The following is a 234,092-nucleotide window of genomic DNA, read 5'->3' on the forward strand; positions in this document are numbered from 1 at the left end:
ACACACATGACATATATTGCTACTACAAGCCTGTGCCGGAGAAGGCAATGGCACTCCAGTCCAGTACTCTCGCCTGGAAAACTCCATGGACGGAGGAGCCCGGTAGGCTGCAGTCCATGGGGTCGCCAAGAGTCAGACACGACTGAGCGACTTCACTTTCACTTTTCACTTTCATGCGTTGGAGAAGGAAATGGCAACCCACTCCAGTGTCCTTGCCTGGAGAATCCCAGGGATAGGGGAGCCTGGTGGCCTGCCGTCTATGGGGTTGCACAGAGTCAGACACGACTGAAGTGACTTAGCAAACAGGCCGGTGCCTGTACACAAACTCACACCCTAGCTGCTGAGCTGTGAGCGCACATGCACACAGGGTAGGTAGGTTCTGGTGGGTCTGAAGAGAGCTCTGGCCCTTCCACCGTCTGCTACCTGACCTCTGCTCTCTGATTTCCTCCCCTTTTCTGCCTGGGTCAGCTACTGCCCGGCTTGGGATGGCTGCATATAGACAGGCTTGAGCTGCCTGAGCGCTGTCCTCGGTGCTGGAGGCCAGGTGGTACATGCATGTTTTGAGAATAAGCAAGAGTGTTGGAAAAAGTAACCTTGAAATCCAGCGTGGGTGTTCACTGGAGCCTACCAAAATAACTACATTTATTCTCCCAGAAGAATGTGCAGCTGGGCTTCCTTTCAGTCCAAGACACTGAAACAGAAGGTGTTCAGCCGAAACCAAGTCCCACTAAAACTGAGTTCTCTTACTGAGTTTATGGTTAATCTCACTATCCAAATCTTTATCCCCTTTCTTGTCCTGTCCGAGCTCAATCTTGCACTGACTTGAATAGTCATCAACCAGAGTCAGATGATTATGATGTCAATAACATCATTAGTGTACTAAAAATGCTGTTATTAGATATCATCACTAGTGTACAAACACAAGTTTTTTCTCCAAGACAAGATGAGCTAACAGACCCTGAATCATGGACAGAGAATCAAAAACTAGAGTCATCCTGACTCTGAAAACTTGGATTAAGAAGTGGATGATGATTAACCATCCTCTTTGTTCTTCCCCTTAAAAAAAACAATAACAACAACAACAAAAATCAACCCTAACTCAAAGACCAAGCTGGAGTAGATCTGAGACTTATTTTCCACTCTTTTGCTTGGGACTCTGCTGTACTTTCCTTTAGCACAGCCTGGCATCAGTAGGTTGGTTTTGTTGAGCATTAGGTGACAGGCCCCAAGTTTGGTTAAGTTACAATTTTCACAACCACAAAGGGACCACCATCCCGTGTAGGCATCTTGACCATGGCACATTGGCTGCTGGCCAGTGGTGGCTCTCAGATCCTATGTAGCAGCTACTTGAGTGCTTCTGTCTCATGGACAGTCCCCCAGGCTTACTGCTGACCAGGCATTGTTGACCCATGGAACTCTCAATTTTGCGATGAAAAATGCAAGGCATTGACTTGTTGAGATGTCTCTGGCAAGTAGCAGAGCTCATGTGTGATAGCAACAGGGTATTCTTCTCTGTTGTATTTGGTTTCATCTTTGGCAGGACATTGATTTGGATTTTCCCTTTTGGATTAGGAAACTGTGACCCTGAGAGACCACTGTGCATTGATTTGTTTGTTTGCTTGATATTTGACAACACCGGCTGTGAACAGCTAATAATGGATAATCGGGTCTCTTTTCCTCTTGTAGCCCTCTAGGGTGTATTTTGCAGAACTGAGAAATTTTTAGTTGTGCACTAAGGAAAAAAGTGGAAAAGGAAAAAAAATGTGAAAAGGAAAAAAAACGTATTTTATTGTAACACTGCTTGACTTCAGTACTCTTTAAAATCAGGAGAAAAATGATCCCTAATGGCTCTCTAAATTATAATGCCATCTACCAGCTAGAACTGTAAAAAAGAAGGACACATGAGGAAATTCCTTCTGGGTGGGTTTTTATGCTATTGGATTGAAGTGAGGCTTTGGAAAATGGTTTTTCTTTGAGGCTTTGGAGTTGGTTTGATTTTTATCTTATATACATGTGTGAGGGTATATTTGTGTTAAAGGAGGTGCACTATTTTAGTTGGCAGACATGGGCAACAAAAGTTCAGTTCCTAAACATAGCCCTTTATGTTGCATCCTAGGAAATGGGACCACCTTTATTTATGGTTAAACTTACATTGGTTAACACCGCATGGTCATGATATTCTTTAGGCTCTGGAGAAAATATGAATAAAATGAGGTTCATTTGACAGTCTAAAACTGATTTTGCCGGCTTGATAAAACATCATTTTTCAGAACTTTTACTTTAAGGGAACAAGTCCTTCTGAAAGGAACTTGCTTTTCTCTCCCTGCGCCTTTGTGATGGGCTCTCAGGAACTCATCTTTGTCTTGTCAAGACTCTCTCCACTTCTTTTTCAACTGAAGAAAAAAAGGAAAAAGAGGTCTTTTAAAACTTACTCCAACTGTTATTTATAAACTAATGAGTTTTATATTGCAATATGCATTTCATAACTAAGTTTTAAAACGCAGCTATGAAATCTCTGGTTGTGTTTATGTATATGTCCATGTATGTGTTATAAATATATCTTTGTATTTGGATGGTCTTACCAAAATTAATTTCTAAATAAGCTCTGTTTAATTAGCTTTAAGGAAATATAAAAATAAAAGTAACCCAGATGAATTTTCAGTTCACATGAACTGGGAAATATTCCATTTTAAATTGGTATTTGGTATTAAAATTAGTTTAAATTTATTGGTTTAATTAATACAGACATATCTTTAGAGGCACCAACATTAAGTATAATAGTTTTACTATACCTAGGTTTACTAGATATCAAATAAGATCTTACTATATCTGTTGCAAAATTTGTCAAGAAACAGATAATAACTTGGTATGATGAAAATTTAAAAATATTATTCATTTATTTATTTTTTGGCCAAGCCACATGGCATGTGGGATCTTAGTTTCCTGACGAGGGGTTGAATCCATGGCGCCTGCATCCCTGCACTGGATTCATGGAGTCTTAACACTGGACCACCAGGGAAGTCCATGATGAAATTTTTATAAGTAAATTAAATATAAAGGAGAGAAAAGCTTTTAGGTAAACTCTTTAGGAATTATCATGTTTTAGGATTGTCTACTTAAAAATATTCTCTCCAGATTTGGGTAACGTGAAACTTTAAAGTTTTGCTAAATTAAGTGTTGAAAGTTTTTAAAATATCTAGGTCATTTCTAAATAAAATAAGATACTGGAACATTAATTGTTGAACATAGGCTTCCTTTTACAGACACATTAAAAGTATCAGAAAAACATCTGCTTTATTGGCTATGCCAAAGCCTTTGACTGTGTGGATCAAAACAAACTGTGGAAAATTCTTCAAGAGATGGGAATACCAGACCACGTTACCTGCCTCCTGAGAAATCTGCATGCAGGTCAAGAAGTACCAGTTAGAACTGGACATGGAACAACAGACTGGTTCCAAATTGGGAAAGGAGTACATCAAGGCTATATGTTGTCACCCTGCTTATTTAGCTTATATGCAGAAAACATCACGCAAAACGCCGGGCTGGTTGAAGCACGCTGGAATTAAGATTGCCGGGAGAAATAACAATAACCTCAGATATGCAGATGATACCACCCTTATGTCAAAAAGCGAAGATGAACTAAAGAGCCTGCTGAGCCTCTTGATGAAAGTGAAAGAGGAGAGTGAAAAAGCTGTCTTAAAACTCAACATTCAGAAAACCAAGATCATGGCATCTGGTCCCATCACTTCATGGCAAATAGATGGGGAAATGATGGAAACAGTGAGAGACTTTATTTGGGGCGGGGGGCGCTTCAAAATCACTACAGATGGTGACTGTAGCCATAAAATTAAAAAACGCTTGCTCCTTGGAAGAAAAGCTATGCCCAACCTAGACAGCATATTAAAAAGCAGAGACATTACTTTGCCAACAAAGGTCCATCTAGTCAAAGCTGTGGTGTTTCCAGTGGTCATGTATGGATGTGAGAGTTGGACTATGAAGAAAGCTGAGCGCCGAAGAATTGATGCTTTTGAACTGTGGTGTTGGAGAGGACTCTTGAGAGTCCCTTGGACTGCAAGGAGATCCAACCAGTCCATCCTAAAGGAAATCAGCCCTGAATATTCATTGCAAGGACTGATGCTGAAGCTGAAACTCCAATACTTTGGTCATGTGATGTGAAGAACTGACTCATTGGAAAAGACCCTGATGCTACAAAAGACTGAAGGTGGGAGAAGGGGACGACAGCTGGAGATGGTTGGAAGGCATCACCGACTCGATGGATATGAGTTTGAGCAAGCTCTGGGAGTTAGTGAAGGACAGGGAAGCCTGGCATGCTGCTGTCTATGGAGTCGCAAAGAGTTGGACATGGCTGAGCGACTGAACTGAACTGAAAGGTATTTAGAACTATTAATAAATAAGTTCATTATCACACCAAGACATTTTTCGTAAATAATACACACATGTTTTTAGAAATTACAAATTTAATGTAAGTTTAACCGTAAATAAAGGTGGTCCCATTTCCTAGGATGCAACATAAAGGGCTATGTTTAGGAACTGAACTTTTGTTGCCCATGTCTGCCAACTAAAATAGTGCACCTCCTTTAACACAAATATACCCTCACACATGTATATAAGATAAAAATCAAACCAACTCCAACTTATAAATATTAGTTGGCCAACCTACAGAATGCTAATGAGAGACAGGTCACAATTGCTTGCTTACTTCTTTGTTTTCACTGGAAATTAAGGTTTTTAAGCGTTGAGAATTCTCATTAACATATGTAATTAAAACTAAAAATTAATAAGAAAAATATCTTTGTATGCAAGGTGAAAGAAAGTATGAGGAATGGAAACACATTTTGTTAAGGGAAAATAATTATGTTTGAAAGCTATTTATTTCTAAACAGGAAAGAAAATACAAGTTGTAGAAGGTTTGTGAGAGAAAAAAACATCTTTAGAAAAGAATTCTATGTGTGGTCAGGACTAACTAAGATTAGCATGAATTTAATTAAGTAAATCAACTTTAATATTAAAGAGAAGATAGTAAAAATCCTGAATTTAATTTCTCAGTTAAGAGAGCAAAGGAATTTTGGGGGTTTTTATTTCTGTTTTTCATTTTATTTTTTACTTATTTATTTTTGGCTGTCCTGGGTCTTCATTGCTTTGCTCGGGTTTTTCTCTAGTTGCAGTCAACGCGATTACTCTCTGGTTGTGATGCAAAGGCTGCTCTCTGAGGTGGCTTCTCTTGCTGCGGAGCACTCGCTCTAAAGCGCACAGGCTTTAGTCGCCGTGGCATGTGGGCTCAGCAGTTGTGCTCACCAGGCTCTAGAGTATGGTCTCAATAATTGTGGCACATGGGCTTAGCTGCCCCTGGGCACGTGGATTCTTCCTGGGCCAGGGACTGAACCCATGACTCCTGCAACGGCTAGGGGATTCTTTATCACTGAGCCACCATGGAAGTCCCCATAGATTTTTGTTTTGTTTTGTGTTTTAATATTGAGCTTCTTTTGATAACAGATTGTAAGCTTCTTTACAAGCTTCCAAGAAATTTGTTGTAAATTTTTATATTTGCTTTTGATGACTATCATTGTCAGTTTGGCTTCCCTGGTGGCTCAGAGGATAAAGCTTCTGCCTGCAGTGCAGGAGACCCAGGTTCAATCCCTGGGTTGGGAAGATCCCCTGGAGAAGGAAATGGCAACCCACTCCAGTATTCTTGCCTGGAGAATCCCATGGACAGAGGAGCCTGGCGGGCTACAGTCCAGGGGGTCCCAAAGAGTCGGACACGACTGAGCGACTTCACACACATTGTCAGTTTGGTCAAGTAGATAAGTACTATTTCACAGTGACCTATGTCCCTATTTGATCAAGTATTTTGAAACTTTTTGTTATTCTTGACAAACTTCCGAGAGATCAAATTCTAATTGAAAATGATCTGACCTCTAGCTAACCTTGAGTTTTCCAAAGGGCCCCTGATGCATCTCAATTCAGTTCAGTAGCTCAGTCATGTCCAACTCTTTGCAACCCCATGGACTGCAGCACGCCAGGCTTCCCTGTTGTTCACCAACTCCCGGAGCTTACTCAAACTCATGTCCGTCAGGTCGGTGATACCATTCAACCATCTCATCCTCTGTCGTCCCCTTCTCCTCCTGCCTTCAATCTTTCCCAGGATCAGGGTCTTTTCAAATGAGTCAGCTCTTCACATCAGGTGGCCAAAGTATTAGAGTTTCAACTCCAGCATCAGTCCTTCCAATGAATATTCAGGACTGATTTCCCTTAGGATTGACTGGTTTGATCTCCTTGCTGTCCAACGGACTTTCAAGAGTCTTCTCCAACACCACAGTTCAAAAGCATCAATTCTTCAGTACTCAGCTTTCTTTTGGTCCAGCTCTCACATCCATACGTGACTACTGGAAAAACCATAGCTTTGACTAGATGGACCTTTGTAAGCAAAGTGATGTCTCTGCTTTTTAAAATACTGTCTAGGTTTGTCATAGCTTTTCTTCCAAGGAGCAAGTGTCTTTTCATTTCATGGCTGCAGTCACCATCTGCAATGATTTTGGAGCCCCAAAAAATAAAGTCTCCCACTGTTTCCCCATCTATTTGCCATGAAGTGATGAGACCAGATGCCATGATTTTAGTTTTTTGAATATTGAGTTTTAAGCCAGCTTTTTCACTTTCCTCTTTCACTTTCATCAAGAAGCTCTTCAGTTCCTCTTCGCTTTCTGCCATAAAGCTAGTGTCATCTGCATATCTGAGATTATTTATATTTCTCCTTGCAATCTTAATTCAAGCTTGTGCTTCATCCAGTCCAGCATTTCACATGTACTCTGCATATAAGTTAAATAAGCAAGATGACAATATACAGCCTTGACATACTCCTTTCCCAATTTGCAGCCAGTCCATTGTTCCGTGTCCAGGTCTAACTGTTGCTTCTTGACCTGCATACAGATTTCTCAGGAGGCAAGTAAGATGGTCTGGTATTCCCATCTCTTGAAGAATTTTTCACAATTTGTTGTGATCCACACAGTCAAAGGCTTTAGCAGAGTCAATGAAGCAGAAGTAGATATTTTTCTGGAACTCTCTTGCTTTTTCTATGATCCAACAGATGTTGGCAATGTGATCTCTGGTTCCTCAGAGAAGCAACTCAGAAAGAGATGTTAAACTAAGTAGGATTATTTGGTATGTTAAATTACATGGGAAGCATTGTCAAATAGTGATAAACCTTCTCAGGTTATACTGTTTGGGTAAATATTATTAATATATATATATATTTAAATTATATGGAATTCTTAAAAAAATCTGATATGTCCTGATAAAATGTTGTCAGTCATAATTCTAATTATTATCTTCCAGTGGTGTCTGTCATAGCACTATCCAAGTTTCTTTGCCAGTTGCATTGTAGTAAGTAAGATCTTTAATGCCTTTTGAAGTTTTTGTCATTTATAGACAGTTATTGTTGTACTCTGATGCTTTTGCAAAAATGCTTCATCTTCAAGAAGATTCATAGAAAATACAGTTTTCTGATAACTTTCAGATTATGCCACTGAACTGGGTAAGAAATTAAAGAATCCCAATGGCTGTATAAAACTGCTAACAAAAAGGATTTGTCACATAGCACTGAGTGAGCTGCTGAATATAATATTTTTATGGTCTTTATCTGAAATATTACTGACTTTTAATCTATGTTTTTTAGATACAAGGAAAGCTTTCCCCTTAAGATAATGATGACTTCCAGCAGCTTGATAAATTACACCTTTATAAGCGGAACCGAAACATTTATCTTTTCTCTCTCCCTGATCCCTCTAGAAATCATAAACTCTTAGCTTTCCAGCAGCCTTATTAGGTGAATAAGGAAGATCACCTCCTGACAGGTGCAGGAATTGCAAGGTATTTGGCGGGAGAGGGGGACTTGAGAAGAATTCACCCAGATCTATAGATATCATAAGCAGAATCTGTGACATGCCCTTGGCATGACTTTCCTGGCCTTGAGAATCCTTTTAAAAAGTTCAATTTAAGATTCCTTATGAAAAGTTCCAGGACAGCCAATTTAAAAGAGTCTATATGATCAGTTGTTGTTGTCTTAGTTGCTAAGTCATGCCCAGCTCTTTTGCAACCTTACGGACTGTAGCTGGCCAGGCTCCTCTGTCCATGGGATTTCACAGGCAAGAATACTGGAATGGGTTGTCATTTCCTTCTCCAGGGAATATTCCCAACTCATGAACGTTGAACCCATGTCTCCTGCATTGGAAAGCAGAGTCTTTACAACTGTGCTACTAGGTAAGCATATGGTCAATTACACTTATATAAATAATCAGGCCAAGTTTATTAAAACCAGATGCATTTTGCAAACAAATTACTTTTAATTTGGCTATATTTGGTAGACAGGAGAGTGATTTTAGAGAGAAAAAGTTTTCAGTGAATATCAGATTCTGGTTCTGTTAGTTGATGTCTGTGAAAGTGAAAAGTGAAAGTGTTAGTTGTTCAGTAGTGTCTGACTCTTTGCAGCCCCACAGACTATAAGCCTGCCAGGCTCCTCTGTCCATGGAATTATCCAGGCAAGAATACTGGAGTGGGTTGCCATTTCCTTCTCCAGGGGATCTTCCCCTGGGTCAAACCTGGGTCTCCCACATTGTAGGCAGACTCTTTACCGACTGAGTCACCAGTTGAGGTCTGTATTTACTGCCTAAGACTCATTTCCCAGATAATTCTTTGTTCTTATGTTACATTATTGTAAGTTTTATTGAATTATTAAAAGGACACTCTAAATTTGTTTCTGAAGCTTATCACAGCAGTCTGTCTTTGGGTGAAGAGCAGATGCCCCATGACCTGCAACCAGGAAATTATGCCTACTGGAAAAGGCATCAGTCAAAGGACTGTCTCCAACCTAGATGAAAAGATCCTTATTAGGGACTCCTAACTAGCTCATGAACAGCAAAACTGAAGGGAATTGATTCTTGAATTAATATTTCCCATTTAAGAAGAGTTTCTTCACTGGACTGATCTATGGAAAGGACTACTAACTGCAAATGACACCCACATCCAGACAAGAAGAAGAAGATGAACACAGTGGTAGACTGCTGACCCAAGAATCTAGACCAGATCTGTAAGACCCATCCTACTAATTCAATTGAACTGTTTACCAAATGTTTGTCTACTGTCAAAATTGAAAGTTATTGTTTTACTTCTAACCATACTGTTGTCCCCAATGTTCAGGATAGAAGGAAAATTCTCTAGTGAAATTATCAGAGTATAACTACTCATGACATATATCACTGCTTGCTGTAAGTCTACCGCTAAAAATACGTGTACAATGATGGTGTGATAACTTAGTATAATGGATAAAATGCATATCCTATGTTTCCCCATAATCAGACCTCTGAACTTGTTCACTGTGTCTGATTAGTTTTCCTCCAATGTAGACAACTAGGAAGATCCCTCTCTCTAAGTAGACAGATAGATATAGCACATATAGATATCTATGTAGACATGTATGTAAACAAGAAGGTCTAGCATTGAGGGACATGATGGATTCAGGGAGGCAGTACTCATCCTGGCATCTATTAGGGACAACTAATACGGACAACTGTTTTGATCTGTTGAAAGATTTGCAAACAAAAGGGTAAATGACAAAAAAGTTGTTCACATATTGAGGTCTGGGAAAGTCATTCTGGCTTACACACCACTTGAATTAAATTGGAACAGTCTATTCTGTGGCTTATTGAACATACACTGTACATCTGCTTTAACCGTTAAGGAAAAAATACATTTAGAAGTGAAAATAGAGTAACTGGTTCAAGCATTCAAACAGAGCTGGGTGGCCATTCGTGGACACGGTTTCAGATTGGTTCCTATATTACTGAGAATTTGAATTTTCTGAACTAACCATATCAGACTCAAGGACACCATCAGCTGTTCTCAAAACAATATCTGCTAGCAGCTACCAACTCAACCTTATGAAATCTTCCTCTTAATTTAGGAATGTGAGTGACAGATGAAACAACTCAAGCCATAGCCTCCCAGCAGAAGGCATTAGATTCTTTAGCCAGATTAATACTAGACAAAAATTGCTTTAGATTCAGTTCAGTTCAGTTGCTCAGTCATGTCTGACTCTTTGCGACCCCATGAATCGCAGCACACCAGGCCCCCCTGTCCATCACCAACTCCCAGAGTTCACTCAAACTCATGTCCATCGAGTTGGTGATGCCATCCAGCCATCTCATCCTCTGTCGACCCCTTCTCCTCCTGCCCCCAATCCCTCCCAGCATCAGAGTCTTTTCCAATGAGTCAACTGTTCGCATGAGGTGGCCAAAGTACTGGAGTTTCAGCTTTAGTATCAGTCCTTCCAATGAACACTCAGGACTGATCTCCTTTAGGATGGACTGGTTGGATCTCCTTGCAGTCCAAGGGACTCTCAAGAGTCTTCTCCAACACCACAGTTCAAAAGCACCAATTCTTCAGTGCTCAGATTTCTTCACAGTCCAACTCTCACATCCATACATGACCACAGGAAAAACCCTAGCCTTGACTAGATGGACCTTAGTCAGCAAAGTAATGTCTCTGCTTTTTCATATGCTATCTAGCTTGGTCATAACTTTCCTTCCAAGGAGTAAGCGTCTTTTAATTTCATGGCTGCCATCACCATCTGTAGTGATTTTGGAGCCCCCAAAATAAAGTCTTACACTGTTTCCACTGTTTCCCCATCTATTTCCCATGAAGTGATGGGACCCGATGCCATGATCTTCGTTTTCTGAATGTTGAGCTTTAAGCCGACTTTTTCAGTCTCCTCTTTCACTTTCATCAAGAGGCTTTTTAGTTCCTCTTCACTTTCTGCCATAAGGGTGGTGTCATCTGCATATCTGAGGTTATTGCTATTTCTCCCGGCAATCTTGATTCCAGCTTGTGCTTCTTCCAGCCCAGCGTTTCTCATGATGTACTCTGCATATAAGTTAAATAAGCAGAGTGACAACATACAGCCTTGATGTACTCCTTTTCCTATTTGGAACCAGTCGTTGTTCCATGTCCAGTTCTAACTGTTTCTTCCTGACCTGCATATAGGTTTCTCAAGAGGCAGGTCACGTGGTCTAGTATTCCCATCTCTTTCAGAATTTTCCACAGTTTTATTGTGATCCACACAGTCAAAGGCTTTGGCATAGTCAATAAAGCAGAAATAGATGCTTTTCTGGAACTCTCTTGCTTTTTCCATGATCTAGCGGATGTTGGCAATTTGATCTCTGGTTCCTCTGCCTTTTCGAAAACCAGCTTGAACATCTGGAAGTTCCCAGTTCACATATTGCTGAAGCCTGGCTGGAGAATGTTGAGCATTACTTCACTAGCATTTGAGATGAGTACAATTGTGCACTGGTTTGAGGATTCTTTGGCATTGCCTTTCTTAGGGATTGGAATGAAAACTGAACTTTTCCAGTCCTGTGGCCACTGCTGAGTTTTCCAAATTTGCTGGCATATTGAGTGCAGCAGTTTCACAGCATCATCTTTCAGGATTTGAAACAGCTCAACTGGAATTCCATCACCTCCACTGGCTTTGTTTGTAGTGATGCTTTCTAGGCCCACTTGACTTCATATTCTATGATGTCTGACTCTAGGTGAGTGATCACACCATCGTGATTATTTGGGTTGTGAAGATCTTTTTTGCACAGTTCTTCTGTGTATTCTCACCACCTCTTCTTACTATCTTCTGCTTCTGTTAGGTCCATATCAGTTCTGTCCTTTATTGAGCCCATCTTTGCATGAAATGTCCCCTTGGTATCTCTAATTTTCATGAAACGATCTCTAGTCTTTCCCATTCTGTTGTTTTCCTCTATTTCTTTGCATTGATTGCTGAGGAAGGCTTTCTTATCTTTCCTTGCTATTCTTTGGAACTCTGCATTCAGATGCTTTTATCTCTCCTTTTCTCCTTTGCTTTTTGCTTCTCTTCTTTTCACAGCTCTTTGTAAGGCCTCCCCAGATAGCCATTTTGCTTTTTTGCATTTCTTTTCCATGGGGATGGTCTTGATCCCTGTCTCCTGTACAATGTCACGAACCTCCATCCATAGTTCATCAGGCACTCTGTCTATCAGATCTAGTCCCTTAAATCTATTTCTCACTTCCACTGTATAATCATAAGGGATTTGATTTAGGTCATACCTGAATGGTCTCGTGGTTTTCCCTACTTTCTTCAATTTCAGTCTGAATTTGGCAATAGGGAGTTCATGATCTGAGCCATAGTCAGCTCCCGGTCTTGTTTTCGCTAACTGTATAGAGCTTCTCCATCTTTGGCTGCAAAGAATATAATCAATCTGATTTTGGTGTTGACCATCTGGTGATGTCCATGCGTAGAGTCTTCTCTTGTGTTGTTGGAAGAGGGTGTTTGCTACGACCAGTGCGTTTAGATTTTAGCAGAAAAAGGAAACATAAGTATATAGTAGCTAATAGAATCTGTTATGTATATGTTAATACCACATCAGAAGTTAAGACCTACTTAGATAAAATTAGGAAGTTCATTACCTGGTGACAAGTTTCCCCAGTAGCACCAGGTTCAGGCTGGTTTTCAGGCTTATTCTTCTGAATTCCTCAGTGAATGAGGTCTATTTACCAAGGTGCATTTAAGTTTGGGTTGTCACTCCTCTTCCTGCTTCTAACTGGGTACCTGGTTATAAAATGTACTGTAAGCTATTGTACCAAAGGTGCAAGACCTGGATCTCAGAAATATTTCCTACTTGGTATGCAGTGTTTCCATTTCCAGTTGAGTCAGGACTATGCCCCCATTTCAGCAGGAAATAGCCAGAATGGTCATCACTCTCTTCCCTCAAAGATTTGGCAGAAAGTTAAAACGGGTGTGGGGATTGAAGCTGTGTCTCCCTAAAATAAAATTTCCTTACCGAGTTTATGATTAATCTCTCTATCCAAAACTTTGTCCCCTTTCTTGTCCCCTCTGACACTAACCCTGTGCTAACTAAACAGTAATCAACCAGAGTCAGATGACTAAAATTGCTGTTGTTGATATCATTAATGTACTAAAAGCTGTTAGAAAGATCACCATTAATATACAAACTCACGTTGTTTCTCCAGGGCAAGATGAGCTAACAGACTGCAAGCCATGGATCACTTGGCCAGAGTACCATGAACCAGGAACATCCTAACTCTTGAAACTGAATCACACACCTGGTTTCAGGACTTAATGAAGCTCAGGTTCTTGATGTCTCATCGCATAAAGAATTCAGTGAGTCACAAAAGTGATAGGTAAGAAATGGATTTATTTAGAGAGAAGAACACTCCACAGAAAGAAGGTGGTCCATCTCTGGCAAGAAGGCCTTGAAATATGGCCTGGTTAATTTTTATGGGCTGGGTAATTTAATAGGCAGGATTATTCCAGTTATTTTGGGGAAGGGGTGGAGGTTTCCAGGAACTGGGCCATCGGCTTCTTTTGGGTCTTTGATGGTCAATCTTGGAACTGTCCTGGCACCTATGGGTGTGTCACTTAGCTTGCTGATTTGTTACAACCAGTGTGTACTGAGGATTAAGTTCTGGTGGAACTGACTACCATCTTGGACCCGTTTGATTCTAATAGTTTATGTTGCCCTCCTGCATGTGCGCTAATTTGCTTCAGTCATGTCTGACTCTTTGAGAGCCTATGGATGGTAGCCTATGGATGGAAGACTCCACACAGGCTCCTCTGTCCATGGGATTCTTCAGGCAAGAATACTGGAGTGGGTTGCCATGCCCTTCTCAGGGGATCTTCCCAACCTGGGGATTGAACCCATGTCTCTTAGTCTCCTGCATTGACAGGTGGGTTCTTTACCACTAGCACCACCTGGAAGCCCCATGTTGTCCTCAGGAAATGCCATTCTTTCAAAGGCTGTGCCCTGGCCCCTTCTCTATTTCAAAACTGTGATGAAGAAATGTCACAGAAATGTCACAAGACGATCAATTTCAGCCTGTTTGTTCATATCCCTTAAGAAAAAAACCCTAACTCAAAGACGAACTGAAAGTAGCTCTGGGGTTTATCTTCCACTCCCTCGCTTTGGACACTGCGATAAACACTGTATTTTCCCTCACCAAAACCTGGTGTCAGTAGATTAGGTTTGCGGTGCCTCAGGCTGGGTGAGTTCAGTTTGGCAACACAACTAGTCGCCTAGCTGTGGAGCCGTCCCTGTCTTCGGGTGCTTGTGTGGCCATTCTTTGTAGCTGTGAGGGGCGTCTTAAGGCCTCATGTGCCACATATGATTGTGTGTGAAGACCAGGATTACCTGTGTTTCGGTGAATCACCTGTGATTCCACGTGGCTTCCTGTGACCTCATGTGACCCCGTGTGGCAGCCTGTGACCACATGGAGCCTCCTGTGACCTTGGGTAGCCTCAGATTCAATCTTCCCAGAAGGAGAGATGTGCGATCTGGGGTTCTCAGCGAATATGGGTGCTATCCATCCTAACAGCCACTTTTCCAGATCCTACTTAGACCCTTATCGCCCTCTCTCTTCTTTCCTTAGAGGGCTTGACACCCAGAGGCTCCCAGTGTCTGCAAACTGAGGTCCTAGGGGGCGTTAGCGTCAGCGGGAAGCGGCGCAGCAGCACGTGCGCCTACTGGAACAGGTGACCACAACCTCTCTGCCACCCAGAGTCTGCCCAGCCTTAAAAGCCAGGATCGCGCGCGCAGGGGTAAGAGTCGCGCACTGGCGAGGTGCGCGGCGTCACCACCCCGCGCGCGTCGCCCGGGCGCCGCTCTCCTGCCCGTTTCCCCAGAACGCCGAGTCCTGACGTTGGGCTGGGGTGGAGAGGGCCGGTCGGCTCTGCAGCCTGGCCCCTCCCCCGCCCGGGGACTCGGCGGTTCCGACGCGGGGGTGAGCGCACGGGGCGCCCGGACCCGGCCCGCGGCGGAACTGGCTGCGAGCGCCAGTGCAGAGCGCGCTCCCGGCCCTCCCCCTCCCGCCGAGACGCCGCAGCCGCGCGGGAAGGCGGGGCGCTGCGGAGCCGAGGGGCGGGGGCTAAAAATACCCGGCGGCGGCGGCGCGGCGACTGCTGGGGCTGCGGGGCTGCGGGCCGGGGAGGCCGTGCGGGGCCAGGCTGGGTCCCGCTGACCGATATGCTGACCTTCTTCCTCTTGTCGGGGGGCTCCCTCTGGCTGTTCTCGGGTGAGTCCCTCCATCCCCGTCCTCGTCCGTGACCCCCATCACCAGCATACTGTGGGATCTTGGTCCTGGGTTGGCTGAGCCCCCAGCCCCGGCTCCTGAGCCATCCTTTCAGGACTCCGCTGGGTCGCCCAGGTCTCCCCCTTCCAAATTCTGGCGGGCTCCGGGCCGCGTTTGGGAAGCAGCTGTGTCAGTAAAAATGAGGGACCTTGCTCACTGCGACCCCACAACTTCCCTCTAGTTCTCGTGGCCTCCCCCAACCCCCACCCCCAATATGGCGAGGACCATCCACTGAGCAGACGAGGCCTGAGCCCAGTCGTCCCCCAAGACCAAGTCCAGGGACAGACAGTTTATCCTTGTTCATCTCCAGAGTCCAGAAATGGAGGGTGTTGGGCCCTGAGGTCCCACAGCAGGTCAAGGACACGACCCAGACTGACCTGGGGGCATCCCAATCCTGGTTGAGAGGGTCTCCTCACAACCCCTCTCTGCCCACCTTTGACCCTCTGTAAAGCAGGGTTCACCTGGCTCCTCAGCTATGCCCAGAGCTTGTGTCCCCACTGTGCCAGCCCACAACCTCTCCCCCTCACAGGAGTCAGCTTCTTAACTCTGCATCCTCTCAAGAAACTTTGAGGACCCCCCCTAAGTCCCTGGCCAACACTCTTCCTCCCCTACACAGAACCTGGGCTCTCACCCAGGACCCATTCATCCACCAGTTTTCCTGCCTGCATCAGCCAGTCCTCTATGAGCTTTGATTTCCTCTAGGTTATGATACCACTAAAGGGTCTCCACCTACCCGCTTGTACAAATTCAGCCTAATAATGTATGTGCTGTGCTTGAACCTTTAACTGGCTTTAAGCTGACCTAGCCCAGAGCAAATGCTTTATGAAATAGTTAGTTTTATTGTTATTTCACATTCAAACAGCAGTATCAGAGGAAGTAGTAAGGTTCTTTCTGAGCAGAAGGGGAGGAAGTCGACCCTTTTGAAATCCTTAACTGAAACTTTGCCTGTTATTTAATATTCACGGCAAATCCTAGGAGGTTGGTGGTGCTGGTTTTTTTTTTTTTTAACTGAGGTTCAGAGGTTAATGACTTGCCAGTGTCACATGGATAATATCTGAAAGATTAGGGCTTGATCTGAAGTTTTAATTGATCCATCGTTGCTAAGTGCTTCGTGGCATCAGGCTTGAACTGGAGGGTTGGTGGGCATCCCCTGCCACCATTGCCCTGTGTCAGGCCACAGGGGCAGCTCCCCTGAGCTGGGGAGAGAGTGAGGCCTCCATAATCCCCTCAGCTCCCTAAGCTCCTTCTGTCTGCCGGGTCTGAGGACAAGCCGGGCAGGGCCCTCTGGGTCTGATGTGCGCATCCAGCAGACAGGGTTGGAGCTAGGGCTAGGGTTAGGATCAGAGGGCCGGAGGTATCAAAATAACGATGATGATAGTAATAGCCCCTGCTTACTGTGTGGATGATGCTCTCGGAGCCCTTTCCCTGTGCAAGAACCCCATCGCCCTACCCTTAGGAGACCCCATCACCACCACCACCAACAACCCCCCGGCCATAAATCCAAGGGTAGCTCTCTGGAGCCTTGGTCTTCTGTGGCTACAGGGAGGTGCCTGAGAACTGCAGGAGTCATCAGCAGCCTCTGAGGGAAAAAAATCCTTTCGGTGCAAGATGCTCATCTGAAAGTGGGATTCAGCCAACACTAACTCAAACTGGCCTTCAGTCCTGCTTTGGTGCAGAGTGTTTCGCAAAGCGATCAGGTGCCACCTAGGGTGGGGAAACCGCCTCACTGAAGGGCTTTTGAGGGGCCTTGGAATGTCAAGCAGGGAGGCTCTTGGTACAGGGGGGCAGCTGCTTCCCTAGAGGCCAGATTTCTCAGTGAGTACAGGAAATTTCTCAAAAGATGCCACAGTTGGTGTAAGTGTGAAACACTGAGGCTGGTGTGTGGCACTCACTCCAGCCACACGTCATGGCATGTCCCAGATCATGTCTACCTTCCTTGGGACTCTGCCTGGACCCAGCCTTTCTCTGAGGGCAGGGAGGACACCTGGGCTAACACTGAGAACACATTCTGATCCCATGGCAGCTTCCAGAATCCTCTGGCTCAGCTGGGGCTAGGAGAGGCCCCCTCTGAAGTGATAGTATGTAGAGTGATGTGCCGTTTACCACCCAGTCTGGCCCTACAGAGACAAGGGAAGGATAGAGGAGAACCACCTGGAGGAGGAACTGCCTATCTGGGGGAAGCAACCATGTGCTCTGAGCCTTGGGAGAGCAACGGCTATACCGAGGCCAACCCAGATCCCACCTGTGTGTCGAGTAATAAACAAGGAAACAAAATAGACCCGGTGCGGTGAGTCAGATGCCGTGCCTGGCCCAGGAAAACATGGTCTCAGTGCTGTGAGCACTCAGAGGACTTTGAGAACAATGGATTGGCACTTCTGCCTGCCAAATGGCACCCTTGTACAGAATAGAAAGGGGCTCCCCTCTGGGTGGATGAACTTCTAGGCTGATGCAACCCTGTGTCCTTCTACAGGATCCAGTCTGCGCAACCATATACCCGACCACCGGTGACGTCTGAGTGGGCTTCTACAGCATACAGGGGTGTTTGTCAGAGGCAGGTAGGCCAAACCCCAGGTAGAGAAAGTCAGGTCAGCAAAGATGTGCAGGAAGAACTGTGGTGGGAGATGGGTCTTTTAGGGTCTTTTGCCCGAGTATTGTGGGTTGTCAGAGGGGCTGGAGTCTGGATGGGAGGGGATTCTAGAGAAGAGGGTTTTATTTCTGGGGCAGAAAAGCCCTTGATTTACCTGCAGTGGCCAGGCTGAGCCAGCAGGAGGAGAGTGGAGGCTGGGAGAGCAGTGGGAAGCTGTTGCGATACTATGGATGAGAATAAGTCTGGCCAAAGATGGCCCAGTTGAGGCTAGGTTCCCGGAAGAGGAATGGTGGCAGAGACTGGTGTGGCAGCAGTCTGGCTATGGGTGTCCAGGGCAGGTGCAGTCTTGCCCAGCCTAGCTCAGCTCAGCCCAATCAGATTCTCCCTCCATCTCTGCTCCCATTAGGGTAAAGGACTGGTGTGAGGTCCGGGGCCGTCCCAGGGGGCCCAGGACAGCAGCCAGGAATCAGACAGACAGTGGACTCCGGGCAGAACATCGAGGGCATACCTCACAAAAGAAGGCCCGGATCTGCGTGTGACGCACCTCTCTGTGGGAGAATTCTGACCTTAGTGCCCTCTCTCGCTCCCCAGCCCATGGTGGGGTAGGGGGGTCCTCCCGATGAGAGCACGCTGACACCAGGGGGCAGCAGAACCTAGCCACTCTGCTCCCTAACTGGTTTTCTGTCCCTTGAGATTACAAGGGCTCTTGGGTTGACCTTCAGAAGGCCGAATCTGGCTCAGCTACAGCCCCAGATGGGATCCAGGGTTGTCCCCCCGACACGGCATGCAGGATAAGTGAGCATGAGGCTCTGACATTTTTGCAAAAAGAGGCTGAAGTTGCAGGCATTTGTGTAACAGAAGCTGCAATATGTAGTTAGCCAGTGCCTGGCATATAGTAGGCCCTCAAAACATTCACTGATGAAGTACTGGTGGGGAGAAGCAGTGTTTTCATGGCAGAAGTTGTGTTGGAAACGTGCTGACTTGACTGCTGTTTTCTTGAGCGTATATTATGTGTCCAGCACCATGTTCTACAGTCCACAAGCTTTCGTTTAATTTCGCCCATGACACTGTGGTGCTGTTAGCCCCCTTTAGCAGATGCGGCAGCAAGACACAAGGAGGTTCAGTGGGGAAGCCACCCCTGAGAGCTGTGAGTCAGACCACATTCTCAGACTGTAGGCCACAGAGGGACCTGGAGGATTGGAAAGAACCCAGGCCCCTCCAGCAGGCTGGTCGGTGGCCACAGACAAGGGAGCAATCCTTGGACGGGGAGTGTTTAAGGAGAAGACAGGTGTAAAGAGCAAAGAGCAGGGGCGGGCCCATAGGGAAAGGCTAACTAAATGTTAGCTAAAGCTATAACGCCTTGAGCTAAGCCTTCCTCAAAGGAGATGCAGGACTCTGACATGCCAAAAGGGAGTAGGGAAAGAACAGACATTCCAAGCAGAAGGATCCATGAGAGAAAAGACTGAGAAGACAGTTGAATGAGAGCTTGGCACAATCTCTACTCAGCCAGTGAGGTCTCCGGGGCTGGGCTCTTCAGGCCTAGGAGGCCAGGCAGGAGAGGCTTTATTCTGTGTGGTAGCCGTATCAAGGGCATATGGCCAAAACTGAGCATGTGGATGGCCAAGGTGAACTGTCCCTGCACCCTTCAAGCCACATGCATCTCCTGGGGGCACAGCTTCCACTAAACTACAGTCTTTGGCCTCCTACGTGATCTCCTGAGGGCAGAGCCAGGGTGTCTCCTGCCTGTGCCCCAAGCCAGGGCCAGTACACAGTGTGTGTCAGTGTTGATTGCATAAGTGAATGATAAGAAAAATTCCTGAGAATAATTTCTCTTAATAATGATGTGCTTTATAATCTTTTGTCTCAACATGAGTCCACTGACTGACAGCAGACCTTGAATGTGCTCCTGCTCGGCGCCAGGCGCTCTGCCTAGCTGCGGGATGTCGTCAATATGGGGGAAGTCCTAGGGGAAAGCAGGTGCGAGCCCCTTGCAGCCAGAGCTGTAGCAGCCCTCACTGGAGCACTCAGAACAGAAAGAGGTGCTCCAGAAGTGAGTTCACGAATGAGTGAATGGCTGCACTTACAGCTGCAGGGTGATGGGTTTTGTGGACGGTAGTCTTCTCTGAGGACGAGATCCTATCATTTCCATAGAGCTCCAAGGTTCCAGTCTCCCAGTAGGCTGGGAACTCACTCTGGCCAAGCAGAGCTGAAAGGAAGCCCTAGCCCCGGTCCTCAGCTCACTGGAGGATCTCGTCTGATGGTCCCATGCCCTGTGTTGGCCTGGTCAGAGTCCCCACCAACCACTCATTGAGCCCTAGGAGGGGAGCATTGTGACTGAGGTGCTGTTTTGGGCCTTTGGGATTGGCCTTCAGGTTAGGCCCAGAGGTGGTGCCACATAATTGCTCAGTTGCTCTGGGATCCTGTGGTTGGTGTGGTCATTCTCTGACCTAGCTACTTGGTGTGGTTTCCTGATTCATGTGAGGCTTGGGGGTCCATGACAGGTAGAAGTAGGAAGATGGGAAATGGGCTGGGACAAATGTGAGCCAAGCCAAGCTGTCTGTTCAGAAGTTCAATCTGTAATCTCAGAGCCTGAAAGATTTCAAATCCCAAGAAGTCCCATCTGTACCCATTCACCAGCTCTTCCTTGAGATACTCTCCTCTCCTGACAGCTACTCTAGGGAGTAGGTGTGCTTGGGGGTGGCCATGGAGAGTTGGAGGTGGCTGGCTTCTGATTTGTCATCTGCTCATTCAGGCCTGCATTCCAAGGTAACTGCCACCTGGGGCTTTCGAGCAGGAAGCCAGGACAGGATGGTGCCAGTGAGGTAATAGTCGGCATCTGTTGCCAGATCCTGGGGTAAGCACACCTGGGCTGGTATCTCTCAGGGCCAGGAATAGCTCTAGTGACTGTGGCTGTTGGAGGAATGGAGAGAGACGACAGGCTGGCCCGGGTTGAATGGGCAGCTCTGGGTCAGTGCCCACCAGTCGACACCAGGAACCCTGACCCATTCTGTGTACCACCACAGTTTGGCCCACCAGCACAGGAGGTGGCTACCGGGATTAGCCCTTGGTAGCCCTGTTTTCCCCACTAGTGCATTTTCGTTGTTTGATTTGATTTTTGTTTTCTCTAGATTGTTCTCGTGGCCAAGAATCCCCAGTGGGGTTCCTCCTGACCACTAACCCTTCCCCCAGCTTTGGCTATAAACCATTCTAGGGACTGACTGTGGGCTCTGCCACATGGACAGGAGGGCTATGGGGTTGGGGGGGCGGACAGTAAGGTCAGCCCGAGATTGGACAGCATGGCCAGCTGGAGCCACACAGCAGGGACAGTCAGAGATGGGGATGGAAAGGTAGTCAGAGCTGGGGCAGAGAACGCAGCAAGATGGAGTGTGGGCCAGCCAGGGAGACTGGAGAGTAAGGTTGACCTGAGGGTGGATGGTGAGGGCCTAGAGGTCAGTAAGAGGAAAGCAGGTGTCCACATAGAGAAGGGGGCCTCCAAGAGGACCTATCCAGGCCTGCCGTGACCCCTTGGCTGTGGAAGGGGTGGTGCTCTGGCCATTCTTCTGCGTGAAGCCAGCTTTACCCCAGATGCTGGAGAACGTACCTTCCAGCAGGTGTGCTGGGGGTGCTTCTCTGGGGGACACCACCGACTCACCTGTACTCAGCCCCTGCTCAGTCTGCTGGCTGCCTCCTCCCCAGCCTGGCTCTGCCTGGAGTGGTGCAGAGAAAGGGAAGGCGCCTTTCCCTTGGCCCAGTGGGCTGTTGGGAGGTTTGGGGATATGTGTCCCTGATCCCCTTGCCACAGGTCAGGCAGCAGGGAAGGCTGTGACCTGTGAAGCCCCCTTTTCCATCTGGATTGAAGTTTCGTTTCTCTTCCTTCCCTACTTCCTGCTTCTCCCCAGTGGGGCAGCCCCATGAACTCTCAGGATTTCTTGGGCATGGTGTATGCTCCCAGCTGACAGCAGGAGGAGGATGACCGAGGTGGGTGGATGGCCATCAGAGATTAAGAGGCAGACGAGGCCTGTTTGCCTTGGGTTGAGGATACCTGTGGAACACCCACAAGCCCTCCTATCGGTTCCGAATCAGCTCTGAGGTGGTTTTGTCCTAGATTCCCTCTCAGGCTAAATGGTCATATGTGTGTTTGAGATCTTGTTGTGTCATTGTCACCTGTCGATGGGTGTCTGTGCAGCATCCGTACTGCGTAGCTTACAGGGTTTGTGCTGGCCACGTAGGCCCACCTCCGCTGTGGGTCCTGTCTCTAGGTGGATGCCCAGGGTGTGCGCTGTTTTGTACCTGGTTTCTTCACTCAGTGTCATCCTCTGCAGAGGAAATCTGCAGCCACATGTTGCACACAGTGTGGAGGATGAAGGCAGTACTGAGAGTTTTTCAAGTTACACGACTGTCCTCTATTCTGAGATGATGTTCTTCCATCTGTCTTGTAATAAAATATGGTGGGAATCTCGTTGGGGTTTTGTTATCGATATATTCTTTTAAAAATATGTAGATAGATACAGATATTTGTGCCATGGTTAATGGACAGCGCCTGGTTGTCAGACAGGCAGCTCTGAAAGTCTGAACAGGGTTGAAGTCTGACCTTGTAGTGGAGCTCTGTGGGAGATGGAGTCCCAGCTCTGGAGCGTGATTGTGCACGTTGGGTTCCGGGTTACGACCCCACCCACACAGCCCAGGGGTGCTTGTGGCAGCAGGCAGGGGTACCTGAGACCCCCATTCTTAAAGGTCTTCTCTGTGCCCTGCAAGGGCTCTTGTTTACTGTCACATATTTCTTCCCATTTCTTTCTCCGCATTTCGCATCAACTCCATGAGAATCACTGAAGTTCCCTCGTACCGAAAGTTTGCTTCCTGAGGCCCAGTCATGACTATTTCTGAGAAGGACATACAGCCAGAGCCTCAGAATGGGCCGATCCCATCTCTTGGCCCTGCCTTCCCTGACCTGACGCAGTGATTTTCTAAGCAGCCACAGGGGCCTTCAGCTCCCTCTGGAGAGCTGGGGGGTTCAGTGAGAATCCAGGTGATGACTCCTCAGTGGGTCAGTGTGAACAACGTCTGTCAGCCTCCCTGGGCCAGCCGGGACCTGGTTTAGCTTTGGTCTGAAAGAGATTTTTGTTTTCTGGTGAGAACAGCCCCAGTTTGGCCAAGTGCCAGAGGCAGCGGTAGGAATACAAACCCTTTCATGTGACGGACCCAAGTAGAGAGGTGCAGGCCTGCCAGCAGCAGGCCCTCCCCTGCTGCAGCTCCTCTGGAGGCAGTGATTTGCATAGTCCCCATTCATCCTGGCCTTGAAAAGGAGGCCTGAGTTCTCAGTCCTCCCTGACCAGCAGTGGGCTGGGCTGCCTTAACTCTGTGGACGCCACCAGCTCTCCCCAGCCAACAACATGTCTTGGTGACTGGAGGGCAGTGGAAGTCAGTCGCCTCTCCGTGGCCCTGAGTCACTCCAGAGGGGACGATTCAGCGGGTGGCAGGGTCCCGCTGACCAGCACAGACTTTGTGCTGAACTGAGCGAGATTCAGATTTGTTTCTTCTTGTACAGTTCTCAAGAGGAACTTGGTCAAAAAATGAGGAAGCCAGAAAATTAAGCTGTTTATCAGAATCCCAGAAAACTTGAACCAAAAGCAGAACTCCCTTTTCGCTGCTCGTTGTCATTCCTGTGAAATAAACCGTGACCCGGGAAACGGTGGGGATAGGCTCGTTGTTGGCTCCTGGCTGTGGTCGTGGTCCCTCTGGCTGGGATCTGGAGGCACGGCTTGCCTGGGACACTCTGGCATCCTCAAACCCTGTGGTGCTAGGTCGGGTGAGCTGGCGGACACCATCGGCCTGTGGCTAATGTGTAAGGCACAGGGTGATGTATAGCGCAGACCATCGGCTTTTGCTCTGGGCAGCCATGTGCCGTCTTGTCAGCCTCGGTGCCTCCTCCCCAGAAGTCCCCACACGTTACAGGCCTCATTCTGGGACTCTGTTGCCTTCTCGGAACTCTCCTTCCCACCTTGCTCCTAATCTCTTGCTCCCTGTCCCTGACTGAGGATGTTTCAGGTTCTGCCTCGTGACTCTCACCCCGAGCAGGATGTCTCCAAGCTGCTCCTGAGTGAACAGGTGGGCAAGCGAGCCCACTGCTCTCTTGCTCCCCTCACCTCAGTGACCCCACCCACCTCTTAACGACCCTCAACCCGCCTCCGAGGAACTTCCCGGAGCTGGAGGGAGGCACATCCTGTCCCACCTGTAACCCTGGCCACCGGCGGTTGAGCTCTGTCAGCAGGACAGCACGGCCCTGCCAGGAGCAGCCCGCGTTCTCTTTCTGAGCTTGGACCTGTAGGGTTGCCTTGTGCGCTCCCTTGGGGATCACTGCTCCCAAGGCCAGGCAGGGCCCTGGTAGCCCTAACCTGGATGGGCGGGGCGGGGAAAGGATCATGTTGCAGCCACAGGCCTTGGCTTCCTGCACCGTGGGGCCCGGCCAGGGTGTAGCCTCTGCCTGTGTAGCACTCAAGGCCCTCGCCACTTTCCCTGTCTGCCGCAGGCCGCGGGAACTGGTGTGCAAGGAAGGACGGTGAGGCCCGAGGCTGTAGTCAGCGTCCGCTGGAAATACTGCTGAAGGGAACATTGCCATTGTCTTAACATCTGCTGCCCCTCCTCATTCTGAGAATTTTTGTCCGGCCTGATTTGTGGTGAGGACAACTTTTATCTCAGAGCTCGTAAAAGACACTGTGTTTCTCTTTGCTCCTCTGCGCTCAAGGCTATTTGTATTTTTAAGTGTCTGATTAACTATTGTTTGAGCCTGGCTTCCCCGTATGGCTGTCAGGAATGCGAGCCCATGTTCCCTGACCAGGGCTTAGGGTGAGTGAGATTCCTGAGAGGTGCTGGGCTGAGGATGGGGGGAGCAGAGGGTGATGCAGGCCGCCCCCAAGTGAACTGCTGAAGGGAAGCCTGTCCGAGGCGGGTTCAGGCTATTGACACAGGGGCCCTGTGCGGCGGTCGGGCACAGCCAACCTTTAGTTAGGCCTTTCTACATCAGGAGTCTGAGTTGAACCTTCAGAACTACACTCAGGCTCCTCAGGGAGGTTCGGCAGGTGAGCCACTCTGTAACCCAGCAACCCTGAATCCTGGGCCTGTGTCTCGTGGGGGATCGTGCAGTGGGCCTCACCTAGCAATTCCCAGCTTGGGGAGGCCCTCGGCCCTGTGTCTGCCCCAGTCGTCTGTGGTCCTGTGAGTCTAATTAAAACCCAGGAGGAAGGCGGCCCCTCTCTCAGCACAGAGCTTGAATGCCTGTGTGGACGGGGAGGGTGCCGGGCTGGGGGAGAGTTGTTGTGTCTTCGTCTCAACAGACCAGGCCACCGAGGTGGGATGGTGAGGTTTGTGCTTCTCTTGACCTGGCTCCTGGGCCATGTGCTTTCTGGGGCAGCACTGCTGGGCCAGGACTCCCTGCCTTTGGCACCCCGTGTGGTTTTCTGTCAGCCAGGACCGGGGTTATGTCCACTGAACTTTCTGCCCCAGAAGCTACCCTGAGAAGCATCGAAGGAGGCTTTCACCTTAAAGATATCTCTGAAAATGTGCATAGATAAGTAAGGGTCCCCCCCAGGAAAGAAGAGAAAAGGGCTTTGGGGGCTAGGGGTGGTTCCTCAGGCATTTGTACATTTTAGAGCTCCCTGCAGGTGGGGGTTGCCAGAGGTTGGGGCCTGGGAGCCAGGTTCCAGGTAAGGGCTGCTGAGTCAGGAAGCTCTCCACGCAGCCCTTCCCCCAATAGTGGGGCCAGCAGGGGAAGCCGAATCAGCTCCAGGGAAGGTGTTGCAAGGCCTGCAGGCACTAGAGTTTCCAGGCAGGCTGAGCCCATAGCTCTCAAGAGGGAGCTCAGAGTGCTGTGCTGCGAGCTGAGGAGGTGGACGGTGTTGGGAAGGCCCTGTTCTGAAAAATTCAGAAGCACCGAGTGTGAGTAGGGCTTGAGGGTGGTGCGGTGGGTCCTCTGGGCCAGACCTGCCTTTTACTGTCCGGCAGTGGCCCTGTTACATCTTGGCTTGGGAAGGAAGAGTGAAAAAGGCTGTAGCTGATCCCCACCCCCCACTCCTTCCCCTGTGAAGAAAACTTGCAGGATTGAGGCCCTGCACGTCCTGGGACTTCACTGTCCCAGGCTGCCTGCCAAAGGCGTTGAGGGAGTTTCGGGGCTCAGCTTTGGTTTCAGCAGGCCAAGGTGTGGATTCTGGCTCCAGGGTGGCCACCCACCCCTCCTCTGCCCCCCACCCCACACCAGCAAACTGGGAAAGCATCTCAGGGCAGGCCTTGAGAAGGGGCTGGTGTGTTGCTGTGCTGGGGTCTCGCGGGGAAGCTCGGCCATTATCTTTTACCTGCCAATACTGGTATTTGGTCTGGAGTGTCCCACTGCCCAGAACGTCTCTAAGCAAATGTTTTTTCTGGGACTGTGCCTAATCTCTTTCCTCTCCCCCAAGTAGACTGGGTGTGACCTGGTGGGGGTGGAGGCAGCCCCTGGAAGGAGCTGGAGGAGATTCCTGGGCAATGGTGCAGGCTTCCCTCTGCCAGGAGATCTGGCATCCCCTCCCCGACTCCCACTGTTTCCCACCGCCCCCACCGCTCCTGCTGCCTGCAGGCCCCCAGCCCACGGCTGAGGGCCTGGCCACAGATAGATGTGTAAGAAGACTTGTCCTTAAGCAACCCTTCTGACAAACCGCTCTCTAGAACTGAAGACAGGGTGGAGGTGGGGAGAAGCCGAGGGGTATAATCTGAGGCTCTTGGCAACCTGGCAGAATGGGGGTTAAGGCTGGGGTGCTTGCCTCTGAGCTGATCTGAGCCAATGCTGCCCTGCATGCAGATTGGGGGTGGAGGGCAGCGGGGGCCTTGAGGGGCCATCAGCTCCCCATAGAGCTGTTCTGCACCCCGTCCCCTGCCAGACCCACTGCCACAGCTGCCGGGGAGCCTCTGCCACCACTCCTAGAGCTCCCACCACCAGCTGGCTCCTCAGAGCAGGCATTTGTTGCCATCAGCCCTCCCCAGGAGGGCAGACTTGGGGCAGGGCCTTCACCACCTTTGTGTTTTGATCAAGATGTGGTAAGTGCTCCCCAAGCCCCACATACCCTTTATAAAGGGAGACTGGTACTGGCGGGACCAGCTCACTGCCTGCCCAGTGCCAGGAGCCTGCTGGAAAGGTAGGGTGTGAATGCATGTCATTCTCCAGGTTGTCTTTGAGCCCTTTTGGTTGGCAGAAACAGAGTAATTGCTTGAGCTAGCTTCTGTCTATTGAATATTTCCTTTCGATGCACCGGGCACTATAGTCTCTGTCCACGAGATTTTTTGAAAGAGGCACAGGGGTAAAGTGACTTGTCTGAGGTCATACAGCTAACAGTATGAGTCAGGACTTGGACCCAGTCAGTCTAGCACCAGAACTCTCCTATGGGCCTTTTCCCTGGCTTGTTTGCAGGAGCCCTGGACCCTAGGAATTTATAATTTTATTTCAGAGCCCTTCACTGGGAGTTAAGGAAGTCCTTTAATGATCTACTGGCTTGCCTTGTGCGTCCCCATTTCTGAAGCCCTCAGAGGTTTGCACAAACCCATTGCACGGACCGCCCCCCCCTCCCGCCCCCCAACCTGCCTCCAGGCAGGTATAGAGGGAAGCCAATGTGTTTCTAAGGGGAAGGAAGAATCTGAGGATCATGGAGGGTCTCAGTACCAGGGTGCTGACTTCCAAGTTTTGTCCTCAGGTAGGAGGGAGCCAGGTAACGTTTTTGAGCATTGGCACAATTTGGTCATATTTGTGTATCAGGAACATAACTCTGGTGTCGGTGTAAATACTGCACAGAGCAGGGTGGCTTGTGGGGAGACTGGTGTGGGAGTCTGGGCTGTACTTGGTGATGGCTGGACCAGACCAGGCTGAGGGGAGGGGGAGGGTAGCGGGGAGGATAGCAGGGTGGGAAGGAGTGGTCAGATTTGGGAGATGTTTAGGAAGCAGTCCTGACAGAGCCATCTTCCCAGATCGTGAAAGTCTAGAGTACTGGGGTGGGGTTAGGAAGCTGGACCAGCAGAGGGCTCTTGGAGTGGAGCCATGGGTTTGGGGGTCATCTGCACTGGAAATGGGCCCTGGGGCTCTGCCTCTGCCGCCTTGAACTCAGAATGCTTCCGACCAGGGTCCCCTTCCTCCTGCTCTCTCTCTTTCCTGGGTTTTAACAGCTGTGCCTCTCACTCCCCACCGTCCATGGGGGTGAGGAGGGGCCTGGTGCCACCACTTGGTATTCTGAACTGGAGAAGGAGGCATAGGGTATGCGGAAGGAGAGGAGGCTAGTTGATGCTGAGGGCTGGGAACCCTTGCCAGGTGAATATTTACAAACACAGCTGCTCTCTTGGCAACACCAGCACCACCGCTGATTCCCTTAGCTGCTGTCTGCCTCCCCCACGCCCCCTACCCATGCCCAATGCTGCTGCAACCACGAGAGCCTCCTGGGGACAGGGAATGAGGCACCAATGGCTCAGACCCCAGGGACCACCAAGCGCTACACCAGCTTGACAGAGAAGGAGCAGAGGTCATAAGAGGCCAAGGCCATGTTAAGTAATGAGATGAGACCAGACTCCCAGGCCCTGCCTCAAGCCAAAAGCCTGGTGACACAGGCTGGCTCTGAGGTCTGTGTCCTTAGAGGACCTGAATTTGCAGCTCTCCCCTCTGGTGGGTCCCGATCTGAAGCATTCTCAGGGCATGTGAAAGCACCCCTGACTATCTGAGATTGGTGAGCCTGCGGGAATGACACCCTCTGGTCGCTGCCCAGCCAGGAAGTGGCACAGGCCCAGCCTTAGTACTATAGGACCTGCAGTCACTTGAATTGCCTCCGTAGGGTGGACACCTGAGTAGGAGCCTGGGGAGGAGTGGGTGGCCAAGCCCTTTTCCCACCACCCTCCAGCGTCCCAGGCAAGTGGGCTTCCTGGAAGGGAACCCAACCATGGGAAAATGGCAAGTTCGTAATGTGAGGCCAAGAGGGAGCCCCCCTATAGTGTGGGCATGGTGACATGCAAGTGGCTGGCCTGGCTGGCTTGCTCCCTGCTTACAGGCTCTGGTGGTCATGTGCTGCCCCCTACCCACCCCCCGACCTGGGCTTGGACTCTTCTGACCAGGTCTGAAGCTGGTTTTCTGTGGATTTGCATGCAGAGTCGCTTCAGTTGTGTCTGACTGTTTGTGCCTCTATGGACTTCAGCCTATCAGGCTCCTCTGTCCATGGGATTCTCCAGGCAAGAATACTGGAGTGGGTTGCCACGCCCTCCTCCGGGGGATCTTCCCGACCCAGGGGTTGAAGCCACATCTTACATCTGCCTGCATTGGCAGGTGGATTCTTTACTGCCAGTGCCTCCTGGGAAGCCCTTTCTGTGGGTTCAGCACTGTCACAGAGGAGAGCACGAGTTGTGGGTGTGGGCGGCACAGTGTAGGCCGGTGTTGGGGTGGCAGTGCATTGCAAGGCGGTGGTTTACAGGCTGTGGTCATCTGGGGCTCAGGTCCTGGCTCCCCTGCTCGCTTACTGCACCTGTCAATGGCACGTAACTTCTTCGGTGGAGTCTCTGTGTCTCCACCTCATAAGGAGTCATGAGGACTGAGTGGTGCAGTGTGGAGGTGTGGACTCCTGGGTATACCAACATTTCAGGGAGTTTACGCAGGTTCTGTTTTTCCCTCTCCTGGGGTCTGTGGTGCTTTGGTGATGACTGAAAGCTCGGCACATCCAGGAAACCAGCCTCAGACTTGTGGCCCTGGACCTCGTACAAGAGTTCAAGGGCTCCAGACTTCTTTCTTGGGTATAATATTTAGTTTGCTAAGTGCTCTGTGGTCTCCCTCAGCTCCAGCCTTTGCATATTTGCTTCCCTCTGCTTGGGACACCTTTCCTCTTTATCCTTCAGTCTCGGCATCAGTGCTACTTCCTACAGGAAGTCTGCCCTGACTCTCTGGACCTGAGTTGGGCATCTTTTCTGGTGCCCTATGTCTCATCACAGCCCAAACTGCCCTCACAGCACTGTCCATTTCCTTTTGGATCTCCCTGATGAGACTGTGGGCAGGCCCACATCTGGCTTGGCCCTGTGCCTAGCACTGAACTAGATCAGAGTGGGGCCGTATGAGGGTCTGCTAGGTGAGTGGGTGGGTAGATGGGTAAGTGAATTGACGGCTTAGTCATTCTTTTCTGTGCTCTGTGACAGCCCCAGCATTGCAACCGATGCCCACGTTGGGCTGCAGCCTGGGGCCTGCAAGGAACTGCCAAGGGCCAGAGACTGGTGGTAGTAAGGCATGTGTGTGTGTTAGTTGCTTAGTCATGTCCGACTCTTTGCAGCCCCATAGACCATAGCCCACCAGGCCCCTCTGTCCATGGGATTCTCCAGGCAAGGACACTGGAGGTAGTAAGGCATACTTCCAGGGTTTTCTCTGAAACTTTTGGGACTGCATAGTTGAGCCCCAGGGCTGGACAGGGACTTCTTGAGCCTTGCCTTCCCAGCCAATGGAGTCAGTTGAGTCTGCTGCTATCATTCAGCTCTCAGAGCTCACCCAAGGAGCTAGCGGGCATATCTAGATTTTCCACTATGTAGTGAGTCATTTTTTATCTGATGGGCCTGGCTGTAACTTAGTCTCTTATTTGCAGCTTAAGGAAGTAAATATCCTAAGAAAGCCAGCTGGCCTCCTGCCCAGGGTCCTCCTCAGAGCAATTTTCCTTAGTGGATTTACCTTGGTCCATAGCCTGTCCTCTGCGTTGCTGACGCAGAACCTTATTTCTCCAGTTTGCCAACAGTTATTTGTTCCTGTGGGGTGGCCCCCAAAACTGATCCAACTCAAGCAGGCTGCTGGTAAAACTGGATTTCTGGCTCAGGGACTCAGGACGCTCTGGCTAGGTAGGGGCTCGCTTCTCTCACCCAGACCCTGTGTGTGGTTGATGAGTATAACCTGGGCTCACACTGCCTGCCATGTCATCCATAGAGCATAAACCCCTGTGGGTCCACATACCTGGTTTCGGACACCTGTGCCCAGTGTATTTCAGCCTGGGCTGAACAGCCTCCTTGTTCTGACAAGCATACCGCTGGCCATCTCTTTAGTCCCATCATGCCTCTAGCTACACCACACCCAGAATGAGGAGCTTTACATGCATGAGTGATACTGTCCCCATTTTAAAGATGGGGAAGGAGAGGTCCAGAGAAGTGAGGTGTGCTCAACCTAGCATAGCTCACAAGTGAAGGAGAAGGGACTTGGACTCTGGAGCTTTGCCCACTTCCTCTGCAGTGACTTTGCACAGCATTGACCTCATCTTTGGTGTGGTGATGTTTAGCACAGATGCCATTTGTTGGAACTTCAGCAGCTCTCTCCTCTCCTAGGGGTCAAGCATTCGCGATTTGGCTCATATCCTGTGGCTGCAGAGTAGCTGCTGTTGGCCTTTCTCATTCTTTCCCAAGAAGGGAAACAACAGTCGTGCATCCAGAGATGGGGTGAAGGGCCAGTGCATGGCAGCCAGGCACCCATACAGCCCTCACTGAGCTGGCAGACCATAGATGGCATACAGCACTCCTAGCTCTGGGCCCTCCAGGTAGGCAGGGACACAAGAAGGCCCCTGTGGGGGCAGAGCGTCCAACACCTGGCCCACCCTTGCTGCCTTCCTCAGGCCTGGGCGAAGTGCAGACCCCTGAGCCCAGCTAGCCATGTGCGTGTCTTGCCAGCGTTACTTCACCTAGCAGTTAACAGGAGGGACTGGTAGCACTCGGGGGCTTCCCTTTTTGAACCAAATTAAGCCCCCAGTGATTGTCACAGAAAAGCCCCCACTGGCCACCTTAGGGCATCCTCCATGTGCCCCTAGTAGGCCCACAGTGTCCGCTTGGACTGCATGCTTTATCCCATCATGGCACCCTGACCGCCATGTGCAGTGTCACGAGGGATGCTTGTGGTCCCTAGGAGGGATCCAGCACGTTGCTGAACCCTTTCTCGCTGAGCCTTCATTCCTTTTCCTTCCCACCAGCTTAACTCTCCCTCCCTCTGTGTTGCCTCCTTTCTCCTCTGAACATTAGCAGATGGGATCCCAGAGAGTACAGCACAGGGCCGTTGTTAATGGCGGGCCACCTCTTCCTCCAGCCATTGGCTTCTTGGTCCGTGGTGGTGCAGAGCCGCAGTGCGTAGTGGTCAGCAGTCCGGGGCTGGAGAGCTGGGTCCGCACCTCAGCCTGGCTGCTCTTGGGAGCACTGCCGTTCCGAAGAAAGTTGGCCCCAGTATCACCTCTGCCCCTGGCAGGCCTTTGGTTATAACTTCTCTTCAAGGAGAGCCCCCTCGTGGGCCTGAGGGGACTCTGCTGTGTGTCGTGCACTGAACCCTCACCTTCTGCTTCGCTCCCCTCACATCTGTCGGGGCTGCTCTGTGGGCCCTGCCCCCTCGCCTTCTCTGTGTCCCTCAGGGTGAGAGCCGGGTGTTGGCAGCTTTGAGGTGGCGTGAAAGGTGTCTGCATCCTTTCACCCCCACTCCTCCTGGGCACGGTGCCAGGCACATCTGCTGCCCCTCCATCCAGTCCACACCGCGGGAGCAAGGATAAGCAAGATGCTGTGACCACACGGGAGAGGCAGTACACCCAGGCGCTGGGGCTCCGGAGGCATTAACTCCAGAGCTGTCAGAGCACGCTCTACCCCTGGGAGATGCGGAAGCACATGTCAGGCATGGCCCAGGGCCTGAGCATATGTTTCTCAGGAGAGCTGGGCCGGATGTCCGACTGTCTGGTATGGCTGCTAAGGGCTCTCTGGCCTGTCACCAGGAAGGGCCCTTCCTGGCATCCAGCTCCTAGTATATGCTGTGCTGCTCCAGGAGACTGCACATCTCACCTCGCTTGGGGCCTGGCCAGGATCAGTGTGTGGCTTCTGACTCAAGTGGGAGGAGAGGCCCCAGACCGCCCCTCCCTTGCCTCCTGCCAGGCCGCCTCCCTCACCTGCCTCTCGTTCCCCGCAGAGTTCTTCCTCTCACTTCTGGAGAAGATGCAGGCTCAGGAGATCCTGAGGATGCTGCGGCTGCCCGAGCTGGGCGACTTGAGCCAGTTTTTCCGCAGCCTCTCGGCCACCACCCTCGTGAGTATGGGTGCGCTAGCCGCCATCCTCGCCTACTGGTTCACTCACCGACCGAAGGCCTTACAGCCACCGTGCAATCTCCTGATGCAGTCAGAGGAGGTGGAGGTGAGCAGCGTGTGAGCAGCTGGGCTGTGGGAAGAAGTGGGCAGGGGACAGGCGTCTTGAAGGTAGAACCCAAGCTTGTGGCTTATTTGACCTCAGATGGCCCAGAGAATCTTAGTTTTTTCCCTGGGCAGCCAGCCAGGAAGCTCTGAAGCGGCCCTGGACAGGCTCTCCTACCAGATGCGCCTTCTACCTCTCCCAGGAGCCGACACCCAGCTGGAGACTGACCTGGGCCCTTGCCCTGGGCCTCTGGTTGGCCGGAGACTGACCTTGGCCCTTGCCCTGGGCCTCTGGTTTGCCTGCTTCTTGGGGAGGGGGCCTTGGCTTATGGTTGCCTCAGTAGGAGGCCTAAGCATGTTCTCAAGGGGGTGCTGGGTAAATTTCCTCCCAGATTCTCCCTGTACCCGACCCTGGTCTGGAGCTGGGACCCAGAGGGGCCTGACCACACGGCCCTGCCCTTCCAGAGCACACAACTCACAGGCAGAGCCACTGAGGGAAGAAGGGACGGTGGCCCGACCTGGACAAGGGGTTCCAGGCTCAGTCTAGAAGGACCTGTAAGATTTGTTTCTTAAGTTTATGGAATTTATTTTGCCTTTTAAAAAATCTTTGAAAGTAAAAGTGTTAGTGACTCAGTTGTATTTGACTCATTGTGACTGTCTATGGGATTCTCCAGGCAAGAATACTGGAGTGGGTTGCTAGGCCCTCCTCCAGAGGATCTTCTTTTAGTTATTTTGAATAGTTAGTGTATTCACACAGTTCAAAAGCAACCAAAGAACATAGAATGATAAGCTTCCACCTTCTTCCCCTTGCCTCCCAGTTCTGTTCACCTGAGAATTGTGTTAGCTGTTGTCCACAAGCAAACATATAGACATCTGCCTATGTTTTAAAATGATAAAACACCACATACACCATGCAACACTTTGCTTTTGCTCTTGACGGTATATCTTGTAGGTACTGATCATAAGCATGACAGAGTTTTGCCTGATGGGAGAGGGCACAGGCCGAGATAGGAGTGGGACCTGTAGAGCATTTTTCCAGAAAATGCTTTGGAAATGTGTGCAGAGGTGCAGGTGTGTGACTGCGACCTGGTGGTTTTGGGAAGTGGCGATTCACATGGTGTGGCTGGGAGGTGGGGAAGGGCTGTGGGTATATAACTTAGTTGCCTGTGGTGACCAGCAGTTCTGGATTCGCAGCCCAGCTGTGCCTCTTACTAGCCTTGTGGTCCTTGGCAGTTTTTTTTTTTTATAAACTCTCTGAGCCTGTTTCCTCATGTGTCAAGTGGGCAATAAAAAGAGAACCTGCCTCCTAAAGTTATGGTAAGGATTTGGTGAGATGATGCAGAGGAAGCACGAAGATGAATTAACCCACCTGGAGAGGCCAGCAAGGACAAAGCCCCATGAACGGGAGAGGGACTCTTGGAGTGGACAGCCTGGATCTATTTGCGGTTTTCAGTAGTAGGAGAGACGGCCATTTTTGCTGTGGCTTTGCAGGGGCCATGTGTGGGGAGGCACCTGGGGCTTCTGGGCTTAGAGGTGACAGTGATCTGGATGCGGTCAGGTTGAGGGCCAGAGAATGAGTCCCTCGTGGGTCTGGCAGGGAGGACAGGTCATGGGCACAGCCAAGGCCTCTCTTCCTGGGAGGGTGGTGCCCTCCCTTGCCTCATCGTCCAGGAGTGCAGAAATCCAGAGTGACTACAGTGAAGGAGGTGAGGAGAGAGTGGTAGGAGGTGAGATGAGAGAGGTAAGAGGGATCCAGATCATAGAGGGCCTGGTTAGCACTTACTCTTGTGTGCTACCTGGTAGGGAACGATTCAGATCATGTCTCTTACCCTGGCTTAAAATCCTTCCCAGCTCCCCATTGCCCTCCACCTAAAGCTGAAGCGCCTTGCCTTGATCTGCTGGCTCTCTGAACCCCTCCATTTACCACTTGGAGCGGCATGAGTTGCCTCCAGCCCCCAGGAGCCCTCCTGCCCCAAGTGTGTGCACTTGTTGCCTCTGGCGAGACTGCCAGTCCTTGTTCCTCATTCTGCCCAGTAAACCCCTTGGTATCCTTTAAAACCCAGCTCAGCAGCCACACTCACACACCTGCCCACGCGAGCCCCTTCTGTCCCTGGCACACAGTCCCTTGCTTCATCGTTTCTGTCCCCCCGAGTGCTCACCAGGTCTGATTGTGTCGGGCCCCAGATTCCCACACAGGTCCTCCATGGGCCTGGTGCTCAGGAGGCACTGGCCAAACAGAACTGTCCACTGCAAAACAGCTGAGTGCTGCCTATGGTTTAGAGTCCGGCTGTTTGCTTTGTAGCTCTCACACTGTTCCTCAGACTTGGTGTTCCAAGAGGTAGCGGACTGTGGGCCAGCCCAGCACAGCCCAAACAGTGCTCAGAGAAGAGTTGGAGCAGTGATTCTGGAGAGTACTGGGCTTGGGAGCCTGAGGAGAGGGGTGGCACGAGGAAGGGGAAGAGGCAGGAGAAGCCCAGCTCCTTTCCCAGCCCCCAGCACACGTGGCGTTTGCTGCCTTCCCACGCGATTCACCGAAGGTCTGGGCTGTTCCCTTCACAGCCTTCTAGGCCTCTTTTCCCGGGAAAGTACCTTCAGTGGGTTCTCAGGCTAATCACACTGTTACGTGAGTGATGGATGGCAGCCATGCTTCTTCACCCACATGCATGGCAGCAGCACCTGGGCAGGTTGGTCCTGAGGCCTGACTCCAGCCAGCATCCACCACTCTGTTGTGTGAGTGGACCGTGGGTGTGTGTGCACGGTAACTAACGATCATGGGCAGTTAGCGTACGCTGACCTGGTGTGTGGGTGCTGTGTGTGCCTGTGTAGGAGACCACTATACTGGACCCATGGGCATGAGCTGCCTGTTACTGTGTGTACAAGCCGTGTGTCCATGAATGTGTGTAGAGGTTGTGTGTGTACAGCCCGGGTGTGTGTAGGCCACGTGGGTGAGTGTGCACAAAGCGTGTCCCGGTTCCAGCCATGTGGCCCAGGCGTGCACCCACACTGCGCATGACCCTGTCCTCTCCTGACACCCCGCCTGCCTCTCCATTCTGTGCTTGGTTCATAGGGCAGTGGAGGGGCCCGGCGATCCGTAATAGGGGACAGCCAGCAGCTGTTCACCCACTACTATGACGACGCCAGGACCATGTACGAGGTGTTCCGCCGTGGGCTTAGGATCTCAGGTGAGAGGGGCTGTGGGAGTATGGAAGGGTCGTGGCAGGGGTTGAGCAGGTGCGAGGGTGGGAGTGAGTAAGTGTGGTTCCAGGGGTGTGGTGAGTGAGGCATTCTCAGGGTCAGGGGAGAGAAGCCATTCTTAGCCCTCCTGCCACCCAGTCACACAGATAACTGCTAATGCAGTCAAGGGCTGACCTCAGCTTTTGTCCAGCCCTGGAACTGCTGACCTTAAGCTGTCTCTTAGCACATACTCCCTGTCTCCCATTGGCAGCCCCTGGTGAGCCTTGAACTACCAGGCTACTGGCAAGCATGGTTCTGAACCCGACTTCCAGGAGGTCTGGGTGAAGGGAGTTGTCACAGAGAGGCAAAGCGCCACCTCTGCCCAGTGGCCCCCGGGTCTGCGTGTCCTCCTGGGGCTACATCACACAGGTCACGGTGGGAACTAACTGGCACTGTGTCAGTTCCCATTCCTGGGCCTCTCTGATCTCCCTGGGGAGATGCCATGCTTGTGTACTTCAGGCCTTCTTGCACTTCAGCAGGTTTAGACAGGCAGGTGGGGCCCATGGACCGCCTCCCAGGGTGGGAGGTTCATCCAGATGTCTACTGAGTGGGTGCAGGTGGCACTGCCACCCTGCCCTCCTCCCTGGCACGAGGTCTGTTTATCTCTCTGCAGGGAATGGACCCTGTCTTGGCTTCAGGAATCCCAAGCAGCCTTATCAGTGGCTGTCCTACCAGGAGGTGAGTAATAGAAGACAGCCCCCACCCTGTCTACCTACACAGACCTGGCGCTTGGAACGAGGTGGGAGGGTGGGTTGGGGGCACCCTGGAGGGTTTCAGTTACTTTTTCTTTGTCTGGCCTGTCTGTCAAACTCCTGGCAGCAACCTTTCAAGACTTCCAACACACCTGAGTAGGGAGTTGGGGAGCTCCCTCAGACCATAGACATCCCACCTGCACTTCTCCCTTCCCTGGTGAAGAACCCTTGCTTTCCCATCACTGCTCTGTGTCTCTGTGCAGGTGGCCGACAGGGCTGAATTTCTAGGGTCTGGACTTCTCCAGCACAATTGTAAACCATGTACAGATCAGTTTATTGGCGTTTTTGCACAAAATCGACCAGAGGTGAGCATCAGCCTTAACTGGTTTTAGAGGCATCAGTGGAATACAGGATTGGGTGCCATAGGATAGCCCAGCTCCCACTGCCTGAAGGGACTGGGGCAAGAGAAAAAATGGAGATCCTTCATCCATGCCATCTCTCACTCCTTTGGCATTGCCCCTAATCGGGGTGGACATTTCAGCCAAGCTCCATCCGCACCCAACCCAGCTGCACAAACAGCTGACTCCCTGAGCCATGGGAGAGAAAGGACCTGGGGAAGAAGCCTGTACAAACCCCGGAGGTGGGCTTGGGGTAATTTGGAGTCCGTGATCCCCTGGAGCAAGCGTGGACTAGAAGGCTGTGGGTGAGCAGGCACAGCTCATTAGCTGCATGGGACCCTTGCCTTGTGTACAGGGCCAGAGCAGAGCACTCTTGTCACAGGGCCCCAAGCAAGGATCCTGGTTGCCTGGGCTGAGGGCAGTGCAGCCCTGCTATCTGCTCTGTGCTCCCCCGACCCCACCCCACTTCTCTCCACAGTGGATCATCGCGGAGCTTGCCTGTTACACATACTCTATGGTGGTGGTCCCTCTATATGACACCCTGGGCCCTGGGGCAGTCCGCTACATCATCAACACAGGTGAGCCCAGCTGCCCCCTCCTGCCCCTGGTGGCAGTCCCACTTCCCCTTCCCAGCCTTCAGCTTATGCTGCCTGTCTGACGCTAGTAAGCACTTCGCTGCCGTTCTCAGAGAACACTGGGGGCTTCCGTTTTGGCCCTTGAATTGGCTTCCTGAGTCCCCAACTGGACTTTACGTGAAGGCTCCTTCCACACAGAAGGGCTGCCAAGAAGGAGCTTCCGCACCAGCCCCCAACATAGGCTGCCAACCCTCTGAGTTCCCTTCAGCTTAAGGCAGGTATTTGGGGTGTGATCAGTATCTTAGACCAGGGATGATAGTAGCTGAACCTGGAGAAGAAGGAATGTTTGGAATCTACCCCAGGGAATCTCTTGAGGGTAGATTTCAAGCATTCCTTCCAAGAGATTTCCTGCCCTCGGCTTCATCCAGGCTCTGGGCAGTTTTCCTCTGGAAACATGTCCCATGTGACCTGTCATACGTGTTCATTTACACACAAGCTTGTCTTGTGGCAAACACAGCCCATGGTGGTTCTACTTAGCACATGCTGCCTGCAGTCACAGCCTGTGCCCGCACAGCCTGACTCTCCCTGACAACCCCTACAGCTGACATCAGCACCGTGATCGTGGATAAACCTCAGAAAGCTGTGGTTCTCCTGGAGCACGTGGAGAGGAAGGAGACGCCGGGGCTCAAGCTGATCATCCTCATGGAGCCATTCGAGGAGGCCCTGAAAGACAGAGGGCAAGAGTGCGGGGTGGTCATTAAGTCCATGCAGGATGTGGAGGTGAGGGTCTGCTTCTGGGCTGTTTCCTGGGCCACAGCTAGTTGGCCCCTGAGCCAGAGCTGCTGGTTATCTGCCCATCTTATGACCCTGGGATGGATGTCTGAGGCCATCAGGATGTTTCATGTGTCAGGGTTCAAACAGGGGAGGCTTCCCGGGGGCTGGTGCTAGGTAGTAGACTTGGTCCCCTCAGGCATCCTCTTTGGTATGGGCTCAGCTGGTTGGCGCAGTTAATGACACACGTGCCAGTAGGTGATGGTAGTGCCAGCTTGCCCCAGGGCTTCTCCCACAGCCTCTGGAGTCTCCTCATTTCCTGCTAACGGCTAGCCTGTCTGAGCTGGAGGACTGTAGTAAACTGGAGTCCTGAAGAGGTTCCCGTAGATGTCTCCCAGGCCACCAGCAGCCAACAGAGCTGGTTTCCTTTGCATGGCCTCCCCAGAGACATCAGGCTGGTGGCAGCCAGTGGCCTGCCGGAGTGACACAGGGCATCCTCCAGGGCCTTGGGCCTTACTCAATAGAAGCTGACCCCCACTGTGTCCTGGACCCGTGGGCCTTCCAGTTCTCCACCTGTTTCCCTGTGTGCTATTGAATGCCTGTGCCCTGCCATGGTTTTAGCGGTCACACCTAAGCTGACAGCCCCAATCTGCCCCTCCAGCCCTGACCACATAGCAGGAGGCCCAGGCCACCTAGCCACTCCATCTTGATGTACCATGCACCCCTCAGGCCATCTCCCCGTTGTGCATGTATACAGTGGGCTGCAGAGCCCTGTGTGTGATGTGGGGTGGCCAGAGCCTGGGTGTGTATCTTTGTATTCCCTGAATTGGGAATCTTGGACTCTGGGCTTGGTGCAGGGTCAAGGCATACTGTGTTTATTTATTTATCTTTTTTTGATTAGAACTTTTGAGCATTTAAAATCAATGTTTTCCTCTTTCAGGACTGTGGCCAGCAGAATCACTGTGATCCTGTGGTAAGCTCATTTTCCAGCAGGTCTTGATTGAGCAAAATGGTGCCCAGGGCACATCCTTACAGACCTTCCTCACCATGCACAAGGCTTGGTAGAGAGGCCAGAGTAGCACCCCCGTGTTAATAAGCAACTGAGGAAATGTCCCCTTCCTTGGGTGCTGAGGACTTCTGTGAGTGAGGGTCCAGAGAGGGACCTGGAACAGGAGTTGGATGTTCAGGAAGGAGGAAAAAGGGCAGCCAATCCCTTGGGTCTCCAGTAACTTTCTTTGGGCGACCTGATGTTTTCCCTTTCAATGTAGTGAACTCTCCAGAGAATGGGATGGACAGGAGCAGCAACAGAACCGGAAGTGGATGCCTTGTGGCATCTGCTGTCTTTGTTCATCTTTGCTCTCTGAACTTTTCTGAGTGTCATCCCCACGTGATCCTGCCTGAGCTGGAATCACCAGTGAGGGTCACTACCCTCTGGGGGTGCCGTGTGGGGACTTTCAGCTTCCTAACCAGGCCTCTTCCCTCCAGCCCCCTCTGCAGCTCAGCCCTTCCCACTCACTTCACCACCCTGTGAGCCTTCTCATGCACAGGCAGCAGCAGGTCACATCCCTCTTCCCAGGGCCCTTACCTTCCCTGTAGCCCCTGATATGTTCCTACCTCCACACACTGTGCCCCTCCCGCTAGCCTTAGAGAACTCCTTTCTGACCCAGCAGCATGCCCTGTCTCTTGCACCTGTCTGTGCCCAGGCTGGTTTCCTCTCCCGGAATGCCCACTCTCACTTCATCTGGAGAGATGCGGCTTATCCTTCAGTCTCAACTCATGTCACCTCTTCTGGGATGCCATCTTCTACATGCAGGTGGTCATGGTGGGCTCCTCCTAGTGACCCCAGGACTACATGCACAGGGCAAGGGCCAGAGGCAGAGCAAGCTTAGTGACAGAGTGGGCAGCTCAGCTCTGGGCTCCATGTTCTGTTCCCAAGCCTAAACCCAGACATTTGGGAGAAAAGTGGGAAGAAAGGAGGAAATGGGTCACATTGCCTAGGAAGTTGAGATCTTTGATGAAGGCCTGTATGTGGCCACTGCAGCGCAATCCCATTAGAATTCAACTCAGACACAAGTGGGGGAGGTGGCAGGAGCAAATGTGAGGTGGGTGAGACAGGTATGTGGCCATGCCTGGCTGGGTTTCCTTGGCTTTTCCACCTCTTTCCTGGGGACTTGCCTGTTCACCTTTCTGATGAGAGCATGCAGGGCCACACACGTGTGCCAGCACATGCCTGCACCTCACCCCATGCATACACACATGAGGTGGGGCAGGGTGTGCACAGAGGGGCTGGCCGGGAAGGGGTCCAGGCAGTCACACCAGCAGGGTCTCTAACATACTCCTCTTCTCACCTCTGTAGCCCCCGAAACCCAGTGACCTCTCCATTGTGTGTTTCACGAGTGGCACGACAGGTAAGTGAGGCTTCTAGCTCATCAGCCAGGGCCACCTGCTTCTTCCTGGCACCCTGGACAGGGTGACCGAGGGCTCTCTGGCACCCTCTGTGGGGCGGACTGAGCCTTGTCCTGTGCCTGGCTCCAGACGCTGGCTCCTCCCTGCTGCTCCCAGCAGCCAACACGAGGCAGCGTGGGGTGGCTGGACGGTGTGGACTAGGGAGAACTAGGGTGGGGGCTACAAACTTCCCAGAGGGGGGACCAGAGGCAGTCTAGGCAGTGGGGTCACGCGTGACTCGGAGGCAGGGCTCTCACCCCTCTGCTTCCTGTCCCTGCTTGGCCTTTGTGTCAGGGACTGGGGAAGGAGTGTGGAGTTTGGTGTTGGAGAGTCTGGTTTTGAACCCCATCTCCACCACTTGCTGGAGGGGCACAGGATGGTCACTTAACCTCTCTGACACCACTGTCCCCAGTTTCTCACCTGAGTGGTCAAAGGTGCCAAATAGGAAATGGGGAAGATGTGTTAGAAGGCAGTGCAGAGGATCTGTGGCTGGTGTGCTGTGGGCAAAGGTGTCAGGAAGAGGAAATGATGCACTCCATGCCTGGTGCTGGCAGAGGAGTATGTGCATCAGCGTTGGCAGGAACAGCCGAGGAAGTCTTCCTGAAGGAGGCAGGACGCACTTGTTAGAGGAGGCGGGACACACTTGAGGACCAGTTCCACAGGCATGGCATTTTGCAGTCTTCAGTGGCCTGTCCACCCTATCACTGTGCCCCTGAGACTTCAGCACAGCCTGTGAGACAGGCAGTGTGGGGACTGTCCAAGGGAGCACCAGCAGACAGTGGATGCAAAAGGCTTGTGCCCTCTTCTCCCCCCAGCCCCGCCTGGTGCTCCTCTCTGCCTCATCTGGTAACTCGGGAATGGGTGGCAAGTTTCCAGCCTCTTCCCCAGACCTAGGACTGGCCTACTTTGTTGTTATTTCTTGATGGGCAGTGAACTAGGGCTCCCCATGCCTTCTCCAGATGCAGCCTCTAAGGCATTTGGCAGATCCTTGACCATTCCCACAGGCAGGACTATCTGTGGGTGGAGCATGACAAGTATGACTTTATTAAATCAAAATGTGTTTTGCCATTAATTCACGTGGGTTTGGGGTTTCCTTGATGGCTCAGTGGTAAAGTATCTGCCTGCAATGCAGGAGACCCGGGTTCTATCCCAGGTCGGGAAGATCCTCTGGAGGAGGGCATGGCAACACAGTCTAGTATTCTTGCCTGGAGAATCCCCTGGACGGAGGAGCCTGGCAGGCTACACAGTCCATAGGGCTGCAAAGAGTCAGATGTGACTGAGATGACATAGCATGCACGCACACAAGTGGGTATGAGAATTTCCATCTTACTGCTAAACCCTGTCAGAAGAAAGATAACACAGCCTCTGCTCCCCAGGAACTGATATCCAGAGCCAACCCAGAATTTAAAAATATGCCCTTCAGGTTTATGTTGCTTTTTGTTAGAGAGTTTCACAGTGTGAAATTTTGATAACCTGTACCTCCACCCTGGGTTTGGGACCAGGTCACTACTCTGGCCTTTAACTTTGGATTCTTGGTGTTCAAGAGTGTCCTTGAGCTTTGAAGCACAGGATCACTTAGTCACAACTATGTGGCTAAGTCACTTAGTCACAAAAATGAGTCACTTAGTCACAACTGCTGCCCCCTTGTATCTGGAAAAGAACTTCATGATGCAGAAACAGTGCTGTTGTCTAGCTGTGGAGGACAGGCCTGGTGTCCAGGGCTTTTTCAGACTATGGAATCGCAGCTGGAAGCTGAGCCACCTGCCCAAGCTCTACATGGAGGAAACGGAGTGCATGGAGCCTAGAAAACAGGCCATGATTTGGTGCCCAGAGCTCCCACTCCAGAGTTGTGCTGGATGCCAGAGGGGAGCTGGTGGGGGAGCAGGCCCCTTAGCTGGTGTCACCCCACCTGGCCACACACTCGGACTTCTGTGGCATCAGCCTGAGCCTGAGCTGTGTCCCTGATGGCTGTCCTCTTGTCCGGTGCACCACGGCTGAGGAGACAGCTTCCCTTCCACGATAAGCATCCTGGCCTTGGCTTCGTCAAGAGCCACGTTGTTCTTTCAGTGAGGAAAGATGGAAAATACTCTCTGAACCTGACATTTGAAGTCATGATTCTGGTGGAATCACTCTGGGAAGATTTTTCTCTTGGTGTGTGATGGAAACATCTATGGACATTACCAGAACAAGCCAGTGCTTTGGAGCCACTTGTCGGGCCAAGAAGGCCCTGGAGGAGGTGAAAGCTTGAGATTTGTCTGCACTCAAGGATGGCTAATGGGTGGGCATGTGGTTGTACCAGAGACCAGCCCCGGTTGGATACAGGGTAATTTGAAGCAGGGACAGCGTGGTGAGAGAGATATATAGATTTAAAGAGAGATAAAGAAAGAGTTTGCAGTTAAGAGAATAGAGGAGAGAAAGAGGCTGTATTCCTTGGTTTACATAGAAAGCCAATAAAGCCCCGAGACAAGGGACTTGAACCGTCTATGTAGGGCCATAGGCGCCCGCTTGAATAGTGGAGGGTGCCCCGCCTTGGACTCCCTCTCGGGTGGGTCTTAGAAGCCCAGGCAAATAAGTAGACACAGCTAGCCTCTATGCTCCAGACAGGAATCAGCCAGAAAATAGAGTAAGAAAGAAAAGAAGACACGGGGGAACCAGTCTTTCCAGGAACTGGCCCAAGAAACTGGTCCATCCTTTATTTTCCAGGAAAAGCTTTTATACTTTAGTTGTACATAGATATCAATGGATAATGCAAAGTCATGCAGGGTCAGCAGCCCTGACCCTTATCAAGACCAGGCTTTCTGCATACTTAGCTGTATACACAGGTCTTAGGTGATTTACATCATCTTCTGGCCAGGAGGCCTATTAGCATTTTATGGCCCTTTTCTGATAAGGGTCCATCAACCAGAAAACTTATTTGCCTTAAAAGTGTTGTTCTTACTAAAGTCTGGTGCCACTCTCAGAAACACTAATTAAGGTTACATTCTTATATAGCAAGGACACAACAATTTATAACAAAGAGGAGTACAGTGATTTATAACAAAGAGAAGGTTCACTAACTCAAAAGTCTAGTGTTGCTAACATCGAAATTACTATATTCCTTTTTCTATATCCCAATTAACATTGATTAATATCCTCCAGGTGCCTAAAAGATAAAGAATATGGAGGCCTGGCAGCAGTCATTGACTCAACAGTGAAACCCATCACCAGTATAATTTTTAGCTCTTGAGAAAAGGCTCTATATCTTTAAGATGTTTTAAGCTTCGTGCCTCTCGTGGTTGGGGGGCTCTAAACAATCACAAGTTTTAAAAGTCTCTAACTGTCAGGCAAGTTAGAGAGCCATCAGAGGGATTTGAGCTGAGACACTCCTTTCATATGCAGGAGACCAGTTGGAGCTCTAAGTTAACTTTTTCCAGAGAAAGGTGGTCGGGGATAGCCCCCTGTAATGTCAGAAGAGTATAGTATGGCAGACAGTCAACAGACAGATTTTGGTTTCGGGGTAGATGCTCAGGCAGAGGCCCCCTTGAGACCTGACTCACCTTGCCCCGTCAGCTCTCTCCGCATGACCTTGTCATGGGTGGGATCTCCCATGCTGGCTCCCGGCATTATTGGTTGTTCATTTCAGAGTAAGTGTTAGCTGGATGAGATTGAACTGCCTTTCCCAAATGAAAGATACTTTTGTATACTCCGTGGGTATAACGCAGCCTAATCTGGGGTCTTGGGCCCCATGAATGATAGTGCAGATGAATCCTTACGGGTTCATGTATGCTGTCTTCCCAGAGAAGAAAATACAGTGGTCTTTTAAAACATGTCCTTGTTAGTCTGTGGGTCCTTAGCAGTCCTTTTCTGATGTATGTGGATTCATTCATTCAGCTCAGTTACCACTTTGCATCAGACCTGGTGTTAGAGGCCAAGGACACAGGGATGGAGAAGACACCGCCCTGCCCTCGTGGGCTCACGGCTCACGTCCTGAGGCAGTTCTCTGCCTTGAGGGCCTGTGTCCCAGGGTGCGTGGAGTGCTAGGCCACCCAGAGGTCAGCACAGCAGGGTGGAAAGGACTCCAGGTCTAAGAGGAGTCTTGAAGGACTGCTGGCTGGAGGAGAAGAGAGGGGTGGGGAGGGAACAGCACGTGCAGAGAGGACCAGCAGCAAGAAGGAAAATGTTTCCGCGAGGGAGAGTCGGCTCAGGAAGAGAGGGGTCTGGTTGCAGGGGCGGGAACGCTGACAGGAGAGGAGTGATGGGGGTCAGAGTTCCAAATCAAAGCTGTGCAGGAGCAGCCCAAGAGGCCAGAGGAGGATAGAAGCTGCCAGCATGGTCGGGTGGCTCCGCTGTGCCCACGGGATGCTGCCGCAGAGCGCCTGCTGGTGCCCGTGTGGTGGGGGTAGTGCTGGGCGCAGAAGCTGATGGTGACGGTCTGAGGAGTGGGTGAGACAGGAGGATGTCAGTTCAGCAAGTCTGGACAATTCTTTCAAGAGCCGTGGCTGTGTCACCCAGAGGCATGCTCCATAATGTTCCTAGCAACACAAACTTGAGAAGTTGAAATCTGGAAACAACTTAAAATGCCTGTCAGCAATAGGATGGTATATTTACACATGGGAAGTCATAACTCAAGTGAAAGAAAAAAAGACACAAAATATTGTATGATTTCTTTTATATTAAATGACAAAGCACAGTAAAGGATTCTCTGGTTTCCAAGTCAAGGATTGTGGTTGCCTCCTGGGATTCTGCTGCTGTGGAAAGCTGGTGATGTTCTGTTTCTTGATCTGGGTACTAGTTGGCTGGATAACTTGTACCCAGATAACTAGTACCTGGATAATTTTTTTCACTTTGAAAAAAATCTACTGAACTGTGTATGTATTTGGGCACTTTACCGTGTGTATGTTATATTGGAACTGAGAATTTTTTTTTTTTTTAAAAAGATCAGCTGTGAAGGGATGACAGCGAACAGAGTGGCAGCTGGTGGAAGCCATGGGGTTCAGGGAAGGTGGGGTTTTTGTTGTTTTCCTGGAAATAGCTGAAAGTGTTTTGAGCAGTTGGGAGAGTGCCGCCGGAGACAGAGAAAGGAAGGTGAAGCTCAGTGGAGCAAAGCCCCCAAAGCTCTTCTTTGGGTCGGGGGAGAGAGCAGGCTTCTAAGTACTGTAGAGAGATACCTACCTTGGGGGGAACGAAAGGAGGAAGAAAGGCTTCTGGGAGGCCAGGAGGCTGGGAGACCTCCTCCGTGGAGAAGTCAGGGTCCTGCCTGAGGGTGCTATGTGTCGTGAATGGACCAGAGTCTTAGGGGGTGCCATGTGAGTTTCTGTGAGGAACACACCTCTCTGGGGCTGGAGACCGTGAGCCTCTGGGGTCACATTGTGGGAGGAGTGGAAAAGGTGGGCAGCTGGATTGACTCGGTGGGGTTACCTGAGTGGGGTCCTCCAGGGGACGCCTGGGCACTGAAGGACTTGGCGGGAGAGTGGCTGGGGTGAGGGACCCTGGAGTCCAGCTTGGGAGGGAGGGGAGACTGGGGAGCATTACGTGTCTGGAGTCATAGGAAAGGGTCTCAGCATGCCAGGTTAGTTCTTAGTGGTGGCAGCGGGGCTGGGAGGCTGAGGAGGAGGTGGAGGCCGCGGAACTGGAGTATCCCCTCTGTTCCAGCTGAGGATGCCCAGGGAAGCCTGTCATTTAGCCTAGTGCATTAAGTGTCCATCGGCCCTACAGCTGTGCCTGCTCAGGGGTGGGCTCTCTGGGCAAAGGCTCACCTTGACTTTTGCTTTTTGCACCATCCCATTCACGATTTGTGTGACCACAGGGCTAAGATTACATCATGGCACTTGTGCTGTGCAGCTTTAGGGGAGTTTCTTAAGCTCTGTTAGGCCTCAGTTTCCTTGGGTAGGAAATGAATACATCTGATACCTATAGCATAGACTTGTTCCAAGAAATAATTGAGCTACTATGTATGAAATGCCTAGCACAGTGCCCACATTAGTGTTCAGTGATTGCCTGCTGTTACAGTTATTATTTGTATTCCTGCTAGTCCTCGAGTCTGATGTTTAAAAAAAATCGGTGAATGTGGGGTTGATGAAAGTAAGACTCAATTCTTAAAAAGATTTGGGAACCTTTAGCAGGGAGATGAACACTCTTATCTGTGTTATACAACTTCTAAAGCACTTTCTGTCAGTGGTATCTTTTGTAACCCACTTTTGTGTGAAAGCAGAAAAAAAGGGCCGGAGGAGCCCCCAGCCAGAGGACCCAACACTGCTCCCAGTCCCTCTCCCATCCATTCCTAGAGGAGAGACCTTGAGCTCAGCTTCATCCCACAGCTGCTGCATCTCAGGACCAGCATCCATCCAGGGCAGATCTTCACCCAGTGAAATGCCCTTCTGCGCGCCAGCCATGGGTGGCCCACCCAGGAGCGCTGGCTCAAGCCAAAATGCTGTTGGCAGAATCTGAAACTCAGAGAGTTTTCTTCCTTCAGCAGCTGGAGAGAAAATGAAGTGCAAGGATGGCGAGTTTATAAGTACAAGGTGGGAAATGGGCCACAGGTCTTGTTCTGCCAAGACGTGAGGGCCTGGATAGCCCCCCGTGTCACTGATGTTGCACCAGGAAAGGAGATAACCAGAGGACATGCTTTTGCAACTTTGCACATAGGTCTAGCTGGGAATGCTTACCCGCCCGTTCCTCCATGTGAGCAAGTTGGAAACATTTCCGTATCACATTTAAAACAAATGCTACCAGGGATGTGTCCTTGTCCTGAATCAGAGAAGCAAGCAGAGCCTTTCCGAAGGCTCACCTCTCACCTCCCAACTCAGACCTTGGAGTCTTCTCCCAGGATTTGTTGTCAGTGTTTGCCTCTCCTTTATCCTCTGGGGCCACATCTAGAGAGGACTTGAGGAAATAATTTGAGCATTTCTTAAGGAATAGTTTAAAATTCTGCAACTCACTAGAAGTTTGTAAAATTTCATTTATATCTACAAGAAAACATTTGTTTCTTTAAGCTGTAAGCTTTTCTTATCATGTTGAAGAGGAAAGGGGCATGTCCAACTAAGCAGAATTGAGTAACTGCTACCATTGTGTGTATTCTGGCCTGTACTGAATGGAGCCTTTAGACAAATTTCTCTTGAAATTCTCAAACTCTCCACTGAGATTATTATTAGATGTGAGCAAATTATCCAGTCTAGCAGGTCTAAAGCTGTGTAGCATAGTATCATATTTTGTGACAGTTCCGATTTCATACTTGGTATTTTGGGGGTGTTCCTTAGAAAAAATCCAGAATTTGTGACTCCACAGGTGAAAATTTCTAGATAATACTCTCAGAATTGTTTGTGGGCCCAGAGACTCTTCTGTGATTTGTACATAAGAGACAATTCAGGGAAATTTCTTAATAGGGGCTTGGGTTTGAGGAAAGATGCTGGGATGAAAGAAAGAGAATCAGTAAACAAAAGGAGGGTATTTTAATGGCCACCTATTAGAAAATAATGTTTTCTCAATTCTGTAACTTTCTGTGTCCCCAAAATCACCTCTGTGACTTGCAATATGGATGTAGGTGCCCGATCACATGTTAAAACACACCACATCTTGGTCAGACAGAGGTGATGCCATTATTGACAAATAGGTCACCAATAGGGTGAGCCTCACAGATTCTAATTGTGAGAGCAACTTTATTTTTCTCTCCATCTATTCTTTTACAATTGCTTGGTGGCGATAGCTCTTTGTCTGCCCCTGGGATAAAACTTAGGCATCCATGCCTTTTCTGGTCCCTCTCAGGTGAGTCCCATGGGCATTGTAAGTCACAAACTCAGTCTTAATTCAGAGTTACAAGCGTAGGTCCAAAATATGAATGTGTCCACTTCATTTGAGATTTCCCAACCCAGGCCAGGGCTGGCTTCAGGCTGGGTGGGAAAGGTATGAAATCATGCCTTCCTACCTGGTGGTCCTCCCCTTCCTCCACTGGCTGATAAAGGTTTCTGCCCTCTCCCACCAGATGAAAGTAGGGAGGGAGAATGGCTTTGGGCAGACGTTTACAATTCAGTCTGTTGTTTCATGGATACTTTTAGGAGGTTTGTTGAAACAGGCAGTGCCCTTCCTTTGGTTGTTTGCTCCCCGCTTCACACCACTTCTGTTGCTGGTATATACTTCACTGCCCCTCTGATTGGAGGGCGGGTACTGGCCTTCAGGTGATTCCTTTTTAAGACACCATTCCCATCACCACCTGATGTTCCTTCTGTAGACTCCGTGTTCAGTTTCTGGGATTTATTATCTGATTTTCAGCCACAGCCATCTTCACCTTTCTTATTGGGAACCCCAAGCTGTAGGGAACATGATTGTGCTTTTCAAATAGTCTCATTAGGGCCTGAGTTAGCGTGGGTTTCAGACTGCAGTTGGGAGAGAGGACCCGTCATTCCTTCCCTTTTGATGAGCTGTAGGACTCAACAGCTCTCCGAAGAAATCCTCACAAATTCTCCCTCGTTCATTCATATTCTCCCTCTCTTATTGAAGTGAAATTCACATAGCATAAAATTAACCTTTTTAAAGTGAACAGTTCAGTGGCATTTACTGCAATACTCACTTAACCTCAACTCAGCCCTTTTATTACCTCTTTTCTGGGTGAGGGTTGAAAACTTAACATTTTGGTTTATTTGGTATTTTGGGGATAAATTCTGCACATGGTCTGACCCGTCACTTTTGGAGTTTAACAGATCGTGTATCTCCTGCCTCAGTGGAAACTTGTAATTTAATATCTTTTGTACCTGGCTAGGTCCTCAGAACTTAGATAAGCCCCATTTTACAGGTTAGGAAACAGAAAGGGAAAGCAACCTGCCAGTGTTGTGCTGGCAGTGAGGGGCAAGGCCAGGATTCGAGCCTGGTCAGGTCTGTCCTGGAGCACCAGCAATGCGTGTCCGCCCTCACAGGGCGTGGTAACCAATGGCCTCCCTCCACAGCCTGCTGTGTCTTCTGTCCCTTCTTGGCCTCTGAGCCATCCAGGCAGCCCCCGGCTTCTGCAGGTGCAGCAGTGGAAGGTCGTGTCAAGACAGAGCACGAACACCCGTGTCCCGTCTCTGCCAATGAGAAATGGGAGGGCTCTCCCAGCAGTCCGGGCCTCCAGCCTGGCCTGGACTGGGGCCTTTCCGGGTGTCAGTTACAGCGGGGAAGCCCTCTGCCAGCACAGTTGGCAGCTGGAGGCTGGAACAGCACAGGCCCAGAGAGCAGTGTGGGTTCCTGGGGATATGCCTGAGGAGACTGGGGGCCAAGAGCCTGTGCTCCCTGAGGAAGGCAGAAGGGAAGGCACAGGCCAGCCCATCAGGCCTCGAGGCACCCCTCCTGTGCGCCGTGTCACTTGCCTTCTGTGGTATCAAGCTGCTGGGAGCCTCAAGGTGGGTGAGCTTTGAGTGCAGAATCGTGGTCCTTCACAGCATTCATCTGTGTGGGACTCTGATGGTGGCTGTGGACGAAGGCCAGAGGTTTGCGTGGACAGCACTGGGTGTCTGGGACTGACGACTCAGGCGCTTTTCTCAAGGAGTGGCTGATGAGCTTCCAACTAATTTTCCTTCTTGCTCTCTCCTTTCAGGGAACCCAAAAGGGGCGATGCTCACCCATGGGAACGTGGTGGCTGATTTCTCAGGCTTTCTGAAAGTGACAGAGGTGAATAAAGTAGACTCTAATGCAGGTTTACTCTCAAGGTCACCCTCAAGCCTCAGAGGCTTTTTTTGTGCTTTCTTTTTTTTTCCCCTGATATAATCTAGGCTGCCTTTCCCAGGCAGGAGTTTCTGTTTTCATTAGAGCAATCCCACTTTCACAGATACTTCGAACCACAAACACTGAAATGATCCATACCTGGTAAATATTCAGTTGATTTCTAATAGTGCTGAGATCCCAGAAAGAAAAAACATGGAAAACTGTTTTCCATTTTTAACTTCAAAAATTGAGATACCTGTGGTTTAATGTATGAGGTGAAGTCGCTCAGTCATGTCTGACTCTTTGCGACCTCATGGACTCTAGCCTACCAGCCTCCTTCATCCATGGGATTTTCTAGGCAAGAGTACTGGAGTGGGTAATGTATACCTTTATCTAAAAAGTATGTTTTTCCAAGTAAGTCAGGGTTTAATTCAATCATTTTGTGTTTAAGGACTACTAGAGTCTGAGAAACAACGGCAACTGCTAATTTATAAGGCTGTACTAAAAAAGGTAAATCTAAAATTAAAAAAGCTTGATATCTTGGCCTGACAAAAGCATGGTAGCATTTTTAACCAGCTAAGAAGGAAGGACCTTTTACCACAAGTGGTGAGTATCTGAACATCCTACAGTTTCCTTAAGGAGGAAGGGACATAACGTTTTCATATAAATTAAGCTTTTCCTCCACTGTAGAGAAAACCGCTATCCATATTTAAGCCAGATGGCATTATGGAGCATATGCCCAAATAGTGGGAAAGTTCCTACATCTTGGTAGGAAACTGAGAGATTGTTGGTAGCTGAGCCCAGGCCAGGAGCCATGAGCAAGTTTCCCAGGGCTTGTCCAGACTTGTCCGAAAGCCAGCGCAGGAGACTGAGGACCTGTGAAAAGGGGCAGAGAGCAGGGAAGTCAGCCCAGGAGAGCTCGTCCCTGAGCACAGCCCCCTGACCAGGGCAGCTCCTGTCCCTGAGGTCAGACCTGGCCCAGAGATGGGGGATCCTGCTCTGGCATCCCCTGTGAAGCCCTGTTCTCAGGCTGTGGCTTCTGAGGCCTGGCTCCACCCGCCACACCTCTGTCCCCAGCCCTCGTAGGCACAGACCTAGGGTTCTCTGGGCCCCTTTCTCCAAGAAGGACTGGAAAGTGCCGACAGGCTGAGACCCTCTGAATCCCTACCCGGGTGGCCCAGGGATGCAGGTGAAGCGGGGCGGAGGCAGCCCCTGCAGCTGTGGGGAGGGGGAGGTGCCCTTGGTGGCAGGAAGACTGTGTGTGAGGTGCAGGCCCTCCCGGGGGAGACTCCCCTGCGCAGCTGACTCTGCTGGCTTACGTGTGCTTCACCTGGCTCCTTGCTTCTGCAGATAACCTAGACCCACTGGCGCTTCGACCTAACGCTCGGCTTCCTATGCTGCCCTCTCTCCCACTTTTCCTTCTGCGCCTTCTGTCTTCCTCTCACCCTCCCCGTTCTCACTTTCTCTCTCTGTCTCTCTCCTCTGTCTCTTCTCCCCCTCCCCCACCCAGCCCTCCCCCTCTTCCTTTGTGCCCCTCCAGGTCATTTTCTCTTTATTGTTTTATGACTCTCTTGTTGTCTTCCTGTCAGTGTTTCTTTCCTTTCTGTCTCCCATGCCCGGCACCTGCAGAAAGTGATCTTTCCGAGACAGGACGATGTGCTCATCTCCTTCCTGCCTCTGGCTCACATGTTTGAGAGAGTCATCCAGGTAAGACGCCCGCCTGACTGACCGGGCCTTGCCTGGGCTCCTTCTGTTTTCTTACAGAGTCAGTGGTCTCCCACTTGTGCGGATGTACACATTTCCTATTTGCCTTTAGCACACATGTTTGAGCGAATGGTACAGGTAAGGCCCTGGCTTCAGGGAGGCACAGTCTGTGCCCTGAACCCGCAACCCTAGCAGGGTGTCGCTTTGTCAGTGGCAGCGTGAAATAGAACTAAACTGGCCTGTCTTTGGAAGGTGCCACAAGGGATCAGAGGACCGTGGTCCCTCGACCTGTCTCTCTTGGGACCTGCCTGCCCCACCTGTGGACACCCCTTGGCTGAGAGAGGTCCCAGCTGATGGCATCTGCTCAGAGAGCATTGCTGCTCTGCAGGAGTGCTTTACTGGTCAACCTCTGTGCAGTGTGGCTCCGTTTGTGGCCAACACACCTATAATTTGTATCTTCCATCACTCACAAACTCTAAAACAGAAAACAAGACAGTAAAGTTGGGGAATCAAACTCTCACAGCCCCTCAGGCTATAGATGGCACTGCCATTGTGATTGAGCACTAGGACAGACCTGGGGACAGAGAAACATCTGTGTGTGTCACCTAAGGATCCAGCCTTGGCATGCATTATCTCCTAGTCAGTCAGTCACTTCAGTTGCTCAGTCATGGGCGACTTTTGCAACCCCATGGACTGCAGCACGCCAGGCTTCCCTGTCCATCACGAACTCTCGGAGCTTGCTCAAACTTACGTCTGTTGAGTCAGTGATGCCATCCAGCCATCGCATCCTCTTGTTGTCCCCTTCTCCTCCTGCCCTCAATCTTTCCCACAATCAGGGTCTTTTCTAATGAGTCAGCTGTTCACATCAGGTGGCCAAAGTATTGGAGCTTCAGCTTTAGCATCAGTCATTCCAATGAATATTCAGGAGGACTTATTTCCTTGAGTTTGACTGGTTTGATCTCCTTGCAGTCCAAGGGACTCTCAAGAGTCTTCTCCAACACGACAGTACAAAGGCATCAATTCTTCGGTGCTCAGCTTTCTTTAAAGTCCAGTTCTCACGTCCATACATGACCACTGGAAACACCATGGCTTTGACTAGATGGACCTTTGTTGGCAAAGTAATGTCTCTGCTTTTGAATATGCTATCTAGGTTGGTCATAACTTTCCTTCCAAGGAGTAAGTGTCTTTCAATTTTAAGGCTGCAGTCCCCATCTGCAGTGATTTTGGAGCCCCCCCAAATAAAGTTTCTCACTGTTTCCATTGTTTCCCCATCTATTTGCCATGAAGTGATGGGACCAGATGCCATGATCTTAGTTTTCTGAATGTTGAGTTTTAAGCCAGCTTTGTCACTCTCCTTTCACTTTCCTCAAGAAGCTCTTCAGTTCCTCTTCACTTTCTGCCAAGAGAGTGGTGTCATCTGCGTATCTGAGATTATTGATATTTCTCCCAGCAATCTTGATTCCACCTTGTGCTTCATCCAGCCTGGCATTTCACATGATGTACTCTGCATATAAGTTAAATAAGCAGGGTGACAATATACAGCCTTGATGTACTCCTTTCCCAATTTGGAACCAGTCTGTTGTTCCATGTCCAGTTCTAACTGTTGCTTCTTGACCTGCATACAGATATCAGGAGGCAGGTCAGGTGGTTTGGTATTCCCATCTCTCTCAGAATTTTCCACAGTTTATTGTGATCCACCCAGTCAAAGGCTTTGGCATAGTCAATAAAGCAGACATAGATGTTTTTCTGGAACTCTCTTGCTTTTTCAGTGATCCAGCGGATGTTGGCAATTTGGCCTCTGGTTCCTCTGCCTTTTCTAAAACCAGCTTGAACATCTGGAAGTTCATGGTTCATGTACTGTTGAAGCCTGGCTTGGAGAAGTTTGAGCATTACTTTGCTAGCCTGTGAGATGAGTACAATTGAGTGGTAGTTTGAACATTCTTTGGCATTGCCCTTCTTTGGAATTGGAATGAAAACTGACCTTTTCCAGTCCTGTGGCCACTGCTGAGTTTTCCAAATTTGCTGGCATATTGAATCCAGCACTTTAACAGCAACATCTGTTAGGATTTGAAATAGCTTAACTGGAATTCCATCACCTCCACTAGCTTTGTTCATAGTGATGCTTCCTAAGGCCCACTTGACTTCACATTCCAGGATGTCTGGCTCTAGGTGAGTCATCACACAATTGTGGTTATCTGGGTCATGAAGCTCTTTTTTGTACAGTTCTTCTGTGTATTCTTGCCACCTCTTCTTAGTATCTTCTGCTTCTGTTAGGTCCATACCATTTTGTCTTTTATTGTGCCCATCTGTGTGTGAAATGTTCCCTTGGTATCTATAATTTTCTTAAAGAGATCTCTAGTCTTTCCCATTCTATTGTTTTCCTCTATTTCCTTGCATTGATCACCGAGGAAGGCTTTCTTACTCTCCTTGCTATTCTTTGGAAATCTGCATTCAAATGGGTATAACTTTCCTTTTCTCCTTTGCTTTTAGCTTCTCTTCTTTTCTCAGCTAGTTGTAAGGCCTCTGCCTACAACCATTTTGCCTTTTTGTGTTTCTTTTTCCTGGGGATGGTCTTGGTCACTGCCTCCTGTACAGTGTTCTGAACCGCCATCTATAGTTCTTCAGGCACTTTGTCTATCAGATCTAATCCCTTGAATCTATATGTCACTTCTACTGTATAATTGTGAGGGATTTGATTTAGGTCTTACCTGAACGGTCTAGTGGTTTTCCCTACTTTCTTCAATTTAAGTCTGAATTTGGCAATAAGGGGTTCATGATCTGAGCCACAGTCAGCACCCGGTCTTGTTTTTGCTGACTGTATAGAGCTTCTCCATCTTTGGCTGCAAGGAATATAACCTGCCTGATTTCGATATTGACCATCTGGTGATGTCTATGTGTAGAGTTGTCTCTTGTGTTGTTGGAAGAGGGTGTTTGCTGTGACCAGTGTGTTCTTTTGGCAAAACTCTGTTAGCCTCTGCCCTACTTCTGGGTGCAGCAGAAGCATTATCTCCTAAGCCTCTCCCATTTGGCCTTGGGGGAGATCTGGTCTACTAGGGAGGGCTTTCCAGCTTTTCAGACCGGGATTCCAGTGCCAGCAATTATCACTTGTGGCTCTGGGCAAATCCCTTTACCTCTGAGGCCTTTGCATTCCTCATCTGTAAAACTGATAAGAATTCTGTCTCCCTTACATAATTGCTATGAATATGAAAGGAAGGAGCCCTTGGCATATTCCTAGTGCCATTAGCAACCAGTCAGGCTCCACCTTGGCCTCCCTTAGCCAACAACATCAGCAGCATCCCCAGTACTCGTGGGTACTGCATACCCTTCCAGAGTTGCCGAGGTGTCCCTGGGGAAGTGTGCAGGCACTCTTAAGACCTGGAGCAGACACACTGATGAGGCAGTACAGCTCAGGGACTGAGTCCCCACGGAGCCGCTGTCCAGGCTTTGGGAGTGAGCACGAAGGGGCGGCCACCAGTGAGTCTGGCTGCTCTGGCATCCCCCAAAGGCTCAGGATTCCACCCTGTCTCCTGCTTCGCTTCATGTCTGAGTGGGACTTTCTGGGGAGGTGGGGAGCTGTGGAGGGCGGTATTTCACCTCAGATGGCTTTCTTCAGTGTCCTGTGGCAGTAGCCAGAGCTGGCTTCGGGGGTCACAGGTGCCTCCGTATGGACAGCTTTGGACAGCTCTGGACTGCTCCCAGGAGTGACCGCCCTGAGGGACTCCTTCCTCCCTGTCCTCTTCCTCCAGTCCGTCGTCTACTGCCATGGAGGGCGCGTTGGCTTCTTCCAGGGAGACATCCGCCTCCTCTCAGATGACATGAAGGCCCTGTGCCCCACCATCTTCCCAGTGGTCCCCCGACTGCTGAACCGCATGTACGACAAGGTGAGCCTCGTGGGGTGTCTTTGCTTGTTCGGACAGAGGCTGGAGCCCCAGGCAGGCTTTCTACACCTCTAACCCCAGGTCCTGAAAGTCGCCTCCTCTCGTATTTCCTGACTCCTACCCGTTCTTCTGTTTTCTTCCTGCTCTCCAAAACCCTGGCTGGGAGATTTTGAGGGGGAGGAAGCTTCTTTCTAAGCTGTGTGCCTGGGCCTTGGTAATATTAACCTTGAACTGGATGTCACACATTCAGTGAAGCCCCTGCTTCTCTGGTAGCTCAGTTGGCAAAGCCTGCCTGCAATGCGGGAGACGTGTGTTCCATCCCTGGGTTGTGAAGATCCGCCGAAGAAGGGAATGGCAACCCACTCCAGTATTCTTGCCTGGAGAATTCCATGGATAGAGGAGCCTGGTGGGCTACAGTCCACAGAGTCACGAAGAGTCGGACATGACTGACTGATTAATACTTTCACGTGCAGGGCCAAAAATAGTGTGGCTTCTCTGCTGACCGGTCTGAGCTTTCTTCCTGGGAGTATGTCTCGAGGTGGGGTATGTAGTCCTTACAGCTGTTCCCAACTCCTGTTCCTCAGATCTTCAGCCAGGCAGATACCCCATTAAAGCGCTGGCTCCTGGAATTTGCAGCAAAGCGTAAGCAGGCCGAGGTCCGGAGTGGGATCATCAGGAATGACAGTATCTGGGATGAACTCTTCTTTAATAAGGTTCAGGTGAGAAAATGAACAAGTGATGATGGAGTGGCACCCAAGTGTCCAGGGGGTGACCTTATAGAAGAACTGGAGAAGTTCTAGCCCAGTGGCATGGCATGTAATCTTATAAAACAGTAACTTATTTGCCAATGAAATCAAAGCTTCAGCTGCCATTGAAATTTTAAAGGACTCTTTTTCGTTTTTTGGAGTTGCGTTATATTTGCCTGAGGCAACCAGCAAGAATTCTTGGAAAGTGAGTTCCTCGACCTCTGTAGGCAGTATGACAACTTTGCCCATGGGTAGTCGGGTTCACCAGGGAACTCCTGGGACCTGAGGATTCTCTCGCCCCCTCCCTGTAACCTTGGCCATGGTGTCTTTCCAAGCAGCACAAGGCTCTAGCATGATGACCAAGAATCTTCCTTTCCCTCCCTGTTTCCCATCCCTGCAACTTCTCCCAAACCAAGCCGTATATGAGCTACTCAGTCTTGTATCCCCACTAAAGTTGTAAAGCTCTGCATCACGCAAAGAATTGGTAGTTCATTAGAGGAGTGAGCATTACTCATTTTTCCTTACTACTCTATTTTTAGCTATGAAAATGAATATTTAAAATCTCTTGGCTCAACTTACAGAAACAAAGTGCTTAAAGAATTCATTGTCCTCCGCTGTGCATAGGTGAATAGCTCATGGCATTGATTTAGAAATTTAAAAAAAAAAGGCCATGCCATTAAGGTTCAAGTGGGAAGAAATTGTCCTAAGTAGTTGTTTTGGATGCTGGCAAACAATGAGAGAGTGAGGGAACAGCTGTGTATTTTAAGAAAGGGAGAACCAAAATTACAGAATGCCACACAGATTAATGGCTCATGTCTCAAAATACATAAAAGAGATAGCCAGCCATACTGTGGCTTGGGTTGCAAAGCCATTTGGATTGATTCATTTAGAAGGAGAAGGGCCTTCCTCACCTCAGCTCTTGGGTTGTACAACCTCAGGCTGCCTCTCTGATCCCAATCTCAGTGTCCAGGTTAGGGTGCAACTGTGATGTGTTTTCGTTAAGTGAGATCCAGGTGAGCTGTGTGTCATCTGTAGCAGCACAGACTCTGGCACGTTTTTCTCTCTGCCCACAGGCCAGTCTTGGTGGGTGCGTGAGGATGATTGTTACTGGAGCAGCCCCCGCATCACCAACCGTCCTGGGATTCCTCCGGGCAGCTCTGGGCTGCCAGGTATTGATTGCCTTTATGTGGCCTTCCCTGGGGGCAGTGGGGTGTACATTAGGACAGGGCAGGGAACCCATTGTTCCCTCTTCTGTATAGAGAAATATCCTAGGGGCAAGATTTTTGTGGGGTAAAAGCTCCCTGCTTTGAAGATGTAAAAAGCCTATGGGTCACTGAAAGCCAAGATAGCCTTGTGACATTGTAGAAAGGCTAGGCGTGTATCCACTCTGGGAGAAAACTACATGGATCATCAATGTGCTGGAGAATCTGTCCCACACCTGTACTGGCATCTCTGCATTCTCCAGTCTGCAGACTGTCCCCCAGCCCAGAGAAGGAGCGTTGGGGAGGGGGATAAAAGTTCATTTGTGTGCTTTTATTTGATTGGGTAGATTTTGTCATTGCTAAAAAAACTCATTCCTTTATTTATCCATTCAATTAATGTTTATTAAGTTGCTACTTATGCAAACTGCTGCTGCTGCTAAGTTGCTTCAGTTGTGTCTGACTCTGTGCGATCCCATAGACGGCAGCCCACCAGGCTCCCCCGTCCCTGGGATTCTCCAGGCAAGAACACTGGAGTGGGTTGCCATTTCTTTCTCCAATGCATGAAAGTGAAAAGTGAAAGTGAAGTCTCTCAGTCATGTCCGACTCTTAGCAGCCCCATGGACTGCAGCCTACCAGGCTCCTCTGTCCATGGGATTTTCCAGGCAAGAGTGCTGGAGTGGGGTGCCATTGCCTTCTCCGGGCTTATGCAGACTATATAGTAACATAGTTGTGACTGGTGCGTTTTCAGTAAAGTAGGCACATCTATTTCATAAATGTGCACACTTAAAATTTTATGCTTTAGAAGCCGTGGGCTTCTTGAGACTTCCCTGGCAGTCCTGTGTTTAGGACTCAGTGCTTTCACTGCTGGGATCCTGGTTTCGATCCCTGGTCAGGGAACTAAGATCCTGCAAGCCTCCCCACCCCACACACACAAAAAAAAAGGAAGGAAAAAAGAAGCCATGGGCTTCTTACACTGTGTACTTCTACAGCAACATGAGCTGACCTCGCCGAAAGGCAGCTCTCCTACATGGTCTAGTCATGCCAGCACATGGGGCTCTGAAGGGGAATATCTTACAGAGACAGAAGAAAACCTCCAATGGATTTTAAAATGTTTGTCTTTACTATGTATTATTCAAACTGAAAATAAAGTGAGTGGTTGAAAATAGAAGTCTTTATCCCAAACCACATAACCTTATCTACTAAGTGTCTCTGGTAAAAATAGCATTTCTTCCAAGCAGAGTAGCGATGCCTGTTATCTGTGTCCAGTTTCTCCTGGAGTTGCCCAATTTCAGGGCACCGTCCTCCGCCAAGAGCAGCCAGATGCTCAGTGGGAGGTTAGCTGACTGAAAAGGGCAGCCAGTTACCTGTAGGAGGGTGCACAGCTACAGTGCAGTTTCTGTGTTTTGCTTGAAGGTTTATGAAGGTTACGGCCAAACTGAGTGCACGGCAGGATGTACCTTCACCACACCTGGGGACTGGACCTCAGGTAGGATGGGCTGGAGATGTGGGAACAAGTTAGAACAGCAAGCTCGAAAACTTCCTCTTGGAGAATAAATTTACAAGGGCACTTAAGAAATAGAAGAAAAACATTGATGGTGGTTTTGTCTGTGTTGTGGCATTATGGATCTGTTTTTTTGTTACATATTTTTGTACTTCCTTTTTTGTTTGTATTTTCCTATTTCTTCCATAGATAATTAGAAGTCACATTTTAAGAGAAAAGTAACAGATCACAAAATACAGCTCCAGATAGGAAAATACCTATAATATCAATATATTGGATTTTATAGTTTCTAAATATGACAGTCTAGCCTATAGTCATTTTAGAATGAAGGAAGCAGGCTGCAGATTGGATATAACCTAAGAGGGAGGGGCAGGTTTATAGCAGCCAATGTGCTATTTCTTGAAGGGCCATTTCAGAGGCTCTTTGGAACTATGGTCTCCTGTGACTACAACATCTAGAAGACAGTGGCAACCTCAAAGAGGAGCAACTACTGCCCACACCCTCATTCAGAAGAGACTTGCTTTTCAGGACAAGGAGGAGGCTGTAGGTATTGGCCTATATATGTATTGGCCATCACCAAATTTAGACCAGATGCTGGAAGAATATGAAAAATAGTCGTCAAAAGACTCCTTCCAGATACCACCTTCCTCTGTGAGCCTGGGGCTACCCTTCATGCTTAAGTTTGCTCAACTGTAACTAGAAAACTTGGAATGATGTGCATAGGAAAGAAACATGCTTAGTAATGCAACTGTTTTCTGAGCACCTTGAGGCAGTCTGAAGAAACATGATAGGTGGATTCTAAATTGAAATCACATTTGGCCAAGTGAGGTACAGAGGCATTTTTTTTCCTTCTGAGTTTTATCTCCTTAAACTCCTGCTGAGTAAAGTATATCTTATATGCAAAGTTTTTGGTCTCCCTACCACTGGCAGATTTACTACAAGGACTGTATTCTGAGATTCTGGCTCATTTACTTTTTTCTTGTTATGCCATATTATATATAGTATGCCATATTATATGATTGCTTACATATGTACCCTTACTTTTGGACACTTTCTTCCCTCTTGTGATATCCTCTGCATTATCACATGTGAAAATTTGGAGGTTTTACCTTTTTTAGGCATCCTTACCATAAAAACATATAAAAGTTTATTGAGTATGAGATGATAGCTGTCTTTGTACAATACTATGAAAGATTTGACAACGTCTCATTTAAAAGAGAAAGTGGCAGAGCCTCCTTTTGTTTTCGTAGCTCACTGTATTTCAGGACCTTGGCCAGCACCTGCATAAAAATCCTCTGCTTTGCCAAAAACAACCAGTTATTAGAACATAGCTTAGATGTAGTTTTGTGATTGGAATACAGAAGACCAAAAAAATGTAAAGTCTTATTTGGGATGGTGGAGGAAAGAGAATTGTAGATGATTATTATGTACATTAATCAACAGTTTTGTGACTGGGGGAAAAGCAATAATGACTGTTTTATGATGCTCGAACCAAAAGAACAAAGCTAGTAGAGGTGATGGAATTCCAGTGGAGCTATTCCAAATCTTAAAGATGATGCTGTGAAAGTGCTGCACGCAATATGCCAGCAAATTTGGAAAACTCAGCAGATGGTGACTGCCACCATGAAATTAAAAGATTGTTGCTCCTTGGAAGAAAAGTTATGACCAACCTAGACAGCGTATTAAAAAGCAGAGACATTACTTTGCCAACAAAGGTCCATCTAGTCAAAGCTGTGGTTTTTCAAGTAGTCATGTATGGATGTGAGAGTTGAACTATAAAGAAAGCTGAGCATCAAAGAATTGATCCTTTTGAACTGTGGTATTGGAGAAGACTCTTGAGAGTCCCTTGGACTGCAAGGAGATCCAACCAGTCAATCTTCAAGAATATCAGTCCTGAATATTCATTGGAAGGACTGATGCTGAAGCTGAAACTCCAATACTTTGGCTACCTGATGGGAAGAACTGATGCATTAGAAAAGACCCTGTTGCTGGGAAAGATTGAAGGTGGGAAAAGGGGATGACAGAGGACGAGATGGTTGGATGGCATCACCGACTCACTCGATAGACATGAGTTTGAGTAAGCTCCGGGAGTTGGTGATGGACAAAGAAGCCTGGTGTGCTGCAGTCCAGGGGTCTCAAAGAGTTGGATATGATTAAGTGACTGAAATGAACTGAACTGAAACAAAACCAAAAGATACGATCTAATAATGGGGAAATGTCTTAATATAAAAAATCCTGACTATGTGGTTGGTGTGGGTGTGAGCCTCCGATCTGGGCCCTGTGAGTCTGTCCAACTGGACGGATGTAGAACAAAGGCCCCGCAGGGGTTGGTTGGCCTCACGTTGCTCCAAAACTTTATCATCAGTGCTTGCTTGTGACAAACGCCTGTCTAAAGGTGTGTTGCTTTCCATCCACAATTCCCCACTTTGACCACCTGAGGGCTTTTACATGGCACGGAGCATCTTCAGTGCTGAAGTTGAAATGAACACTGACAAATGCCTCTTTGTTCTGGTGTTTTAGGACACGTAGGGGCACCTCTGCCCTGCAATCATATCAAGCTCGTCGATGTGGAGGAACTGAACTACTGGACCAGCAAAGGAGAAGGAGAGGTAACCTTGAGTGTTTAGCCATTCATGTCTGTGGATGCTTTATTATGTAGGGAGTAAAAGGGAAAAAAATGGAATTATTTTCCTTTCACTCTATGTGTAGAGTCATTTCATATTCCTGATTAATTTAAGCCCAACTAAACTGAGCATTTCCTCTCCTGTTTATGAAGTAACCAACCCCCAAGGATGGGACTGGGCTGATCTAAAATAAGATTTGGGATTGCTAAACATTTTCTTAATCCATTTTTTTTTTCTTAACTGGCATGGCCTGCTGCTGTGTATCTGTCTAAACAGAAACGTGACCATTTGGAGACAGGCCAGATGGGGTAGATAGAGCTTGCCTGCACTTGCTGATCCCATGGGAGTGGATGGGAGTGCTGAGTGCCTGGTCATGTGGCAGGGTGTCAGGCATCTCTGGCAGAATTAGCCAGCCTTCTGTCTCCAGGGAGACACCATCCAGCACATACCAAAGGCCACTGGGTTCCTGAGGAAGAGGGGATGGCAGAGGCGGGCCTAGGGTAGCCAGAGCAGAGAAGTCACCGCTTGAGAGAACGCCGGTGGCCATTCGTGTCCTCTCTTTCCACCACTGTGGTTTCCACAGTGGATTTCCTGAGGGATAGTGTACATTTTTCTACACATGCCTCGTGACAGCCTCCTATCAGGGTTCCCTCTGCTGCGTCCTGAGAAAAACCAGGTCTTTTTCCCTACAGATATGTGTGAGAGGACCAAATGTGTTCAAAGGTTACTTGAAAGACCCAGAGAGGACGAAGGAAGCCCTGGATGATGACGGCTGGCTTCACACTGGAGACATCGGGAAGTGGCTGCCGGTGCGTACGCGGGAACCATGGACCTCCATACATTCTGGTGGTAGGAGTGTGTGTCATCTGGTTCACGCCCGAGGCAGGAGTCTTTATGTCCACCCCGACAATCAGTCATTCCAGAAAACCTCAGGGAGCTGGGAGGTTCTTCCTTACCTTGCCCCCAAAGCTTCCTTCATCCTCCTGATGAAGGTGACAGGGATCTTTGGGGAGCGTAGAACTGATGTTTGAGACCCTCTGCCTACCCTTACGTGGCTTCCTAGAAGTCTGACAGTGCTCTGGAATCTGATGGATAAAGTACTATACATGGAACAAGGGGTTCATAGCTCTAGGAGATCTGAGAAAGGCAGGGCCTGAGACACTGGCCTCCAGCTGAGAGGTGACACTGAGCGATGTGAAAAGCTTGGAGCTGGGCAGGAGTATTCTAGGGTTCTTTTGTCTCTGCTAGCAGCTACTCCGGTGACCTTGACAAAGCTTTATCCCTCCCCGTGGCTTCGTATTCACTTACTTGTAGAATAAAAAAGTAAGTTACGTGGCATTCTTTAGCTGTGGCCCCCAACTTTTAGTTAAAACCAGTTATGGTGATTCATTCCATCAATTGTAAAATGAGGGTAATAACATTGCTTACCTCTGTGGTCATGTTGTAAGGAAGAAATGAGATTACAGTGTACCTGTAAAGCCCTTAACACACTACCTGGCACATAGGATATGCTTAGGTGAAAGCTGTGACCACAAAAAGGCTCCATCCCTGAAACTGAGAGCCCCCACCTGCTGCAGCCCACCCTAGGAAACCATTCCTGTGTCTCTGGGAAATTGCTAAGGCCTTGGGTGGATGTTCTGAGATGTCGAGTTTATCAGGCAGGTTAGTGATGTTGAGCCCTCCAGGGGCTGGTGAGCTGATTTGCCCCTGCTTGGAACTGTGCACTTCACTGGGAGATACCCTCACTCCCGCAGCAGACGTGCATGTGCCCCCACCGTGCACCCAGGACCAGGGACTCTGCTCAGGGAAGAGAGACGCATCTTTAGACGCTTCCCAACCCAGTGTGATGGGCATGAGATGACGGCCATGCTCACCTGGGGGAGAGGCAGAGAGGAACAGGCACCCACTGGCTCTGAGTCTCAGGATGTAAGTCCTGTTTCAAGAGAGGGGAGAGCAAAAAGAACAGTCAGGGCAGGAGTAGTAGCTGCACTAAGCTGAGGAAAACTAGGGCATGAGGCAAGCACTTATAGCCGAGGGCCCACAGTGGAGGGGAGAGGCTGGAGAAGCAAGCAGGGCCCTGGACGCTGGCAGAGGGTAGATTGTCCCGTCAGCTAACGAAGCCCAGGCTTCAGCCCTTGCTTGTATAGGCCCCTTTCAAGGCTCTGTACTTCATTTAATATTAGGGGGGAATCCTCAAAATTGGGGAAAAAGTCCCACAAAACTGCATCTGCCACTGATGCCCTGTAACTCAGATGAAACCACCCACCTTGCAGGATGTTGTGAGAAGCAAGTAAATTGATGCATGCTTGAACTCACAGCCCAATGCAGTAGGCAGGCAGTCTGTTGGAGTCAATTTTTTAAATTATTATTATGTTGGAATAGTATTAGATAGGTCAGGGAAAAAGTTCTAAGTTTGTGATCCAGAAAGACCTGATGTGGGTCCCGCTTCTCTCACCTCCTACCTGCATGGCTTTGGAGGAGCTGACGGACCACTCTAATCCTCACCTTCACCATTCATGAAGTGGAGGTGATGACGCCCAACTCACGGGGCACCACAAGGACCAAAGAAGCCAGTGTAGTGAACGTGCTTGATGTCCAGGCTGGATTTTGAGCCAAACAAGGGCTGCGTGTTTTTCTCTTCTGGTGAAATTACTGTGGTTCTGATAATTGAACAGATAGAGCAGGGCCAGAGTGTGTGCACACGTTAGATAAGGAAGTGGGTTTGATGAGAGGAAGAGTCAACTGTAAGGAGGATTTATGCGTGAGGACGGGTGAGCCTGACTGCTGAAAGTCCCAGGAGAGCGCAGTGGCAAGGCCATCTCTAGGTTTGGGGCTTGAGGAATGGGGCAGGCTTGAGGAGGAGGGTCATCCTTTACGGCACACCACATTGTACAGGGCAAACAGCCTGGGTTTTTGGGGTTTTTTTAGTCTTTTGAGGATAGTCAGGTTCTGAGGCTGGAACTCAGTGAAGAGCTCTGGCAGGAAGCTCAGACAGATGCAGGAGTGGCCACTGTGGAGATAAATGGTAGTCACCTCAAGGGACATTGTCAGTGGAAGTGAGGGCATGGCAGCATTCAAGGGTTGAGCCAAAGGAGAGACCAACCTATTCACCTTGGAAATTCAGAGAGATGTAAGGGAGTCAGGGAAGTGGGTGGGGCTCCTGGAAGCCAGGGGCTCAGCACTCACTGCCCAGGGGTGGCCTGCCTGCTGCAGAAGTCTTGGAGAGAGAGGGCCCCTCCTGCCGTCTGGGGGCCTCCACCAGCACTGTGCTGTGTGCTGATGGATGGAGCGTCCACCCTTTGGGAGTGGTGGCCTAAGCGTGGTTCCCAGGGGCAAATCTGAAGATGCAGATGAGAAGAGGGACAGCTGGAGCGAGGGCCTTGGTGAGAGGAGCCCCAGTGGGAAGGTGGGGAGCCTTCTGAGGAGGAGACACCTGTTGCTGGGCACCTGGCTGACCGGGGTGGGAGGGGGAATGGGGCACATGCTGAGCGGAGAGGACAGTGGGCACTCAGGGCCCAGCAGAGCTTGAGAGCTGCCGCTTGTGTGCACACTGTCCCTCTGTGGCCACACGGTGACTTCGTGAGGGCAGAGACGTCAGGTGCACGAGCAGATCCAGTGGGGCATGCAGGGTGGGGCAGGCCGGGGGTTGGCATGAATAAGTGAGGGGCTCAAGCTTGGGAATGCCATCTCTTTATGAAGCTGCTTGTCCAACTCCACAGACTGGTACTCTTAAAATTATTGATCGGAAGAAGCATATATTTAAACTTGCTCAGGGAGAATATGTTGCACCTGAGATGATTGAGAACATCTACATCCGGAGCGAGCCTGTTGCCCAAGTCTATGTCCACGGGGACAGCTTAAAGGTGAGTCCCCAGGCTCCTGCCTTCCCACACGTGCTGGGCCTGAATTTGGGGAATGATTTCCTAAGTATCTGGTATTTGATTTTAAATGATGACCATTCATTTCCAATCAGACATTGGTATTATCTGGCATATAAGATCAGGAGAGAAAATGCCTTTCTAAGGGAGAGATCTTAATTGCTTATAGTTTGATAAATTTGCAATTAGGTAGATAAGTTGCTTGAAGTAGTCGTAATGTACGTTCCCACAACTTTTAACTTATGCTTCATCTACTTCCAAGAGGAATTTTGAGGTAATATGGTGAAGCAAGATTCAGGGTTTCTGCTGTTTTGGTTTTAAAATATGTAAGTGAACTTTACAGATAAATAGGTGCAATATTGCAAGTAATTGTACTGATTATAATGTACAATGCATTAAGCTTAATACTTAATGTATTAAGCTAGTATACTAATACAGTTTAGGATTAAATTATTTGGAGGGAATTTCTATTTATTCTACTTCTCAGCATCATTTAGATCTGAAGTCAGAAAGATCACTGTGAATATATTCTGTGCTGTCATTGCATGCTCAGTTACTTAGTCGTGGCTGACTCTTTACAACCCCGTAGACCGTAACCCTCCAAGGCTCCTCTGTCCATGGGATTTCCCAGGCGAAAATACTGGAGTGGGTTGCCGTTTCCTACTCTAGGGGATCTTCCCAACCCAGGGATCGAACCTGAGTCTCTTGCATCTCCTGCACTGGCAGGCAGATTCTTTGACACTGTATCACCTGGGAAGCCCATGTGCTGTCATTAGATTTATGTAGTTAAAGACTATTATTTTTTTAAGGAAATACTTTAAAAATTAAAATTGTGTTCTTGATGAATGAGGACCATATTAATGAATCAGTTTCAAAATGGTCTGGAAATCCTTGGAAATGTATGTGTTTTCGATTGTAGAGCTGGTTGATTAGTATCCTAAAGATGGTCTCATTTAAATTTGTCATGAGAATTAAAGGTACATACAGGACTAACCTTACTGATTTTTAATCTCCTTTAAGCTTATTTTTTATTAATCAATCTTTTACAAAGTTAGGGAAATATATCAGAAACATTCAAGAATATTTCTGCCAAGAATGTGTGATATCTTAGTGGAAATGTTTCATAAGCATATACATATTTTTAGAAAAGAATGGAGTCTGAGAATACCAAGATAAGTTTTAATGGTGGACCACAAATAACCACTTTAAAAACGTCATAACTATGTTTTCCTCTGGTGGGATCACAGGCCTTTTTGGTGGGCATTGTCGTGCCCGACCCAGAAGTCATGCCCTCTTGGGCCCAGAAGAGAGGAATTGAAGGGACGTATGCAGACCTCTGCACAAATAAGGTCTGTACCTGGGGGCTCTTTCCTCAAAGCCTGCTGGACCTTCTATGATACTGCATAATGAGAGAACACAAAAACAGTAGCCTGAGTGAAATTTGAGCCAGTAGGGAAATTTCCAACTTCATTTTATAAGTGGTGGGAGTCCTAAACCAGAGCTCTGTCTTTTGTTATTGTTGTAGAAGAACCTTAACTCCTCTTAGAATACTTGATACTTGATAAACGTTTGAATTTTCCAGCCAGGAGACATCACAGAAAGCATGTCCAGCCCTGTTTTGCAGCTTGCAGGAGAGTCCAGGGAGTGAGGGGGCTTGCCCAGAGCCACACAGCTGATTAACAGCAGTGTCAGATGTGAGCGTAGGCCTTCTGACAGCCCTATTCTTTCCTGATGGGAGGTAGAGTTTGTGTCTACTGGGCTTAGAGAGACGGTCATCGAATTGCAAAAGGAGCACAGTTCTCCCTGCTGAGAGCATTAGCTGCTCACCCCTTCCAGAAACCTCCTGGCACGTGCGTGGCTCTATGGAAGAGGCTCTCTCTGCCCTGACTCAGCATCAGCTCTTCAGGCACATGGTCTGTTTCTTAGCAGTGTGAACTCTAGAGCTCCCACCGGGCCCTGGGCTCTTCTGGGGGTGACAGGCACCAGGGACTCAGCAGGCTGACCAGAGGGCAGATTTTTTAAAAAGCTGAGCAGTCCCTTAGCCTGCTCTTGGGCGCTCCTTAGGCCTTGCCAGCACTTACTTACCAGATGAGAGGTGGTGATTGGTTTGCTGCCAGGGAGTGTCAGCCACAGCTGGGGGTTCAAACGGTGGGGGCACCTGTTGGTATGGTTACTAGTTGTACTTTGCTCAAAACTCACTGATTCTTTTATCTCCATTTTGAAATGTGATTTTGCCTTGTAATTTTACCTATATGGTTTGATTCAGGAGCTGAAGAAAGCCATTTTGGAAGATATGTTGAGGTTAGGAAAAGAAAGTGGACTCCACTCTTTTGAACAGGTAACTGTTACCTTTTCCATACTTGTTACGGCCCTTTATGTAGGGATGAAAATTAAAACAGCTGACGGTGACCCTAACCTAGATTCCCTATCCTCCACACTGTGGCCTGCAGACAGGCTGTGTACCAGCAGACCTCCGAAAGCCTGTTCCAAGCTGACTTTGCAACAGCCTGCAGTCTCACTAAAAGACGTTGTATGCTAAGTGAGACTTCGCTCATTGTCCTCATGGTAACAAATGTCCATAAAGATGAAATATTTTCCTAGCTGTCACTGATAGAGCATGTCTACATGATGTGTCTCTGAGCTGTGTGCAATACTCAAGAGCAGCAGAGCCCTGTCTCATTTTTATTTTTACGGGGACTGTCTTGGCTGCAGCCAGGGATCTTCCTTGCTGGGACATGGCAAAGATTGCACTTCTGGGGCCAGGGATCTGTCAGCCCAGTGTGCTCTTTACAAAGAGAAGGAAACAAAGAGTGTGCTGGAGGTGGACACAGCAAACCTCTGAAGACTTTTTCACTTTGCAAGGTTGGGCCTCTTTTCTGTAACTGAATTCCATGAGCATACTTGGTCCTTCTTACACATACCATTTATAATCCTCTGTAGTCAAAAATTCAAAAACACAATTCTTTAAACAGAAAAATATTAATATGGATTTTGAAAAATTCCCCAGTATGCATTTAATATAATTGTTTTTCATAAAATGTTTCTCCAACAGAGTCTGTAAGGTTTATGAGAATTTTTTAATTTTATATGTTCATTTTGATGTTAACCTAAAACCATTTTTAAACCAGTTTTAAATATATTGCTAAAATTCTTACAGCAATTATTTGGCAATTAGAAAACAGTTCCACAGATTAAGACTTTAATTTCTTAAGTAAACACAGTTTCAGAGTTTGAGAGAAATGTTTTTCTTTTGAAATAGATCTTTACATTAATCTAGGTTGAGAAACACTGCTTTGCCTGCATCTGTCAGCATGTTTTTGGGCAGATAAGACCTGGATAAATAGATCCTTATTTTAAAAAATTATAAAATCTAAGGCATTCAGGGAAGCCATATATATCTTTCTGAATGCAAAGTCAGTTCTGGCATGATAATTATTTAAATTTTTAAATTTGCTAGAACTGACTTCATTGCTTCTCCATTAAGGGAAGCTGTGTGACTACAGACATGAGCCTGTATGTAGAGCAGGGGCCACAGAATGGTTGGAGACCTGGTGTGTCTAGGCCTCTCTGTTACCTGAATGGCTGGCGGTAAGGGCGCTGGGGATGCGCTGGGATCCTACAGATATCCTTGTGATTCCCAAGGCTTGCACGCCCCCTGCTGGATGTGGGCTGTGTGACCTGCCTCAGGGTACATGGAGAATTGTAACCGATTCTCTTTCCTGGAAGAGACTACCACTCTTAAGATTATGTTTAAATTACCTTTTGGTTAAATTTCCATTGTTAACCATTGCTCAGATTAGAGCGTATTCTTGACTTTGCATATGCCTGAAGCAGAGTTTCTGCTCTATTAATCTGTCCTTGCCATGGTAACCTCACATACAGAGAAGTCATGTGGCATCCCAAAGGCCTGAGTTTCATTGCCAGGGCTGTTTGTTACCTCTTCATTTTCTCTGTCCTCATGCTCCTCTTTGTTGGTCTGTGGCATCCTCCCCACCGCAGTGTGGGGAGTCAGTGTTTACCCTCAGCTGACCACAGGCAAGCAAAAACCAGGCTTCATGCCTGAGAAGGGTAGGCTCCTAGTTGTATTCTAAAGCTTGACATAAATTATTCCAGTTAAGCCATAATCTATTGTCAGCTAGTCCTTTTCCCTTTCCTCATAAAAGAATGATCAATTAAGGCTTTTGCTAATTTTTTAACAGCACCCTCCCCCGCTGCCCCCACCCCAAATACATACCCAAGTCGGAGGCTGAAATCATTCAACAGAAACATTAGGAGTTGAGACTTACTAGGGAGGATTGATCTGAATTAAGCTTTGAATTAGATGAAAATTCAATGTAATTTAATTTTCAGAAACAATTCCTAGAACTAGGCCAACTATCATTAATTTATGGAGATCTTTGGGAGATATTTCTTAATGAGTAGATAGGAAGCATTTAAAATAACTGTATCAATAATTAAAACATATAGGTTCTTGGAAAGTATTTGAGCATACTTAACCATGATTTAACCATTTTCTTGACATTTATATGGCTTATTAGTTTTTATAGGCATATGAATATAAAGTGAACTTTGAAACTTAATAGATTTTTTAAATCCTGACTGCAGAGCCCTTGCTAAATATCTTTTACTGTATTTCTGTCATTGAAATGAATACTTACCTAATCAGTTTGCCTTTAAATCGGAAATTGAGCATTTCCCTAATTAATTATTTAAAAATTTCTCCTGTCCTAAATTATTTATTTTGTATTTATTATCTACACGCAATATTGTGTGTTAAAGTGTTTCACTGAGTAATTCCATTGAATGGTTTTTCAGGATTACGAAAATTTCTATGCTTTAGTGAGTTGGCATAAATTGACACTTGTGAAACATTATATTCCAATATGAAATTTAAATGTTACAGTGTCTTTAAATTTTAAAAAAATATGAAATCACTGATAACCATATAGTTTCAGAAAGGGAGCTAACATCAAGTATCTTCTTCCTTCTTTCCACAACAAAAACTTTGTTAATTGCAAACTGGAAAACACGTTTTATATTGTGTTAGGCATAATGGGAGAATAAAGGTTTCTCCGTTTTTTCCCCACCACAATTCAACAATTTGGTTTTATTAGAAAATATGTAGTAAGTTTTGAGAAAATTTTTTTTTTTTCTGGGAAAAAGAGAAGAAAAAAAAACCTAGGTTGGCAACCCACAGTTAAGGTCAGTGTTAGCTAAAGAACTATTTTGACTCATTTTTTCCCAATTACTGATTAGATTAGTTACTGGAGCAATTTGTACAGGCATCTTCATCTTCATGGCAGGATTTAAATGTCACAGTGGAGCAGGGACTGGCAGCAGTGCCACTTTGACCTGCTTGTTAAGTGGCTGAAAGGCGCGCTGAGTGCCATGTTGCCTGGCTTCCTGCGAGACTGTATTTGTTTCCTCTCCTCAGGAAGAGACTGTGTTGCAGAGAGCCACACTAAACTGCAGATGGCCCAGTCAGCACTTTAGGCTTGCTGCAGATAGCTGGGTTGACAGATACTCGGAATCCGCCAGCTGATGCAGTTCTTTCTTCCTAAGATCATAATGTTTCTTTTACGTTCTACTTACCATCTTATAGCACTGGTAGCTCTCCCTGTGAGAGTCTTCTTCCCCGTACTGTTCTGTCTGAAGCTTCTGCTTATCACTGCTGGATTTTCAGAGGTGCTCACCCAGGTCCCTGTAGTGAATGTAGACTCTTGTCTCAGTCACACACGTCCTCCACATGCTGTTAGGAAGGCGCGTAAGCTGAAACCCAGGCTGCAGGGACACTGTAGACATTTATATTTTGGCATTGGCATCTCCTTTTAAAATTATATTATTATTTTCATTTACAGAAGAAGGTGGGCACATTGTTTACACTTGTCAGAAGTCTGCCCGCGGTACCGTTTCTATCAGAAGGAGCTAAGGATATTAGCTCTGTCACTTTCTCAGTTTTTCATTTCATGACAGTAAACATGAGTTGCTAAGTTAAATCACTGTATCCTGGATTAAGTTTTATTTGGATTTTGTTCATATTTTCTTCATGCTAACTCGTCTTGTTACCAAATGGTGATTTCCAAACTTAAGTAGCAGAACTTAGCTAACATGTACCAGACATAAGAGCAGAGCTGCTCTAGTAGACCCAGGGCTTGAGGCAGAGCCTGTCTTCTACCCCCACTTTCAACCCAACCGCCTCACTTGCCCCTCCCCCACCCCACCTTCATGCACCTCTGCTTTTCCCCCACCCCATCCCCCCCTGCCTGTCAGCACCCCACCTTCATGCCCACACCCGCCTCCACACACCCATCAGCAGTGGCCACTGCAGAACCCCTGGTTCTCAGTGTACTGTGGTCCAAAAACATCTCCCTCGGGACCTGTTTCCAGTGACTTTTGGATCCCCTAGGATGGTTTATGTTTGATAAAAGCAAATTAGGAAAAAAATATATTCCAGAGGGTACAAAAACTGGCAGCCCTATTCCTTACCAACTTCAGCAACCAACTTACTTGCTTCTTTGAATATCAAGATCACTGAGGGAATTTTCAAACAAAACACTATGAGAACCTTTACAAATTTTGAAACATTAGATAATGCCTCTTTTTGGGGCAGGTACCTCAGATTTCCACCTGTTTATATTGGATATCCAGGTAGAAATCCTTCAGATTTGTGAAGTAAAGTTGAAGCGGCTACATGTAATGCCAGCTTTAATTTTAGTGTAGCCCTGTCCTCCCCTTCTCACCACACATGGTTCCCTTAAAATGCTATTCTTTCTATAGCAAAAGTGAATCCTTCGTTTGAACACATTTCTGAGAGGCAAAGAAGAGTCTCATTTGTTAATGTTGTGCTCATTTAAAAATCATCACATTTTAAAATTACAAGCATGCATTTAAAAAATGCCAGAATTTGTTAGAATTTTTCTTGAAAGCTTTTCAAGAAGTAGAAAGTGTAGCTGTTTTAGGGGTCTTCTTTGAATATTGAGTCTTCGATCTGAAAAATCAGTGAATGAAATGGAGTATTTTCTGGGCAAAGAATTCTTTGTCATATCACAGTATCCACCTGCCACAACACTAGACAATTGGCATCAGAGATTTTGAAAACAATCCTTGACATGTTGAATTTTTTGTGACTATTTGCATGCATTGATTTTTTCCCCAACTTTTTTTGATTGTTAAATATGCATAACATAAAGTTTACCATCTTAACCATTTTTAAATGTGTAGTTCAGTGGCATTAGTACATTCATAACGTAGAACCGTTATCACCATCCATCTCTGTAACTCTTTTCATCTTGTAGAATGAAACTCTGTACCCACTGAACAGTAACGCTTAATTCCTTCCTTACTCCCAGTCTCTGGAAACCACCATTTTACTTTCTGTCTCTGTGACTCTGACTACTCTAGGTATCTTACCTTTTCGTGACTGGCTTATTTCACTTAGCATAATGCCCTCAATGTTCATCCCATGTTGTAGCATGTGTCAGAATTTCCTTCCTTTATGAAATAAAATTTCACCGTATATCTCTGTCACCCTTTGCTTATCCATTCATCTGTCAGTGGACATTTGGGTTGCTTTTCCATTTTAGCTGTTGTGAATAATGCTGCTGTGAACACGAATGTACAAATACCTTTTCGAGATCCTGCTTTCAATTCTTTTGGATACACACACGCACTCCCCGAAGTGGAACTGCTGGGTCGTGTGGTAATTCCGTTTTTAATTTTCGGAGGAACTGCCATACTGTTTTCCATAGTGGCTGCACTATTTTGTATTCCTACCAACAGTGCACAAGGATTCCATTTCTCTATATCCTCACCAACGCTTGTTATTTTCTTTTTTGGATAATAGCCATCCTAATGGGTGTGAGAGTATTTTGTTTTGTTTTGTTTTTAAATAAGTCATTTCCTGATTGTATCCATGGAGTTTAAGTAACAGTTCTCCCATGGCAGTAGCGTGTGCCACAGGGACCTTGCACTCTTCTTCTCCTGGCTTCTGTAACCCACACCCCCATTACTGGAGCCGTAGAGCAGCCTCTCCCATCCCCTTGCTATCTTCATCTGGCCAAAGCCTACTTATCCTTCAGAGTTTAACTCAAGCATCCCTTTCCAGTGAATCCTGACCCAGGTGGGGTTAGGTGCTATGTCAGAAATGCATTCAGCTCTAAAAGAAAACCCTCAGTATGTTACATACATAGGGTGTGTTTTTGTGGTTTTCTCACATAAGAAGTCCAAAGATAAGATGTCCAAGGCAGGTACAGGTCTTTAAAGCCCTAGGCACTCCGTCTCTCTTCCCACTCTCCATTCTGGGTATGTTGGCATATCACCTTATGGTCACAAGGTGGCTGCTACAGCTTTGGACATTGTCCATATTCAAGGAAGGAAAAAGGGGGAGTGGGTAGAAATAGGTATATCTGAAACTTTGATGAAGAAGGCAAAAACTTTCCCTTCTCAGTAGCCAAAAATGGATCTGATGATTACCCGCTTAGTCTCAAGGGAGGCTTGGAAATAGGGAATAGGATTGTCATAGTGTACATATAGACCATTTTGGCCCCAAACAAAATCTGGTTTTATTAGCATGGAAGATGGGGAATGATACTAGCAAAGCAATGGACCACTGCTTGTCGCTATAGTAGTAATATTCGCATGGCAGCATCTCTCATTAGATTGTAAGCCCATGTGGGCAGAGACTGTGTCTTGTTCGTTGTATCCCTGGTGCCTTATGCCATACCTGACACATAGCAGTTGCTCAATAAATGATCAGTTCAGTGAAACAGCAAGTGAAAGTATAAGTGTATTTAGCACACTTAATTTTTTAAGTCTTTATATAGTGATTCCTTTGCTCTTTAATAATATGGATCTGTTATCTCAACAAAATAACTGAAGATAGACCCAGTTGTCAGTCAGGATACAATTTTTTGGAGAGACTGTCATTCCAGGATTTAGCTCAAGCCCAGATGATAAAAGTTCTCGTTGAATTGACAGTGACCCTTTCAGCTGGAATCCCACATGAGAGGAGCCTGCCCAGGCCTTCCCAGAATAGTTGATCTATCTCTCTGGCCCCCAGCATTGCAAACAGACTTTGTATGAGGAGGCTTGGGATCTGCCTCATGGAAATAAGCACCATGAACACTAAACCTGGTCTCTCCATTCCTCCTTCCAATAATGCTATAAAATTTTCTGGCAGAACTTTCTTCTTTTTTTTTTTTTTAACATTTACTCATCATGTCCCACCTAGATTTTATATTCCTCCTGTGAATGGCATCTTTTCCATGCAGCCCTCCAAGCTGGAAGCCTGGGAGTCCTCAAAACTGCCTCTTCCTTATTTCATCTCATTTCTCTCTGAATCTCTTTTAGAACTGCTTACCTGACTCTGTCTCTGCCACCACTCTAAGCGTAGGCCCTTATCTGCTCTCCTACGGACTGGTCAGATCCTTCTGATTGGTTTCCCTGCGTCTCGTCTTAACATTCTTAAAAACCATGTTCACGTTTCTCTTGGAAAGAACTTTATAAAATGTGTATTCAGCTGTGTTACTGCCCTGTATAAAAATCTTCAGTGTCTTCCTACTATCTTCCTCTAAAACTGCCCTGTCCACCAATTCAGCTTCATCTGTCACCTCCTTGGCCTCCTATTTCACGAAACTACAAAAGAAACCACTTGGATTTCCTTTTTCATACTGTGCCATTTCTCACTCCTGTAGCTGTCTGTGTTCATGGGGTTGCCTCTGCCTGGAATGCCCTTCACCCACCTCTCCTTAGCTGGTTAACTCCTGCTTGTTCTTTAACACTCCCCTAATTTGGGAAGGCTTCCCTGAGTTAGGCCCCCTTCCTCCTGTGTATTCTGTTCTCTCTAATAATTGCTCAATGTGTCTGCTCTGCTGAATGCCAGTGTGCACTCCCCAAGGGCAGGGGCACTCGTGATTCCTCTTTGTGCCCTCGGTGCCTGGCACAGAGTAAGGAACTCATTCATTTCTGTTGACTGGCTAAATGGAGGAGTAAGAAGGGGATGAGGTGGCTTTCAGATATATCAAATAAGCTGACATGGTGTTACAGTAACTCTGACTTTTTAAATAGGCCTGTTTTTATATCAGTGTTTCTATTCACACATGCCTGTCTACTTCTACCATGTATGCTGTGAATGCTGTTATACTCCTGATAAAGATGTATTCTGCATTTGGTTTTTAGGTTAAAGCCATTCACATCCATTCTGATATGTTCTCAGTTCAAAATGGCTTGCTGACACCAACCCTAAAGGCTAAGAGACCTGAGCTGAGAGAGTACTTCAAAAAACAAATAGAAGAGCTTTACTCAACCTCCATGTGAAGTTCAAGGAAAGTTCTTCCCGGTATAATGGACGATGTAGCAATATTATAGTTGTTCTTGAAAGTAACAAGTCAGAATGATGCAGCCGAAAATGAGAAGCACGTGACCTTATGCCTGAGCCTTTTCCTGTCTCTAGAGGTCTTTAACAATATTTTCTCTCTCATCACTGAGTACACTTTATTTTTATTACAATGATATTGTAGCAAGCTGCTAAAAATATCACAAGTGGCATTGTAAAAAAATCGACTTTTCTTAAGAACTGTGTACCACTAAAAGTAATATATTCTCAATGTTCACAGAACTTCTATTAAATATAAAGGAAAAACATAACTGATACATTGTACTTAATTATTTTTGAAATAGTAAACAGGCATGGCAAATATTGAGGGAAGGTGGACTGCCTTATTCAAAAACTGATGGACAAAATCACAATTAAATCAGACTTAAATGAAAACTAATACAGAATCTAGCTGAAACAGACGAGATACATAACTTCTACATAACTTCATAGCTACATAACTTCTACATAACTTCCTAGCTACATAACTTCAGATTCTTTAAACATAATAATCCTTATTGGTGTGAAAACGTTTTCTGTCCAATTTTTACTTTTGTTTATGATGAATGCAAATTCAAACATTCTTAAAACAAATGTTATATTTACATAACATTTTACAAAGACTTTTCAATCCATTTCCTTATTTATTAAGCTTATTAAAATATTAGGAACTACCCAGAAGTTAAGTAATATACAACTATTTCAAGGATAGTATGTGTATATTCATGGATGTCTTACCACATGTATTAGGAAAGATGTCTGTTGACTCTACATTGGATGGAGCTTTAGGGAAGACTTGGGATAAAAACCCAGAATTATTTCTCATGGTGGGCAGCAATTAATATACCAAATTTCCTTGCTGGGTTCGTCCAGTCTTCCATTTTCAACATGTCTATGCCAGGTCTGGGAGACATAGGTGGCAATAATTCTGAACAGTTTCTCTTTCTTCCAATAAGACTGTCAAGGCAGGATGTAGGGAGGAGGGGAATGTCATCTCCAAATAAAATAATTTTTCAACAATGTAAGTTTGAAGAACCTCTTCAAAATACCCCTAGAAAACTACTTAAGTCCATCATAGATAACTGTCTCCTTGGGGAATAATTTCATGCATAGAATCTCTAAACGTTTCTAAGTACCCATGAAAACCTCCTCTCTTGTATTATGTGCTTAAATACTTCTTGTACCTGGGTGCCAACAATGTCATATAATTAAAGCCCAGCATGAACAGCAATTAAGTCCCAAGCTACAGACTGCATCTGAAGAAGAAACTGTCCTTAGGAAAGTGTTTTTAAAGTGTTTTAATCTGTAGAGCCAGGATCTGAAAATAGACGGGGGCAGTGGTCCCAGTCCAGAAGCTCCTTTCACTGGGAGCAAATCCATACTGTCAATAAAGCTGTGGGTTAGAAACTACATAATCACACAAGCTTACTAGATGAATCTGTACCAGAAATGATACATTTCAGTCTTTGCAATAGTGGACCAACCCCAGTTTTGTTTGATGTATTTATCCAGTCTTCTACATATTCCTTTACTGGAGTCTCTGCAGTCCCACTGCTCGCACTTAAGATTTGACTTATGGTAAATAACCCAGTTCTATGCACATTAACTTTAAAGGCATTTCTAAACAAACAAATACTAAAAATGTCCAAGGCCACATCTACATAACATTAATTTTTTATATTTAATATATATTTGACTAATTAAAAAAACATCGCTACCTGAATTGGATATTCATACTATCTTAAAGGCGAGTAGCTTCACATCTTGAAGAAAATGAAGCTGTTTCCCTTTGTCCTTCCACTCAACTAAATTTCATGTTTATCTTTGTTTACAAAGGATTTTAGACAGTGTAATTTTAAGCAAATAATTTCGATTTTATTTTGATTCCACTTTTACCTAATAATAGAGATAATTGATTATGGGTAACTTAAGATTTCTTTTCCTCACTTTAGAGGTCTTAAGTTTCTATTTAGCCTTCCTAATCCTCATGAAAATCGTCACACTTCGGCATATAAACAGGTTCTTGAAGCTGTGCTGAGGAAAGTAAACAGCGAGCCTTAGATATATTGCATGTACATTTATTTTTTCCTCTGTTTACTGAATTTTTTAATAAAATAGAAATGAAACAGTTGTGTTAACGAAAGAAAATCCTTCTTGCCTCAGATTTCCCAACTTAATTTTGAGGGAAAAAGTTGGTATTTCTTTTTAACCAATATAGAAAAAGGCTATGTACTTAAGATATTTACATTCATAGTGGACATCAGATCCAATTTAAATCCAAAGGTATAACAGCAATCAATTACTTAAGCATAAACATGTTCTTAAATGTTTGGCCTTTTTTCTGTTTCTCATTCAGATTTGTTGGTAATTCTCACATTTTACAAACTGATGTTGTTTATAAAGATATAAAGTAGAATATATACCATTTTCTTTCCTTTTGCCATAAAAGTCATCTTTGTATTCTATTGTGATTTTCCTCCAGGTGAGAGAGGAAACTGACCAGGTGTGGTGTGCAGGCCTAGCCTCACATATTAGGAACTCAAGAACTCAGGAATCTAAGGAATAAATACCCAGTCTCCCTCACATGAGCAGGTCAACTTTCCATTCTAAATTTAGGTAAAACTGCAAGCATGAAAAAAATAGAATTTTTCATTGCAATTTTTATAGTCAGGTAATGTTTTAGCAACTTGAAGTCAGCACTTAATTTGATTGTATTACCCATCAAAGAGTCTCTAATCTTTTCTGTTTCTAGCAGTAAAGGAATTATTCTTTATTTTCCAAATGTATTAATATAAAGCACAAATGTGATGTAGTTACTTAGAATAAAAAATACTATGAAATGAATGTAAAGAATGGAAAACTGTATTTTTGCATGAAAACAAACCTCTTACAAACTTAATATCTCAGGAAAAATGAAAAATTATATATAAAATTGATAAACTGTATGTTGAATTAAGTTGGTATATTTTCTTGCCTGTTTCCATTTTAAGAACGCATATACGTGAAAAGAAAAAAATGATCCCGGTAGTCAGAATTTTCTCTCAAGGATGCTGCGCAGTCCTTTCTGTGAATCGACAGTTAACCACAGTAGGAATGGAATTAGCGTTCAAGTGAGGACAAAGGCCTAATGAGAACACAAAAATGCTTATAACCCAGAGGCAATAGATACATATTACCTGGAGGCAAGCATTTCTAAACTTGGTCCAAACAAAAGGTTTTCATGGGGTGACAGTGGCTTTTAAACATTCATTTGACTGATTATTTTTATTTTTCTTGTTAAGTCATTGCAGCAGTTGCATGAAGGGGAAATGGATATTTTTTGAAGAATCGCTTATTCTACTTTCAATTTTTAAAAATTGAGGAAATTTAAAAGTTACCTTTTAAATATGCCTAAAAGAATATTAACTGTAATTATATTTTTAGTTGCTTTGTTATAATAGCATGCATATCAAATATACGATGCATTTATGAAAACTTTTGTAAAAAATAAAGATTTTTTTTGTTTCTCAAAGTTTCTTATAATTATTATTTTATAAATTTATTTAGCATAATCCTCTGATGTTAGTATATTTGGTGATCACTGGTCATAGTGCTTATGGTAAACATAGAATCAAGCTATATCACTAGGCAACATACTCTACATCCTTTGTAAGGATCCCCAAACTCCAAAGACTTATGGTCCCCCCAGAGAAGCTCTCCTGTGCTTTGCACATTTGCTATTATCAAATGTGTCCTGGATTTAAGTGTATCCAGGATTTAATTCATTTTTATATTTTAAAAGAACACATGATTGTATTCAAATTTACCATCACGATGGCCCTTAAACAGTATTTCCATGTCTTTTACTCATACACAGTGAGTACACTCTTAAAATGGTATATTCTGCAGTGTCTAAATTATGCAGATTTTGCCTTCTCCATATATTTGCTACCATCTACTCTCTATTTTCAAAGCTTTTAGTGTAGCTGGGCCCCCTCTCATCTCTTGTCTGGCATATTACAGTGCTTTTAAAGTTAGTCTTCCTGTTTCCACGTCAGCTTCCTCACATTTGAGTCAGGGCAGTGTTTCTAAATTGAAAATCTGGTCATGCCACTCTCCTGCTTAGTATTCCTTCAATGACTTCCCATAGTTTCTAGGATAAAGTTCAGACTCCCTGGTTCAGCACATAAGGCCCAGGGTCTCTTCTCCAGTCCTTCCTCCAAAGAGTCTTGGTTCCAGTTATGCCAACTACTTTTTGCAGTGGCCTAAAAGCATCATGATTTTAGTCTCCTTTTGATAGAATACCCTTTCCTTTAATCTCCCTAATTCTATCATTCATCTCTTATATCTCAGTCCAACTACCCTTTTCTCTAAGAAGCTTCCCATATGGTTGCATGGTTGACTGACCCTCTGCCACATGCCCACTAAGACTAAGTTGCTTGTGGTTGTAGCCCCAGCACAGAAAGTCTGTTGCATCATGGAGACTCAAGAAATGTCTGTTGAATAAAAATCCCCTTGGCCCTTTTACATATGTTGCATAGTATTAAGACTGCAATACTTGAAGATACTTTTCATTTATCAGTTATTTTTTCCCAGTCCTGTGGACTAAGCAAAAATAAGCTGATTTTCAGTTGAACCCTAAATCCTGTGGATGATACCACCAATGGAACTGCTCAGAGCTCAGGTTGCAGGGGTTTGGGGAGGCGGGGGTCACTTGATAAGAAAATGGTATTCTGAAAGATTTCCTCTGGGCTCCAGGGAATCCTATATCCATGAACTGGCTGTTTTCCCAAAAGCTTTCTTCAGAAATCTCTTTAAAATTTGGAATCTGTTTGCCCATAGAAGTTAGCATTTCCATGACTTCCAAATCTAGTGAAAACAATCGTATGACTGAACTGAAACACTGAAAGCAGAATTCTAAGTATAGATATGGAAGCAATATAACAGGGAAATGGAAGATGTTCAATTTAACACTTAGGACTGAATGCTTGAAATAGCATTTGTGTGATTTAGGATAGAGTGGAGGGAGATAGATGATTGTGTTGAGATATCTCCGCCCTACTTCACCCTTTTGTAGGGGACACATTTCTTTCTCCTTGTGTAGGCTGGGCAAGCGGAGCTTTAAATTGACCAAGTCTGACTGTAGTCTCTTCTCCCCTTACTACTTAAGGCTTCAAGCTCTTTTCCTTGCTCTCCTCCCCTATCCCTTTCCCAGCCATGTACTGGGAGGAATGGGAGCATGACAAGCACACTAGCCACATGTTAGGAGACTCATGCCACCTATGCCAACCTCCTGTCCTAATGAGCCTCCTAAGATAGGCATCCTAATTGTTCACCTTTGAATTGAGGGGACAACCAGATCATCTCTAAGGACACTTTTGGCTCAAGAAATGACGCCGAAGGTTATTTCAAGTTTTGAAGCCCTGGGCATTAACTCCTATAAATTTTACCTTGATGGCACCTCAGCAAATGTAATTAAGTATAGAGAGGGTTCTAGAGAATAGGGCCACCAAAAGGCAGATCAGCTTTTGCTTCAAGCTGTTTTCCTTTTTCACTATTTCTTCCATTTCTATGTCTTAGGCATTCCAGGATCCATACCTCCTAAAATTCATTTAAGGACTCCACAACTTTTTTAAAAAACATTCTCCAATGGGAGATATGGGAGCCTGGAAACCCGGCTTGTAAACTACAGACTGCCTGTCAGCATGTATGGATGTGACTAGAGAAAGGATGTTGAAATATGATAATTGCTTCATACAACAACAAAACTGAGGTCCTTGACTATTTACAACCATTTCTAATTCACTTCTGTACCCTACGACCTACCATAATGCCTGACACAGAGTAAAGTGCTGAGTAAGTACTAATTCAGTGACTCAAAGCACTATATGTAATAAAGTAAGAATGACTGCCCTCTATTATTTACAAAGTTAAGTTTTAATGATTATTAATTAATAAGTGACTTTCTATGATCAGATTTTGAATTAAAAAATCCAGTGATTTTATTAGGAAAATATTGTGGCTATATGTGTGCTTCAGTTCAGTTCAGTTGTTCAGTTGTGTCCAACTCTTTGCGACCCCATGAACCACAGCACGCCAGGCCTCCCTGTCCATCAGCAACTCCCAGAGTTTACTCAAACTCACGTCCATAGTGTTGGTGATGCCATCCAGCCATCTCTTCTTCTGTCGTCCCCTTTTCCTCCTGCCCCCAATTCCTCCCAGCATCAGGGTCTTCTCCAATGAGTCAACTCTTCACATGAGGTGGCCAAAGTATTGGAGTTTCAGCTTTAGTATCAGTCCTTCCAATGAACATAAACAATATTGGAGCGTCATAGAAGAAGTCTGAGTTTTTCTAATTTTATCTGTACAGATAGTGTGTTTTAATGTTGTGAAATGTCATTTTTTAAAAATAAGAAGATGGTTATTGTATACACAGTATGTTATCAGATGCAGCCAGATGGTCTATCCTCAGTGTATGGAGTGAGTGGTCATTCCCATGTTACTCCCTTTGGGCAGAGAAAGAGACCTGAGCCTCAGGGCACTAGGAAGGGAGCCCTTGTGGAACTCTCTACCTTAACCACAAAGCTACTCAGAGATGTCCAGGAGGTAGCTTCTAGGCAGGGGCTCAGAGATTCTGCTTGTCCCTGAGAAGAAACCTCCTGGAACCTAAGCACTTCTGATGCTTGGTTAGACTCTCAAGTTACCAAGGCTCCACAGCAAATTGGCGGCTCTAGGGACTGAGGTGCTCAGAAAACATTCCCTGTCACTGTAATGTGCTTTCATTCCTCCCTCACCTTCCTGCACTGAGTGAGGCTTCTCCTTGGAGAGACTCTGTGTGCTTAGAGACCTCAAACTCCATTACCATGGCCTTCCTGGTAATGTTGCTAAGGAGACTGGCCCAAGTATCAGTACCAGGTGTTGGGCCCAGCTAACTACGTCTTCCCAGAAGCCACCACGTTACTGCGTCTTCCCAGAAGCCACCGCGCGACTCCGCGGAGATAAAAAGGCGGGAGTGAGGCAGGCCGCTCCAGGCCAGGGTGGGGGTTGGCGCTGTAGGCCTTTTGGTTTTTCTCACTTTTTCCGTTCCTCTCTGGCTGCCTCGCAGGCCTGGACTCTGGTTCCATAGGACTGTAGCTCGGTTCCGCAGAAAGACGACGAGACAGGCCGTCCAGGGCTAAGAGGCCTCTGGGGCCTGGCAGTGGGGTGGCAATGTGGTCACTAGGGGTCTATACCCGCAAAAAGCAGGCCGGCGGTAGGCTCAACCTAACCCCAACGCCAGGTGTAGGTGCCCGGGCCAAGGCGGAGGCCCCGTCACGGCCCGGCCGAAAGCTCTTAGCCGACTGTAAGCTCCGTGGGGCTGGCTCATGGCGCAGGATGCGGGGTGGGCAAGAGCCAAGGGCGGGGGCGGTTGGGCCTCAGCCCCAAGGCTCCCCAAGGCCTGCAGGCAGGCCTCTGGGGCTTTTATCCTGAAACGTGTCACCCTATCTGTAGGCCTGAAAAGAAATGGCAAAACGCGTGGTTTGCAGAAAATCGCGGAAAAATCTGAGCGGAGTGGTCAGGGAGGTGTCAGCTCTCGGCCACCGAGGTGTGTATACACAGGTAACAGCCCCATGCCTCTGGCCACCTCAAAATTTCAGTCCTGATTTGATCCTAATAACCTCTCATTCTAAGAGTCAATGAAGGAGAAGAGTCAGTGAAGGAAATGTGTTCTGATTCGGCTCTTCTCAGAACACAGAACCGGGAATCTGACTTAGGAAAGAGAGAGATTTTGTTTTAAAGAGGGAAATTTGGCCAAGTTGCCTAAAGGCAAGTGAGATATAATCTCCAGGAAAGCCTTCCTGGGGTATTGGGTGTTGATACAATTCACTTCTTGTGGCTAATGATGACCCCCCCATAGAGCCTTTCAGATTCTAAACAGTGTGAACAGTGATCAGGAGTGTGGAGAGCCAAGTCCAGACACTACAAACTAATTGTGTTGTTTGTTTGTTAGCACTAAATTAAGAGTTACAGGAGAGAAAAGCCTGCCTGAAAATAGCACTAGTGAAGAGACCCAGGATGAGAAGATTGCTCTATTGAGTGTACGTATATTTCTCCTCTGGTCCTTAGATAAACTTAGTGTAGAGACTAGTGATACCTAATGTACCTCTGAAAGAAAGTATAATATGATCTTTGTTCAATAGAGACTACATAACTTTCCAGTGTTTTTATACATACTGATGCTGTGGCTTTAGATAGGGCCTTTTTCTGATTCTGGTAGACTTATAGCCATGCATTTTTATTTTTCTTTCCTTTGTCAAAGATTTAAGAAATATTCATTACTGGCTAATTTTCTGTGTGACAGATATAAAGTGCTTCTTGGACGGAGGAGCCTGGTAGGCTGCAGTCCATGGGGTCGCTAAGAGTCAGACATGACTGAGCGACTTCACTTTCACTTTTCACTTTCCTGCATTGGAGAAGGAAATGGCAACCCACTCCAGTGTTCTTGCCTGGAGAATCCCAGGGACGGGGGAGCCTGGTGGGCTTCCGTCTATGGGGTCGCACAGAGTCAGACATGACTGAAGCGACTTAGCAGCAGTAGCAGCAGTAATTCTGCTATGTTTGGTAGCACACATTTTAAAGCCATTTTCATGTTTTTTCATTTGACTTACATTAACAATTAGAAACAGAGGATTCATTATCATTAGAATATTATACAACTGCCTGATCTAATGTACTTAATATGGATTCTGTAAATATTTTACAGATGTATAGCAGTAGTTTGGGCTTCCCTGGTGGTTCATATGGTAAAGAATCTGCCTGTAATGCAGGAGACCTGGGTTTGATCCCTGGGTGGGGAAGATCCCCTGGAGAAGGAAATGTCTACCCACTCTAGTGTTCTTGCCTGGAGCAGTAGTTTGGAGAAACTCAGATTTTAAAAATTGCTTGTGACTCACATGACGTTGGAGAAGGCAATGGCAACCCACTCCAGTACTCTGAAGCACAATTGAAGCAACTTAGCAGCAGTAGCAGCAGCATATGATATTAGCATTAAATTTGATAGTCACAATCCAGCATTTTAGCTTGCATATTTCTCTGGCATGTTTTTTTTGGGGAGGGCAACTTTGACAAAATGCATTTCCCCAGATTTTAACGGTGTTAAGTATGGGGTTGCACAGAGTCGGACCTGACTGAAGCGACTTAGCAGCAACAGCAGCATTGGTGCAGAGCACAGAGACAGCCAAGCTCACTTGTGCTGTGATAAAAGTCATCATGGAGCAGGCAATGGCAACCCACTCCAGTATTCTTGCCTGGAGAATCCCAGGATCGGCAGAGCCTGGTGGGCTGCCGTCTATGGGGTCGCACAGAGTCGGACACAACTGAAGCAACTTAGCAGCAGGCATACTGTAATTTCTATAACTATTTTTTGTGGTTGAGAGGTTGAGATTGTTTCCAAGGTTTTGCTGTTTTAGATATCAGTAGATATCCTACCACAGAAATTGTTTTTATATACCTCAAATTGTTATCCTAAGATAAATATGTTGTAATGGGTCAAGGGTTGGATTATGTTTAAACTTTTTATTTTATTTATTTCATTCTGTCCAGTTGGCACCATCTTATCTGAAACTTAAAAATATATATAGATGTAGATATATAGATATATTTGATAAATGAAAAATAGCATGTTGTTTACTTTCCATTTCTTTGAATGCTAGTAAAGTTGATACTTTTTCTCATTTTATTGGTCATTTGTGTAACTTTTTGAAATACTTATTTGTTATATATTGAAGATAGTTGTACTTTACACACACATGTAACAAATATTTCCACATTTGTTTGTTTGCCTTTTATTTTACTTTTGGTATTTTAGACTTATTTATCAATCATTTTATTTATTTTGCTTTTGTATTTAGAGGGGAAAAAATTTCTTCTTGCCTACGGGATCAGAAAAATATTCATCTTTATCTTGTTGCTGGTTTATCAGGGACTTCCCTTCCCTGGTAGCTCAGCTGGTAAAGAATCTGCCTGCAATGCAGGGAACCCCAGTTGGATTTCTGGGTCAGGAAGATCACTGGAGAAGGGCTAGGCTACCCACTTCAGTATTCTTGAGCTTCCCTGGTGTTTCAGACAGTAAAGAATCCTCTTGCAATGTGGGAGACCTGGGTTCTATCCCTGGGTTGGGAAGATCCCCTGAAGGGAAAGTCTACCCACTCCAGTATTCTGGTCTGGAGGATTCCATGGACTGAATAAGTCCATGGGGTCACAAAGAGTTGGACATGACTGAGTGACTTTGATTTTCATAACTGAGTGACTTTCATTTTCACTTTGCTGGTTTATCCCACAATAGTTACTGACTAGTATATTTTTGACACCCTGGATATGTCCACAGTATTATATTTTAAGATTTAATATTATATATCAGATTACATTTATATCAATAAGCTGAAAACTGTTTTAAATATGAAAGTGATACACAAAGTTAACATTAGTTTTGCATTTTTTAAATAACCAAATCAATGTTTTTATAATATAAAAATATTCCATCTCATAATTTGTGCTATATGTTTAATTCTTATTTCACATAGGAGTCAGTGACAGATGACCTCCATGCTGACAGTAGTTCATCAAATAGTAAACAAGTAACAGGTAAGACTGGCAATGTGAACTCCTTCAACTTACTTTCTTACAAACATAAACATCCATTTGTATCTGTCTTATCTTCCCGTCTCAGTAGAAAAGATGTCTTTCTCCTGGTCCTTCTGCCTGTGCTCTGGACTTCATCCTCAAAGCCTTCAAACACAATTGTGATAAGTGTTACAAAAGTGAGGTAGACTTGACTGTAACTGAATTTAGTTGAAGAGATTAGGGAAGGCTTTCATGAGGGAGTGGTAATTTACTTGAGATCTGAAGAAAAGTCGAGCTTAACTTAACAGAAAGATGAATGAAGAGAAATCCAGGCAGAGGGAACAGAGGAGGAAATGTGATAATAAGATAAGGTTGGACAGACAAGACCTTCCATAGCCCTGTAGGCCATGCCAAAGATATTTATCTTCGGAGCAGCAGGAAGCTGCTGAAGTCTTTTAAATAGGGAATAATATGATCATATTCGTTACTGTATTCGAAGAAGCAGGAGTGGATGTAAATAGGCGTCCTTTGGGAGGCTGCTGCAATAGTAAAGGGGAGGAATGATGGCACTTTATACCAACAGATGACACTGGAAATGGAAAGAAGTGGATATATGCATGGTTATTGTAGGAAATGAAATTGACAGAATTTACAGATGCAGTTTGAAGATGGAGGTGTCAAAGGTGACACGTGTTTCTGGTCTGCATAACTGAGTGTAAGGTGGTGCTGCCATTCACTGAAAAAAATCTTGTTTGAGGGAAGAATCATAAATTCTCTCTTTAATGTATTAAGTAATGGGTGCCTTTAAGATGACTAGTAATTCAAATAGGGAGTTGAATATGGAGGGCTGCTGATAAAAATTTGGTGTAATTGAACTTATTTTTGAAAACAAAAAAGAATGTCATTACTACACCAGAAAGCCTGAGGAATTCTTAAAGACAGATGAGATCAGACTGATACATATATGAAGAGCAGAGAAAAACCACTGAAGAGGTAAGAGTAGCTCTGGAGATACACTTAACTCAAAACACTTGGTCAATAAATGTGAAACACTATAATAGATGGGACCCTGAAGGAGTTGTCAAAATGATGGATTAAGCACTATATTTAGGCAGTGTATGACCTGGCCTCCTACTCATCCCCTTCTTATATTGGAAACAGTGACAACTTAGTGCTTGCTGCCAGGTCAGAACCCTAGGAACTACTGCCTAGCAAAGTGAATTAAGACTTCATTTTGGCTCCTTAGGATCAATGTTGGAGCTGGAGAGAGAACCAGAAGAGTCTGAAGTAACTCCAGATTGCCATACGGATAGCAAAGGGGCAGAAAAATTAAAAAATATAGATTATGCTATACTTGTTAATCCCAGGGAAAAGATACATAATGGCTCTCTGAAGTGGGAATTCTGATATCGGAGACTTCCAGTGTGGATACTAACCAAATAGGGCAGTGCCCCCATGTAACCTAGGGCTTCCCAGGTGGCTCAGTGGTAAAGAACCTGCCAGCCAACTCAGGAGATGTGGGTTCATTCCCTCAGTCGAGAAGATCCCCTGGAGGAGGAAATGGCAACCTACTCCAGTATTCTTGTCTAGAAAATCCAATGAACAGAGGAGCCAGCTGGGCTACAATCTATAGGGTCACAAAGAGTCAGACACAGCTTAGCAACTGAGCTTGCAGGCACTCCCATGTAGCCTACAATGCCCAGAAAATACAGGAGAACATCCCCACTCAGAACATAAGTCCCCAGAATGTCACATCACTCTTCTAAAATCTCCAGAGGTAGGTTGTTTTTTTGGAATTTATATTCTCTGCCATATAAACAGAAATTCTCAAATAGACATATGAACAGACAATCAAAAACAGTCAAATCTTTGAAGAATACCAATGCCATGGAAGAGAGATCACAAATGCACCAAACAAAAGAATCAAAACCTGAAGGGATGATAGTAAACTTTAAATAACTCTTTAGAGACAAGAGGTAATTGAATCCATAATGTAATAGGCTGCTATAAAAAATTATAGTCCCAGGAAACTAAAAATATAAAATTTTAAAACAATAAATCAACCTAATATTGGAATGTATTCAGCTGAAAATCAAATTAGCTAGGTAGAAAATACAGGAATTTTCTTAAAATATAGTGTAAAAGAACATGGAAAGTGCTTCAGTTCAGTTCAGTCGCTCAGTCGTGTCCGATTCTTTGCGACCCCATGAATCGCAGCATGCCAGGCCTCCCTGTCCATCACCATCTCCCGGAGTTCACTCAAACTCACGTCCATCAAGTCGGTGATGCCATCCAGCCATCTCATCCTCTGTTGTCCCCTTCTCCTCCTGCCCCCAATCCCTCCCAGCACCAGAGTCTTTTCCAATGAGTCAGCTCTTCACATGAGGTGGCCAAAGTACTGGACTTTCAGCTTTAGCATCATTTCTTCCAATGAACACCCAGGACTAATCTCCTTTAGGATGGACTGGTTGGATCTCCTTGCAGTCCAAGGGACTCTCAAGAGTCTTCTCCAACATCACAGTTCAAAAGCATCAATTCTTTGGTGCTCAGCTTTCTTCACAGTCCAGCTCTCGCATCCATACATGACCACAGGAAAAACCATAGCCTTGACCAGACAGACCTTTGTTAGCAAAGTGATGTCTCTGCTTTTCAATATGCTATCTAGGTTGGTCATAACTTTCCTTCCAAGGAGTAAGTGTCTTTTAATTTCATGGCTGCAATCACCATCTGCAGTGATTTTGGAGCCCCAAAAGATAAAGTCTGACACTGTTTCCACAGTTTCCCCATCTATTTTACATGAAGTGATGGGACCAGATACCATGATCTTAGTTTTCGGAATGCTGAGCTTTAAGCCAACTTTTTCACTCTCCTCTTTCACTTTCATCAAGAGGCTCTTTTGTTCCTCTTCACTTTCTGCCATGAGGGTGGTGTCATCTGCATATCTGAGGTGATTGATATTTCTCCTGGCAGTCTTGATTCCAGCTTTTGCTTCTTCCAGCCCAGCGTTTCTCATGATCTACTCTGCATAGAAGTTAAATAAGCAGGGTGACAATATACAGCCTTGATGTACTCCTTTTCCTATTTGGAACCACTCTGTTGTTCCATATCCAGTTCTAACTGTTGCTTCCTGACCTGCATATAGGGTTCTCAAGAGGCAGGTCAGGTAGTCTGGTATTCCCATCTCTTTCCGAATTTTCCACAGTTTATTGTGATCCACACAGTCAAAGGCTTTGGCATAATCAATAAAGCAGAAATAGATGTTTTTCTGGAACTCTCTTGCTTTTTTGATGATCCAGAGGATGTTGGCAATTTGATCTCTAGTTCCTCTGCCTTTTCTAAAACCAGCTTGAACATCTGGAAGTTTCCGGTTCACATATTGCTGAAGCCTGGCTTGGAGAATTTTGAGCATTACTTTACTAGCATGTGAGATGAGTGCAATTGTGCGGTAGTTGGAGCATTCTTTGGCATTGCCTTTCTTTGGGATTGGAATGAAAACTGACCTTTTCCAGTCCTGTGGCCACTGCTGAGTTTTCCAAATTTTCTGGCATATTGAGTGCAGCACTTCACAGCATCATCTTTCAGGATTTGAAACAGCTCAACTGGAATTCCATCACCTCCACCAGCTTTGTTTGTAGTGATGCTTTCTAAGGCCCACTTGACTTCACGTTCCAGGATGTCTGGCTCTAGGTGAGTGATCACACCATCGTGATTATCTTGGTTTTGAAGATCTTTTTTGTACAGTTCTTCTGTGTATTCTTGCCACCTCTTCTTAATATCTTCTGCTTCTGTTAGGTCCATATCATTTCTGTCCTTTATTGAGTCTATCTTTGCATGAAATATTCCCTTGGTATCTCTAATTTTCATGAAGAGATCTCTAGGCTTTCCCATTCTGTTGTTTTCCTCTATTTCTTTGCATTGATCGCTGAGGAAGGCTTTCTCATCTCTTCTTGCTATTCTTTGGAACTCTGCATTCAGATGCTTATATCTTTCCTTTTCTCCTTTGCTTTTCACTTCTCTTCTTTTCACAGCTATTTGTAAGGCCTCCCCAGTCAGCCATTTTGCTTTTTTGCATTTCTTTTCCATGGGGATGGTTTTAATCCCTGTCTCCTGCACAGTGTCATGAACCTCAGTCCACAGTTCATCAGGCACTCTATTTATCAGATCTAGACAAATGCTTTTCCCTCCTTCTTCCTTCTTTGCCTAGTTAACTTCCGCTACTTCTTCAAATACAGATTCAGGTGCCATCTCTTTTGGAAGCCTCTCCTGACTGCTCTTCTCTCTTTCTAGATGAGTTGTTCTCCCCTGGTAGTTCCATGGCACTGTCATAGGACTCAGAACAACAGTATAATATTTGTTCCTCTAGGCCCTAAAGCTGTTAAGAATAAGCACTGCCTTTTATCTTCCTATTCCATGCTTGAGACATAATATAATTTTAAATGTTTGTTGAATGAGTTTTCTACTCTATTTAGAGGAAATAAACAATTGTATCATAATCAATATTTTAAGAAATTGTAGTTTAAATATATGATAAATGTCCTTGGTTACTAGCTTTATCAAGTTGATGTGTGAAAGGTATGAGAAAATAGAAGATAGACTGTCTCTAATTAACAAACTAGCTGTATCTGAGTTTGTTTGATATTTGATTGATATTTGAGACATAGAATACTTTATACTACAATAAAATATAAATGGTTAGGTTTTGAGCAACCCACAGAATTCTATTTGACATATAATTGTTTTAATTCTGTCCTGGGATCTAGAAGTTTTGCAACATGATTAAAATTAACTCAGGATTTCATATTTAATATGAAGGATTGAACAGATTTATTTATTCCTTCTGAAAACACTAAAATATCAATAAAGGCATAAAAAAGGCATGAGGCCATAATGTAGAGAAAAAGAGAAGAAACCTTAGCTGACAAGAGATAATCAACAAAAGTTTGGAATTTGCAATATAAATGAATTAAGTTTAATAGTCCTAATGATAAAAAAAAAGGCTGAAACTAGGACAAACCACAAAGTGAAATGATGCATGCTGAAGGTTCAGGAATTAGAGACATCACATATTCCACATATTTGTGAAGGAATAAGTAGAGATAATGTTGAAAATAGGACTTTTGGAAATCTTTAAAAGTAGCAGTTAGATACTATGATCCCTCCCCAAGGACGATGTAGCCAGGCAGCTACTCTTATTCCCACCATGGCTGTCCAGAGACATTGAAGCAAAGGGATCCTCAGTACTGCTGAGAGCAGGGGTGCTATACTGAAAACTAGCAGTGAGAGGTGGGAGGAGGAGGGAAGGGAATTAAGTAAAGTCTGTTTACTTATCTCAGACTCATTACACTCAGGAAAATACACCCTAATTAAAAGCCTGGAGAGTTCCTCTCTTGGAAACTTCTCTGACCAGGAGAAGACCTATATTCTGGCAGTAATGACCTGGTTCCTGTCCAAGTACACTTCAGTAAAGCCCATACTGCTTCCTAAACCTCACTTATGAATCCAGTTTCCAGCAGCTCTTTAGTGCCTCATTCTTAAACATTCAAGAATTACCAGACATTTAAGGAATTATACAAATTTAATATGTATAAAATAAAAGTTAGATACCAAATAAAAAGAAACTTGAAGAACGCAGACAATGCAAGAAAAAAACCTTTTAAGTCATATTTTCATTATTATTCTCAGTGTGATGAAGAAACATGTCCATGAAATGAGTGTAGGCTACAAAAAAAAGGAGCATTCAGGGAACAAAAAGAAAACTTAAAAATATGAAATCAGGAATAAAACATTCTATGAAGGATTGGGTGATCAATTTAAGGAAAAACTCCAAAATTTGTACAGATGTTAAAGAGAAGATAAAAGAAATAGTGGTGACACAACTCTGTGAGTAAACTAAAACCCACAAAATTGTATCCTTTAAAAGACTGGGATTTATGGAATATGAATTGTATTTCAATAAAGCTGCTTTATAATTTTTATAAATTTTTATAAAAATTTTTATAATTTTAAAAAGAAAAATTATAACCTGAGCCCAGGCATTCTAATATCTGAAAAACAGTAGTTCCAGATATTATAAAGTAAACTGGATGGAATTATTAACCACATGAAACTAGAAATTTTTTAGAATTAAAAATGATGATGAGTGTACATATTTTTCATTTTAATTTTTAATATAAATTTATATATTTTAATTGGAGGCTAATACTTTACAATATTGTATTGGTTTTGCCATACATTGACATGAATCCGCCATGGGTGTACATGTGTTCCCCATCCTGAACCCACCTCCCTCCCCATCGCATCCCTCTGGGTCATCCCAGTGCACCAGCCCCGAGCATCCTGTATCATGCATCGAACCTGGACTGGTGATTCGTTTCACATATGATAATATACATGTTTCAATGCCATTCTCCCAAATCATCCCACCCTCGCCCTCTCCCACAGAGTCCCAAAGACTGTTCTATACACCTGTGTCTCGTTTGCGGTCTCGCATACAGGGTTATCATTACCATCTTTCTAAATTCCACATACATGCGTTATTATACTGTATTGGTGTTTTTCTTTCTGGCTTACTTCACTCTACATAATAGGCTACAGTTTTATCCACCTCATTAGAACTGATTCAAATGTATTCTTTTTAATGGCTGAGTAATACTCCATTGTGTATATGTACCACACCTTTCTTATCCATTCATCTGCTGATGGATATCTAGGTTGCTTCCATGTCCTGGCTATTATAAACATTGCTGCGATGAACATTGTGTCTGTTTCAATTCTGGTTTCCTTGGTGTGTATGCCTAGCAGTGAGATTGCTGGGACGTATGCCAGTTAAGGAATCTCCACACTGTTCTCCATAGTGGCTGTACTAGTTTACATTCCCACCAACAGTGTAAGAGGCTTCCCTTTTCTCCACACCCTCTCCAGCATTTATTGCTTGTAGACTTTTGGCTAGCAGCCATTCTGACTGACGTGAAATGATACCTCATTGTGATTTTGATTTGCATTTCTCTGATAATGAGTGATGCTGAGCATCTTTTCATGTGTTTGTTCAGTTTAGTTCAGTCACTCAGTCATGTCCGACTCTTTGCGACCCCATGAATCACAGCACGCCAGGCCTCCCTGTCCATCACCATCTCCCGGAGTTCACTCAGACTCACGTCCATCGAGTCTGTGATGCCATCCAGCCATCCCATCCTCTGTCGTCCCCTTCTCCTCCTGCCCCCAATCCCTCCCAGCATCAGAGTCTTTTCCAATGAGTCAACTCTTCGCATGAGGTGGCCAAAGTACTGGAGTTTCAGCTTCAGCATCATTCCCTCCAAAGAAATCCCAGGGTTGATCTCCTTCAGAATGGACTGGTTGGATCTCCTTGCAGTCCAAGGGACTCTCAAAAGTCTTCTCCAACACCACACTTCAAAAGCATCAATTCTTCGGCGCTCAGCCTTCTTCACAGTCCAACTCTCACACCCATACATGACCACAGGAGAAACCATAGCCTTGACTAGACGGACCTTAGTCAGCAAAGTAATGTCCCTGCTTTTGAATATGCTATCTAGGTTGGTCATAACTTTTCTTCCAAGGAGTAAGCGTCTTTTAATTTCATGGCTGCAGTCACCATCTGCAGTGATTTTGGAGCCCAAAAAAATAAAGTCTGACACTGTTTCCACTGTTTCCCCATCTATTTCCCATGAAGTGATGGGACCGGATGCCATGATCTTCGTTTTCTGCATGTTCATGTGTTTGTTAGACATCTGTATGTCGTCTTTGGAGAAATGTCTGTTTAGTTCTTTGGCCCACTTTTCGATTGGGTCTTTTATTTTTCTGGAATTGAGCTGCAGGAGTTGCTTGTATATTTTTGAGATTAATTCTTTGTCAGTTGCTTCATTTGCTATTATTTTGTCCCATTCTGAAGGCTGTCTTTTCACCTTGCTTATAGTTTCCTTTGTTGTGCAGAAGCTTTTAATTTTAATTAGGTCCCATTTGTTTGTTTTTGCTTTTATTTCCAATATTCTGGGAGGTGGGTCACAGCGGATCCTGCTGTGTTTTATGTTGGAGAGTGTTTTGCCTATGTTCTCCTCTAGGAATTTTATAGTTTCTGGTCTTACGTTTAGATCTGGTCTTAACGTTTAATCCATTTTGAGTTTATATTTGTGTATGGTGTTAGAAAATGTTCTAGTTTCATTCTCTTACAAGTGGTTGACCAGTTTTCCCAGGACCACTTGTTAAAGAGATTGTCTTTTCTCCATTGTATATTCTTGCCTCCTTTGTCAAAGATAAGGTGTCCATAGGTGCGTGGATTTATCTCTGGGCTTTCTATTTTGTTCCATTGATCTATATTTCTGTCTTTGTGCCAGTACCATACTGTCTTATGACTGTGGCTTTGTAGTAGAGCCTGAAGTCAGTCCATTCTTCTTTCTCAAGATTGCTTTGGCTATTGGAGGTTTTTTGTATTTCCATATAAATTGTGAAATTATTTGTTCTAGCTCTCTGAAAAATACCATATCTTGATAGGGATTGCATGGAATCTATAGATTGCTTTGGGGAGTATATGCATTTTCACTATACTGATTCTTCTGATCCATGAACATGGTATATTTCTCCATCTATTAGTGTCCTCTTTGATTTCTTTCACCAGTGTTTTATAGTTTTCTATATATAGGTCTTTTGTTTCTTTGGGTAGATATATTCCTAAGTATTTTATTCCTTTTTTTGCAATGGTGAATGGAATTGTTTCCTTAATTTCCCTTTCTATTTTCTCATTATTAGTGTATAGGAATGCAAGGGATTTCTCTGTGTTGATTTTATATCCTGCAACTTTACTATATTCATTGATTAGCTCTAGTAATTTTCTGGTGGAGTCTTTTGGGTTTTCTATGTAGAGGATCATGTCATCTGCAAACAGTGAGAGTTTTACTTCTTCTTTTCCAATTTGGATTCCTTTTATTTCTTTTTCTGCTCTGATTGCTGTGGCCAAAACTTCCAAAACTATGTTGAATAGTAGTGGTGAGAGTGGGCACCCTTGTCTTGTTCCTGACTTTAGGGGAAATGCTTTCAATTTTTCACCATTGAGGATAATGTTTGCTGTGGATTTGTCATATATAGCTTTTATTATGTTGAGGTATGTTCCTTCTAGTCCTGCTTTCTGGAGAGTTTTTATCATAAATGAATGTTGAATTTTGTCAAAGGCTTTCTCTGCATCTATTCAGAGAATCATATGGTTTTTATTTTTCAATTAGTTAATATGGTGTATCACCTTGATTGATTTGCAGATATTGAAGAATCCTTGCATCCCTGGGATAAAGCCCACTTGGTCATGATGTATGAGCTTTTTAATGTGTTGTTGGATTCTGTTTGCTAGAATTTTGTTAAGGATTTTTGCATCTATGTTCATCAGTGACATTGGTCTGTAGTTTTCTTTTTTTGTGGCATCTTTGTCAGGTTTTGGTATTAGGGTGATGGTGGCCTGATAGAATGAGTTTGGAAGTTTATCTTCCTCTGCAATTTTCTGGAAGAGTTTGAGTAGGAATTTAGCTCTTCCTAAATTTTTGGTAGAATTCAGCTGTGAAGCTGTCTGGTCCTGGGCTTTTGTTTGCTGAAAGATTTCTGATTACAGTTTCAATTTCCGTGCTTGTGATGGGTCTGCTAAGATTTTCTGTTTCTTCCTGGTTCAGTTTTGGAAAGTTGTACTTTTCTAGGAATTTGTCCATTTCTTCCAAGTTGTCCATTTTATTGGCCTATAGTTGCTGATAGTAGTCTCTTTGGTCCTTTGTATTTCTGTGTTGTCTGTTGTGATCTCTCCATTTTCATTTCTAATTTTATTGATTTGATTTTTCTCTCTTTGCTTCTTGATGAGTCTGGCTAATGGTTTGTCAATTTTATTTATCTTCTCAAAGAAGCAGCTTTTGGCTTTGTTGATTTTTGCTATGATCTCTTTTGTGTGTTTTGCATTTATTTCTGCCCTAATTTTTCAGATTTCTTTCCTTCTAACCCTTGGGTTTTTCATTTCTTCATTTTCTAGTTGCTTTAGGTGTTAAGTTAGGTTATTTATTTGACTTTTTTCTTGTTTCTTGAGGTATGCCTGTATTGCTATGAATCATCCCCTTAGCACTGCTTTTACAGTGACCCACAGGTTTTGGGTTGTTGTGTTTTCATTTTCATTCATTTCTATGCATATTTTGATTTCTTTTTTGATTTCCTCTGTGATTTGTTGGTTATTCAGCAGTGTGTTGTTCAGCCTACATGTGTTGGAATTTTTAATAGTTTTTCTCTGGTAATTGAGATCTAATCTTACTGCATTGTGGTCAGAAAAGATGCTTGGAATGATTTCAATTTTTTAAAATTTACCAAGGCTAGATTTATGGCCCAGGATATGATCTATGCTGGAGAAGGTTCCTTGTGTGCTTGAGAAAAAAGTGAAATTTATTGTTTTGGGGTAAAATGTCCTGTAGATATCAATTAGGTCTAACTGATCTATTGTATCATTTACAGTTTGTTTCCCTGTTAATTTTCTGTTTAGTTGATCTATCCATAGGTGTGAGTGTGGTATTAAAGTCTCCCACTATTATTGTGTTATTGTTAATTTCCCCTTTCATACTTGTTAGCGTTTGTCTTACATATTGCAGGGCTCCTATGTTGGGTGCATATATATTTATAATTGTTATATCTTCTCCTTGGATTGATCCTTTGATCATTATGTAGTGTCCTTTGTCTCTTTTCACAGCCTTTGTTTGAAAGTCTATTTCATCTGATATGAGTATTGCTACTCCTGCTTTCTTTCGGTCTCTATTTGCATGGAATATCTTTTTCCAGCCCTTCACTTTCAGTCTGTATGTGTCCCTTGTTTTGATGTGGGTCTCTTGTAGGCAACATATATAGGGTCTTGTTTTTGTATCCATTCAGCCAATCTTTGTCTTTTGGTTGTGGCATTCAGCCCATTTACATTTAAGGTAATTATTGATAAGTATGATCCCATTGACATTTATTGTTTTGGGTTCAAGTTTATACACCCTTTCTGTGTTTCCTGTATAGAGAAGATCCTTTAGCATTTGCTGGAGAGCTGGTCTGGTGGTGCTGAATTCTCTCAGCTTTTGCTTGTCTGTAACACTTTTGATTTCTCCTTCATATTTGAATGAGATCCTTGCTGGGTACAGTAATCTGGGCTGTAGTTATTTTCTTTTATCACTTTAAGTATGTCCTGCCATTCCCTTCTGGACTGGAGAGTTTCTGTTGAAAGATCAGCTGTTATCCTTATGGGAATCCCCTTGTGTGTTATTTGTTGTTTTTCCCTTGCTGCTTTTAATATTTGTTCTTTGTGTTTGATCTTTGTTCTTTTGATTAATATGTGCCTTGGGGTGTTTTGCCTTGGGTTTATCCTGTTTGGGACTCTCTGGGTTTCTTGGACTTGGGTGATCATTTCCTTCCCCATTTTAGGGAAGTTTTCAACTATATTATCTCCTCAAGTATTTTTTCATGGTCTTTCGTCTTCTTCTTCTGGGACTCCTATGATTCGAATGTTGGGACATTTATCATTGTTCCAGAGATTGTTAACATTGTCTCAGAGAGTCTCTGAGATTGTCCTCATTTCTTTTAATTCGTTTTTGTTTTTTCCTCTCTGTTTCATTTATTTCTACCATTCTATCTTCTACCTCACTTATCCTATCTTCTGCCTCCGTTATTCTACTGTTGATTCCCTCCAGAGTGTTTTTGGTCTCATTTATTGCATTATTCATTATATATTGACTCTTTTTTATTTCTTCTAGGCCCTTGTTAAACCTTTCTTGCATCTTCTTGATCCTTGTCTCCAGGCTATTTATCTGTAACTCCATTTTGTTTTCAAGATTTTGGATCATTTTCACTAGCATTATTCAGAATTCTTTATCAGGTAGATTCCCTATCTCTTCCTCTTTTGTTTGGTTTGGTGGGAATTTATCCTGTTGCTTTACCTGCTGGGTATTTCTCTGCCTTTTCATCTTGTTTATATTGCTGTGTTTGGAGTGGCCTTTCTGTATTCTGGCAGTTTGTGGAGTTCTCTTTATTGTGGCGTTTCCTCGCTGTGGGAGAGGTTGGATGGGTGGTTTGTCAAGGTTTCCTGGTTAGGGAAGCTTGTGTCAGTGTTCTGGTGGGTGGAGCTGGGTTTCTTCTCTCTGGAGTGCAATGAAGTGTCCAGTAATGAGTTATGAGATGTCAATGAGTTTGGTGTGACTTTGGGCAGCCTGTATATTGAAGCTCAGGGCTGTGTTCCTGTGTTGTGGGAGAATTTGTATGGTATGTCTTGCTCTGGAACTTGTTGGCCCTTGGGTGGTGCTTGGTTTCAGTGTAGGTATGGAGGCGTTTGATGAGCTCCTATTGATGAATGTTCCCTGGAGTCAGGAGTTCTCTGGTGTTCTCAGGATTTGGACTTAAGCCTCCTGCTTCTGGTTTTCAGTCTTATTCTTACAGTAGCCTCAAGACTTCTCCATCTATGCAGCACTGATGATAAAACATCTAGGTTAAAGGTGAAAAGTTTCTGCACAGTGAGGGACACCCAGAGAGGTTCACAGAGTTACATGGAGAAGAGAAGAGGGAGGAGGGAGATAGAGGTGACCAAGAGGAGAAGAGGGGGAATCAAAAGAGGGGAGAGCAAGCTAGCCAGTAATCACTTCCTTATGTGCTCTCCACAGTCTGGACAGCTCAGAGATGTTCACGGAGTTATACCAAGAAGAGAAGAGGGAGGAGGGAGACAGAGGTGGCCAGGAGGATAAAGGGGTGAATGAAAAGGAGAGAGACAGATCCAGCCAGTAATCAGTTCCCTATGTGTTCTCCACAGTCTGGAACACACAAAGAGATTAACAAAGTCGGGCAGAGAAGAGAAGGGGGAGGGAGGAGATAGAGATGACTTGGTTGAGAAAAAGGAGAGTCCAAAGGAGGAGAGAGCAGTCAAGCCAGTGATCTCGCTCCCAAGTAAAAATGGTACTGAAAATTGGGTTCTTAAAGGTACAAAATTGATAACAAATACCAAAAAGCAAAGCTTAAAAATCTAGAGGAGAGGTTGGATTCTCAAAAATACAATATTAAAGGAAAAAACAAAGCCATAAAAATTATAGTGTATATATATATATATATATATATATATATATATATATATATATATGAATTGAGAAGGCATGGCACCCCACTCCAGTACTCTTGCCTGGAAAATCCATGGATGGAGGAACCTGGTAGGCTGCAGTCCATGGGGTCGCTAAGAGTCATACACGACTGAGCGACTTTACTTTCACTTTTTACTTTCATGCATTGGAGAAGGAAATGGCAACCCACTCCAGTATTCTTGCCTGGAGAATCCCAGGGATGGCGGAGCCTGGTGGGCTGCCATCTATGGGGTTGCACAAAGTTGGACACGAGTGAAGTGACTTAGCAGCAGCAGCAGCAGCATATATATGAAGTTTGCTTTAAAAAATAGGGTCTTTTTTTTTTTTTGCAAAGTAATAGTAGTGTATAAAAATGAAAATTAAAGGTGTAGTAGAGGACTTAAATTTTTTTTAATTAAAAAATGATAATAGTAAATATATATCTAGGACTTTCTCTGGTGTTGTTGTGGACAGTGTGGGATCAGTTCATTTTCAGATAGTTCCTTGATCCAGCTTATACTTCTCAAGATCTATAGGCTCCTTCCTATGTAGTCAGTGCTAACTACAGGGTTTTAATCTATTGTACCTGTCATATCCAAGACAGTTCCCTGTTTGTTTTAGCTTCTTCTGTTTGCTGGTTTCTTCAGTGTCTAATTTCTGCCCTGACACAAGGGGGCTGTGGTGGACACTTTTTTAGGCTCACTTTTTCAGTTGTGCTGTGGGGAGGGAAGAACACTGCACACAAATAATACTGGCATGTGCTCACAGTGACTCGGCCACACTGAGTTTGCCCCCGCTCACGGCGTGTGTGCTTTCCCTGTCTACACTGCTTAGGCTGTATGTTGCCCTGCCGGGAACTGTCTGAGGCCGGCCCTGGGTTGTATGCACTTCCCAGGTCTAAGCCGCTCAGGTTCAGGTACTCGGGAACTCCACAAAGGCGCAGACTCGGTTGGGCCTACATTTTGTGCCCTTCCCAGGTCCGAGCAGCTCAGGTGACCAGGAACTTGGCGAGCATGGTTGCTTCGACTTATCACCTCCCCCGTCCCTGTCACTTGGTTTTCTGGGTGTACAACCGGCACCCCTTCTCAGGTGTGCCTTGTGTCTCTTCTGAGGAGCTGATCTCTGGCTGTGGCTCTCCTGGCGAATGTCGACCGTGCAGAATCCCAAGAAGTCTTGGTTAGCAACGAAGCCTGCTTGCAGTTTGGTGGATGATGCCTCTCTGGGGCCGTGATTACCCACTTCCAGCTCTGGCTGCCCTCGCCTGCCTGTCTCCAGCGGGGGATGGGCCGGTCCACGGCCGGCTAGCTCCGCTCAGTCCTTTGTTCTGTGAGCCGGCCTGGCGGTGTCTTAGGTTAGGGCTTTTTGCTGGATAGCTATCCCACAGTCTGGTTTGCTATCTCAAGTTAGTTCCCTCAGATTGCCCTTGGGGCATTCAGGCCTGGTTCTTACTCTAAGCAATGCAGCCCGCACCTCCCTGTCCAGCCCCCGCTTGCTCGAGGCGGATGTGGGCATCTGTGCTGCTTCTCTGCTGGGAGTTACCGTTGGGCATGTAATCTGTGGATTTTAATTATTAATTTTTTTCCCTCCCAGTTATGTTGCCCTCTGAGGTTCCAAGGCTCACCACAGACTCGCCAGTGAGAGTGTTTCCTGGTGTTTGGAAACTTCTCTTTTTTAAGACTCCCTTTCCAGGACGGATCTCCGTCCCTACCTCTTTTGTCTCCTTTTTATCTTTTATATTTTTTCCTACCTCCTTTCTAAGACAATGGGCTGCTTTTCTGGGTGCCTGATGTCCTCTGGCAGCATTCAGAAGTAACTTTGTGGAATTTACTCAGAGTTCAAATGTTCTTTTGATGAATTTGTGGGGGAAAAAGTGGTCTCCCCATCCTATTCCTCCACTATCTTCATGAGTGTACATACTGAAAGAGCCCACCAACTGCCCATCACAATGAATGAAAAAGACCCATACCAAGACACAATGTCATTTAATTTTAAAATCTTCAGGATAAAGAGAGAAATCCTTCAGTTTTTCAGATTAAAAAAAATTACCTATTGCAAATAAGCAATCAAGAATGTGAATAACATTGAACATATCAGAAGCAACTCTAGAGGCTAAAACATGGTGGAAAAGTGCACTTTTTCTGAAGAGAACTGATTTGCAGAGACAGGATAAATCCTCACCAAAAATTTGTTTTAAATTTCAAGATTAATGATGCCACTCACATACCAAGAGGGTGTGAAAAAGTTTATTACTGATATAATGAGGCCACCTAGAGAGGAGACTCTCTTCCTGAACAGGACTGAAAATGGCTTGAGAGAGCAGGGAAAGGAGACTGGGTTGGGATGTTTAGGTGGTTAGAGTGGGGCTGGGATGAGGCTTTAACTTGCCATTGTTGCCAGAATATGGAGCACCAGGGCTCATCAACTAGTACAGATATGGAACAGAAGGGGAACTTGGAACAGTGAGGTTTAAATCTGTCAAACACCAAAGACTGCATCAGTCTTTTTAATATACTGCCTAGAATTCTGTACTCAGCTAAACAACCACTCAGATAGGAAGATAGTATAAAGAAATTTTCAAACAGGTCTTGTATGCACCTTTTGTCAGGAAGTGAAGAAGATATTCCAATAAAACAAGAAAGGAAATCAATAAGGAAGAAGTCATGAAATATGTAAAGGAATTTCTTCAGATCATGGTAAAGGGAAATCCCAGGAAGACACCTGTGCAGCACTTCTAGCAGACCATCAATCCCAATTTGAGCAAGTGTGTTGAGATCTCCAGTAGCAGTACTTTAAAAAAAGAAAAAAAGGAAGGAAAGAAAAAGGAGGAGAAAGAGGAAGGGAAGAAGAAAGGAAGGGAAAAAAAGAACTGATAGATAACCTGGCATTTAAAAGGAAATTTATACTTTTGCAAAAAGTTGATTTGAAATAGGTACTTAGAAAACTGATTGAAAATTAGGTAATCAATAACTCAAAGGAAAAATAAGAACTTATAGCAAAAATGTAACATAAATAATAGAGCTCATAGTACATGGTTCAGCTGTAAACATATTTTAGCAATTATAATAACAGAATCATTGAATACATTTAATTTATAAATATAAACATATAAAAACAATAGAGTTAATGGGGTTGAAAACAGTTGTCTCCTTATGATGGGAGTTATGAGACAAGAGGTTGCAATTATTTTTAATTCCTTTAAGAGGTGGTAGTTTTTGATAAAAGCTTGTAGAACTGACTTTTTAAAATGTATAGTATAATTTGATATAAATGTAATTTTAAAATGCATTTACATTTCTTACTTGTGACACCAGGAGCAGCCTTCTATTATTATAGTCAGGAACATTTGTTTATTCTTTTCTCTGCCAAGTTACCCAGGGGGTGAGTACAGAGCTTTCCTAGTTTCTGAGCCCAGTTTGAGTTCTGGAGTTTGGTGGAAGGGTTTTCTCTCCTGAGAGTGGTATTCATAGAATTTTGAGAGGTAGAAGGCACGAGAGATGCAGCAACCGAGAATGAGAAGGATGAAGACGGTGAGAAAAGTAGCAAGGACAGGGAAGGACACTCTGGGACAGCTCAAGTATGGGAAGAGAAACATACTCAGAGGAATAGCCTGACTCTGACATCTGAAGCGGGGAAGAAGGATGGTAGCTTGAGTCAGTCAATTTAAGTGGTGCACTGGTGGCTGGAGGAGGTGGGCACATTGGGAACAGTTGTCAACATTAAAGAGAGGGTTGGAGCAAAAGAAAAAGATGTGGTGAGATCAAAGTGGGAAGGATAAAGAGTTAGTAGTCTCGGGCAGGTAATGAATGAGCAGAGATAGATATAAGTCAACTCCAGGGCAGAAGATAATGGGTTTTAAGAGTGATGCTCTCCTTTCACCCGTTATGCTGCACTCCACCAGTTTCTGTTAGTGTTGACCTCTGTTTTATCATGTTAGGAATGTTTCATAAATGCTGACTGTCTATAGTAGAGTATATTTTCTCTTTTCTTACTCGACCTTCTGGTTCTTCAAGTAAATACTAAGTTCTATCCCTGTCATTTATTGGAAAGATTTTCATTCTAGTCTACTCTCACAGGGATGACTTTAAGACTTCTGAATTAGAGAGATTTTCTGTTCATATATTTCCCCCAATTTCCTATTGAGATGTTTGTTTTCTTATTATTGAATTTTCAGTGTTCTTTATATTTTGGATTCCAGTCCATTTACAAATGTTTTCTCTTACTCTGTGGCTTGTCTCTTTGAAATAGAAGGTTTAAACTTTGATGAAACCCAGTTTATCACTACTTTTGTTTTATGAATCATTCTTTAATTTTACATTAAAGAAATTGTTACCTAACTCAGTGTCATGAAGATTTTATCCTCTATTTTTTGTAGAAGTTTTGTAGTTTTAAGATTTGCATTTAGAATCATGATGCATTTATTGTTAATTTTTTGTATGATGGAAGATATGAGTGCAAGTTATTTTATTTGGTTTTGCTTTTGCATGTGGATATACAGTTGTTCCAACATAATTTGTTTGAAAGAATATCCCTTCTCCATTGAATTGCCTTTGCATCTTGGTCAAAAATAAATTACTCTTATCCATGTAAGTCTATTTCTGGACTCTATTCAGTTCCTTTGATCTATGTTCCCTTGAATCTATGTTTATGCTCATTGTTTTTTAAGTGGAATAACTAGAATCATCTTTTCTTCTTCTCAGCTAGTCAGCTTACAGTTAATGGGTTACTTATATGTAAAACTTGGACTTGAAAAATTAGATGTACATTTTATTTATTTATATTTATTATTAAGGTATACTTGATAAAATTTGTATTTTTGAGTCAAGAATGATAACTGAACCAAAGTAGGGAAGGAATAAATTTATAAAACTTTGAAAAACAATGGAAGGGGTTTATATTGCATTTTCTTCATATCAAAAATAGACTTCTTTTCTAAGACTGAAATTCACATACAATTTAAGATTGTATACAATCGCATGCCGTTTCAGTTTTATGTGTAATTTTACATTAATAGTATACAAATGCATGTATATTTCTACAAGTTTAAGTTCTTAGGATTTTGAATCTGTTTACTGTTGAAACATTTTACCCTTTTTGCTTGTTTATTCTATAGGACCAAGTTTGCAGCACGATATTTCTGGCTCTCTTCTAAGTTATTCATTTACAGACTCTTCTACAGAATACAAGAGTTCTGAAGAGAATTTAAGTAGCTTCCCATCACCTGAGCTCTTCAGAGGATCAGATTATTTAGGTGAGAAAATTTCAACCTTAAGTTGCTCCTCCATCGAAACTACTCCTTTGTCTACAAATGCTGCAATGAATAATGTTGCTTTTGAGAAGGTATGCTTATCTTCCTCACCAAAACCTCTCTGCCCAGTATCCATTGTGTTCCACACTCAGTCACATAGGACTATAGATAAAACCCCCCAGATCAGGAAAAGATGAAGAGATTAGCATTTACATGTAATACATATCCAGTTATTAATATTGAGCAGCTTTATACATAACATATGTATATTTGTTCCCTTGAACTATGGGTTATCTTTTATTTCCTATGCTTCTCTTACTTTTCAGTAAATCAGAGGTTGACTGGACCATCTCCCTGCTTGAATTTTTTCTACAAATTATCAGTTATTTATGTTTGCCATATATATAATTAATAGCCTTTGGTTAATGATGCAGATTGAACATATGCCTTCCTCCACAATTTTGTGCAATGGCAGAAAATGACTTTTTTAAAAAAGACATAAACACATAAGAGTAAAGAGAATGAGAAAGAATAAAGCATAAAGTTTGGAAAGCTAGAGGGCAAATGGTCTGATAAAGTGGACTTGAAAAAGCTGAATCCTGAATCAACAATGGGAATACCCCTGAAACAAGCTAGTTTGTACAATACTATAGTATCCCAGAAAAGCTTTCAATGTGGCTTGTAAAATACTTGTAAAAAGCTGTATCCAAAATACAAAAATTATGGTGACTTCTCTTTCTCCTTTCCTAGAAATTTATTCTTTGGGGTGTTTTGAAACAGAGGGACCCTGAACTAAGCACTGTTAATAGCAGGGATACCATGGTATTTTGAAATGTTGTCATTTACCTTGTCATAGCCTCATGGTGGGTGAAGTTTACTTTCTCACTCTTTGGCTCTGGGGTTGGCCATATGACTTTGGGCAACATGGATATCAGTAAGTGAAACAGAAGCAAACTTTTGATATGTGCATACATAATTGGTTTTGTCCCCCTATCCTTTTGCTATCATGAGGAAAATACAAATCTTCTTCCACTTATGATGGAAAAAACTCTTAAGCTGAACCATTGTGAGTCAGGGACCATATGCACATCCTAATTAGCTTCTACCTCTATTATTGAACTCCAGAATAAGAGATACGGAGCAGGATAGCCCTGGGCAGACTGCAGACTTCAGAGAGCTGCCCCAGTTGATTAGCCAACCTATAGCCTGAAGCAGAGCTGCTTGAGCCAAATAGTAGACAGGTGTAAGAAAGAAATGCTTTCATTTTATGCCACTGAGATTTTGGTGTTATTTATTATATAGAAAAAGCCAACTGCTTCAGATACTGTAGTGAATGCAGAAGTGAAGTGAAGTGAAGTGAAGTGAAGTCGCTCAGTTGTATCCGACTCTGCGACCCCATGGACTGTAGCCTACCAGGCTTCCCCATCCATGGTATTCTTCAGGCAAGAATACTGGAGTGGGTTGCCATTTCCTTCTCCAGGAGATCTTCCCAACGCAGGGATTGAACCCGGGTCTCCCGCAGATGCTTTACTGTCTGAGCTACCAGGGAAGTCAGTGAATGAAGAAAGGGGTAGTTAAATGCAAATGTATATTCCAAATTGTGGGACTGCTCACCAAATGCTTAGTCTCATCCTAACCCAATAGTCCATTTCTCTATTCAGCTTCTAGGATGCTAGCATCCAGAATTGAAACTTCCAGGCAGGAAAATGGAAGATTTTTTCCTGAGAAATCTGAGCAACCCTAAAGAAAATATCAAAAGATACTGATTTCAGTAGTGCTTCAGTGAAACTGACAGGAACCCTACAGTGAAGTTGCCTATGTGGCCAGCCCCAGCTAAGCCATAGAGATCCCACTTAGCCATTTAGGACCCCCTCTCAAATATGAGCAGAAGACAAGGACTACAAGACTTCTGATGAATTCTCTAACATAAAGCAGAGGTCAAAACAGCAAAATATGGTAGTAAGTCAGTAAGGTGTTGGAGTAGTAAACCGTAGACTTTCCTTACCCCATGGACATACCAGTTCAACAACGATACATGGACTAATTTGTGTCCGTGTATTTCCCTTTGTGAGATTTCCCTTTGTGTGAAATCTCAAAACTAGTTGAGTTACTCCTGCACCCCCAGGCAAGCTTGAAACCAGTCACATCAAAGCAAGTAGAAAAATTCAAGACAGCCTTTCATCAAATTCACATCCGCCATACAGCACCATACAATTGGCAGGAAACCTTCAGCTCCCAGATTTTCCCTAGGGAGGAAGGGAAAGGACTGAACCATGTGCCAAAAGCTCTCAATTATTTGGGGATAACCAAAGAATGGACTACTGACTTGTCTGCCTCAGAGTGCTGGTGGGACCTGACGTACTCTCGAAGTCTGATGAGTGCTGAAACAAAGATACCAGTTTATCCTAGCATGAGAACATTCACTAGATCCCGGCTTCTCTTTGGGCAGGGGAAGATTTGGACTGTGTTCAACATTCCAACATTTCTGGGGCTGCCCAAGGGACTAGCTTTTGTCTCATCTGTCTTAGAGCAGTGATAGGACTTGTTATATTCTAGATGCCTCGTGGCCACTGAAAACAAAGACTGTGGTTTGAACTAGCAAGAAGGTTTGAGAAGATCCTGGTTGGAAAGATTGATGAAGGTCTTCTCCTGTATGAGGCCTATCTGTTTACAGACTGGGAAAGCTGGCTGTTTTATCTAATGTGCAGACACCAACACAAATGATTAAAGAGAAAGAAGAGACAGAGAAACATGGTCCAAAATATGAGAATAAGATAAAGCTCCAGAAAGTGACTCTAATTAAATGGAAATATATGAACTACCTTTCAGAGAATTTTAAATGATTGTCATAAAGATGTTCAACAAATGTTCATAAAGAACTCAGGAGAACAATGTATGGAAAAAGTGAGAATTTCAAGAAAGAGATTTTTTAGAAAGAACCAGAAAGAAATTTTAGAGCTCGGAAAAACAATGCACTAAGGAAAAAAAAAAACAGTAAAAGATCAATCGGAAGAATCAGCAAATTCAAAAATAAGTCATTTGAAATTATCCAGTCACAGGAGCTAAAAGGAAAAATAATATAAAAGAATGAAGAAGTTTGAGACTTACAGAACACAAGAAAACAGATCAGTATATGCATTGTGAGAGTCATAAGGGGAAAAGGGAAGTGGGGAGGGAGGGACGGAGAGGGAAAGGGCCAGAAGGTTTCTTCACAGAAATGGTTGCTGAAAACTTCCTAAATCTGGGGAACCCCAACAAACCTCAAATAAGATGAACCAAAGAAATTTATATGGGGGCACATATTCAAAGAAAAAGCACTTTGAAAGCAGCAATTTAAAAAGCAACTTGATATATACAGTGAGACCTCATTAGACTGTTTATGGACTTCTCAGCAGAAACCTTGCAGGCTAGAAGAGAGTGGAAGTAAATAGACAAAGTGCTGAAAGAAAGAAGCTTCCAACCAATAATACCCAAACCTGCAAAACTGTCCTTAAGAAATGAAGAGAAGATAAGTCCAAACAAACAAAAGCTGAAGGAGGTAATCATCACTAGCCCTGCCTTACAAGAAGTGCTAAAGGGAGTTCTTCAAGTTGGAACAAAGGACTCTAAACAGCTATATGAAAGCATATGAGAGTATAAAACTCATTGGTAAGTATATAGACAAATGCAGTGATACTATAACAGTGACATATAAATCAATCTTTATTCTAGTATAAAAATTAAAAGGCAAACATATTAAATATAATTACAAAAATATGTTAATGGATATACCATATGAAAGGTGGTAAATTATAACATCAGTACTGCAAAACATGTTTAAGGGGTGAAGTAAAAGCATAGAGTTTTTGTTAAATTGTTATCAGTTTAAAGTAGACTATTAAAACTATGTTTTATGTAAGCCCCATGGTAACCACACACAAAAAGTACCTATAGAAGACACATAAAAGAAAAATAGAAAGGAGTCAAAGCATATCAATATAAAAGAATCAATGAAAGACAGAGGAGCATAGCAAGAGAGTGAAGAGGGGCAAAATAACTATAAAACAGAAAACAGTTAACAAAATTGTAATAGTAAATCCTCCTCTATCAAAAATATAAATGAATTAAACCCAATCAAAAGACAAAGAGTGGCTGAATGGGTTGAAGAAATAATCCACCTGTATGCTCTCTACAAAAGACTCACTTAAGATTTAAGGGCACACATAGACTGAAAGTAAATGGGTGGGGAAAGGCACTCCATGTAAATTGTGACCAAAAGAGAGCACAAGGGGCTATACTTATATCAGATAAAAAATAGACTAAGTCAGAAGCTTTTATTAGAGACAAGCAAGAATGTTGCATAATTATGAAAGGATCAATTCATCAAAAACACTCAACAGTTATGAATAAATATCCACTCAACATCAAAGCACGTAACATATAAGGTAAACACTGGCAGAACCGAGGGAAGGAATAGGCATACAGTCATAGTAGGAGACTTCAATACTCCTACTTTTAATAATGGATAGAACATCTGGACAGAAAATTAACACTTAACTGATTTCCAAGTATATTGCAAAGCTATAGTAAACATAACATTATAGTACTGGAATAAAGGCAGAGATATAGACCAGTAGGACAGAGTAGAGGGCCCAGAACTAAATCCATAAAGACATTTGATCTTTAACAAGAGTGCCAAGAATACACAATGTGGGAGAAATAGTCTCTTCAACAAATGATGCTGACAAAACTGGATAGCCATATACAAAAGAATGAAATTGGACCCTTACCTTATACAAAAAAGTCAGCTCAAAATATAGTAAGAACTTATATGTGAGACCAGAAACTATAAAACTCCTAGGAGAAACATAGGGGAAAAGCTTCATGACAATTGGTCTTGGCAGGTATTTCTTGGATGTGACACCAAAACACAGGCAACAGAAACAAAATTAGACAAGTAGGCCTAGATAAAACTGTAAAGCTTCTGTACAGCACAAGAAACAACAAAGTGAATAACCTATAAACAACCTATAAAAAGGGAGAATATTTAGAAACCGCATATCTGATAAGGGATTAATATCCAAAATATATCAGAAACTCCCACAATTCAATAGGAAAAAATCCAAATTCCTTGATTTTTAAAAATGACAAAGAACTTGAATAAACATATTCCCCCCAGAGAAGACAGTCACGTGGCCAACAGGTATGTGAAAAGATCACTCACTAACCGTCAGGGAAATGCAAATCAAGATCACAGTGAGATACCACCTCACGACTATTAGGATGGTTGTTATTATTTTTTTAAAAGGTAAGTGTTGGCAATGATGTAGAGAAATTGAATTTCCTTTTTTACACTGTTGATAGGAATGTAAAATAGTGAAGCTGCAATGAAAGAGTATGGCAGTTACTCAAAAAATTTAAAATATAAGTAACATATGTGATCCAGCAATCCCACTTCTGGGTATTTATTCAAAATAATTACTGACAGGATCGAGAAGAGATATTTGAACTCCCATGTACATTGCAGACTTTTCACAGTAGCCCAGTGACTATTGATGGATAAATAGATAAAGAAAATACGGTATATGCATACAATGGAATATTATTCAGCCTTTAAAAAGTATATCCTGCTATATGCAACACTATAGAAGAACTTCAAGGACATTATGGCAAGTGAAATAAGCCAGTCACAGGAAGAAAAATACTGTATGATTTCACTGGTATGAGATATCTAAAGTAGTTAGATTTATAGCAGTTGAGAGTAGAATATTGGTTGCCAGGGCCCAGGGAGAAGGAGATGTGGGGAGTTGCTAATCAACAGGTAGAGTTTTAGTTATGCAAGATGAATAATAGGTTCTAGAGATGTGTTGCACAACATTGTGCCTATAGTTAACAGTACTCTATTGTACTCTCAAATTTGAGGGTAGGTCTCATGTTAAGTGTTCCCACCACAGTAAAATTAAAAATAAGAGAAGAAACCAAACAGAAATAGGAATACAATAAAGATACTGCAGGGAAAAGTTTTCCTTGAGATAAAAATATGTATATTACATCCATTGAATAGGAACAGGATGCTGTTTAAAAAAAAAGGGAGTGAGAATATTCAGAGAATAAATTAAATGCAATAGCAGAATGGAAAACTCAATAGAAGGAATAGAAAATAAATTGAGATTTCCCAGGGCGGGGCGGGGGGGGAGTCAGAAGGGAAAAAAAGGAGAAAAAAGATTAGTTAGAGAAGTAGTATATGAAATCTTATATCAAATAATAGGAGTCTCAGAAAAAGATAATGAAATAAACAGGAGGAAGAAAATTGCAAAAATATAACTCAAGAGCAGTTTCTAGATCTAAGAAGTATGATTTCTGGGTTGAAAGAGCCGTACAGTGTCTAGCACGTAGATGAAAAACACCAAGACAGAACAATATGAAATTTTAGAACATCAGAGAATGGAATAAATAGAATGGATTTATACAGTTTGGTAGGGTTTAGGATTAAATAGATGAAGAATACAGAGAAATCTAAACAAACAACACTTGATTGGCTCCAGGGAAAACGAGAGGTGGTCATTGTATATATACCAAAAGAGTTAAAGACAGCATTTTTATGACAATTTATCATCATAATGTTTGCATTGAATACTGGCCTAACTAAATATGCCACATAATAATATGAGGATAATGGGAAAAGTGGGGAAAAGGAAATAAGAGTATTTGGGCATTGCAATAGCCCAAAGATTATTTAATATTCTGATGTCCTCAAGGCTTTTTTTTATGCTTCACCTAAACTTTCTTCAATTACCATAGCTTTGTATGGGATAGGAACCTAAGTTGGGGAGAAAAAGGTAACCTGCCACTTGTGTGCTGTTCAAAATTTTGTGCCATTTCTCCCTGCTTCTTTTAGAATGGGAGCGTCCCATGTTGGAAGAAAACATGCCATGTAAGAATTCTACTCTTTTGGACATAAGTAAAGCAGTAGCAATAGAGAATGTACCTGAGTTTTCAAATCTCTCTGCAATTTTAGGTAAGTTTCACATTCTTTTTCCTCATGTCACAAAGGGAAAAACCCTTGTCAGTATTGAAAAAGCAAAGTATTTTTTCTCTTGAATGATTTTTTAGCTAAATTAATCAATTAGGATTACTTTTGGCTACACATAATATCTGACTAATAGTAAGTAACTTAAGCATATATGGGTTTACTTTTTAAAAACATTTATTTTGAATTTTATTAATATACTTGCAGAAAAGTTGCAAAAATAATGAAAAGGGTTCCCATATACCTCCCATCCAGCTTTCTGAAATGTTATCTTCTATAACCATAATCAGTTCAGTTCAGTTGCTCAGTCATGTCCGACTCTTTGTGACGCCATGGACTGCAGCTTGCCAGGCTTCCCTGTCTATCACCAACTCCTGGAGCTTGCTCAAACTCAGGTCCATTGAGTTGGTGATGCCATCCAACCATCTCATCCTGTGTCGTCCCCTTCTCTCCTGCTTTCAATCTTTCCTAGCATCAGGGTCTTTGCATCAGGTGGCCAAAGTATTGGAGTTTTATCTTCAGCATCAGTCCTTCCAGTGAATATTCAGGACTTATTTCCTTTAGAATGAACTGGTTGGATCTCCTTGCAGTCCAAGGGACTCTCAAGAGTCTTCTCCAACACCACAGTTCAAAAGCATCAATTCTTCAGCATAATACAATGGTCATAATTAGGAAGTTAACATTGGTGTTAAACTGTTAGCTACAGACCTTATTCACATTTCATCAGTTTTTCCACTAATGTCTTTTCTTTGATTCAGGATCCTATCTCAGATCCTACATTACATTAGATTGTTCAGTTCAGTTCAGTTGTTCAGTCATGTCTGACTCTTTCCTCCTCATGAACCGCAGCACTCCAGGCCTCCCTGTCTATTACCAACTGCCGGAGTCTACCCAAACCCATGTCCATTGGGTCGGTGATGCCATCCAACCATCTCATCCTCTGTTGTCCCTTTCTCCTTCTGACCTCAATCTTTCCCAGCATTGGGGTCTTTTCCAATGAGTAAGCTCTTCACATCAGGTGGCCAAAGTATTGAAGTTTCAGCTTCAACATCAGTCCTTCCAATGAACACCCAGGATTGATCTCCTTTAGGATGGACTTGTTGGATCTCCTTGCAGTCCAAGGGACTCTCAAGAGTCTTCTCCAACACCACAGTTCAAAAGCATCAACTCTTCAGCACTCAGCTTTCTTTATAGTTCATCTCTCACATCCATACGTGACTACTGGAAAAACCATAGCCTTGACTAGACAGACCTTTGTTGACAAAGTAATATCTCTGCTTTTTAATATGTTGTCTACGTTGGTCATACTTCCAAGGAGTAAGTGTCTTTTAATTTCATGGCTGCAATCACCATCGCAGTCATTTTGGAGCCCAGAAAAATAAAGTCAGCTACTGTTTCCACTGTTTCCCCATCTATTTGCAATGAAGTGATGGGACCGGATGCCATGATCGTAGTTTTCTGAATGTTGAGTTTTAAGCCAACTTTTTCACTCTCCTCCTTCACTTTCATCAGGAGGCTCTTTAGCTCTTCACTTTCTGCCATAAAGGTGGTATCATCTGCATATCTAAGGTTATTGATATTTCTCCTGGCAATCTTGATTCCAGCTTGTGCTTCTTCCAGCCCAGCGTTTCTGATGATATACTCTACATATAAGTTAAATTAGATTATTTCTCCCTTAATCTACTGTGACAGATCTTCAGTCTTTGTCTTTTGTAAGCTTGATACTTTTGAAGATTACTGATCAGTTATTTTGTAGAATGTCCCTCCATTTGAATTTGTGTAGTATTTTCTCATGGTTAGAAAGAGATTATGCAATTTTTGATAAGAATACCACAGAAATGATGTTGTATTAAGGAATTCTTAATGTCAGTGCATTTATGTTATTGGTCATATTAATGTGATATCTGGTTTTCTCCACTGTAAAGTTACTAGTTTCCCTCTGTAATTAATATATACCTTAAAAAAAAAGATAGTTTATGACTCCATAAGTCCTGTTTCTCCTCAAACTTTTATCCACTTGACTGCAACAGTTCTTACTGTGGTGTTCATGTAATGGTGATTTTCAATCAATACTTTGCTGTTACCTGTTACATTTATTCATTGAAATTTCTTTTTGTAAAATAACTATTTTCTGCCATTTATTTATTCAGTTATTTATATCAATATGAACTCATGGATATTTATTTTATGAGTTAAAATCCAATTCTTTCTTGCTTTGTCTCTCTCTCTTCCTCCCTCCCTCCTGTCCTTCCTTTATCCTATTATACACACAGAGAAGTTTCACATTTGTTAACCCAGATCCCTGTGAGAAATACATTTACTAGTAGATTACTACAGCATTTATGTACGGTTCTATTTGTCTTTAGCATTACAGTGTCCTATCAACAGACTCTTTTCCAAAATTAGGTAGGTTAGTTCTTTTCCTCCACTTTCACTGAAATTATTATTCAGTTGTTATGTAGTAATTAATACATTCCTTTGGTAGTGTTGAATTCAGTTTTTGATTCCCCCTTCCTGTTTGGTTTTGTTTATTTATTCAGGGGGAGAGGGCTGTTGAAGGTATGTGAAACATTACTATGGTTCTAAGAATTATACAAAAAAATATTATCAGAAGAGTATTGCTTTATCTTCTTCTACTGCTACCGTGATACTTTTGTCCTCTTCTTTCTACCCATTTCCACCCACCCCTTTTTGGTAAGGAGTCTCTTTAATTTATGCTTTATCTTTTTTGTGTTTCTTTTACACAAATGAACAAAGCCCTGTGTATTTTCTTTCTTTTTTAAATTGAGGTATATTTGATTTACAATATTGTGTTAGTTTCAGGTATACAATAAGGTGTTATGTATATATGTGTTTTTCAGATTATTTTCCATTATATATTATTACAAGATATTGAATATAATTCTCTATGCTATAGAGTAAATCCTTGTTACTTACCTATTTTAGGTATGATAGTTTATTTCTGTTAATCCCATACTCTGAATTTGTCCCTGTCCCTCTTCCCTTTCCCCTTTTATAGCCATAAGTTTGTTTTCTATGTCTGTGAGTCTGTTTCTGTTTTGTAAATAGATTCATTTGTATTATTTTTTAGATACCACATATAAGAGATGCCATATATTTGTCTTTCTCTGTCTGACTTACTTCACTAAATATAATATTCTCTAGATCCATCCATGTTGCTGCACATGGCAATATTACATTCTTTTTATGGCTGAGTAATATTCCATTATATATATGTGTGTGTGTGTATGTATGTATATACACACACATACATATTACATCTTAAGCTAGTCGTCTGTTGATAGGCACTTGGGTTGTTTCCATGTCTTGACTATCATAAATAGTGCTCCTGTGAATGTTAGGATGCATGTATCTTTTTTTTTTTTTTACTTTTCTCTGATTGTATTGCAAATACCTTTCAGCTTGGTAACATTCAGAGCTTGTGAAGGTATAACAAACTGGCACTCATACCTTGCATTTGGTTTACATTTTTGGAGGATAATTTTGCCAAATTACAGGTCTTTGATTCATTAATTTCACTTCATGGGATTAACCATTCAGATTGCCTTTGTAAGTATACATAAAGTTCTGTGTAGCACAGTTACATGGTAGCTAAAAAGAGGAAACAGACTAAATGTCCATTGGCTGAATCAGTTCAGTCGCTCAGTGGTGTCCAGCTATTTGCAACCCCATGAATCTCAGCACTCCAGGCCTCCCTGTCCATCACCAACTCCTGGAGTCCACCCAAACCCATGTCCATTGAGTCGGTGATGGCATCCAGCCATCTCGCCCTCTGTCGTCCCGTTCTCCTGCCCTCAATCTTTCCCAGCATCAGGGTCTTTTCAAATGAGTCAGCACTTCCATCAGGTGGCCAAGGTATTAGAGTTTCAGCTTCAATATCAGTCCTTCCAATAAACACCCAGGACTGATCTCCTTTAGGATGGACTGGTTGGATCTCCTTGCAGTCCATGGGACTCTCAAGAGTCTTCTCCAACACCATGGTTCAAAAGTATCAATTCTTCGGTGCTCAGTTGTCTTTATAGTCCAACTTTCACATCCATACATGACTACTGGAAAAACCACAGCCTTGACTAGATGGACCTTTGTTGACAAAGTAATGTCTCTGCTTTTCAATAGCATGTATCTTTTTAAATTAGAATTTTCATCTTTTCTGGGTATATACCCAGGAATGGGATTGCAGGATCATACGTAGCTCAATTTTAAGTTTTTTGAGGAATCTACATACTGTTTTCTATAGTGGCTACATTTTAATTGTGGGAATTTACATTCCCACCAACAGTGTAGAAGGGTTCCTTTTCTCCATACTCTCTCCAACATTTTTTTGGATATACTTTTTCATGATAGCCATTTTAACAGGTGTGAGGTAATACTTCATTGTGGTTTTGATTTTCATTTCGCCAATAATTAGTGATATTGAGTGTTTTTCATGTGTTATGCCTAGGAGTGGAATTGTTGGGTCATATGGTGGTTTTATGCCTAGTTTTTTAAGCAGTCTCCATACCATCTTCCATAGTGGCTATATCAATTTACATTCCAACCAACAGTGCAAGAGCATTCCCTTTTCTCCACTGTCTCTCCAGCATTTATTGTTTGTAGACTTTTTGATGATGGCCATTCTGACTGGTGTGAGGTGATACCTCATTGTAGTTTTGATTTGCATTTCTCTAATAATGAGTGATATTGAGCATCTTTTCATGTGTTTATTCGCCATCTGTATGTCTTCTTTGGAGAAATGTCTGTTTTGTTTTTTTTCCCACTTTTTGACTGGGTTGTTTGTTTTTCTGGCATTGACTTGTATGAGCTGCTTGTATAGTTTAGAAATTAATCCTTGTCAGTTGTTTCATTTGCTATTATTTTCTCCCATTCTGAGGGTTGTCTTTTCACCTTGCTTGTAGTTTCCTTTGCTGTGCAAAAGCTTTTAAATTTAATCAGGTCCCACTTGTTTACTTTTGTTTTTGTTTCCATTACTCTAGGAGGTGGGTCATAGAGGATCTTGCTTTGATTTATGTCATCGAGTGTTCTGCCTATGTTTTCCTCTAGGAGTTTTATAGTTTCTGGTCTTACATTTAGGTCTTTAATCCATTTCCAGTTTATCTTTGTGTATGGTGTTAGAAACTGTTCTAATTTCATTCTTTTACATGTAGCTGTCCACTTTTCCCAGCACCGTTTGTTGAAGAGGTCTTTGCCACATTGTCTTTGCCCCATTGTATATTTTTGCCTCCTTTGTCAATGAAAAAAAGATACCCATAGGTGCATGGGTTTATTTCTGGGCTTTCTATCTTGTTCCATTGGCCTGTATATTTCTGTTTTTGTGCCAGTACCATACTGTCTTGATGAATGTAGCTTTGTAGTATCATCTGAAGTCAGGAAGGTTGATTCCTCCAGTGCCATTCTTCTTTCTCAAGATTCCTTTTGCTATTCGGGGTCTTTTGTGTTTCCATATGTTTGTGAAATTTTTTGTTCTAGTTCTGTGGGAAATGCCATTGGTAATTTGATAGGGATCTCATTGAGTCTGTATTTTGCATTTGGTAGTATAATCATTTTCACAATATTGAAACATGGAACATGGAATCTCTCTACACCTGTTCATGTCATCTTTGATTTCTTTCATCAGTGTCTTATAATTTTCTGTGTATAGTTCTTTTGTCTCCTTAGGCAAGTTTATTCCTAGATATTTTATTCTTTTTGTTGCAGTGGTGAATGGGATTGATTCCTTAATTTCTCTTTCTGATTTTTCATTGTTAGTATATAGAAATGCAAGTGATTTCTGTGAACTGATTTTGTATCCTGTGACTTTGCTGAATTCACTGATTAGCTCTAGTAATTTTCTGATAGGATCTTTGGGGTTTTCTATGTACACTATCATGTCATCTGCAAACAGTGAGAGCTTTACTTCTTCTTTTCTGATCTGGATTCCTTTTATTTCTTTTTCTTCTCTGATTGCTATAGCTAGGACTTTCAGAACTATGTTGATTAACAGTGGTGAAAGTGGACACGCTTGTCTTATTCCTGATGTTAGGGGGAATGCTTTCAGTTTTTCACCATTGAGAATAATGTTTGCTGTAGCCTTCTCATATATTGCCTTTCCTATGTTGAGGTAGGTTCCTTCTGTGCCCATTTTTTGAAGAGTTTTAATCATAAATGGGTGCTGAATTTTGTCAAAGGCTTTTTCTGCATCTATTGATAATGTCGTGCGGTTTTTATCTTTCAATTTGTTAATACAGTGTATCACATTGATTGATTTGTATATATTGAAGAATCCTTGCATCCCTGGAATAAACCCAACTTGATCATGGTGTATGAGCTTTTTGATATGTTGCTGAATTCTGTTGGCTAAAATTTTGTTGAGCATTTTTACATCTATGTTCATCAGTGACATTGGCCTGTAGTTTTTTTTGTCTGTGTTGTCTTTGTCTGGTTTTGGTATTAGGGTGATGGTGGCCTCATACAATGAGTTTGGAAATGTTCCTTTTTCTGCAATTTTTGAATGAGTTTTAGAAGAATAGGCATTAGCTTTTCTCTGAACGTTTGACAGAAATCTTCTGTGAAGCCATCTAGTCCTGGGCTTTTGTTTGGGGGGAGATTTTTTTTTTATCACAGCTTCAATTTCAGTGCTTGTAATTGGGTTTTTCATACTTTCTATTTCTTCCTGGTTCAGTCTTAGAAGGTTGAACTATTCTAAGAATCTGTCCATTTCTTTCAGGTTATCCATTTTATTGCCAAATAGTTGTTCATAGTAGTCTCTTAAAATCCTTTGTATTTCTGCATTGTCTGTTGTAACCTCTCCTTTTTCATTTCTAATTTTGTTGATTTGATTCTTCTCAATTTTTTCTTGATGAGTCTGGCTAAAGGTTTGTCAATTTTGCTTATCTTCTCAAAGAACCAGCTTTTAGTTTTATTAATCTTTATTATTATTTTTCATTTCTTTCTGCTTGGATCTTTATGATTTCTTTTCCTTCTACTAGTTTTGGAGGTTTTTTTGTTCTTCTTTTTCCAGTTGTTTTAGGTGTAAAGTTAGGTTGTCTATTTGTCTATTTGTTGTCTGATGTTTTTCTTGTTTCTCAAGGTAGGATTGTATTGCTGTAAACTTCCCCTTTAGGACTGCTTTTGCTGCATCCCATAGGTTTTGAGTTGTCATGTTTTCATTGTCATTTGTTTCTAGAAATTTTTTGATTTCCCTTTTGATTTCTTCAGTAACCTGCTGGTTATTTAGAAACATATTGTTTAATCTCCATGTGTTTGTGTTTCTTAAGGGTTTTTTTTTTTCTTGTAATTGATATCTAGTCTCATAGCATTGTGGTCAGAGAAGATGCTTGATACAGTTTCAATTTTCTTAAATTTACTGAGGTTTGATTTGTGACCCAAGATGTGGTCTATCCTGGAGAATATTCCATGTGCACTTTAGAAGAAGGTTTATTCTTCTACTTTTGGATGAAATGTCCTGAAGATATCAATGAGACCCATATCATCTAATGTATTATTTAAGACTTGTGTTTCCTTATTAATTTTCTGTTTTGATGATCTCTTCACTGGTGTGAGTGACGTATTAAAGCCTCCTACTATTATTGTGTTACTGTCAATTGCCTCCTTTATGTCTGTTAGTGTTTCTTTTATGTATTGAGGTACTCCTATATTGGGTGCATAGATATTTACAATTGTTATGTCTTCCTCTTGGATTGATCCCTTGATCATTATGTAGTGTCCTTCCTTATCTCTTGTAATCTTCTTTATTTTAAGGTCTATTTTGTCTGATATAAGGATTGCTACTCCAGTTTTCTTTTGATTCCTATTTTCATGGAATACATTTTTCCATCCTCTCACTTTCAGTCTATATGTGTCTTTAGGTCTGAAGTGGGTTTCTTGTAGACAGCATATATATAGGTCTTATTTTTGTATCCATTCAGCCAGTCTATGCCTTTTGCTGCTGCTGCTAAGTCGTGTCAGTTGTGTCCGACTCTATGCGACCCCATAGATGGAAGCCCACCAGATTCCCCCGTCCCTGGGATTCTCCAGGCAAGAACACTGGAGTGGGGTGCCGTTTCATTCTCCAATGCAGGAAAGTGAAAAGTGAAAGTGAAGTCGTTCAGTCATGTCCGACTCTTCGCGACCCCATAGACTGCAGCCTACCAGGCTCCTCCGTCCATGGAATTTTCCAGGCAAGAGTACTGGAGTGGGGTGCCATTGCCTTTTCCGCTATGCCTTTTAGTTGGAACATTTAATCCATTTACATTTAAAGTAATTATTGATATATATGTTCCTATTGCCCTTTTCTTAATTGTCTGGAGTTTGATTTTGTAGATCTTTTTCTTCTCTTATATTTCTTGACTATCAGTTCAGTTCAGTTCAGTCGCTCAGTTGTGTCCAACTCTTTGCGACCCCATGAACTGCAGCACGCCAGGCCTCCCTGTCCATCACCATCTCCCGGAGTTCACTCAGACTCACGTCCATTGAGTCCATGATGCCATCCAGCCATCTCATCCTGGGTCGTCCCCTTCTCCTCCTTGACTATATAAGTCCCTTTAACGTTTGTTGTAAAGCTGGCTTGGTGGTTCTGAATTCTCTAAACATTTGCTTGTCTGAAAAGCTTTTGATTTCTCCATCAATATTGAATGAGATCCTTGCCGGGTACAGTAATCTTGGTTATAGATTTTTCCCTTTCAGTACTTTAAATATATCCTGCCATTCCCTTCTGCCCTGCAGAGTTTCTGCTGAAAGATCAGCTGTGAAATGTATGAGTTTCCCTTGTATGTTACTTGTTGCTTTTCCCTTGCTACTTTTAATATTCTTTCTTTGTGCTTAATCTTTGTTAGTTTGATTAGTATGTGTCTTGGTGTGTTTCTCCTTGGGTTTATCCTGTATGGGACTCTTTGTGCCTCTTGGACTTGATTGACTATTTCCTTTTCCATGTTGGGGTAATTTTCAACTATAATCTCTTCAAAGATTTTCTCATACCCTTTCTTCTTCTCTTCTTCTCTGGGACCCCTATAATTTGAATGTTGGTGTGTTTGATATTGTCCCAGAGGTCTCTGAGAATATCCTCTATTCTTTTCATTCTTTTTACTTTATTCTGCTCTTAGAAGTTATTTCCATCATTTTATCTTCCAGCTCACTGATTCATTCTTCTGCTTCAGATATTCTGCTACTGGTTCCTTCTAGAGTATTTTTAATTTCATTAATGGTGTTGTTTGTCTCTGTATGTTTATTCTTTAATTCTTCTAGGTCTGTCTTAATTGATTCTTGCATTTTCTCCATTTTGTTTTCAAGGTTTTTGACCATCTTTACTATCATTATTCTGATTTTTTTTTCAGGTAGTTTGCCTATTTCCTCTTCATTTATTTGGACTTCTGTGTTTCTAGGTTGTTCCTTCATTTGTGTAGTATTTCTCTGTCTTCTCATTTCTTAAAAAACTTATTGTGTTTGAGGTCTCCTTTTCCCAGGCTTCAAGGTTGAATTCTTTCTTCCTTTTGGTTTCTGCCCTCCTAACGTTGGTCCAGTGGTTTGTGTAAGCGTTGTATAGGGTGAGATTTGTGCTGAGTGTTTGTTTGTTTGTTTGTTTTCCCTCTGATTGGCAAGGCTGAGTGAGGTGGTAATCCTGTATGATAATGATTGGGTTTGTATTTTTGTTTTGTTTGTTGTTTAGATGAGTTGTCCTGGACAGGGTGCTACTGGTGTTTGGGTGATGCTGGGTCTTGTATTCAAGTGGTTTCTTTTATGTGAGTTCTCACTGTTTGATACTCCCTGGGGTTTGTTCTCTGTTAATCTAGGGTGTTGGAGTGAGTGCTCCCACTCCAAAGGCTCAGGGCTTGATCTCTGAAGTCCCCTGTGCTTGAGTTTCCTCAGTAGTCAAGAAGGAGTGGTGACAACATCTACTCTGAAGGCATGCTGTGCCACTTCTGCAGACCCTTTTACTGGCATCAAGATCTGTGTCCTCCAGCTGAAGTCATCCCTTAAAGTCAGCCTCCTTGATGAATAGCCCTCTCTCTTAGATGATCCTCTGGTGATTTGAAGATTTTGAAATCCGGTGGGACCTGTGTGGTCCTCCTGGGTCCCAAAGCCTTTCTTCACACTGTTTTGATGCCACCCTACATGCATGCAAGATAGTGGCCACCACAGCTCCATCCAGATCACACCCCAGGCACTCCAATGTGTCTCTGTGTAGCTAGACCAAGTCTTTGCCCAGAACCTGGTTCAGGCTGTGGTGCAGAGTGAGTGGGGCTGGGGTACTTCCCCTTTTGGATTGGGAAGAGCCATGAAGTTCTCTTTGTCCTGATTTTTGGCAAGCCAGCATATGTGTACTGCTTATTCCAGCCCTACTGTCATCTCAGTGGATTTCTGAGCAGGAAAGGAAGTTTGTCTCATGCACACAGGACCCCAGAACTGTGATGCCCAGGTTGGGCTTAACTTAATGCTCCCCAGGGGAAGGGTCTACCCACACAGATGTTTTATTTCATTACAGATTCCTCCCAGGGGCACAGGTCCTGACCTGATGCCTTCTTTTTTTTTTTTTCCATCCCAGCTGATTATGTGGAGATCCTTCTTGCAACTTTGTTTGTATAAACATTTTCCTGCCAGTTTCCAGTTAGTTTTCCATGAGAATTATTCCACATGTGGATATATTGTTTTATATGTTTGCTGTGGGAGGTGAACTCCATCTTCTCGTATTCTGCCATCTTGATTCCCCTCCCCTGAATTATATTCCTAATAGATCTTTTTTCCCCCTTAGGTACCTCTTCAGAAGACTATCAGAAATGCCACAGAAAAGTGTAAGAACTAACATTTTTTAAAGTTGTTGTGTTTTTAATGCTTTTTGTTCTCATAGTTATATAGCAAGTATGATTAGTAGCCCAGAAATTCAGGTGTTTGTTTATTCAGTATTTGTTGAGGACTCACTATATGCCAGGACTGTTCTGATTACCAGAGTATATTTTCTATCTATCCATCTGTCTGTCTGTCTGACTATATAATTGTTGTAACAAAATTGATTAGAAACAAAATTTCTGCCTTAATTGAGTCCACATTCTAGTTGGAGGATATTAACAAGAAATTGATAAGCAAGTAAATTTATACCATGCTACTGGGGCTTCCCTTGTGGCTCAGCTGGTAAAGAATCCGCCTGCAATGTGGGAGACCTGGGTTCGATCCCTGGGTTGGGAAGATCCCCTGGAGAAGTAGAAAGTCTACCCACTCCAGTATACTGCCCTGCAGAATTCCATGGGGACTGTATAGTCCATAGGGTCCCAAAGAGTCAGACACGACTGAGTGACTTGCACTTTCACTTGGGCTTCCCTGGTGGCTCAGAGGGTAAAGTGTCTTCCTGCAGTGCAGGAAACCTGGGTTCGATTCCTGGGTCAGGAAGATCCCCTGGAGAAGGAAACAGCAACCCACTCCAGTATTCTTGCCTGGAAAGTCCCATGGATGGAGAAGCCTGGTAGGCTACAATCCATGGGGTCGCAAAGAGTCGGACATGACTGAGTGACTTCACTTCACTTTATATGGTAATAAATGCTATGGAGAAAAATAAAGCATGATTGGGGACTACAGCGTATTAGGGTAGATTGGCCCTTTTAAGTATTGTGGTCAGAGACTCACCATTGAAAAGGTAGTATTTGAGCAGAGACATAAGAAGTAGATAGACCAAGCTGTGTAATTCATTGGAGAAAAGAACATTCCAGGTAGAGGGACTAGCTGGAGCCATACCCAAGGCAGGAAGGCTTGGGCTCCTGGTGTGAAGTGAGGCAGAGTATTGAGTTAGGAGATAAGTGAGAGAATCAAGATGCCAGATCATATAAAGCACTTTAGGCAAGTACAAGTGAATTTTAAGGCTGTTGAATGGTTTAGAAGGATGATGTAATATGGCTTATGTTTTGAAAGAATCAGCCTAGCTGCTGTGTTGAGAACAGACTATGATAAGGCAAAGGATTAGGGAAATTATAGTTAGGAGAATACTGCCCTAACTAGGCAAGAAATATTGGACTACAGACCAGAGTGGCAAGAGAAGAGATAGTAAGAGGTCAGAGTTTGGATATATTTTCAAAGCAGGGCTAACAGAATCCACTGAAGTGAATGGGGAAGTATGAAACTATTCCTGAGGATGGTCATGCCTCATGATTTACCTGAGACAGTCCCAGCATGTACCTGCTATTGTGACATAATCTTTAATAGAGCTGACTTTTACTCTCAGAAAGGTCCCAGTTTGGACAAATCATCGCTGTAAATATAGATGTATAGGCCAGAGGTGGGGGAGAAGTGAAGTTGGGTCTTGAGAGTGTCTGGGACCCATGAGTTGTCTCTGAATTTTTACTCATTTGTGCTGCAGGTTTCAAGCCTAGTTCTATACCTGGGCTGGACTCTACTGATAAAGTCATTGATGAACTTACAGCCGTTTTTTGGGCCTGAAGTTCTCCATTGCTGATTCTTCCTCACCTTAGCTTTCATTACTACCCTAAACCCCTTAAGTCTCACTGAAGTTCTCCACCGAGACTTTGACTTCATTTTCTTTCTGCAACCTTCATGGTAAACTCTCCTAGACACAATAGTCCTATGCCAGGTATTTTGGTTCTAAATTTGACCACCTTCTCTGCATTGCCTTTGGTTTGTGAAAACTTTTGAACTAGCAAGATGTTAAATGTACTTGCATGTAGTCTTAGAGTTTGGAAAGTGACCTCAATAGATGAGAACAAAATAAAATGACAACTACTCTATCCCCCATTCTGTGTAGAATGATGTATGTCAAACTTGTAATAGATGAGATCAAAACCTAATTCTTTCATCATTAACTCATCACCAACCTCCAAGTTATTTTAAAAAAGAATAAGAATGCACTGAGAGGATGAAATGATTGAGAATGTTTATGTTGATGTTTGGCAGAAACCAACAAAATTGTGTAAAACAGTTATCCTTCAATTAAAAAAAATGAATAAATTTTTAAAAGATGTTTATTTCTTTGATAAGAGTTGATGGTGTCATATGCAAGGAGAGAAAGAAACTTCTCCCTCACTACAACACAAGAGAAGAAGCCCCCAGAGAACCATTTGGAAAGTTCAATATGTATTCTCTGGAATTTGGTTTCTGACTCACATCTGGAAAGGTTCAAAGCAAGGTCAGTTAGATGCTGTGGAGTGGCTGATAAAGAGGACGCTAGATATATTTTCAGAGTTTTGCACAGCAAAGATTTGTGCATATTGCCCAAATGTCAGACATAGATCCCGCAGAAGGGATCATCTTGAAAGGGATCATGTCCAGTATGACTTCTTGGAAGAGACAAAATAAACTTGACTGAAAGAGGTTGGAGGGACTTCCATGGTGGTCCAATGGTAAGACTTCAGGCTCCTAATGCAGGGGCTCTGGGCTCAAGCCCTGGTCAGAGACCTAGATCCACATGCCGCAACTAAAGATCCTGCATGCCACAGTTAAGACCTGGTGCAGCCAAATAAATAAAAACTTTTAAAAACACAATGAAAAATGTATTTTAAAAAAACAAGGCTGGAAATTGTATCATCAAATGCAAAATCTGAGACCATCATAAAAGCAGCAAGTGAGAGCGTCCTCAGTTCAGTTCAGTTCAGTCGCTCAGTCGTGTCCGACTTTTTGTGACCCCATGAATCGCAGCACGCCAGGCCTCCCTGTCCATCACCAACTCCCGGAGTTCACTCAGACTCGCGTCCATCGAGTCAGTGATGCCATCCAGCCATCTCATCCTCTGTCGTCCCCTTCTCCTCCTGCCCCCAATCCCTCCCAGCATCAGAGTCTTTTCCAATGAGTCAACTCTTTGCATGAGGTGGCCAAAGTACTGGACTTTCAGCTTTAGCATCATTCCTTCCAAAGAACACCCAGGGCTGATCTCCTTCAGAATGGGCTGGTTGGATCTCCTTGCAGTCCAAGGGACCCACAAGAGTCTTCTCCAACACCAGACTTCAAAAGCATCAATTCTTTGGCGCTCAGCCTTCTTCCCAGTCCAACTCTAACATCCATACATGACCACAGGAAAAACCATAGCCTTGATTAGACGGACCTTTGTTGGCAAAGTAATGTTTCTGCTTTTCAATAGGCTATCTGGTTTGGTCATAACTTTTCTTCCAAGGAGTAAGCGTCTTTTAATTTCATGGCTGCAGTCACCATCTGCAGTGATTTCAGAGCCCCCAAAAATGAAGTCTGACACTGTTTCCCCTGTTTCCTCATCTATTTGCGATGAAGTGATGGGACCAGATGCCATGATCTTCGTTTTCTGAATGTTGAGCTTTAAGCCAACTTTTTCGCTCTCCTCTTTCACTTTCATCGAGAGGCTCTTTAGTTCCTCTTCACTTTCTGCCATAAGGGTGGTGTCATCTGCATATCTGAGGTTATTGATATTTCTCCTGGCAATCTTGATTCCAGCTTGTGCTTCTTCCAGCCCAGCGTTTCTCATGATCTACTCTGCATATAAGTTAAATAAGCAGGGTGACAATATACAGCCTTGACGTGCTCCTTTTCCTATTTGGAGCCAGTGTGTTGTTCCATGTCCAGTTCTAACCGTTACTTCCTGACCTGCATATAGGTTTCTCAAGAGGCAGGTCAGGTGGTCTGGTATTTCCATCTCTTTCAGAATTTTCCACAGTTTATTGTGATCCACACAGTCAAAGGCTTTGGCATAGTCAATAAAGCAGAAATAGATGTTTTTCTGGAACTCTCTTGCTTTTTCCATCCAGCAGATGTTGGCAATTTGATTTCTGGTTCCTCTGCCTTTTCTAAAACCAGCTTGAACATCTGGAAGTTCCTGGTTCACGTATTGTTGAAGCCTGGCTTGGAGAATTTTGAGCATTACTTTACTAGCGTGTGAGATGAGTGCAATTGTGTGGTAGTTTGAGCATTCTTTTGCATTGCCTTTCTTTGGGATTGCAATGAAAACTGACCTTTTCCAGTCCTGTGGCCACTGCTGAGTTTTCCAAATTTGCTGGCATATTGAGTGCAGCACTTTCACAGCATCCTCTTTCAGGATTTGAAATAGCTCCACTGGAATTCCATCACCTCCACTAGCTTTGTTCATAGTGATGCTTTCTAAGGCCCACTTGACTTCACATTCCAGGATGTCTGGCTCTAGGTGAGTGATCACACCATTGTGATTATCTGGGTTGTGAAAATCTTTTTTGTACAGTTCTTCTGTATATTCTTGCCACCTCTTCTTAATATCTTCTTCTTCTGTTAGGTCCATACCATTTATGTCCGTTATGGAGCCCATCTTTGCATGAAATGTAGGGAAATTTTACCTTGAACCCTTCAAAATATAATATTTAAGGTTTGAAAGAGTCAGCATTTGGTTATCTGTCATGCTCAAAGGGCACCAAGGACATGTTACAATAATATCAATTAAGATCAGGATAGACCTTTCCTATTTTTTCCTACAATTCCTTCCTGCTGCTCCAATGCCAGAGAATCCTAAAGAGTAGTTAACAAATGGGGGAGGAAAAAGAACAAAAAATAGAAGGGGAAAAAAAAACTATAGTTGCTTTCCTCACTTCAGGAGTCTAACTCAGAGCTAGGTTGGGAAAAGGAAGAGGTTTAAATTAAATAATAAGAGTTTGGTGTTGTGATATTATGTATTTTAGTTGCTCAGTCATGTCTGACTCTTTGCAGCCCCATGAACCATAGCCTGCCAGGCCCCTGTCCATGGGATTCTCCAGGCGAGAATACTGGAGTGGATTGCCATTTCCTTCTCCAGGGGATCTTCCCAACCCAGGGACTGGACCTCAGTCTCCTGCATTGCTGGCAGATCCTTTACCATCTGAGCCACCAGGGAAGCACTGTAACTGGTAATCTTGCTTTAGTACTTAAGTCCCAGGTAACGATGTGCTCATTTGTCTTTGCTTTGCAGCCAAGTTCTGTGATTTACAGTTATCACAAACCTGGCACGGGAGTTTCTGCTTGTTACCCCAGTGCAGTTTTGGAAATCCAAAACAGTTTCCCTGAGCAATCTTCCTGAGAAGCCTGTAGAAGGTGACATTGTCCGCTTTTAGCCACTAGATGGTGATAGTGCAGAATCCAGGTTTTCTTGTGACATATTCTGAAGACATCCAGCAGGTTAAAGAGGCTAAAGTAATGAGGAATGTTTTATGCTGTTAATATGAGTAGACAGGCTGAACGGTAGGTAGGCAGTGAGAGCAAGCTCTCTGTGTGGGCATGGGTAACACACCCTCTCTTCAGCAGGCATCACCATAATAGTGCAGTGCTTCTCAAGCTACTTGTGCTAAAAGGCTGGGTTTTTATTTTCAGACTGTGTTTCAGTGCCTCTAGTTTTGAAGAAGACTTAATAGTGGGGTTTTTATTACCTAAAAGTGTGTGTTTATTACCGGAGAGTACCACAAATACAGTAGAATACACATGAAATTTCTTTTGGGGGCAAAAAAGTACTATTTTTGACAGGATGAATTTATTGTATTTGTATTGTATTGTATTTGTTTCTTTTTTTTCCTATTTTTACAATTGAAGTATAGTTGACTTACAGTGTTGTGTTAATTTCTGCTGTGCAACACATTTATTCGGTTTTACATACATATTGTTTTTTAAGTAGTATTTTCCTTTATGCTTTATCATAGGATATTGAATACATTAGTAGTTCTCTATTCTATACAGTATGTTCTCTATGCAGTTGTTTATTCATTCAATATGTAAAAAGCTCACATCTGCTAAGCTCACCCTCCCACTCTATTCCTCCTATAACCCCTTCCTGCTTGGCAATCACCAGTCTGTTCTCTGTGTCTCTGATTCTGCTAGTTCATAGATCGGCTCGTTTGTGTCATAGTTTAGATTCCGTATATAAGTTATATGATAATCTCTGGTTGCATCCATGTTGCTGCAAATGGCATTACTTTATCCTTTTTTATGGTTGAGTAGTATTTTATATATGTATATTCCATTGTATACACACACCACATCTTCTCTATCTGTTCAGCTGTTGATGGACGTTTAGGTTGTTTCCGTGTCTTGGTTATTGTGAATACTGCTGCTATGAACACAGGGTATGTGCGTCTTTGAATTATAGTTTTCAGTTCAATTCAGTTCAGTCACTCAGTCGTGTCCAACTCTTTGCGACCCCATGAATTGCATTATAGTTTTAAATTTGTCTTTTTGACAGGATGAATTTAAAGGGGAAATATGAAGGAGTAAAATTCTTTTTGCTTACTGAGTTCAACTTTTCACTAAAGCAGTAATAGGAATTTTAAAATAATCTTTTCACATTTAGTTTTCAAGTCCACTGGGGACTCAGAAATCCCACTTTGGTGATCAAAGGCTGAGCTTTAGTCTTTTTGTATTCTTATAATAAATAATCCTCTTTCACACATTTGATTGGGGGCAGTCTCATTTATGAAAGTATGAAATAGAAAAAGAATATTAATTTTTTAAAGTATTATCTCTCATGTTACTTGAGATCCTTACCAGCAGAATCCTAGAAGACAAGACTGCTATTCTTTTTGCATAAATGAGACAATCATGACTCAAAACAGGTTAAGTAACTTTCCCAAGGACTCTTAAGTGTGAGTAGCAGACCTGAGCTTTAAATCGAGATCTGTCTGATTCTAAATGCTGGAGAGAGGGTGGAGAAAAGGGAACCCTCTTACACTGTTGGTGGGAATGCAAACGAGTACAGCCACTATGGAGAACAGTGTGGAGATTCCTTAATAAACTGGAAATAGAACTGCCATACGACCCAAGCAATCCCACTGCTGGGCATATACACCAAGGAAACCAGAACTGAAAGACATACGTGCACCCCAATGTTTATCACAGCACTGTTTACAATAGCCAGGACATGGAAGCAACCAAATGTCCATCAGCAGATGAATGGATAAGAAAGCTGTGGTACATATACAGAATGGAATATTACTCAGCCATTAAAAAAGAATGCCTTTGAATGAATTCTAATGAGGTGGATGAAACTGGAGCCTATTATACAGAGTGAAGTAAGTCAGAAAGAAAAACACCAATACAGTACATTAATGCATATATATGGAATTTAGAAAGATGATAACAATGACCCTGTATGCGAGACAGCAAAAGAGACACAGAGATAAAGAACAGACTTTTGGACTCTGTGGGAGAAGGTGAGGGTGGGATGATTTGAAAGAATAGCTTTGAAACATGTATATTACCATATGTGAAGCAGATCGCCAGTCCAGGTTCGATGCATGAGACAGGGCGCTCAGGGCCAGTGCACTGGGACAACCCTGAGGGATGGGATGGGGATGGAAGTGGGAGGGGAATTCAGGATGGGGGACATGTGTACACTCGTGGCTGATTTGTGTTGATGTATGGCAAAAGCCACTATAATATTGTAAAGTAATTAGCCTCCAATTAAAATAAATTAATTAATGAGAAAATAAAAAAATAAATACTATGCTTTGTACCTGTTGTCTCACACTGATGGATACACATATTGCCTTTTCAAAAAACTATTAGTTCATATAGATGTATTAACATTTTTCTAACTAGTTGTATTTTTTCTACAGGATAATTGATTGCATAGGAATGTCCTTACTTTAAGTATTATTTGAAGATTCTCAAAAGTTACTCAAACAGTAAAAGAATTCCATTAATTTGTTCTTGTTCTAGCATGACGATGTTAGCAGACCAAAGTATTTCTCCAGAACCAAAGGCAGAATCAGGTAATTAATAATGAAATTTGAATCAGGTTCACATTCAGAATCATGTAATTAATAATGTAACTAATCATTTTTATAATCATCTATTTCTTTATTTTTGTCACAGTATGATACATGTTAAGAAAACTGGTAGCCCAGGAAATTGAGTGCTTTTTAGTGTGTGGTTGTATTTAAGAAATGAAGATGTGTGAGGTTAGGTCTTAACTATCCCCACAGTACCTCTCATTAATTCATTTAATAAACATCTACTGGGTATATATTCTATACTAGGCATTACTGATATATACCAACAGGGAATGATATATTTTTCCTGTCCTTGTAAATTTCAATCATAGGAGAAGAAGGTAATCAGTTAACAGATACATTGAAGTTATGCGTGATGATTGAAAAATAAAAGAAACAACAAAATGCCTTGCATTTTTTGGCCCTCTATTATGCAGTTTATTATTAGAATGAATTTAGCAAGACATTTACAACCTTATTAACATCTGCTTCATTTCAGATTTCTATTTTCTTTATTTCCTGCAGTAAGTTTTATAGCATTTGTTTAGGGATAAATTTAAAGAATTGCTTGCTTTGTTCCTGATGCTTATAAAAGTCTGTATAAGCTGGAAAAAAATGAATTTTTGGTGTTATCTTTACTTTAAGCAGGTATCTTAATGAGCATTTAGAAAATGCTAGGTATTAAGAAGTATGGGCATAAAAATGATTAAGGTGGTTTCCATCCTAAGGGAAATGGATCTGGTGATAAAAACTAAACTTGTAAAAGCACACATCCTTGAAAAGAGTAACACCTACTACCCTGGAGGATGAGCATTAGAAGAAAGATTTGTTTTATAGATCAAAGATTAAGGAGCTTGTGAACAAGAGAAGAAAGGTATGAAAGGGAAAGTTGGTAAGGGTACCAAAAACAATCATGATTTTATCTAGATCTTGGCAAATAAAAAGTTTCGATTTGCAGTGGAAAATATCTATAAAGCCTGGCAGTAAGGCTGAATAGTCATTCTGTAATTATGTATGCTTTTGTATTCTTATTATTATGTGGTTGATTGACTTAAATTTTAAAATTAAATAAATCACATTTTGCTCTAGTGGTATTCTTCACATATTCCTTAATTCAACATATCCGTTTGTTCCAGTTGTTTGTCAGGCTCTAAACTAAGTGTTAGGAAACCAAGAAATGGCTATATTTCTGACCTCAAGGATCCAATAGTCTAGTAATAGAAACAAACAAGAAATTACTTCTCAGACTTCTGCTCAACCTTCTTTGCAAACTTACCTATTGCTATTGGTTATTAAATGTGGGAGTTCTTAAAGGCTGATTCCTTGATTTTAATCTCCTTTCAGTCTACCCATTGATATGTATAAGTGTCCTATAAAAGGCAGGACTTCCAGATTTTCCATTCTGGACTCTCTTCTCTGGATGCAGCTGCCTCTGGACATCTCCCCTTGGATGATGTAGAGATACCTTATCTCATCATTCATTAATTTCCCTCATTCAGCAAATATTTATTAAGCACTCATGGTGTAACACAAACTATTTTAGTTGCTGGGGAACATGACAAATTCCTTGCCCTAACATAGTATATGTTATAGTAGAGAAACAAAGATAATAAACAGATAAACAAGTACATATAACAATGTCAGAAATAAGAGTAATGTAGGACAAAAAGGAAGGTACAAACACAGAGTGTGGCTAGGGATGCTGTTTTGGACAAGTTAATCAGGGTAGGCCTTTCTGAGGACGGGACATTTGCACAGAGCTTGAATGAAGTGAGAGAGTGGGCTATGTGAAAAATCTGAGGGCAGAGCATGCCAGGCGAAGGGAATAATAAGAGAAAAGGCCATGAGATGGGAATGTGTTTAGCATGTTTGAAGTAAAGAGGTTAGTGTGAAAAGAGGAGCAAAATAAGGAAGTAAAAACGAATAGTTGAGGACATCCCTGGTGACTCAGTGGATAAGCATCTACCTGCCAATACAGGGAACATGGGTTCAGTCCCTGGCCTGAGAAGATTCCACATGCCACAGAGCAGCTAAGCCCATGTGCTACAACTACTGAGCCCAGGCTCTGGAACCTGCAGGCCACAATTAGTGGGCCGGTGTGTACTGAAGCCAGTACACCTAGAGCCTGTGCTCCTCAACAAGAGAAGCCACTGCAATGACAAGCCCACTCATGACAAGAAGAGTAGACCCTGCTTGCTGCAACCAAGGAAAGCCCATGTGCAGCAACAAAGACACAGAGCAGCCAAAAATAAAAATAATTAATTAAAAAATATTTTTAAAAAATTTCTGATGGAGTGTTAATCTTAAAAAAAAGAGTGGATGAATTGTGGTCACAGAGCAAGTAGTATAATGTAGTCTTATATGCCATCACAAGGAGGAGGAATTTTTTTCTGAATGTTCTGATAAGTACATTTAGAGTAGAGGAAGGACATGATAAGGTACATATTTTAGAATTATTTTCTGGCTGCTGTGTGGAGAATAGACTAAGGGGGCAAGAGTAGAGGCAAGAAAACATTGTCAGATAAACTATTGGAATGGTCAAATAATAGTATTTGAGACTTAAGTGGTAGCAGTGGTCTGATTTGAAATATATTTTAAAGGCAGATGGGCCAGGATTTTCTGATTAGACTCCTTAATGGGTAAGAGAGAACAGTCAAGAATGACTCTTAAATTATTAGTTTGAGCAACTAGATGACTATTGGTATCATTTCTTGCAATAGGGACATTGTAGGGCTGAGCAAGTTAGGAGAGTGACTAAGAGACTTTGATTTGCACATATTAACTTTTTTCTGTCAGCTCATGTACATAATGTTCCATGAAAGAATAAATAAACAAATATGCATATACTCAATATATTCAATATATATGAAGCTCAAGATCAGGCAAGATTATTCTGGAAGACAGAAGTCAGAATAATGATAATCTTTAGAAAGGGAGATCAGTACAGTTTAGTCGCGCAGTCATGTCTGACTCTTTGCAACTGCAGCATGGACTGCAGCATGCCAGGCCTCCCTGTCCATCATCAACACCCAGAGTTTACTCAAATTCATGTCCATTGAGTCAGTGATGCCATCCAATCATCTCCTCCTCTGTCATCCCCTTATGAGTCAGCTCTTCATATCAGGTGACCAAAGTATTGGAGTTTCAGCTTCAACATCAGTCCTTCCAATGAACACTCAGGGACTGATTTCTTTTAGGATAGACTAGTTGGATCTCCCTGCAGTTCAAAGGACTCTCAAGAGTCCTCTCCAACACCATATGCAAAAGCATCAATTCTTTGTCGCTCAGCTTTCTTTATAGTCCAACTCTCACATCCATACATGACTACTGGAGAAACCATAGCCTTGACTAAATGGACCTTTGTTGACAAAGTAGTATCTCTGTTTTTTAATATGCTGCCTAGGTTGGTCATAATGTTCCTTCCAAAGAATAAGCGTCTTTTAATTTCATGGCTGCAATCACCATCTGCAGTGATTTTGGAGCCAAAAGAAATAAAGTCTGACACTGTTTCCCCATCTATTTCCCATGAAGTGATGGGACTGGATGTCATGATCTTTGTTTTCTGAATGTTGAGATTTAAGCCAATCTTTCATTTCTCCTCTTTCACTTTCATCAAGAGATTCTTCAGTTCTTCTTCACTTTCTGCCATAAGGGTGGTGTCATCTGCATATCTGAGGTTATTGATATTTCTTCCGGCAATCTTCATTCCAGCTTGTGCTTCATCCAGACCAGAATTTCTCATGATATACTCTTCATATAAGTTAAATAAGCAGGGTGACAATATACAGCCTTGACGTACTCCTTTTCCTATTTGGAACCAGTCTGTTGTTCCATGTCCAGTTCTAACTGTTGCTTCCTGACCTGTATACAGATTTCTCAAGAGGCAGGTCAGGTAGTCTGGTATTCCCATCTTTTTCAGAATTTTCCACAGTTTATTGGGATCCACACAGTCAGAGGCTTTGGCATAGTCAATAAAGCAGAAATAGATGTTTTTCTGGAACTCTCTTGCTTTGTCGATGATCCAGCGGATGTTGGCAATTTTATCTCTGGTTCCTCTGCCTTTTCTAAAACCAGCTTGAACATCAGGGGGTTCCCAGTTCACATATTGTTGAAGCCTGGCTTGGAGAATTTTGAGCATTACTTTACTAGCATGTGAGATGAGTGCAATTGTGCGGTAGTTTGAGCATTCTTTTGCATTGCCTTTCTTTGGGATTGCAATGAAAACTGACCTTTTCCAGTCCTGTGGCCACTGCTGAGTTTTCCAAATTTGCTGGCATATTGAGTGCAGCACTTTCACAGCATCCTCTTTCAGGATTTGAAATAGCTCCACTGGAATTCCATCACCTCCACTAGCTTTGTTCATAGTGATGCTTTCTAAGGCCCACTTAACTTCACATTCCAGGATGTCTGGCTCTAGGTGAGTGATCCCACCATCGTGATTATCTGGGTTGTGAAAATCTTTTTTTGTACAGTTCTTCTGTGTATTCTTGCCACCTCTTCTTAATATCTTCTGCTTCTATTAGGTCCCTACCATTTCTGTCCTTTATTGAGCCCATCTTTGCATGAAATGTTCCCTTGGTATCTCTAATTTTCTTGAAGAGATCTCTAGTCTTTCCCATCCTATTGTTTTCCTCTATTTCTTTGCACTGATCACTGAGGAAGGCTTTCTTATCTCTCCGTGCTATTCTTTGAAACTCTGCATTCAAATGGGTATAACTTTCCTTTTCTCCTTTGCTTTTCAGTTCTCTTCCTTTCACAGCTATTTGTAAGGCCTCCTCAGACAGCCATTTTGCTTTTTTGCATTTCTTTTTCTTGGGGAGATACTAACTGGGAAAGAAAATGTAGGAAACTTCTGCAGTGTTGGAAATATTTTATGTCTTGACCTAGGGGATAACTATGTGGACGAATCCATGTAAATACAAGAGTTGTTCCCACTACTGTATATATGGATTACGCTGGAAAATATTAAAACTTCAAGAGGCTTATTAACCTTCAGTTGGGGATGTCATAAAAGCAATTTGTGACACAAGAGCCCAGAGTTCAAGGCAGAGGCTGCGGCTGTAGATAAACATTTAGAGTCCAATATAGAGGTTTCGGGAGAAGGCAATGGCAACCCACCCCAGTACTCTTGCCTGGAAAATCCCATGGATGGAGGAGCCTGGTAGGCTGCAGTCCATGGGGTCGGGAAGAGTTGGAGACGACTGATGACTTCACTTTCACTTTTCACTTTCATGCATTGGAGAAGGAAATGGCAACCCACTTCAGTGTTCTTGCCTGGAGAATCCCAGGGACGGGGGAGCCTAGTGGGCTGCCGTCTGTGGGGTCACACAGATTTGGACACGACTGAAGCGACTTAGCAGCAGCAGCAGCATAGAGGTTCGAAGCCATAAGAGTAGTTGAGTCATGTATGAAGAGAAAATTTTTTAAAAGACATGTAAGAAAGAGTGTGAATGGAACACTTCAACAGTTAGAAGCAGCTATAACAGAAGTTTCCAAGAGGTTAAACAGAAATAGTCGATGAGTTGTCACAACCAAGACTTAGCCTAGTCTTCCTTGTCCAGTGTCCTCCAACTCAGCAAATGTAGCTTAGTAAACTGAAACATGGGACCATTCTCAAAACCTTCTGCTTTGTCATTCCTGTCTCTAATCTGTTTCCAAGTCCTGGTACTAATTTTATCTTTTACAGAACTATCAAACCTATAGCTTCTCTTTACATTGGAAGATGAAGGTGAGAGGAATAATTAGCCTCAAATGTTGCCAGATTTAGCAAACAAAATTACACAATGTCCAAAACTTCAGAAAAGCAGCAAATAATTTTTAATAGAATTGTATCATAAACATTGCATAAATTGCACTGTTACATGGAAAATACTTATAGTAAAAAAAAAAAATTGTCATTCATCTGAAATTTAGTTGGGAATCCTGTATTTAATTTAGCAAAATATTAGCCTCTGCAGTGAGGCTATAATATGTAATACAAGGATAAGAAAAACAATATTTTGTATGCCAGTTTGAAGAGGTTAAGTTTTAACTTGAGGGTAATAAAAAAACCTCTGAAGGGTTTTAAGCAAGTTTTAGATTTTTATTAATATTTTGGGTATACAATGTGGACAGTGGACTTTAGAGGGAGGTGATTATTGGAAGCTATGTAACTGGTGAGTTTGGGGGTACAGATAAAGTTAACATTATTCTCAATGATGAAAAACTGAGAGCATTCCCCCTAATATCAGGAATAAGACAAGCGTGTCCACTTTCACCACTGTTAATCAACATACTTCTGGAAGTCCTAGCTATAGCAATCAGAGAAGAAAAAGAAATAAAAGGAATCCAGATCAGAAAAGAAGAAGTAAAGCTCTCACTGTTTGCAGATGACATGATAGATAGTGTACATAGAAAACCCCAAAGATCCTATCAGAAAATTACTAGAGCTAATCAGTGAATTCAGCAAAGTCACAGGATACAAAATCAGTTCACAGAAATCACTTGCATTTCTATATACTAATAATGAAAAATCAGAAAGAGAAATTAAGGAATCAATCCCATTCACCACTGCAACAAAAAGAATAAAATATCTAGGAATAAACTTGCCTAAGGAGACAAAAGAACTGTACACAGAAAATTATATGACACTGATGAAAGAAATCAAAGGAGACATGAACAGATGTAGAGAGATTCCATGTTCCTGGGTAGGAAGAATCAATATCGTGAAAATGATTATACTACCAAATGCAAAATACAGACTCAATGAGATCCCTATCAAATTACCAATGGCATTTCCCACAGAACTAGAACAAAAGATTTCACAAACATATGGAAACATTAAAGACCCTGAATAGCCAAAGGAGTCTTGAGAAAGAAGAATGGTGCTGGAGGAATCAACCTTCCTGACTTCAGATGATACTACAAAGCTACATTCATCAAGACAGTATGGTACTGGCACAAAAACAGAAATATAGACCAATGGAACAAGATAGAAAGCCCAGAAATAAACCCATGCACCTATGGGTATCTTTTTTTCATTGACAAAGGAGGCAAAAATATACAATGGGGCAAAGACAATGTGGCAAAGACCTCTTCAACAAATGGTGCTGGGAAAACTGGACAGCTACATGTAAAAGAATGAAATTAGAACACTTCCTAACACCATACAAAAAGATAAACTGGAAATGGATTCAGTTCAGTTCAGTTCAGTCGCTCAGTCATGTCCGACTCTTTGCGACCCCATGAATTGCAGCATGCCAGGCCTCCATGTCCATCACCAACTCCCAGAGTTCACTCAGACTCACGTCCATTGAGTCAGTGATGCCATCCAGCCATCTCATCCTTGGTCGTCCCCTTCTTCTCCTGCCCCTAATCCCTCCCAGCATCAGAGTCTTTTCCAATGAGTCAACTCTTTACATGAGGTGGCCAAAGTACTGGAGTTTCAGCTTTAGCATCATTCCTTCCAAAGAAATCCCAGGGTTGATCTCCTTCAGAATGGACTGGTTGGATCTCCTTGCAGTCCAAGAGACTCTCAAGAGTCTTCTCCAACACCACAGTTCAGAAGCATCAATTCTTCGGCGCTCAGCCTTCTTCACAGTCCAACTCTCACATCCATACATGACCACAGGAAAAACCATAGCCTTGACTAGACGGACCTTATTCGGCAAAGTAATGTCTCTGCTTTTGAATATACTGTCTAGGTTGGTCATAATTTTTCTTCCAAGGAGTAAGCATCTTTTAATTTCATGGCTGCAGTCACCATCTGCAGTGATTTTGGAGCCCAAAAAAATAAAGAGTGACACTGTTTCTACTGTTTCTCCATCTATTTCCCATGAAGTGCTGGGACCAGATGCCATGATCTTCGTTTTCTGAATGTTGAGCTTTAAGCCAACTTTTTTGCTCTCCTCTTTCACTTTCATCAAGAGGCTTTTTAGTTCCTCTTCACTTTCTGCCATAAGGGTGGTGTCATCTGCATATCTGAGGTTATTGATATTTCTCCCGGCAATCTTGATTCCAGCTTATGTTTCTTCCAGCCCAGCGTTTCTCATGATGTACTCTGCATATAAGTTAAATAAGCAGGGTGACAATATACAGCCTTGATGTACTCCTTTTCCTATCTGGAACCAGTCTGTTGTTGATCAGTTCTAACTGTTGCTTCCTGTTCTGCATACAGATTTCTCAAGAGGCAGTTTAGGTGACCTGGTATTCCCATCTCTTTCAGAATTTTCCACAGTTTATTGTGATCCACACAGTCAAAGGCTTTGGCATAGTCAATAAAGCAGAAATAGATGTTTTTCTGGAACTCTCTTGCTTTTTCCATGATCCAGGGGATGTTGGCAGTTTGATCTCTGGTTCCTCTGCCTTTTCTAAAACCAGCTTGAACATCAGGGGGTTCCCAGTTCACATATTGCTGAAGCCTGGCTTGGAGAATTTTGAGCATTTCTTTACTAGCATGTAAGATGAGTGCAATTGTGCGGTAGTTTGAGCATTCTTTTGCATTGCCTTTCTTTGGGATTGCAATGAAAACTGACCTTTTCCAGTCCTGTGGGCACTGCTGAGTTTTCCAAATTTGCTGGCATATTGAGTGCAGCACTTTCACAGCATCATCGTTCAGGATTTGAAACAGCTCCACTGGAATTCCATCACCTCCACTAGCTTTGTTCTTAGTGATGCTTTCTAAGGCCCACTTGACTTCACATTCCAAGATGTCTGGCTCTAGATGAGTGATCACACCATCATGATTATCTGGGCCATGAAGATTTTTTTGTACAGTTCTTCCGTGTATTCTTGCCACCTCTTCTTAATATCTTCTGCTTCTGTGAGGTCCAGACCATTTCTGTCCTTTATCGAGCCCATCTTTGCATGAAATGTTCCCTTGGTATCTCTAATTTTCTTGAAGAGATCTCTAGTCTTTCCCATCCTATTGTTTTCCTCTATTTCTTTGCATTGATCACTGAAGAAGACTTTCTTATCTCTCCTTGCTATTCTTTAGAACTCTGCATTCAGATGCTTATATCTTTCCTTTTATCCTTCGCTTTTCGCCTCTCTTCTTTTCACAGCTATTTGTAAGGCCTCCCCAGACGGCCATTTTGCTTTTTTGCATTTCTTTTTCATGGGAATGGTCTTGATCCCTGTCTCCTGTACAATGTCACGAACCTCATTCCATAGTTCATCAGGCACTCTGTCTATCTATCAGATCTAGGCCCTTAAATCTATTTCTCACTTCCACTGTATAATCATAAGGGATTTTATTTAGGTCATACCTGAATGGTCTAGCGGTTTTCCCTACTTTCTTCATTTTGAGTCTGAGTTTGGTAATAAGGAGTTCATGATCTGAGCCACAGTCAGCTCCTGGTCTTGTTTTTGTTGACTGTATAGAGCTTCTCCATCTTTGGCTGCAAAGAATATAATCAATCTGATTTTGGTGTTGACCATCTGGTGATGTCCATGTGTAGAATCTTCTCTTGTGGTGTTGGAAGAGGGTGTTTGCTATGACTAGTGCATTTTCTTGGCAAAACTCTATTAGTCTTTGCCCTGCTTCATTCTGCATTCCAAGGCCAAATTTGCCTGTTACTCCAGGTGTTTCTTAACTTCCTACTTTTGCATTCCAATCCCCTATAATGAAAAGGACATCTTTTTTGGGTGTTCGTTCTAAAAGGTCTTGTAGGTCTTCATAAAACCGTTCAACTTCAGTTTCTTCAGCGTTACTCGTTGGGGCATAGACTTGGATAACTGTGATATAGAATGGTTTGCCTTAGAGACGAACAGAGATCATTCTGTCATTTTTGAGATTGCATCCAAGTACTGCATTTCGGACTCTTTTGTTGATCATGATGGCTGCTCCATTTCTTCTGAGGGAGTCCTGCCCGCAGTAGTAGATATAATGGTCATCTGAGTTAAATTCACCCATTCCAGTCCATTTTAGTTCGCTGATTCCTAGAATGTCAACATTCACCCTTGCCATCTCTTGTTTGACCACTTCCAATTTGCCTTGATTCATGGACACTTAAGCGCAGGCAGCGGCGGCGTGCCGGCACACTAAGCGCGGCAGAGAGCTATCCCACGTCCGAAGTCAGGGACAGTGTCCCAGAGTGCCAGGCTGTGATGGCGCAGGAACGGCCGGGAGGAGCCACCCTGCGTCCAAGGTCAGTGGCAGCCGGGAGGAGACATCCAGCGTCCGAGGCCAGCATCGGCCGGGAGAAGCCACCTTGCGCCCAAGGCCAGGGGCGGTGACCCTGAGGAGCCACCCCGAGCCCAAGGCCAGGGGCCGCAGCTGGGAGGAGCCACCCACGCCCGGAGCCAGGGCCAAGAAGCGGTGGCTGAGCAGGCACAGCAGGGCCTAGAGGAGCTATCCCATGTTGAAGGTCAGGAATGGGGGCAGTAAGGAGATACCCCTCGTCCAAGGTAAGGAGCAGTGGCTGCGCTTTGCTGGAGCAGCTGTGAAGAGATACCCCACTCCCAAGGTAAGAGAAACCCAAGTAAGATGGTAGGTGTTGCAAGAGGGCATCAGAGGGCAGACATACTGAAACCATACTCACAGAAAACTAGTCAATCTAATCACACTAGGACCACAGCCTTGTCTAACTCAATGAAACCAAGCCATGCCTGTGGGGCAACCCAAGATGGATGGGTCATGGTGGAGAGATCTGACAGAATGTGGTCCACTGGAGAAGGGAATGGCAAGCCACTTCAGTATTCTTGCCTTGAGAACCCCATGAACAGTATGAAAAGGCAAAATGATAGGATACCGAAAGAAGAACTCCCCAGGTCATTAGGTGCCCAATATGCTACTGGAGATCAGTGGAGAAATAACTCCAGAAAGAATGAAGGGATGGAACCAAAGCAAAAAACAATACTCAGTTGTGGAAATGGATTAAAGACCTAAATGTAAGACCAGAAACTATAAAACTCCTAGAGGAAAACATAGGCAGAACACTAGATGACATAAATCAAAGCAAGATCCTCTATGATCCACCTCCTAGAGTAATGGAAACAAAAACAAAAGTAAACAAGTAGGACCTGATTAAATTTAAAAGCTTTTGCACAGCAAAGGAAACTACAAGCAAGATGAAAAGACAACCCGCAGAATGGGAAAAAATAATAGCAAATGAAACAACGGACAAAGGATTAATTTCTAAACTATACAAGCAGCTCATACAAGTCAATGCCAGGAAAACAAACAACCCAGTCAAAAAGTGGGAAAAAGACCGAAACAGACATTACTCCAAAGAAGACATACAGATGGTGAATAAACACATAAAAAGATGCTCAATATCACTCATTATTAGAGAAATGCAAATCAAAACTACAATGAGGTATCACCTCACACCAGTCAGAATGGCCATCATCAAAAAGTCTACAAATAATAAAATGCTGGAGAGAGAGTGGAGAAAAGCGAACGCTCTTGCACTGCTGGTGGGAATGTAAATTGATACAGCCACTATGGAAGACAGTATGGAGATTGCTTAAAAACTAGGAATAAAACCACCATATGACCCAGCAATCCCACTCCTAGGCATATACCCTGAGGAAACCAAACTTGAAAAAGACACATGTAATCCCATTGTTCATTGCAGTACTATTTACAATAGCCAGAACATGGAAGCAACCTCGATGTCCATCGACAGATGAACGGATAAAGAAGTTGTGGTACATATACACAATAGAATTTTACTCAGCCATAGAAAGGAACACATTTGAGTCAGTTCTAATGAGGTGGAGGAACCTAGAGCCAATTACACAGAGTGAAGTAAGTCAGAAAGAAAAAGATAAATATCATATTCTAACCCATACATACGGAATCTAGAAAAATGGTACTGAAGAATTTATTTACAGGGCAGCAGTGGACAGACAGACATAGAGAATAGACTTATGGACAAGGGGAGAGGGTGAGATGTATGGACAGAGTCACATGGAAACTTACATTCCCATATGTAAAATTGATAGCCAACGGGAATTTACTGTATGCCTCAGGAAACTCAAACAGGGGGCTCTGTATCAACCTAGAGGGATGGGTGGGTAGGGAGGTGGGAGGGAAGTTCAAAAAGGAGGGGATGTATGTATACCTATGGCTGATTCATGCTGAGGTTTGACAAAAAAAACGACAAAATTCTGTAAAGCAATTATCCTTCAGTTCAGTTCAGTTCAGTCGCTCAGTCGTGTCCGACTCTTTGCAACCCCATGAACAGCAGCACGCCAGGCCTCTCTGTCCATCACCAACTCCTGGAGTCCATCCAAACCCATGTCCATCGAGTTGATGATGCCATCCAACCATCTCATCCTCTGTCATCCCCTTCTCCTCCTACGCTCAATCTTTCCCAGCATCAGGGTCTTTTCCAATGAGTCAGCTCTTCACACCAAGTGGCCAAAGTATTAGAGTTTCAGCCTCAACATCAGTCCTTCCAATGAACACCCAGGATTGATCTCCTTTAGGATGGACTTGTTGGATCTCCTCGCAGTCCAAGGGACTCTCAAGAGTCTTCTCCAACACCACAGTTCAAAAGCATCAATTTTTCAGCGCTCAACTTTCTTTATAGTCCAACTCTCACATCCATACATGACCACTGGAAAAACCATAGTTTTGACTAGACGGACCTTTGTTTGCAAAGTAATGTCTCTCTTTTCAATATGTTGTCTAGTTTGGTCATAACTTTCCTTCCAAGGAGTGTCTTTTAATTTCATGGCTGCAGTCACCATCTGCAGTGATTTTGGAGCCCAGAAAAATAAAGTCAGCCACTGTTTCCACTGTTTCCCCATCTATCTGCCATGAAGTGATGGGACCAGATGCCATGATCTTCGTTTTCTGACTGTTGAGCTTTAAGCCAATTTTTTCACTCTCCTCTTTCACTTTCATCAAGAGGCTCTTTAGTTCCTCTTCACTTTCTGCCATAAAGGTGGTGTCATCTGCATATCTGCATCTCCATATCCTTCAATTAAAAAATAATTTTTTTAAAAATAAAGATGTGTTTTAAATGCTAGTAAAAAAGTTATAGTAGAAAGAGAGTGGAAATGGAAGGATAAATAAGAATTCAAGTTACATTCAACTTTTTCTACTAATTGAAAGCTAAATCTTTTATATACAGTTTATTTATTCCTGTGAAACCTGGAGGTTTTGAAATAAAGATATTTTTAAGAATTCTTTCTCCTGTCACGTTGTTCAAGTTAGGTTGTTCTAAAACTATTACAAAATCAGTCATTAAAATCAATTTTGTTTTTAAATTTGAGTTCTCTTTTCTGTACTTTAGATGTAACAACAGGTGAAATAATTAACACTAACATATATTGTTGTTTTAGATAATGCATCTTGTGGAGTTTTACTTGCTGAGAAAAATTACCCTTCGACCCCTGGGGAAAAAAGAGAAAAAGTAAGTATTGAAGCAGAATAACCTTATAAACCATAAATTTCGTTAATATAGAAAATACTTTTTTCTTTTAGACAATACTTTATACGAATTATTTTTCAGCTATTTAAACCAATAATTGAAAACATTTTTGGAGTTTATCAGATTACATTATTGTTGCATGCATATATACTCTATATAAATTTAATGAAAGAAGATTTAAATGTACAATTTTTCCAATTGCTTTTTGGATAATTAGATATCTGTTAGTAATTTAAAGTGACAATAATGCATTTGCTTTGTAGTCAAAACAGTATTCTGTGTTAAGGAATTATAAATCAGTACATTAGGCCTGGAATCTAGTAGTCTTTGGGGAGGAATTCAGACTTGACTTTGTATATAGCAGTAGCTACTATTTGAGTGGCTACTCAATGTAAGCATTATTCTAAGCAGTTTTTGTTAATTATATATTTTTATAGCATTCCTGTTAGGTAAGTTTTTCATTTGTTTTATTTTTTAGCTATTTGATAGCTGAGAAAAATGAGGTTTAAGTGTTAACCAATATGCTTGAGGAATTTATGGCGAGTCTTCCTTGATCTGAAGCCTATACTTTTTTCACTCTACCATACTATCATTGTATAACTGGAGAGCAGATTAAAAGAGGGCAAGAGTGTCAGCAAGAAGATTCATAAATACAAAGTTACAAAGATTCTTGGTGGGAAAGTGTGGTAGCTTTAACTAGGATGTTTTGTAGGAGATATGAAAAAATATGCATGGATTCAAGATACTTTGCCTGTAGAGTTCATGGATTGGATATAGAGGCAGAAAGAGTGAGTGGTGTCAAGAAAGACTTCTAGGTTTGTGTCTTAAGCAGCTTTGATGGATAAAGGTGCTATATAATGTGACAGGAAAAGCAGGAGGTCTGAAGGCACATGAAGATGAAAATGTTGGAAGCACCACTGGCTGCAAGTTTTCAGGTCAGAAAAATAAGAAAGGAGTGTACAATATTATAGATATTTTAGAATGTATAGTATTGGACAAAATCACCTGGGAAAGAGTATCTACAGAGTAAGGAAGAGAAAGGGATCCAGGATCAATTCTTGGAAAATTCTACAGTCAGGTGGAAAAGAAAGAGTGGACAGAGAGGAGGGGAGAATAAACAGCATGTGGTATCATAGAAGAGAAGGGAGGAGGACTTTTGCTCCTAAAAAGGAGAGTGGCCAGTTTTGCCAAGCGCTGCTTGCTGGTCATGTTATAAAGAATTTTGGAAAATTGAAGGACTTCCAGTTTCTGATCTAACATGAAAGGAATTTAGAAATCATTGCTCTGTCCTAACAAGTAGAAACCTGAACAAACTGAAAAATCAGCAATGCTTTATAGATCTGTCAAAGAAGTAAGGTCACTTGATAAACTGCTACACCAGATCATGGAAAGACAGACACGTGGATACAGAGAATGTTGACTTACCAGAGCAGAAACACATGAACAGAAACCTCCCTGAGAACCAGTGCTGGGGTGGGAAAACCAAAAATGTCACTGATGAATTTCTGAAGGCTCATTGTGGACAACTCAAGAGGAACCCATTCATCAGAGGAACCTCCACACTTCTGTGAGTTTCACCTGCAGAAACTGTGCCAGATCCTCATAAAGAATATCAGTGAAGAATACCCTCATGGTTCCAGTAGTGAAAAGGGAAAAGAAACCATGTTGAAATACCTCAATCATTTTAAAATATTCTGTTCTTCTTAACAAAGCCTGCTCTCAACAGAAGGTGTTTAAGATCCTAACTTGCTGGGGTTTTAGCAGAGCCTAACTTACCTGGGGAAGGGAAATACCTGATTCCAGCCAGCTCTGCCCTTCCAAGTGGAGAAAGGAAATTACCCAATTCTAGCTCCCTCTTGGAGGGATTGGGGGCAGGAGGAGAAGGGGACGACAGAGGATGAGATGGCTGGATGGCATCACTGACTCGATGGACGTGAGTCTGAGTGAACTCCGGGAGTTGGTGATGGACAGGGAGGCCTGGCGTGCTGCGATTCATGAGGTCGCAAAGAGTCGGACATGACCGAGTGACTGAACTGAACTGAACTGAGCTCCCTCTAGCCTTCTACATCGGGGAATGGAAGTGTCCAACTACTACAGGATGGTCCTTTTTAGCCATCCTGTCTCAATTTGCGGGGAGGGGAACTAAGAAGGACTGGTGATGTTCACAGTCCGGGGGCATAGGCTCAATAAAATACTGATTTAATCATAGAATTGTAGAAGGCTTCCCCTCTCCCCCCACAATTTATCAGTGCATTATTAAAGACTATTCACCACAGTTGTTATTACTCAGTACAACATGTCCACCTTTTAGCAAAAATTACAAGCCATACTAAAGGCCAGAAATTACTGTTTAAAGAGACTGAATAAGCATTGGGACCAGAGTCAGATATTACAGTAGTGTTAGAATTATCAGACCAGAAATATAAAATAACTGTAATTAATATGCTAAGGCAGTTACAGGAAAAAGTAGACAACATGCAATATAAGCAGAGAGATGGAAATTCTAAGAAATAATCACAAAAGGAATGCTTGAGATCAAAAATACTATAGCAGAAATGAATACCTATTTTAAGAAAAAGTTTTATCTTTAAGTTTAAACTTTGAAGTTGAGAGAATTATAAATAGAAATACATATCCCATTTAAATTATGACACACATCCATATAACAAAAATAGGACATCTGAGAAGTGATACAAATGTTTTTATAGCACTGTGAAATGTGTCTTAGGATTCTGAATTTGTTTCAGCCTGAAAAAGATCCTGAGCCTAGAGATACAAATTTTCAAACAACCTTAAGCTCTCGTCATCTAAAAATCAAGATTCCATCATCTCACCAGAGGTCTGTTGTGGAAAGCAGTGCAGGTAAATCAGTTGCTAAAGTTCTGCTGCCGCAGCCTCTCAAACCTGCATCGGTAAGCACTGTTCTTTTATTAGCTGATTCTTGAAAAGATTGTAAAATGGAAATGTGCTTATTAGAAAGATTTAGATGTACATAATTTCTCAGCAAAGCTAGGAAAAATTGCAGAGAATCTATATACTTACAGCTATATATAGGCAGGTATGTTTTAAATGGACTGACAGTTGACAATTGGTTTGCTTGAGACCACCAGGAAAGATTATTCAGCAGAATTAAGAGTTCAAGTGCCATATTGGAGGGGGTAATACTGGAGAAAGGAAAGCAGGGAGAAAGGAAGATTGGGGTGAAATAGCCTTAGTCTTCAATGCAGAGCTGACAAAAGCTCTCCCAGTGGGGAGGTCTGGAGCATAGATTGTCCATTACAGGAATCTTATACTGGGCTGCTATGTTCAAATGTTGGCTGAGGCTTGCCCAAGAAGGTAATGGCCTCAACCTAAAAGCTGAAGCAGATTCTAAAGATGTTGCAGCTGGGAGCTATCATCAGGTAACTATGCTCCTTCAGTGGAGCAGCGTGTATCATATGTAATATTTGCATGACAATTCCTAGGGTAGAATAATCCCTGTTGTTCAGATGAACATATTATAAGATTATACAGCTAATAAATTAGAGAGCTAACAGATTTAGTGTACTAGGTAAATGTACCTATAAATTTTTTGATAAAAGTTTCCTAATAAATATTCCAAATTATGTCTTGAACAACTAGTTTAAGAGATTTCTAAGCCAGAAGAGTGAAAGGAAGAAAAGGTGAAAGAAAAAAAGAAACCTAACTCAACTTCCCTATGATGTTCAAATTTTATGAGTTTGGGTTCCAGGCTTCTCAGCATATACTGACACCGTTTCAAAGAGGTTTATCATCTGTACCACTTGGAGTTTTTTTTGAAGTTGTTTAACCTAGCTCAAGTCAAACAGTTCTTTAGTTACCTGTCTAGTGGTTTAAAATTGAATTAGTAGATTAAAATGTTATTACTGTGACACATTATGATCTAGTATAAAATTATAAAATTTTGTGTTTACCTTATTAATTTCTTTCTTTCTGCTGTTCAATTCTTTGTTTCACAAAATATTGATAGAACACACATTCCAGTACTTCTGAAAAGAAAAGCAGAGGCCTGTTAACAAGTACTCCATCTTCGCAAACACCTGGTTTAGTGGTAAGTGTTATTATTATCATTTAGCACTTGTAGTATCTATTTTCTGGCTCTCTATTCTTGCTCTTTTTCTATTTCTCCTAGACTAGGAGAATATTGCACATAGTCAGTAATGTCTGTATTTTCTGTTGCATAAACATATTTTCACTGGAAGTACTCTATATACTGTTAAACATGAAAGAAATATTTTTCTTCTTTTAAAATTTTTTTTACTGTGGCAAAAATACATAACATAAAATTTGCCCTTGTAATCATTTTTAAATGTACAGTTCCAGTACATTCACATTGTTGTAACCATCATCCATACTCAGAAATTTTTCATCTTGCAAAGCTGAAATTTCATACCCATTGAATAGTAAATTGCCCATTCCTTCCTCCTCCAGTCCCTTGTAACCACCATTGTACTTTTTGTCTCTATGAATTTGACTGTTCTAGGCATTTCATATAAATGAACCATATGGTATTTGTCTTTTTTGTGGCTGACTTATTTCACTCAGCATAATGTCTTCACGGTTCATCCATGTTGAAGAATATGTCAGAACTTACATCCTTATTTAAGGCTGAATGATATTCCATTGTATGAAGGTACCACATTTTGTTTGTCCATTCTTCTGTTGTTGGACATTTGGTTGCTTCCATCTTTTGGCTATTGTAAATAATGTTGCTATGGACATGGGTATACAAATATCTCTTTGTAACCTTGTTTTGAATTCATTTGGTATATTATTTGAAGTGGAATTGCTGGTCCTTTGGTAACTCTCACTGTAGCTTTTTGAGGAACCACCATACTTTTTTCCATGTCAGCTGCACGATTTTACATTCCCACCAATTTACAAGGGTTCCAATTTCTCTACCTCCTTGTCAACACTTATCATTTTCTGTGTTTTTCTTTTTTTAAAAAAACAGGTATAAGATGGTATCTCCTTGTGGTTTCAATTTGTATTTCTCTAATGGCTAAGGATGCTGAGCATCTTTTCACATGCTTATCGGTCATTTAATATCTTCTTTTGAGAAATGTCGGTTCAAGTCCTTTGTTCATTTTTAAAATCAGGTTGTTAATTTTTTTGTTGTTGAGTTGTTAGAGTTCTTAATATATTCTAGATATGAAGCCCTTATCAGATATATGGTTTACAAATATTTTCTCCCATTCTGTGGGTTACCTTTTCATTCTGTTGATAGTACCCTTTGATGCACAAATTTTTAAAATTTTTTAAATTTAATTTTTAAATTAATTTATTTAATTTAATTGGAGGCTAATTACTTTACAATATTGTGGTGGGCTTTGCCATACATTGACATGTAGTCCAGTTTATCTTTTGTTCTTGTTTTTGTTGTCTGTGCTTTTGTGACATATCAAAGAAGTCATTGTTAAATACAATATCATGAAATTTTCTCCCTGTATTTTCTTCCAAGAATTTATAATTTGCCTCTTATCCAACCAGAGTTCTTCTAAGTTTCAGCTGAACAGCAGGTATACAGCTTGCGAGTAGAGCAAGATCAGGTGTGCCTCTTCAGTGCAAGCAGTCCTCACAGAAGCTCATACTGTAGCTTGCACAGTAGTCTGGAGAGAGCTCAGATACAAGAAGATGAGATTCTGTATCTTTTATAATAACACCTAGATGTAGCTTCCAGGGTCCCCACAAGGGACATGCCTAATTACAAGAGTCAGGGAAGCCCAAAATGTGTGTTTTCTAGCATTTTTAAAATTTACATTGCATGTATAGTTCCTCACAATTAGATATCATTTTTACCCTAAGCAGTGTCACCTAGTAATATAGTTGACATTCTTACCTTTATCAGATTCTTAGTGGAACAGAGCTGGAGAGTTAACCAAAGATCACTTTTGCAAGATGGGAGAAAGGTATTCTGTGAACACTCTGGTCACAGTCTTTCCAGTATTCTAAAGATTAATATTTTCCCTAGAAAATGACTGTTTTTTATTCATTTTTGTTTTATCTTTTGGGTTAATATATATATATATGAGAAATGTGTTTAAAAATGATTTTTCCCCTACAAAACTAATTAATTGACTATTTTGTAAATACCAACATCTTTTTTAAATTGAGCTACAATTCACATTTTTAAAATTCACCTTGCTGAAGTATGAATTCAGTGACTTTTAGTATACTCATAAGCTTGTGCAACCACTACTACAATCTAATTAAAGAACATTTTTCATCACCCCCTTCAGTTCAGTTCAGTTCAGTCGCTCAGTCGTGTCTGACCCTTTGCGACCCCATGAGTCGCAGCACGCCAGGCCTCCCTGTCCATCACCAACTCCCGGAGTTCACTCAGACTCACGTCCATCGAGTCAGTGATGCCATCCAGCCATCTCATCCTCGGTCGTCCCCTTCTCCTCCTGCCCCCAATCCCTCCCAGCATCAGAGTCTTTTCCATGTGTCAACTCTTCGCATGAGGTGGCTGAAGTACTGGAGTTTCAGCTTTGCATCGTTCCTTCCAAAGAAATCCCAGGGCTGATCTCCTTCAGAATGGACTGGTTGGATCTCCTTGCAGTCCAAGGAACTCTCAAGAGTTTTCTCCAACACCACAGTTCAGAAGCATCAATTCTTCGGCGCTCAGCCTTCTTCACAGTCCAACTCTCACATCCATACATGACCACAGGAAAAACCATAGGCTTGACTAGACGGACCTTAGTCGGCAAAGTAATGTCTCTGCTTTTGAATATGCTATCTAGGTTGCTCATAACTTTTCTTCCAAGGACTAAGCGTCTTTTAATTTCATGGCTGCAGTCACTATCTGCAGTGATTTGGGAGCCCACAAAAATAAAGTCTGAAACTGTTTCCACTGTTTCCCCATCTATTTCCCATGAAGTGATGGGACCAGATGCCATGATCTTCGTTTTCTGAATGTAGAGCTTTAGGCCAACTTTTTCACTCTCCACTTTCACTTTCATCAAGAGGCTTTTTAGTTCCTCTTCACTTTCTGCCATAAGGGTGGTGTCATCTGTATATCTGAGGTTATTGATATTTCTTCCGGCAATCTTGATTCCAGCTTGTGTTTCTTCCAGCCCAGTGTTTCTCATGATGTATTCTGCATAGAAGTTGAATAAGCAGGGTGACAATATACAGCCTTGATGAACTCCTTTTCCTATTTGGAACCAGTCTGTTGTTCCATGTCCAGTTCTAACTGTTGCTTCCTGACTTGTATACAGATTTCTCAAGAGGCAGGTTAGGCGGTCTGGTATGCCCATCTCTTTCAGAATTTTCCACAGTTTATTGTGATCCACACAGTCAAAGGCTTTGGCATAGTCAATAAAGCAGAAATAGATGCTTTTCTGGAACTCTCTTGCTTTTTCCATGATCCAGCAGATATTGGCAATTTGATCTCTGGTTCCTCTGCCTTTTCTAAAACCAGCTTGAACATCAGGAAGTTCACAGTTCATGTATTGCTGAAGCCTGGCTTGGAGAATTTTGAGCATTACTTTACTAGCGTGTGAGATGAGTGCAATTGTGCGGTAGTTTGAGCATTCTTTGGCATTGCCTTTCTTTGGGATTGCAATGAAAACTGACCTTTTCCAGTGCTGTGGCCACTGCTGAGTTTTCCAAATTTGCTGGCATATTAAGTGCAGCACTTTCACAGCATCATCGTTCAGGATTTGAAGCAGCTCAACTGGAATTCCATTACCTCCACTAGCTTTGTTCGTAGCGATGCTTTCCAAGGTCCACTTGACTTCACATTCCAGGATGTCTGGCTCTAGATGAGTGATCACACCATCATGATTATCTGGGTCTTGAAGATCTTTTTTGTACAGTTCTTCTGTGTATTCTTGCCACCTCTTCTTAATATCTTCTGCTTCTGTTAGATCCATACCATTTCTGTCCTTTATTGAGCCCATCTTTGCATGAAATGTTCCCTTGGTATCTCCAATTTTCTTGAAGAGATCTCTAGTCTTTCCCATTCTGTTCTTTTCCTCTATTTCTTTGCATTGATCGCTGAAGAAGGCTTTCTTATCTCTTCTTGCTATTCTCTGGAACTCTGCATTCAGATGCTTATATCTTTCCTTTTCTCCTTTGCTTCTCGCCTCTCTTCTTTTCACAGCTATTTGTAAGGCCTCTCCCCCTTAGCAGTCACTTATCATTCCTCCCATCTCATCCTCTAGCTTCTAGAAGTTACTAATCTACTTTCTGTCTCTTTAAAGTTTGCTTATTGTGGCTGTTCCATATAAATTGTATCATATAGTATGTGGCTTTTTGTGTCGAATTGCTTTCACTTACCATAATATTTTTAAGATTCATCCATGTTACAGCATTTATCAGTATTTTATTTATTTATGGCTGAATAACATCTCATATAAAGGTTATACCACATTTTATTTACTAATTCATCAGTTTATGGGTATTTGAATGTATAGCAGTGCTATGAGTGTTCATTGACAAGTCTTTGTGTGGATATATGTTTTCAGTTTTTTTGGGTGTATACCTAGAAGTAGAAGTCGAATTAATGGGTTACATGGTAACTGTACATTTAACATGTTTTTGTGATGCACTTTTAGAAACAGCTTTATTGAGGTTCAGTTCTCCTATTTAAAGTATAAAATGTTTTTTAGTATATACACAAATATATACCATCATCACCCCAGTCAATTTAGAACATTTTTATCACCTCACAAAAAGAAAACCCATTCCTTTTAACCATTGCCATTTTCACTTTATTCTTCCATCCCACTATCTGATCCCAAGCAACCACTAATCCACTTTTTATTTCAATAGATTTCCTAGATATTTATTCACATTTATGTGAATAAAATCATATGTAGCCTTTTGTGACTAACTTCTTTTAGTTTAGCATATTTTCAAGGTTAGTATGTACCAGTACTTTCCTTTTTGTGGCCTAGTAATAGTAATGTATTCATGGCCATTTGAGTTGTTTCTGCCTTTGAACTATTATTAATAATGAGGAGCTATAAACATTCAGATACAACTTTTGTGTGGATGTGTGTTTTCATTTCTCTTGAGCATATAGCTAGAAGTAAAATTGCAGAGTTATATGGTGACTCTGTGGTTAATAATTAGAAGTTTGATAGACTGTTTTCCAAAGTGGTTGAACAATTTTACATTCCCAGCAGCAGTAGGAGTGTCTTGATTGTCTGTATTCTTACCAACACTTACTATCATCCATCTTTTGGCATGTGAAGTAGTATCGCATTGTGATTTTGCAATAGAGCTTATTGGCCTTACATATATATATATCTTCTTTGGAGAAATGTCTACTCAGATTCTCTGCCATTTAAAGTTAGGCTATTAGTCTTTTTATTGTTGAGTTGTAAGTGTTATTTATATGTTCCAGATACTAGACCCTTATCAGATAAATAATTTTCAAATGTCTTCTCCCATTTTGTAGGTAAATATTTAGTGTCTTTTAATAAATAAAAATACTTTTGAGAGCACTTAATGGCTTGACATTTTAAGGTCTACATTTTTTTTCTTTTTTTTATTGAATGAGTCTATTTGCCCTTTGGTTTATTCCATAGCTTGCTGCCACCAAATGAGTCATTTAGATTCCCCTCAATTCCAAGCTGTCATTCCTTGGCTGGCTTCCCTGAAAGGAGGCTAGTTGACTCAAGGGCTTCTAAGGATTTTCATTTTCTAGGGTCTCACTTTCAGGTGACCTTCTTAACACTGTTTCAAAATACACATTGATAGGTCTCAAGTTGTTCTGTCTCCCTACGAGGAAGAGGAGCTGGGCAAGGGCAGATGCCCCCAATCCCCACCCAGTTAGTCGATAATTCATTCTGGGCACTCATACATGTAGTATAGCCTAGGTTCAGGCCAGATCTTACTCTAGTCAGATCTGGAGTGTCAACATGATAGAGCTTCTTGAAATCCAAAACTAAGGAGTATGGATCATGACTTTGGCTTTAAATATTTTGATTTTGATGTAGAAATATGTGGTAAGTTGAGAAACCTGATAATGATATGGGTATGGTGCTCTGGAACAAGGTAGAGATTTAAAAATCTCTAGTGTACAATGGTAGGCAAAAAGAAGGCAAAGGCAGAACACTGGGGAAGGCTAACAGTTAAGGGAAAATCAGGGAAATTAGTCCATGAGGTGTAGTTGCTGGGTAGGTGAATTTCATTTAGGGGGCTTCCCTGGTGGCTCAGAGGTTAAAGCATCTGCCTCCAATGCGGGAGACCCGGGTTCGATCCCTGGGTCGGGAAGATCCCCTGGAGAAGGAAATGGTAACCCACTCCAGTATTCTTGCCTGGAGCAGTTCAGTCACTCAGTCTTGTCCGACTCTTTGTGACCCCATGAACCGCGGCATGCCGGGCCTCCCTGTCCATCACCAGCTCCCGGAGTTTACCCAAACTCATGCCCATTGAGTCAGTGATGCCATCCAGCCATCTCATCCTGTCGTCCCCTTCTGCTCCTGACTTCAATCTTTTCCAACATCAGGGTCTTTTCAAATGAGTCAGCTCTTTGCATCAGGTGGCCAAAATACTGGAGTTTCAGCCTGTCCTTCCAATGAACACCCAGGACCAATTTCCCTTAGGATGGCCTGGTTGGATCTCGTTGCAGACCAAGGGACTCTCAAGAGTCTTCTCCAACACCACAGTTCAAAAACATCAATTCTTCTGCTCTCAGCCCTCTTTATAGTCCAACTCTCACATCCATACATGACCACTGGAAGAACCATAGCCTTGACTAGACAGACCTTTGTTGACAAATGTCTCTGCTTTTTAATATGCTGTCTAGGTTGGTCATAACCTTCCTTCCGAGGAGTAAGCGTCTTTTAATTTCATGGCTGCAGTCACCATCTGCAGTGATTTTGGAACCCCCAAAATAAAGTCTGTTACTGTTTCCACTGTTTTCACATCTATTTGCCATGAAGTGATGGGACCACTTGATATGTATAAATTAAATGATATTTTAGCAAATGAAAATTCTTATTTAAAAATAATTTTAAAGCTAAAGAACCTTGTATTATTCTTTATAGATTCATTTGTTCCCAGTTAAACATGCATCTTTTGAAGAGGTATTTCTAAATATCAGCAATTATATTAATTCAGATCAAATTATTCATATGTCAAGCTCACAAGAAAATCATTCAATTGAGAAAGTAATTCAACTTTTCTTTGGTTACTTAAAAATGATTGTTTTGCAGTATTGTACTTCTACAAGAGTAATGTATTCTCTTATAGATTGATTTGTCCTCAGTGCAAAAAGCATCTTTTGAAGAACTATTTCCAAATGTCAGCACTTATGTTAATTCAGATGAAATTGTTCCTGTGTCAGCTTTGCAAGACAGTTCTTCAAATGAGGTAGTACTTTCAAATTTTCCTTCACTTACTAAAAGAAATAATTACTTTTATATTGGATACTTTGTATATGAGATGCTTTAAGAGATCTGTAACTCAGTTGAGGCTAACATCATCTACATGTGGAGTCAGCTATCAGATATAATTCCAAATAAAGGATATTAGGCTGTCACTTTGCATCATCAAGACCTAGGAATATAAAAAACCCAGAGGAAATAGTATTATCCTACTTGGATCCAAAACTCAGTATGTCTGTGCATAGAAATTGTTGACATCAACTTAGTTGTGTTAGCAAGAATATATGGAAGCACTAATAAAATTCATAACTCTGAAGAGCCATGGGGGATGGGGGGATGGGAGTAAAGAGAGAGGATGACTGGAAAAAGAGAGGAGAACAGAAGAGAGAGAGGGGGAGAGAGAGAGAGAGAAAGAGACAGAAAAAAGGGAGAGAGGGCAGACAAGAGAGACAGAAAGAATAAGACAAGAAAAGGGCAGAGAGATGAAGAAATAAAAATGCAGAACTTAGGAATGGGTAGTAGTTTATTGTAGCTAGACCCCAGTGTGACCCTAAAGTGAAGATGGGGATGCAGATGGTGAGGAAAAAGCTAGAGATGAAATTGTAGAGATAAGGAGAGGCCAACATCAAGATGATCTTATAATCCTTGTTAAGGAATTTGGTGTTAAAGCTGAAACTCCAGTACTTTGGCCACCTCATGAGAAAAGTTGACTCATTGGAAAAGACTCTGATGCTGGGAGGGATTGGGGGCAGGAGGAGAAGGGGCTGACTGAGGATGAGATGGCTGGATGGCATCACTGACTTGATGCACGTGAGTCTGAGTGAACTCCGGGAGTTGGTGATGGACAGGGAGGCCTGGCGTGCTGCAATTCATGGGGTCACAAGGAGTCGGACACGACTGAGCAACTGAACTGAACTGAACTGAAGGAATTTGGATTTTTTCTGGAGGGGCTGCTGGTAAGAGCTTGTAAACAAGAGATATGAATGTTCTCTTATAAAGTTTATTTTGGCTCCCAGGGTGGAGAAAGGCTGAGACTAGAGGCAACTTGAAGGATAATCTTCCAGAGAAAGGAAGAGAAAGAAAGAATATAGGATAAGAGGCTTAAGGATATTAAAAAGGGTTTAAAATAGGAGTTTAGGGGAATGGAAGAACTAGGGAAACCCAAGATTATAGCCCATTGCTGAGAGCCTTGTTGAGACTGGGAACTCTTGCTTTAAAAAAAAATACTGTTTGTGAGCCATGATATAATTGATATACAATGAGCTACACATATTTAAAGTGTGCAATTTAAATTTCTTACATGTATGAGCACCCTAGAAACCATCAGCACAATCAAGATAGTGAAAATATTCATCACTAAAAGTTGACATTGGTATGGTGGTGGTTTAGTCACTAAGTCATATCTGACTCTTGTGACCCATAGATGGTAGCCCACCAGATTCCTCTATTCATGGGATTTCCCAGGCAAGAATACTGGAGTGGGTTGCCATTTCTTTCTCCAGGGGATCTTCCCAACCCAGGGATCGAATCTGGGTCTCCTGTATTGCAGGCGGTCTCCTATATCGCATGCGTTTTCTTTACCAACTGAGCCACCAGGAAAGCCTGGTGTTGATATACACAATCATATTTCCAAAGCAGAAATAGAGACACAGACATAGAGAACAAGCCTATGGATACCAAGGGGAAAAGAGGGGAATGGAGTGAATTGGGAATTTAGGATTGACATAGATATACTAGTGATGAAGAAGTGAAGTCTCTCAGTCGTGTCCAACTCTTTGCGACCCCATGGACTGTAGCTTACAAGGCTCCTCTGTCTGTGGAATTTTCCATGCAAGAGTACTGGAGTGGGTTGCCATTTCCTTCTCCAGGGGATCTTCCTGACCCAGGGATCAAACCTAGGTCTCCCACGTTGCAGACAGATGCTTTACGGTCTGAGCCACCAGGGAAGCCCATACTAGTGATACCATATATAATAGATAACTAATGAGAACCTTCTGTATAGCCCAGGGAACTCTACTCAATGCTGTATGGTGATCTAAATGGGAAGAAAATCCAAAAAATGGAATATATCTATATATATAGCTGATTCACTTTGCTGTACAGTAGACACTAACACAATATTATAAAGTGAGTATACTCTAATAAAAGTTAAAAAAAAAAGTTTTCCTGTATATAAGCATCTTTGAAACCACCACCACAATCAAGATAGTGAAAATATTCATCACCAGAAGTTTCCTCCTATAATATTACAATTTCTTTCTTCATGCACCCCAAGCAACTACTTATCTAGTTACTATCATAACAGATTGGATTTTGGAGTCCTTCAAGAAAGAGAGAGGTTTTTTTTTTTAAGTCTGACTTCTTTCACTCAGCATAGCTATTTTGAGATTCAGCCATATTGTTGAGTATATCAATCAGTTTCAGTTCAGTCGCTCAGTCGTATCTGACTCTTTGTGACCTCATGGACTGCAGCACGCCAGGCATCCCTGTCCATCACCAACTCCCAGTGTTTACTCAAGCTCATGTTCATTGAGTCAGTGATGCCATTCAACCATCTCATCCCTTGTTGTCCCCTTCTCCTCCCACCTTCAATCGTTCCCAGCACCAGGGTCTTTTCCAATGAGTCAGTTCTTCACATCAGGTGGCCAAAGGATTGGAGTTTCAGCTTCAGCATCAGTCTTTCCAATGAATATTCAGCAATGATTTCCTTTTGGATGGACTGGTTGGATCTCCTTGCTGTCCAGACTCTCAACAATCTTCTCCAACAACACAGTTCAAAAGCATCAATTCTTTGGCACTCAGCTTTCTTTATAGTCCAATTCGCATATCCATACATGACTGTGGGAAAAACCATAGCCTTGACTAGATGGACCTTTGTTGGCAAAGTAATATATCTGCTTTTTAATATGCTGTCTAGGTTGGTCATAACTTTTCTTCCAAGGAGTAAGTGTCTTTTAATTTCATGGCTGCAGTCACCATCTGAAGTGATTGTGGACCCCAAATAATAAAGTCTGTCACTCTTTCCACTGTTTCCCCATCTATTTGCCATGAAGTGATGGGACTGGATGCCATGATCTTAGTTTTCTGAATGTTGAGTTTTAAGCCAACTTTTTCACTCTTGTCTTTCACTTTCATCAAGAGGCTCTTTAGTTTTTCTTCCCTTTCTGCCATAAGGGTGGTGTCATCTGCATATCTGAGGTTATTGATGTTTCTCCTGGCAATCTTGATTCCAGCTTGTGCTCTTCCAGTCCAGCATTTCTCATGATGTACTCTGCATATGAGTTAAAGAAGCAGGGTGACAGTATACAACCTTTATGTACTTCTTTCTCATTTTGGAACCCATCTGTTGTTTCATGTCCAGTTTTAACTGTTGCTTCTTGACCTACATACAGTTCTCAGGAACCAGGTCAGGTGATCTGGTATCCATTTCTTGAAGAATTTTCCACATTTTGTTGTGTATCAGTTTGTTGTGTTTGAGTGTATGAATAGTTTGTTCCTTTTTATTGCTAAATACTTCATTGCATGGTATACCATAGTTAATTACCCATTCATCTATTTATGAACATTTAGATTATTTAGCTGCTGGGAACATTTCAGTGAAGTATTTGTATTAACAAAGAATCTCTCCATAATCAAACTTTAGTGAGGCTATCCTGAGCTCTCTTCTAAACTAGGCCTTGACCTTGGGCTTCCATGTCCATCCTTGAATATGATTTTAGCAAGAATTCTGCTCACCAGTTTACAGAAAGTCCTCCACCTCTGATACCTGATCATTCTGGCTGCCTTTAGCATGCTGGCATATTAAGTCTAATTCAGTTCCTGGACCCAGTTTCAATGAGTGTATTGATGGGAAGGGTTTTCCCACACTTAACAACAAGCAACCTCCAGGCACCAGCTGGGTATCCTAGAAAGTGAAAGTGAAAGTCGCTCGATTGTATCCTACTGTTTGTGGCCCCTTGGGCTATACAGTCCATGGAATTCTCCAGGCCAGAATATTGGAGTGGGCAGCCTTTCCCTTCTCCAGGGGATCTTCCCAACCCAAGGATTGAACCCAAGTCTTCTACATTGCGGTGGATGAAATTCAGCCCAATTCTGACACTATCTATCCAGAAACAGCAACAGATTCCACAGGTAAAGGGCTCTGTCCTACAGGAACACCTTATACTTCAGACACCAATTCCAAGCCCAGGTTATTACCTGTGTTTCTGACAGGCTGGCTATAAATTGGAGGTTCTCATGACCTGTCTCCCGAGACGTCAGACTCCAGTCACAAGTCCTTTACTTCTAACTTACTGGCTGTAAATCAGAAGTTCTCACAACTCTCCTTGGGTTTGATTAATTTTCTATAGTGGCTCATAGAACTCAGAAAAACGTTTTACTCACTAAATTACTGGTTTATTTTAAAAGGATATGATTCAGGAACAGCCAGATAGACGAGGTGCGTAGAGCAAAGTATCGTGGAAGGGTGCAGAGGTTCCATGCTTTCTCTTGGAGTGCCATTCTCCCCAATCTCACCAACCAAGATGCTCTTTGAACCTTGTCCTTTTGGAATTTTATGGAGACTTCATTGCATAGGCATGATTGATTAAATCAATGGTCATTGGTGATTCATTCAACCTCTAGCTACTCTCTCCTCCCTTATGAAAAGATGTTATGGTATGGGCCTGAAAGTCCCAATCCTCTAATTACATAGATGGTTTCCCTCACAACCAGCCCCTATCTTAACTATAGTTTGAAAGTCACTTTATTAATGTAACAAAAGACACCTCATTTCTCTTATCACCTAGGGAATTTCAGCTCTATGCCAGAAATGGGGGCAAAGATCAAATATATATTTCCTATCATAAATCATAGTATCTTAGATCAGTTTAGCAAGAATCCCCTTACCTTTGATGTCTCTCCTCTTAGCAGTTTCCCCATCCTCTGGCGCTTTCATTGTTCATTGGCTTTAAATCCCCAGCTATCTTTGCTGTATTTGGAGTTGGACACAACCTCTCTCTGCTATTGCAATACCACTATTGCAAGTTTTGTATAAAACTTTCCTTATTGTTTTAGTAAGTGTTATAATACACACTCTTTTACACTATGGGTATAGATTTTCTTTCCTCTTGGATAAATAACTAAAAGTGGAAATTGCCAAGCTGTTTTCCAAGTAGTTATACCATCTTACATTTCTACTAGCAGTGTTTGAAACTTGTTTCTTTACGTGTGACACTTAGTATGGCCAGTCTTTTAATTTGAACCATTCTAATAGATATGAAGTGATATCATAATGTGATTTTAATTTATATTTCCCTAAGGACTAATGATGTTAATCACTTTTTGATGTACTTATTTTGGAAAAGGAAATGGCAACCCACTCCAGTATTCTTTCCTGGAGAATCCCATGGACAGAGGTGCCTGGTGGGCTGCTGTCCATAGGGTCGCACAGAGTCGGACACAACTGAAGTGACTTAGCATGCATGCATGCATTGGAGAATGAAATGGCAACCCACTCCCATATTCTTGCCTGGAGAATCCCAGGGACAGAGGAACCTGGTGGGCTGCCATCTGTGGGGTCACACAGAGTCGGACACGACTGAAGCGACATAGCAGGTACTTATTTGATATCTGCATATCCTTTTTGGTGATATATCTGTTCCAATATTTTGTCTATTTAAAAAATTATTTGATTTTCTCACTGTAGAATGTTGAGAGTTCTTTGCATATTCTGGATGCAAATCCTTTATGAGATATATGCTTTGAAGAATATTCTTCCAGTGGGCACCTTGTCTTTTCACACTATTTCTACTGTCTTCTTAAAAAAAAAAAAAAAAAAAAAAAACCTTAATGTAGTATATTTTACATATGATAAAACTTACCCACTTAAAGTTTTACAATTAAATGATTTTTTTGTAAATTTAGAGAGTTTAAACATCACCATATGTCAGTTTTAGAACATTTTTTTACCCACAATAAGATCCCTTATGCCCATTTACACTTAAGCCCCGTTCTCAGCCCCAGGCAAATACTGATCTACTTTATGTCTCTCGAGTTTCCTTTTCTGGGCATTTCATATAAGTGGAATCATATAATATGTAATTGCTTGTGAAACAGTTTGAAGAACATAAATTTTTAACTTTGATGAAGTCCAGCTTGTCACTTTGTTATTGGGATATGCCTTTGTTGTCATATCTGAGAAATCTTTGCCTAATCCAGGGTCACAAAGGTCTTCTGTGGTTTCTTCTAGAAGTTTCTTAAATTTTACATTTTTGTCTATGAGTTAATTTTATTAAATGATGTAAGATATGGATTCAAGTTCCTTTTTTTTTTCATATTGACATTCAATTATTCTAGCACCATTTATGAAAATGCTATCCTTTCTTCACTATATTGCCTTTGCACCTTTGCTGACAAAAAGTTATCCATATATATGTATGGGTTTCTGTCTGGATTCTCTATATCATTTCATTCATCTACTTGTCTATCTTTATACCAGTACCATGCAGTATTGAATAATGTGGCACTATAGTAATTCTTGATATCAGATAGTATTAGCTCTCTACTTTGTTATTCTTTTTCAGTTGGTTTGGCTTTTAGGTCCTTTGCACTTGTATATGAATTTTAGGATCAGCTTGTCAATTTTTACAAAAAAAAACAAGAAACTCTAATGGGATTTTGATTTGGATTGCATTGAATCTATAGGTTAATTTGAGGATAATTGACATCATAACAAGACTGAGTTTCCTATCTTAAGAAAAAAGGGCATCTGTCCATTTTATTTAGGTCTTTTTTAATACCTTAAAATTTTTACTGTACAGGTCATTATTCCCACCTGATGTCATTATTTCACACCTAATTTTAATATTTCATATTTTTATGCTATTAATTTCTATTTCTCACTATTCATTGCTAACATATAGAGATATACCTTTTTAAAAAATGATTCCTTTTTTATTTTTTTAACTTTTTATTTTGTATTGGGGTGTAGCCGATTAATAATGTTGTGATAGCTTCAAGTGAACAGTGAAGGGACTCAGCCATACATACACATATATCCATTCTCTCCCCAAATTCCCCTCCCATCCAACTGATTCCTTTTTTAAAAAATTATGTATTTTTGTTTGCACTGGGTCTTTGTTGCTGCCCAGGTGTTTTCTAGTTGCAATGAGTGGTGTCTACTCTTTGTTGAAGTGCACATACTTCTCATCACAGAGACTTCTCTTCTCATAGACACAGGTCTTAGGGATGTGGGCTTCAGTAGCCGCAGCATGAGTCTCAGTAGTTGTGGCTTGCAGGCTCTAGAGCATGGTCTCAAAAACTGTGGCACATCAGCTTGAGTTGCTCTGTGCTCTGAGCACTGAGCTGGAGTTGCTCAGTTGCTCTGAGACATGTGGAATCTTCCTGGACCAGGGATTGAACCCCTGTCCCTTGCATTGGCAGGCAAATTCTTATCCACTGCACCACCAAGAAGTCCAATAAATATATCTTTTTGTTTGTTGATCTTTATATTAGTCTTCTTGAACTACCATAACAAAATACAATAGGAGGGGGATTAAACAACAGAAGTTTTATTTTTTCAAAGTTTTAGAGGCCAGGAAGTCCACGACCAAAGTGCTGGCCTATTCATTTCCTGGTAGGGCTCTTTTCTTGTCTTGTAGGTGACCACCATCTTGCTATGACTTCACATGACCTTTTCTCTCCATGCAAAGAAAAAGACGGCTCTGGTATTTCTTTCTTAAATGAGGGCACCAGATCTCTCAGATTGGGCCTAACCTTTATGAACTCATATCACCCTCTCATAGACTCTATCTCCAAATACAATCTCATTGAAGGTTATGACTTGAACATATAAACTTTGGAGGGACGCAAACACTCATTTCATGATAAAGATATTGTAAACTTGCTAATCTCAATTATTAGCTCTAGTAGTATTTCCCCCTAAAGTTTCTGTTTGACCATAGGCAATTACATCATCTGTAAATAAAAACAGTTGTACTTCTTCCTTTCCAATATGGATGCCTTTTGTTTTTTCTTACATAATTGCACTGATTCCATCCTCCTGTACAATGTTGAAAGAGAGCTGTAAGGAGAGCAGACATGCTTGCCTTGTTTCTGTATTTTGATGAAAAGCATTTAGTAATTCACTCTTAAGTATGATATTATCTGTAGGTTTTCTATATATTTTCTCTTAGTTTGGGGAAGTTACCTTCTATTCCTAATATGCTTGAGGAGTTTATCAGAAATAGATGCTAGATTTTGCCAAATATAGCTTTGTGTCTGTTAAGGTGATTGTAGGGTTTTTCTTGTTCAGTTTGTTAATATGGTGAATTGATGATTGCAAATTGAATATAATATATTGATTAATGTTCTAGTGTTAAGCCAACTCTGCATCCTGAAGTAAACCCTATTTGGTTGTAATGTATTCTTCTTTTTATATATTGTTGGATTTGATTTGCTTCAATTTTTGCATCAATGTTCATGAGGGTCTGTAGTTTTCTCTTAAAGTGTATGCAGTGTTGCCTGGAAAACCCCATGGATGGAGGAGCCTGGTGGGCTGCAGTCCATGGGGTTATGAAAAGTCGGACAGGACTGAGCGACCTCACTTTCACTTTCACTTTCATGCCTTGGAGAAGGAAATGGCAACCCACTCCAGTGTTATTGCCTGGAGAATCCCAGGGACGGCGGAGCCTGGTGGGCTGCTGTCTATGGGTCACACAGAGTTGGACACGACTTAAGCGACTTAGCAGCAGCATTGAAATGTGTCTGTTATCATATGTGAAGTGGATTGCCGGTCCAGGTTCGATGCATGAGACAGGGCGCTCAGGGCTGGTACACTGGGATGACCCTGGGGGATGGAATGGGGAAGGAGGTGGGAGGGGGATTCTGGATGGGGAACACATGTGTGCCTGTGGCTGATTCATGTGGATGTTTGGCGAAAACCACTACAATATTGTAAAGTTATTAGCTTCCAATTAATATTAATTAATTAAAAAAATAAAGTGTATGTCTGGGTTTGGTGTCAGAGTAATGATTAAGCTCATAAAACAAGTTGGAAAGTATTTATTCCTCTTCAATTTTCTGGAGAAGAGATAGTATTTTTTCTGTCTTAAATTATTTTTGTTCAGCGGAATTCACTATTGAAGCCATATAGGCCTGGAATTTTCTTTGTTGAAAAGAAATGTTACAATTACTACCTTTTTCTGGAGGAGGGCATGGTTACCCACTCTAGTATTCTTGCCTGGAGAATCACCTGGTGGGCTACAGTCCATATGGTCACAAAAGGTCAGACACGACTAAAGCGACTTAGCATGTATAACCTCTTTAGGGCTATTCAACTTATCTCTTTCTTCTTGAGAAAACTTTGGTAGTTTGTGTATTTCAAGGAATTTGTCCATTTCCTGTAAATTTATTGTCAAATATTTATAATATTCTCCTATTATTCTTTAATATATGGGCATCTGTAGTGATATAATCTTTCTCATTCCTGGTATTGATAATTTATGTCTTCTCTCTCTTTTTTCTGAGCAATCAGGTTTCTGCTCTGATGTTATTTTTTTTAGCCTGTTTAGTTTAGGTTTAATTAGCTCTTTTTTTTTGAGGTAATTTCGTCTTTTTAAGACGAAAGCTGAGGTCATTGATATGAGACCTTCCTTCTTTTCTAATATAGTAGTTTTAATGCTGAGCTTGCCTGGTAGCTCAGCTGGTAAAGAATCCACCTGCAATGCAGGAGATCCCAGTTCAATTCCTGGATTGGGAAGATCCTCTGAAGAAGGGACAGGCTACCCACTCCAGTATTCATGGGCTTCCCTATGGCTCAAGCGGGAAAGGATCCACCTTTCAATGTGGGAGACCTGGGTTCGATCCCTGGGTTGAGAAGATTCCCTGGAGGAGGGCATGGCAACACACTTCAGTGTTCTTGCCTGGAGAATCCCCATGGACAGAGGAGCCTGGCAGACTATAGTCCATGGGGTTGCAAAGAGTTGGACATGACTGAGTGACTAAGCACAGCACAGTTTACTTCAACTATACATTTACTTCAACTACTGCTCAGATGCATCCCACAAGTTTTGACACAATGTGTTTTCATTTTCATGCAGTTCAAATACTTCCCATTTTCCCTATGTATTTATTCTTTCATCCTTGGGCCATTTAAAAGTGTGCTATTATATAAGTATCTGAAAAATTTCCAGAGATATTTCTGTTACAGATTTTAAATTTCATTCCATGGTGATCTGAGACTATAATTTATATGCCTAGATTCCTTTTAAATTTGTTGTTTTTGTTCAGTTGCTAAGTCATGTCCAACTCTGCGACCCCATGGACTGCAGCACATCAGGCTTCCCTGTCCTTCACCATTTCCTGGAATTTGCTCAAACTCATGTCCATTCAATCAGTGATGCCATCCAACCATCTCATCCTCTGTCACCCGCTTCTCATTCTGCCCTCAATCCTTCCCAGCATCAGGGTCTTTTCCAATGAGTCAGCTCTTTGTATCAGGTGGCCACAGTATTGGAGCTTCTGTTTCAGCATCAGCCTTTTCAGTGAATATTCAGGGTTGATTTCCTTTAGGATTGACTGGTTTGATCTCCTTGTTGTTCAAGGGACTCTCAAGAATCTTTTCCAGCACCACAGTTCAAAAGCATCCATTTTTTGGTGCTTAGCCTCCTTTATGTACCAAATCTCACATCTGTACATGACTATTGGAAAAATCATACCTTTGACTAGATTGACCTTTGTCAGCAAAGTGATGTCTCTGCTTTTTAATATACTGTATAGGTTTGTCATAGCTTTTCTTCCAAGGAGCAAGCATCTTTTAATTTCATGGCTGCAGTCTCCATCCACAGTGATTTTGGAGCCCAGAGAATGAAATCTGTCACTATTTCCATTTTTTCTCCATCTGTTTGCCATAAAGTGTTGAGATATGTTTTATAACCCATATGGTTTATTTTGGTGAATGTTCTGTGTATGTGAGAATCATGTGTATTCTGCTTTTGTTGGGTAAAGTGGTCTATGAATGTCAATCAGTTGGGTTGATTGGTAGTGATGTTCAAGTAGACTACATCCTTTGCCTACTTGGTCTATTGATTATTAAGAGATATTGAAATCTCTTACTGTAATGGTAGATTTGTCCAACAAAACCTCTGTTACTAGATGTATAAACATTTAAGAGTGGTTAGGATTGTTATATCCTCTTGATTAATTCATCCTGTTTATCATGAAAGGCCTTATTTATCCCTGGTAATATTCTTTGCATAGAAATCTCCTTTGTCTGAAGTTAATATAGCTACTCTAGCTTTCTTTTGACTGTTGTTAACATGGTGTCTATTTTTGTATCTTTTTACTATAAACTCAAAATGGATTAAAGATCTAAATGTAAGACCAGAAACTATAAAACTCCTAGAGGAGAACATAGGCAAAACACTCTCAGACATAAATCACAGCAGGATCCTCTATGATCCACCTCCCAGAATTCTGGAAATAAATGCAAAAATAAACAAATGGGATCTAATTAAAATTAAAAGCTTCTGCACAACAAAGGAAAATATAAGCAAGGTGAAAAGACAGCCTTCTGAATGGGAGAAAATAATAGCAAATGAAGCAACTGACAAACAACTAATCTCAAAAATATACAAGCAACTTATGCAGCTCAATTCCAGGAAAATAAACGACCCAATCAAAAAATGGGCCAAAGAACTAAATAGACATTTCTCCAAAGAAGACATACGGATGGCTAACAAACACATGAAAAGATGCTCAACATCACTCATTATTAGAGAAATGCAAATCAAAACCACAATGAGGTACCACTTCACACCAGTTAGAATGGCTGCGATCCAAAAATCTGCAAGCAATAAATGTTGGAGAGGGTGTGGAGAAAAGGGAACCCTCCTACACTGTTGGTGGGAATGCAAACTAGTACAGCCACTATGGAGAACAGTGTGGAGATTCCTTAAAAAATTGCAAATAGAACTACCTTATGACCCACCAATCCCACTGCTGGGCATACACACCGAGGAAACCAGAATTGAAAGAGACACATGTACCCCAATGTTCATCGCAGCACTGTTTATAATAGCCAGGACATGGAAGCAACCTAGATGTCCATCAGCAGATGAATGGATAAGAAAGCTGTGGTACATATACACAATGGAGTATTACTCAGCTGTTAAAAAGAATTCATTTGAATCAGTTCTGATGAGATGGATGAAACTGGAGCCGATTATACAGAGTGAAGTAAGCCAGAAAGAAAAACACCAATACAGTATACTAACACATATATATGGAATTTAGAAAGATGGCAATGACGACCCTGTATGCAAGACAGGAAAAAAGACACAGCTGTGTATAACGGACTTTTGGACTCAGAGGGAGAGGGAGAGGGTGGGATGATTTGGGAGAATGGCATTCTATGATGTATACTATTATGTAAGAATTGAATCGCCAGTCTATGTCTGACGCAGGATACAGCATGCTTGGGGCTGGTGCATGGGGATGACCCACAGAGATGTTATGGGGAGGGAGCTGGGAGGGGGGTTCATGTTTGGGAACACATGTAAGAATTAAAGATTTTAAAATTAAAAAAAATAAATAAAAAATAAAATTAAAAAAAAGAAAGAAAAGTTTTAGTTTTATAGCAAAATTGAGAGGAAAATTCAGTGAACTCTCATATGTTCACTATTCCCACACATGCATAGCCATAATTATTATTAATATCATTCATCAGAACGTACATTTTAAAATCACGAATGAGCCCACATTAACATATCATAATCATCCAAAGTCCATAGTTTAAATTAGACTTCATTCATGGTGTTGTATATTCTGTGGGTTTGGACAAAAGTATAAGAATATTATAGGCATACCTCAGAGGTATTGCAGGTTCAGTCCCAGACCACAGCAGTAAAGTGAATATCACAATAAAGTGAGTTACACAAATTTTTTGGTTTCATGGTGTATATAAAATTATGTTTATAATATACAGTAGTCATTTAAGTATGCAATAGCTTTCTGTGTGTGTTAGTTGCTCAGTTGTGTCCAACTCTTTGCGACCCCATGGACTGTAGCCCACCAGGCTCCCCTGTTCACAAAATTCTCCAGGCAAGCATATTGGAGTAGGTTGCCATTTCCTCCTCCAGGGGATCTTCCTGACCCAAGGATCAAACCTGGGTCTCCCACATTGTGGGCAGATTCTTTACCATCTAAGCCCCCAGGGAAGACCTGCAATTGTTTTATGTATCTTAATTAAAAGTTGTTCAGTCACTAAGTCACATCCAGCTCTTTGCAACCCCATGGACTGCAGCACACCAGTCTCTTCTGTCCTCCACTATCTTCCGGAGTTTGCTCAAATTCATGCCCATTTGTCAGTGATGATATCTAACCATCTTATCCTCTGCCACCTCCTCCGTTTGCCTTTAATCTTTCCCAACATTACACTCTTCTCCAATGAGTCAGCCTTTCACATCAGGTGGCCAAAATATTGGAGTGTCAGCTTCATCAACAGTCCTTCCAATGAATATTCAGGGTTCATTTCCTTTATTATTGACTAATTTGATCTCCTTGCAGTCTAAGAGACTCTCAAGAGTCTTCTCTAGTACCACAATTTGAAAGCATCAATTCTTTGGCATTCAGCTTTCTTTATGGTAATTCAACTCTCACATTTGTACAAGACTACTGGAAAAATGATAGCTTTCACTATACAGAACTTTGTCTGCAAAGTGATATTTCTGCTTTTTAATATGTTGTCTAGGTTTGTCATAGCTTTCCTCCCAAGGAGCAAGCATCTTTTAATTTAATGGCTGCAAAAAGAATTTTATTGGCCAAAAATGACAAAACAATTGTAATAGTAACATCAAAGGTCACTGACCACCATAACAAATATAATAATAATGAAAACATTTGAAAAATGTGTGAATTACCAAAATGTGACACACAGACATCATGTAAGCAAATGCTATTGGATAATGGTGCCAAAAGACTTGCTAAACAGACAGTCACCAGAAAACTTCAATTTGTAAAAAAAAATTTATATATAGTACTAGCAAAATGCAGTAAAGCAGGAAGCAATAAAACTAGGTATTCTGTAATTATAATATCAGAGATAATCATGATGGTGTGATCACTCACCTAGAGCCAGACATACTGTAATGTGAAGTCAAGTGGGCATTAGAAAGCATCACTACAAACAAAGCTAGTGGAGGTGATGGAATTCCAGGTGAGCTGTTTCAAATCCTAGAAGATAATGCTGTGAAAGTGCTGCACTCAATATGCCAGCAGATTTGGAAAACTCAGCAGTGGCCACAGCACTGGAAAAGGTCAGTTTTCATTGCAATCCCAAAGAAAGGCAATGCCAAAGAATGCTCAAACTACCGCACAATTGCACTCATCTCACACGCTAGTAAAGTAATGCTCAAAATTCTCCAAGCCAGGCTTCAGCAATACATGAACTGTGAACTTCCAGATGTTCAAGCTGGTTTTAGAAAAGGCAGAGGAACCAGAGATCAAATTGCCAACATCCTCTGGATCATCGACAAAGCAAGAGAGTTCCAGAAAAACATCTATTTCTGCTTTACTGACTATGCCAAAGCCTTTGACTGTGTGGATCACAATAAACTGGGAAATTCTGAAAGAGATGGAAATACCAGACCACCTGACCTGCCTCTTGAGAAACCTATATGCAGGTCAGGAAGCAACAGTTAGAAGTGGACAGGGAACAACAGACTGGTTCCAAATAGGAAAAGGAGTACATCAGAGCTGTATATTGTCACCCTGCTTATTTAACTTCTATGAAGAGTACATCATGAGAAGCGCTGGGCTGGAGGAAGCACAAGCTGGAATCAAGATTGCCAGGAAAAATACCAATAACCTCATTTATGCAGAAGACACCACCCTTATGGCAGAAAGTGAAGAGGAACTAAAAAGCCTCTTGATGAAAGTGAAAGAGGAGAGTGAAAAAGTTGGCTTAAAACTCAACATTCAGAAAACGAAGATCATGGCATCGGGTCCCATCACTTCATGGGAAATAGATGGGGAAACAGTGGAAACAGTGTCAGACTTTATTTTGGGGGCTCCAAAATCACTGCAGATGGTGACTGCAGCCATGAAATTAAAAGACACTTACTCCTTGGAAGGAAAGTTATGACCAACCTAGATAGCATATTAAAAAGCAGAGACATTACTTTTCCAACAAAGGTCCATCTAGTCAAGGCTATGGTTTTTCCTGTGGTCATGTATGGATGTGAGAGTTGGACTGTGAAGAAAGCTGAGAGCAGAAGAATTGATGCTTTTGAATTGTGTTGTTGGAGAAGACTCTTTAGAGATCCTTGGACTGCAAGGAGATCCAACCAGTCCATCCTAAAGGACATCAGTCTGAGTGTTCATTGGAAGGACTGATGCTGAGGCTGAAACTCCAATACTTTGGCCACCTCATGCGAAGTGTTGACTCATTGGAAAAGACCCTGATGCTGGAAGGGATTGGGGGCAGGAAGCGAAGGGGATGACAGAGGATGAGATGGCTGGATGGCATCACCGACTCAATGGACATGAGTTTGGGTAAACTTCGGGAGTTGGTGATGGACAGGGAGGCCTGGCATGCTGCGATTCATGGAGTCGCAAAGAGTCGGACATGACTGAGTGACTGAACTTAACTGATAGGGTATTTTCAGTGCCTTAAATAACCTCTTGTCCTACCTATTCATCTCCCCTCACGTACTGCTGACAGCCATTGATCTTTTAATTATCTCCACAGTTTTGCCTTTTCCAAAATTTTGTATAGTTGCAATCACACAGTATGTAGTCTTTTCTCTTTGGTGCCTTTCACTTATTAGTGTGTATTTCAGGTTCCTCCATGTCTTTTCTAGGCTTAATAGTTCATTTCTTTTTAGGGCTGAATAATATCCCATTGTCTGAATGTTTATCCACTCACTTATGGAAAGACATCTTGATTACTTTCAGGTTTTGGCAATTAAGAATAAAGCTCCTTTTAGAAAACTACAGGCCAATATCACTGATGAACATAGAGGCAAAAATCCTTAACAAAATTCTAGCAAACAAAATCCAACAACATATTAAAAAGATCATACATCATGACCAAGTGGGCTTTATCCCAGGGATGCAAGGATTCTTCAATATCTGCAAATCAATCAGTGTAATACACCAATTAACAAATTGAAAAATAAAAACCATATGATTATCTCAGTAGATGCAGAGAAAGCCTTTGACAAAATTAAATATCCATTTATGATTAAAATACTCTCCATAAAGCAGGACTAGAAGGAACATACCTCAACATAATAAAAGCTATATATGACAAACCCTCAGCAAACATTATCCTCAATGGTGAAAAATTGAAAGCATTTCCCCTAAAGTCAGGAACAAGACAAAGGTACCCACTCTCACCACTACTATTCAACATAGTTTTGGAAGTTTTAGCCACAGCAATCAGAGCAGAAAAAGAAATAAAAGGAATCCAGATTGGAAAAGAACAAGTAAAACTCTCACTGTTTGCAGATGACATGATCCTCTACATAGAAAACCCTAACGACTCCACCAGAAAATTACTAGAGCTAATCAATGAATATAGTAAAGTCACAGGATATAAAATCAACCCACAGAAATCCCTTGCATTCCTATACCCTAATAATGAGAAAACAGGAAGAGAAATTAAGGAAACAATTCCATTCACCATTGCAACGAAAAGAATAAAACACTTAGGAATATATCTACCTAAAGAAACAAAAGATCTATATATAGAAAACTATAAAGCACTGGTGAAAGAAATCAAAGAGGACACAAATAGATGGAGAAATATACCATGTTCATGGATTGGAAGAAGCAATATAGTGAAAATGAGTATACTGCCCAAAGCAATCTATAGATTCCATGCAATCCCTATCAAGCTACCAATGGTATTTTTCAGAGAACTAAAACAAATAATTTCACAATTTGTATGGAAATACAAAAAACCTCAAATAGCCAAAGAAATCTTGAGAAAGAAGAATGGAACTAGAGCAATCAACCTGCCTGACTTCAGTCTCTACTACAAAGCCACGGTCATCAAGATAGTATGGTACTGGCACAAAGACAGACATATAGATCAATGGAACAAAATAGAAAGCCCAGAGATAAATCCACACACCTATGGACACCTTATCTTTGACAAAGGAGGCAAGAATATACAGTAGATTAAAGACAATCTCTTTAACAAGTAGTGCTGGGAAAACTGGTCAACCACTTGTAAGAGAATGAAACTAGAACACTTTCTAACACCATACACAAAAATAAACTCAAAATGGATTAAAGATCTAAACATTTAAGACCAGAAACTCCTAGAGGAGAACATAGGCAAAACACTCTCCAACAAAAACCACAGCAGGATCCTCTGTGACCCACCTCCCAGAATATTGGAAATAAAAGCAAAAACAAATGGGACCTAAATAAAAATTAAAAGCTTCTGCACAATAAAGGAAACTGTAAGCAAGGTGAAAAGACAGCCTTCAGAATGGGACAAAATAATAGCAAATGAAGCAACTGACAAAAAATTAATCTCAGAGTGAAGTAAGCCAGAAAGAAAAACACCAATACAGTATACTAACACATATATATGGAATTTAGAAAGAAGGTAGCGATAACCCTGTATGCAAGACAGCAAAAGAGACACAGATGTATTGAACAGTTTTTTGGACTCTGTGGGAGAGGGCGAGGGTGGGATGATATGGGAGAATGGCATTGAAAATTGTAAAATATCATATGTGAAACGAATTGCCAGTCCAGATTTGATGCATGATACAGGGTGCTTGGGGCTGGTGCACTGGAATGACCCAGAGGGATGGGATGGGGAGGGAAGTTAGAGGGGGGTTCAGGATTGGGAACACATGTACACTCATGGTGGATTCAAGTCAATGTACGGCAAAACCAATACAATATTATAAAGTAAAATAAATTTTAAAAAAATGAATAATTCTCCTTTTAATATAGATGTGCAGGTTGTTAAAATTAATTTACTTGTTTGACTGCTCTGGGTCTTAGTTGCAGCATGTGGGATCTTCAGTCTTCATTTTGGTATGAAGGATCTTTAGTTGCAGGATGTGGAATCTGTAGTTGTGGCATATGGGATTTATTTATTTATTTTAAAATTAATTTATTTATTTTAATTGGAGACTAGTTCCTTTACAAAATTGTAGTGGTTTTTGGCATACATTGCCATACATTGAACTGAACTAAACTGATAGGTTTTGGGTTGTTGTGTTTTCATTTTCATTTGTTTTTATGCATATTTTGATTTCTTTTTTGATTTCTTCTGTGATTTGTTGGTTATTCAGCACCATGTTGTTCAGCCTCTATATATTGGAATTTTTAATAGTTTTTCTCCTGTAATTGACATCTAATCTTACTGCTTTGTGGTCAGAAAAGATGCTTGGAATGGTTTAAATTTTTTTTTAATTTACCAAGGCTAGATTTATGTCCCAGGGTGTGATCTATCCTGGAGAAGGTTCCATGTGCACTTTAGAAAAAGGTGAAATTCATTGTTTTGGGGTGAAATGTCCTATAGATATCAATTAGGTCTAACTGGTCCATTGTATTATTTAAAGTTCATGTTTCCTTGCCAATTTTCTGTTTAGTTGATCTATCCATAGGTGTGAGTGGGATATTAAAGTCTCCCACTATTATTGTGTTATTGTTAATTTCCCCTTTCATACTTGTTAGCTTTTGCCTTATATATTACAGTGCTCCTATGTAGGGTGCATATATGTTTATAATTGTTATATCTTCTTCTTGGACTGATTCTTTGATCATTATGTAGAGCCCTTCTTTGTCTCTTTTCACAGCCTTTATTTCAAAGTCTATTTTATCTGCTATGAGTATTGCTACTCCTGCTTTCTTTTAGTCTTCATTTGTGTGAAATATCTTTTTCCAGCCCTTCACTTGCAGTCTGTATGTGTCCCTTATTTTGAGGTGGGTCTCTTGTAGACAGCATATATAGGGGTCTTGTTTTTGTATCCATTCAGCCAGTCTTTGTCTTTTGGTTGGGGCATTTAACCCATTTACATTTAAGGTAATTATTGAGAAGTATGATCCCGTTGCCATTTACTTTGTTGTTTTGGGTTCGAGTTTATACACCTTTTCTGTGTTTCCTGCTAGAGAAGATCCTTTAGCATTTGTTGAAGAGCTGGTTTGGTGGTGCTGAATTCTCTGAGCTTTTGCTTGTCTGTAACACTTTTGATTTCTCCTTCATATTTGAATGAGATCTTTGCTGGGTACAGTAATCTGGGTTGTAGGTTTTTCTCTTTCATCACTTTAAGTATGTCCTGCCATTCCCTTCTGGACTGGAGAGTTTCTGTTGAAAGATCAGCTGTTATCCTTATGGGAATCCCCTTGTGTGTTATTTGTTGTTTTTCCCTTGCTGCTTTTAATATTTGTTCTTTGTGTTTTATCTTTGTTAATTTTATTAATATGTGCCTTGGGGTGTTTTGCCTTGGGTTTATCCTGTTTGGGACTCTCTGGGTTTCTTGGACTTGGGTGGCTATTTCCTTCCCCATTTTAGGGAAGTTTTCAACTATTATCTCCTCAAGTATTTTCTCATGGCCTTTCTTTTTGTCTTCTTCTTCTGGGACTCCTATGATTTGAAATTTGGGGCATTTGACTTTGTCCCAGAGGTCTCTGAGGTTGTCCTCATTTCTTTTAATTCTTTTTCTTTTTTCCTCTCTGCTTCATTATTTCTGCCATTCTATCTTCCACCTCACTTATCCTATCTTCTGCCTCATTTATTCTACTGTTGATTCCCTCCAGAGTGTTTTTGATCTCAGTTATTTCATTATTCATTATTGATTGACTTTTTTTTCTCTTCTAGGTCCTTGTTAAACATTTCTTGCATCTTCTCAATCCTTGTCTCCAGACTATTTATCCATAACTCCATTTTGTTTTTGAGATTTTGGATCATTTTTATTATCATTATTCTGAATTCTTTGTCTGGTAGACTCCCTATCTCCTCCTCTTTTGTTTGGTTTGGTGGGCACTTTACCTGCTGAGTATTTCTCTGCCTTTTCATCTTCTTTAGATTGCTGTGTTTGGGGTGGCCTTTCTGTACGGTGGAAGTGTGTGGTTCCTCTTTATTGTGGCGGTTCCTCCCTGTGGGTGGGGTTGGGTGAGTGGTTTGTCAAGGTTTCCTGGTTAGGAAAGCTTGTGTCGGTGTTTGGTGGGTGGAGCTGGATCTCTTCTCTCTGGAGTGCAATGAAATAACTAGTAATGAGTTTTGAGGTGTCTGTGGGTTTGATGTGACTTTGGGCAGCCTGTATATTAATGCTCAGGGTTATGTTCCTGCATTGCTAGAGAATTAGTGTGGTATGTCTTGCTCTGGAACTTGTTGGCTTTTGGGTGGAGCTTGGTTTCAGTGTAGGTATGGAGGGTTTTGGATGAGCTCTTGTCAATTGATGTTCCCTGGAGTCAGGAGTTTTGTGGTGTTCTCAAGTTTTGGATTTAAGCCTCGTGCCTCTGGTTTTCAGTCTTATTCTTACAATAGCCTCAAGACTTCTCCATGCATACTGATAAAATGTCTAGATTAATGGAGAAAAGATTCTCCACAGTGAGGAACACCCAGAGAGGTTCACAAAGTTACATGGAGAAGAGAAGAGGGAGGAGGGAGATAGAGGTGACCAGGAGGAGAAGAGGGGGAATCAAAAGAGGAGAAAGCAATCTACCCAGTAATCAATTCCCTATGTGCTCTCCACAGTCTGGAACACCTGGAGAGGTTCACAGAGTTACATAGAGAAGAGAAGAGGGAGGAAGGAGATAGAGGTGACTAGGAGGAGAAGAGGGGGAGTCAAAAGGAGAGAGACAGATCTGGCCAGTAGTCTGTTATCTGAGTGTTCTCCACAGCCCAGAATACCCAAAGAGATTCACAGAGTTGGGTAGAGAAGAGATGGGGGTGGGAGGAGATAGAGGTGCCCTGGGGGAGAAAAAAGAAAGTCAAAAGGGGGAGAGGGCAATCAAGCCAGTAATCACAGTCCTAAGTAAAAATGGGTACTGGAGATTGGATTCTTAAAGGTATAAATTTGATAACAAACAACAAAAAGCAAAGATTAAAAATCTAGAGTTTAGACTCTCAAAAATACAATATGAAAAAAAATCACAAAAATTATAAAAAATTATATATGAAATTTGCTTTAAAAATAGGGTCTTTTTTGGCAAGGTAATAGTAGGTTATAAAATGAAAATTAAAGGAGTAATAAAGGAGTTAAAAATTAAAAAAAAATTTTTAATGTAAAAAATGGTAATAGTAAAATATATCTAGGAATTTCTCTGGAATTGTTGTGGGCAGTGTGGGTTCAGTTCAGTTTCAGATAGTTCCAGCTTATACTTCTACTCAAGGTCTATACGTCCCTTCCAATGTAGTCGGTACTATCTACAAGGGTTTAATCTATTGCACCTGTCACTTCCAAAGCAGTTCCCTCTGTTTATTTTGGCTTCTTCTATTTGCAAGTCTCTTCAGTGTCCCTGACACAAGGGGGCAAAGATGGTCACTTATTTGGGCTCACTTGTTCAGTCATGCTGTGGGGAGGAGGAACACTGCAAACAAATATCACTGACATGTGTGGGGAATGCTCACAGTGTCTGGGCCACACTGGGTTTGCCCCTGCTCATGGCGTGTGTGCTTTCCCTGTGTACACTGCTCAGGCTCCTGGTTGCTCTGTAGGGGAATTGTCTAAAGTGGGCCCTGGGTTGCGTGCACTTCCCAGGTCTAAGCCACTCAGGTTCAGGTTCTTGGGTACTACACAAAGGCACGGACTCAGTTGGACCTGTGTTTTGTGCCCTTCCCAGGTCTGAGCAGCTCAGGCAACCAGGTGCTTGGTGAGCGCACTCTCCCCAGGTGGGCAGTGTGTCTTATCACCTCCGCAGTCCCAGCTGCTCGGTTTCCTGGGTACGCAATGGGAGCGCCGTCTCAGGTGTGCCATATGTCTCCTCTGGGGAGTTGATCTCTGGCTGCAACCTTCTTGGTGGATGTCAACCGTCCAGGATGCCAGGAAGACTTGGTTAGCAACTGGGGACCTGCTTGCAGTTTGGAAGAGGATGCGGTCTCTGGGGCTGAGATTGCCCCTCTCATTCTGGCTCTGGCTGTCGACCCCCTGCCTCTATGCCTCTGGTGGGGGATGGGCTGGTCTGCAGCCAGCTAGCTCTCCTCTGGTATTCACTCAGTCCTTTGTTCTGTGTGAGGCCCGCCAGTGCCTTAGGTTAGAGCTTTTAGCGAGAAAGTTCTTTCTCTTTCTTTCTTTTTTCTCTCTCTCTCTGGCTATCCCACAGTTTGGGTTGCTATCTCACATTAACACCCTCAGATTGTCCTCAGGGCATTCAGGCCCGGTCCTTACCCTAAGCAATGCAGCCCATGCCTCCCAGTTCAACCCCTGCTTGCTGGTGGTGGACACTAGCATCTGGGCTACTTCTCCAATGGGAGTTGCGGTTAGGCGCATAATCTGTGGGTTTTATTTATTTATTTTTTTCCTCCCAGTTATGTTGCCCTCTAAGATTCCAAAAATCACTACAGACCTGCCGGTGAGAGGGTTTCCTGGTGTTTGGAAACTTCTCCTCTTTCACAACTCCCTCCCTGGGACGAGTCTCCATCCCTAACTCTTTTGTCTCTCTTTTTGCCTTTTATATTTTGTCCTACCTCTTTTCGAAGACAATGGGCTGCCTTTCTGGGTCCTACCTTGCCTTGCAGGCTGCCTTGCCTGGTGTCCTCTGCTAGCATTCACAAGTTGTTCTGTGGAATTTGCTCAGTGTTCAGATGATCTTTTGGCGAATTTGTGGGGAAGAAAGTGGTCCCGCCTCCAGCATGCGGGATTTAGTTCCCTGACTGGGTCCTCTGCACTGGGAGTGTGGAGCCTTAGCCACTGGACCACCAAGGAAGTCCCATGTGCAGATTTTTGTGTAAACATAAGCTTTCAAATGATTTGGATAAATACTATGGAGTAAAATTGCTAGCTCAAATGGTAAGCGTATGTTTAGTTTTTTAAAAAAAACACAAAATGGCTATACCATTTCTCAGGCCCACCAGCAAGGAATGAGAGTTCATCTTGTTCCACATCTTCATCAACATATACTGTTTTCAATGTTTTGGAGTTTGGCCATTCTAATAGGTGTGTAGTGGCATCTCACTGTTGTCTTAATTTGCATATCCCTGATGTGGAAATATGGAGCATCCTTTCATATGCTTACTTGAATCTGAATATCTTCTTTGGTGAGGTGTGTGTTAAGGTCTTTGGCCCATTTTTTAAATTGTGCTGTTTCTTACTGTTAACAGTTCTTTGTATATTTTGGGTAACAGTCCTTTATCAGATGTATCTTTTCCAAATATTTTCTTCTAACTCGTGCCTTTTTTTCTAATTCTCTTGATATACACTTTTGCAAAGCAGAAGCTTTAAATCTTAAGTAAATCTAGCTTATCAATGATTTCTTTCATGGATCATGTCTTTGATGTTATGTCTAAAAAGATGTTAATCAAAAAAAGACATTACCATACCGAGGATCTTCTAGGTTTTCCCCTATGTTATCTTTAGAGTTTTTCATAGTTTTGCATTTTACAGTTAGACCTCTGATCCATTTTGAGTTAATTTTTGTGAAGGTTGTAAGGTCTGTGTTTATATTCTTTTTTTTTTTTTTTGTAGGTGGCTGAACATTGTACTGACACCATTTGTTGAATAGACTATTTTGCTTCATTGTATTGCCTCTGCTCCTTTGTCAAAAATCAGTTGAGTATATATGAATGTCTGTTTCTGGGTTCTCCTGTTCCATTGATCTGTTTGTCCTTTTTTTTTTTTTTTTTTTGCCAATATCACACTTCCTTGATTACTATAGCTTTATAATGACTTAAAGTTATTATAAAGACTTTATAATTAAGTCTTAAAGTTGGCAATCCACTCCAGCACTCTTGCCTGGAAAATCCCATGGACGGAGGAGCCTGATAGGCTACAGTCCATCGGGTCGCAAAGAGTCGGACATGACTGAGCGACTTCACTTCACTTCACTTCACTTAAAGTCCTCTAACTTTGTTCTTCTTCAATATTGTGTTCTGTATTTTGGGTCTTTTGCTTCTTCAATCAGTTTTTCAATATTCACAAAATAACTTGCTGAGATTTTTATTGGGATTGTACTGAATCAGTAGATTCAGTTGGGATTAACTGCCATTTTGACAACATTGAGTCATGTATGACTATAGGTTATATCTCTATTTATTTCATTCTTTTTTGATATCTTTTATCAGAGTTTTATAGTTTTTCTCATGTAGATCTTATACATATTTTGTTAGATTTATACCTAAATAATTCATTTTGGGCATGCTAATATAATTGGTAATGTGTTTTAAATTTCAAATTCCAGTTCTGCATTGTTGTTATTAAAGAAAGCAATTGATTTTTCTATATTAACTTTGTTTCCTGCAACCTTGCTATAATTGCTTATTAGCTCCAGGAGTTTTCATTGTTGTTGACTCTTTTGGATTTTCTACATAGATAATTCTGTCATCTGTAAATAATGACAGTTTTATTCCTTCTTTACACTCTGTATTTCTTTTATTTTCTTTCTTGTCTTTATTGCATTAGCAAAGACTTCCAGTATGATGTTGAAAAACAGTGTTAAAAGGGAACATTCTTGCCTATACCTGATCTTAGTGGGAAAGGTTCAGGTTTTTCATCATTAAGCATGATGTTAGCTGTAAGCATTTTTATTAATATTAATAAATGTTATTTATTAATAGCAAGTTGAAGTATCCCTTTATTCCTCAGTTCAGTTCAGTTCAGTCACTCAGTCATGTCCGACTCTTTGCAACCCCATGAATCACAGCACACCAGGCCTCCCTGTCCATCACCAACTCCCGGAGTTCACCCAAACTCATGTCCATCGAGTCGGTGATGCCATCCAGCCATCTCATCCTCTGTCATCCTCTTTGCCTCCTGCTCCCAATCCCTCCCAGCATCAGGGTCTTTTCCAATGAGTCGACTCTTCGCATGAGGTGGCCAAAGTATTGGAGTTTCAGCCTCAGCATCAGTCCTTCCAGTGAACACCCAGGACTGATCTCTTTTAGGATGGACTGGTTGGATCTCCTGGCAGTCCAAGGGACTCTCAAGAGTATTCTCCAACACCCCAGTTCAAAAGCATCAATTCTTTGGCGCTCAGCTTTCTTCACAATCCAACTCTCACATCCATACATGACCACTGGAAAAAACCATAGCCTTCACTAGATGGACTTTTGTTGGCAAAGTATTGTCTCTGCTTTTCAATATGCTATCTAGGTTGGTCATAACTTTCCTTCCAAGGAGTAAGCGTCTTTTAATTTCATGGCTGCAATCACCATCTGCAGTGATTTTGGAGCCCAAAAAAATAAAGTCTGACACTGTTTCCCCATTTCTTTCCCATGAAATGATAGGACTCTTCATTTTCTGAATGTTGAGCTTTAAGCCAACTTTTTCACTCTCCTCTTTCACTTTCATCAAGAGGCTTTTTAGTTCCTCTTCACTTTCTGCCATAAGGGTGGTGTCATCTGCATATCTGAGGTTATTGATATTCCTCCCAGGAATCTTGATTCCAGCCTGTGCTTCTTCCAGCCCAGCATTTTTCATGATGTACTCTGCATAGAAGTTAAATAAGCAGGTGACAATATACAGCTCTGATGTACTCCTTTTCCTATTTGGAACCAGTCTGTTGTTCCATGTCCACTTCTAACTGTTGCTTCCTGACCTGCATATAGGTTTCTCAAGAGGCAGGTCAGGTGGTCTGGTATTTCCGTCTCTTTCAGAGTTTTCCACAGTTTATTGTGATCCACACAGTCAAAGGCTTTGGCATAGTCAATAAAATTAATCATAAATGAGTATTGTATTGTGTCAAGTGCTTTTCAGCATCTGTTGATATGGTTATGTGGTTTTTCTTCCTTAGTCTGTTAATGTGTTGCTGTTATGTAGTCACTAAGTCATGTCCAGCTGTTTTGCAACACCATGGACTGTAGCCTGCCAGGTCCTCTGTCCATGGGATTTCCACGGCAAGAATACTGGAGTAGGCTTCCATTTCATTCTCCAGGGGATCTTCCTGACCCAGAGATTGAACCCACATTTCCTGCACTGGCAGGTGGATTCTTACCACTGAGCCAGCATGGAAGCCTGTTAATGTGATAGATTCCATTAATTGATTTTTAAATGATGAACTGGCCTTGCATACCTGGGTTAAATCCCTCTTGGTCTTGATGTATAACTCTTTCTATATATTGTTTCACTTGATTTGTTAATATTTTGCTGAAGATTTTTGCATCTATGTGAGAGACTTTGGTCTATAGTTTTCTTCTTGTAATGTCTTTTTTTAGTGTTGGTGTTAGGATTATGGGCATCCCTGATGGCTCATGGAAAAGAGATGCAAAAAAGCAAAATGGCTGACTGAAGAGGGCTTACAAATAGCTGTGAAAAGAAGAGAAGTGAAAAGCAAAGGAGAAAAGGAAAGATATAAGCATGTGAATGCAGAGTTCCAAAGAATAGCAAGAAGAGATAAGAAAGCCTTCCTCAGCGATCAATGCAGAGAGGAAAACAACAAAACGGGAAAGACTAGAGATCTCTTCATGAAAATTAGAGATACCAAGGGAACATTTCATGCAAAGATGGGCTTGATAACAGACAGAAATGGTATGGACCCAACAGAAGCAGAAGATATTAAGAAGAGGTGGCAAGAATACACAGAAGAACTGTACAAAAAGATCTTCAAGACCAAGATAATCACGATGGTGTGATCACTCACTTAGAGCCAGACATCCTGGAATGTGAAGTCAAGTGGGCCTTAGAAAGCATCACTAAGAACAAAGCTAGTGGAGGTGATAGAATTCCAGTTGAGCTATTTCAAATCCTGAAAGATGATGCTGTGAAAGTGCTGCACTCAATATGCCAGCAAATTTGGAAAACTCAGCAGTGCCCACAGGACTGGAAAAGGTCAGTTTTCATTGCAATCCCAAAGAAAGGCAATGCCAAAGAATGCTCAAACTACCGCACAATTGCATTCATCTCACATGCTAGTAAAGTAATGCTCAAAATTCTCCAAGCCAGGCTTCAACAATACATGAACTGTGAACTTTCAGATGTTCAAGCTGGTTTTAGAAAAGGCAGAGGAACCAGAGATCAAATTGCCAACATCCACTGGTTCATCAAGAAAGCAAGAGAGTTCCAGAAAAGCATCTATTTCTGCTTTATTGACTATGCCAAAGCCTTTGACTGTGTGGATCCCAATAAACTGTGGAAAATTCTGAAAGAGACGGAAAGACCAGACCACCTGACCTGCCTCTTGAGAAACCTATATGCAGGTCAGGAAGCAACAGTTAGAAGTGGACATGGAACAACAGACTGGTTCCAAATAGGAAAAGGAGTACATCAGAGCTGTATATTGTCACCCTGCTTATTTAACTTCTATGCAGAGTACATCATGAGAAACACTGGGCTGGAATAAGCACAAGCTGGAATCAAGATTCCTGGGAGGAATATCAATAACCTCAGATATGCAGATGATACCACCCTTATGGCAGAAAGTGAAGAGGAACTAAAAAACCTCTTGATGAAAGTGAAAGAGGAGAGTGAAAAAGTTGGCTTAAAGCTCAACATTCAGAAAACGAAGATCATGGCATCGGGTCCCATCACTTCATGGGAAATAGATGGGGAAACAGTGGAAACAGTGTCAGACTTTATTTTTTTGGGCTCCAAAATCACTGCAGATGGTACCGCAGCCATGAAATTAAAAGACGCTTACTCCTTGGAAGGAAAGTTATGACCAACCTAGATAGCATATTCAAAAGCAGAGACATTACTTTGCCAACATAGGTCCGTCTAGTCAAGGTTATAGTTTTTCCTGTGGTCATGTATGGATGTGAGAGTTGGACTGTGAGGAAAGCTGAGTGCTGAAGAATTGATGCTTTTGAAGTGTGGTGTTGGAGAAGACTCTTGAGAGTCCCTTGGACTGCAAGGAGATCCAACCAGTCCATTCTGAAGGAGATCAACCCTGGGATTTCCTTGGAAGGAATGATGCTAAGGCTGAAACTCCAATACTTTGGCCACCTCATGTGAAGAGTTGACTCACTGGAAAAGACTGATGCTGGGAAGGATTGGGGGCAGGAGGAGAAGGGGACGATGGAGGATGAGATGGCTGGATGGCATCACTGACTCGATGGATGTGAGTCTGAGTGAACTCCTGGAGTTGGTGATGGACAGGGAGGCCTGGCGTGCTGTGATTCATGGGGTCGCAGAGTCGGACACAACTGAGCGACTGAACTGAACTGAACTGATGGCTCCGTGGTATAGAATCTGCCTGCTAATGCAAGAGACAGGTGTTCAACCCCTGGGTTGAGAAGATTCCCTGGAGAAGGAAATGGCATCCCACTCCAGTATTCTTGCCTGGGAAATCCCATGGACAGAGAGCCTGGCATGGCACAGTCCATGAGGTCGCAAAGAGTCAGACGTGATTTACTGACTAAACAACGGAGCATCACGTTAACAGAGTTGTTGGACAAAACTGAGCAACTGAGCATGCATGCGTTAGGATTATACTGGCCTTGGAGAATAAGTTGGGAAGTGTCCCCTCTTTTTCTGTCCTCTAATAAAGATTGTAGAGGATTGGTATACTTTATTTCTTAAATGTTTGGTGTAATTCACCATTGAACTCATCTGGGACGGTTGCTTTCTGTTTTGGAAGGTTGTTACTTATAGATTCAATATCTTAAATTAAATAGATATAGGGCTATCCAGGTCATCTGTTTTTTCTCGTGTGCAATCATTGGAAGATTGTACCTTTCAAGAAACTGGTCCATTTCTTTTGAGTTATCAAATGTGTAGGCATAAAGTTGTTCACAGTATTCCTTTCTCATCATTTTAAATTTTGTGAGCTGTATTGTAGTGCTGTCTTCTCTTTCATTTTTGATAGTAATAATTTGTTTCATTTCTATTTTTTCCTCATTAGCCTATATAGCTTATCAATTTTATTGACCTTTCCAAAGAACTAGCTTTTTTTTTTTTTTTTTTTCTCTATTGCTTTTCTCTTTTCAATTTCACTGGGTTTTTTTTTTTGCTTTAATTTTTATCTCTTTTCTTCTACTTACTTTGGATTTAATTTGGTCTTTTTTTCTTTCTATTTTCCTAGGTGGAAACATAGATTCTTTAGTTTAGGCCTTTCTTCTTTTCTGATGTGAATATTTAATGCTATCAATTTCCCTCTAAGTACCACTTTTGCTGTATCCCTCAAATTTTGATAGGTTGTGTTTTCATTTTCATTTAGTTCAAAATTGTTTAAAATAGATGTGAGATTTCTTCTTTGACCTGTGTATTATTTATAAGTGTGTTATTTAATCTCTACGTATTTGAGAATTTTTCAGCTGTCTTTCTGTTACTGATTTCTGGATTCATTCCATTGTGGTCTGTTAGTACATACTGTATGATTTCTATCATCTTAAACTTGTTAAAATATGTTTTCTTGCCTTGAATGTGATTTATCTTGGCAAATGTTCTACGTGAACTTGATAAAAATGTTTAACCTGCTGTTGTTGGATGAAATAATCTGTAGATGTTTATTGTATCCAGTTGATTAATGGTGCTATTGAGTTCAACTATGTCTTTACTGATTTTCTGCCTACTGGATCTATTTCTGAGAGAGGATTTTAATCACCAGGTACTATAGTGGATTTATCCATTTCTCCTTTCTGTTCTATCCATTTTTGCCTCATGTTGTTTGATCCTCTTTTGTTGGGTACATACACATTAAGATTTTTTACGTGTTAATGAAGAATTGACTTATTTATCTCAGGTAATGCCAGCTCAACATTCAGAAAACTAAGATCATGGCATCTGGTCCCATCACTTCATGGGAAATAGATGGGGAGACAATGGAAACAGTGTCAGACTTTATTTTTGGGGGCTCCAAAATCACTGCAGATGGTGATTGCAGCCATGAAATTAAAAGATGCTTTCTCCTTGGAAGGAAAGTTATGACCAACCTAGATAGCATATTAAAAAGCAGAGACATTACTTTGCCAACATAGGTCCATCTAGTCAAGGCTATGGTCTTTCCTGTGGTCCTGTATGGATGTGAGAGTTGGATTGTGAAGAAAGCTGAGTGCCGAAGAATTGATGCTTTTGAAGTGTGGTGTTGGAGAAGACTCTTGAGAGTCCCTTGGACTGCAAGGAGATCCAACCAGTCCATTCTGAAGGAGATCAGTCCTGGGTGTTCATTGGAAGGACTGATGCTGAGGCTGAAACTGCAGTACTTTGGCCACCTCATGTGAAGAGTTGACTCATTGGAAAAGACCTTGATGCTGGGAGGGATTGGGAGCAGGAGGCAAAGGGGATGACAGAGGATGAGATGGCTGGATGGCATCACCGACTTGATGGACATGAGTTTGGGTGAACTCCTGGAGTTGGTGATGGACAGGGAGGCCTGGCATGCTGTGATTCATGGGGTCGCAAAGAGTCAGACACAACTGAGCGACTGAACTGAACTGAACTGAATGCCTTACTCTAACCCTTATAACTTTCCTTACTTTGAAGTCTTCTTTATCTGTATTAATATAAGTACTCCCACTTTATTTTGATTAGTGTTAGCATGTTATATCTTCCTCCATTTAATTTTTTTTAAATTTTGTTGGAGTATAGTTGATTTACAATGTTGTGTTATTGAATAGTTCCAGGTGCACAGCAAAGTGAATATGTTATACATATATCCACTCATTTTTAGATTCTTTTCCTATATAGGCCATTACAGAGTATTGAATAGAGTTCCCTGTTCTATACAGTAATCCTTATTAGTTATCTGTGTTATATATAGTAGTGTGTATATGTCAATCCCAGTCTTCTCCAGTGTGTTAGTTGCTCACTAGTGCCCGACCACTGTAGTCCACCAAGCTCCTCTGTCCATGGGATTTTCCAGGCAAGGATGCTGGAGTGGGTTGTCATTTCCTTCTCCAGGATATCTTCCTGACCTAGGGATTGAACCTGGGTCTTCTGCACTGCAGGCAGATTTACCAACTGAGCTATAAGGGAAGCCATCATAACCATGTTTATTTTCTATATCTATAACTATATTTGTTTTATAGATAAGTTCATTTCTATTCTTTTTTAGATTCCACATATAAGTGAGATATCATATTTGTCTTTGACTTACTTCATTCAGTATGACAGTCTCTAGGTCTATCCATGTTCTTGCAAATGGCATTATAATATTTTGTTCTTTTTATGGGTGAGTAACATTCCACTGGAGAAGGCAATGGCACCCCACTCCAGTACTCTTGCCTGGAAAATCCCATGGACGGAGGAGCCTGGTAGGCTGCAGTCCATGGGGTCGCAAAGAGTTGGATACGACTGAGTGACTTCACTTTCACTTTTCATTTTCATGCATTGGAGAGTGAAATGGCAACCCATCCCAGTGTTCTTGCCTGGAGAATCCCAGGGACGGGGGAGCCTGGTGGGTTGTCGTCTATGGGGTTGCACAGAGTTGGACATGACTGACGCGACTTAGCAGCAGCAGCAGCAACATTCCATTGTATATATGTATCATGTCTTCTTTATCCATTCCTCTGTTGATGGACATTTAGGCTGCTTCCATGTTCTGGCTGTTGTAAATAGTGCTGCAATGAACATTGGGGTGAATGAATCTTTTCAAATTATGGTTTTCTCTGGATATATGCCCAGGAGTGGGATTGCTGGATCATATGGTACCTCTATTTTATTTTTTGTTTTTTTTTAAGGAACCACCATGCTGTTCTCCCTAGTGGCTGTACCCAGCAGCAGTGTAGGAAGGTTTCCTTTTCCCCACACTCTCTCCAGCATTTGTTTGTAAATTTTATGATGTTGATCATTCTGACTAGTGGAAGTGATAACTGCATTGTAATTTTGATTTGCACTTCTCTAATATTTAGTTATATTGAGCATCTTTTCATGTGGTTTTTAACCATCCATATGTCTTCCTTGGAGAAATGTCTCTAGATCTTCTAACTTTGATTGTTTGTTTTTAATATTGAGCTGCATTAGCCATTTGTATATTTTGAAGATTAATCCCTTGTTGGTTGCTTCATTTGCAAATATTCTCTACTATTCTGAGAGTTGTCTTTTTGTTTTGTTTATGGTTCCCTTTGCTATGCAGAAACTTTTAAGTTTAATTAGATCCCATCTGTTTATTTTTGTTTTATTTTTGTTACTCTAGGAGGTGGATTGGAAAATATATTGCTGTAATTTATATCAGAGAATGTTCTGCCTATGTTTTCTTTTAAGAGTTTTATAGTTTTTGGCCTTACATTGGTCTTTAATCCATTTTGAGTTTATTTTTGTGTATAGTGTTAGGGAGTTTTCTTTTTTAATTATATATATGACTATACTGGGTCATCATTCCTGCACAGGGTTTCTCTAGTTGCAGTAATGGGGGCTACTCTGTAGTTGTGGTGTGTGGATTTCTCATTATGGAGGCTTCTTTTGCTGCAGAGCATGGGCTCTAGGGTGCAGGCTGCAGTAGTTGTGACATGTGGGCTCAGTAGTTGCAGTTCCTGGGCTCTAGAGCATAGGCTCAACAGTTGTGACCCATGGGCTTAGTTGCTCCACAGCATGTAGGATCTTCTCAAACCAGGTTTCAAACCCATGTCTCCTGCATTGGCAGTCAAGATTTTTTACCACTGATCCACCAGGGATGCCCCTAGGGAGTGTTCTAATTTCATTCTTTTACATGTAACTGTCCAGTTTTCCCAGCACCACTTATTGAAGAGACTGTCTTTTCTCCATTGTATATTCTTGCCTCCTTTATCATAGATCAGGTCCATGGGTTTATCTCTGGACTTTCTCTCTTGTTCTGTTGATCTGTATTTCTGATTTTGTGCCAGTTCCATATTGTTTTTATTACTGTAGCTTTGTATTGTAGTATAGTCTTAAGTCAGGGAGCCTGATTCCTCCAGCTCTGTTTCTCTTTCTCAAGATTGCTTTGGCTATTTATGGTGTTTTGTGTTTCCATACAGATAGTAAAAAAAAATTCTAATTCTGTGAAAAATGCCCTTGGTAATGTGAAAGAGATTACATTGAATCTATAGATTGCTTTGGGTAGTATAATCATTTTCACAATATTGATTCTTCTAATCCAAGAATATGGTATATCTTTCCTTCTGTTTGTGTCATCTTTAATTACTTTCATCAGTGTTTTATAGTTTTCTTTTTTTTTGCTATTGAATAGAAATCATTTGTTTGTTTATTGGGTATTTGTTATGTATCAGGACCAGGTTGAGTACTGGTGACATAGAAATGATTCAGAAGAACATTACTTACAATCTAGTGAGGTCTATAGGTAAGAATTTCAATAAGATCTGGGACAGTCAATGTTAGAAATGTTTCCCCAAGAAAAGAATTAAGACCTGAGCTTTGCAGATTAGTACTGGTTTTACTGATGATAGAACTTAAGCAAATTTCTGGGCTTAATTTCCTCATTTTATATTTCAGCCTACAACATAAAAGATGTTTGCTGTACCCAAGGATTCAGTTTCTACTTACATAGAATCATTATTTAACAATCAAATGATTAATGATCACCTTCCAAAAAATGCCCTTAAATGGTGAAACTTGTTTACACATGTTATAATCACACATATCCCAGCATCTTGACATTACAGCTCTCTTTTTGAATTTTTCTGCCTGTCTTCTTTCTTGTTAAATTTTCAAGTGCAGTTTTAACTGTAATTGCAATCAAATTATACACATAATGATGTTTTTAGGACTACAGATGTTGAGAATCAGACATTAATCATAACACTCAATTAACAACACACTCTTATTATTGTTTCATGCCCTAATATTTTGCATCCTTGTGTTGTTCTTTGTGAATTCAGTACAACATAGGCATTTTGATGTTGCCACTTAGTCTTAATAAATATTATTAGTATCATCAATTAGATATTGCTGTTGAATTTATGAGTTGTCAGGCTTTATGACTTTCAAGTGCTTTACACTCTGACGTATTCTCAACTATGTAAGTTTTCCCAGAAGTAAAGCAACTAGGAAGTTGGCAGAATCCAAGGACTGAGGACTTTTCTTGACTTTGGCCATGAAAAGGACGTGTCAGAGAAGTTATGCTCTGATAATCATGCTGGCTGACTCCATCAACCTCTTAACCACTTGTGATACCACATCTATGTATATGGTTGCAGGAATGATATTGCAGTTATCATGTTAGAATTATCATTCTTTTAAAAATTAATAGATCAGATGTAGAGAACATTTCGGAGAGGGGAATGGCAACCCACTCCAGTACTCTTGCCTGGAAAACCCCATGGATGGAGTAGCCTGGAAGGCTGCAGTCCATGGGGTCGCTGAGGGTCAGACACGACTGAGCGACTTCCCTTTCACTTTTCACTTTCCTGCATTGGAGAAGGAAATGGCAACCCACTCCAGTGTTCTTGCCTGGAGAATCCCAGGGACGGGGGAGCCTGGTGGGCTGCCGTCTATGGGGTCGCACAGAGTTGGACATGACTGAAGTGACTTAGCAGTAGCAGTAGAGAACATTCGTATGGATACCAAAAGAGGAAGAGGGGTAGAGCTGGATTGAGAGATTGGGATTAACATATAGTTTAGTTGCTGAGTTATGTCCAACTCTTTTGAGACCCCATGGACTGTAGCCCACCAGACTCCTCTGTCCATGGGATTTCCCAGGAAAGAATACTGGAGTGGGTTGCCATTTCCTTCTCCAGGGAATCTTCCCCACCCAGAGATTGAACCTGCCCCTCCTTCATTGGTTTATCACTGAGCCACCTGAGAAACCTGAATATATATACTACTATGTATAAAATACATAACTAATGAGAACAGACTGTATAGGACAGTAAACTGTATAGGACTGTAAAGGCCAGTAAACTCTACTCAATGCTCTGTGGTCACCTACATGGGAAGGAAATCCAAAAAAGGAAGGGATATATGTATACATACAGCTGATTTACTTTGCTGTACAGAAGAAACTAACACAATATTATAAAGCAATTATACTCAAATTTTTTAAAAAGTTAAATACACTTTAAACTACTGGGAATATCTTGAAAAATTAATATTTTTCTCCAATAAATAATTTTACAGGAAAAAAGTACCTTATAGTTTTCTGAGTACAGGTCATTTTCTTCCTTAGATAGGTTTATTCCTAGGTATTTTATACTTTTTGATGTGATGGTACATAGGATTGCTTTCCTTGATTTATTTTTCTTATCTTTTGTTTCTAGTGTATAGGAATGCAAGAGATTTCTGTGTATTAATTTTGTATTTTGCAACTTTACTAAATGCATTGATAAATTCTAGTAGTTTTCTGGTAGCATTTTTAGGATTTTCTGTGTATAGTATCATGTCATCCACAAACAGTAACAATTTTACTTCTTCCTTTCCAATTTGGATTGCTTTTATTTCTTTTTCTTCTCTAATTGTTGTGGCTAGGACTTTCAAAACTGTGTTGTATAACAGTGGCAAGAGTAGTCATCCTTGTGTTGTTCCTGATGTCAGAGGAAATACTTTCAGCTTTTTATCACTGAGAATGATGTTTGCAGTAGGTTTGTCATATATGGCTTTATTATGATGAGGTAGCCCCTCCTTTTTTTGGATTTCCTCTATGTATACTCTATGGAGTGTTTTAATCATAAATAAGTACTGAATTTTGTCATAAGCTTTTTCTGCTTCTATTGAAATGATCATATGGTCTTTATTCTTCAGTTTGTTGATGTGATGTACACATTGATTGATTTGCAGACACTGAAAAATCTTTGTATCCTTAGGATAAATTCCACCTGATCATTGTATGCAATGTTTTTAACTTTTTGTTGAATTTGGTTTTCTAGTATTTTGTTAAGGACTTGTTTGTCTATATGATATGTTCATCAGTGGCCTGTAACTTCCTTTTTTTGTGATATCTTTGTCTGATTTTGGTATCAGAGTGATAATGGGCTTGTAGAATGAGCTTGGGAGTCTTCCTTCCTCTGCAGGGTTTTGGAAGAATTTCAGAAGGATAAGTATTAATTCTTCTCTAAATGTTTCATAGAATTTGCCTGTAAAGCCATCTGGTCCTGAACTTCTGTTTGTTGGAAGATTTTTACTCACAGTTTCAATTTCAATATTTGTTACTGGTCCGTTCATATTTTCTACTTTTTCCTGGTTCAGTCTTGGAAGGTTGTACATTTATAAGAATTTGTCATTTCTTCTAGGTTATCCATTTTATTGGTGTACAGTTGCTCATAGTAGTCTCTTATGGTGTATAGTGGCTTATAGTAGTCTCTTATGATCCTTTGTATTTCTTTGGTGTCTGTTGTAACTTTTTCTTTTTCATTTCTAGTTTTATTGATTTGGGCCTTCTCCTTTTTCCCTTGATGTGTCTAGCTAAAGGTTTACCAGTTTTGTTGAGCTTCTCAAAGAACCAGTTTTTCGTTTCATTGATCTTTGCTATTGTGTTCTTTGTATTTCATTTATTTTTGCTCTAAGTTTTATGATTTCGTTCCCTTTACTAACTTTGGGTTTTGTTTGTTCTTCTTCTCTGGTTGCTGTAGATATAAGGGTAGGTTGCTTATATGAAATTTTTGTTATTTCTTAAGATTGTTCTGTATGTTCTTCCCTCTTAGAATTGTTTTTGCTATGTCCTGTAGGTTTTGGATCATGTTTTTATTGTCATTTGTCTTTGGGCTAGGACTTTCAAAACTATGGTGAATAATAATAACAAGAGTGGACATCCTTGTCTTGTTCCTGTATCTGATGTCTCTAGGTATTTTTTAAATTTCCGCTTTGATTTCCTCTGTGATCCATTGATTATTTAGTAACATACTGCTTAGGCTCCACGTGCTTGTGGATTTTTTTTTCAATTAATTGATTTCTAATCTTACAGAATTGTGGTTGGAAAAGATGCTTGATATGATTTCAGTTTTCTTAAATTTACTGAGGCTTGATTTATGGCCCAAGATGGGATCTATCCTGGAGAATGTTCTGTGTGCACTTGAGAAGAAAGTATGTTTTGCCACTTTTGATTGGAATATCCTATAAATATCAGTTAATTCTGTTTGGTCTCATGTGTCACTTAAGGGTTGCTGCTGCTGCTAAGTCGCTTCAGTCGTGTCCGACTCTGTGTGACCCCATAGATGGCAGCCCACCAGGCTCCCCCGTCCCTGGGATTCTCCAGGCAAGAACACTGGAGTGGGTTACCATTTCCTTCTCCAGTGCATGAAAGTGAAAAGAGAAAGTGAAGTCGCTCAGTCGTGTCCGACCCTCAGCGACCCCACGGACTGCAGCCCACCAGGCTCCTCCGTCCATGGGATTCTCCAGGCAAGAGTACTGGAGTGGAGTGCCATTGCCTTCTCCCACTTACGGGTTATGTTTCCTTATTAATTTTCTATCTGGATGATCTGTCCATTGGCATAAACGGGTTGTTTACATCCTCTACTATTATTGTTTTACTGTTGAATATCCCATTTATGGCTGTTAGCATTTGCCTTATATATTGAGATGCTCCTATGTTGGGTGCACATATATTTACGATTGTTATGTTTTCTTCCTGTATTGATCCCTTGATCATTATGTAGTGGCCTTGTTTGTCTCTTACAACATTCTTTATCTTAAAGTGTATTTTGTCTGAGTATTGCTACTCCAGCTTTCTTTTGATTTCCATTTACATGGAATATATTTTTCTATCCCTCACGTTCAGTCTGTATGTGTCCCTAGGTCTGAAGTGATTCTCTTGTAGATAGCATATATTCAGGTCTTGTTTGGTATTCATTCATTCAGCCTGTGTGTTTTTGTTGCAGCATGTAATCCATTTACATTTAAGATTATTATCCAGATATAGGTTCCTATTGCCATTTTCTTAACTGTTTTGGGTTTATTTCTGTAGGCCTTTTTTCTTCCCTTTATTTTTTGCTATCTTCTCTGTGTTTCCTGCCTAGAGAAGTTCCTTTAGCATTTGTTGGAAAGCTGGTTTGGTGGTGCTGAATTGTCTTAACTTTTGCCTGTCTGTAAAAATTTTGATTTCTCCATTAAATCTGAATGAGAGCCTTTTTGGATAGAGTATTCTTGGTTGTAGATTTTTCCCTTTAATTACTTTAAATTGATATCAGTCCCTTTTGGCCTTCAGAGTTTTCCCTGAAAAAATCAGCCGGTAACCTTATAGAGATTCCCTTGTATATTATTTGTTGCTCTTCTTCTTGCTGCTTTTAATATTTTTTGTACCTAATTTTGTTAGTTTGATTTATTTCCTTCATGGATCACAGCCTTGTCATGGCAAAGGGGCTTATGTAACTCAATGAAGCTATGAGCCATCTGTGCAAGGCCACCCAAGATGGATGGGTCATAGTGAAGAGTTCTGATAGAACATGGCCCACTAGAGGAGGTAGTGGCAAACCACTTCAGTATACATGCTGTGAGAACCCCATGAACAGTATGAAAAGACAAAAATATATAAAATTGGAAGATGAGGCCCCCCCAGGCTGGAAGGTATCTAATATGCTACTGGGAAAGGGTGGAGAGCAATTAATAATAGCTCATGAAAGAATGAAAAGGCTGGGCCAAAGCAGAAGCGACCCTCAGTTGTGGATGTGTCTGGTGGTGAGAGTAAAGTCCAATGCTATAAAAAACAATATTGCATAGGAACCTGGAATGTTAAGTCCATGAATCAAGGTAAATTGGATGTGGTCAAGGAGGAGATGGCAAGAGTGAACATTAACATCTTAGGAATCAGTGAACTAAAATGGATAGGAATGGGAAAATTTAATTCATACGACCATTATATCTACTACTGTGGGCAAGAATAGCTGAGAAGAAATGGAGTAGCCCTGATAGTCAACAAAAGAGTCCAAAATGCAGTACTTGGGTGCAATCTCAAAAATGACAGAATGATCTCAGTTCGTTTCCAAGGCAAACCATTCAAGATCACAAGTCTATGCCTGCAAGACCTCCTAGAACTAACATAAAAAAAAAAAGATGTCATTTTCATCATAGGTAACTGGAATGCAAAAGTAGGAAGTCAAGAGATACCTGGAGTAACAGGCAAGTTTGGCCTTGGAGTACAAAGTGAAGCAGTGCAAAGGCTAACAGAGTTTTGTCAAGAGAACACACTGGGCATAGCAAACACCCTTTCCAACAATATGAGAGATGACTCTACACATGGACATCACCAAATGATCAATACTGAAATCAGATAGATTATATTCTTTGCAGCTGAAGATGGAGAAGCTCTAAACAGTGAGCAAAAACAAGACTGGGAGCTGACTGTAGCTCAGTTCATCAGCTCCTTATTGCAAAATTCAGGCTTAAATTGAAGAAAGCAGGGAAAACCACTAGGCCATTTAGATATGACCTAAGTCAAATCCCTTATCATTATACAGTAGAGGTGATGAATAGATTCTAAGGATTAGATCTGGTGGATAGAGTTCCTGAAGAACTCTGGACAGAGATTTGTAACACTGTGCAGGAGGCCATGACCAAAACCATTCCAGAGAAAAAGAAATGCAAGAAAGCACAGTGGTTGGATGAGGCTTTACAAATAGCTGAGGAAAGGAGAGAAGTGAAAGCAAGGGAGAAGGGGAAAGATATATCCAACTGATTGTAGAGTTCCAGAGAATAGCAAGGAGAGGTAAGAAGGTCTTCTTAAATGAACAATACAAAGAAGTAGAAGAAATCAATAGAATGGGAAAGACTAATTGCTGCTGCTGCTGCTGCTAAGTCGTTTCAGTCGTGTTTAACTCTGTGCGACCAACTAGAGATCTCTTCAAAAACATTGGAGGTATCAAGGGAACATTTCATGCAAGGATTGGCACAGTAAAGGTCGGAAATGTTAAGGACCTATCAGATGCAGAAGATATTATGAAGAGGTGGCAAGAATTCACAGAACTATACAAAAAAAGTTTTAATGACCAGAATAACCACAATGGTGTGTTCACTCACCTAGAGCCAGACATCCTGGAGTATGAAGTCAAGTGGGCCTTAGGAAACATTATTGCAAACAAAGCTAGTGGAAGTGATGGAATTCCAGCTGAACTATTTCAAATCCTAAAAGATGATGCTGTTAAAGTGCTGTACTCAATATGTCAGCAAACTTGGAAAACTCAGCAGTGGCCACAGGACTGGAAAATGTCAGTTTTCATTCCAGTCTCAAAGAAAGGCAATGCCAAAGAATGTTCAAACTACCAGAGAATTGCAGTCTTCAAATGCTAGTAAGGTTATGCTCAAAATCCTTCAAGCCAGGCTTTAGCAGTATGTGAACCAAGAACTTTCAGATATACAATCTGGGTTTAGAAAAGTGTCAGAACAAGAAATGAAATTGCCCACATTCATTGGATCATAGAGAAACCAAGGGAATTCCAGGAAAACATCTACTTCTGCTTCATTGTCTACAGGAAAGCGTTTGACTGGGTTAATCACAACAAACTGTGGAAAATTCTTAAAGAGAGGAATCACAGACCACCTTACCTGTCTCCTGAGAAACTTGTATGGGGGTCAAGAAGCAACAGTTAAAACCTTACATGGAACAACTGATTGGTTCAAAATTGAGAAGGGGGTACTGCAAGGCTGTATATTGTCAACCTGCTTATTTAACTTATATGCAGAGTACATCATGTGAAATGCCAGCCTAAAACTAAATAAAAAATTTTTTAAATAACTTTTTCTCTGTGAGGGTTAAAGGATCTTTTCCTTATCCTTGGTGTCTTGAAATTTCATTATCATGTATTAACACTTTGGTATATGTTTTTGTTCATGCATGTGGTAGAACACAGTGGATTTCTTTTAACCTGGAAACAAATACTTTGGTTTGGGGAATTTTTTCATATTATTTCTTCAATAATCTCCTCTCTGCATTTTCCCCTTTTTCTGGAACATCTATTATTTGCATAGTGGACTTCCTATACCAGCCCTCTCAATTTCTTATCTTTAAAATAATATCTTTATCCTTTTGTTCTGCTCTCTGGGAGATGTCCTCAGTTTTATCTTCCACATCTTTTATTGACAATTTTGTATTAATGTTGTGGCTCAGAATCCACCTGCCAATGCAAGGGACACAGGTTCAGTTCCTGGTATGGGAAGATCCCACGTGCCAGGGAGTAACTAAGCCCTTGAGCCACAACTACTGAGCCCACTCTCTAGAGCTTGAGAGTTGGAACTACTGAATCCTGCGTGCCCTAAAGCCTGTGCTCCACAACAAGAGAAGTCACCACAATGAGAAGCCTGTGCACCAACCACAACTGGAGAGAGTATGTGTAGTTTAAAGAAAAATTAGATGGATACCCTTGTGCTTACCCGCTATGCAGACAATGAAATAGAACATTACAAATACTGTCTCCCCGAAACCCAAGGAATCTCACTATGATTCCATGAACCCTGTCCTATAAGTAATGACTGTCCTGAGATTTGTGCCATTCATTCCTCTAATTTCTTTTTATTTTTACAACTGACATCTTTACTAAATATTTCATTCCATGAGCATCATATATTTCCTAATTTAAGTGCTACTCAATATTTTTCAATAAAGTTTTATTATTTTAACCAGAATAACCTTGTATTTTTGTTGTTGTTAAATATATTCCTAGGTATATTATTTGATTCTTTGGCAAATTGTGTCTTTTTATCATTATATTTTAAAAATTTGTTTATGGAGTATAGAAATACAAATGATTTGTATATATTTGTGTATATGCAGAACCCTGATGAATCTTGTTAATGCTAATATATGTTGAATTCTTTTTGATTTTCTATGTAGACAATCATATCATTTTTGAATAATAACAGTTTTGTTTCTTCCACGAGAACTGTCCCTTATTGTCTTGGATAAGACCTCTAGTACAACATATTTCTTATTTAAGATCTGAAAGGAAATTGTTTAAAAAGTTTCATTGTTAAGCTTAAAGCTTGTACAAACTTATTTTATAGACAACTTGTATTAAGCAGGATAACCTGTAGTAAGAAATAACTAAAATTTTTAGCAGCTAAAACAACAAAGTTTCATTTCTTGCTCATGCTATACATACCTCCATTGAGTTGACGTAGGGCCCTGCTCATAGAGCAGCCCCATCTTGAATATTTCTAGAAATTATGCCAGTGAAAAAGAAAGCTCTGAAATGCCTTACACTGGCAATTAAATGTTCTGGCTTGGAAGTGACATTCATTACCTCTGCTCAAAACTCAGTGGGCAGAAATACTCATATGACCTTACTGAATCAGAAGGGGGCTGGAGGTACATCTTCTCCAGAAAAACAAAAACTCTTTGAGAAACGATACCTCAGGACCATCACCATCCTTTACTAGGTTGAGAACTTACCTCTATTTCAAGTTTTCTATGACTTCTGATAGCCTAATGTCATTTCCTTGTAAACTATATGTATGCAGGAGAGGGTTAAAAATATCAGGCCTGCACATTCCCAAGTTCCTCAGGCTTATCCTGGGATGAGACTCCTGGGAGATGACCTCTAAGGCCTTGGAATACCAGTGGATACTAGGATAACAATGTTTTTGTATGTCCTGAGCCAGGCCAGATAGTTTATGCTAACAAGTGATTTATGGTAAACACCTGCTTTTGTTGCCTGAGGTTTTGGGCCACCTTGAATCAGTTTGACCTCTGGGGGACTGGGGTCTGAGTAGCTGAGGTCAGTCCTGCAGGCACTGCGTACTTATGTGACTGACTCTAAATAGAAACCCTGATACCATAAGGCTCACTGAGCTTCCCTGGTTGGCAGTACTTTGCACTCGGGAGAAATAAATGTTCTCCATTTGACTTCAGCAATGAGTGGACAACTGGAAGCTTATCCTCCTGAATTCAAATCTGTATGCCTTTTCTTCTGGACTCCACCTTATGTGCCTTTTCCTTTTGCTGATTTTATCTTGTTTTAATTTTTTAAAAGTAACTGTTTAAATTGAAGTAGAGTTGACTTAAAATATACTGTTTTCAGTTATATAGCTAGTGACTCAGTATTTTTGTAGGTCGGGAAGATCCCCTGGAGAAGGAAATGATAACCCACTCCAGTATTCTTGCCTGGAGAATCCCGTGGATGGAGAAGCCTGGTAGGCTACAGTCCACGGGGTCGCAAAGAGTCGGACACGACTGAGTGACTTCACTCACTCACTCACTCACTCATTCTACTATAAGTAAGGTGAATGTGCTGACCACTGCACCTCAGAAACAATATTCCACTATAAGTTATTATAAGACATTGGCTCTCATTCCTGTGCTATATAATGTATTCTTGTTGCCAATCTACTTACGACATAGTAGTTTTCATCTGTTAATCCAATCCCCCTAGTTTGTCCTTCTCTACCATCTTCACTTTGATAACCACAAGTTTGCTTTCTGTATCTGTGAACCTGTTTCTGTTTTACATTTATATATCAGTTTGTATTATTATTTTTTAGATTCCATATATCAGTGATATCATAGAGTATTTGTCTTTGTCTGACAACTTCATGAAGCATAATATTCTCTAGGTCCATCCACGTTGCTGCAAATGACAGAATTTCATTCTTTTTTTATGGCTATTGGTCCTTTGTGTATATGTATTGCATCTTCTTTTTCCATTTGTCTGTTGATGGGCCCTTGAGTTGTTCACATGTCTTGGATATTGCAAACAGTGCTGCTGTGAACACATGGGTGCATGTATCTTTTCATTTTTTCTGCAGGTATTCCCAGGAATGGAATTACTGGATCAAATGGTAGTTCAATTTTTAGTTTTTTGAGAAGTCTCCATACTGGTTTCCATAGTGGCTGCACCAATTTACATTCCCACCAACAGTGTACAAGAGTTCCTTTTTCTCTACATCCTCTCCAATATTTGCTTTTTGTAGTCTTTTTGATGATAGCCATTCTGACAAATGTGAGGTAATGTCTCATTGTTGTTTTAATCTGCATTTCTCTGATAAGTAGCCAAGATGAGCATCTTTTCATGTGCTTGTTAGCCATCTGTTTATCTTCTTTGGAAAAATGTCTAGTTAGGTCTTCTAAGCCTTTTTTTTAAATTGAGTTGTTTGTTTTTATTGATACTAAGTTATATGAGCTGTTTATATATTTTGGATATTAACTCCTTGTTGGCCATATCATTTGAGAAAACTTTCTCCTATTCTATAGGTTGTCTTTTCATTTTGTTTATGGTTTCCTTTATTATGCAAAAGCTTTTTAATTAGGTCTTGTTAATTTCTTTTTGCTTCTACTTCTTCTGCCTTAGGAGACAGATTAAAAAAAAATATGATCCAGAGAGATGATATGGGGTGGGAGGTGCAAAAGCTTTTTAATTAGGTCTTGTTAATTTCTTTTTGCTTCTACTTCTTCTGCCTTAGGAGACAGATTAAAAAAATATATGATCCAGAGAGATGATATGGGGTGGGAGGTGGGAGGGGGATTCAGGATTGGGAGCTTGTATACACCCGTGGTGGATTCATGTCAATGTATGGCAATACCAATACAGTATTGTAAAGTAAAATAAAGTAAAAATAAAATTTAAAAAAAAATAAATGAAAAAAAATATTGCTACTATTTATGTGAAAAAGTGTTCTACATTTGTTTTCTTCTAGGAGTTTTACAGTTTCTGGTCTTAGATTTAGATCTTTAATCCACTTTTAGTTTATCTTGTAAATGATGTTAGAAAATGTTCTAATCTCATTCTTTTACATGTAGTTTTCCATTTTCCCTCAGAAGCACTAGTTGAAGAGATTGTCTTTTCTCCACTGTGTATTCTTGTGTCCTTTGTCATAGATTAATTGATCATTGGTGTGTAGGTTTGTTTCTGGGCTTTTTATTCTGTTCCATTGATCTATGTGTGTATTTTTGTGCCAGTACTCTGCCATTTGATTGCTATAGCTGCGTAGTATAGTCTGAAGTCTGGAAGGGTTATACCTCCATGTTTATTCTTTTATCTCAAGATTATTTTGGCAACTTGAGATCTTTTGTGGTTCCATATGATTTTTACAATCACTTGTTCTAGCTATGTGAAAAATATTGTTAATTTTGATAGGAATTGAATTAAATCTATAGATTGCTTTGGGTAATATGGCCATTTAAAAAATATTAATTCTTTCAAACCAAGAGCATGGGAAATCTTCCCATTTCTTTGTATAATCCTCAGTTTCTTTCAACAGTGTTTTATAGTTTTTAGAGTATAGATCTTTTGCCTCCTTGGTTAATTTCATTCCTATGTGTTTTATTCTCTTTGATGCAGTTTTAAACAGGATTTTTTTCTTTCCATTATTTCATTATTTTTGTATATAAATAAAAATATGTTCTATAAAAAACAGGTTTCTGTGTTTTAATCTCACATAATGCAACTTTCAAAGAAGGCAATGGCAACCCACTGCAGTACTCTTGCCTGGAAAATCCCGTGGACAGAGGAGCCTGGTAGGCTGCAATCCATGGGGTCACTAAGAGTCGGACATGACTGAGCGAATGGAATTGGTGTGAGTGGGCATCTTTGTCTTGTTTCTCACTTTAGAGGAAAGACTTTCAGCTTTTTACCATTGAATATGATATTGAGTGGGCTTGTTATAAGTGACTTTAAGTAAGTTGAGAGTTTTTGATGAGAGTTTTTATCATGAATGGATGTTGATTTTTGCCAAATGTTTTTTCTGCATCTGTTTAGATGATGACATGATTTTTATCCTTATTTTGGTTACTGTGCTGTATCACACTGATTAATTCATGAATGATAAACTGTTTTCGTGACCCTAGACTAAAATCCAAATCCTAGACTAAATTGATGATGGTATATGATTCTTTTTATATATTGTTGGATTTGGTTTGCTAAAATTTTGTTGAGGATTTTTGCTTCTGTATTTATCAAGGATACTAGTCTGTAATTTTCTTTTTTTTGAAGTGTTTGACTAGTTTTGGTGTCAGGGCAATGGGGGCCTTATAATAGAATGAACTTGGGAGTATTCATTCCTCTTCAATTGTTTTGAATAGTTTGAGAAGGATAACTATTAGTTCTTTGTATGTTTGGTAAAGTTCCCTTGTGCAGCTGTCTTGTCCTAGATTTTTGTTTGATGGAAGTTTTTTAAATAAAAGGTATGTCATTTCTAATGATTTGTTTTTTTTAAAGTTATTTGTTTCGTTTTGGTTCAGCCTTGGCAAGTTGTTTGCTTCTGTAAATTTGTTAATTTCTTCCAGGTTGTTCAATTTGTGGGCATACGAACTGTTCATTCAGTTCAGTTCAGTTCAGTTGCTCAGTTGTGTCCGACTCTTTGCAACCCTGTGGGTACTGCTGGAGTCCAGCTCTAGCAGCCAGGGAATCAGCCTGAAGGGATGAGCGGTGTCAGCAAGTGACGATGCAGCCTCTCATTCAGCTTTCTTGGACTGCATGTTTATTTCAAGCTTTAGGTTCTCTTTTATACTTTGACAAAAGCATTAGGTCAGAGGTTTGACATTTTCAATTTCCCCTCACCCACATTTATTGTCTCCATAAATCATTGTTGCCCTTCAAGCAGAGTTTCTGCTTCAGTGGTTCTCTCAGAATTGTGTTTACTTTAACTTGTGATTACATTGTAACTCATGCATATATCTGGGCTGCATACCACAAACCTCAGTTTATTTCTTATCTTTCTAAATCCTGTTTGCCCCTAGTATCCTGATCTCACTATCTCCTAAGAAGGCGTCTAGCTATTAATATCTCTAAAATTCCTAATCTCTATAAGCTATAGTAAAATATGCTAACATTACAACATTCCTTAAATCTTTAGCTTCTAACTATTTTTAATTATTCCTAAGCCCTAAATTCAGCAAACTCCTTTGCTATATACATTTCCTTCACAAATAAGTTTCAGATAACAATCCTTCCCATGACCTCAAGCTGCAGCCTACGTGCTCATCCTGGAACACTTTTGTAAAGATCCTTGAACAAATGTCAATGATTAACTTTATGAATTATTCTCTGAGCACAACTGCAGAAGGCTCTGTGCCTTCTCATGCTTCTCTCAAGAGCAATAAGCACCTTAATATTCTTTTCAGTCAACTTAGCCAAGGAAAGGAAAAAACAAGTCAGAATCACAAGACCTAGCTCCTTCATCCTGGGTTCGTGCCTGCGGGACAAAGAGAGGAAGTTGGGGCCATGCCTCCATTTTGTCAGTAATGCCTAATGCGGCTCCCAACAGGGTACAGCATGCCAGGCCTCCCTGTCTATCATCAACTCCTGGAGCTTCCTCAAACTCATGTCCATTGAGTCAGTGATGCCATCAAACCATCTCATCCTCTGTTGTCCCCTTCTCCTCCCACCTTCAATCTTTCCCAGCATCACGGTTTTTTCAAATGAGTCAGTTCTTTGCATCAGGTGGCCAAAGTATTGGAGTTTCAGCTTCAGCATCAGTCCTTCCAATGAATGTTCAGGACTGATTTCTTTTAGAATGGACTGGTTTGATCTCCTTGCAATCCAAGGGACTCTCAAGAGTCCTCTCCAACACCTCAGTTTAAAAGCATCAATTCTTTGGCACCCAGCTTTCTTATAGTCTAACTCTCACATCCATACATGACTACTGGAAAAACCATAGCTTTGATTAGATGGACCTTTACTGGCAGAGTAAGGTCTCTGCTTTTTAATATGCGGTCTAGGTTGGTCATAACTTTTCTTCCAAGGAGCAAGCGTCTTTTAATTTCAAGGGTGCAATCACCATCTGCAGTGATTTTGGAGCCCCCCAAAATACAGTCTGTTTCTATTTCCATTGCTTCTCCTGTTCATAGTATTATGTTTTTTTTTTCTTTTTATGTCTCTGTGGTATCAGTTATTATTTCTACTCTTTCATTATTTATTTTGAGGCAGAGGCCTCTTTTCTTCTTGATGAACTCAGCTAAAAAGTTTATCAATTTTATCTTTTTTTAAAAACACCTCTTGGTTTTACTGATCTTTTTTATCTCTGTTTTTACTTATTTCATCTCGTCTTTATTATTTACTTCCTTCAGCTGTGTTTGGGCTTTGCCTTTTCTTCTTTTTTAAATCTTTTTTTTCTTTTACATTTCAAAATCTTTAAATAAAGAGTGAAATTTTTTAACATTTATTTATTTATTTATGTCTGCATTGCCATACATGGGTTTATTCTACTTGCAGTGAGTGGGGGCTGGTCTCTAGTTGTGGTTTTGTAGACTTCTCATTGCAAGGGCTTCTCTTGTTGTGGAGCACCAGCTCTAGGATAAGTGGGATTCAGTAACTGTGGCTCATGGGCTCTAGGTGGGCTCAGTAGTTGTGGCACACATGCTTAGCTGTCCTGCAGTATGTGGAATCTTCCCTGACCAGGGATTAAACTGTATCCCCTGCATTGGCAGGAGGATTCTTTACTATTGGATCACCAAGGAAGTCCTTTAATTCTTTTAAGTGAAAGATTACATTGTTTATTTGAGATTTTTCTTATTTCTTGAGGAAGGCCTTTATTGCTATAAATTTCCCTCATATAGATGTTTTTCATTGCATCTAATTGGTTTTGGGAAATTGTTTCCATTTAATTTGTCTTGAGATATTTTTTTGGTCTTCTCTTTGATTTCATAATTGACTCACTGGTTTAGTAACATGTTGTTTAGTCTCCACGCATTTGTTCTTTCTCCATTTTTCTTTCTACAGTTGATTTCTATTTATATACCATTGTGATTGGGAAAAAAATGCATGATATAATTTCTGTCCCTTTAAATTTTTTGAGGCTTCTTTTGTGGCCTCTTTGTGATTTATCCTGGAGCACTTGCTATATGCACTTAAACAGAATGTGTATTCTGCTGTTTGGGGATTTAATATCGTATAAATGTCTATTAAGTACACCTGGTCCATTAGGCCATTTAAGACCACTGTTTCTTTATTGATTTTCTGTAAGGATGATCTGTCCATTGATGTCAATGGGATGTTAAAAGTCCTCTTCTATTAATATTACTGTATTATTGCCAGTTTTCCCCTTTATGCCTGTTAGTTATGTCTGCTTATATATTTAGGTGCTCCTGTATGGGTTTGTATATGTTAATGATATAATATCATTTTCTTGTATTGTTTCCTTTATCATTATACATGATAATTAATCCTTTTTTTAGTATAGCATTTGTTTTAAAATCTTTCATCTGATATGAGTATTACTACCCCTACATTCTTGCTGTTTGCATGAAATATTTTTTCTATCCCCTCACTTTCAGTCTGTGTGTGTCTTTAACACTGAAGTGAGCCTCAGGTAGGCAGCATTTTGAAGAGACTTTATTATTCCAATCATCCACCCTGTGTCTTTTGGTTGGCACATTTATTTCACTGACATATGAAGTAATTATTATAGGTATGTACTTATTACCATTTTATTACTTTTTTCCAGTTGTTTCTGTAGTTGCTTTCTGTTCATTTTTTTCTTCTTTTTGTTTCTACCATTATATTTTGATGATTTTCTTTAGTGGTGTTCTTAGTACATTTCTTTTTGGTTTCTCTGTCCATTGTAGGTTTCTGATCTGTGGTTATCCCTGGAGAAGGAAATGGAACCCACTCCAGTATTCTTGCCTGGACAATCCCATGGACAGAAGAACCTGGAAGGCTACAGTCCATGGGGTTGCAGAGAGTCACACATGCCTGAGCAACTAGCACTTTACTGCAGAAATAATATTGACCTATAATTATATCGATTTGTTTTAAATTTGTATTCATTTAAGTTCAAACACATTCTGAAAGATCTAATTTTTTTTTTACTCTTCTCCCCAACACTGTGTTTTTGATGTCATATTTTGCATCTTCATGTTTATCTTTTTGCTGGTAATTGTAGTTGTAGTTGCTTTTACCATTATATTTTGTCTTTTAATCTGCACACTGGCTTAATTAAATAATCTTCACTGCTTACTATGTATCTGTCTTTCCTACTGGAATTTTCTCTTTCCTCTAGATTCTTACTTCTTTTTCATTTAGAGACCTTTCAACATTTCTTTTAGGGTAGGTTTAATATTGGTAAATTCTTACTGCTTTTCCTTGTCTGAGAAGATCTTTTTCTCTCTTTCTATTGTAAATGATAATCTTGCTGAGTAGAGTATCCTTGGTTGCAGGTTTTTTTCCTTTTAAGACTTTGAAAATATAATGCTGCTCTCCTCTGACCTGCAAAGTTTCTGCAAAGAAATCAGGGGATAGCTGAATGGAAATTCACTTGTGTATGACTCTTTTGTTTTTCTCTTGCTACATTTGAAATTCTCTCTTTAACTTTTGCCATTTTAGGTATGACATGTCCTGGCAAGGGTCTGTTTGAGTTCATCTGGGTGAACTGCCCATCTGGGCAAACCCAGTGACTCTGCTGTCATCAGAAGTCTAGACTGCTTCTGGGATACTGCTTGAGTAAGCGCCAGCAGCCGCCGCCACTGTCCCACCTGGGCTCTACCCTAGAACTGGGTCACCTTTGCATCCCAAGGTGGAGTCTTTTCCCCTGTGCTGGCTGTCACAGATCCAGTACCACTCTGTGACATGGAGTGAGCTGGACCAGTGTGCTCACTTGACTCAACTGGAGAGTACTGTGAGGCAGTTGTTGGAAACCCAGTACTTGCTGGGGCAGACCTTTGTCTTCCCTGCCTGGCATCAAGCCAGTTCCCGCACACTCCTCATGAGTGAAGTCCAGGTTTCTCCAACCTTCCTATCTCTTCCAGTGGTTCTCCAACCAGCCAAAGGGACCAAATGACTAGGTTCTCCCAAGAAGACTCTGGTACTGTTCCATATCAGAAGGATGGAAAATGAATACTGGGCAGGAAAATTGTAGATGTCCACCTCAGAGTATAAATTTTACATTAGAATAGGCTTCTGTATAAACTTTATTTAAAATATGAGGTGCCCTTCATACATATGTATCTCTGCTTCTGAATTCTAAGCGATAAGATATGTTTGAAAGAAATGGCATTTCTTTAATCTAGAGATGGTCTGCTTGATGGGATATTGTCAAAATTAACTGACAGTTACTATTAGATTACCAGTGGCATTTTCCACAGCACTTTTGGTACTTGCTTTTTTGTTGTTATAATGAAATTATAGGAAGATGTGAAGTGTATTTTGTCACTATTTCTGCTTAAAACTGTTGTGAGCTGAATCTTAAAGAATGACTCTGACACTGACCTTGACCCTGATCATTTAACCCACTATTTTGTTGTTCTTATTTGATGAGAATCTTGTAGATCTAATTGATGATCTCATCCTCCTAAGATCTGTATCTGTTTCTACTACAACAGGCGTGGCCCAGGTTGTGTATCAATTTAGGACCTCTCTGCCCCCCTTTAGTGATTCTGGTTTTGTGTCAGAATCTCATGTTCAGCATTCCCTTCTTTCTGTTAGCCCCTTACTGAGCCAGTCACTATGTCCAGGGGCATAGAATACATCAATTGTTTAGACTGGGTCTTGTGACCATGTTGATGCTTCAAAGTATTATCAGTGGTGCCGGGAAAACTGGAAAACTACATGTAAAAGAATTAAATTTGAATATTCTCTAACACCATGCACAAAAAAAACTAAAAATGATTTAAAGACCAAAATGTAAGATCAGATACTATAAAATTCCTAGAGTAAAACACAGGCAGAATACTCTTGACATAAGTTGTATTTATGTCTTTTTGGATCCTCTCCTAGAGTAATGGAGATAAGAACAACAACAACAACAACAACAACAACAACAAATGGGATCTAATTAAACTTAAAAGCTTTTTGCACAGCTAAGGAAACTATAAACAAAACGAAGAGATAACCCCAAAAATGAGAGAAGGTATTTGCAAATAATGCAAGTGACAAGGGATTAATCTCCAAAATATAAAAACAGCTCACACAGCTCAATAATCAAAAACCAAAACAACCCAATCAAAAAATGGGCAGAAAACCTAAACAGACTTTTCTCAAAAGAAGATATATGGGTGACTAAAAAGCACATGAAAAGATGTTCCATATCACTAATTAGAGAAATGCAAATCAAAACTACAATGAAACCCTCCTACATTGTTGCTGCTGCTGCTGCTAAGTCGCTTTGGTCGTGTCCGACTCTGTGCAACCCCATAGACGGCAGCCCACCAGGCTCCCCTGTCCCTGAGATTCTCCAGGCAAGAACACTGAAGTAGGCTGCCATTTCCTTCTCCGATGCATGAAAGTGAAGAGTGAAAGTGAAGTCGCTCAGTTGTGTCCAACTCTTAGCGACCCCATGGACTGCAACCTACCAGGCTCCTCCATCCATGGGATTTTCCAGGTAAGAGTACTGGAGTGGGGTGCCATTGCCTTCTCCCCCCACATTGTTGATGAAAATCTAAATTGATATAGCCACTATGGGGAACAGTATGGAGTTTCCTTTAAAAACTAAAAATAGAGCTCCCATATGATCCTACAGAAAGTGAAGAATAAAGAAGAATAAAGATAAAGAAGAACCTCTTGATGAAAGTGAAAGAGGAGAGTGAAAAAGTTGGCTTAAAGCTCAATATTCAGAAAACTAAGATCATGTCATCTGGTACCATCACTTCGTGGCAAATAGATTGGGAAACAATGGAAACAGTAACAGACTTTATTTTGGGGGGCTCCCAAATCACTGCAGATGGTGACTGCAGCCTTGAAATTAAAAGACACTTGCTCCTTGGAAGAGAAGTTATGACCAACCTAGATGGCATATTAAAAAGCAGACACATTACTTTGCCAACAAAGGTCCATCTAGTCAAAGCGATGGTTTTTCCAGGAGTCATGTACAGATGTGAGAGTTGAACTATAAAGAAAGCTGAGCACTAAAGAATTTATGCTTTTGAACTGTGGTGTTGGAGAAGACTCTTGAGAATCCCTTGGACTGCAAGATGAAACCAGTCCATCCTAAAAGAAATCACTCCTGAATATTCATTGGAAGGACTGACGCTGAAGCTGAAACTCTAATACTTAGGCCACCTGATGTGAAGAACTGACTCATTTGAAAAGAGCCTGATGCGGGGAAGGATTGAAGGCAGGAGGAGAAGGGGATGAAAGAGGATGAGATGGTTGGATAGCATCACCGACTCAATGGACATGAGTTTGAGTAAGCTCAGGGAGTTGGTGATGGACAGGGAAACCTAGCATGCTGAAGTCCCTGGGGTTCCAAAGAGTCAGACATGACTGAGCGAGTGAACTGAACGAATGATCCTACAATTCCACCCCTGGACATATGCCTAGAGCAAGCTATAATTTGAAAAGATACATGCATCCCAGTGTTCATTGCAGCACTATTTACAGTAGCTAGACATTAAGCAACTTTAATGTCCAACTTATGGTTGCCCAGGGGAAGATGAATGAATAAAGAAGATGTGGTATATTTATACAATGGAATATAACTTGGCCATTAAAAAGAACGAAATAGGCAGAAGACCTAAATAGACATTTCTCCAAAGAAGACACACAGATGGCCGACAGGCACATGAAAAGATGTTCAACATCACTAATTATTAGAGAAATGCAAATGCAAAGACTACAGTGAGGTATCACCTCACACCAGCCAGAATTGATATCAAAAAGTCCACAAACAATAAATCTTGGAGAGGGTGTGGAGAGAGGGAACCCTCCCTCACTGTTGTGAATGCATGTTCAGTTGCTTCCGTTGTATCCCACTTTATGTGACCCTATGGACTGTAGCCCTCCAGGCTTCTCTATCCATAGGATTCTCCAGGCAAGTAACTGGAGTGGGTTGTCATGCCCTCCTCCAGGGATCTAACCCATGTCTCGTGTGTCTCTTGCATTGGTAGACAGGTTCTTTACCACTAGTACCAGCTGGGAAGCCACCCCTCAATGTTCTTGGGAATGTAAATTGGTGCAGCCACTGTGGAGAACAGTATGGTGATTCCTTAAAAACTAAAAATAGAGCTACCATATGACCCTGAAGTTCTACTCCTGGGCGTATATCTGGAGAAAAACATGATCTGAAAGGATACATGCACCCCAGTGTTCATTGTAGCACTGTTTACAATAGCCAATACATTGAATCAACCTAAATAGCCATCAACAGAGGAATGGATAAAGATGTGATACATATATACGATGGAATATTACTCAGCCATTAAAAAGAATGAAATAATGCCATTTGCAGCTGCATGGATGGACCTAGAGATTGTCACACTGAGTGAAGTAAGTCAGACAAAGAAGGAGAAATCTCATATGATATCCCTTACGCTGCTGCTGCTGTCACGTCAGTCATGTCCGACGACTCTGTGTGACCCTGTAGATGGCACTCCACCAGGATCCTCCGTCCCTGGGATTCTCCAGGCAAGAACACTGGAGTGGGTTGCCATTTCCTTCTCCAATGCATGAAAGTGAAAAGTGAAAGTGAAGTCGCTCAGTTGTGTCTGACTCTTCGCGACCCCATGGACTGTAGCCTACCAGGCTCCTCCATCCATGGGATTTCCCAGGCAAGAGTACTGGAGTGAGTTGCCATTGTCCTCTCTGGACATCCCTTATATGTGGAATCTAAAAATAAATGATACACATAAACTTATTTAAAAAACAGACTCACAGACTCAGAGAAGGAATTTATGGTTGCCAGGGGAAGGATGGGGGGAGGGATAGTTAGGGAGTTTGGGATGAACATGTACACACTGCTACATTTAAAATGGATAACCAATAAGGACCTACTGTATAGCACATGGAACTCTGCTCAATGTTATGTGGCAGCCTGGATGGGAGGGGAGTTTGGGGGAGAATGGATACATATATGTGTAAGGCTGAGTCCCATTACTGTTCACCTGAAACTATCACAATATTGTTAATCGGCTATATGTCAATAGAAAATAAAACACATTTTAAAAAGAATGAAATAATGCCATTTGCAGTAACATTAATGGACCTAGAGATTATCATACAAAGTGAAGTAAGCCAGACAGAGAAAGACAAACATCATATGATATCACTTACATGTGGAATCTAAAAAAGTGATACAGATGAACTTATTTACAAAACAGAAAGAGACTCACAGATGTAGAAAAGACAAATTTATGGTTACCAGTGGTTAAAGGGGGTGAGAGGAGGGACAAATTAGGAAGTTGGGGTAAACATATATATAGTACTACATATATAAAATAGACAACCAATAAGGACCCACTGTAAAGCACAAGGAAGTATATTCAATATTTTGTAATAACCTATAAGGGAAAAGAATCTGAAAAGGAATATATATACATATATATATATAGTATAGAATCCTTTTCAGATTCTTTTCTGTACTATGTACTTTTCTATGCTGAATCACTGTACTGTATACCTAAAACTAACATGTTATTGTAAATAACTATACTTCAACTTTTTAAAAAGTTATAAAAGTAACCACTAGAAAGACTAAACATTAGTGCTTTGGGGGAAGAGATGTAAAGTGGTATATAAGGCTTATGTAATTTAATCCATCAATTATAGAATAAATAAATATCTTCATAAAATTTCCAAAAAATTAACTGAGTTAGGAAATCAAGGAATCTATTGTTTGACTCATACTTAAATTCATGTTTTAATTCAGTAAATCCTATAAACTTTCTCTTCAACTTTGGAGTGCTTGAATCTCAACTCTACCATTACTTTTCTCTATGTTTTTTAAATAAGTTATCCAGCCTCTCTGAACTTAAGTTTCCTTGTTTTACAAATGGGAATAATATAATCTCCTTTGCTGGTTCTTATGAATATTAAATAAGCAAATGTTTTAAAACCAATTATATAGTGTCTGGAGTGAAGTAAGCACTTCCTAAATGCTTTATATTGTGGATGTCTATGAAATATATCAATATTGAGACTATTTGTCTTTGAAAGAAAACAATCTATAGGTTTATTACCTGAAAAAATTATGTAATATGTTTTTTCAGGTTCCTTCAAATGCATCAGAAATATGTTATATTATTAAAGCATCACCAGGAACTAGACAAGTGGAAAGTAAAGGAATTATTGTAAAGAAGAAATATTCTCTTCCTAAAGATATACCTCAAGGTACTATAATATGAATGTAGAACCTACTTTTTGAAAGATACAAAAGATTTTTTCATTGTAAATTCCTTATGTACCTGGGAATTAGTTATAAATTGTGTTCTGAGAGTTCTTCCATGAAGTGGAAATGGTAAAATTATTAAAAAGCTTGGTCAGTTTTCAGAACCTGAGTAAAATAGGTTTTTGAAAGTCTATTACTGTCATCTCTTAAAAAATTAGGTTATGCCATTGATTTAAAGTGTATTTATCTAGTATCCTTCCTCTTATACTGGTACCAAGTAATGGAGAGGAATTCAATCTCTCAAGGCTTCTACGCTCCAAATTTAGATTTTTCTGTACTTCTCTCACTGCATATCAGACAGAATCTCTCATTACTCAATGAAGCTTGGGAACCTTTGAAAGGTAAGCAAGCAGTAAAACTTAATAGGTTATGTATAACTTGATCCTTGCCCCCGTTTCCTCCACAGAACATGCCCAGAGCACTCCTGAAGTCCACAGAGATCTTTTTCATTAAGTTCCTTGACTACTTACTTTAGTGATGCTCATTTGACACTTAACAATATACTACTGGGCTTCCATGGTGACTCAGATGGTGAAGAATCTGCCTGCAGTGCCGGAGACCTGGGTTCAATTCCTGGGTTGGGAAGATCCCCCGGTGAAGGGAATGGCTACCCATGCCAGTATTCTTCCCTGGAGAATTCCATAGATTGAGGAGCCTGGCAGTCTACCTGACATAATTCATAATGCTGACGTTTTATATTCTTTGGGTTATGAAGTTTCAAATGACAGATATCACATAATAGACTTCTTTCTATCTCAATCTCTGATAACTTTGCAAAGTGGTAGGGAATAGTAGATGCTGTATCAATCAGGGTTCTACCAAAGAAACAGAACAAGTGGTATATATAGAGAGACACATATATGTATAGGTATATAAAGAGATTTATTTTACAGAATTGACTTATGCAGTTGGAAGGTCTGATTGCAACCTGTAGGGCAGGCTAAAAACTCTTGGGCAGGAGCCAATGATACAGTAAGTCTTTTTTCTTCAGAGAAACTTCAGTTTTGTTCTTAAGGCCTTTCAGTTGATTGTATGAGGCCTACCCACATTATCAAGGATAATCTCCTTTACTTAAAGTTATTATTACATATGTTAACCATAATACCTTTGTAGAAGCACCAAGATTAGTATTTAATTTAATTAGGTAATGTTACCTAGCCAAGTTGATGCATACAACTTACCATCACAGTCCACTCCATGTCAACTATGCATTCATACACATCTCCTTAAACCATATTTAATGTCTAAATAAAGACAATAACAAAGTAATACTTCTGCCTAACATACTAAAGCTACTCTAAATAAAACTGAAAATGTGATCACTCCTTCCCCAGAAGAGGATAAAGTCCTTGGGTGATGTTTGTTTTTCTCCTTGATATCCTGTAACTTAGGTACTATGACATAAAGTTAAGTGCTATTAATAAAACTTATGTTACATGATACAGGCATGAAAGAGGGAAGAAAACAAAGATATTTGCTTAACTAGTGGTGTGGTCATAACAGGTACTTATAACTACCTTCTTCCACTACTTATTTCATACTACCTCTACCATCCGCAACCACCTCAGCTGGTTGTGGTTCTTTTACTGGTCAGGTGACACAACCCTCATTTCTGAAGGGCCTGTGCCATCAGTAGTCCCACTTAGATTGGGTTATTATAGTCCTTAATGATGGGGCATGGTAGTACTAAGAGATGCTCTTAGTACCGCCAGGCTCCTCTGTCCATGGGATTCTCCAGGCAAGAATACTGGAGTGGGTTGCCATTTCCTTCTCCAGGGGAACTTCTAAACCCAGGAATTGAACCCAGGTCTCTCCCACATTGCAGGCAGATGCTTTACTGACTGAGCTACACCAGGAAGCCCAGAGATGCTCTAAATGATCTCCTATATTCCAGACATCCTCTTCCTTACCTCCATCATGGCACAGTAGTCCGATTTCCCCTTGGTAGTCAGGATCAATCACCCCAGCCATCACAAAGAAGTTTCTTCTTTGCCTGTTGACTCAGAGGTGTGAGAAGCCCAAAGTGGCTAGGTGGCTGTCTTAATTTCCAGTTCAATAGAATCATTGTTGTGACTCCTGGTAACAGCATTTCTCCCTTTTGAACTAAGACATCTAGACCTGTACAGCATAAAGTTATGGCCACAGGAGGCAAAAATTCTCCTAGTGGGTCACAAGGTTGAATGGTCTCACTTCCATTTCTACCACTTGATTCCTGGGCCTGTGAATCATGGTTATGGGGAAACAGTACCACCATATATTGGATGCTGAATCAGAGCATACACAGCCTTAGGCAGAACCTTGCCCCAGATCTGCAGGTTGATGCCATAATGAATCTTCTAAAGGCCTTTCCACCATTTTGTCAAGCCAGCTGCTTCAGAGTGGTGGGGAACATGATAAGACCAGTCAATTCCAAGAGCTTGGGCCTATTGCCAAACTATTTTTTCTGTGAAGTGAGTTCCGTGATCAGAAACCATGTTTTGGGATAACATGATGGTTTATAAGGCCTTCTGTAAATCCTTGGTTGGTGAGTTTTGGCAGAAGCATTATGTACAGGGAAGGCAAATCCATATCCAGAATAACTGTCTATTCCAGTAAGAATAAAATGTTTCCCCATTCATGATGGAAGTGGACCAATGTACTCAACCCACCACGTAGCTCGCTGACCATTCCAGGGAAAGTAAAAGTCGCTTAGTTGTGTCTGCTCTTTGTGACCCCATGGACTATACAGTCCATGGATTTCTCCAGGCCAGAATGCTGGAGTGGGTAGCCTTTCCTTTCTCTAGGGTATCTTCACTAGGTGTTGGTCTTTGCTGCTGACAGATTGGGTACTCAGCAGTGGCTGCAGCCAGGCTGACTTTGGTGAGTGGCAGTCTGTTTTGCTGAGACCATGCATAATCTCTATCCCTGTCACCATGGCCACTTTGTTCATTGCCTTATTGGGTGATAACAGGGGTGCCTGGGGACAGAATTTAACTGGTGTCCACATAACAGGTAATCTTATCCACTTGATTATGAAAATTGTCCTCTGCTTAGGTAACATTTGGTGAGTGTTTGTGTGGGATACTGATATTATCATGTTTTTTTGCCCATTCAGAGAATTCTAGCCTCATACCTCTTCTCATATTTTCTTGTCATCAATTTTCAAATCATGTATCTTCCAAGGACCTGACTACCTAGCCAAATTATTGGTCACAGCCAATGAAAGTGAAAGTGTTAGTTACTCAGTCGTGTCCAATTCTTTGCGACCCCGTGGAGTGTAGCCCCGCCAGGCTCCTCTGTTCATGGGACTCTCCAGGCAAGAATACTGGAATGGGTAGCCATTACCTTTTCCAGGGGATCTTCTCGACCTAGGGATAAAAACCCAGGTCTCCTGCATTGCAGGCAGCTTCTTTACCATCTGAGCCACCTCGTATATAATCACACATTTGGCCATTTCTTCCAATAAAGTGAATAACCAGATTTAGTCCTTGAAGTTCTGCCCACTTGAAGGATATTCCTTCACCAATTTCCTTCAGGGATGTCCCAGAAAGAAACGATAGGTGCTAAAGCTGTCCACTTTCAGGTGGTGTCTGCATATCATGGAGAACCATCTGTAGATGAATCCTGAGCTTTCTTTTCCTCAGTTACCTGTCCAGAACTCCCTATGATACCATTAAAGCAAGCAGGGAAAGAGAAGATAAAGTATCAGGAATAATGGACATGGCGTGTGGCTCACTTCCTCATGTAACTTACTTTTGCCTTCAGGGCCTGCTTGAGCCCAATCTCATAAACATGTTTCTATTTGCTAACAGTGTGCTGCTCTTCACACCCAACTTTATGGCTTGGTGCATCAGACAACACACAATTCATGGTGGGCAGCTCAGCTCTGATTGTAACTTGGTGGTCCATGGTTAAGTGTTTGATCTCTACTAAGAGTCAGTAGCAGAGCATAAGCTATTTCTCAAAAAGAGAGTGATTATCCACAGAGGATGGTAGCACTCTGTTGAAAAATCCTCAGGGCCTATACTGTGATTATTCATCTGCAAGCCCCAAACAGCTTCTCTTTTTGCCACTGCCACTTCAAGCACCATTCGATCTTCTGGGCCATTATGGCACAAGCAGTACAGTAGCCTGGACCTTTCACAGACTCTTCTCTTTGTTCTGAGACCCCCTCAAAACCAGCAACTTTTTAGGTCACTCAGTAAGTGGGCTGGAGTTGTACACACAAATGAGGGATATGTTGACTCCAAAATCTAAAATGGCCATCTACGTATTGTGTCTGGTTTTTGGTTGTTGGAGGGTCCAGATGCAACAATTTATCCTTTACCTTGTAAGGCAGATCTCTCATACCACTGGACCCCTAGAAGTTTCACTGAAATGGAAAGAAACCCAGCAATTCCATTTCCCTGGGCCCTCAGTTCAGTTCAGTTCAGTCGCTCAGTCGTGTCCGACTCTTTGTGCCCTAGAGACCCAGAATTTCTATTCTGAGGAATATATCCACTGTAGTGTGTACATATATTCCTCATAAGAAATATACTATAATGTTCATAGCAGCACTATTAGTAACACCTTCAAACCAGAAACTATTTGAATATGCCCATCAACAGTAGAATGGATAAATAAACTATGATATAGTCACTGATTAAAGAGCTATATAATACTGAGAATCAACAGTATACAGTTACTTGCAAGAGTATTGATGAGTCCCACATAAGAAGCCAAACACAATAGAGTACATTTAATATCACTTATATTTAGTACAAAACTAGGCAAAAATAAACTATGATGGAAATCACTATGGTAGATGTCCTTGTCGGGGAGCTGGTATTAATTGGAAAGAGTTATAAGAGGGAATTCTAGGGTCCTGGTAGTGTTCCATTTCATTATCCCAATGGTAGTTATATGGATGTGTTAAGTTTCTGAAGGCCCAAGAAGCTGTATAGTACTTTTCTGTGTGTATGTAAATTGATAAAAAATTGATAAATTGATATCAGTAAATTGATAAAACATAAAAATAATCTCTTAACTTGATCTTTTTGGCCTGTCATAATAATTCATCAGGCAATGTCATAATTCAGGGTTTAATTATGCAACAAACCAAAACTAAATTGTGTCTAGGAGGTTCTTTCTAGTGTTAAGACAAAATTTTTTAGTTTAATTCAGAGAGTCCCACTGATGCATATTGAACCAGTTGTGCCACCTCCTGGCTTCTTTCTAGGCTCTCATCTCATACAGCAGCCTCCATATTTAAGTAATTCCCTTTCAACCTCTGGGCACTTGTCTCTGTCTTTCCTTTCGTAAAAATAGCAAGGCCCCAAGCTAACTGTGAGCATGTTATTTTAAACATGCAGCAGCCTATTTTTAGTCCTGGCATTTAACAGTTTAGCTAGTTTGGCAGTAATCTAATCAGGGACAGAGCGAAGCTCACTTTTGATGGTCTAGGACCCCTGCTCAGTATGCTGCCTGTTCATTTATAACTGGTATTATGCTGATTACAGAAAAAAATTGGTGAAAGTAAGCCATGAGTCCTAAACAGATATGGTTGAAGAGGTGGTGTGGGTAAGTAGAGATCTGAGAATGGTTACAGACAGACAGATAGAAGAGGCCTTATAAAACATCCAGTCCAAGGCTTCTCATTGTGTGGTCCTCTGACTACCTGTACCAGAATCACTGTAGACCTGATAAATTATAATCTCTAGAGATATGGCACAAGTATTTACAATTTGATGAGCTTTCTATATGATCCCAATAAGCACTAAAATTTGAGAACCACACGATAATCTAGTTTGTTTTACTCATTTTGCATACAACAAAAATGACCTGGCTATATTGATTAGTAACTTGTCCAAGGTCACACAGGTAGTTACTGGCAGAATCAGAACTAGAACTTAGCTTTCCTGGTTCTTGCTAAGTTTGACTGTTGTTGTTTAGTAGCTAAGTTATGTCCAATTCTTTGTGACCCATGGACTGCAGTACACCAGGCTTCCCTGTCTTTCATTATCTCCCAGAGTTTGCTCAAACTCATGTCCATTGAGTCAGTGATTCCATCCAACCATCTCATCCTCTGTCACCCCCTTCTCCTCCTGCCCTCAGTCTTTCCTAGCATCAGAGTCTTTTCCAATGAGATTGCTCTTTGCATCATGGGCCAGAGTATTGGAGCTTCAGCTTCTGCATCAGTCCTTCCAATGAGTATTCAGAGTTGATTTCCTTTAGGATTGACTGGTTTGATCTTCTTGCTGTGCAAGGGACTCTCAAGAGTTCTCCAGCACCACAATTTGAAAGCATTAATTTTTCAGTGCTCAGCCTTCTTTATGGCCCAACTCTCACATCCATTCGTGACTACTGGGAAAACCATAGCTTTGACTTATATGGACCTTTGTTGGGAAAGTGCTGTCTGTGCTTTTTAATTTGCTGTATAGTTTGTCATAGCTTTTCTTCCAAGGAGCAAGCATCTTTTAATTTCATGGCTGCAGTCACCATTTGCAGTGATTTGGGGGCCCAAGAAAATAAAATCTGTCACTGTTTTCACTTTTCCCCCATCTATTTGCCATGAATGTTGAGTTTGAAGCCAGATTTTTCACTCTCCTCTTTCACCCTCATCAAGAGGCTCTTTAGTTCCTCTTCACTGTCTGCCTTTAGCGTGGTATCATCTGCATATCTGAGATTATTGATATTTGACTGGTTAGCTGTCATATAGGGAATGTAAGAGTAGATAGGGCTCTGAGTTTCTCAGCTCATCCAGACAGAGCAGTCTTGCTTTTCTTTGGTTTACATATTGGATTTCTATATTCTATTTAAACAGAGACTTAAATTTTTTTTTAAACCAATAAGAAGAACCAGCCAATCATTGCTTTATACTGTTACAGTTACAGCAATGGAGGTCTAAGTTATTGTTACTTTAATTCAGCCAACAAGCATGCATTAGGCATTGGATTATTAGCTAGGGATATGAATACAGCTTTTGTCCTCTAGGGCTTACGAATTCGTCATGAGGTAGACTTCACAGTCTTCTCTCTAAGGTGATAAGTTAGAAGTGGAGCAAAGCATCCTAGGAGCCCAGGAGAGGATGGTTTTAACTTTGAAGTGTCAGGGAAGACTTCCAAGGTAACAGTACCTTTTGGAAAATCAAGCAAAACCTGTAGCTATCCTTAGATTTTGAGATTTTTATTTTCTTCAGAAGATTTTTATTTTCTTCATGTTTTTTAACATAAATGATATGTTAAAAATTTATATCTTAAGCTAGTATAGTAACAGCTTTTACCTGGATATATATCTTAAGTGAGAGTTTGAATTTTTAGATAATATTAGCAGGCAGAAGTATCACACAGAAATACGATTAAGTATGGAACCACATTGGAAATTTATAAATTATGCAGATTCCTGTGTCATTGCTTCAGAAGTCTGATTCAAGATTTCTGGGAACTGAGAACCGGTGTAACCTAAAATGTTCATTGATATAATTACCAGGATTTAGTGACTGTTTACGTACTGGTTCAGGGTAGTGAGAGAGGAGGGCAGTTAGAGGGATGACTCCTAGGTCTCTAGTATTATAAAGTTTTAGAGATGATATGCTGTAGGTGATGTCAGGGGGAAATATAGAGCATGCCCCTGGATGTATATATGAAGGCCAAGGAGGAGTGGAGGAGACTACATAGTTGGATGGGCTGGTTGCCACTTGGAAAGTTTAAGTTGTATGGAGAGAATGACTGTGGCCCAGTTTCCAAAGTGATCAACAAGTGAGCAAACAGTATCTGAGGTCAGTGAAGATAACAATAAGGAAGAGTAGAGGGTAGAATAGCCAGTACTTTCCAAACTTTACTTTACTTGTGACTTGCTTGAGGATCTTATTAAAAATGGAGATTTATGATTCTCTTGGTCTGGAATGGAACCCAAGATTCTACATTTCTAATCAACTCCTAGATGCCATTGAAGTTACTGATCCATGGACCACTAAAGATACACATCTCTGGTGCTCAAACAGCTGTACATCAGACTTTCCTGGATATTTGAGTCCCTTATTCAGAGGTTCTGTCCCATTTGGTATGGAGTGTAGCCTGGATATCGGCATTTTTAAAAGCTCAAATAATTCTAAGGTGCAGCAGAGCTTGAAAACCATTGATATAGGCTGATTAGGCCAGGCATAAGGTGTATCATAGTATGAGTGTGACAATGGAAATACATAAAGTTGACTCCACCTGTTATTATCATCTAAAAATTCAAATTCTCACTAAAGATATATATCCAGGTAAAAGTTGTTATTCTATTAGCTTAAGATATGAATTTATAACATACCATTTATCATTTTTTCTGAAAAAGAAAATAAAAATCTCAAAATCTAAGGATAGCTATAGGTTTTGTTTGATTTTCCAAAAGGTACAAGATATTGGGAAGAAGAAAGTCCTCAGAATCCTGTATGGAAAGAACCTGGGTTCAGCTACAACAGGTCAGTAGGAGAATGAAAGGAGAGAGAGCCTGGAAAAGGAGATTCTGACTAGCTGGTGGCTGTGGAGGACTGGGATGGGAACCACAACTGGATGGATTCCACCAGGTTACCAGGCTGGAGTTAGCAGGCTATGATGGCCACTGACAGCTGTCTTTGCTGGGCTTTCTGTTGGAATGTCAGACAGGTCTCTTTGTGTCTCCAAAGAGAAGTATCCTCAGTATGTCCAGGAGGAAGTGAGCCAGCTTTTCCTTTTTCTTTTTTTCCTTTTTTAATGACCTCTAGATTTGTTTCCTAAGGATTGATGGATTGAAACTAGAGTTGCTTGGACATCAAATGTTCTCTCCCCTAGGGACTTATTGTTAATAACTATTGGACACATGCTTGTGATGTATATGAAATAATCTATTGTTATTTTTTCTCCAGATATTATAATAAAAACAAGTGGAAGGATGTAGCACGTGTGGCTGAATTTTCACTGCTTTGAAGACTTGGATGTGAAGTCAAAGTCCGTGAAGCAGAATATCTGCTTGAAATTATATAAAATTAAAAAATCAAAATTCTCTAATTATTTGTGCTATATCTTGATGTTGAAATTCTACTGAGAGTCTTTTTTTTTTCTACTACTGAGAGTCTTATAAATTACTTTTAATGAGCTGAGAAAGAATCATTCTTCTATCTGCTTCTTAAATATATATATATATATATTTGTATTTTAAAATAACAAACAGCTTATATTAGAAGACTGTACATTAAATAGATAACTTCAGCTATTTATAAAGATGCAATACCAGGATACCAGGTAACTTCCTTTGATGGTTTTTTCCCAAGTTTATCCTTTGTATGGATTAACAGTAGTAAAATTGTTGATGCTTATATTACAAGCTATTTTTAACAGAACCTTAATTGAAACCACATGAGTGAGAGACCTAATTCCAGGTCTGACTGAAAGAAACTCTATACTCAAGGTTTGCTGAAGCAGGAATTGTGTAATACTTTCAATCAATCAGATACTAAGTATTTAATATATTACCTCATCCAAACAACCTTCTTTAGCTAATACTATCTATCTGTAGGATTTTTTTGAGGGGTAATATAGCTTATTATGGTATCTTGGAAATGACCTTCCTAAAAAGCAGCAATCCTGTTGTCAGTGAACACAGTATAGTGTATAACTGGTGGTGAGGTTTTAATTCTGATGGTTTTACTAATGTTATTAGACATAAAAGTAAGTGAGGCAAAATTTCAGAGCTGCTTCAGTATGAAAGAAAATTCTAAAATTGAAGAATTAACTGAGGTTACATAACCCATATAATACTCATTTTAAAATAGGAGTCTCATGAAGATATTCTTGTAAATAATTTCACAAGGCCCTAAGCCATGAACAAAAATTACTTGTGATTTTGGTTTCATATTCTAATTTGGAAGTAAAATACAGGAAAGCTGTTAGGAAATATAGAAGAGATCATTAATGATGGAGGTTAGAACCAAATTTAGAACTGATTTCTCAATCAGTACTCAACTAAGTCAGCAACTCTTGTGGTCGTTTTAAAAAGCAGAAGTGTGATAAGCAGCGGGGGAATATGAAATTAAATAGAAGGCTTATTCCCTGCATTCAAGGAGTTTATAATCCAAGGGAGATGGGTGAGAATGAGAACAAAGTATTTGATAGTTTCTAAACAGGTGGTAGGTTCTTGTGAGAAAAAATGATACCTGATTCTTAGACTGGGCCTAGTGGGGCTGGAGGAAATAAACATTTGATAGTTTCATATTGCTGATAAGAAAAATATAACTATCTTAGAGAGATAAAGACTTGGCCAGGCTGATGTGATTTAGAAAGTGAGATAGCCAGGAAATGAAGATAGGACTATGTGAATCCACTATTTTTATCAGTTGGAGCACAGGGAAAGGTGGGAGGGCGGAAAGAGTTGCAATTGAAGTTCAAGGCTTACTAGTAAAGGACATAACTTTAGTTATGATTAAGAGGAAGGAAAATAGAATAACCCGACTTGTTATCTGCCAGACGTGAGAAGTTCCAGGAAGATTCCTGTCGGCAAATCCTAGAAGGTTATACTCATTACTTTACATTGGTGGGTAGGCTCCAGACATCTTTCAGTGAACCTCCCTGGAAGACTATCAGGAAAGGAGTTCATATCTTTCTAGGGAGAGTGTCTCCATAGTTTTCATCATATTTTCAAAGTGGTCTATGTTTTTTAAAAGGTTAACAATGGGACTGGGCTACTTTATTTTAGCATACAACTAATTGCATTTCATTTCTAAGCACTTAAAATTATATTTTCAAGTTCATGAAAAGAAAAAACAAACCCTCATGTCACAAGTACCCAGAAAATTCAGTTAAAAATTCATGAAAGGCCAAGCAATCATGATGCCTTTTCCATTTAAAAAATTTTAACTAAAGTTTTTTTCACCTTTCCAAGGTTTGTTCAGTTATGAATAGCTTCTTTATCTCATATTGTGCATACAGCACGTATGTTTATATGAAGGGTGTGATGCCTAGACTTTCCAGGTAGAAGTTATCTTCAGTCCCCAGCTCTACTGTAGCTTTCTAACCTTCATTTAAAAATACTGGATCATCTTATATCTTAAATGCTTCCTTGATTCTATATATTCTTCTACTTATGTAATAATTCCTTACCTGTTTGTATCCATGTTTCCTGAAAAGAGTCCTTTCTGCTTTTTCACTGATTCCCTTCACTGCTCAGTCCTTTCTCCTCTTCCTTCCCCTACCCTCAACACACAGAAAGTCTGGTTTCACCTTGGACCCTTCACTGACACTGGTCCCCTCAAGGCTACTAGGACTCCTTTGATGGAGTATTTCTCAGTTCTCATCTTACCCAGCCTCTCCTAGCTAATGATGTTGTAGGCTATTACTTTCCTCTTGAAATCCTACAGTAAGGAATGACTTCTCTGAAACATTACTCTGCAGGCTTTCATCTCATCTCTTATCTCATCCCATCTTTGATCTCTTTCTCTTCTATTTCTCCTTACTTTCCTAGTTTGTCCGGTCTTTAAATTTTGTTGTTTCTTTGAGTTATAATCTAGGACATCTTTTTTTTTTTTCCTCTTAGTTTATCTTCATTTGTTGGTCTGCACTGGGATCTCTGGTTGTGACCTGTGAACTATTAGTTGAAGCATGTGGGATCTAGTTCCCTGACCAGGGACTGAACCCAGGCCCCCTGTATTGGGAGTGCAGAATCTTAGCCACTGAACCACCAGGGAAGTCCCATATTCTAGGGCTTCTTATATTACACTGTCTCTCTTGGTGATCTCATCTACCACTGCCATTGGTTATTATCTCTGTTCAGTTGACCCCAAATCTTTGTCAGTAACTGCCATGGATATTGGTAGTGAATATGTGTGGTGACTGGCCCTGCCTGTGTCCCCCAGAAGTTTATTGTCTTTCCTTGTGTTCCCACAGCATCTTGTACTTGTCTACATCATACTATTTATCACAATGTACTGTAATTGCCTTTCAAATTCTATACTTTCTCCCTTCGACTATAAGATTCTTGAATGTAGAAACTACATCTTGTTCACCACTGTATTTCTGTTCCCTTCTACCTCCCTTATAATTGGATTTTGAGTTTCCAAATCACATGATTTAGGTGGGATTGATCCCACCTTTAGTTCTAGAGGTGGGCCTTTAATGGCTTAAATCAATTACATGGTCCCCCTAACTCAGGCACAGGGATTGGTTCAGGATTAGGGGCAAGGCCTAAAATAATGTATTGGGTTAAATCTCAGTGGTTTTTCTGGGAATACTGGATACAGCCTTTTTATTATATTATTCCTCTAAGGAGAGCTGCTGGCAGCCATCTTGTGTCCACAAATGGAGGCACTGTCTGGGAATGGAGTTCACACAGAGGAATTAGAACTGGAATAGAGAAGCTAGATTCTTGATATTATTGTGGAGTCTTTGGATACAGCTGTGCCTGAACTGTTCTGTACTTTAGCTTCAGTTATGCTAGCTAATCAGTTTTTTTTTTTTTGTTTTTTTTTTTTTTGCTTAGGCTAGTTTAGTTTGGGTTTTCTATCATGTGCAACACAGAACATCCTGACTAATCGACTTACATGAGATATTTCTTGAGTTCTAAGTCTCTGTAGCCAACTGCTTACTTGTAATCACCACAGGGATTCTCATGGTATCTCATACTCAACATATCCCAAATTGAATTTTTATCACCTTGAAGCAGTTATGTCTTCTGTCATCTGTTTCAGTGTTAGATAGCTTCATCTATCCAAGTTACCTGAGCTAGAAAGTTGCTATCACCCTTTTTCTCTTACTTCCTCACAGGCAGGCAATCATGAAGTCCTGTTGATTTTGAATCCTAAAAGTCCTCAGTATTTTCCATATTCCTCCATTCCTGTGGCTGTTCTCTGAGTTCATGCCAGTATTTTCTTGCCTGGCTTAGAATAAAAACCTCTTCACTTGTTTCTCAGTCATTATTCTTGTACGCTATAGTCAATTTTTCACAATGCATCTAGAGAGAACTTTCTAAAATGCTCATCTGATCATGTTGTTTTCTGCTTAAAATCCCTTGATAGCTCCCCATGTCCTCTAGGTAAAGTCTTTTAAATGATTTTTACATAGTTTTATTAATCTAGTTCAACTTTACCATTAGATTATATTGTAGGTCACTGGATTTTTAAATTCTCTCTTGCCTCCAAGCCCTGAATGTGCTGCTCCATCTGCCTGGTACACACTTTCTGTGCCCACATCTTCTTTTTTTAGCATATCCCATTTTGATTTTTAATCCAGATTTATTCCCCCTTTCAGAAAACTCCCCTTAATTCCTCCAAAAGGTTACTTGTTTTTCCTTCTTTTCATCCTGTACTTGCCCATACCATAGCATTTATTATAATATAACATCATGTAATTGCCTGTCAAGTTCTGTTTCCTTTTGTATACTTCCAGTAGAATTCCATGTGAAGATTTCAAGCCAATTTTAGGTTGAAGATAAAAGTTTGATTCCTTAAAAGCACTTATCACAATGTGTAATAACTTATTTACCTGTTGGTTTCTTAAGGGTGAGGGCTCTAACTGTCTTGTACATTATTGTATTCCTAGCACCTGGAACTAAGCAGGTGTTTGATTTCATCATCTTTATTAGATTACCATATGAAGTTCTCTAATATCTTCCATCTCAAAAAAAAAAAAAAGACAAATTTCCCTCCTTCCATCTCCTCTCAATCCCCATTTTTTCTGCTCCTTATCTCAGTGAAGCAGAGTAGTTCTCTATACTTGCTTTATTACTCCCTCCCTACTCTTTCTTTTTTGTGTTCCCTCCATTCTGGCTTTTGCTCTGCTTTCTGTTGAAACTGTTCTTGTCAAGATGTCTATGTTGACAATTCTAATGGACACTTAAACTTTCAGTAACATTCAACACAGTAGATGTCTTCTTCCTTTTGGGGGTTATTTCCTTCTTTTGTCTTACTACTACTCATCCTTCTTTGTTGAGTCCTTCTCGTGAAGACTTGTAAGTGGTGTCCTCTCTGAATATTAGTGCTGGACTCTTTACTATACATACATATTCTTTCTAGGAAAACTCATTCATTCTGTTAGTTTGAATTCTGTGTATGAGCTGATGTCTAGCAAATTTTTCTTCAGTCCTGCCTTCTCCTCATATATTCGACTCAGAATCTCCAGGTGGATAGCTAGTAGTCATTCAAACTTAATATAGCCAAACTTAATATGCTAGATTTTCCTCTTTAAACCTATAATTTCACTCATCTTTCCATCAGGAAATTACTTCCAGCTGGTTGCTCAAGGCAAAAACCTAGGAGTCAATCTTTAGTTTTTCTTTCTTACACTTCTACTATAAATCCTATTAGTTCTGTCTTCAAAATAGTAAGCTAACATCAACTCTTGCCTAAAATACATGGTCTACCCCTATATAGTTTCTCTCTTACCATTCTTATTCTTTTATACTTCTTTCTCCACAGAGCAACCAGAATAATCTTCTAAAATCATAAATTCTATCATGTCCCTTTCCTGTTTTTAAATTCCTTTAGTAGTTTATATCACACTTGATCCAATCTCTTTTGCATGATTTACAAGGTTCTATATAATCTGGCTCCATGTTGCCATTTAAACCATATCTCAAACATCTTCCCCCTCCCAGAGTATATTCAGCTGTATTAGCCTCTTTTTTTTTTTTCTCTTCAGAGAGGAGAAACACCTTCCTGTCTCAGAATGTTTGTATTTTCCGTCTCTCTTCTATAATGTTATTTACCATCATCTTCCCATGGCTTGTCCCTTTTCATTCTTTAGACCTCAGTTCAAATCCCACATCTTTGGAGAGGACTTTCCTGACCACCGTATCTAAATTTGGCTCCCTCCAGTTGTATACTATTAACTCTTTCTTTCCTAACTTTTAGCACTACTTGTAAACATTTTGTTTACTTCGCCTCTTCCCACTAAGAACTAAGTTTCTGAAAGTAGGAATAGACAGCCAGAACATCGAAGTAAGACCTTTGAGGGACTGAAGAAATATTTGTTAAATAATGATTGTTTGTTTTCTGTTGCCTCAAACGACTGCCATTCCTATATTACACAGCAGTAAATCACTGGTTGGCTTAAGAGTTTTTAAAACAGGTACTCTGAGTCCATCTAAGTGTCATTCAAGAAGTTTTACTTGATCATCTTGATTCAACTATCTTGTTCTGAGATGTTATCAATGAAATCTAATTTGTTTCAGAAGAATTCAGCACAATTGGGGTTGTGCTTATTAGCATGGTGGTTAAAGGAGCAAGATTGCTGTTTTATTGGCACCTTTCACTGTATCTGATAACTAGAAAATGGCTGTAGGGAGGAGTGTGCCTCTTTTCTGTGTTATTGGAATCAGGTGGACAGAGACCCAAAGGCTGCTGGGGTTTGCACAGAGGCTAAATTTTCTACTCCTGAGTGTAGGCCTTATGTCTAACTTTCTAACCCAACAGCTCCACATTTATATGTTATTAATGAATTATTATTTTATTTCTCACACTTCCTTCTTGCCCATAAATATAAAGAGGCTACTTTAAGACACCTCAGTTTCTCTGTGAAAAGAGGTCATGTTGAGTAAAAGGGGAAAAAAGATAATCTACACTGTCACTGAACTTGAAAATATTTTCAGTTTAATCTACATAATTAGGTATAGTTATATGTCCTCTTTTATGGCAAACCTGTATCATTTCAGTGCCCTCTAAGTCTATAATTTGAATATTACACTATAACATAAAGGAAATGTGATGAATGATAGCAAGTATTGGGTTGGCCAAAAAGTTCCTTCAGTTTTAAAATAAAAATAAAAGATACTTTATCATTTTTACTAAGAACTTCATTGTACAATGAATTCAATGTTTTATTCCACTACCTTCTGCCATTTTTCAGGCAGCTTCATAATTTCATCTTCCCCAAACTTTTTATCTTTTTGAGCAAAACTGTTACAGGTGCCTTTTACAGTCTTCAGGAATTGAAATTTTTTCCCTTAAGTTAATTAGTTAGTTCAGTAACTCAGTCGTGTCCAACTCTTTGCAACCCCATGAACAGCAGCACGCCAGGCCTCCCTGTCCATCACCAACTGCCAGGGTCTATCCAAACCCATGTCAATTGAGTCAGTGATGCCATGCAGGCATCTCATCCTCTGTCGTCCCCTTCTCCTCCTGCCCTCAATCTTTCCCAGCATCAGGGTCTTTTCCAATGAGTCAGCTCTTCGCATCACATGGCCAAAGTATTGGAGTTTCAGCTTCAACATCAGTCCTTCCAATGAACACACACATGATCTCCTTTAGGAGGGACTGGTTGAATCTCCTTGTAGTCCCAGGGACTCTCAAGGAGGGGGGTTCATGTTTGGGAACACATGTAAGAATTAAAGATTTTAAAATTAAAAAAAAATAATAAAAAAAAAAAAAAAAAAAAGAGTGTTCTCCAACACCACAGTTCAAAAGCAGCAATTCTTTGGTGCTCAGCTTTCTTTATAGTCCAACTCTCACATCCATACATGACTACTGGAAAAACGAAAGCCTTGACTAGACGGACTTTGTTGACAAAGTAATGTCTCTGCTTTTTAATATGCTGTCTATCCTGGAATGAGAAGTGAAGTGGGCCTTAGAAAGCATCACTACGAACAAAGCTAGTGGAGGTGAAGGAATTCCAGTTGAGCTGTTTCAAATCCTGAAAGGTGATGCTGTGAAAGTGCTGCACTCAATATGCCAGCAAATTTGGAAAACTCAGCAGTGGCCACAGCACTGGAAAAGGTCAGTTTTCATTCCAATCCCAAAGAAAGGCAATGCTAAAGAATGCTCAAACTACAGCACAATTGCACTCATCTCACATGCTAGTAAAGTAATGCTCCAAATTCTCCAAGCCAGGCTTCAGCAATACGTGAACTGGGAAATTCCAGATGTTCAACCTGGTTCTAGAAAAGGCAGAGGAACCACAGATCAAATTGCCAACATCCGCTGGATCATTGAGAAAGCAAGAGAGTTCCAGAAAAACATCTATTTCTGCTTTACTGACTATGCCAAAGCCTTTGACTGTGTGGATCACAATAAACTGTGGAAAATTCTGAAAGAGATGGGAATACCAGACCACCTAACCTGCCTCTTGAGAAATCTGTATGCAGGTCAGGAAGCAACAGTTAGAACTGGACATGGAACAACAGAGTGGTTCCAAATAGGAAAAGGAGTCCGTCAAGGCTGTATATTGTCACCCTGCTTATTTAACTTATATGCAGAGTACATCATGAGAAATGCTGGGCTGGAAGAAGCACAAGCTGGAATCAAGACTGCCAGGAGAAATATCAATCACCTCAGATATGCAGATGACACCACCCTTATGGCAGAAAGTGAAGAGGAGCTAAAGAGCCTCTCAATAAAGTGAAAGAGGAGAGCAAAAAAGTTGGCTTAAAGCTCAACATTCAGAAAATGAAGATCATGGCATCTGGTCCCATCACTTCATGGGAAATAGATGGGGAAACAGTGGAAACAGTGTCAGACTTTATTTGGGGGGGGCTCCAAAATGACTGCAGATGGTGATTGCAGCCATGAAATTAAGACACTTACTCCTTGGAAGGAAAGTTATGAACAACCTAGACAGCATATTAAAAAGCAGAGACATTACTTTGCCAACAAAGGTCCGTCTAGTCAAGGCTATGGTTTTTCCAGTGGTCATGAATGGATGTGAGAGTTGGACTGTGAAGAAAGCTGAGCACCGAAGAATTGATGCTTTTGAACTGTGGTGTTGGAGAAGACTCTTGAGAGTCCCTTGGATGGCAAGGAGATCCAACCAGTCCATTCTAAAGGAGATCAATCGTGGGTGTTCATTGGAAGGACTGTTGCTGAAGCTTAAACTCCAATACTTGGCCACCTCATGCAAACAGTGACTCATTGGGAAAGACTGATTCTGGGAGGGATTGGGGGTAGGAGGATAAGGGGATGACAGAGGATGAGATGGCTGGATGGCATCACCAACTCGATGAACATAAGTCTGAGTAAACTCTGGGAGTTGGTGATGGATAGGGAGGCCTGGCGTGCTGCAATTCATGGGGTCGCAAAGAGTTAGACATGACTGAGTGATTGAACTGAACTGAACTGAATGGAGGTTGGTCATAACTTTCCTTCCAAGGAGTAAGCGTCTTTTAATTTCATGGCTGCAGTCACCATCTGCAGTGATTTTGGAGCCCCCCAAAAATAAAGTCAGCCACTGTTTCCCCATCTATTTGCCATGAACTCATGGGACTGGATGTCATGTTCTTTGTTTTCTGAAAGTTGTGCTTTAAGCCAACTCTTTCAATCTCTTTCACTTTCATCGAGAGGCTCTTTAGTTCTTCACTTTCTGCCATAAGGGTGGTGTCATCTGCATATCTGAGGTGATTGATATTTCTCCTGGCAGTCTTGATTCCAGCTTGTGCTTCTTCCAGCCCAGCATTTCTCATGATGTACTCTGCATATAAGTTAAATAAGCAGGGTGACAATATACAGCCTTGACGGACTCCTTTTCCTATTTGGAACCACTCTGTTGTTCCATGTCCAGTTCTAACTGTTGCTTCCTGACCTGCATACAGGTTTCTCAAGAAGCAGATCAGGTGGTCTGGTATTCCCATCTCCTTCAGAATTTTCTACAGTTTATTGTGATCCACACAGTCAAAGGCTTTGGCATAGTCAGTAAAGCAGAAATAGATGTTTTTCTGGAACTCTCTTACTTTCTCAATGATCCAGCGGATGTTGGCAATTTGATCTGTGGTTCCTCTGCCTTTTCTAGAACCAGGTTGAACATCTGGAATTTCCCAGTTCACGTATTGCTGAAGCCTGGCTTGGAGAATTTGGAGCATTACTTTACTAGCATGTGAGATGAGTGCAATTGTGCTGTAGTTTGAGCATTCTTTAGCATTGCCTTTCTTTGGGATTGGAATGAAAACTGACCTTTTCCAGTGCTGTGGCCACTGCTGAGTTTTCCAAATTTGCTGGCATATTGAGTGCAGCACTTTCACAGCATCATCTTTCAGGATTTGAAACAGCTCAACTGGAATTCCATCACCTCCACCAGCTTTGTTCATAGTGATGTTTCCTAAGGCCCACTTGACTTCACATTTCAGAATGTCTGGCTCTAGGTAAGTGTGAGTGATCACACCATCATTATTATCTGGGTTGTGAAGATCTTTTTTGTACAGTTCTTCTGTTTTCTTGCCACCTCCTCTTGATATCTTCTGCTTCTGTTAGGTCCATACCATTTCTGTCCTTTACTGAGCCCATCTTTGCATGAAATGTTTCCTTGGTATCTCTAATTTTCTTGAATAGATCTCTAGTCTTTCCCATTCTATTGTTTTCCTCTGTTTCTTTGTATTGATCACTGAGGAAGGCTTTCTTATCTCTCCTTGCTATTCTTTGAAACTCTGCATTTAAATGGGTGTATCTTTCCTTTTCTCCTTTGCTTTTCACTTCTCTTTTCACAGATATTTGTAAGGTGTCCTCAGACAGCCATTTTGCTTGTTTGCATTTCTTTTTCTTGGGGATAGTGTTGATTCCTGTCTCCTGTACAATATCACGAACCTCTGTCCATAGTTCATCAGGCACTCTGTCTATCAGATCTAGTCCCTTAAATCCATTTCTCACTTCCACTGTATAGTCATAAGGGATTTGATTTAGGTCATACCAGAATGGTCTCGGAGAAGGCAATGGCACCCCACTCCAGTATTCTTGCCTGGAAAATCCCATGGACGGAGGAGCCTGGTCTGCTGCAGTCTATGGGGTCGCGAAGAGTTGGACATGACTGCGCAACTTCCCTTTCACTTTTCACTTTCATGTATTGGAGAAGGAAATGGCAACCCACTCCAGTGTTCTTGCCTGGAGAATCCCAGGGATGGGGGAGGCTGGTGGGCTGCCGTCTATGGGGTCACACAGAGTCGGACACAACTGAAGTGACTTAGCAGTAGCAGCAGAATGGTCTAGTGGTTTTCCCCACATTCTTTAATTTAAGTCTGAATTTGGCAATAAGAAGTTCATGATCTGAGCCACAGTCAGCTCCTGGTCTTGTTTTTGCTGAGTGTATAGAGCTCTCCATCTTTGGCTGCAAAGAATATAATCATTCTGATTTCAGTGTTGACCATCTGATGATGTCCCTGTGTAGAGTCTTCTCTTGTGTGGTTGGAAGAGGGTGTTTGCTATGATCAGTGTGTTCTCTTGGCAGAACTCTATTAGCCTTTGCCCTGCTTCATTCCGTATTCCAAGGCCAAATTTGCCTGTTACTCCAGGTGTTTCTTGACTTCCGACTTTTGCATTCCAGTCCCCTATAATGAAAAGGACATCATTTTTGGGGTGTTCTAGAAGTTCTTGGACCTCTTCATAGAACCATTCAACTTCAGCTTCTTCAGCATTACTGGTTGGGGCATAGACTTGGATTACCATGATACTGAGAGAATTTTGCAAAGACTGAAATAAATGGAAATCTGAAGGTCCAATGTCTGGTGAATACAGTGAATGACAGAACTTCCCAGTCAAGTGTAAAAGTTTTTGCCTTGTCATCGAAGAAATGTGCGGTCTTTTGTTACCCTGATGGAGGATTATGTGTTTTCTGTTGACTAGTTGCAGATGCTTTTCAACTTGTCTAATTGGGAGTACTTATTGGCAGTACTTATTGCAATTAATCATTTGGCTTTCTGGAAGGAGCTCATAATAGTGGACTCTTTTCCAATCCCACCATTTTTACAACACCTTGGATGAAAACCAGCCTTTGGCATGTTTGGTGGTGGTTCATTTCACTTGCCCTATGATCTCTTCCACTCATTGCCCATTTCAGTTTATTTTTAAAACAGAACATTTTCATTATTTTTAAGGAGAGAATTGCATGAGGAAATATGGTCAAGAAGTGTTTTTTTGCTTAACTTATGTGGAACCCAAACATCAAAGTAATTAACATAACTGAGCTGGTACAAATGATTTCGTCACTTGATTTGGATATTTTGAGCATGTCAGCTATCTTCCATGTAGTATAACATTGGTTATTCTCAATTAATGTCTCAGTTTGATTTGTATCAACTACAACTTGTCCAACCAACTGTGGAGCATTATCCAGTGAGAAATCTCCAGCACAAAACATAGTAAACCACTTTTGAAACATTCAATCAGTCATAGAAGCTTCTCCATACAAAAATAATTATGCATACATCTTTTTTCCATTTCAGTTGTTTTTACCTTTCTTGAAATAATAAAGCATAATATGTCAAAATGTTGCTTTTTCCTTCCATCTTCAATATTAAAATCACTACACAAAAATTCACCAATTTTTATGTTTTTTTAAAAAACACATGCTGATATGACAGTTGTCACAGTACAATCTAATAAAACTGTTTTAAGTTAAAGACAACTAAGCATTGCTAGAGCCAATGTATAGGAAAAAACGAATGAACCTTTTGGCTAACCCAATAAATTTTGTCTTTTTTCTGTACCTTTCAAGTATAAGATAAAATGAGACCACAGAAATGAAGATGTTACTTGATTCAGTTCAGTTCAGTCGCTCAGTCGTGTCCGACTCTTTGCGACCCCATGAATCGCAGCACGCCAGGCCTCCCTGTCCATCACCAACTCCCGGAGTTCACTCAGACTCACGTCCATTGAGTCAGTGATGCCATCCAGCCATCTAATCCTCTGTCGTCCCCTTCTCCCCCTGCCCCCAATCCCTCCCAGCATCAGAGTCTTTTCCAGTGACTCAACTCTTCGCATGAGATGGTCATAGTACTGGAGTTTCAGCTTTAGCATCATTCCTTCCAAGGAAATCCCAGGGCTGATTTCCTTCAGAATGGACTGGTTGGATCTCCTTGCAGTCCAAGGGACTCTGAAGAGTCTTCTCCAACACCACAGTTCAAAAGCATCAATTCTTTGGTGCTCAGCTTTCTTCACAGTCCAACTCTCACATCCATACATGACCACTGGAAAAACCATAGGCTTGACTAGACGGACCCTTGTTGGCAAAGTAATGTCTCTGCTTTTGAATATGCTATCTAGGTTGATCATAACTTTTCTTCCAATGAGTAAGTGTCTTTTAATTTTATGGCTGCAATCACCATCTGCAGTGATTTTGGAGCCCCCCCAAATAAAGTCTGACACTGTTTCCACTGTTTCCCCATCTATTTCCCATGAAGTGATGGGACCAGATGCCATGATCTTCATTTTCTGAATGTTGAGCTTTAAGCCAACTTTTTCACTCTGCACTTTCACTTTCATACAGAATACTAAAAGTATCTCTTATGCAAGTTTATGTTCTTTTCCTTACTATTACCTATAATTATCCATGAAGTAACTTTTTACCAAGATGAAAGCACAAAAGGTTATTGTATTTAGAAACTTCTGAGGGGACATGGAA

General features: G+C 41.8%; 2 protein-coding genes across 2 annotated transcripts; both read left to right on the plus strand.

Annotated features, from left to right (window-relative positions):
- The first annotated feature begins 32,713 nt into the window (after positions 1-32,713).
- Positions 32,714-76,535, plus strand: ACSL6 (acyl-CoA synthetase long chain family member 6). The gene is made up of 20 exons (XM_052642560.1): positions 32,714-32,929; positions 35,993-36,107; positions 36,773-36,837; positions 37,115-37,216; positions 37,728-37,827; positions 38,426-38,604; positions 39,536-39,568; positions 40,952-41,003; positions 50,582-50,655; positions 52,318-52,395; positions 56,139-56,273; positions 56,855-56,989; positions 58,090-58,185; positions 59,632-59,704; positions 62,240-62,328; positions 63,036-63,152; positions 66,063-66,206; positions 67,469-67,570; positions 68,488-68,559; positions 76,398-76,535. Exons 1-20 carry the CDS (start codon positions 32,735-32,737, stop codon positions 76,533-76,535), a joined length of 2,094 nt encoding a protein of 697 aa, XP_052498520.1. The 5' UTR covers positions 32,714-32,734.
- Positions 76,536-83,781: 7,246 nt separating this feature from the next.
- On the plus strand, positions 83,782-224,135 carry MEIKIN (meiotic kinetochore factor). The gene is made up of 14 exons (XM_052643481.1): positions 83,782-83,893; positions 84,064-84,157; positions 84,563-84,650; positions 87,135-87,195; positions 105,385-105,522; positions 112,397-112,516; positions 123,273-123,312; positions 131,132-131,184; positions 144,460-144,530; positions 148,537-148,617; positions 155,775-155,894; positions 211,634-211,754; positions 211,971-212,153; positions 224,050-224,135. The coding sequence occupies exons 1-14, from the start codon at positions 83,782-83,784 to the stop codon at positions 224,133-224,135; spliced, it is 1,368 nt and encodes a 455-aa protein (XP_052499441.1).
- The last annotated feature ends 9,957 nt before the right edge of the window (positions 224,136-234,092 follow it).

This window comes from Budorcas taxicolor, chromosome 7 (genome assembly GCF_023091745.1).
Source record: "Budorcas taxicolor isolate Tak-1 chromosome 7, Takin1.1, whole genome shotgun sequence".
NCBI classification, from domain to species: domain Eukaryota; kingdom Metazoa; phylum Chordata; class Mammalia; order Artiodactyla; family Bovidae; genus Budorcas; species Budorcas taxicolor.

Coding starts and splice junctions, on each gene's coding strand:
- ACSL6 (XM_052642560.1), top strand. CDS start 32,735: ATGCAGGCTCAGGAGATCCTGAGGATGCTGCGGCTGCCCGAGCTGGGC. Junction 37,217..37,727: donor TTGCACAAAATCGACCAGAG/GTGAGCATCAGC, acceptor TTCTCTCCACAG/TGGATCATCGCGGAGCTTGC. Junction 56,990..58,089: donor TCTTCTTTAATAAGGTTCAG/GTGAGAAAATGA, acceptor CTCTGCCCACAG/GCCAGTCTTGGTGGGTGCGT.
- MEIKIN (XM_052643481.1), top strand. CDS start 83,782: ATGTGGTCACTAGGGGTCTATACCCGCAAAAAGCAGGCCGGCGGTAGG. Junction 84,651..87,134: donor AGAAGATTGCTCTATTGAGT/GTACGTATATTT, acceptor TATTTCACATAG/GAGTCAGTGACAGATGACCT. Junction 211,755..211,970: donor TCCTAAAGATATACCTCAAG/GTACTATAATAT, acceptor TTAAAAAATTAG/GTTATGCCATTGATTTAAAG.